We start from the raw sequence: 209180 nt of genomic DNA on the forward strand, positions 1-209180 counted from the left end.
TTAACTAACTTATATAATAATTAACTTATCACTAATACTTAACCAACTTATATATGAATATGTCATTGATTTGGTGATATTTGTGTTCTTTCCTTAAAAAACGATACGTTTCCAAAAATATTTCGTTCATTAGAATTTATAAAAAACATTATTACTAGTTAATTTATGGAACTGGTGGAGAAGAGAAGTATTTGTTTAACTCACGCATATGATGCAAAATTTGAATTAGGAAAACCATGGATTTTTTCACATTTTGAAATATTATGACCATGCAGATATATGCAAATATCTTTGATATTTGCAATTCCCGAACATCGGGAGAGAAATACATTTTCAAAAAATAATCAGTGTTATTCTAGTCCGCATAGCCACCCCTGTTTTATATCATCGTTTTCTCCTCTTGATATATGACAGTTTATACAACGCTCTTTGCCTCGTTATCTCTCATCCTCCCGTTATGAAAACAATATGAATTCCAAACCACATTTTTTCCCGATTCGTTTGATGTGTAATTACTTTTTTTTTCATTCGTTCCTACGAAAGGCTCCACCGGCTCCCACTCACTCGATTCTTTCCATAGCTTTATTTGATTTCGGCATTTATTTATTGCATCCAGAATGTTTTGGTTAACCTCGAATTATTAGCGTGATATCGAATAGGCACTTATTACTTTTGATACACGTACGTGTGGGCGATTTTATTGCTACGTTCGATATAAATATATGTGGATACAGAGATAGGAAATTTTTCAAAGAAGAGAATGCCGAAAACTCGATGTTAATCAACTCTCTGGATTTCGAGAAAAAACCATGCTTGGGAGGGATTAAATGAATATATAATAGGAAATTACTCGGGGTTAATAGTTCCCTATACCTTGTCACTCTGAGATGTTTCCCTGTAGTCTTGCCTGCAAGATGAATCGGCTTTTCGAAACTCTCAACTTACCACGTAGAAAAAGTAGAAAGGAATAAAATACTCGACTCGAGCAATACCTTTTTTAAATCGTAAGTGTGAAATGTTTCGGTAATTATACACTTTCACGGTCACCTGGTTTTTTGGCTCTAGAAAATCGAAAAATGGATGGATTTTAATGATCTTGGTCTCAAAATGTTCCATTTTACGGCGGATTTATAAAAAAAAATTATTAGAAATAGCTGGAATGAAAATTTCTCATAGTTTTACTGTTTTAAATCGTAAAAAAACGGTTTTGCAAAATAATCCTTTACAAAAAATTATGGTAATTATACACTTTCGCGGTCACCTGGTTTTTTGGTTAGTTTAGGTTAGGTTAGGTTAGGTTAGGTTAGGTTAGGTTAGGTTAGGTTGGCTCTAGAAAATCGAAAAATGGATGGATTTTAATGATCTTGGTCTTAAAATGTTCCATTTTACGGCGGATTTAAAAAAAAGTGAAAAAAAATAAATATTTTTTAGTTTCAAGACTTTAAATGCAAAAAAAAGACTTTCTACATACCTATAATCCTTCGTAACTGTTTCTGACGTCGTGGAATCAAGTTCGTATATTTTTTTTCGCAATTTACATAAAAAAATGATTATTTTGAAAAAAAAAGTTTTTCTACTATTTAAGGTTTGAAACTATTAAAAACCGCGAATTCAGCCACAACCCTAGTGTTTTTCATAAATTCGTCATAAAATGGAACATTTTGAGACCAAAATTATAAAATTTATCTATTTTTCGATTTTTAATGGTCCAAAAACTATTAACATTGAAGAATATAGTACGAAACTATTCACGAAAATTGATTGTTTTTCATCGATTTCATTTTAAGCTATAAAAACTGAAAAAATCATTCTTTTTGGATTTTTTTTTAAATTGTTTATTAATTTATGTAGAATACAAAAAAAAATATAAGAACTTTATCTGAATATGAGATAATTTTTTGTAAAGGATTATTTTGCAAAACCGTTTTTTTTTACGATTTAAAACAGTAAAACTATGAGAAATTTTCATTCCAGCTATTTCTACTAATATGTTTTATAAATCCGCCGTAAAATGAAACATTTTGAGACCAAGATCATTAAAATCCATCCATTTTTCGATTTTCTAGAGCCAAAAAACCAGGTGACCGTGAAAGTGTATAATTACCAAATTTTTTGTAAAGGATTATTTTGCAAAACCGTTTTTTTTTACGATTTAAAACAGTAAAACTATGAGAAATTTTCATTCCAGCTATTTCTACTAATATGTTTTATAAATCCGCCGTAAAATGAAACATTTTGAGACCAAGATCATTAAAATCCATCCATTTTTCGATTTTCTAGAGCCAAAAAACCAGGTGACCGTGAAAGTGTATAATTACCAATGTTTCCCTGTAGACTAGTCTACAAGACGAAACCCATCTCACAACGCAAACAAGATGAAAGTCTCGTCTCGAGTCTCATCTCGTGTCTCGTCCCGAGTCTCGTCTCCATGCTTGGGAGAAATTAATTTAATACACAACACAAAATCCGTAATGAGTCAATACCTGTCAGTTTAACATGTTTCCCTATAGTATTGCCTCCAACAGAAGAGACGAGACGAGAATTGGAAAAATGTCATCTTTTCATGCGAAAATTTTCTTCCAACGAGGAGGTAATAAAAGTTGTGGAGGTCTGGTTTGTAGAGCAAGAAGAAACTTTTTTTTAAAGATCTAGCGACGTTGCAGGTTCGCTGTAATAAATATTGAGTAATAAAATATTTTTGGTTCTATAGTAGGCTAAGAATTTTTCAATATATCCTCGTAGTTATGGACAATGTGAGTTACCATTTAAAATTGAAGAAAATTTTACCAAATGCTATATGGCAGAAGCAAGAAATATTCGATTGGTTAATACCCGAAGAAATAGAGGCAAAGGGCAATTACTCAAAAAAAGTTATGACAGTTAAGTGATGAAAATTTACCATTCGAATAGTGTAGATGAAATAGCAACAGAACATGTTAAAAAGTCTGCGAATGTTCTGCCCATTTCGCTGAAAGTACCTTAGGGAGAAGTACTAACACCTAGGGCAGTGGGACACAAAAAATTGCCTCCTTTATGAGGAGTCATACATTTCCAGAAAAATACTAAATTGTATCAAGATCTATAAAAAAAAATTCTTTACAGTTTGGCAAAATGAAAAATAAACTCGAACAATAAACAGTAAGACGGTAAGTAATTGAATTCTTTGTAAGCAATTATCTGTAAAGTATTTTAAGAGAACAAAAGAGCAACGTTACTGATGTGGATCTAATAAATAGGAAATGTCGTCGACGTTGTGCCATTCAGAGTCCGACCTTCGTCTAGTGCTTGTGAAGGAAAGGGGACGGCAACATTATTCGCTTAAATAAGAAGGACCTATAAAAGAGATGCTGTAATTCAGATGATTTAATTGAGCAGAGGCGTACGCAAATTTCCAGTTTCTCTGATTTTGTTGTAGGATAATCCTAAACATGTTTTTAGTAACGTGTATTTTATGGAATACGCAGTGGTTGAGAAAGTCAATAAATATGTTTTTGAAATTATAAGTTCGAGTTTTATTTTAAAAAGTTTACTACGAAAATAAGACACATTATAATCTGGCCGCTCATTACAGAGAATAACCACGTGCATAGTGCGTGAGAGAGAAATTGTAAGCCTGAATCACACCATACACAACACTAAAAGGTATTTAGTGGCAAATTTGAATTGAATTTTAAATGCTTTTTTCAAACTAACATTTTTATTTGAATTTTAAATACTTTATTTTAATATCATATCATATAAATAATACTTTTATTTATCAATTGCATAGCATTCATACATTAAAATCTTCGTTCACTTAGTTAACTACTAAATGTTATACCTACATATTTCACACGTTGCCTTGATTTTTTTAAAAGTATCTATAAATATATATAAATAGCTAGACGGTTTTTCAAATTTATGGTATATTAAATAAAAATGTAAGGGTACCTAATACTGTAAAGAAATGTCGTTTTATTCAAATACGTATCAAAGGTTATAAAGTAAATTCATACAAAACGATATACATAATAATAATAATGATAATAATAATCTTTATAAACAACATAACGTCCTTTCCTGAATAAATTCTTTGTTTTCAAAAAAGGTGGTTGAGAGGGATATAAAGACGGATGAATTTTTATTTTAATCTAAATCGGAATCTGATTCCGACGAGGACGAATCAGCTCTCAAATTTATTATTAGAGGTTCCACTTGTTTCCAATATGTAAACATTATAGTCTTGGAATATTTTTTTATCCACACTAACCAAAAGATTGCAACTACAATAAAAACAATAACTTGGTTGCAATGAGGAAAATCGCTCCAGTTTTTATAAATAATAAATATTTATTATGCTTTGTATCCTCAGATGCATTTTGTCAAAATTCGAAAAGTATTAAAGCAATGACCCGTTTAGAAATGATTGTTCTTCAGATTGAATAACGTAAATAGACAATTTAAATTTAGTTCCATGACTATCACAGCCACTTTTAACGATAAAATTTATTTTAAAATAGAGGATAGTCAATGTATAACATAACTATAATACCACATATTAAAGAATAATAAAAATTAAAGTACATGTTTAACATGCGCTATTATACAGTCACATAATTCTTACTGTAAAAGCGCATGTTAGAAATGTAGTTTAATTTTTAATTTTTATCAAAGTAAATAAATAACATAATAAAACAAAAGCTTAAAATAATTATTAATATAAAATTTTTAGAATATAATAATAATAATAATAATATAAATTTAACGTGCAGCTGTGTGAACTTGACTTTCTCAGACATTGCTTCAGCCAATACGAATCGTTATAAAAGGTACCACTAGCCGATCACGCGTTTTTATTGCTCTCACTACCGACCGGCCAGATTATAGTTGATTCAAACATGTTATTTCGGTGAAATTATACTTTCGTGGTCCTCTCGTTTTTTGGCTCTAGAAAATCGAAAAATCATCCGATTCCGATGAATGTTTTTTAAAATCTTCGTTTTACGGCGGATTTATGAAAAAAAATATGGGAAATATCTCACCTGGAGATTTCATATAGTATTATGACTTTAGTTGTGATCAAAAACGCAATTCTTCGCGTATAATCGTTCATAACTTTTTTACAAAGCATCAAAAGCAGTTCATATATTTTTTTTGTTAACCTACACAAAAAAACTAACATTTTGGAACAAAGAAAATGAAATTATAAGAATGTTTTTGTTCATATAACTTTCATGATTACTCAATAAAAAAGGTACAAACGATTATATATGAGAAAAGGTCAATTTTAAGAGAAATTGTTATTTTTTTAATTGTAAAAACATGATTTTTGTATATTTTTTTTTCAATTTGTTCGTTATTTGTGTAGATTATGAAAAAAAATATATACCAACTTCATTTAATTATTTGAAAAAAAGTTTTCAGCAATTATACGTGAATGAGTGCATTTTCAAAAACATTTAAAGCCCTGAAACCAATATAAGTTCTCATTTTTTTTATTCTCATAATTTTTTTCGTAAATCCGCCGTAAAAACGAAGATTTAAAAAAAATCATCGAAATCGGATGATTTTTCGATTTTCTAGAGCCGCGAAAGTATAAAATTACTGTTATTTCCTATGGTTTGCATTGAATACTGAATTTGTATTAAACTTATATTTTTGTTAAAAGTATCTTTAATGAAACTTCACTTATTTGCCTACTACAAATAAACGTGCTTCAAGTGACTTCATTAGTTTATGTGCCCACTAATATTATGGCTTATAGCATCTAACTAGAAAAATCAAAACGAAAAAGGTACCTAGTTTTAGTCTTTACCAGGGTTACTACTTGAGTTTTGTTAAATCTGTCATTGCCAACATAAAGTTTTTAATGGTGAACGTACTCAGAATATATTGTCATATGAGTGCTATTTGAGTTGTTTATAAATACTTTAAGCATTCATATTGGTCAATAAATGGTATTAAATCGCAAACATTTTCGTACGATGATTTTCTATGACTTTCGACGTGGATTAAACCAAGGTTACTAGAATAATAGAAGATTCGTGACATGCGCATGTTTTTGTAAACAAACGATCAGCTGCTAGAACACCAGCTACGTCATTATGTTTATATTTTTATGTCAAACAGAAGCTCATTAACATTATGTTCGAGTTATGAGGATGTGTGTTATCTCTTGCTGATCTGGCTATACAAACGAATACATTTCTAACTAACGAATCCATAGCTGCGAAGAACCGGTGACGTCCCTTGTCTACTGCGCACAAACCTTCTATTATTCTAGTAACCTTGGATTAAACCAACAGCAGAGTGCCGATCAACTCGCTTCGACTTTTGGCGATTAAGCACGATCTCGAGACACCATGTTTCGCTGGCTTTCCGAATTCAATCGTGGTCGCACTACAGTTGAGGCATGATTGGACATTAATTACACTCGTATAGTAAATTTGGATTTAAAATGAGAACTATTTAAGATTAAATAAAACGGATCGACGAATCAATGCACTTTTGAAGTGTATTCAGCAGGTGGGTGTGCGTAAGGATCGGACAGCCGTGACTGTATTATTTCCTGTCGTCGACAAAACCACATACCTCTATCAAATCGCCACATTTCTCTGATGTTTTGAGTGGGTACCATAAATTCTGCATTCTTTCAATTCCGTTCTTGTGCTTCAGACATGTAAAATTTTATTGCGAGTCTATACATAATATACGTGACGTGATGATAAATATTTTTTTATGTATAAAAAGTCGTAAAAAGGGAATCAGACCTTGAAAACACTCTTTTAAAAGAAAGTTATGACATAAAATCAATTCAATTTGTGCAAAACACTGAAACAGGAACATTTGCAGTTTGATGTAATTTCTCAGATGGATGCTATGGTGAATATTCAGGGACGAATTCAGAATAATTTCTATTTACAACAAAGGCTCCGTTTAAGTCTATACACTTAGTACAGTGATGTTCTAGCCTTCTTAAATCTTCCATATAATAGTTGCCCTCCAAAATAAGCGTTAACATATAAAATAACATCTGTCTCTAGCAAGGGAATGTTTACCCATGGCAGATCAAAGTATGAGAAGATACGTATCCAATTGGATAAGTACCTTTTTTTCTTAAAATGCGGTTGATTTTTGTAATTACTCCCTTTACCTTATTGAAGAATGATACGTACTACTCTCCTATTGTTGTTTTACCTTCTTGAAGATAGTCGTTGACAAAATCCCATGACTATCCCAGACAATGGTCGCCATCATATCTTCGACAATAAAACAATCTTTTTAGAGAAGGTTCGCCTTTTGTAAACCACCGTCAAACCACCTTTTGTAGCCTCATCCCTTTTTACAGCCGCAGAAAATTGTGTTGAGAATCATAGTCTCCGAAAATCCCTTTTAAGTGATGTCTCCAGAATATTGTTGATAGTGGTATAATGAAAATAAACTGATTCAGTTAATAGTTTTTTATTTGTAATTACATCAGTTTACATACTAAATTCAATTAAATTTCTTGTTAGGTTAATAACAAATAAATTATTGAACAACCCTTTGGCTTAATACATTTGCACTACAGTTGATATATGAATCTAAAGAGTCCAGATGTTTCAAATAAGTACATATATTCATTACAAACGTACATGTATATATTTAAACCATTGAGATCAATTTTTAAGCTCGCGTTCGCAGGCTATGGTCTCCTATAAACGCCGTCGGCCGCGTACGGCGTTACGCCGTAAGCCGCATCATGATGCTTACGTATTTGGCGTCAGCCCAAAATGTCGAAATTCGATAAGGTAAAAGCTGAATTATTGATTGAATCAGTCCATTATACAATAAAAGTGACAAGCAACTTTTTCTTCGTGTGTTATGGGCTTAGGATGCCTTTTTGATGGCAGTTTTATAATATATTCCCGCACAAGTTCTACGATATGTTTGAAATGTTCTTGATTGACATGAAAATATTCAATAAATTTAGTATGTATTGGTTTCTTTTAAGTGTTTCATTATCAAAATCTGGAAATATCCTTCTTTCTTTCTCTTCACAAATACTCGGTTCCTTGTTGAATTTATATCCATTTTATAACACACGACTAGACGCTAGCGCTGTTCTGGCTAGGCTGTGCCTGGCGTTCAGACGTAGATCAGAACGTTTACCTTCCAGTCGGTCGCTGCATATAGAATTTAATGGGAGACCGAGGCCTTAGGCATTGAAGCGCGAGCGCCGGCATTTGTTTTTTTAAATCACACTTGGTAATCTGTTTAATTTAGGATGAGCGCAAGCTTAAAAGTTGATAAATTGACCTTTTTATAAGCACAAACGCCCGCGCTCGCGTACAAGTTCACGCCTAGTTGGTGTTGGAAAATGGTTTACGTTCGACGCTGGCGTTCCAGCGCCAACAAATGAAAACTGGTATTCAGGTCATATAGTACATCAATTTTAATCAAATTCAACCATGACTAGAATAAACACAATATTAACAAATCTAAAAAAATGCCGAAACTTGACAAAAAACCAGACAGTAACGAGATTTTTCTTATACCATACATCTGGTTTTGCGAAATGAAATTAGTCCAAATAGTGACAGCCAATTAAAACCTTATTGACAACGGAAACTCAAAAACTCTGTAAATAGTTTCCAGCGTGACCTCGAACGAGAGCGCGAGCGTAAGACTGTAAAATCAGCTTTAATTGCTGTTTCGACTCATTTTAAATAACAGTCATATCCGAAAGTATAATTTTATACATGTACTACCAAAAGTAGCTGTTTCCAGGACCTTTTGTTTTAGTTTTGAAATGATTATGTTACCTTAGAGATGAAAAAATGGAAATCATTTGTGAAAATAAGGCTAGAATTAGTGAATTTTCAGAAGTAATTGTCTTTTAGTAATATCTTCTACAATATTATGAAGATAAAAACAAAGTAATCGAATAATTCAATTTAGTGATTTCAACAAAGCAAATGCTAGTGATAGTCCGTGGAAGTTAGGAAAACCACATCAATTTTTTTGGAGATGGGATATCGATTCCTAATCAGTTTCCTGAATTTTCTGTTAAATTCCGCTGAAGCTTATGATGTAGCTTGCAAGCGGAATTTTTCACCCTGATATCTCCGGGAGAATAAAATTGAAAAAATCAATTACCTGACCTACAGTTTTACAGAGGTTGTTTCAAATTTACTGGTTTATTCGGCCAAATAATTTCACAATTACAGGAGGCAGATAAGTATCCGAAAATGGAAAAGTGACAATGGTTTTCACTAAATCGGTATATTAAAATTTATATTTTAATACAGGGTTAATACTGATGGATTTATTACACAGAGTATTATATCGCTACTGAACTTATAAAGTGTTTGTAAGAAAACCCATACACAACTCGATTGAAAGTAACTTTCTCACATTTGCGTGTTATTTCACTAGTTCGCAATATAAATCGTATGAACGTTGTCATTTTCTTTTCTCGTTATATTTTGAAATTCTGTTATTGCTGAGTTTGAAATATCATTAAAAGATAATACAGAAGTGAGCAGTAGCATTGATAAATAGATCTTTGATTAACTTCTTGGACTCTTTGATTTGAACATTTTTACATTTTTTTAATATATACATTTTCGTGTCATATGTACAGTGTTTTGCTACATATTATTTACTTAGTTTAATATTAAATAGACCGATATCCGAAAATATTTATCGCATCAGTAAACTTACGAATATTTATGAATTTTTTACAACAAAAATCCACCATCGTAGAAAAAAAATATTTCATATTGTAAATAAATTTGTATAAACCACAATTTGCATAGTTTATCATTTAAACAAAACGCAATTATTCAAATCATAAACCACTTTACCTCTGAGACATTTTGTTGCCCGATTTTGTTACGAAATTTTAGGCAGACGATCAGACGAACAACAGTAAGTAAAATTCAGAAAAATTTGAAGAAATTTTTCACGTTAAAAATATTTAAAATTCTGGGCATCCTAAAATATAGGAAAACGTAAAATTTTAGGTTACATTTAGTGTAAGTAAGTTTCACACCAAATTGCAGCTTACACCGACATATCTCACGTTGGTATCACTTATTCTGAAAAACGAAAAGTACCAACCGTAAAAAAAATATCATCACAATCTGCGGAAATTAGATAGTTTGTTTCGGGGGTTTGCTTTTCCACGTTTTTTTCAATTATTTTTTTCTCTTTTCCAGCCTATTGCATCCGTTCTTCCACGTAAATAATATCTTCTCCCAATCACAAAAAACCCAACGAACCTCTCTCTCTCTCTCTCTCTCAATATAATCTGTGGTGACTAGTGGTCTATGTCTATGGTTACGAGGGTTACTATTCAAGTTTTGGGAAATGGCAACACTGATGTGACTATGTCAAATCTGACATTGCCGTCATGAAGATACAGGTGCTATTCAAGTTGTTTACAGTTACTTAAAACATTCAACTTGATCAAAAAATGGACATAAATCGCGAACATTTTCGTGCGATGATTATTCGATGGCTTTCGAGCGGATTAACCCAGCAGTGTGCCAATCAACTCGTTTTAATTTTTCGTGATGAAGCACCATGTCGAGCTACCGTGTTTCGCCGATTTTCCGAATTAATTCGTGATCGCACTTCGCTTTAGGATGAATTTGTGTCGACTGGAGCACAGATATGCTGAAAAAATCTATGCATATGAAGCCGAAACTAAACGAAAATTGTTCACGCACGAAGCGTGAATGGTCGCCTGTTTTTTCGGTATAACTGAACATGTCGCCGTCGTTCCATTACAGCAACGTAGAACGGGCAATTCTGAATGGTATATCAGCATTTGTTTGACAGAAGTCTTCGAAAAATCAGGGAAACCAATCGCAGAAGACGAATCATTCTTCGCCACGACAATCCGAGCTCTCACACATCAGTTCAAACAAAAACGTTTTTGAACAGTCAAAACATTTAATTGATGGGTAACCCACCGTGCAGGCACCAAATGATTCCTTCTTATTCCCACAGATTAAAAATAAATTGCGTGGTAAACGTTTTTCTACTCCTGAAGAAGCAGTTGATGCAATCAAATCACATATTTTGCAGTTATCTTAATGCTACGACAATTGGTGCAAACGCATGTCAAAGTGTATGGATCTCAATGAAGAATATTTTGGAAAACAATAAAGCCACATCCAAATTTGTTTTAGCCATATTGAATTTTATTTGTCTATCTCAAAACTTAAGGTGTTCAACTCAACTTTATTATTTTATTATACTGTGGTGTCGACCAGGGAAAATCTCATTTCAATAATAACATTTTTAAGAGAAATTTTCTAGTAATTGTGGCAATTTTAGGAATTTCCAACTTAAGCTGTAGGAATAAAGATTCTCAGTATTTGATAAAACTTAAATACAATTTATTTCAGTAGTAGGAAAACGTTAATAAAATAAAAATGATTTTGTTTATTGCATTGATTTTTAAGCTTAAAAAACTAATTATGATAGAATCTTTGATTGATATTAAAATTCAGTAACGTCACCAAATAACAATTTTACTTTCCGCGTTCGTTTATCTTGGAATCAAATGACAATAGTTATTTGTATGCCAAGGAGTCCAAAAAAGTAGTATTTCAGCCGCGGTGTACACAACATTTTTCATTTTTTAGACGACGCATGAATTAAAAACTTTTTCAATAGAGAATTATAAACATTTTATTTATAATTTTTTCTGGTGACACCACTTCATAAAGAGCTCGTACTGTTTTTCGTACCTTGCACGAGATTTATCCGGCAAAGAATTAAGAACGGCCGCATTGCTTTTTTGGGTGAGATCAGGTGACGTGGATTCGAGTAACTCTTCATCACTGAGGTTTTCTTTTCCATCATCATTCATCGTTATTCATTCATTTAGACAAAACTTCGGATAAAACAAATAATTTCAGAAAATTAAAAATTTAAGGTTATACAAAATCATCGAAGTGAAACTGTCAACTGTCAACATTGAAGTGGCTAGAGTCGCATTTAAGAAAGTTAAAGTTGTTTAATCCAGAGCGTCCTGAAAGTGTTTTGCAGTACGGAACTGTCACTTTTACTACATGTAAAACTCAAAACGCAACTTTCGGTATGTAAATGAATACAGAACGAACAACTTTCAGATGGCGTCGTCTAAAAATAATATTTCAATAATTTGATTTATTAAAAATAAATGATTCTGAATAAACAACATTTTAGTTTCGTTTCTCTTTAATTAATCATATTTGCGTAAGTTTACTTTAGCGTCACAATATATTTTTTTTATTATTAAACTCACGTATCCGTTCCGGAACTATTAGTATCTTGTACATCCGGTTGAGTGTCATCGAGTAGAAGCTGTTGCTGTTTCAAAACCGCAAGACGTTGATGTGTTAATTCTAAATGGTGTTTGCGCCACTTTATACGCCTATTCTGAAACCAGACCTTCACCTGAAAACCGAGAACAAATTATGTTACCGGAGGGAGATAAGATCATTTGCGGTTTCTTGTCGTTAGAGGGTTGTTTACTCTTATTCTTGATTGATTACGTTTGTCATCAATATTCCTTGTTAAAAATATGTGAACTATAGAATAATTGCAATTGATGGAGAGTTTTTTCCCATCTCATGCCTCAACTACTGAGATCATTGATAATACTTATCGGAACCATGAAAAAAATTTTTTTACGTTATTCTCAAACTCGCATATTTTTATTTTATAACGAATAAACACAAAAAAAAACAAGCATGTATCTACTAACTTGTGCCTCGGTGAGTTGAAGCGTATGTGCTAAATAAAGTCGTTCCGGTCCAACCATATATTGCTGTCTTTCGAATTCCGCTTCCAGCCTTTCCAATTGTTCGGGAGTGAAAATCGTTCTGACTCTTTTGCTTTTACAACTTTTTTTATTTTGTAATACACCATGTGACATGTGCTTGAGGGAATTCCTCACTGAAACATAATTAAAACGTTGAAGGACATCGAATAGAGCTTATATTCTGGATTAAGATATCTCTTTGATTTTAGCTGGAACGGTTAGAAAACATTCAGAAAACGGATTGAATTTTCTAATTGATACGTTTTTCATTGATTGTGGTATGGCTAGATTACGCAACCTAATTAAAATAAGTAGAGGAATTTTTTATGGATGATATATTCGACACGGAAACGTACCAAAGGATTAAATTGTTTAGAAAACTCATCGGATATAAAAACGATTGTAATCGTGAGGAATATGATTTTTAGAATCGTATTTAGAAGAACCAAGTCACCGATCAGTGATCGGGAGCTAGTTGTAGCGGATGAAAATGAGGGTCCGTTCGCTATTGCTGAATAGAGCAGCTACCAACTCTCTAACTACCACACCTACATGAAGTTTAAAAATTGTTTTTTAAACATTCAAAACTTCTTCAACTACTGCGCTGATTCTTAAATTTTCATCTGTCTCTTTATTTCTTGTATTGGTTCATAAATATTTAAAAATTTTAAATAATTTCATCGATTTCGATGTTAAAATTTTCTGCTTTTTATACTAATAATAGTTTTGTTTACTTTTAATATCTGCTTTCATGTTATTCTATTATTCAACATTAATTAGTCAATTTAGATTTTGAGATTTTCCTTTTCTTATTCCACTATATTAATTTTTGTCTTTTTTCTATTCGCGTTTTTCATTTTTAATTCCTGTTTTCATGTTATTTAATTATATTTTAATTCTTTTTGGTTACTAGCAGACAACGGTCTTTGATTTCAATATGCTATTTGTAGTTGTTTCAATTCTATAATATATCATAAATTATTTTCTCTTATCAAGCTCTTAACAGTATCGTCAAATGCTTCTGTTTGTGTCTGGGTTTCAATTTGTTTTTTTTTTCTGTGTGTGCTTCAACCGCTAAGGGTTATTAGCACCTAACCTTTCGTTATTATATTATTATACAGTTTTGTCTTTTGTTCACGAGAATAAGTTCAACGTTCAGTCTCACATTGCACTCGTTACATTTGGGAGGATCTTCTTCCATGAGTAATTCGAGTATGACCGGGTCAGAGTCTTGAAATTGATGTTAACGGTACGTTCACTCTTAGCGTAGACAGTTAGTGGAAAACTTTTTTTTTCTATCATCTGTTTTGGTGTTAATACATGATTTTGTATTTTTCTTCATTTCCACTTTGAGATTCCTCGCACTGGTTTTCTTGGTTGGTTGTTTAAAATTCTGAATACGTAAATTCTATGAACCGCTTTCGCCAAAATTATTTCTGTAGTTGAAAATTAGGTCAGATAATGGACTTTACATTTTTTTGGAAGCGGAATATTGCGTCCCTGATTGAAAATATCGACTTGGGTGCTTAAGGCACCGCTTACAAGCACGACTTAGGACACTCGATATGATCAGTATGTCCCACGGTTCCAAAAATTCCACTTCAAATAATTGTCCAAATACCAATTAATTATGATGCGACTAATAAACACTATTAATTGAACTCCTTCCCGTGTTTATTCTTCTGTTAATCTTTTGTCGTTCTTTTTTTCAGTCGTGTTTTTATTGAATACAATAATTGCAATGTGATACTTTTTAAAAAGAGACTTACCATTGTGCCTAGACGGGGGGCATCCGCGACCAGTATCTGAAGGGTTAGAGGGGGCAAAGTGGCCTCCAGGAGCGGCAGTGCCTGACACCGACGAGACGTGTACCGGAAGTTGTAACCTGCTGCAACCAGATATCAGAGCGCCACCGCTTCGGTCACCGCCCGTCGATAAGTTCACGACACTTAAATCGGTCGCAGAACCTACCGCGCTACCTGCAATTAAAAAAATAAACTATTCAAGTGTCTTAAATTACACAGTTAAAATATATCTTGCTTGAAATATACATAGCGTGTATAAAAAATATGTTGACCCTACGATTGTCGTTTTGTTTATTAAATACTCATGTTTCAAACAAGCGTTTCCTCTTTCCGCTCTTTTCTGCTACTTCATACATCTGCTGTATTGTTTTCCTTTGTCTTCCTTCTTCCTATACTACTTCTTGGATCTTCCTCTCCTTATTTTCTTATATCTTTTTGTTTCTGTCATTTTTCTTGTGAGGATTTGTGGTGTTCTTCTCTTCATGTATCAGTACCAGTTTAAACATCTTCAAACTATTTTGTTTTCTACTGCTTCCTATTTAAGTTTCTCTAAAATTACTTTATTTCTTATATACTATCCATCCTCGTTTTCCCTGTTATTTTCCTCTGTTGCTTCATCTCCGCTGCTACTAATCTACTCTGTATCTTTTTGTTCATTAGTCAAGTTTCACTTTCATACTTTACGTGAGTAGAGTTTTCCAGTTATATACTTTTGTCTTCTCCTATTTCTTTATTCATTATTAAATCTTCGCAATGTTCTCTTTTTTGATATACTACCATTCTCAAGTTTTGTATTGTCTTTATTCATGTCTACTTTTCTTCCATTTTCTCAAATGTGTCTGTTACGATTACTATTTTCGTCTGCATATACTAATCCGTCCATTTTCCGGTTTCCATAGCCAATTATTGTCTGCAGTTTATAGTTCTTCTCCTTCATCCTTTTTTTGCTTTTGTCATTCTATCCATAACAAGTATAAATAGAAGCCTATCTCCTTGTTTTACTGCCATCCTAAACTGAATGTAATATGTAATATTAAGGTCCTTAATATGCATATGTTGTTTATAGTTTGTTTTCTTTTTCTATATTCACTTTGTTTCTACTCCATTTCCTCATCAACGAGAATCTTCTTCCCATACTCTGGGAATTTTATTTGCGTTCCATGCTAAATTGAATTTCTCTTTCCCTTTTCTGTTTGTCCTAAATATTGTATCATTTCCGCTTCTATGTTGTCTCCTCCAAATGCTTTTCCCATTTTGATTTTTCCTATTGTTTCCTCCACTCAATCTTCCGCGATTTCTCCTCTCTTATCTTTCTATATTCGTATAATTCCCCTTCCTCGAATTCTTCTTCATTTTTCAAGTTTCTACCTCTGAGGCTGTATGTTTCTAATATGTTTCCCTTTCTCTTTCTTTCAGAAACTTCTGTTATTGTCTTCATAGGCATTTGCTAATTTTTCTTCAAATTGTTTCCATGTTTTGTTTTTCGCTTCTTTAACTTCTTTCTTAACTTTGCTTCTTATGGTTTTGTATGCCTCCTTATTTTTTTCTTTCTTTTCTATTTTGAATATAATTCTTTCATTTCTTCTTGTTCTGCTCAACCATTTTCTTTATTTCTTTCTTTTTTGAGGTCCTTTCTTTTCATCGTCCTTATCCCGCAAAAAGTTTTGTGTGAGAAATAAGATGGAATCTTTCAACCTCCATATATAGGAGCTGCAGAATAAGCGCTGGGAAGATACAATGAAAATCGACGAAATCAAAAACCATGCTGCTGTCAGAAGCTAAATACCTACGTGGAAGGGAAAAAAGGTCATAAAGAAAAAACAGAATTCAACATAGATGAGAATATCGGCCTAAATATAGGGTCAGCCAAAAACAAATCGATGTGTGGGTCCCTGAAAAACGGAAATCCCCTGTATCATGCGCTATTCCTGCAGAACTAATTAAAACAGGAACAGAGGAACAGTTTGGAATATTTTTTTGTTGGTCTTTGAGGTATGGTATTCATTCGCTTATCCTCTTACAGAAACCACAATTCTTTCTTTTGCTCTTCGTATCAGTCTTTCTGCTCTTTCTCAGGTAAAAATTCAGATGTAGGTGATATAATAATGAATTTAAAGTATGGGTGAGAGGGTTACAAACATTTTTAATAGAAATGTCTTTAGGAATCATGAAAATGTATTTTGTTTAAACACTAAATCATTTATCAACTCACCTAGGTTTTTGTTATCATTCTTCAATCCCAATATTGCAGCTATCGTAAAAGACTTATTACTAGCGGAAGAATTACTTCTACATCGAATATCATTTTCTTGAACAATATCGTCACACAAATTCGAAGTTTGATGTTCGTTTTCATTTGATCGATCTTCTAATTGATGATAACTTAGAAAATGACTCAATGATGTTGAATAATTGTAGTGATGTAACATCCCTAATAGCTAACGGCCGTGTTTAGAGGTATCGCTGCTAACTTAACGGATTACATTTTGCGGTACCTGCTAAACAGAATAAGAAAAATTTCGATTTTCAGTTTGTTGGATCAAAATTTTAACGTGGTGATCGATAAATAATCTATCTTCAACTTATTGATGTTGATTTCATACTAGTTATTTTTTGTTATGGACTATTTACTTGTCATTTTAAGCGATTTATAATTATATTATTATATAAATTCTTTGTTTCTTTGTTTCATACACAAAAATTGCTAAATAACTATTTAGCAAAAACAGAATTAAAAGATACTTCGTTATCTTTTCGTTTTTATTTTAAATATTTTGACCTTACTAAGAGCGGTGATGTTTTTCACCACATAATGAATTTTATTTTCAAATTAGGTTCGACTCTGCTTCGATACTCATTTATGAAACACATTGAGGCTGAGAACGTAGTTTCAGACGTTTAAATAGTGACAAAAAGCACTAAAAATTGTATAGCTCCTTACGCTTGGAAATTAATTTTTACAGCGCAACTAAAAATTAATTAGCGACATAGTTTTAAACACTTTTTTTAGATAGGTGTCGCTTGAAATTTCACCAAGATTAACAATTTCTTCCCTTCCAATATCGAAAGAAAAATGATTTTTAATCACATATTTGAAGGAATATGCGGAAAGTCGGAAACCATTTATTAGCTTCGGGAGATGTTCTTGAATTGAAACTGTTGGTGTTTCAAAATGTAAACCTTCTTCGTCGTCGTTTAAACGGGTTTTCCATTTGAAAGTCGTCGTTGTTTCACAAATTTTTTTCCCAATTATATCATAATGAAAAGAGAAATAGCATTTTTTGCGGTAGGGAGCTCATTCGGAACTCACTTCGGACCCATTCTTTTCAAAACACTGAAATAGGAAAATATTTAACAAAAATAATCAAAAAGTTGCTCGGGAATCAACATTCACTTGCAAAGAGCTAGAGATTAGTCACAAATCAATAGAAATTATCACAAACTATACTCAGTATTAATCAAAAATTGTAGTTTATCCCGACGGCACTATTAGGAAATGAGTATAACGAAATTTTGAATAGGGTAAATCAGGTAAACGTGATCCAGTCGATAGCGTCCCTCAATCATGAAACTAACCTGATGCATTTAATATTTGTCACGAATTTGATTCGAACCGTTCTTTAATTTATTTGTTATATTTGAGCAAATGGGAAAGGCTAAAGCTATAGACCCAAGGAAATGGATGGACGTACATATAGTGAAAGCTATAGAAGAAGTGATAAGTGAAAAATTGGTGGTAATTAGTGAGCCAGGCCATAACAACCTTAAGTAGACACATCTCCAAGAGCTGGAATACCAAACAGAACATTGGTAGACCTTTAGAATTAGGACATGAAAATGATTTTTGTAGAAAAATGTTGAAACTATCAGATTTTCTTTGGACCAATCAAAACTGCAGATAAACCAGTATTGCCACATCGATTCATTTTCTTCTTCATAGGAATGTGAAGAAGAAGTTACAGCTTAGCGAATCTAGTGGATAATGTTCTGTTGAAAATGACTGTCACGAATCTTATTACCATACGAAGAAGAAATATGACTGGATTCAGTTTTCGCAGTATTTTGGCTGTTTATATGAAGATTGTACTTTTCAAAAAAATTCAATAAGTGCGGAGGCAAAAATAAAAGAGAAGGAAAAAATGAGAGGTTTTACTGAGTCATATAAGACTGATACATCCGTGGAATCTGCCCTCCTTTATAATTAAAGAATTTGTTAATCTCAGCTGTTTTGATGATATTTTAGATTTTTTTAGTTTAGTTAGAGCTTGGGACCAATTGTACCTTCAAAAAAACTCACCTAGGCTTGAACCAGTTAATTTTTTCACAAATAATTGTGAGAATAATATAATATGTGTCAAAAAGAAGTATAAAGATACCAGGATATAAAGTATACGCGAAATAACATTAAAAGATATAAATCTGAATAAAAATACTAGAATGATAATTAGGACTAACAACAACTTATGCAGGTGAATTAATGAGCTTGACACAGAATGAATAATATAACTAAGAATAATAGAAACGAAAACAACGTCAACAACCCTAGGACCAAAAATACTGTAAGAAAATGAATTCAGAATATTTTGAAGAAGATCAAAATTAAGTCGAATCGTCAAAGCAATTTCTATCCAAAAAAGCCAATGTAGTTTAAAGAAAACTAAAATTTGTATGATTTAACAACAAAAACCTCAAAAAAAGGTCTGAGAAGTGAGAAATTGAAGAAAGTTTATTGATAAAATTATCTGTAACATTTAAACAAGGAAACTGATTATGTGGCGTAAAATTATGCATGTTTCTTTTTTCTTTTTGTGCATATATGTAGTTTCTACCCAACTACCATGATTTCAGTGTGTCTACTAATAAAACTACCTATGCCCTGTACATAAATTACGGTCTAGTAATTCAAAAAATGTACCACTCCCTTTCCCCATTTATTAATGCAAATTTTTTGTGAATGATTTTTTATTTTGAAACTTATAGAATGATATATCGGTAGAAGGAATATTTAAATAGTGAAAAGGAATTCCGAAACATCTAAAATATACTTCTCAAAATGGATCCCGCAAAAGCGCCTATGGGTTAAGTGGTTTCTATTAATTCAGCTACATTTTGAATATACTACTTATTTTGGCGTCCTAAACAAATGTCTTGATAAACACAAAGACCAAAACTAAATAAGTCCTGAGAAAGGGCTGAGATTGGTATAACAGATTATAGTTCTTCCAATATCTTCCAAGGAACAATTAATATTTCATAAATACCCACGGCACTCATACCAAATTAAGAAATGAAACATAATGCTTACTCCTCGTATAAAATTCGGTAAACATCGTCAGTCCACGTAGACTCATCATATACACAGTTTACCAATGAAAACATCGAATCGTAAACATAAATGCATTTCTATTGGCCGAAACTGTCGGTAAGCGTATGTACATAATTTGTTTGAAATATTCCAGCTAGACAGTCTGCGATAAGCGTGGCGTGGCTTGGTGAGATTTATTTATTGATTCATAAATGTCTTTAAATAAATGAAAATATGGCGTTCTTTAGACCATGGGCGAATGAAGACAATGAAAATGCACAGTGTAGTGGGAATAAAGACAGGTATGAATTTAATAACAAAGATTTAGATATACAAACACATCAAGTTACTTTCGCCTACAACGCTCACGTCCTATTTAGTGGACGTTGTTGTCTTTAAGTGAAATGTGGCCACTTCAATTAAGAAGTTTAGATTCAGAAATTTTCTAGTAATTATTCATATGTCATTTTCAAATCCCAACAAGTCATATAATTAAGGTTATGAAAATTTTTTAAATAGTATACAGAATAATTCATAAAAGAAGACGACTGGGCGTATCCAGGAAATTGTATGTCCATAACTTTGGATCAATACATCTTAAAACAGTCTTCAAAATTAGAATTATTTTTCAATATATCCTCCCTCTAACTACTCAAACTCTTCAAAACGTCTAAACGACTAAAGCTTCTATGCCACTATAAAAAAAATATGATGCATCTTTAGAGGCATAATTTCATCGTCGCAATTAAATCTTTTAAGGCTTAACTCGGCCTTTGCGAACGGAAAACATCGGTCGGGAACAGATCAGGGTTATATGGTGGATACGTGTGCAATCTCTGTGAAGCTACATGTATGCAGAGTAGCCTTGGAAAGCGAGGCAGTTGGAATGAAGCATTATGGTGGAATGTTTTTTCCAGCAAAATTATTGCAATTCAAATAATACAAAATTTCAAACGTTTATTAACAAATAGGTATTTATTAAAAAAAATCTTATGATAAGGCTTTTGACCTTTATCTCCACACACTCTTCAAAACGTCTGACTAAAGCTTCTATGCTACTATAAAAATATGACGCATCTTTAGAGGAAAATGTATAATTTCATCGTCGCTGTTAAATCAGATCAGGTTCATATGGTGGGTATGTGTGTAATCTCTGTGAAACTACATTTATGATTCCACCATAATAAAGCATTATGGTGGAATGCTTTTAACAGCAAAATTTTTTTAAAAGTTTCAAACATTCCTCCATTTTAATAACTTTGTAAATCGTAGATAGATAAATGTTTGACTGTAAATGATTCAAAATAATCGAATATTAATGTTTTTGAAACTCAAATAATACAAACTTTCTAGCCTTTATTAACAAGTAGGTATTTATTAAGAAAAATCTTATGATATGGCTTTTGGCCTGTCCAACGGTTCTTCTATTGTTCTGCCCAGCTTATGGTTATGAAAGACTAATGTAAGACCAAAACTTGTATAAACATGAAAATTTTAAGATATATTTAGATTATTCTGTAATAATATATAAAATGACTATAGTAATTGGATCAGTTTTCAGTTTGGGAATCTTTGAAGAATAGTGAGGCAAAGTTCCCGAGGAGGAACTCACTTCTGCATGTTTCTTTTATCCCACACTATAAATTATTACAAATTGTTGTAAAAAGACAATATTAGTGCAGAACACCTGCTAAGAGCCACCACTGCTTGCATCGTGTACCAAATTTTGTTCTTCGTGTAATGAAACATATTATTCTATATGTTACCTATTTCTAAACTTGAGATTTCGATTGAATAAATGCACTACAAACCTTAAAAATCATGCAAACTACGATATAATGGAGAATTTATATATTGCCAGTACTTATTTCTAATCTAGTTGTTATAAATAGATAATTTAAAGGAAAAATATCATGGACGCTTTTCAACGTAATGGAAAATGCAATACTGTCATACATTTACCTTCAAATGAAATTTTCAACAAGTATGTGGCTTATATCCTTTCAAGATTACCTTAGTTCACGTCTTTTCACTTGACACCTACACTCTAAACAACCGCAAGTTTATTAACAAATGAAGATGAAGACGGTGTTGATAACAGTTAGTTATCTCTGAACTATAATGAAACTGACAGATGGGTACAAGGTATAGTTTCCCTGCTCATCTTCAAACAACCCCCCCTTTCAGCGGGAGACCGCAGAGTAAGGGGTGGAGCCGTTTAGAGGACGACCCCTTGGTAATTTTAAAGAGCTAAATTCGACCTGATGTGGCTTCATATTGCCAACGATTTATCTCGTTCGGGTTTTTTGTGCTCGCTTTCGGATTTAGGGTTGAATAAGGCAATTGGACGATCGTAAAGTTAAGATGTACCCGGATGTTATTGGAAGGTATCTTTCTCAATTTGTGTAACATTTTTAGATTAAGAAAATATCTCATGGTCGTCGTGTAATTGAAAAACATTATAAGATGTTATTAGCATTAACATTTTGTTTAGTTTCGTCTAAAATTTTTATTATGAATAGATCTACTGATAATATGAGATAGCGAACAGTGCGCACGGAAGAAGCTGTAACCGATGTACAGAGAAACATTAAAGAAGATCCAAATCAATAGCTTCGTTGCCTTTATGAGTAACTGGGCTGTCCACTTTATGGAAGATGTAATGAAAGCATCTTGACTTGAAAACCTTTAAGATACAATTTGTGTAGGAATTAGAGCCAAACAATCACATCGAATGAACTGAAGCCCACACTGATCTCAACGTAACTCCGCTGAGATCTGAACGTTTCACTGTCCCGAGATAGAATAAATTTCTCCTCGAATCTAAACTTCTTGCCTGGAATCGTGTAAGTATGGGACAATTTGAATATAAAAGGATGCAGGTATATTGGTTTTTCCCAGAACGTGTATCAGGTATATCGGAAAGGATTAATTTAATTGTATGCTATTATTAGGAAAGTTATAGAAGAAAGGAGATTTTCCAAAAAGAATTTCTTGGGTCAGGTATAGATTAGTCGGGAGTAGAAGATTATTGTTTGATGAGAAAGTTATTCAGAGAAATGTATACCTGCATTGAGTATTTTTAAATGCGAGGGCACCTGGCGTGGTGATCTGTAATCTTGGTTCAATCCACGTCGAAAATCATCGCACGAAAATGTTCGCGATTTAATTCTATTTTATGATAAAGATAAATATTTCAAGTATTTGTAAACAACTCAAATGTATAACGACACGTTCTGGATACGTCAAATGTCAAACTTCATGATGGCAATGTCAGATTTGACATATTCACATTAGTGTTGCCATATATCCTAAGATATTCATTAAAATTAGGTATATTTAAAATGTGATAATAAAATTTATGTTTAAGTTTAGAAATTCTTATATTGAGACTATTATTAGTAGAGCGAATCTAAAAATTCAAAAAGTCCATGAAAAGTAGTCAAAAATGTAACAGTGGACTGGAATATATTTCTTCTAATTAAACAATGGGCGCTAATCTTCTTTCATGGTCTCTGTTTTATTTATACTAAGATTGGTACGTACACATTGTTTTGTTTACGTAAATTCCTGAATATACTAATTTGATTGTTGAAAACTATTACGAACATAATTTTGGTTCGTATCAACTTTTTCCTTGGCCTGATTTGATTGGTAGGTATGTTGGTTTTTCCTGAAACGTGCTACCAGGTATATAGGACAGTATCAAGTTAATTGCATGCTTTTAGGACACTAAGAAGCTTATAAAGTAACTTGGAATTCCCAAAAGAAGGCAACTTAAAAATTTCCTAGGTCGGGCATCGGTCAATAAAAAATCAGCTTCTCTTAGTTAATAATAATTTACTTGATTCAATTTATTTTCAGTAGTTTTTGGGTATAAACGATTAGACTTTGTTTTATAATTTTATAAACAAAAAATGATTTCATAAAACTCATAAATTACAAAGAGAAATCATGTACTTCTAATTCATTCCCTTTGTTGGAAATTAATTTTAAAAAGTTTTATCTAATACTTTGGTAAATCTTGTGTATGATCATTTCAATTCAACCATCCACACCAGTCGCCGAGTAGCAAGAGTGTAGCGTTATTAAATTCAAAATGAAAAAGTTAATAGTGCACTCACAAAGAAGTAGAGATGCCGGTGAATAATCTAATATTACATACAGCTTTTAAAGGGATTTGAAACGATTTAAACCATAAACGGAGGGTTAAAGTACAAGAAATTTCTACTCAAGTCTTAATAACGTGATAATAAGAACACGTATGTATTTAATAGATTATTAATTCTAGGGATTTCATACTTTTTTCATAGATATGAGTTATCTTCAAGTATTTATACAAAATTATTCCATATACTCTAATCAGAAGTCAAAAAATATAAGTTTGAATAACTTAACCTCAAATTTATAATCCATTCTATTTGGAAAGATATATACTACCTCATACTGAGTCAACTTAACCTCAAATATTTACATTTCTCAACATGAACTTTCAAGATTATCTGTTTAGAAAGATCGACACAAGTTTTTCAACTTAAATATGAGACTATGAGTGGCATATCGAACTAACACACAAAAATTTGAAATTGAATGTTTCTCAAATCACTGATAGTTACGTCAAGATTCATCAGTTGCATAATGCATCAACCGAACTTTTGCTTCTTCTCGTAAGGTGACGGAACTATTCCATTTTGCCTTCGGGGGAGTACAGACAACCAAAGTTATTTCACTGTCCTTCAGATAATTTGATGTGTATTCATAACTTATGTGAATTATTGTCACTTGTCACTTGTCAAAAGTGAAGCAAACTATTTAATTAGTAGTTTTTTTTATTAGTCCTAGACGATTGAAACATGACTCGCTATAAGCATCGCCACTATACAACAAACGAAGAAAACACCATTCACTTAAGAAGACAGCAGACGCAAAGAAAAATTATTTATAAAGCAGTTTCCCTCACAAAAATTAGTTAGAGATGAAATCTTTCTTAAGAATCAACTCTTGGTAAAATGTATCGGTTATACTTAAAAGAAACAAACGATGTCCTATCTTGTTTCATTTTAACCTCAATTAAAGCTGATGCTAAAAGGGTTTACAGCTACGGAATTGCTGAAAATGTTGTAGAAGTGTTTTGGGTAGTCCGCTTTATAGTGTTTGAGTGGCACGAAGCATTTAGTAGGGGTGGTGAAGTCGTCAAAAACTGGCATCAAGTAAGTCGTGCATCCACCTCTTTTGACGACGATAACATCAAAGAAGTTGAAATAGCAGAGGTTTCCAGCATCTTTTATAAATCGGAGCAACATATTTTGGTTAATGTTTTTAGGTATAAATTAGACTCGTACCAAAAACTATTGTTGTTTCGCAAAAATAGTGTTGAGTAGAGGTCGCAAAAAAGATGCTTGACAACGTATTTTAGCACTTTATTTCCATCAAATACGTAATTTCTGGTCACGAGACTTGAGTTAATGAATGATTCGAAACAAACAAAACCACAACGAAATCGATCAAAAATCAAGGTCATGCTCATCGTTCTTTTCAATTACCTTGGTGTGGTTTACCATGAATTCGAGTCAAACGGTCAATAAGAAGAACTTTTTATCCATTTTGAGGCATATACGTGAAGTACATGAAGCAATTCAATAAACGATGGAGTAGAGTAGAATTTGATCACATGTATTGTGAGGGATTCAGTCTTCTGTGAAGATATCTTCGGTTTTATACGTATTAGATCATTTTTTCAACCTGGACTAAACAGAGTATTCTCTAATTGTACTTTAGATTATTATTCTGTTCATAATCAAGTTAAAGAGGGTGAGGATTTTTTTAGTGGTATGAAGAATGGTTTTCTCATTTACTGAATTTAATTTTCCTCAATTCCGCCATGGTTTTGGATAATTCTAGCTATCAGTTTACCGTTACCATTACCCAATGCTAAAACTAAACTAAGTCGTGAATCTCTAGAAGCTACGCAGCTTCGTTGAAAGAAATGGAATCGTTTCACTGTCCCGAGACAATATGAGTTTCTTCTTCGATACAAAACCAAAAGTTGGTTTTTCCAAAAACGTGTACCAGGTATATATGAGATAATTAATTTAATTACATGCTATTAGAACAATAAAGAGGTTCCCGAAAGTAGAAATTCTCGCGGTCAAAGGATTATTGTTTTTTTAGGAAGTTGTTCGGAAAAATGTGTACCTGTATTAAGTATTTTCAAATGCAAGGATTGCCATAAACTTGTTCTGTTGTTTTTTCTTTGGCTGTATCCGTTTATATTCTTACGAACTCGTCCACTCATATATACCGTGAAGCTGAACCTGTTCTAATATGTTATCAAAGTTAAATTTTGGCGTGTGCAACGGGGAATTCCCGTGTTTTTTCGTAAGATCTGTTTAACTCTTTTTAACTGTTTTTATAGAGACAATTTCTAAATAACCTATTTATTAACTTACGATATTCCAGAGATCTCGAGAAACGGAAGTTCCAAAAAAATGTATCAATACATAAAGCGAAGTTCTAGCAGCCATAAGTCATAGCGGCATAGTTATACTATATAACAGAATAGAAGTACTATTTAAATAAATTAGATGTTAAGTGTGTATATAAATATTAGTGAATAGTTAAGCATGAAAGTGGTAGTGAATAGTGTATAAATAAAATACTTGCATAAAAAAACGCGTGTTTAAATTCATCCCTCCCGTTTGCCATAAACTTGCAAATTCTGTTGTTTTTTCTTTGGCTGTATCCGTTTATATTCTTACGAACTCGTTCACTCATATATACCGTGAAGCTGAACCTGTTCTAATATGTTATCAAAGTTAAATTTTGGCGTGTGCAACGGGGAATTCCCGTGTTTTTTCGTAAGATCTGTTTAACTCTTTTTAACTGTTTTTATAGAGACAATTTCTAAATAACCTATTTATTAACTTACGATATTCCAGAGATCTCGAGAAACGGAAGTTCCAAAAAAATGTATCAATACATAAAGCGAAGTTCTAGCAGCCATAAGTCATGGCGGCATAGTTATACTATATAACAGAATAGAAGTACTATTTAAATAAATTAGATATTAAGTGTGTATATAAATATTAGTGAATAGTTAAGCATGAAAGTGGTAGTGAATAGTGTATAAATAAAATACTTGCATAAAAAAACGCGTGTTTAAATTCATCCCTCCCGTTTGCCATAAACTTGCAAATTCTGTTGTTTTTTCTTTGGCTGTATCCGTTTATATTCTTACGAACTCGTCCACTCATATATACCGTGAAGCTGAACCTGTTCTAATATGTTATCAAAGTTAAATTTTGGCGTGTGCAACGGGGAATTCCCGTGTTTTTTCATAAAATCTGTTTAACTCTTTTCATAGAGACAATTTCTAAATAACTTATTTATTAACTTACGATATTCCAGAGATCTCGAGAAACGGAAGTTCCAGAAAGATGTATCAATACATAAAGCGAAGTTCTAGCAGCCATAAGTCATAGTGGCATAGTTATAAGTAAATACGAAACAGAATAGAAGTACTATTTAAATAAATTAGATGTTAAGTGTGTATATGAATATTAGTGAATAGTTAAGCATGCAAGTGGTAGTGAATAGTGTGTAAATAAAATACTTGCATAAAAAAAACGCGTGTTTAAATTCATCCCTCCCGTTTGTGATCGAATACCTACTATTTATATAAATAAGAAGACAATTATAATATTTTGTTTCAGCTATAAACTTTTATACAAGTTCATCCGAGTTATTTATGATCGTTGCCACAAGTTGAATACTATACTTCATCTACGACTTTAATAATGAAAAATTAACCGTTGAGTTTGAATAACCAGTAAACGGAATATGTGAGACTAAATTATGCAAGTTCATTGTTTCTTAATGAGTTTGTTGTTTAATTTTGATTATAGTTTTACTTTTTAATGAAAAACTTAATGGTAATTGTTGATTTGGCTACTGAAACATTCGTATAATGGAATTATTAAAGAGGTTGTGCCATCTCGACAACCGCGGTACAAAAAAAGACAGATTATGTGGTTACATAATAGTATTATCTCTTGAATACCCGCATATTTTCGTGTTGTGAGTGTCTACCTCGCACCGGAAGCCGCAAGGCCAATCTCCTCCCCAAAACGATCATCTCTACAACTAAAGCACATGCGCTAACCGGAGTTTGTAGGTAGTATCCGCCCTCTGAAATTAATTCCGAATAATGCGTCAGCCCCCTGTCCCCCTGTAACACAGAAATGGTCTTCCTTCATTACGTCTTTCCTAAATTAGTTAATTATATAGGAATTAACTTAAAGGTTGATTTAATCAGCTTGGAAAGATTTTATTCCAACAGATTAATTAGCGCGCTACCAAATAAAATATAATTTAAAAAATGATTGTTGTGATGTTAATTTTATAAATTTTATAATTTCATCAAACGAAAGATATATACGGTGGACAATGGGCTACTTTAAAAAATCGACCAATTATATCGTAACTGTCGATAAAACATACAGATTTTAATATTAAGATTTTGGATCGAATATGGCGAAAATGTAACACAATAATCAAAGTTCAAATAACTACGAAAAATTCATACATTAAATAAAAACAAAGGGACGGGGGCCGCCATCTAAACTGAGTCGCGCGTGCTGAAACTCTAAGAACAGCGTAGCTCTTCAGAAAACTGATCGCTTTGATGTTATCATTATCCCCGCGCATGCCTTACTTCTAGGAGCAGCGAAGCGCCAGATCAACCACCTACTTTAGAAAGCTGGTTCGAGCCCCCGTATAAGCGCCATCTCTTGGTTTATTAGCAGTACTAAACGTACATGAAAACCACAGTTAGGTTAGGTTAGGTTAGGTTTCAACGAATAATTTAAATATTACAATCACTGAAAAATCGTTACAATTATTTGATTGTTTAAACGCAAAATAGTACCTGAAGGGATGATTTCCGCGCCCTATATTTGTATATATTTTTATTCGGCGCAATTTTCTCTATAACATACTAAAATTTTAACGAAATCGGAGGGGTGTAGCCTAATCTAGATCATTACCGAATTATTTCATGTTGCAGAATTTATCTGTTCTATTCTTGATACGTACAAAATAATTTTGACTGTTACTTTAGATATAATCCAGTTACGTACCACTAACATGTTAAATACGAGATAACAATGTCAATATGTGTAATGATTATAATCTTTCTAATGATCACAAGTGGACACAAACAGAATTAATGGGCTATAAGCAGGGAACAAATCTGTATTAATTGGGTTACTACCTAGATAGATATTCCATGTTACGAACAGCTGCCCAAATGATCATTTTCTCCAGTTGCATATTTGGTTAAAGAGTAATTGTTAATTAAAAATTACATTATAATTTTAAATTTCATATTATTCTCGACAAACTTTCAAAAATTTACATCTTTGGAAATCATTTTATTATACATTTGAATCCCACAAATGTAGAGAGTGACTCATATTATAGAACGATTTTATAGGCCAATCAAATTAGATGTTTACTTTGAACTAAAAATCTGTTTTTAATAATTATTGAATTTTCTAAAACCGAGTAATGGAGAAAAATTCAGTATTATTTAGATAAAAAATTTATTGGGCTCTAACAAAAAATTGTTTCACAAATTTTTAAAAATTTTTTTGTTTTACTCAATCTCCACTATACGTTCAGCTAGCTTCATATAAGAATTGAGAAAATCGCTATCTCTATGTACCGGGTGTCCCAATAAGAATGGCTCTCGGCCGTATCTCGGGAACCGTTTATAGTACAGCTTCGAGAAAAAAAAAATTTATAACAAAAGTGACATCAAGAAAAACCTGGAAATTATTTACAGAGTTGTAGATCCACCGCCAGAGGGCGTAATTAAATACCAAAAATTATAAAATGCATAATTTATAAATTTTGCCCAATTAAGATGCATTTAAACTATGATTATCGTATTCTTCAAGAAATTCAGCGTATATTTGATTTCACATGTTTTAGTCTATCTCTTCAAATAAAAGGTGGGGGGAAGCGGGAACTTTATTATGAAAAAACGCATGTAAGTCCAGTTCTACTTAACCTATCTATGCAAATTTATTTTTTTTGAAGAGAGCTCCTTTCTACCAATGTAAAAGTTATGATTTCGAAACAACCTAATGAGTAACGTATACGCTAAAGGGCGCTATTTATTTATTTTTTAAATATAGCTATTTTTGAAAAATTTTGAATAGAAACATGCAGTTTTAATGAAGGAATATAAAAGTAGACCAAATTAGCAACAGAATAGTGAAAACCGCATGTCGATATCTTTTTCGTATTACGAGATATCCTAAGAAATGTGTAAATTCCATAACGGTGACAGCATAAGTAAAATTGACATAATAATTGGAACTATTATTAATAGAACAAGGAAAGACAATTTTGAGGAGTGAAAAAATCTTAAAATCCGTTCAGTCAACCCGGAGTAATTCATGTTTAAAGGAAAATGCTTAAAATTTATACATTTCTTAGGATATCTCGTAATACGAAAAAGATATCGACATGCGGTTTTCGTTATTCTGTTGCTAATTTGGTCTACTTTTATATTCCTTTATTAAAACCGTATGTTTCTATTCAAAATTTTTCAAAAATAGCTATATTTAAAAAATAAATAAATAGCGCCCTCTAACGTATACGTTACTCATTAGGTTGTTTCGAAATTATAACTCTTACATTGGTAGAAAGGAGCTCTCTTCAAAAAGACTAAGTTTGCATAGATAGATTAAGTAGAACTGAACTTACAGGCGTTTTTTCATGATAAAGTTTCCGCTTCCCCCCACCTTTTATTTGAAGAGATAGACTAAAACATGTGAAATCAAATATACGCTGAATTTCTCGAAGAATACGATAATCATAGTTTAAATGCATCTTAATAAGGCAAAATTTGTAAATAATTCATTTTATAATTTTTGGTATTTAATTACGCCCTCTGGCGGTGGATCTACAACTCTGTAAATAATTTCCAGGTTTTTCTTGATGTCACTTTTGTTATAAATTTTTTTTTCTCGAAGCTGTACTATAAACGGTTCCCGAGATACGGCCGAGAGCCATTCTTATTGGGACACCCGGTACATATTTCTGTGTAACTAATTTAATTGTTTATTATTTATTTACATTATATATTTATATTATATGATTCAACTTGAAGATACCGGCATGGCTATAGTAGTGGAGGGCTGTTGTACTTACCAGAAAACATCGATGCTGTGCGTAAACTGATACTGCAAGATCGTCTATGACATATCGTGAGATTGAAGCATACTTGGGCATTAGTTCCACTCGCATATGTTCAATTTGGTTATTAAAAAGATTGGTTCACGTTGGATGCCACATAATTTAACAATCGCTCAAAAAAAGCTTATGTGGATTGGTTCAAAGAAATATAAGATCGTAACAGGCGACGAATCATGGATCTATGCGTATGTATCCGCAACTAAACAGTAATCGATTGTATGGGTCTTTCAAAACTAGCCAACTAACAAAAGTTTTTTCGGAATTACTGGACATGTCGCTGTACACAGCATTTGTTTGGCAGAAGTATGCGAAAAAATCCGGGAAACCAATTGCAGAAGACGAATCATTCTCCACCACGACAATGCGAGCTCTAACACAAACAAAAACGTTTTTGTACAGTCAAAACATCGAATTGATGGGTCATCCACCGTGCAGTCATTGTATGGCACCTAGTGATTTCTTCTTTTCCGCAAATCAATAATAAATTGCAAGGACAACGTTTTTCTATACCTGAAAGAGCGGATGTTGCGATCAAATCTTTTGGAGGTACCCAAATCGGAATGAAAAAACGTTTCGATAATAAATTGGTTCAAACGCATGCCTAAGTGTATTGATCTTAATGGAGAATATTTTGGAAATCAATGAAGATATATCCATTTATAAATATTTGTTATTGAGGAAAAACCTATGTATTTAGCGAGAAATTCTCATTTTCTACAAAATTGAGTGAGTTTTTAGCATTCCTTTCATAGAAACAAGCTAGTTTCCTGGAAATAATTATCATTAAAGAGTCTGCCTTTGTTCCTGTGAGAAAGGAATTTTGAAAGCATTTTCCCATACTTCGATTAGGCACTTCGTATTGCTCGTTGTACACCAACGAAGAAATTAATCCAAAGACAGAACCTTTTCGTGCTTGAAAATAGTGAATAACTATTTATTTATGGGCTCAAGTCAAAAAATCTGAATATTGTTTCAGCTCTTTTAAGCATTTTACTGAGTCTCAATTAGAACTCGAAATATTAAGGAAGAAACTTATAGAAACATCACAAATGAATGGAAAAAGAGTTATGTTTGAATATAACTTAAAGAGGGAATAAATTGAGTGAATTTGAATACTGATTGATAATTCTAGACATAAATACCGTGAAGTCGAAAAAACTGAAAGAAATCAGCCGGATAAACCGATAAACTGACTACTATAATTGAGATATCGACTTCGTTTTTGCACTAAAACATTCTCCGTACAAATACCTAAAAACCAATTTCTGCGATTTTCAAAATTCGATTTGGAAAGGGTTCAAAGAGTGGAACAAAAATTTTTATTAAGGAACCATATATTTAGCAATTGAGATATCAAAGCAATTCTTTTTTAGAAATGGGTCCAATGTGAATATCTAAAAACTAATTTATCCCTGGGTTAAGGGGGTTAAATTCTTTTATTGGAGAATGCATGTAGTTTCGATCTATAGATTCTGTGTTACAAATTGATAACGCTGTACAATACCCATCAGAGTTTCTAAACACGCTCAATCCTCCAGGTTTCCCAGCACATAGACTTTTTCTATAGGTTGTTACGAAATCTCAATCCTCCTAAACTATGCAACGGTACGAGACTACGTGTGAACTTTCTTCAGAAAAACGTAATCGAGGCTATAATTATAACCGGATGTGCCAGAGGGGAATCAGTATTTATTTATACCACGCATACTCTTTATACCTTCAAACTACCCTTGTCAATTTTAAAGAATACAATTCCCTATTAGAGTCTGTTTTGCTATGACAATCGTTAAATCACAAGGTCAATCTTTGAAAGTGACAGGAATCGATTTGAACTTTTTTTATAACTCTTCCAAATTGAATTAATGCATAGAATACATAAGTCTATGACTATGAATCTGCGCGTTTCTCTTCGTTCTAATTGTCTTGTTGATTTCATCTTTTCCCTCTTTCGATTGTGTTTCACATAATTGCCCTATGTCCACACGCACATCTGCATTGTCCGCCTGATCTTCAAGCTCTTAATCTTGCATGACTCTAGATTTGACTCAAATTGATCCCTTAGCGTCTTTGTGGCATTGCTGACTCTACATAGTACAACTTTGAATAAGAATTTATAGTACTACAATTATTATATTCGATTGCCCAGCGGGCCTACTGTGCATAAAATAAAAATCGCGTTGGGAAAATAGTTGAGAAGGGGAGCAATCAAAACTAATATGATTTTTTTTCATTCTAAGAAATTAAAGTTTTTAATTAACAAATAAAAATAGGGATTGATCGTAGGAGGGTAAAAATTTAGGGTTATTATATATATTTTTGAAGGGTGTATCATAAAGAAATAAAAACGAAACATTTGGTCTAAAAAAGAAAAAAAAATTAACCGGTAGATATTTAGATGTTGACAGATTCTCAGATATGCACACAAAATTTCATGAAAATAAATTTAAAAAAACCATTTGGAAACAATGATTTTTATTCCAAATAATAATTTTTTTTAATAATTTTGGTATTTCTAGTCTAAACTGTACGACTGATAGACTTCATTATCTACCCCCCTAACGTCCAGATGGTTTGGTCCAGCTATACACCACCCAGGAAAACTTAGTAATGACTTTAAGCGATATAACCATAGTAGGATTTGAAATCATTTGAAAATGAAGCTGAACCAATCCGAATTGAAATAAGAAATTGAAAAATTATTTTCTTTTCCTTTTGAGAGTATGGGATAGCTGTCGATTGGTATATTGATGGGAGAGAAGTGGGATACTTTTATCGGAAAGACCCCTTCTTCTCCGACAGGAAATCACTACATAGTTTTTCGCATGTCGTAATGCCTATAAAAATTAAGTGAATGACGCCAACAAATTTTAATAACTACACTTCTAGCCAACGTTCTCGATATTTATTATATTAGCTACTCCTACTTTATTGGTTGTACTCGGAATCGAAAGTGTATTATGCCACCGTCCCTGAAATGCCATAAAAACTAACCACAAGTCATCAAATCATGCCTGTACTTGACAACATTTTCCCGATTAAGTATTTTCTAAGTCACACTAAGGGCATTTTAGGCCGATCATTCTTCATCTTAAATAGTAACTTAAATGAGGCAAAGTTCAAATCTACTAACAATCCTTTATTTATTTATTATCCAATACCCCATTTGAGAAATTTCGAACTTCTTGCAAAGGTACGAACCAATTGTGTGTACTAGGACTACGGGATAAATTGAGTTAACAAGTTTGGGTTAAGAAAGTAATATAGATAAAGGTATGAATTATTTATTAGGAACTAATTTCGATATTTGGCATTTTATTTTATTATCTCGTTATGAACGTAGGTAATAAAAAAATTAAAACAACAAAAGAACCTCAACACATTACGATGCAAAATTGTCGCATTATTTAATTTCAACAAGTTTTAATGGTACTTATAAGACAAAAAGACACTCATGGGTGATTCCATTATAACTGTGATATTCAATGTCCTGTATTGTTTTTTTGTACTAGTCATTAATTAATAATCAATTAATAAAAATTTTGTGTTAATTGAATAATTCTTAAGATATTTAAACATTATTTTTATACAATATAACTTGCCACTTAAAGAAAACTTATACTACATCACTTGAATGTCAGTACCGTGTCATGTCCATTCCTAGAATTTACCGATAAATTATTAATTTTTTTTGTCGTAACAAATGATTTAAACTAATTACCTTATAAATTCTAATGTTTATGATCAAACTGAGGAAAATTGATGCACTTGTTGTTTAATATCTTAAGTTACCATGTCAGTACCGTGTCATGTCCATTCCTAGAATTTACCGATAAATTATTAATTTTTTTTGTCGTAACAAATGATTTAAACTAATTACCTTATAAATTCTAATGTTTATGATCAAACTGAGGAAAATTGATGCACTTGTTGTTTAATATCTTAAGTTACCATGTCAGTACCGTGGATAAATGAGTCAGTACCGTGGAACTCAAAATCCGACATTTGTGTCTTGCTCGTGATACTTTGAAGTTGTAGTAAATTCCTCTTAGAGTTTTATTTTTACAGTAAAATAGATGAATAATATGCATAAAAAAGTTAGAAAAGTTAAATTTTAAAATCTTGAAATTTTGAATACAAAAAATCACAGTTAGAACGGAATCACCCTCATAAGGAACGGATACCATGTTTCTCCTCGGTATTTCTAGTTCTACCTAGTATAGGCAGACTTTCTGTTACCATACATCATTATTTCTCTATATCAATCAGGCAGGCATCATAATTTCGGTCATAATTGACCAAGTCGTCGTGGTCTATGATAACAGTCACCGGTGAATGACAGGCATTAACAGATACTGCATTTCGGACATTCACAGCAACATATACATACACACATTCCGTCAATGTAATAAACAGTAATAGGAACTCATATAAAATATTTTGATACATAACTGTAATTTTTCCGTAATTTGAGTTTTCCCCTTTTCATTAAAAGCATGACTTCGCCACCCCAATACGACCTTTTTGACTATTTTTTTTCTAAAGTCACGCCAGTGATAAAGACCATCAATTTTCAATTTTTTCTACTGCTAAAATGACCATTTTTGACTGATTTTTTAGCGAAATTCAGTCGTCGATGCAAACGGTGTTTTTTAAACCGCGGCGTTTGCATTACCTTGCAATATTTCAAGCTTTGTGATTCCTAACTAAGCTTGCATCACAATCTAGAATAAATCACATCACAATCTGTGCGGAAGATGCTCCTGTTTTTGAGATAGCTCTCAAAACCATCCGTTTTACTCGCTTAAAAAATATTTGTGGTCTAGAAGCGCTTAAGCTGACTATTAATTTGTTTTTAAGTCGACTCACCTTTTCTAAGTTCATAATTTTTCGCTGTTCAATTTTCGTGAGTTGATTGAGCTCCGCGCAGCACTAATCCTAATTAATAAAAATCTAGCAATTACTTTTTTTTGTAAAATCAAAGTAAATGCTTGAAAGACAATGAATAAAAACTGGAATTATTTTAGAAATTGCTATTAGCAAAAACGTTTTCTTAAGAAATATAAGGAATTGCTGAAGAGAAGTAGGAATCGCAGCGTTTGTTTAAAAAGTTTGATTCATGTTGAGATGTAGCATTTGCTTTTTCTTATATCATTTGCTACTTGACCAAGTGCTAAACAGCAATTTCATCACGTAATTACTTTTTTAATTCATTAGGACCATTATTTTAAACTAATCTACACGAACCGTCACGGTATAAAAATTAAGCACATTAATCCTTCAACAGTGGTTAGAAAACTGAAGTGGTGAGTTTAGGTACTTATCCACAGGTATAACATGGTTTACTGACAAAATCTGATGACTGTAATATCAAACAAATCAAAGACTTCTTGCCAATTCAATAACATTGAAACAGATCTTGAAATATTATTGGGCATTTTTTAATTTCATAAACAATTTTGATTCGATTTTTTCGAACGTTTCACGAAAAAGTATGTTACAGATAAAGCAATTCCACAATTTTTTGAGAAGATTCTAAAAGGTGACTGGCTTCAAGCTTTTGAGTTGTGGAAGCACCCGTTATAAAAAGAAATTGAATTGTAGAGTTTAAGTGGTTATTACTTCAAACATAAATCAAATATTTCCAAAGAATCGTAGTTTTCTTTAATCTCAAAATTTATGCTGTCATATCTAAAATATTCAACATCCGGACTATTGAATGGTTCTATTGCGCAGATCAAGGCTCGGGAATGAAAAAAAAACGGGATAACAATACTTACCCACTGATTTCTATATAAAGAGCTAATTAAAACCATCGACACTGTTTAGTTATTCGTTACGTTTCGAACAGAAGCAATTTAGAGTTGATTTGGTAAGCTGATTTTTTATCCTTGAAAGTATCTAAAGTTTGGATAAGGAGGCAAATTCGAAAATTTTATCGTTAAATATCTTTCTAATTAGCTAACAATCTGTAAAATTTTATAGCTATTCGCTAGACATTAAACAGTTTTTGTAACTTAATTTTTTTGATATGATCATTGCGTCCTTTACCACTATAAAGAGATAAAAATTTTTAGCTGAAGTTTTCAACCAAATTTCAAATTATGTAACGCAAAATATTATAACTCCTACTCCTACACTCATTGGTTCAAAATATGACATTTTCTTCATAGTTTCGGTCAATTTAGTCATTATGTCATCATCTCCAGGTGCTTTCCATTTTAAATTGTGTTAAATTTATTGTTTAATATTCCTCTTCTTGGTCCAACAATTATATATAAATATTCTGATACATCCATACACTCCCGTATCTTTTATTAACATATTTTCATTTTTATGATTCATCTGGTTTGTAGTTTCGTCTTTTTTCTTTTCTCTCCAAATTGGATCATTTTTTCCTTTAGATACCACGGTTACTATATTTTTATTGATTTTTCAACGTAAGTAATATTGTTTAAACAAAAAATCAACCAGCAAATAATATCTTAAATTAGCATTTTTATTTTCAAACATTAACATGACCAAATTATTATCCACATCTCTTTCCTCTTTCCCCAAAGATTTTTATTAACGCTGCTTGACATAATGCAATACAACGTGCAAGAAATTGTATGCAAATCACAGTAAAAGTAAACAAATTTCTAACCTCAAATTTTATCTAATATTTGGTACTTACTTTAACAATGAAAATAACAAAGCTAAGTCTTACGAAAGTCAGTTGATTTGTTGAGCCAAAAGTAACTAGATTGCAATTTGCACGCAATAAAAATGGCTTAAAACCGATAATGTCAAGACCTTGCATACTTTTTATAAAGAAATATTGCGTCCTGCATTGCATTGCACGTTGTATTGCATCATGTCAAGCGACCTTTAGGGGCTAGCTAATCTTCCGTTTACAGTGATATTTCAAATTATTTAACTTAATATCTAACCTAACATTCAATTCTGAGCATAAGATTGAACAACTGTCAGCTTATAACACATTTTTTTTAATTAGTAGCAAATAAATCTGAACTTTCTCTTCGGTTCTTTAAATCGGCGGGTTCTATAAAAGTTACAAAATAACTTCATAAGTAACTAATTATTTATTTCATAGGCGCTTGATGTTTGAAGTTATCTATCGTTGAAATATATTCACTTTTTAATTGATAATTTTTTTTTGCAGTTTAGTATCCCTTAACAATATTATTATGCATATTTTGAAAGCTACTATCATTGTTGTTTTTTCTCGGAATCATTTCTACACAGAGCTTTCTTATAGTAAAATCTACCAATAAAATCTACTCGAGTGTTTTGCTTATGAAATTTTGTTCGTCTTGTATAATTTGAACCGTTAACCGACGATCTTCGTGAATTAGGGCGCGTTTACGCTTTCCTGAATATCTTTGAACATTTGATGCTGACCAAAACACTCTTATCTTGAATGACTCATACTATAATCATCAAACTCTTAGAGGTACTATTATTTACGACCGTAAAGTTTTAGACAGCTGAACTCAAACGTGGTCGGTCATACCAGCTTTACTGAGGACGAGTGTTCGGGACGGCCAAAAACTGCGACTACAAACGATATAATCGAAAATTGTACTGAACGACCGTCGTATTAAGGTTATAAATACCACATACTAACTGAAGAATTATACTACTTGAGTGGGCATATAACGATAAAAGTTACGTTAAGTTAGGTTAGGTTAAGATAAAAAACATACAATTGAAATATTCTCATAGTTTACTTGATTGTTGATGTAACTAATAAATGTAGAATTTCGTCATTTTAACAAAACTTTATTCCGGCCTGACGGTACCTATCAAAGAATTTAATTTCTCCAAGGACAATACTTTTAGTTGAACGATTTTCAAGTATTACATATTATAGAATCCACCCCTCCTCGAATTTAAACAAGAGTAAACCCAAACACAATCAAAGCCTATAAAACGATTAGATCGTTGTAGGGGGGCGCGGGGCAATGTCACTGTAGATAGCGAACTAAGTGGCTCCCCTTCCTTCGACATAGGCAGCTTCGCATTCCAGAACCGGCGGGTATAGAGAGGGTTTCGTTGTCGTGTGTCACTGGGTGGTCATACCGTAAACAGGGACGAATTCATTTAACGCATTATTTATAAAAAGCACTAATTTGAATTTCTAAAAAATATTATTAAAAAATGACGATTAAAATTCCGGCTTTTTGTGGTCTTCCTGCAACACTTTATAAAGTTTTTAAAGTGCACTAAAGATTGAAAAATAAGGACAGGAATTGGAGTCGTGACGGAAAGGATTATGAAAGGATACAACACAACGTTTACTATTCTTTAAAGAGATAAAATTTGGTTTTACTGTAATAATGTTTCAAATCAAATTCTCCGTCATACGCAGTGGCGGATCTAGAATTTTATTTTGAGAGAGAACGGGGGAAAATTTTGTGAAAGAACCGCCGAATCAAAATACTTTGTTGGTTGATTGTAGGCAATGTGAATGTAACTAAGATATTACACAAAGTATTAAAACGTTAACAGATATCATACAATTCAAGACGTGGTAGTGAAATTAGGTCATTCTTGACCTAATTCTTGGGTCATTCTTGATCATTTACGATCCGAAGAAATGAAGTATGAATATCCATATCGCTAATTTCCATTTAGAACTCGTTTTCCTAAATTTTTATTTGGCAGAATTCTCACTTAAATTATAATAATTAGTCCCACGTGTTGAATAGCTAATTCCAGATTTTACTTACCTACTTTATTTCTTTCCCGATGTCTTTATTATACTTCGCTACTCCGCAATATTTTCAAAAATATCCTGAACAACTTAAATATATTTTTCTACGACTGTTGAAAAATTAGTATTATGCTTGCTCGACCTTAATAATACTTATTAATCACGGCAGTCATATAAAATACTACTAAATATTTTCAATTTAGTTCTGTACAGATATAAAAAAAATTGTAAAAGTGAATTTTTCAAGATCAGATTCGAACCCGTGACTTGCAGTTTGAAGGCACGGAGCATTAACACTGAACTAACGTTAAAAAATCAACGTAAAATGGATATGGGAAATGAAAGTGACATTTATTTAACACCACCAGAAAGCTGCTGAAGTTGCCACTATAAATTTATTGCCGGAAAGTCAAGAAAAGTATATGCATATGAATTTTAAAGTGGAAACTGGTATTATTTATTGAACTTTCTAATTATCTTTATTTAAATATTTGTGCGAGCATACACCCTGACCTGGAAAGAAGATTGAGTGGTTTTTCGCGGAGTGATGTACCAGCGGCTTAATCAATAAAATATAATGAAAAAAAAAATGATCTTTTCGTTTGAAGCTTCAACGCATCATTTGCATAGGAAAAGATGTTTATTATCACTTTTTTAATAATTTGAAAATTACATGAATCCAATTTTATAATTGGATATAACTTTATTCAACTATTTTGAAAAGTATACACAAAGAAATGAACTTATCCGGGTTTAGGAAAATGATGAACTAGTTTTAGCCAAAACTATGTTGAAGATGAACTAGTTAATCGATTGATTACTATATGTAATTTGTGTTTCATAACGTAAAGACATATCAAAACATTTTTCTATTTGTTATTCACGATTTTCCTCTTTCAAATTGAAAATCTACATTTTGTTTTTTTCAGAAATTATGACAATATTTTCTCCAAGATATCTTATTGTATTTTGTCATCTATTGGCTGGTATTTTATTCTCAGAAACGGAATCCATTTTTCTTCCCAGAAAGGTAAGTTTTTCTCTAATTTTGATACGAGGGTGACGCTAGATATTTGGAGATACATAGATTTTTTTAATACTATGATTTTATTTATATTCAAAGTAATTACCACCTAAATCAATTCATTTTTAAAACTGAAACCAGTCATATTTTGAGATACCGTCAAGATGATAAGTTTACTGACTCAAGAGCTGCAGGTAACTATTCGTGAATTCTGAAGCATGACTACTAGTCTACTATAGTGTTCTAATCCGGTACTAATCCTGTACTAGACCTTTATACGAAAGAAACATACGTACATAGTTTTATTTTACGTTTATAGCTATTTTGCATGGTGCTGTGGGTTTATTTTGAATCCACCAGGACTCTCCTGACAGATAGAGACACTATTCATTAACTGTGACTTTTCCTCTTCCCCAATAAAGTCTTGACGATATTCAAACTTCAAAGCTCCACTCACTTTATAAGTGAAGTTTAAACATCGGTTTAAACTACAAATACCGTTTTTTTCACGTTTGATAGATGGCGTTTACTGACGATCTTCGGTTTAAACTTTACCGTTGGTAAAATGATTGAAGATTTCCACTTTATATTTGATGATGATGACGACAATGATGAAATTATCAAAATTGTCGACGCGCCGAGAAAACGAAAAGTTATCCGTTCTAAAGCGAATCTTTAAATTGTCCCACATTTCTTAAACTCTAAAACATGACCTGATATGTTATTTTCATCATTGAATTCCCTTGCCAACTGGTCCCAATTTTTTCCTGTTGTTTCCCAGTTACCGTATCAATTTTTTTGTATTCGTTATTGTATTACTTATATCTGTTTAACTGTAACCTGTTTCTTGGTTTAAACTATAGTTCAAACTGTAGTTTAAACTCCAGTTTTACCCTATGTTGTAAAATTGGCACTAAAACGATTGATTCAACGTTGTACGGATCGTTCATTATAATTCGATTTATATAGCCAATAGAACAGCAATTTGAGAATTGGTTTCCGGTTTGTTTAACCTTTGACAATTTTTACTGGTTTCTTGTGATCGAAATTTATCTTAAAGAAATGGAAAATACTAACACTAAGAAGCGAAGTAGCAATTTTACTCTCGAAGAGAAAAATTTACTGTCGAGACTTGCTAACAAGCAGAAAAATATGATAGAAAATAAAAAAGTTGATTGAATATACTATGCAAAGCATGCTCATCCCATTTCTCAAAATTATCCATATTTCAAATGAGCTATGTGCTCTTTAAACCGAACAATAACGCATCTCTTAGTCTGCCCAATATACTTTCCGCCACAATCACCACAGCTAATTTCATATTTCTTTTCCAAATTTGGTATTTTATCCTCGCGGAAGGAAGTTTATTGGTGGGAATATTTAGTATAAAACAGGTAAGTCGAGTCATTAGATTTTATGTTTACCTTCAGTCTCTGAAGACGATAACTTGATTAATGAAACGCGCCTCAGACAGTGTACTTGTGAGTGTTGGTGTGGTGGTGGTGTCGTAGTGGTGTAAACAGTGTATTCAACATTTATCACTATTGCCAATATTCCTTAACTGTAGAAGAAAAGCGCAATTGGAACTTTATCTGCAGGTTAATATTATAACCAGCCCTAACTGTGTCATTTCAATAATGACACAACAATAATGTCTTGATATTCCATATTTATTGCACTCCATACCATTTATTACAAAAACGTAGGACACCATCGAGAAACAAAGAGAAAAAACTTCTGTTTCATTTCAAGGTCTTTACCACCAAACTATTACGTGTTGTAGTAGTGATGTACGAAGTCAAAAGAGGGTAGCATATTCTTCTAGCTCTTTAGAAGTTGTGTGCTTGTCGTAATATACGATTTTTAATTTACTTAATACAACGACGTTAACGTCCAATAAAAAACAGTATACTGATTTATAGATGTTAATAATAAACATCTAGTCGGTCGTAGCGGACTAAAATTTCTTTCCCTTCAGATATAAAGTCTCTAAACTGATGTAGCCCTTCTAAAGCATCAATAAAACTAAATGTTCGGTATATTAAATGACTGTCTCAAGTCAAAATAATTTGCAGAAAAGATAGCTGAGTGTTGAGAGCATTCAGATCTTCGGATGATGGAAATCTGAACGAGTGGAAGTTAGTACATTCCATTTACGAATACTGCTCCGACGTTAATGGAATATCAATTAATACTTAGTTTTTTGCTATGTTCTTTGCCGTGTTGAATGGTAAAGGAAGATTTATAGAAGAAAGGCTTGGAATAGAAAATGGGTACAGGATTATTTTATGCAAATTTGCTAACTACTATTCTCTAAAGATGACTTTGTTCGCATTGGGTAAATCGTTTTATTTCTTGACGCTGACACTGTCTACGAGTGTTCCATCGTCTAAATGACATTGCCGACTTTCAAACTTTGCTTTTTCCTATTTTTTTATGTCAATTATAAAAATAAAACACCACAGCAGAAATCGGTGCAATAACGCGAAAAATATTTCCATAATAAAAACCAAGGAAGTTGTAAACAAAACAATACCACCAATAGATACTGATCTAACGTATTCTGTATTCATAACCTCACAAAAATACGAAATTAAACTAAGAAGATGAAAGTAGGCCAACTCTTTAATTTTAATTTAAATTTATTTTTAATTTTCTGCTTGAATTACAAGTACGACTTCAGAGTCTTTCAACTAGTAATTTAATAATGACAATTTTTAATTTTGGCTGCATAAACCAAGCTTCAAATACGAAATAATTTACTAATACCTTCAGTTATATCGTAATAAGTGGGAACAAGACAAGAGTGATCGACGATATTAATAATTATCAATCACTAAAAATAATAATAAAATCTGTTTACACAAATCGAGAAAATCACAAAAACGAAAACAATGGTAGAAAATGACAAATCAAAGTAAATGAGTAAGAGCGCTTTTTAAAATTTGACAGTTTTCCAATAAGTGGAATAATCTCCTAATAAAAGAATTAGGTTAACATTTAAATTGTTCAACTTCCGTATATAATCTCCCAATACAAAATACTGAAATAAAAAATGTAAAATCTCGTTTCAAAAACAAATTATTTCACAAGCATGTAGGCTATTACGTTTTCAATGTAATTTATAAAAGTAGAACTCAAAGATCCGGCGTTCGTAATTATTGAATAAACAATTTTTTTATTTATTTCAGGGAGATTATCCTTACCTTACAAGAGAAAGGGTATTCATTGAACCTAACAAACGACCGTTTTGTAATGCTTTCACAGGTTAGTTTAAATCTAGAATGAAATAGTCAATATTTTCTAGTTCTAAAATTTTATTTAGTTACAATCATACAGGGACTTCATTTGTAATCAATTGCTAATAATTATTATTGATGATATTTCTAGCACAGAACACATCCTAAGTGTGATATGTTCTGTGATTTCTAGTGTCTGAATAAAAATTGATGTATTACAGGTTGCGGACGTAAACGTTCAAATTTACCAGCTCTGACCTCTCAAGGCGAAGAGATGGACGAATCGATCAACAGTCTTCTAGAATTAAGCGCGGAGCCTGCAGTCGAAGACCTCTCGCGACAAATTATGTCCGAAGCTAAACTTTGGGAAGCCATTCAAGAAGCGAACGTCGAATTAAAGAGGCGTAAACAAAAACAGGCAACAGATGGCGCTCTGAACGACGAGGCGGTTCCTGCACGAAGTGCAACGGCTAGTTGCGCGTTACCGCCATGTTATATATAAGTATAGATTTCTTTTATATGTTAAATTTAAGGTTTAAAATCTGTGGGAACATCTATATAATCCCTATTTTGTCTAAATGACTTCTATAAAATTTATAAATCGTCGGGATTTTGATTCAATGTATGCAAATAGGTTAGAACATAATAGATACGTAGTTTTGAAAACAATTAACAGCTAAACTTTCTGCTATTTCTTGAATAATTGTTTTTAGAATTAAAAAAATGATTAATCTCTATAACTAAATAACTAAATAAATATATTGAAATAGTCCTTTAATTTATTTACATTCAATTTGGGAAAGGCGAAAAAAGCAGAGGAGTCAATTATAGTTAAGTTAAATCCACGTTTGTTAAATTCTTTGTCCTCCGGCCGCCATGCTGAAAATAGGTGGCGCTGAAAAAGAGGTGGCACTTTTCTAAGCCATATCAGGATAATTATTAATCACGCATAATATTTGTAAAACATTTTTATTGTGAAATTAAATATCTAGAATATCAATGACTTTAATAAAAAAGATGCAAGGATAAGAGAAAATTTACGAGTACTTAAGGTTGCCATACACGTTACGGTTCACCTATGCAACTAGCGTGTATGACTTTAGAATAATGTAAATCTCAGATTGCTGGAAAATTCTAATAGATTGTTGAATTAAAAACATTATAATAAAAGCTCGACTATAAAAATACTCTGATGTAATGTTGTTGTAAAATGTTCTAAAGAAAATTTGTTCTTGAATTTATTTCCATTAATAACTTTGTTATTTTTAATTTTTCGACCGCTCACCATACTCCAATAGGTTACAGGGTTTTGCAAAACACTCATACATTTTGTAACTAAATTCCCCGTGTACTTCCATAGCTACTTTCAAAGTTTTTTGCCACTAAAATGGGGAAAGTTGAGGTAAATCGACAATGAAATGTGTGAGGTTAGATTTTTCCAATGCACTTTGTAGAAAACTGAACAGGTCTAGAATTGAATAGTGTTTTGTTCTCAAAAAGTCTGAATAGAATCCAGAAGAGACGCACTTTTCGATGACGATGAAGAAATCTTTGAATTGAAGAAGTGCAAGATGCCTTTGGATCTAATGTGTACCACTAGTACTTTCTACCTTAACTGTTGTTACTCCTAGGTGTTTGATAAAGATACTTTGCTTGAGCTGCACGCTTACACATTACTAAATATTCATATCATATTGTGTGCACTGCTTGAGTACTTTTACGATAGATGGGTGCAGTGTTAAAACGATTTGTAATACAGTAACTTAGATATTTTGAAATGATAAATTTACATTTGCTGGGTGTCTTTAATGAAGTAAATATTATGAGGCAGGTAGCTAAATATAACTAATTGATATATGACAGTTGATAACGAACATAAATAGCTGGAATTAGATAAAAACGTTTCTTACTTTCTGAACAGCCCTCGTACTTAAAACGTGTTGGTGTCGTAGTTTATGGACTGCTCTTATGAGAGTTGTGATAATAATTATCATTTCCAAGGCTTCTCATCATTTTTAAACAGTAAAATATGTACTGGGGTGAAATAAATTCGCCGTATTTCAATGGCAAAAAATTATAAGATTCTTGGTCGTTCTATTGGTTTTTCGAACAATTAATTTATAGAAAACATTCAAAAAATATCGAAATGTAGAATTTTTATCCATATCTTTCAAATAATAAATGATTATTGATTTTGAAAATTTGTAAAATTTAAGTATATAACCTATAGTATGTAATTAAAGTACCATTTAAATTAAAATGTGGCAAATTTTATTTATTTACTTCCCCTGAAATACCTGCACGTTAAAATTATTCATTTTAAGTACAAAAAATTCGTGAATTTAGATATGGAATCAGGTTATATTCACAATAGAATATGTGTAAGGTTGTCCTCATGTATTTTAGCTCCATCACTTGATAATTGCATTGAAAGTGATTATAATTAGTTATAATTTGGCGTAGCAGCCCTAATTATTCAAGGAAATCTAAAAAAAAATATAGTCTTCTCCAAGGATCATAACAATGAAACGTAAAATAAAGATATTGATACGTTAACTACTAATACGCACGAAGCAACTGAAAAAAAATTAAACTCAAGAGTGAGTGAAGTTCCCAACTGATTAGTGATATGGCTCTGCACACACAGGAGACTTAATTGTGACCGAAACCTGACTAACCCAAAATTTAACAATAGTCCGCATTTTCTTAATAAATAATATATATTAGAGCAACAGATTCATTTCCTCATTTTAACAAAGTGCTAGGAGCTATTCTACATTCCCCCTTTTCCAGTTTAACCATAAAAAAAATTAATTACCTTACGCCGAACCGAACAATCCAGTGTTTGCAAATGTACGATCATATTCGTCCATCTTTGGAATATTGGTCGCACATTTGGAGCTCGGTCCCCAAGCATACTCCGACGATGCTCGACTCATCACAGAAGAGAACAATTGGAGTTATAGGCGGTCCAAAGTTCACCAGAAACTTGGACAGTATAGATCAGGGATGCGGAAACTTTTTTCTTCGCGTACCAATTTTTGTTAACCAAATATATGGCGGGCCAAGTAGCATTTTTAATTGCAATTAATTGAACTCAAGTTAGCTGCGAAGTAAAAGGTTGCTTTTTGTGGGAACATGTGACATGTGGAACAGTTTTTGTTTCTGCATGACTTCATCATAAGCCGGTTCCATTTGAGATGCAGAATTGTTAACAATGGAAAAAGGAGGTCATCTGAAAGCCTATTACGAAGACAATTTTTGCTTAGTTTCATTATTGAAAACGTTTGTTAGCACAAATAGCTTGTACCAAACGTAGCCATTATTTTCTGGGCATGGGCAACTATATTTGGGTATTGTATCCTAGATAAAGACATATAAAATTCCAATTTGCTGGTGTTGCTTCAAATGGGTAGCGCGTTCGACGACAGACGCACCTACTCGAGCTTCATTTTCGGTTTTCGCTCATATCCCCTGTCCACGCTCGCACATATTGTTTGATGGTCGCGGGCCGGATTTCAACGCTTCGCGAGCCGGAGACGGCCCGCGGGCAATAGTTTCCCGATCCCTGGTATAAAGCATAGAAGGAAAATCGATAACCTGACTCTGTTTTACCACGTCAGATGCTCTTACAAGTTGTCCAACGTAATCCCACTTAGAGCATTATTTGTTGGACCTACTCGACAGGCAGACGTGCCTCATGAACACCGAGATTGCTTGCAGACGCCCAGAACGTCAATACAGGCATATCTCTAGACGGCAGGCACCACTCGACTACTTCATGTAATAGGAATCACTCCCTTGTGCTTGCTGTTTACATAAAAAAATAACAAATATAGTTCCAAGAAACAAAAATAAAAAATAACTAGAATGAAGACAGTAATTTTACTAGAACGAAATACTAATCTGTTGAAGTGACAAAAATTATGTTGTGATCAGTCTGAGAACAAAATAACCTTCGACCATTGAATAAACAGGGGGAGGTCTATAGTTCCCCATTCACATACAAAGGTTCTTACTCACTACGAACTGGTAAGTGATTTGTGAGTTAGAAATGAGCTTTTCTGAGTTAATCTTTGTGCATACGGCTTAATGGTGTAAATACTTTAAGGTTTGTTTCCAAACGACGATTCTGGCATCGTCACGACCCGATTCATAAACTGCTTTAACTATTTTTGTGCACGAATTACGCTGTTTCCAAATGATCCCGTAAAATGTCAAATTAGAACAGTTTAAAGGTTCATTCATATCATGATCGGATTAACTCGGAAATCGTAAGATTTTTCAATACCTAAACTGTCGATTTCTCTATAAACTAGAAGTAAAATGTACTCTCCTATCGTTTCAGCAGCCTACGAGTGTTGTATGAAAAGTTTCCGACCTAACAAAGAAACGAGATATAATAATTTTTATTTTCCAACATAATTTCTTCTTAAGTATATACACTTGATTCAGCTATGTAATAACCACTTTAAATAATAGATACCGTCTGTTTCCTCGTTTACTTAAGCTATAATTTCCACGTTTAATGAAAATCTCTCTCTTGCAAGTAAAACTTTAAAGTTAGGAAACAGGAGATGTGAGTGGCGCCAAATTTGGTGAATCAACAAACTCGAAGTGTAATTCGTGAATTTTCACCATGGTAACCACCGAAGTATGAGAAGGTGCGTTATCCTGAAGGAAAATAACTTTCTTTTTCCTCAAATATGGTCTGTGTTTTGTAATTTCTCCCATTTAGCAAGCAATGATGCGTAGTACTCTCCTGTTCACCTTTTTGAATACAATTTCATGATTGTCCCCAAAAAAAAACGGTTACTACCCCATTTCCTACCAATAAAACCGCCCGTACCTTTTTAGGAGCAAGTTCTACCTTCGCAACTCACTGTCTTAGCTGTTTATTCGTTACTGGAGTGAAGTGGTGGATTCAAGTTCCATCTGTAGTTATCAGTGCAAAAAATTCAATCCATTTTATTTAGACCGCGTCAATAGGGTCTGGGAAATGGTCAAGCGAATGTGTTTTCGATCCAAAATGAGTAAACAAATGCCTAATTCTTCGGTATAAAGCAAATGCGCTTTTTTGATACGCCGATAACCTTTTCTATCTCGAACCTTAATCCGAAGGTTGTCTAGTACTTGAGGAACATTTTTCAAGATATCGCTGGTTGTCGAAGTCTTTTACCGCCCCAAATACTCGTCGTCAGGCATGTTTGAATTCAATTACCCTAAATTTCACGGTTGTAAATGATGATATACAGTCTACCTATACAGCGTCCAGCTCCTCTCTTTTTTCCATTTTAAATTGTTCAACAGGAGTTAAGAGTCCAAAATTGCTGAAATTTGTGTGAGAATCTATCAACAAATGCGCAAAGTTATTTCTCAACATACATTCTTAAATGCTGAGTGGTGGTCGGGAACTTTTTAGATAACCCTCGTATAAGGAATCATACAGGGATTTTAATATTTGTTGTAGGTATGGGTGTACAAAAAAAACGACACGGAAGTTGCAAGTAACTGCACGTATTAAATTCAAATACAATATTATTGATGATTTATTGATTAAACACGATTTGTCATTCGTTCCAACTTCCTTAGTTATTTCATCAACAACGTTTTTTTACATGCTGATGTATATATATTACTTAACCAACAGTTTTTTCAACATATTATTTAACATTATTAAATAGTGATCTTTCCTAATTGGAATCTTGAAACCTTTTGATGAACATTCTTAAAAATCATATCTAGGATGTTGTACTGATTTGTTTGTCCTATATTTAAACACGATCATCTAAATACATTCGTTTTCCATTTGTTTACGTATTTGCCTGTAATATTTCGCATCGATGTTTAGGTCAATCCAAAAAATGCAATGATTGTTTTATTCTTTGCCGTTAATGAAAATTTTTAAAGAAGCCTACTTTATTTCCATAATACATATACATATAAGCATCCTTTATATTTTAAATAAATATTAATAAACTTCCTTTTATATGGAAATATTTCGACAAATTAGTGTTATTTTCTATACATAAACCGTGAGAAACGGAATTTCAAAACTCACTCACTTCCCCCAATCTAGTTATTAGTCATAGCTTGGAATCTTGGAATTTGGTATTCAGAGACCCTTCAATATCCAAACGAAAGTGACTAGTAGCCGACTAGATGTTATTTTAAGAGACAGCCATCTTCCAGCAGTGCTAATTTGGTCAAAGGTTTTCCATTATATTTTGATATACCCTGTTTTTTACACAGCACTTTTGACATATGATTAACAATTGTAAACCATTTTGTTTTTTCTTGAGTTCTTGTTATTGTTATCAAAATTTAGAAGAAGTTCTTGTCAGTATTAATTTGAAAATGGACTCAGATAATATTCCAAGTACTAGCAGACATTATTCGGTTCCCAGAAAAATGAAGCTCTGTATCTGTATCGTCTACAGAGACGCAAAACGTTCTGAATTTGTATAACCAAGTCTCAAATAATGAACCGGAGACAATCGAGGATGTTATTGAGTTTAAAATTGTAAAAAAGGTGGGTAAGTTATCGAAAATTTTCGTCTATTGTGGTTTCTTCATTTTTAATTATTTACAGAAACGACTGAGATCTTATCATCGTTTTAAAATTTGTTTCACTAATAAATTCAAAACTTTATGTACCTAAAATTCTTTTATAAACGTAGTTACCGACCTTGAAATTCTTTCTAGATTTAATTTTACACTTTTACCGTGTATCTATAGGTAAATTATAACTTAGTTTGTGGTTCATTATTTCCAGATTGTATAATTTTAGTATATCTAGAATTTTATGTCATCGCTTCCAATCTAATAATTTTTTTAGTGATTTCTAGTAGTGTGATACTGGTTTTCGAAAATGGTCTTCCTAGTTTACAAACAGGGCATAGTTCTGTCTTAGAAATGAAGTATGAATCTATTTTTTTCCATAATTACAATGTGTGTCTATATTCTAATCCTCTACAGCGACGCCTTTCAGTTATCCAGCAGTTAAGTGATTTCGATATATTCCTTGTGTCTAGTTTGTGCTTAAATTGCAAAAAATTTTTGAACATTAGTTTTAACTGTGGTGCTCAAGTGTTTAGATATTAAATCTATCAAATATAAGTTAGTACTTTTCAAGATTGCAAAGTGATAACCAGTAACAGCTGTAAGATATAAGTATAAACTTATAGTTTTAGGTGAAGCTGACCACGATTCGTTAGATGAAAAAAGCTTCAGTTAGAATCCTGCTCAATTTCCACCAGTTGCCAATATAGACATTGTTGCAAGATAGGTGCACAGTCTTGTCTATAATATGACTAAAGTTACCAAACACTATAGACATTGCAATTAAATACATCTTAGAAAATATACCATAAAATTTAGCTAACTCCATTAGTAATAGTAATGACCGAGGTAATTACCTACTTTTTTCATGAAACGAATATTTCTGTACTCATTTCTTTGTCCATACCAACAAAGCCAGAGAGAATTTCGCACTTCTCTATGTAGCAACTCTTTAAGAAGACCTTTCCCAATAGAACTGAAAATAGCAAGGTCTAAAAACGAAGAAATAATTTCATAAAGCAAATAAATTGGCACACAGAAGCTAACGGCAAAAGAATTTGTTCACCTCATGACGGCCATTTTTAAATGAGAGTAAGCTGATTTTAAAAATTCGTTAAATTCCTCAATAGTATAAACGGATAAAACATTAAATACAAACTGACTGTTAATCAATATTATTCATTAGTTTGAATCATCATATAGTTACAAATTCCATTCAACATATTTTTCATGAATAGTGAATAATACAATAACAAAATAAAAACGCAAATGTACTTTTAATTTATAAAGACCAATAAGCTTGTAACAAAACATTATCATTTATATACTTATACTGTATCCTATTGGGAAAAATTATCTAAATTTCTTCAACTCGTATAATATCGGTTGAGTAGACACATCCATTCCGATTACAGGTGAAATGCTGATATTTTAACCTGCGCACAGGATGTATCTGTTAACTCGGCAAACAAATTTTCATTCTATCTTCTTCAACTGTACGTTATCTCTGTTGTTTGGAGGTGTGTTGTTATTTGATATTTCGCATCATGTTACGCTGTTGCCGTTTCTAAATATTGGTCGTGAAATACATAAGTTCATAGTATATTTGTTTCACAAAGTAGGTAAAAATAACACATATCAAATTATACCTAAGCTAGTGCAATAAAATTGTTTATACCCTTAGGCTTTTAGATGAATCAAATGAACATTTCAGGGACTAAATTTAATATTCCAATTAAATTTAACCTGTTTAATATTTTATATTCTGTTACTATTCCTATTTAATAGTTTATACTTATATTCATCATAAATGTTTATTTATCATTATAGGTTTATATTGTTAGTAGTTATATACATAGAAACAATAATATCTCTAGAAATTGGACTTAATAAGGGGTAATTTATGAGTACTTTACTTATTATTACAGCAATAACAGTTTTGTTGATTTCACATAAATTCCAGCATTTTTACCTTTCCTTATAATTTCAGTTCGTGTGAACGAGGAAACATTGGCAACATCGCTTCAGTTGCCAAGTAAGTAGTTGTAGTTTCTCCTATCTTCGTAGAAGATGTCAGGTGCGATTTTGTTATGATTTTATTTATTTGAAATGGTCTTTTAATAAATAGTGTTAACATTTGATGAAATATGTGACTGTGATTGTCGTGAATAATCTTTTGATATTAAATTTATGTGTATAGGTATCGTTCAGAAACCTATATCCTTGAAATAAAAAAATTCAACACATTGCTACCTGTTTATTTTAAAAGGTAAGTAGTTTCCGTAAAATACCTATGGTTATTTTCCTAATGAATTCTGTAAATATTATTTCAACTCGATTTAACAACTTACAAGTGTAAATTAATTGCTATATCCAAGCATAGGAATTCTTGTGATACAGATAATTGTAAAGTAATAGAAATTTGTGTTTGGTTAATGGTTTTGAAATGCTTTCACAAGGTTTTTATTATACGGAGGTGCAAAAAGTTAATAACCATGTTGTAATTCATAACAATCTTATTACTTTTTGATTTAACAATATATCTCAAGAGAAAAACTAATTTATTATAATGCTTAACACTTTAAAACATTAATTTTTTTAAATACATTCGAAGAAATATAACAATAAATAAAAATTTCCTGTTGTAGTTAAAATTTTATTTAACAATAATACTTAAATATTTATGATAAACCTTAGTGTTATTGTTTGGATGTATTTGATGAGATTTATATTTATCTTAATTGATCATTAACATGTTTATTTCACGTCTATATTAATTTTATAGAAATCTAGCTGCTACTATAATTAACTTCTTCCCTATCACTGATATTGACATGGTTGTTGAAGTCTATTTTGAATATTTTTTAAACAACTACTTTCACATTATAAGTTCATCCTTGTTTGAAACTTCAATAGCCTGTTTTTTTTTAAATAATTGTGTCTCATGTGAGTTTCCCAAAGTTTTTAGTACATTTTTAATTAAAAATACCACTATAACATATTTTTCAAGATTTCACTATCTAATACCTAAATTATATGATGTTTTCAATTTTGGCAGAACTAAATTTATATCATGTATGTGGATAGTACTTACATATAAGTACAAAAGAGATGATAATTGTTTTAGCCTTGCTTGGCACAATACAGATCTAATTTGAAATAAAAATAAATCAGATAAGGTGATAATATATTTTTTATATTATTAGACGTTATTTTGAAGTAAATTATTTATGTAGAATTGCTAAACTGAACATTTGCATGAGCACTGCAGAGCGTACCAACATTTAGTTTAAGGTTATTAATGAGGCTAATGGAGTGAAATAGTGAAAATGAAAGCAAAAAAAGGAAACTAAGAATTATAGTGGTAATTAATATGAAAGTCAAATTAAGTATCTAATAAAAAAAGTTAGGATTCCAATAATATTTGAACTTAAAATTGCCTCTATACATTCTTTACTTATAATATGTATAGATATAGAGTGACACAATTATTTATACTAGTAATCCAGTTACATAGATATGGCACTAATTTGTCTATTTCTACTGTTTTTTTTAAATAACCTTTATTCGCAATAATTTATAATTGTAATTTATCCACATTAATGAAATCACTTTAATACGCTAGAGGAATTATGGATATTGGCAGACATTTCATCAGTGTTGGTTTCAGAACTCATAATGCCTGTCAAAACTCTAGCATTAAAATATGTCTTCTTTTGAAAAGAACAATTAGTATCAAGAAAACTTTCTTGATTTATCTACCCTCCTAGATATACAATTCTTTCTATAACTTTCTGTTTTTCAATTCTCCATATTATAATAACATATATAGTTATTTAGGTAGCCTTGTTGTACAGATAGGGCAATAATGTGTCTCAAATCTACTGTTTCCTTTCAAAAAATTACCTTTATCCTCAATTATTTGACAATTGATATTTTATTCACACTAATGAACCATATAAAGCAATAATGGAATAACAAAATCATTTTAATCCACTAGAGAAATAATAAAATCACATTTTACTTACTTATGATATTAACACAGATATCAATAGACATTTTGATTTCTGTTTTATCTTATGTCAATTCGTTAACATTAATAAAAAGCTTGTAGTGTTAGTTTCAGAGCTCATAGTGCCTATCGAATCTCTAGAATCAATGGAGGTCTCATCTTACAAGGAACTATTAGTAATAAGAGAACTTTATAGCTTCAAATAGCTTCTTAGATATACAATTCTTGATACATATAACAACAGAGCTTTTCCATCCGCCATATTAATATAAATCTTTTGAAATGTATTTTTATTCTGGTAGTCATGTTACATACATATAGCACAAATGTCTCAATCTACTGTTTTCTTCAAAAAAATAACCTTTCTCAACAATCATGTTACAATTGATATTTCATCCACATTAATGAACAATTATTTTAATCCACTAGAGAATTTATAAAATCACATTTTACTTCCTTATTGGTATTAACAATGATATCAATAGACATGTTGGTTTCAGAGCTCATAGTATTTGTTAAATTTCTAGAATCAATGGATGTTTCTTCTTGTAAGAAACTATTAGTTATAAAAGACTTTCTTGCTTAACCTAGCTGCTCCATCCACCAGATTAATATGATACATTGATTGACATTAATCATTATTCAAGTAGTTTTTTTGCATCACTATGGTACTAACATGTCTCAATCTACTGTTTTCTTTTCAGAGCAACCTTCATCAAGGGATTCCAAATTTGACATATACAATGTTGCCAAGTACTTTAATTTAATTATTGAAATCTTAACATCGATATGAATGAGTTTAGGGACCGATCGCATGCGCACTTTCAAAATTGTACGCACGCTATCGGTCCCTAAACTAATTCGGAATTTCAACCGCGAACAAAGTTATGATTAGTGTCTGATTTTATAGTTGTGTCTAAACTTTCATCCCACGATGATATACCTATCGTTAACAAAACATGAACACATACATTAATCAAAAAGTCCATAGTATAAAACATTATCATTTCGCAACAAAACATTGTTTACGCTATATTAGAAATTAATCATTAACGAATCATCACACCTACACAAAATATATTTCGTTTCAGAGAGTATGATGTCACCCACGACAAAAGATTCGACAGTATTGGTGAACGGTACTTCCACTCGGACGCCTAGTTTCGTTTTAACGCCGGAGCACGCTTCACAAAATTCCGAACAAAACAAAAGTCAGTGCTCGTCGTTATCCGATGTGGAAAATTTGGAATGGTCAACTGATATTTTAGAAGTTGATCCCGAAAGCAGTACCAACGGAAATAATGTGTACGTCTATTTAAATTTACGAATTATTTTATAGGTCATCGAGGAAACTAAACTAACCTTCACATTTAGTTAATTAAAATCCAAAGATTTAATATGATGCTTATTCAATTAAAGTTGCATTTATGTCGCGGTGAAGATATTAACATGTTGCCAAACTTATCTGGAAGTATGGGAACATGCTTGAAATGTTTGTTTTTCGATTTGAACGAATATTTTCATATAAATAAATCGAAGCAAAAGTATTTTGAATGGTATTGAAGCATAATATTGTTTAGATTTAATATATTTATCACATGAATATGAATTTTTCTTACGTAATCTTCAATTAAACAGATTTATTCAATGAGAAATATATTTACAATGCACTTTCTTATAGTAGATCTAAATTTTTTTGAGGAAGCAAAACATACACTTAACTGGGATGTAGTGATTTGAATTTTAGTTTGTGTGTTGGTTATTATTTGGAAGTGGGGTCTCATTTTAGCTCCATACACTTTTCCCAGCGATGTTCAATAAGTTCGATACCATTTTTATAATATGAATCGTCAAGCCCCTCAAAATAGCCGTTAGCTGCCGACATCACCTCTTCATTGTTAGAAAATCCTTGACCACCACTCCATTTTTCAATCTGGGAACGGAAAATTATCCGAGGGAGCTAAATCTGGCAAACTGGGTGCATGAGGTAGCAATTCAAACTTCAATTCATTAATTTACGGTCATTTTTGCTAGATTTCTTCACTCAAACGTTGCATAATACTCGCCGTATCTATTTTTTCATTTTTCAAGGTAGTCAATGAAAATTATCCCACGCGCATCCCAAAAAACCGACGCCATGACCTTGTCTGCAGACGGAACGGACTTTGCCTTCTTTGGAGCCGGTTCTCCCTTTTAGTCCATTGTTTTGTTTCGGGTATAAAGCGATGGAACCACGTTTCAACTATAGTTAAGAAGCGGCACAAAAATTCGGCTTTATTGCTGCTTTTGTTCCATTATGAGCAAACGCGGCACCCATCTTGTGCACAGTTTTCTTGAGGAGGTCTAAAAACCAACAAATAACCTCACAAAAGCATTAAATCCACGCACAGGAGCTTACGGCAAAAGCGGTTATTTTAAAATGGGCATCAGCTGTTTTTGACAATTCGTTAGAATTTCCAATTTGTGCTTTATCATTTTCAGGCCTCATAACATTGTAACGAGGGTTACTAATTAAGTTTTGAGATTTGGCAACACTGATTTGAATATGTTACAACAGATATTGTCATCGTAAAGTTTGACGTTTTCAATGATGACGAACTCGAAACGTGTTTTCATACGAATTCTATTTGAGTTTACAGATACTTGGAAACATTCAATTTGGTCAAAAAATAGACTTAAATCGCGAACATTTTCGTGCAATGATTTTCTATAACTTTCGACGTGGATTTAACCAACAGCAGTGTGTCGATCAAATTACCTCGACTTCTGGTGATGAAGTCGCCGCGCTTCGCTGCTTTTTCGAATTCAGTCGTGGTCGCACTTCGCTACATCATGAATTTCGTGAAGGTCGTCCAAAATCGGTTGTTGTGCGTAAACTGATCTTCTGTGGCAGACCTACCGTGAGATTGAGTCATACACGGACATTAGTTCCATTCGTCTAAACATTTGGTCAAAAAAACTCTTATCGTTTGGTGCAAAGAAATGTTCAAAAAATGGATTTATATATAAAAACCCGATGCTAAACAACAATCGACTGGATGGGTGTTTCAAGACGAGCCAAATCCAACAAAAGTTGTTTGCGTGTGAAGCATTTCGAAACAAATGGCCACAGTTCCATTAGAGCAACGTAGAACTGTCAATTTTGAATGGTACCCACCAGCATTTGTTTGCCAGAAGTTTGAAAAATCAGGGAAACCAATCGAAAAAGACGAATCTTTCTTCATTACGACAATGCGAGCTCTCACATACCAGTCCAAACAAAAACGTTTTTGAACAGTCAAAACTTCGAATTGATTAGTCATACGCCGTGCAGTCCAAGTTTGGCAAAAAAAATTGCGAGTTCAACGTTTTTATACACTTGAAGAAGCGCTTGATGCTTTAAAATCGCATGTTTTGAAGGCACCTCAATCAAAATGGAGACAATGCTCCGACAATTGCTTCGAAAGCATGCAAAAGTGTATTGATATATTTGTTTTAATTTGTCTATCTCAAAACTTAAGTAGCAATCCTCGCATGACATGTATTTAATGTGATTCCTCCGAATCTAAATTTTTTTATTGATTTGCAGTTTTTCTTTAAATGTTTTTCTTTCAAAACAAATAATGGTAGTTGTAAGGATGACCATTATATTAATATACTTTCTGGTTAGAAATATGTATTTATTTATGACGTGGACGTTGCATTGAATACATAGAAACCGTATAAGTCCGATTTGAACTCAGTGTCAGCGGAAACAGCGTACGAATTATACGTACATATAAATATATTTTTAATTTATTCTTATTAGTCGTCAATTAAATGTTGGATAATAGTTACCTAATAAACAACGCGAATAACCAACTTTCCGTAACCGAATTTCAGTGAAACTACTTCGTTTTTACAGTGTGGTTTGTTTTTATTCACATAAAGCAAATAACACCACAACTTATAAGTAAGTTTAAAAAAACTGTATAGTTTTCGATTTTCATTGTATATGGTAGAATGAGTTTTAAATATAGATTTAACCCTCAACAGGTACGATGAAAACTAGTCTAATAATTAGTACCGTTACCTCTATAGAGGAAAAAAATTATTTTCATGGTCATCTATTGATACAATTACGTGGTGCAGTCCATGAGTTCTTGGCCTCATATACACTCGCGAGCAAAAAAATCGACTCAAGTCGCACGCTCTCGGTCTAAAGTTTTTCTAATTTTAGCATCTCAATACCAAGGTTGTCATTAATTAAATAAGTTCTTCACTCGATCTCATTCGATGCTATACCATTGTTCAGTCAGCGCTTTTCTGAGGTACGAGTTCGTGGCCGATGCAGGATTTCTAGCGAACTTTTCTCTTCAGTTCATCATCCTGTAAATACTACCATACAAATCCTGCAGAATGTGGAAGGGTATTGTCCTCTATACGATGAGGTATTCTCCGAAAGTTCTTATATGTATCGATTACCGCTACTTTTAATAAACACCAACTGGGTTTTTACTTTCATTGTAACGCCCGCTCGAACCATCCAGGAATCTTCTTCAAAAGCTCCGTTTTCTTTTATGCAACAATGCGTGAATCTTTCTCCAGGTCTTCTGTATACTCGTATTTTTCAATTGCTACCATGCAGGTACATTCTGCTTTCGTCTGAGAAGTTAACGGAACCCTATTACTCTCAGTCCAATTTGGCTGATTTGGGGCGAGTGGCTGGCCTTTTTGACTCAAAGTTAGCAGCCTTTAGTTTTTTTCTGACTGTCCAGTCACTCCTTGCGTTACTCTGAACTCTTGTTGGATACCAATGAAGAACCGATTTCTCAGCGCTGATAAAGAATCTGTTATATCTCTCTGATGTGCGCCTTTTTATTCCGGAATCGCATCTTGGTGACGACGTGAATTCTGTAAACAGAAGACTGACTCATGTTCAGCGTGCTGACCACTTCTCGCAATAGGCTGAACGCTTCAGCTGCTTTATCACTTGTTGTGATGTTTCAGGTCAAATTTTGAAGCCAATGCCATTAGCTTTAAGAATTAACTAAGAAAAATACAATTTGGTGTTCAGTTTTTTGTCAGTGACTTGCGATTGCAGGAGTGTCGCTTGAGTATTTTGATAAAATTTTCGCTAGTGGAAAAAATATTGTATGCAATTCGTCTGTAAATGCCTTTTTTCGACTTCACACTCGTAGAAAAAAAGCTACTTCACACACTTTTTACCTAAATAACTAATTCACAGTAAACTAACTTTTTCATAGAAAACTCATTCCACCATCAAACAAGCTTTATTGGCGATTGAAATGAGTACAAATTATAAATATTGCAAACAACTAAAACGTTTTTATCTTATGTTTAGAGGAAGTTTCATGTTTATTTATTTCATATCGCTGAACTAAAATGACAAATTATATCAACAAACTTTTTATGCATATAATCACGTAAATTAATGTTTTATAATCTCTATAATATTTGGATATATTCCTTTGTTTGAATAACTAAATATAGTGTAGCAGCCTTTTACTTTATAAAATACCCATGAAATAATATTAAAATCACAAAAAAGATAATAAAGAGGGATATTAGACCAGTATTCAAAATATAGAATTATTGAGTTCATATTACGTCTATAGTTGACTATAGACGCAATCCACACTATAGACCAAATGATAGAAAAGACAGCAGAATATAAAAGGGAAATACATATAGTTTTTATTAACTTCAGAAGTGCTTTCGACTCAATAAAAAGAGAGAAAATAACATAGGAATTAGAAAGACAAGGATATCCAAAAAAATTGAGAAAACTCATAGAAATAATACTAAATAAAAGTGAGATACCAAGGTACAACATCAGATAAAACGTACACAAATAAGGGGGTTAAGCAGGGAGACCCAATGTCACCAACGCTGTTTAACATAATTCTGGAAGGCATTGTGAGAAATGCAGGACTACAAAATAAGAACATTACACCAGATGCAATACAGATAGTAGCATACGTAACGATCATAGCAAATGGACAGAGGGAATTAATAAAATCGATCAACAAATTAGAAGAAGAAGAAGCAAGAAATACGGACTGGAAATAAATGCAGACAAAACAAAATACATGAAAATAGGAGGAAAACTAGAATAAAGATCAAACCAACTGAAAATTAGCAACTACAGTTTTGAAACAGTATGAATGAATTAGCTGAATAACGTTGGGACAAACAACCAGAGAGAGGATAAAGAATACAAAAGGGCTATCAAGCCTATGGAAGAAACAAAAACAGAACCAAACAAAACAAAATAAAGATGTACAAAACCCTAATAAGACCAGTAATCACATATGCGATGGAAACAACAGTAATAAACAAATGAGAAGAAGAAGAGCTTAAAGAACCGAATAAAAGATAATGAGAACTATAACAGGCCCAAACATAACACAGGAAGTAGAAAGAAGAGCAAAGAAAAACGAAGAAATAGAGAGAGAACTGGGGAAGGCGAATATAGTGAGATACATAAAAGCGCAAAGGCTCAACTGGGCCGGGCACATAATGAGAAGAAAACCAATTGAAATGGTCAAAAGAATAACGCAATGGATCCCATTGTGGCCAAGGAGAAGAGGCAGGCCGAGAAAAACTTTGAAAAACGAAATAGAGGAGGACATAAGAGCACTCAATATAGAAAACTGGAGAACAAAATTCCGGAACCGAAAAGAATGGAAAATAATAACAAAAGTAGCCAAAATAAACGACAAACTATAAAGAAAATAAAAATTAGAAAACTAGTAGTAATCCACCTCAAAAATAAAAAAATTTAAAGCGCCAAAAGCGATAGATATAATCCACATGGGATTGAAAGGCTTGATGATGATGATGAGTTCATATTAACGAGCCATCAGTGACTGGGAATGGGATAGTGCGTGTGGGAACCTACATCAGTCGTCTTGTTGAGTGCCTAAGTTAACAGCCTTTTCAAAGACTGGGAAGAATGTGCCTGTTTCTGTTGAGCAACGAATTATAAAGATTTTCATCTGTTAAAAATGTGAATACATCCGAAATTTACTGCATACTGCTTGCCCATGGTCAAGAGGAAAGATTTGGTGTTTAAGTAATCCGTTAATTTGTTAATAATCAAGAGCATTCCCGTCGCCTTCGTGTTTGTGAGCTTATGAAATGGATTCTGCGCTTCAAATTTCGGAAAAACTTAGTGTTAACTTGGAAAGACTACTATCGATAATTAGAAAGCATTTGGTCTTGCTGGATGATGACCAAAAAAGTTCGCAATTGAAACTTATTTTGAAGTAGCTTTTCTGTATTAAATTGTGCATCATTACAGTCTCGAATCAAAACGTGAAAGTAAGAAAGTGAAGAAAGAAAATCTCGTAAAAGTCAGAACTCGATTATATGCGTAGAAAAATTAGACCATCAACGCAAGTTACTACTGCCGTCTCTTAAATGAAGTTAAGCTTCAGTGTCCATGACTTTGTCCCATCCACGAAGTGTTGTTTCTCCTCGACCACACCAGGCCACAAACAGCAGCTGCAACGCTGTAGAAACTAGTAAAAAGTACTGTACACTTTTCAAACATACAATCAAGAGTTATAACCATGTAATTTCCGCATATTTGTACCTCTGAACGAAGCACTCAGAGACCAGAGACTTAAAACCAACCAACAAGTGCAACGGGTTAAAATATGCAACTATCTAAGGAATAAATTGTAAAATAAAGGTCTTTCCAAAGCGATTCGGTCCAAAAATATGATAATATTCACGAAAATCGCTTTCCTAATTTTTGTTTTTAAATATTGCATTAAATTTTGAAATTCTAAATCTGGTGTTTGCTCAAAATTGTCTTTTTTAATTCTTCATATGTAGCTGCCTCTCAACCTTTAGAATGAAAGTTTCAAATTTACCAAAAACGTTCAATTTGCGTCATCTGAGGCACATTAGGAACATTCCTAGACTTCTCAATAAACGAAATTTTCAACTCTGCAAAAGCTCCCCCAATGTCCGTTGCATAATGAGCAGTTGCCATATCTGTAAAAATCACAAAATTTCCTTCTTGATGCTTTTTTTACAAACTGCTTAAATCTAAATCTAACACTCTTTTTCATATATTTTGGTGGACAGAATTTCCAGAAGGATAAATGTATGATGAAGAACCACCGCGAGAAGATATCGTCAATCATACACCATTACTTTCGATTTGAATTTTTTGTGTCTTTTGAAATACTTGCTAAGCTGTCTAAAAATGTACCTATTTTTTGTCCCCACACCCTTATCTAGTTAACTGAGTTTCCAAATCATGGAAAATCGATGGCCTTCGAGTGAACCACGACTTATCAAGATCGAGGTTGCTCGTACCTAACCTAACCTAAAAGCTCGTTTGTTTGACCACATAACAATTGATCATTTGCGTGAAGTAACTTATGTGTTTGCTATAGTAATGTACAAAATTTTTTCTGCGAAACAATTATTCGTAAATGCCGTTCATACGTACAAATTGAATTTTTTGTATGGAAAGCCTCACTCAAGGATGGCTTAATGATTTCATAGGTGAACAAAAATTAATCATTTCGAAAAAATTATTTAGGGGTGACCTATTTGGAAAGGAAACGGAAAATCTGGCAATGTAGATCGATTATATGATAAACTATACCGAAATTTATGAAAATTATAGTTGTTTCTGAAATAATTGCGGCGTTCCACATTTCAGACTCTAAATTTTATATGTATCAGGAAATCATGATTTTTTACATAGATAACAAAACATTTTTTTCTGTTTTAGAGGAAATGAAACAAGAACTATAAATGGAATAAATAGAAACACATGGTTGCGTACAAGTTTAAGGAGATCTTCTCCAAGGTGAGAATTTGATTTACGATTCGTGCATGCCTATATAATAAATTGTTCCTAAACCTATTGAAATAAATTCCATTGCGATATTTATAGTGAATGATTAAATGTTTTACAAGCAATCTTGAAATGATATAAGAGAGCAAGGGTGATTACCACCGTTTACTGCAACCTCTTCAGAAATTATTAATAAAAATCCTGCTCTTGTCCAAACGACGATTCCAAAATTGTTTTTTCGGCCAATAACATCACGGCCCAGTGTTCCACACTTCCAACTATAAGATTTATTAGAGCTGGGGGAACAAACTCTGTTTCACTTTCAGTTAGAGCCCGAAGAAAAAACTTGGCAGCAATATTCTTCAGGGAAAAAGTCTAAAAAGAACAATGGAAGTGACAAAAGAGAAAAAATTGGAAAAAAAAGTTTTGAAAAACCAAAATAAGTTGAAAACAGTAGTGAATCGAAAATTAAAGAAAATGTGGTGTCAAAAATCTGATGAATCAGAACGAATCGATTTTTTTGTCATCGTTGGAAAATGTCTCTTCCTCAGGGATTGTGGGCCTTTCGCCGAATAGGGTTGTTTTTGCAGCCCAAGGGGTGAAAATTGCGACCCCAGTTTTTTAATTTGAAGGAAGGGTGATTTTCACTGTTTCTGGTTTCTAGTTTCTGCTGTGATCTGTCAAAATTACCACCGTTTACTGCAACCTCTTCAGAAATGATTAATAAAAACCCTGCTCTTGTCAAAACGATGATCTTTATTTGGAGACAATGGTCCCAAAAATTTTTTTCTGGTCAATAACATCACGGCCCAGTGTTCCACACTTCCAAATATAAGATTTATTAGAGCTGGGGGAACAAACTCTGCTTCACTTTCAGTTAGAGCCCGAAGAAAAAACTTGGCAGCAATATTCTTCAGGAAGAAACTTTAAAAAGAACAATGGACGTAGCAGAAGAAAAAAAATTAATTGAACAGTCAAATATGTTGAAAATAGTGGTGACTCGAGACTGTTGTTTCGAAAATCTGATGATTCAGAACGAATCTATTTTTTTGTCATCTCTGGAAGATGTCGAGTCCTCAGGGACTGTGGGTTTGTCACCAAAAGAGTTGTTTAAGGAGGTACTATAACTTTTTTGCAATCGAAGGTGTGAAAATTGATATATTATCCATTGTGTTGCGAATTTTTTAAACATTCTCTTAATTCTATTTAGCATTGATTGGATGGTGTTTTTAATGGGTGCAAGTGTTACAAGGCATAATTTTGCGAAAAATTGTTAACCAAAAAACAGAATTTCTATCTTTGGATTAAGATTTGGGTTTGATTGTAGATGTCATCAATTTCAATAGCTTACATAATCATTTCTTTTCTATATTGGGGAAGGTTAAACTCAGAGATAAGGAAGTTATTCACGAAGAAGAAGGAAACTAATACTTTGTTCTATTAATAATTATTTTTAAATTTTATGGTAATTCAATGTATGCTTTTTTAGCCACCAGGAAAATCTTGCCAATAGGAGATGTGGTTCGTTTCGACAGTAAGTATAAAATTTTTCTATATTTTTGGAAAACCATCTATAAATCGTTTCATATTTTTTTAATTTATAACAAATGCGCAAAAGTGATCAACATTTCTCAAAAATCAATAACAAAAAAACTTCTAAAACCTATTTGATAATATTGTAACGAAATGAAATAGGTTATTCTCTATGCTACATAGAGTTGTTGGATCATTTGAATGTAAAATTCAAAGAAAAACGGCCTAATATGTCGAAAAATAAACTATTGTTTCGCCAATTCAATGTACCGATGGTTAAATTGAACGAATCGCTTCCTCATCCACCGTATAGTCCAGATCAGGCCCCTAGTGACTACTGGCTATTCCCTGATGTCGAAAAAATGCTCGCCGGTAAGAAATTCAGCTCAAATGAAGAAGCAACGGCATCGAGAAGTTAGAATAGCGTTGGAATGATTGTATTGGTCTTGAAGGAGATAACATCGATGAATAAAATCGATTTTTGGCAAAAAAATGTGTTTTTTTTAGTTAGTCACACGACTTATTGAGTGATTTAACCAAACGATAAATGCTCCTGAATTTGTCAACTATTCTAGAATATACTAAAAAAGTTCATGAGACTTAAATTAAAATTGCGTTACATAGCAGGGGATTTGTAGGTACCAGAATGGGATGAATCTTTAAAGAACGTTTGTTAATGAAACAAATTATTAGAAAATACTACTTGAGATTGAATATAATGAACTTTTACGAACCTTATTAATTTCATTGTTTCTTTTTTAGTAATGGGCGACGTCAACAATTGAGCTCAAATGCATTAGCCAGGTAAATAAATTTTATTATATGATTCAGCATTCGTTTGGCTTTTCAGGATTAACCAGTACTACAATTATCACTTGATTATAATTATTATAAACTAGAAAAGTATTAGTGGTATACTACTGAAAGAAAACGATGATTTGTCATTTTGTTGAGGTTCAAGACCATACAGTTACGTGAACTGCTACTTTACCGAAAAAGTTGCAAAAAATCTAATGAACAAACATCGAAACGATATTGCCTGACTAAACAACTAATTAATGCCGCCCCAATAAACTAACACCCAAATCCGTAGACATCAACAGATCACCACCGGCAACATCGATGTTGAAAACATTCTGGAAAGGGGTTTATAAAGGGTTTTTAATGTAGCAAAGACCCTGGCTGTTGTTTTTGCAAAGAAAACTGTCACTGCGGCTCAGAATTTGGTCATGTCTGGGAATAAAATAACACCATCACCGCAAATTCGCTTGTTGGGCGTTGAGATTGGGAGTAATATATCCTGGCATAGTCTCGTGGCCGAATTACCTAAAGCAGCTTCACAAAAGCTTGGAGTCTTTAAAGTATTGTTCGCACATTTGGAGCTCGGCTCCCAAGCATACTCTGAGGATTAACGACTCAATACAGAAGACATCAATTTGACAATTGATAAAAAGCTTGGAAAACTCACAGCATTGAATAAAGGTCGCTGACCTGATTCTGTTTTATTGATACTACCACAGCAGATGCTCTTTCAAGTTGTCCAACATAATCCTACCTAGAGCAGTATTCGCAAGACCTACTGAAGTGGCAGACGTGGCTCATGAACACCGAGTTCGCCTGCAGACGCCAAGACGGTCAATTTATCGTGATTCCTTTCTTCAGAGCTTGCGTCTTTTCCGAATACTGTATCTTACTGAAGTTGAAGATTAATATCCACAAGCATCATAAAGAAAATACTCGAATATATATTCCCTTGGTTGTTTCTGATGATTTTGATTTTTTTTATGACCCCAAAGGAATGTAAAATCGTTTTCGATGTTTTTATGATACAATAATGATTTTGTTGATGACTCCAATGGAATCAAAAAGCATTTTCGATGCTTTTATGGTACAATTTCGATTTTCTGATTGTCCCAAAGCAATCAAAAAGCTTTTTCGATGCTTTTAGAGGTTAATTTTGATTTTTTTGATGATCCCAGAGGAATCAAAAAGCATTTTCGATGCTTTTATGAAACAATTTCGATTTTCTGATTGTCCCAAAGCAATCAAAAAGCGTTTTCGATGCTTTTATGGTACAATTTCGATTTTCTGATTGTCCCAAAGCAATCAAAAAGCGTTTTCGATGCTTTTATAGGTTAATTTTGATTTTTTTTATGATCCCAAAGGAAACAAAAAGCATATTCGGTGCTTTTATGGTACAATGTCGATTTTCTGATTGTCCCAAAGCAATCAAAAAGCGTTTTCGATGCTTTTATAGGTTAATTTTGATTTTTTTATGATCCCAAAGGAATTAAAAAGCATATTCGGTGCTTTTATGGTACAATGTCGATTTTCTGATTGTCCCAAAGCAATCAAAAAGCGTTTTCGATGCTTTTATAGGTTAGTTTTGATTTTTTTGATGATCCCAGAGGAATCAAAAAGCATTTTCGATGCTTTTATGGTACAATTTCGATTTTCTGATTGTCCCAAAGCAATCAAAAAGCGTTTTCGATGCTTTTATGGTACAATTTCAATTTTCTGATTGTCCCAAAGCAATCAATAAGCGTTTTCGATGCTTTTATAGGTTAATTTTGATTTTTTTGATGATCCCAAAGGAATCAAAAAGCAATTTCGATGCTTTTATGGTACAATTTCGATTTTCTGATTGCCCCAAAGCAATCAAAAAGCGTTTTCGATGCTTTTATAGGTTAATTTTGATTTTTTTTATGATCCCAAAAGAATCAAAAAGCGTTTTCGATGCTTTTTTGGTACAATTTCTATTTTCTGATTGCCCCAAAAGAATCAAAAAGCGTTTTGATTTTTTGATGATTCCAAAGACTTTTTAGAAGAATCAGAAGAATTCATTTTCAAAGAAATGATTAATCTATTCTATTTTGATAAAATTGGTTAGACAAAAAAAATGTACTTGCCATAACATATTAGAATAACCCTATTTAAATACGAAAATGGCCAGTTAAAGGTTTGTGGCCCAAGAAATTCCCCTCCTTTAACTTGGTATCACTTAACAGTAGAAAGGCTTGTAGACTTGTATTTGGTATTTAAATCCTTCACCCTCCTTATTTATAACCTTCTCAAAATTTTCCATTAGTCCCCGTTTAATGTGGAGAGGAATCGTTTTCAAGACACGTTTGCTTTCATTGGGGATCATAGGAGGAGTAGCAACCCATGTAACTGTATTCTTGAAAATAATATGTATTTCATTGACACAAATAAATGAGATAATTTGGCATTGGTGTAGTGTGAGTGTTCAGGAGTTCGAGTGATTGAGTGTTTGGTAGTCAGTCGTTTGAGCATAAGACTCAGCCTATATCAAGTTTCAATATCAATTTATTCAATTAAATGTCTTCAGAATCTCACATCACTTCCTGCGGTACTAACTTATTGTTTATACATTTTATGTGTGAATTTGTGAATGAATCCCTGATATTTGAGTTTTAATTGTTTTTATGCCATCAAAATCTCACATTGCGACCTACGGTACTACCTATTCGTTTATATCATGTGTTAATTTGTGAATACATCCCTGAGATTTGATTTCCAATTGTTTTTAAGCCATGAAATACGGTCAAAATCTCACGTCACTTCCTACGGTACTACCTATTTGTTTATATTATGTAGAAATTTGTAAGTGCATCCCTAAGATCGGATTTTCAATTGTTTTTAGTCAATTGTATCGTAGTTCCAGTTTCAATTCGTCTGGACGAAATAGTAATTGTGATACCACAGATGATATGTACTCAGATGCTTCATTAGAGGAAGATGTATTGGATCTTCATCAAAAAGTAAGTACATATTTAATATATTTCGACGTTTACCCAATTTTCACTATTCATACACCTGTGGCTTTTGAGATTAACGATTGTGTGCATTGTTATTCTAAATTACTAATCATCGACTCACTATACTCCTTCCCATAAGAACTATGATAAGATCATGTTTTAACCCACCAGTCAAGTAATAAGCACTACAGAGTATTTTATAATCTTGTAATGTTCTTTTTATTTTTTAAACATACCTTTTCATTTTTATATTTTATTGTCACTTTTCCGATAACTTACGGCCACTAGACTCTCGCATTATATATTAAACCTGCATTCTGGAACCTTAGAATTCTTGAAATCTCGAGATTGTCGTAAGTTAACAGACCTTCCAAATAAGAACAAAATCAGCACACCCGCCAAACTTTAGCTTCGATGTCATATCAGAATATAGTTGGCTTCACGGTCCATGTAGTGGACGAGTACGTAACATGGAACATTAAAGATCAATTCTTTCACTTAAATTTACCAGCAAATTCAACTATTCGTATAATTCTTCCAAAAAACAAAATTAAAATTTTAATGCCGTTAATGACTTCCATAGACACTGACAAATTTTCTGAAAAAGAATTAGTTTTGAACAAGTAAAAAAAAATTAATAGGTGTAATAAGCCAAGGACATTGATAATTGTTAGAAAAAACAGAACTCGAAAGCTAGTTGCTTGACAAAAATTAGTCTACACCCTCTGCAGACCGCCCAACAGAATTCAAGGTTAACGGTCTAGAAGGTCTTATTATGAATAACAGACTGGGAATACCCACAAATTATCTCGCCACTCCTATTGGGAACCATTTAAGATCTGTTAACCATATATTAAGTTATACAATATGTCTCTTATTTTATGCTCCAACGTCTTACTCAAGCGATTCCATATGTCCCTTGGACACTTGTACTTCCATTAACTTATCAAATTGCTTATCCTTATTTTTCTATTGATGTGGCTCTAACGACCATAAAATATAATTAAGTTTCTTGAAAACTGCAATAAAAGTGATTATTTGTGAATAGCAAAATTAATAACATTATTTTAGTCTTGAAACTCCTGTTGTTTATGCCTATTACCTCGCACCAATTTAATACGAAATGCCTGTTACCATTAGTGCTATATGAACCTTCAAGTCTAGACCAGCTGGCCACCATTTGTGAAGAGGGCACATACTTCTCATCATTTCTGAAAAAAAAAGAAAACAGTGTGAGAAATCGAAAGAAAAACAATCACATGAAAAATAATGAAATAAATTCTTCGATATCATCTATATTAATTGACTATGTCCCATCTCTAATACTTTTGACATTAAAAACAAAACGGTCAATTTATCACATAATAATTAGAACTACATATAAAGCATTCATTTATTTATTTTTTCATCCTAATGAATAGTAAAATTTGATAGCACTTTGTAATCACATTATACTTACTTTTTGAATCCTAAACTGTAGTAAACAAACCAGTTTACAGTTGTCACAGCTTGTTTTTTTTTGAATTACTGAATAGTGACCGTTTTTAAATATCTTTATGCACTTTAACTGTATTCACACATTTTGTAAACTGTATTGAACAAAACATTCAAATTTTGTACTAAGAGCGGAGCGAGTAAGTAATCACTCACGACAAACAAACCACAGATAAATTAAAGTTATAAAATGAAGCAACAGATACTGCATATCCACAGACACATAATACAGATATTACAGGTTATAAATTAGCTACTAGTGCTGAACTCACGGACAGGGTGGTAAAATTTCGAATCTGCGTTTTGTTACTACGAACAACTTAATTACAGGTATAATCATTTCTTAAAAAAAAGAAATTGAATGTGCTTTTAATTTCTCGCGATATATGATATCCACTACAGAAGTACTGTACACTCCAAGAAGCAGCAAAAACAAACCTACAAAAACGCGTTACGTCACCTTTCGAAGTTCTATCTCAATATTCGTTGAATTATGCACAATATGTTATTTATTACGGTTATATACACATATTTTAAAAAATGCATATATCACTTGAATTAATTATTATATTGGGAGGTTTTCATAGTGTTTTTCAATAGCAATATTTTGGATCATAATAAATTTAATTTTGACGAAATTAACCTATAAATGTACGACAATCGATATAATTCCAACTGCTTTTTATCAATTTTCATATTCAACATTTCCGAAATCAAAAAAAAACATAAATTAAAACATGAACATCTGATAGTATTTTATCTAATTCCAACCTTCCCATGACGTCGCTTATATGATATACAATAGTGTAGTTTGACGCGAGGTGAATTTCAAGTAGAGTGTTTATGTTAACGTTAATTGAATGATGTTTGTGAAAGTGGTTAGATCGAAGAAAAACTATTTGAGTTATGCGACAAGTTTCGAATCGAATCCCGTGTATGTGAGATTGTTTTTATCGCATTATAAACCCGTAAATAAGAATGAAGCACTCTCCGATATAGTGTATTTATAGTCATTACAGATAAAAGTAAAAATAAATGTTGTGTAGTGGATTCAGTGAAATCGAAGTGCCTTAACAAACGGTAAATAATTTGGTGTATTAAAATATATTGGAATAAATAAAACAAGGACGTATTCGACTTTGAATAGAATCTATTTATATCTCACCTGTTGTCTCACGTATTTTTTGTAGGATTATCAATTAAATTAAATAAATTCGTTATTTCAATTTGCATATTTATAAAAGTCCATGTTTTAAAATTGAAATTTCGTTAGAACACATTTTTTTTAAATAGGTAGTAGAGATGGTACAGAAAGTATTCAAATTACACAGGTGATAGTATCATTATTGCGCCGAAAGTGCAGTTTCCTTTTTAGTTATAAACAAGGGAGACGAGAGTATTATAACGTTTTTAATTTGAATTTTAATGTAGTGTTTACAGTGAGTGTATCAGATCGGTAAAAGTTTTCAAAAAAATTCTCGTTGTCTTACAAATTTTGTTTATAAAGAACATAATATTATTACCAAATAATTGAGTACCTAAAATAAGGTACTAAACTCCAATGTTAAAATATCTAATTAAAATATGGTACTGGAATTTAATTTATATCTATCTTTGTAGGTACTAGTTAAATAATTCAGTTTACAACTTCGTAAAAAAATTTATTAAGCAAAAAAAAGTAGATAAATGTATTTTCAATAATCTGACTAGCGTACTCGACGAACATCAAACTACTAAGAACCCAGTATCAGTCTATTAACAGCCTTAAATACTAGATCTTATCGTGTACAATAATAAGTATAAATAATCATAATATATATATATATATATACTAAAGAAACAACTTCCATGCGATAAACATCCTCTATGAACTGCGTTGGCCTTTTGTGACCTCTATAATCAAAATGTGTATATATGATACCATATTGGTACCAGATGGCACATTTTACAGAATAATATCGTTTATTGCCAGTTTGGTAGTTAATTTTTAGTAGATTGTTGATGTACAGGAAAGTACAGAAACGAAAGAGAGGTAAAGTAGTAGTTCAAAATACTAAAGAAAATGATTGAACATAAAATTAAAAACTAAAGAGAGAAAGAAACACGAAAAGAAAACTAATCCATTAGAATTTGAAAGGAAAATTACTGAGAGAAACAAAAGATAAAGAAGAAGTGCAAAAAACTGATGAAAAAGAACTGGGAAAATACAAAACTGAAAAGTACTGACACACAAAGGAGATAAAGTAAGAGTGCAAAGAACTAGGATAACTAAAGAGTCAAAGATACATGGAGAGTAAATGGAAGTATGTAAATAGAGAAGAAGAATTACTAAGAGAAAGAGGTGAAGTAGAAGTGCACAAAAGTACAAGGAGAATAAGAAAACCTGAAAAGTAGTGAGACGGAAGATAAAGTGAGAAGTGCAAAAAAGCTGCAGAAGAAAAATATAAAACGATTACAGAAGATAAAATTAAAACTGAAGAGAAATAGGAAATGAAAAGATAAAATAGAAGTACAAAAAGAACAGGGAAAAGTGAAAAACAAAGAGGGAAAACCAGAGGTATTTCTTCTGTCCTAATGAGTTTCTAACAACAATCAAAACTGTTTATTAGATAGATAGATCATGTGTTAAATGGCACTGAAATGAAGATTTTAATTTTTAAATATCTTATCTGTTTGGCCTTGTTAAAATTTAATTTTAAATTATGCTAGTACTCATTTTCCTTACAGTGTGCATCGATAAGGAATATTTACAACAAACAAATATTATGAATTCAAACATTACGAGGAAAAATGAAGATATTTACCTAAAGATGAATATCGGTGATTAATTTTTAAATTATCTCCTCTTATTGAAATTGGACGAAAGTATTTTTATTAGAGCCCAGATGAACAATTTTAATTTCAATTATTTCTGGCTTCTCAACATATTTTAAGTTGAATAATCAAACATCAAATTTAATTTTCGTATACATCATTAATTAAACAATAAAAGTTTTATTACAGCGAATTTTTTATATTTCAAAAAATATTGTGAGACACTCGGTATATTTGATTTTAACATTAAGTACATCATGATCATTTAACCATACAGTTCATCAAAATATTTAACATCTTTTCAATAATTATCTGGAACATTTTCTATGAAGTGACTCACCGTCGAAATACATTCGATTCGAATCCCGCCTTGGTTTATTTATTATTTTAAATTCTACTTATGCGGTTAATTCGTTATCAAGGGAGCGTCCTGTGATGTGATGAATGGAAATAGTTTAAACGATACGACAGTGCGGTGTGGTCACGATTATTTTTATTTTCAACTGTAAACAAATGCGATTTTCGAAACTCTTTTCCAAAATGACGGATACGGATAACGAGGAAAAAGAAGAGGGAATCGACATAGAAGATTTGGATTTCGATATGTGGTACGGTCAATTCGAATTCGTCGGTCCTAACGTTAAAGAATTCAAAGTGAAAGATTTTATTAAAAGTAATGGTTTCAAGAAAATTCCCAATTATTTAGAGAACGATGACGATGACGAATCGGTATGTATTTCCATTAATTGGATTATTTGGTTGGTTGTTCTTAATCATCTAGGAATTTCCTGATACGAAAAGTTTATTACTTAGAATAAATAATTCTTATCCAATAAAAGTTTTTCAAAAGTGAATTAATACAAGCAAGTTAAAATGAAAATAATCGAAAAATTTTTACAGCAATAAAATGAAAAATGAACGAAACGTCACTTGTCATAAGGAATTTTTCAGGGTTGTTTTGGTTCTTAAGCGTAATTTGCTTCTTTTAAAAAAAACTTTTTTCTGAAGTTTGTTGTTCTGAAATAATCTGAAATCAAAACTAGCTAGAAGAATAAATTAACTTGCCGTTTATTCTTGATATTTGCGAGTATAAAGTCAACTACCACGTTTTTTAAATACAATTACGTAGCAAACCTCATAAATTAGAGGTTATTTCGTGGTAAATATTAATGCACATGCGCCAGATTAGAAATCTTTACCTATGTCCGTGGATACATTGTACGTATTCAGAACACGTTCGGAATTGGAAATCTGTACTCCACGAACACAGGATTTTAAATCTTGCACATGATTTATTAGCACCGCGAACGCACAATTTCAAACTGGTGACAGGATATCTACCGCGAACAAAGCTAATGTTATCTATGGTGGTTGTCAATGTTCTCACTTGCGCATTTCAGTTTATAAATATATAACATATAAATAAAAAATTTGTCAACAAGTTTATATGTACTGTATAAATACATATACTGTTACCAATTAGGTAAATTTCCGTTTTTCATTGTATTTGTCTGAATTTTTTAAATGATTCATACAAGTGATACATTGTCAATAAGAATATGACATCTAATTTAAATATTGGCTTATTTACTAATATAAATATTAAATAAAATATAGCGACAACTTGAAAGTTGTATTATAAACTCTTAGTTTGGGTGTATAATAAATGTATGTAATTATACTTGATTATACGGGCAGATGTTTGATAAAAATAAATATTGAAATTTATGTACAAATATACTGTAATATTTTTCTTACTCATTTAAATAATTTCTTACCGCGGGATGAATTTTTACACATTGTCTTTTACCTACTTCCTTAATTTATTTACACGCTTACACTAGACATCCAATTATATACTGACTCCCGCTGCAAAAAAAGCAAGTATTTTATGTCCAAAAGAAGTTCTCGAATAATTCCAGCAGGTGAGTTCTTTCTGTGGCTCTGCTTTTTCTAATGTTTTGATAATGATTAGGTCTATTTGTGTTACGCCTGTTATTATCTGTAGTACTACGGCCGAGGTTGTTCTGGAAGCTGACGATACCTGCAAGAGTATGTTTTTGCGGAATTTACTAACAATAAGTATTGTATTGGTGCTATTAGTGACTACAACCTTTTTGCACATTGATGCCCCATAAAAAATCATGTTGTAAAGAGCGCTGCATATGACCGCTCTCTTATAGCTGTTTTATCCATCTACGTTCGGGAGAATTCTCATTATTTTCGATATCCTCTCCCCTGCCTTGTGTGTTATATATTCAAAATGTTGATAGCTTAGCCGTTGTTTACAAGGATTTCTAGGTATTTAATGATATTAGTGGGAACTACAGTACACCTTTCAACGTGAAGCTGATGTTGGTTCTGTTTTGGCTTCCTTTTACCGGTATTACATAAGTTTTGTTGGATGCCATTCTCCTTTACTTTTCATGTTCTCGTTGACGTTCACTACAAGTTCTTGTTCACTATTACTGAATCATGAGAATCCCCTGAGCTCATTTTAAGTGTTTACTTGTTTTCCAGGACTATCTTTCTTGACTCGAAATAACTAGATACTAAGTTGACATTCAATATTGGGTATGAAACAGTATATATTTACATCTTTTAATAGATTGTTTGAAGTATTTACATGTAACTGTTGTTACAGTTTGAGGTGCTACAGCAACAGGTAGGATTTTTACAAGATACAGCAAATCAAAATGATGAAAGGTATACCAGAGCTAAAGCTGATAATGCTGCTCTACAAGCTAGAGTTATTATGTTGGAAGAGCAACTTAGAGAGACTGAGCTAAGAAGCGAAGAAAAACTTCAGGTAAAAATATTAAAAATACAATTAAACTTTTTTATTATCGTTTTAATGATTTTTTGTTTGCATGATACTAGTACGTCTACTGGAAAATGTAGTAAATTCATAATATACTATTCATTAATCTTTTATTTATATATTTCAAGGATGAAAGGAAAGGATTTAAGGAACAGAAGGTTAGGTTAGAAAGGGAGAAACAATTACTACTAGATAACATAAATTTAAGACTGCAAGCTTCTGAAACGGAATGTTCGAATTTAAAAAAAGAGATTAATCGACTGAAAGAAGAATTGGATAAATACAAAAGTGAACAACAAAATACAGTTGATCAAACTACAGATTTAACAAACGAAATTTCTGCTCTTAAAGAAGAAATGAAAATGATGAAGAGTCAAGAAGTGCGGTAGGTTTCGTTTATTTCACATTTCAAAAATATAATTTTTTTAACACTCAAAGCAAAATTAAGAGAAATAACATACTTTGAGGTCACGGTCATAGGAGAGTTATGCCCTAAAAAATTAACAAAACTTTTATGATCATTAGTATAGATATTGCTTTAGTAATCTTGCATTAAAATGACATTACTACGTATTTTTCCAATTTTTCACATTTAAGGCACATCTCTTATTAATTGCATTTTGAATCAGGTTAAAACGTGAATATGAAGCACAAATACAATTATCTGAAGATTTATCTAAAGAAATAGAAAGGTTAAGATTAGAAGCTCGAACTCCAGCTCTACCAACTACTTCTCCAGAAACTTTGAGGTTAGAAGAATTACATGAAGAAATGTCCAATTTGCGATCAGAAAATTCAGAACTGAGAGAAGTAAACGAAGAATTACAGGCGAGTTTGTTGCACGCTGGACTCGAAACTGGGAGAATTCTTTCGATTGGGGAAAATAGTTTAGCCGCTGAATTAGATGTTATGTCACAAGATGAGGTGAGCTAACTAATTGAATTTAACATGTCAGAAATAATATTTAGCATAAATCCTATATTCATGAACTTTTGTAAAGAAAATTAGGTAGACAATGTTTCTCCTTACGGTATCTGCTATTAAAATGAAAAAAATATAATTATTTTGTTTTTCAAGGTACAGCAAGCTTTAAAGGAACAACAAGAAGTTAATAGGCAACTCAGAACTTACATAGAAGGAATACTACTTAACATTGTAGAGAACCATCCTCAATTATTAGAAGTCAAGCAAAGACCTATATAGATGTATGAAATTATCTCAATAATGGAAGATAATATCGTGATATTAGCTTTATTTGTGGATAAATCATAAACCAATCAACACCGTGATATTCAGCCAATCTAGTTTCTTGGTCAATTTGCAAACCAGGCACATGTTTAAAATTATTAATTCATACTGTTGACTAGTTTGTTGTATTCTCATCCGGATGAAGCTATTGATGTTGGATAATCTCATAAACCTTCATCTCATCAATTTCTAATACCTACATAAATTTTAAAATCCCAAGATATGATTAAAAATTAGAAAAACAAAAAATTAAACTGCTGAGAATTTTCTTCAAATAAGAATCAATTAGTTCTTGAGTTATTATGTCTTCCTTTACAGTAGCAGACAGGTGTATCAAAATTAGAGTAAGATAAAATTTTGAGACTGCCATCTTTTTAGATCCAAGATACAAAGGAAAAATGTAGAAAATGCTTAAAAATACATCAAAGATATATCATGCATGAGAAAATTGTCGAGAAAGAAGTTGTAGTAGAATTGAACTTCGGTAAAAGTAGAAGAAAAAACAGTAAATGAAGATTAATCGAATGGTAATATTTTTAGTTTGGAATTAATGTGGATGTAAAACTGGAAATCTAGTGATTGAGTAATGGCAATGTTATCTATTTAATATGTGGGGGAATTGTATACAAAATGGGATACTTAACGTTTTTGATTCAAGAGCTTTCTTCATCGATGATTGCGGTCTGTCGTTCGGTTTTTCTTCATAAAATCGCGGCATCTTAAAATAAAAAGTTCAAAGTTAATCAAATGAGGGTAAAACGGGATACCTCATTTTATCTCAAATTAAATTTTCCGATTAACCCCAATTGTACATATATAAAAATAAAATTCATATAATATCTACAAGTCTTAATGTATTGCTAAATTAATACATTTTACAGAAAATTATTTAAATGTTATCAAACTTACCCTGGTTAGTCTCTACAGTTGTACAAATTGTCAATTTACAAGACAAACATCTAAAAATACAGCGGATTTACGACTAGCCAGCTATTTATTTAAATTTGAAATATGCACTGCACCCCTTTCACTTCACTAAGGTGGTGTGGTTGCTATCCCGTTTTGTACATATTTCCCCTATGCTAAAATACAAGTTTTAATAATGATGAAGAATAATGACTTGTGTGTACAATCAATAGTTTATTGTTTGTACCAACGAGAGTTATTGAAAGTGTCATAATTTGAATGTTGTCTGAACATTTTTACTTTGCGATACTATTCGTAATTAAGTTTAATATACCCAATCATGTGCATCACAATTATAATCAAGAAAGTAGTGCAATAAATATTAAAAAAAAAGAATGAAGTTATAAATATTTTTGTGACTTGTAACAGTGCAATAAATTTCTTTACTTTATATAATTAGGTATTTTAAACATTGAATCTTGATTTCAAAATATTAAAACTCTAATTTAACATAAATCTTATATATATAAAATGAATTATGGGGTGTTCTATTTAGAAAATATTAGTACCCAGTACTTTTAAAATATTTGATTATCTTTTTAATAATTTGAATATAAGTACAATACTATAAATATTATATATAAAATGAGTTCGTTAAAGTGTAGGATAGTGGGCGGCCAAGCACTGTTAAAAACCATCGTGTCCCACTTGAAGTTAGGGCAAAGACCTTTGTAAAGCCGTACAGGCACTTTGGCTTGAACCTTTTGATATCACTAGACAAACTGTGAGGTTTACCCAAGTGTTCAAATCGCGTCCGTTTGAGTTTTGGGTACACAGATTACTTGGTCTGCAGTTTCTTACTCCTCGCAGCAGCGGTATTTCCAGTCGTCCTTGATGCCTACAATGTGAAGATCAAAAGTCCTACTACGAATCGAATTTCGCGCTTTTTTAAGTGGGCATGTCATTTGGTGAAAGAACGTAGACATTTGAAAAATATTTGTGCCCAATACTTTCCTTAATAAGGAGAGTCTCAGATGACCGTGTTCAGTTTAAAAGTCTAGTCACCAATCTAATTTCTCGCCTATTTAAGTAGAGCAGTTATTTGGTAAAAGAGGCAGAAGGTCCATCTATGTGTGTCAAACATGAGTTGCAGGCTATTCCACTTAGAAAAATTTTTGGGCCCAATACTTTCAAATTATTTGAAGTATCCTTATAATTGGAGGATAAATTCTAACGGCAAGTCACTGGATGATCATTATCACATTTCATTTCTCTGGGTCTATTAGTTATTTGATGTGGTGTGCAACTTCTTTCCAAGAATGACCAAAGATATATTAAATAGTTTTAACAAACTAAGTACAATCAGTTCATCATTAAATAAAACGTTCTATAACTCAGAAATAAGTAATTTAATGATTTTGCTTAGGTTATAATATTTTGAGATAAAGATTTTATCAGTTGAAATATCACAAAACAATTTTGTAAAATTACAGCATGTGATTTTAAGTAATCAACTGTATATGCCAATTTTTAGACTTTATGGTATTCACTAAACTTTGTGTACAACAATATGTTAACTAATAATTAGTTTATTCCTATTGTATTGCCAAGAATAGATGTTTGAGAACTTTGTCATTAACTATTCTATATCTATCGAATTATGTAATCACACTCATTATAACAGGATCAGGATAGGTATTCTTATTAAATGTTGGTTTTATATTAGAAAAATTGTTGTTCTCTCCTATTGAACCCATTACACAATATCTCGAATTATTTTGACTTAATAACTCGAATTTAAAAAAAAAGGTTGAAAAATAATAACATTGTGCCTTTCTAAATAGAAATCTCAGATACATATTCTGATTTCACAGTAAATACTAATTGTTTCTTTAATATTATACAAAATATCTTGAATTTTTGGTATATACAATAATTGGGGTGCGTGAGGCCCGGTAGAAAGACGCGATGCGAGCGCCATCTATTGCGCCAACATTGTTAGTAATTATTGTTTGATGAAGTATGGCTTTTTTGAGGAGATATAGTGGAAAATTGACTCAACATGAACGTGAGAGCTATTAGAGGAAAGTTCAGAATTAGACATACTGCAGAACCTAGTTTTCTGTATGAAGAATTCAGAGTTGACAATATCCTCAACTTTGTATTTCCTCCTCGAGTCACGCGTCACGGAGGGCAAAAAATGCAACCCACATGACTCGTGAACCCCAAAAATAAACCAAGTCGAATTGTCAGCTTTAAAAAACAAGAATCAAAATTTTTTAATGTATCTGCATACAGATTACAGATAAATTTGTTATAAATATTGTATTTGTTGATAGTGTAAAAATGTTCACGTTGTTTTATTGTATATTAACATGTTTCTATAGATAGTTTTAAGCAATTTCCCTGCACCTTACGGTATTCATTTGAATGAAAATAGTTTTGTGAAAAATATTGATTACTTATAGGGCAGTAACTTTGCCCTACAACTTGTAAGTACCTCCCTCTTCCATTCTAGTTCATTGTAGAATAGTTGCATAGTCCTTGTGATAGACCCATTCTGTCCCACTTGAAATTACCAAAGGCTGATATCCTTTAAAAAGCTCTGTGGCTTGAACTTTGCTACATCACCAGAGCTACCTCTGTCGTTGGACTAACTGCAGTTCTAGAGTTCTCAGAATGCTTCAAAGAGATCATGTTTTCTGGGTGTTTGTTCACAGTCCGATCCGACCTCGGATGATAGACAGTTCACTACATTTATGTTTTCGCATCAGTAATAACCATTTTGCAGCTTATCCAAGATTGTCGTGTCTCCCCAAGTAGAAAGAAAACGTAAAGAACACTTTTTTCTTAGAATTACTTTTTCCATCGGTTCTTGTAGTCGGAAATTAAAAAAAACTTTCTACCTCCGAGAAGGGATGGCAACCATCCACACGATTTTACCGTATGTTGGCATGATATAGAAAATGATTCTCTACCTTTTGAGAAAATTTCAAGTTAATCCAGGCAGGACGAAAAAATTGCGAGCCAAAATGCTTAATTTCCTGGGCTATAATACCTTTATATTTTGGAACAAATGCAAGTAGGATAAATTTGTTGGTTTCTAATAACATTTTTTGTTCTTATATGCATTTTTTTGTCACAAAAAGGAAAAATTGCTTAAAACTTGGTGCTTGTTTTAAGCGACATTTTATAATAATAATGTTGTATGTTTTAACTTTAGTAAAATGTACATATTTGAATGTTTATGTGTTATATATTGTAAGATTTTTATTTTATATTATAGTATCTTATTGTTAATAATCCCTATAGTTAGAGATTGCAAATGATGTTTTAATTTTATAATCAAATTCTAATCTGCCAAAATAATAACGCTATACTATTCTCTATAGAATTCTCAAATTATATTGAAATAATAAAAATCCTCGTAAACTCATAAAAGAGAATTTATTGAATAAATAACGTTCGTAATTTTTTATTTAAACTGAAATTTATAAACGCCTTGTATGCCGTAGTCTGTATTTAATAAAATTCTTCACCACTTGAAACTAAAACATCTTCCCACAAAAGTGTCCAATGGGATGGACTAAGCTAGAATTTCACATACTGTAGATAATTTTATTTGGCCACGTAAGGGTGTGCATTAATATAAATTCACAACAAAGAAACACCAGGCGAGTCTCTAAATTAATTATACACCTAACCATATCAGTTCTTCTATTATAACTCATTGTTTCAACAATGTTTCACTTTCCTTACAATGGTTTACCATATTGTTCTTGCGTATTACAATGCTATTTGGGACTAAACTACAATCATAAACACCGGAGAAATAATTCGCAGCTTAAGAATAATAAACAAATCAGCCGGTACTTGCAAGTTTTAACTTGTCGCACTATTATGTCTGGTTTGTAAGACACCTTTTGGTTGACAACATGGGAAATTTGTTAAAGTGTATTATTTCAACAATTTATGAATGGATTATGGGTAACTTCATAACATAAATATGATTATTATATTATATATATATATATATATATATATATATATATATATATATATATTATTATTATTATTTGTTAATGAATAGAATAATTACAAATGAAAAAAAAATTACGAACGTTATTAGAATTAACAAAAATATTTCTTTATATTCAAGTATCTGTTGTAAATATTTATTTAAAAAAAAATGCCAATTTGCTAGTTATTACATACTTGTTTCTTTTAAAAAATATATATATTTTCATATTATATAGCCGTCCTAATCGTGTGATTTACACTCTCTGTGATCATTTGTGTTGGAATATTATAAAACTTAATTATTGTACTTAAAAATGATTCAATTGGAATCATTTGAGAAATAAATTGATTTGCCTTTATTGTTCTTTTCCTCCCAACAATGCTACAACACAAAAAAATTCCTTTTAACTAACCTAATCTACAAATCTTTATTAGCAATAACAAAAATATAAATACTAAAATCATTTAAGGACAATATTGTTACCACAAGATATAAATAAATAATAAATGTACATTCGAAGTGATCGAGAATAGTTTACCTGCATTTTTTAAAAAGTATTTTTTGTTCCTTGATATGAAATAATATCAGAAAGTAAAATATTTAATTAAAAGTGAAAAAATAATATCTGAATATTTAATTGAAAATCACAAAAATTTCAAATTTTTATATGCAGAAGAAAATCATTGGTTTTCAGTTCTGGGGTCATAGGTTTAATAAAGACATTGTTGCCGGCAACGTAACTTGTGCAATTTTTATTTATTAGTTACGTATAAACAAAACATTTTTTCTACGCCCATGTCGGTAAACGTCAAAAATCGGACTGTCCGCATTCTTTGTAAATGACATTTAACAATAACATGCACGTACTGAAATCTCAAAACTTAAGCTTCTTGGTTTAATTAGATTACAATAAAATTTACATTTACGTAAGACTTTATTTGATCTATTTACACAAATTTAGTCAATTAAAAAACATAAAAACTTTTAGCATTCGCGAGATATATTTAGGATTGAAAGAGCCTAAATGTAGGCAGCACATTATGCATTTCTTTAAAAATACGACACGTTTTGTTAAGTAGCATGCTATGATTGGGCGTAGAAAAAGTATAGTACGTTACACGAGTTGTTAGCCCATTACGCACTCATGAAATTTATGCACTCGCGGCTTCGAGAAATTATTTCACTTCGTTCGTAATGGGTTACTTACAATTCTCGTTACGTAATATGCTATTTCCATATATAAGAATAAGAACATTCTGTAAACTCCGTTTCCCTGATGTCCATTATGGATCACAACTCCGTATAATACGTATAATAAAAAGCTTACCTCTACAACTACCAATTGAATTAGCCTTCGATAAAAATTGATGTATCGCATTAATTTCAATTGGCTATTCCACACAAATACCCCTTTGTAATGTCGAAAACTTGATATAATAATTAATATTAATTAGCCATGATAATAATCAACAACAAAAGCACCGTTTTGTAATATTTTTGTAAATTTAATTTTGTAATAAATTAGTTGTTCGAATTTAATATCTCTTTTATTTAACCTTTGTAATGATTTCTTTTTCTGGAGACATAGTTAAAACGAAGGTCATATGTTCTCATACCCTATTCCACTAAGCGTCTGAAATCATCTGAAATACTCTTAGGCGTTCCACATAGCAACTACGACCGTTGTGGTCGCGAAGAGAACGACAATCATGACGTCATGACTAACGTAGACGAACCTTGTCAAGAGGTGGGTGTACGATTATAGTTTTGTTCCAACCTGCTAGTATAGACAGTTCTTGGAAACGTTTATAGATATTTTCTGCACGATTCTTGTAACAGTACTTGCTATTAGAACCAAGTATCGAGAAGACCGACCTGGAAACGGTTCACAAACGATATCTAAGTCGGTTGGAACGCAATGCAGAATCGTTCGTATAACGGTAACCACCCAATTGGAACACGTAATCTCTATTGCTCAGAATCATCACCTTACACTAGAAAAGTAACTAGATTGCCAAACCTACCACTGGAAACTTCGACGACTTGTCCATCCAATTAGAAAAGAGTAGAGAGAAATAGAAATTAATACATCCATATATGTAATACTATTAAATGTATAGTATTACAAAATTATTTTTTTAAATAATTATTAAAAGATATATAAAAATTGATGTTTCAACTTTTCCTTAAATCTTTGTCTCTCTAGACAGCAAATCCTGTTATCGGTATAAAATAAGCTGTCACGGGATCAGTTCTTTAATATATAATTCTATGATTTAGTATAATTTTTATCAATATATAGGTAATAGTACAAGAAATATTATTTATGTAAGCAAAATGGTGTCGTTATGGGTAATAAGGTTGATAAAAAAAACGTTATTTTCACGGACGTTGAACTAACTTTAATCCATAATTATTACCGACAAATGATTAATATTTAAACAGGAAATAGAGTGATATCCATAGATTAGTTTTTAATTTATCGACCTTGTACATTAAAACGTCAACACGTTTAAAATTTCTGCGTCCAAAATGAAATATCACGTGACATCCTCTCGTTGCTTGTTGATACATATCTACCTTACATGGATATACGTAATAATTTGATAAATACGTAAATATAATTAATAGTAAGATTGTATTTCAATAATTAGTTGTGTCCCTGGTGTTAAATAGAATTAAGTTTATATTTACTACTTATTCTAATACTTGACAAAAATGACTGTCATAAAAGATAAACAAAATTATAAGTATCCCCGACCTGGCTCTACTGATGGATCAGATATCGAAACATTAGAGTAAGTCTATTTCTTACTTAGATACTTTCCTTTGTAAAATAATTGATTTTTATCATAGGTATACTTATAGGATCAAGTAACAGATTTTAAGCACCTAAAAGTAAACACATATTACATTACTTATCACTAAACCGTATGATCATTAGCAAGGGTATATTTTTTCATTATTCTGTTAACAAAATTTGTTATTTTAATCAGCTTCGTAGGTGAGAAGTATTTGAAAATTTTAATATATATATTATGTAACTAAACCATCTGCAAAAAGTAATTAAATACATCTGTTTTTGTGGCAATATTTTTTCATTATTTTCCAGATTAACTTAAATTTGACGAAACTTCAAGAATATCATTATAGTAATAGCATGTTATTCTACTGATTATTGTATATACCAAAACTAACTTATATCTCTGAGATTTTATAAATGATTATGAAGAAAACACTGTTAGAATAATTGTATAATTAATGTTTTCAGACATATTTAGATTATTAAAAATTGACTTCCAAAGCATATCATCAACTAATATATAAAAATTGTTATAATTGTACATCACTTATTTGTTGTCTGTTGCTTTTGTGGACTTGTTTTTAACTCTGACTTTAATAAATTATTTATTCTCGAATACGTTTTTTATTTATTTGGTTATATTATTTGCTTTTTTTGAATTCTATGATTATTTTTTCTACATAATTTTATTTAATCTTATGCCATCTTACAGTGTGCTGTATGACTGTTTGTTTGAGGGTCATGCCATATTCTTTTTACCCAATGAATTTCTATCTTTTGTTTACTCTTTTATTTCTTACCATTTTATCTTTAGCCGCTTCTTTCACATTTTCAATCCATATTTTTCTTGGTTTTCCTTTATAATTTTTAGCTGCTATTTTGGATTCAAACGTTTTTTTCTGTATGTATAACTCTTTTCATCTTTAGTATATCTCTATTATGTTTCATTTCTTATTCCATATTTTTTTTGTTTTATTTTCTATTTTCCTAATGGCTTTTTTTTCTATGCATATGGTCTACTTGAATTTGATTTGAGATCCATGTTTCGCAGCTATAAAGGTTGGTAGGGCTAGCTACTTTTCACAATTTATATTTTTGTGTTTAGTACTTCTTTTTCCAAAGAATGATAACTTTCATTGTATTAAGTGATTTACCTACTTTTCTCGTCTTTATTTTTGCTGGTTAGCTTGATATTGATATACCTCAATTGTTTTTACAATTTCTTTAATCGTCACTTTTATATGTAGATAGTATAATTCCTAGATTCCAATCTTCATGTATTTTTTCATGCTGCATTATTTCGTTTAGTAATTCTGTTAATTCATTTATTTTCTATATATTTAATCATTTCAGCTTCAATGTTCTAATTGCTTCTACAACTTCTTCCCTTTTCTTTTTTAATTACTTTAGTGTTCCATTGAATAATTTTTGTTTTTTCCTATAGTTTTCTGTCATTTTGTGATCGAAATTTATCAATTAGTTTTCTTTGGCTTCTTCTACATATGATTCCTAAACAATATTTTACTTTTCATTGAAAGCAGCATTGATAGAAAATATTTGTTTAGTGGATACATTGAATACTTTCACATTTTATGAATAACTTGCAATAGTTTATTTTTGAACAAATTTATTTTAGATTGGGAGATGTGTCTGATAATGATACAGAAAATAATAATGAACCAGTGCAAAATATGGAAACTAATAATAATGGTCAAGTACCTATTAGAATCAGAATACACCGACCAAAAATAATCAAACCATCTCAGGTAGAAGAAGTGGTACGTTTGAAAAGCAATTCTGGAAAAAAGAAGTTAAGACGTTACCAGAATCGTTAGTGCTCTACAACCTATCAAAACTTTTTTATTTTTGATGTTTTCGTAGGATGTATTCTACAAACTTTAAGTGAAGAAGAGGAAAATGAAAATATGGTTGTTATTATGGAATCTCATAAGGGTCCTTTTGCTCGCCTGCTGGATAATAAAGATGCTTTAGAGTATTGGCAAGAATTTGTAGAAAAGTCAGAAGAGGAACAATCTGAATTGATTAGGGCATTGACGGCAAAATACCATAATGAAACAGTAGGTTTAAATTTTTCTTTAGGTCAAACAAAATTTCAATTAAAAAATGATGATAAATTTGGAGAGTGACGATTTTTTTATTTTATATATTTTTTCATATAATTTATTTTATAGGTTGTTGAACGTTGCCAAAGTGAGAGTCCCGGGAGAATTTCTTCAAGAATAAGGACATTCAAAATAAAAAAAAACTTATCTTTAGAAATTGTTCAGGTGTGCGAAGAAGATTTAATACAGTTTTTTAAAGCTAAACCAGAAGACACATATGTTAAGAATCCACCTACAAGTTTTGAAAGACTTTTAATACATGCCGTTGCTCAATACCACAAGTTACAATCAGTCAGTAAGTAATTTTCAAATAATTATATAATTGTTAGAAATTATATTATATTTTCTAGTTTCGATCCGTTTTCACTTAGTATTAGTTTTCTCTCATCTCTATTCTTTTAACCAAGTACCTAACGTAATATTCGTACCAGCTGACGACATCGTGACGAATCCATTTTAAGAGGGGTCATATAATAATTAGTCAGTTGCTTAGAAGTCGTGAGCACCAATGTTTTAAGATTAAATGCATTTTTTTGGCATTCATCTAAATGTTAAATCGCTTTTTTAAAAACTAATTTTGATGAACATCAGTCAATATATCATGCACCTTATTAAAATTTTTGTGCAACAGTTTCTGTTAACATTGCTTATCATATTTTACATAACTAATTGAAGAACTTTTTTGTTTATTCAAACAATAATTTTTAAATTATCTTAAAGCAGCATAAGCAAAATAAAAGTCTTTGTAGTGTATTCAATGAAATAGATGAAAATTAAAACGTTTGTTTCAGGTGTTATTGTTGATGAAGGTACCAAAAAATCAGTTAAAGTTTACAACAATAATAAAAACTGGAGTCCCGCTAGTTGTTACTTGACAGATTTTATTAAGAAATTGAGGAAGTAAAATTATGGTGCAATTATTAAAACATACATTTTATAATTACCTGAAGGAATTTGGTTCATATAATTGTTGCTTATTTATTTTAAGATGTAACTTAAAAAATATGTTTGTGCTAGTACTTAAGAAATAATATATTCGTTAATTTTCAACTAATTTTATTTTCAGTTATGTTAATGATGTTTTCTTATGATTAGGTACTCCTTGACCAAACTCATAATTCCCATAAAAAAATATGAAGTACCTGCAACTCTTACATACACGGAACGCAAAATTATCCTGATAAATGAAGGAAATAGAATTTTCTATTAGATAAGCAGGAAAGCTCAGTACTACAAAAAGGTGATTAAATTTGACCTAGACTGACCAATAAAAAAAACATTTTTACTTATTTTAATATGATTCTTTATTATAGACTTTAAAATAGGCCCCTTTCGAGATAATGCAAGCATATCAGTGCCAAGGACGTAACTTGTCCTAGGGATGGCCAACTCGAGACATCAAAAATTTATTTTTGTGCCAATAGAATATTTTTGAATGCCCGCACAACGCGAAACCCGTATTATTAGTAATCATAACAAAAGTAATAATTCTAATCTAACCCGAAAGAAAATATACGAGTAGATACCTAATTACAGCAAATTGTATTGTTTTCAAATTTGAGAAATTTGCCACAAAAAGTTATAATTGCTTTTAGATTTTATTATACATGAGAATCGTTTTTTTTTTAATGACTGCAATTTTTATTTTTACCCTGGTATATATCACAGCCAACCAAGATGTAGCATTGATGCACCTCATTTTAAAATCAAACATCGGTTTTTTACGGATGCATTGCTTACTTGGATGACGGCCAAAATATGTGATCATTGATTTATCATAGTTTAGGTTTAGCTCGGGGACAAATTTTTCAAAAAATATTCGATTCAGCATATTCAACAGTGGCCGTATTTTAAAAAGTTTATCGGTTTCATCAACTGAATTCTTATTTGCACAGTGTATACACTGTAATATTGTGTATTTTGATTTCCTCTTCTGATGGTCTGTCTTCGGTACTATTTTTAAAAATTTTTGTTTGGTCCATTCCTGGTTTTCCTTTAGTATCATTAGTCATATCTTCTTCAGTAAAACCAGAACACCTATCTATGTTACAATCATCGTAATCTTCATTCCCCGTTTCTTCATCAGTAAGAGAACTGGGTTCGGGAGGTTCAATATATATTGTGTCCACTGGTAGTTTATCAGAATAAGCAATTTGAAGAGCTACCTTCAAAGAAAAGCCGGATCTGAAAAACATTTGCGTATTGTATGTTTACTTAAATACAACATCACAAAAGTATGAATATTTGTTTCTGATGAAAAGATAATTTGTACTTACTCGAACCGTATGTCCATTTTTATCGGCACGACCACGGGGAGTTCCGTTAACCTATTAACAAACAGCTGTTCGATCACTATCTGCAACTTGTCATGAATAGAGATGTTGCCATCTATCCAATACTTTCTTAAGCTTTGTTCGAAATTATGTGGCTGAGTGATAAATAACATTCAAATTTTAGGAGTCGTTAGATACTTTTTTGGCAAACATGATTTGTTGTGAAGCTACAATCTCTAAAATAGGCAACCATGGTAATTTTTAAGTTCCACTGGAGGTATATTATGAGATATTAAAATGGCTGCAGCCGTAAAATAATTTGAAAATTCTTCTAATACTCTAAACATACGCGACCGGGCTTAGCTACTACCACTGCTTGTTTAGTGGGTGTAGTAGTCGCGCTAGACAAAATTTCAATTACCATAAAACGTTTTGTCGAATTTAGCTGGCTGTACTTACAATCCAGGTATTTTTCATATCATAGTACATTACACTTGGGCTTTATAATGTAAAAACAAATAACAGTTAGCTCAAAATAGTTACATATTGTTCTGCTTAATGAAAACAGAACTCACTTTAAGGATATATGTCGTTTTCAGTGTTTTATTCAATAAATTTTGTTTCTTTCCTTATTTTTTCTCATAACACTACGAACAATTCCTCCAATAGTAAACTCATAGATTTAAGGAACTTTTGTTTGATATTTTGATAAAAACATTTTTTTTGCTAAAACTATATTATATCTATCTTAACACTAGATACAATTGAAATTAAGTAAAATAACTACAGTAAAAATTATTTTATAAAAGAATTGAATGTTGGAAGTTGGTAAAATTCACTAATTATGCGACCAAGGATTTAGTCCTTTGATATTAGTTATTTAATGTGTTCATTGAAACGTCTTCATACATGATCTATATTATATAAAATAGCCGATTATTACAAAGTTAATCATAATATCTCAAATATATTTATCGATTTTATAAAAAAAATCCAACAAAGTCAAATAATAACAACACTTAATGATAAACACTCTACCAGCGTGATCCTTCCACTTTTTATATACATTATAAAAATATCAATTTTATTCACTCTCACTTTGTTTCTGCTTCTTCTTTTTTTTCTTTTTTTCGGATGTCTGTTCCTCTGCCTCTACTTGAGGTTCTTCTATTTCCTGTTTAACTTTTTTCTTCTTTTTCTTACTAGGTGTCGCTTCATTTATTGTCTCTTCTTCAATTTCTTCCTTAACACTCTCATCTAATTTTTCATGCTTCTTCTTTTTCTTTTTGGGCAACGATTGTTCACTTTCTAAAGAATAGAAAAAAATATCAGACAATGAGTCAAGATATGTTTGATAACAATAAGTAACATAATGAACTGGATCAGTAAATGTATACCACCCAACAAAAATAACAGATAATTTTTTATTTAGCTTAAAATTTTAATGAAAAGACTTTAGGTTTCTTTTGCTCGCCTAATTTTGTATAAGCCCAATATTTCACATTTTTTTAGGGTTAATGAAAAATATTTTGCTGAACAAAGCATGTAATTGGCTGAAATGCCAGAAATGATTTATTTTTTTTTACATAAAAGTATGTGACAAAGCTCTTTAACTTAATTAACACTATAAAATGAATCCAAACGTTTACCAAACTCATAGTCTCACTAATATTGTATTGATGGAGAAGACATTAAAGTTTTGAGGAACAATTGTCAATTTTTAAGCATATAGAACAAATACCAGGTTAGAACCATTGGCATGTAACTGATATAAAGATGAAACAAAGACAAAGATTGGTTACTTTGCTTTGTCAAGGTTTTTTGTACGCTGTCAATAATAAATAAGCTAATATATTAAAAGGAGACGAATTAAGAGTTTGATATACAGAGACCTTACAACTGGACCTTCTTTAACCCCATCAAAACTATACTTTGCTACAGAATATATAGAGACAATGTACTGTTCTCAGAGTCCAGATTTTGCCAATTTGGCATTGATTGCAGTGTCCCAGTTTACGAAAAAGCTAATACAAATCATATTATTAAAACAAAAATATGATATTAAATGTTAAATTTGCTGGACAGTGTAAACTATTACCATTTATTATCATAATTCAAAATTATCTGAAATATTTAAATCAGTAGAAAAAATTTCAAATGCAGAATGTTCATACCTTGAATATTAACTGTTTCTTGTTCAACTGCAATTTTAATCTTCTTTTTCTTCGAGGATCCAGGAGTAGTAGAATTCTCTTGTGAACTTTCTTCCTTTACTCCTTCTGATTCAGACCTTTTCCTTTTACCAATTGAAGGTAACGTTGAATCTGCTGCATCTGGATACTGTTTTATTTCGCTAATTCCATGGTATTTCTCAAATTTTGCTTTAGCTTTACCAGTACCACTAATTCTTTTGATATTTCCCTCTTCAAGAACCCTCAATCTAGCTTCTAATTTTACTTTATGCTCAGCACCTTAAAAATGCAATTAAAATTTTACCTTTTGTTATCACCAAACAAAAAAGATGAATTTGTAAATGTACATTTTGAAATTTAAATTTATATAAATTTCAAGATTAAAACAAATCTTACCAAGAGTGAATGAGCCATCTTCACCAAGAGCATCTACACGTGTAGCTAAAGAAGCTTTAGCAGCGAGCATCCGAGACATCTTACCCTTATTCTTGGTACTGGACTGTCCCACCAATTGAGAATGATATATCAAACCGTACTTAGGTGTATCTTTTTTAGTCTTTAATGCACGGAATAATGCTTTCTCAGCTCCAAGTATTTGAACTGTAGAAGCGGGATGTTTTGCTAAGTTAATCAAAGATCCTGCATGGGATATAAGCCTAGCCCCAACTAATTCTCCTACAAGAACAGTAAGATTTGGAGCCATAGCCATCATTCTAGCTTTTAGATAGTCATATAGTTGAGTCCTGTAATTTGTTATATCTATAACTTGATCACACAAATGTTGAATATTTATGATGTCCTCTTCTGAAATCTCAGTACCCATAGAAATTTCAGCAGCTTCTTTTACCTTTTCCTCAACTTCTTCAGGTAAAACATCAGATAAATCTGAAGTGGCTGTATTTTCTCTGGTACCAATAACCTTTACTGTCTTAGCAAATGCAATATTATCTGTGATTATCTTTCCAAGTTCAGGAAAGTGCCATCCATACCATTCTCTACATCTCATTATATAATTATTCAATTCTTTATCTAAATCATCTAATAAAGAAACTGCTTGAACAATCATTGTATCAACCTTATCTGGTGAAAACTTCAATTTGTACCTAGACAATGAATGGGCTAAACCTAAAGACATAGCAGTCATTTCTTTTTTTGGCAATCCTGATATCAAACTGTCCAATTGTGAACGAATACATCGCATTAATTCTTGTACTGCTGTATTGGAGAGACATTGTAAACTAAATTTTTCTTTAATTGCAGATCCTAACTTAGCATCAGATACTAAAAGTTGTTCTTGTAAATCTTTGTCCAGGTGCTTCTTTAGAAGTTTCTTCAGACTTTTTGAAACTTTTCCTTCAACTGCAGCTGTTGTAGCAGCTAGAGCTTCTGTAGTATCCGCAAATTTTTCGAAATGTTTAAGTTTAATACTAAAAATGAATTTTATTAAAAAAATAAATTTACGGGCAAGGGAGAACATAAATATTGCAACATGTAATATACACTACCAGTCAAAAGTTTCTGTCCACCCAATAGTTTGAGTGATACACAACAATTAAAATCAATACAAAAAATTTTAATATAAAAATAAAATATTTTAAATAGTAATAATAAAATTAGTCTGTAATTATTGCATATTCAAATTTTTCATCCATCAGTTCAACCCCCTTCTCCTTTCATTATTTTGGTGCACAATTTTGGTTTTCTCTGTCCAATTTGTCCCACAACTCAATCCGGTTGAGGTCGGGCGAATGTGACGGCCACATCATTACAATCAGTACATTTTTTTTCCAATTCTCTCAAATCCTCAGTCGCCCTTCCTCTAAAACATCCCCAAACCATCACAGAGTCTCTCCCGCGTTGCACAGTCGAGATCTAACCCAAACTGTAGACTCATCACTCCTTAAAACTCTGCCTACTGCAATCTCTCAATTTTATTTTGACATCTTAAAAGAGGTTTCTTCACTGATACCCTTCCAAAAAGGCAGATCCTTGTATTCATTGGTCTGAGCTGCTTTCTCAGGACCCGTCAGTATTGCATCAAACATATTTACAGCAATAAGTACCTGTTCTGTACAATTACTTTTGATGTTTCAATAATAATATTGGTTTACCGTAAATGTGATTAGGTATAAATATTAAACTTACATTTTTCCTGCAGATTCGGGTGTCTCGAAGTCTCGATATAAATTATCTGTCTCTTTAAGTTTCTTTTCATTTAAAAGCTAAAAGCGTGGCAAAAGTGAGGTTAAATCGCAAATATACCAAAAAATTATTTTACATACCTTGAATAAAGCGTAGCCCGCAGCAGTTTCAAATAAAACTAACATTTTTTAATAGTTTATATATTTACTCAAATATAAAAAGAAATTTACCAACTTTAATAAACATATAACGCAAATAAAACTACAATGCCAAGATTTCAGAAGCATGGAGAAATTTGTTGTACATGTCCTGCGCACGCAGATATAGTTACCAACTATGAAGAGAAAAGTAACTCATAGAACTCGACGCGATGCATCTACAGAACATGAAACATGTAAACTGAAGGAAATGTAGGCAGTTACGTTCCCTTTGCCGATTTTTTAGTAATACGGAGAAATCCATTAATTTTATTTTTGTATTATATAGGTTTCAACTAATTTTCTTAATTTTTTATTAACTTCTGCGTCATTAATAATTGGTAAATTCGAGAATATTATGTCTGAGAATAGTGATCAATATATGTTTTAATATCTTATAGATGCAGTGCCAAAGCAACTATATAACATATAAGTATAACACATCGACGCATTTTTATTGTAGAGATAGATTAGATGAAATTTTTGGAAACGTTGGTGATATTTATACTGAGCACACTGTATACACCAACACTCACAATTACGTTTCGATAACCAAGTTATTGTCTTCAGAGACAGTGTAATTGTGAGTTTTGGTGTAGTGTTAGTGTAAACAGTGCCATCCGTATATGGAGACAAACACAAAAAAATAAGCATGTCAAGCATGAAAATTAAATTTTATCAGCAGGCAGACAAAGCCAGATTATAAAGACTGCACTCGAATCATTACAATTTGATTATTTTGGTGACAACCATGATAAAATTTTGAAATGTGATATGGAATTACTGGTTTTCTTTCCTTGGCTCAGGAAAGTTTTGGGTCGCTTTCACTTTGAGCCCCAGCATTATAAAATATTAATTCCATAATAATTCCTCTGTTGGTAGTGGATAGAGCCCGAGACTTCATTAGTCTGAGCTCAAGCCACCAACTGCTCCAGATTTATCAAAAGTAGATTTATAATGAAGGTTGCCTACATTTCTAAAAATTAAATAACATGATTTTTTTGGCATTTATTGACTTATTATTTACAGAAAAAACTTATATACTGATGTACTCAAGCAAAGAGGAAGGAGATTTATGAAATTATTCGTAATGTTCTCACATCGTCAGCTCCATAATAGCATTAACTATATCATTCTGATTATTTTTCAGTGCTTTAACAGCCTTAGCTCTACTGACATTTGCCTGGGACATCACCAATTCAACGTCTTTTTCCTCAACACCAGATTCGTCAACCTAAAATATAAAATGCAATGATATAAACAGCTTCCATAGGGTTTAGTAACAATATCAATTTAATAACTATATATTCGATACTGATAAAAAATTAAATTATCTATTAGAAATTACTAACCTCCTCATCTTCTGATTCTTCAGCTATAGGAGCAACAGAAGTTGTTGTAGTACCAGTAGCATTTTCACCAGCAGGATTAACTTCTTTAAACTTCTCTGCTGCAGCAACTTGTGCCTGTTGCGAAAGATCCTCTATTTTTGCTTCTCCAAAAACTATATAAGTATCACTGACAGGGTTCTTGTAAACATCTGGTTTATTGATAACAAATAGAATATTTTTTGATTTTCTGATGGTTACTCTGTTGACACCTTGAACCTATATATTTAATGTCAATATTTCAGAAAAGAACTAACAGATTTCTTCTATTATTACTCACAGGTTTCAAACCAAGTTTTGACATTATCTTCCTGGCTTTCTTTTCCCCTCTAGATTGTTTGGCTTTGGAAACCATATCAACTGGCAAACCTGCAGCAGCGGCCCCAGGAAATGTTGCTGATGCAGCATTTGCAGCTCCTGCATCTTCTAATTCTGGAATTTCTTCGTCGGAGTCACTATCTGTTGAAGATTCACTGTGTTCTGGTTTTGGTTCGGACACAACGGGTTTATCAACTTCAGTCATTTCTGGCATTTTTTTATGACTAAAAACATAAACGTTGTCGTAAATCTTCTATCCAATTTTTTTATTACTATCACAAAAAAGGTATATTGCTGTATTTGATTCTTATATCACTTGCATTTAAATTTTATAAGTGATTTATAAATTATTTTATCGCAAAATTTAACCTCGAATTTTTTCAACAATTATTCAATTGTCGCTTAAAATTTTATAGTATGTTTAGAAATTTACTCTGAATTTATAAATTTCGCGTATAAAAATTATCATTTTATTATAGATGATATAGATAAATTTTGAATACCTTTTCCTTACAGATATTTCTATTTAGAATGCACAAAGCTAAAAAGAAAATTCAAGTGTTACCAACATAAAATCAATAAAAAATTTCCACAAAACTAAAATTGCCATGAAGTTCGTATAATTCTATTATTTTAAGAACTCTCTTTAAATCCAAATGCAAGCTTACAATTAGAGGATATATAATTTTAGAAATTTTAGTAGTATTAATTATTAACAAAATTATAGATATTCTATCCTACTGTGCCTACGAAAATAACTCTTTCTTATCAAGTACACTTTTGTCAACTTATTATTTATAACGTGTCCAGCAAGATTTATATTATTATATATAATGATTCTAAAAATGAAACGAAAATTGAAATTGTTTTGAATAGATTAATGAGAAATAATATTTAGTTGAAAAACTTTTATTTCTGTAGTCTTATTCATTGACACTAGTTGGTAACATTTGACAATCACGGAAATTCAGGAGGTTTTGTGAACAACCGACCATCTTGAAATTTACTCTCTTATTCTTCGTGTTCGGTACTGTGTTGATACCCAGTAAGCCGAATTTCAAGTGATATATTAGATATTACTATATCTGCTGTTTATTAATAACGAAACTAACAATTACTAATTAATTTAAAAAATGTCCAAACGACGGATCGATGTAATAGACCCTTTTATCAAAAAGAAACGGTAAAAGTTATGATTGAATATTTAATTCCTATATTCAAATTTATGATTTTATTGTAGGGAAGAACGAGGCATAAGCATTGCGGTTACAACCGCACCATCCGGTTCATCAAATCCTTACACAGGTTTACCTTATACACAAAAGTATCATGAATTGTTTAGAAAAAGAATTGGATTACCAGTATTCGAGTATAGAGCTGATTTTATGAGGCTTTTAAATGAGCATCAATGTATAGTACTCGTGGGAGAAACAGGTAATTGATTATATAAAATCATTTAAACAGTAAAACAATTTTATTTTCATAGGTTCTGGTAAAACTACACAAATACCTCAATGGTGTGTAGAATATTCGAGGACAGTGGGTACAAAAGGTGTATGTTGTACTCAACCTAGGAGAGTGGCGGCAATGTCAGTTGCTCAAAGAGTATCTGAAGAAATGGATGTACCTTTAGGTCAGGAAGTTGGTTACAGTATACGTTTTGAAGATTGTTCTTCTGCAAAAACTATACTCAAGTAAATATATGTCTGTATTTGATATACCATATTTTTAAATCTTATAATTTTTTATTTAGGTACATGACTGATGGTATGTTATTAAGGGAAGGAATGAGTGATCCTATGTTGGAAGCTTACCAATGTATTTTACTTGATGAAGCTCACGAGAGAACTTTAGCTACAGACATTCTGATGGGTGTTTTAAAAGAAGTTATCAAACAAAGAAAGGTAGTAGTAGATCATTATAAATATTTGAAGAAAAATTAGAGTTTTTCATGTATTTCATTTTAGGATTTGAAACTTGTTATTATGAGTGCAACATTGGATGCTGGTAAATTTCAACATTATTTTGATAATGCTCCTTTAATGAATGTTCCTGGTCGAACTCATCCAGTAGAAATATTTTATACCCCAGAACCAGAAAGGGATTATCTGGAAGCTGCTATTAGAACTGTGATTCAAATTCATATGTGTGAGGAAATTCAAGGTAATATAAATTGATGAATTTTATTTCAACTTTCCTAAGTTTATATCTAAAGTTGTGTATCCTCATTTTCATTTTGTTCAAAAATTATTGTCTCTAAACTATTTGAATATATTGTAAGATGAGTTTAATCTGGAGTCCATAGTACACTTAGGATCTCATCCATAGTAAAATTAAGAAGTATAGAAAATAATTTGTATAAAGATTAAAAAATGTGACTTTATGGTATGGTTTTTTTTACTCACTGTAAAGCTGTTTACTATCTTTGTCTTGACATTTTATAGACAAATAATATGCAATATGTGCAAAATGTATGTTGTATATTTATTTCTGAGGTAAGAAAGTATGACCATGTTTTGGCATGATGAACGAATGAACGAATTATTGGCCATTTGCACTATAAGGTTAACAATGGTTTAAATTTGAACACTGGCTTAATTCTGTTTTATGAATTGCACCATGTGTTGAACAAAGTATAAAGTATTTAAAAGTCAGCAGAAACAATAATTATCACCATTGGTGTTACACAATATTATTGTCTCTGCTCTCATAAGTAACAAGACATTCTTTTGGTTTATTGTGTTAAAAGAATTCACAAAATGGCAACAGTAGAAGCTGCAGAAGACATGAAGGTGATCTTGATTTTCTGGAGATTGTAGATATGGGATTTCCTCTGTATAACAGAGTGAACCATTTTACAAATATAGACAATTTAACCATTTTTATAAGGTTCAGACCTTAAATGCCAACAGTTATTAACATTTTGGAGCAAATTGAGGATAGTCTGTATACTTGGTTGTGTTTTGTAGAATTTTTCACATTCCACATCTGAAGAGGCAATATTTTAAATCTCTTTACTCCTGTTGTATAACATGTCAAAATAATTAAGACATTTTATAATTATTATTTATTTTTTGTATGTAAATAGTATATGTATTGTGATGGTAGCAAGTATAACTAATCATATAAAATATTTAATTAGGTGATGTATTACTTTTTTTGACTGGACAAGAGGAAATAGAAGTGGCTTGTAAAAGGATAAAAAGGGAAATAGACAATTTAGGTCCAGAAGTTGGTGAACTGAAATGTATACCTTTATATTCTACATTACCTCCAAATCTACAGCAGAGAATTTTTGAAGATCCTCCTCCAAATAAACCTAATGGAGCTATCGGTAGAAAAGTTGTAGTATCTACAAATATCGCTGAAACGTCTTTGACCATTGATGGTGTTGTTTTTGTTATTGATCCTGGATTTGCCAAACAAAAGGTAATGAAAATATTCCTATTTACCAAAGTGTAGCAGGAATTTTTTGAGTAAAGATTTGTGTATATGGTTGCTTAAGCTACAACCAACTTAGGAACTATCTCCCTAAGAATAATATCAAATTGATGGAGTTTGGTGATACCAATTCAGAACAAAAATTTATTAAAAAGCTAATGTTTATAGATGAATCTACAGTTTGAGCAACAGGGTTGTGTTGATCATAGAAATGTGATATTTTAGTCATCAAATGGCCTCCCATATCACCAATTATATTTCCAAATTATTGTGAACTAATTTGCAGTAAAATGTTTATCGTCATGGATTTTTAAGAGCTACAAATATTTGTTTGAACATTACAGCTGAAAAGTGATGTAAAATACCTGGGTATTTATTTTTTTTTTTAGGTAAAGAGATAATCTACTCTCTGTATAATTGATTTGGTTTAGCTAAATAAGGTGGAGAGTTTTATAATTTTATCACTTTTTTAAAATAATTATTCAATTTATGAATTTATTTTTCATTATGGCAAAAAGACCTTAAAATTTTAAATGAAATCATTTGATATGTTTTGTCTTAATTAATCTTTTAAATTCAATAAATTATTGTTTGAAACTTCCTACACCTCCACATTTATAATTTTTAGCCATATTGACACAAGTAGATTGGAATTAAGTTTTTATCTTCTGCAAAATATTATCCAATACTGTATAATCTCTACCTGAATTTATTTCAGTATGATTGTGAGTTGAAAAATCATATGTTTCAGGTGTACAATCCTAGGATTAGGGTAGAGTCTCTGTTGGTTTCACCTATTAGTAAAGCTTCAGCGCAACAAAGGGCGGGTCGTGCTGGGAGAACAAAACCTGGAAAATGTTTCAGATTATACACAGAAAAAGCTTTCAAACATGAAATGCAGGACAATACATATCCAGAAATATTGAGGTATTATCATTATAAAAAAAATATAATAAACAGTATTAGTTCTTATCTCTTCTATGCCCCCATATATGTAATTGTGCTGCTTAATCTTTGCTGCAGGTCAAATTTGGGATCAGTCGTACTTCAGTTGAAGAAGCTGGGTATCGATGACCTAGTACATTTCGATTTTATGGATCCTCCAGCACCTGAAACACTTATGCGTGCATTGGAACTACTTAATTACTTAGCTGCATTAGACGACGATGGAAATTTGACAGATCTGGGAGCTGTAATGGCGGAATTTCCCCTCGATCCTCAACTTGCCAAGATGTTAATTGCTAGCTGTAATCACAATTGTTCCAATGAGTTATTGTCGATCACAGCAATGTTGTCAGGTATTTATTTTTCAGGAATAATTGAGTGTCTTGTGATATTATTTCAAGGTTGCATACAACAGATATTTTTAGATGAAAAAAATTTTTTAAATGTAATGTAATAAGTAAGATAGGAGTAGATTTTGTTTTGCATTGATTTTTTTATATAATTCATTGAATATTATTTTTTATCCTCATATCTTTAATTTGTTCTCTGTTTTGGAAATATCTATTATCCTTCTTGATAAGCAATCAATAAAGGACATGACTTTCTGCAGGTATTTGATATTTAGCAACCTTGAAATCAGTATCTGCAAAATTTTAATTTTATCAATCTTTGATTGGATCATCCTAAATTGGGACTGTAGAAATGACTATGAAATTTAATTTTTTTAGTAAATCGATAGAGATTAATAAATATTTAAAATGTGCTGAAAGACAAATTATAATCTTTAGTTAAAAATCATAATATGAATTCCACAAATCATAAACAAATCAAATTACTTCTTATACAGAATTTAAAAATATTTTATGAAACATAGGAATATTAATTTAAAACTGTTAACTAACAATTTACACTATGAAAAAAAGAGGGTAAACCCTATTACACTCGAGCAGCTCGAGTGGTGTTTGTGGTGTGGAATTGTAGAAAATTGTAATGTTTGAGAAAGAAGTATTTTGGTAGCTGATTTGGCAGGCTTGTACTTTTCGAATAAGAAGTAGTCCTGATAAATTCATGAGCCGCGATTTCCTGTCAATAGATCTTGCAAATACTGCTGTAAAATAGTAGTGTAAAATAGTCAAGTTAGCATACTTTCTTCTAAGCTCTAAGCTGTCCGTTTTTGGTCAGCTCTGGGTTGCTTATAAATCGAATTGCTCTTTTGAATCAAGTATCCTCGGGGTATACTTGGAAACTGGGCTCTAGATATGCTAGCAATACTCGTAGGATGGACGAATCTAGACCCTGCAGACGGAGTATACAGCTTTTTGGTTTTAAAGAGGGCTCTAAGTTTCTGTGGAGCAGTTTCCTTGATTATTTCGACCACAACTTCAACCCCCAAATCAGACAAAAAAATCAGCAGCCTGAATCTTTGCTGTGTCAACTTCAATCACATTGCTTTTATCCCATTTCAGAATGTTTCAGTATCAATGGTAGTAAACTGTTTTTTCTATGTTATGTGTTGTGTATCAATATATTAATTTTATATTATCCATTCATATTGCAAACACCGTTTTATATAAAATTATGGTTTTCTTAAGATTACTCTGACAATTTTGAGCCTAATGTCACATTAACACCACATCGTATTTCGTATGATTTTCTATAGCTATCATCTTTGACAAGCTTAAATAAGTCAAAATTTGATATTTGCATGAATTCTACTTAAAACAAAAATGATGATCCAATCTTTCTATACAATTTTTGATTGTATAAGATAAAGATAAAATTGAATATCCATTGGATAGTAACAATTATAAAAATACTATATTTCTATGGATATAATGGGAGGCCATTAAAATAAAGTTTAAATTTATAGTAAATTCTTCCAAATTTTCTCCTTGTCCATTATGCCATCACTACATTTTTTCAGAGAAATATTTAGAACAATGTATCCATAATTCAAAAAATAGTAAAAATTAAGTAAAAGAAATTTGTGATCAATAAATACAGTAAATTATTTCACTAAATACAAAATAAAAAAAAACAACAAAAATTAATATTTCAATCCACGAGTGGAAGAATTTCTTCTTTTAGAACAATGATTTGTCGCATGGTGTATTGTCATAATGATAATTCGCTCATTTTTCAGATCTCATTCTTTCCACTTTGTTATGCAAATGTTTCAATACCTATTTGCAAAATTCAGGATGGTTCCCATAGGACAATGTCCTTGATATTCGCTATTCCATTGATCTTTTTAGAGCGAGGTAATTTGTTTTCCATTGACAACTATGATTTTTTTCTGGATCTGAGTTAAAAATGATCTTTCAGGATTTCTTTTTGTTCATCAGTGCAAAATTTCAAAGCATATTTGGTATAATCTAGTCTCATTTTTAAATCACTTTTCACAACAATATTTCAAGTTGCTTCCTTAGCTTCCCAATAGTTGCTTCTTAGAATGAATGAATTGGTCTATTCACATTTTTATCAGATTCAAACTGGTCATTGATTGTCTCAACTCATGAGGGTATAAGATATACTAGTTGAAATAGATGTGGCAGGAGTAATTGCTGCTCTACAAATTCATTTACTATTTTTTGATCACGTTTCGTATAGTTTAATTATCTTATCTATAATTAATATGAAAATATTGATATGTCTAATAGAAAAACATAAGAGGAGTTCTCGATCCTTATTCAGCTGGCTGAGTATATCTTCATTATTGGTATGTGCAGTCCACGAGATCTTGAGGATTCCCTGATAGCACCACAACTCGAACGTTTCTATTTTTTTATGATGTCAGCTCTAAGTGTTCTTAACCATATCTGAACTGTGAGGTTTCTATTAGTGAAAGTTGGTTTCCATTTGCTAGTATTCCTCCCATTTCCATGATTAATAACATTTTGCGACTGAGGAATCAATGCCATGGTGACTTTTTTAGGGAATCTTGCAGATCTTTAATACAGTGGTTTTCCACCTTCTGTATCCTTATGTCGTTGACTGTATTTTGGTTCATCCGTCTGCAGGTTAATTTTTTAACCCCAACGCTAGAGGGTACCCTTTACTTGCCAGCTCTTTCACCCAAAGCTGTTGACCAGTAAATAGGAAATACTTATTCCAGCGTTTTAATTCTGCTTTCACCCCTCACGCCAATAGAAATACTAATAAAGATTTAATATAATATCTCCCTATCTTTCAGTGATAAAGAAATGTTCTGCACCTTTGATTATTATATAACCTTTGGCCAAGTTTTCAATATTAGACATTCCAATATTTTTTAAAATCTTAAAACAACTTATGTAATAAATTTGGGGTGCTTGAATCAAATGAAAACCACTTACAACTTGAAATTACTTTTATACATTATTTTTATAAAGTTTATTGAGTAATATTTAACAAAAGTTATATTTCCAGGGTAGATTATGAATAACTTCTTGGTATATTTTCTAGTAAAAAACGTATTTTTCTTATTTAGAATTCGTAATTTGATTGCGTAAGTGCGTTTTCATATTTAAATACAATATAAAAAAATCTCATATTTTTGACATTTACACACCAAACAAGCAGAGCATGTAATTTTGTTGATTAAAAATGTCAAATACATGAAAAAAAATATATGTAGAACGTTTTACATAACAAGAGCGCAACTCTCTGTTGAAAATAAGTCACAACAAAATTCGTTTGACCTTATGGTGCAAGCTAGTTTCGTTTTAAAGAGTAAAACTATAGATATAGTAATCTTAATAATACACTGGCTCCGTAATTACCACATACAATGTGTTGTATTCTATTTACGATTTTTTACTTAGAACTATTCAACCTAATCAATTGAATATATGTACATATTTTATCTAATAGCTATGTTGAACACGCTGTTTACACTACCTCTACACCAACACTCATAATTACTCTGTATAACAATTTAGCTTCAGTCTCTGAAGACGGTAACTTGGTTAGGGTAGGTGTGCTCAGTATGAATATCACCATCGGTTCCAAAAATTCCATCTTAACTACATAGCTATGTAAAGTGATATTTACTATATTTCTGGTTATACTATAATGGCTTAATTTTTTGTCGTTGCACTCTTGTTGACAAAACGTTCTGACTAAGGGGTAGCTCTGTAGGAAGGGCCTGAGTGGCGTACATCTACTATATCGATTGGATACGGGCATTGCCCTTTTGGTTGCCCGCTCCAATATTTAGTCTCGCAGTGTTTCGTACGTCCAAATGAAGCAAAAAAAGCAGCTGATGACGCTAAGATGCGCTTCGCACACATTGATGGAGATCATCTCACACTACTCAACGTCTATCACGCATTTAAACAAAGTAAGTATTATTTTGAGTATACATTTATTATAAAAATATAAAATATAAAATTTTTTTGGCGTTTAGTACTACGTGGTATAACGGAGACATACGGATTTTCTTGTCATTTACACCTTTGTGAAGTAATAGGCATTGGAGTTCGTTAAGTGAAGCCATAATTTTTCCTAATTTTTCACTTTTTTGTTACTTCGCTGAAGATACTGAATTTTTTTAATCGCCTTCCCCATGACTGGTTCCAGGTATTGGGGCAATCGAAGTTTTTATAGTAACCATGTATTCTGTTTAGCACAGAAACGATTTGAATAATATTTTTAATATTATAATAACCATTCGGTTAGGGTCATTGATTTGAATTTAAAAAATTCACTTTACATTGCATCTGATTAAGCAAATTGAACCACATCTTTACTACCTTGGACAATTGGTTTTTGAACAACTGTCTTTTCGGAAGATGTATAGCAGATATTAAATATATTTTTTCAACTAGGTATGGAAGAACCACAATGGTGCTACGAGAATTTTGTCAACTACCGTTCGTTAAAATCCGCTGACAACGTTAGGCATCAACTTTCTAGAATTATGGATAGATTTAACTTGAAACGTACCTCTACAGAATTTACAAGCAAAGATTACTACATCAATATTAGGAAAGCTCTTGTCAATGGATTTTTCATGCAGGTTTGTATTCATGTTTCTATTGGTAATAAATTAAACTCTCAAGTAGTTCTTTGAATAAACCAAGTTATTGATTCTGTACTGGATCCTTGATAAAGTCTGGAATAACTTTGATTTCCAATCTTTAAATACAGTATCTGTCAGTTTCTTCGACTTTTAAATTTTTTGACTCTAATAATAGAACATTTTTTGTCATTGTGTTGACAAATTGGAAATTTAAAATTTGAGCTATTCATATACATTTGGCACCTACAACTTCTCAACTTTTGACGTACTAAAATAGTTCAACTATATATTATTTTCTAATGAGATCTTATATTTTAAATATATGAAAATAAAATATAATAATTTTTTGTGTTTAGGTGGCACATCTTGAGCGAACAGGACATTATTTGACAATTAAAGATAATCAAATAGTACAACTCCATCCATCCACATGTTTAGATCACAAACCAGAATGGGTCATCTACAATGAATTTGTACTAACTACAAAAAATTATATTAGGACTGTCACAGATATAAAACGTAAGTTATATAGTTATAGTAATTATTTGGGCTAAACTAAAAATATGGAATTACTTCGATAATTTTTTATCATGGTCTGTCCTTTGATATAGAAAGACCTTGTAACCGTAGAGTAGATTCAATGAAGTATAGTATCTGAGATAGCCTTCAGGGAGTTAGTTCCTCCAAATATTTGCCTACAATGACAAGAGCGATGTCATAGTCACAGTTGTGACTGCTCATGACAAGTTCAACTGTTGTACATGTCCAATTGATGTGTCAGGATTCATACAAATGAAAGGGATCCTAATTAAATAAATTTGTAGGGTAGTTTATGTATGTATTTTGGTTTGCTACAAATATATTTATTTTCTGTTTCAGCTGAATGGTTATTAAAGATAGCACCACAATACTACGATCTCAACAATTTCCCACAATGTGAAGCTAAACGACAATTAGAAATTCTCCAGAATCGATTAGAGTCCAAACAATATCAACAAGGATTTTAAAAATTGTTATATAAATTCTTGACGACATTAAGCAAACTTTTCAATAACTATTATATACTGATAGAATAAATGTGTTGAATCCATTCCAAAATAAATAGTTGGGCTGTAACTCTGTTCCAAGGGTTATGAGAACAGTTTCGTATGATTGAAAACTAAGCTTTCAATGTATATTCTAAACCTTTTCATGATTGCATTAGTTAAAATCTAGTTATTTCTTGTTTTATATATCTCATATAAGGTGTATTACATTTCACATTAAATTATGTTTGAAATAAAGAAATGGAGTATTTTTTCAATGATTTTTTTAAATTTGCTGTTAACTGCCTACAGGAATTTAGATCACATGGAAAACTTTGTTATCAGTTATTAAAATATAGGCGTACTATGCTGAACAGACCTTGAATTCAAATAGACCATATAATGAAAATGAGATTGATGAGGAAAATAGAAAATAAAACAAAAAAAACAATAAGAAAAATTTAACCAGTTAAGATAAAAATGATAGAAAAACCAAGAAAAAAATCGATTGATAATGAGAAAGTACCCACGAGTCAAAGACGATAAAATGGAAAGGAATAAAAGATATAAAGACATTGAGAAAAAATAATGTTAAATCCTTAATCAAAGATCCCTAAAACTCATAGTGATCTAGATTTGGATTGAATAAAAAAAATATTGGAAAATTAAGTTGTTTTTCTTGAAAAGTTCTTCAAGACTTGGTTAGATTGTCATTCTTTTTCGTGTACTGGTTTTTTCCAATATGATTAAGTAATTATCGAATATTCTAGAGTATTCTGAATGGCTATAAAAGCGGCGAACGATAAGACAAAGCCCAAGATATTTCTTAAATGATTAATCTTGCAGGAAGGAAGAAAGCAATTGCAAACAAATTTACATTTAATACTAGTTTTATTTGAAAATTAAATGATATATATATAGTTTTTTTATAAATCAAATAAGAATTTTAAAAAATCAGCCTCATTCGTAACTTAAGCTTGTGGGGAAGGACTTTCCACTACTGGCGTTACAGTGTTCTTAGCAGGTCCAGTTTGCGTTATGGGAACTACTCTTTCAGCTGAAGAGGGTTTCTCTTTTCTTTTTGGAGCACTCACAGTCAAAACTCCATCGGAAGATAATGATGAGATAACTCCTTCGGCATCATGCGTTTCGGGTAGGACATATCTTCTGACAAAGTGCCTCATAATAAAACCGTGTTCATCTTGTTTCTCTTCATGTTTACCTTCTACGATGATACTGTTACCGTTGGTCTTTACGGTAATTTCACTTGGCGTAAATTGTTGGACGTCTAAAATAACCTAAATATAAACACATATTGTTAAGTTATTTTTTTACAACATAAGCTGCTTTCCATTTACAGTGAAGTGAACTGAGGCACTCAATTATGTATCTTACTCGTACCGAAAGAAACGACAACTAAAATAATATTTATAAGTTTATTTAAATCAATGTCTGTTTGCAATCATTTAGTATTCTTGATTATTTTGATGAGAAGATCCAATAACGTGGTGTCCTAAGTTCACAAAACTCACTAAAGGACACAGTCTCAAGCTTGTGCAGATTGCTGGTTAAAACTCAGAGAATAATATGAATTTTGATGCAAATGGAAAACAGCTATAATCATAATGATGAACTCTAGAGTGGTAAATTCCAATTAAATTGGAAATCGTAAACTAATAAAAAACCTTACTTGAAATTTGTCTTTATCCTGAGTGATAGTAGATCCGGAATCTTGTCTTTGAAGACTGGTAGGAGTAGTAGTCCACGGTCTGATGTAGTTACATAGTCTTGATCTTCTGGGTATGGTGCTTAGTGAATTAATTAGATCGTCCCTTCTCAATCCCAATCCAAACTGTTGATCCAGAAGACGTGAAGGACGAAACATGTCTTCTTCGTCCCACCAATCACGAAAGAGGAGAGGTACCATAGACATTCTTACAAAAAAAATTGAAACATAATTTAATCGAATAAGTAAATATGGTCAAATAATAGATCTACTCTTCGCGAAAACACAGTATTTAGTAAGTTCTTTAATTAATTAGATACTTCGATTGGTTTTTAAATTACCTGTCACTAATCCGGGACAGGTACCTATTCAATTAAAGGAAAGAATAATTTGAAGATGATTTTAAATTATTGCGCCTATTCATTTCAATTTTTATAGTTAAATCATTGATACTTTTAGTATCTCTTACAATTAGTTTCTAAATCTTTTTTATATTAAAGTCCGGTCAAATTAGACCAAAAAATGAGAGTAAGGCTACATAAATTCCCATGAAGCTGAAAATTAGTAAAATTGTTTGAAATATAATTAAACATTAAATTTGTATGCATATGCGGTTAAGACATCATTCTGAATAATTTTGTTTTCAATTTTCCAATATCTCCATCGTAAAGCACAATATCTATAATTAGCTCTATTTGTGAACTCATAGATTTCAGTTTTCGGTTCCCGTAAAAATTTAAATTCCACAAAAAAAGAAAATATAGTTTAGTTTTTATTTTAAATCGACACATTGTATATCCTTTTTTTTATTTAATAAGTTCGTTTTAAGCCCTAAAGAAAAACTCACGTACAACTTTTAAGATATAAAATTCACCACGATTTGGTTAAACTAAACAAGAAATAATCACCTGAAGTTTTGTTTTTCACCTTACTTCACCACTCACAAGTTTGATCTAAAATAACTAGTTTATTCGGTAGCCAGCAATTATATATATCGCAATGTATACATTTGGTGGATGCAACGCTATTTCTGGCTATTTCTAGAAAATTTCGAAAGATGAATCAAAAATTAATGGATTTGGCAACTATTCAATTTTGAAGTTTTAGAAAAAAAGCACTCATCTTCTAAAAATAATTTTGTGAGTAACTAATCGAAAATCGAAAACAAAACATAATATTTCTTTGGCTATTATAAATTCTTTTCAAAACGAAAATTCATTTTATTAGTAAAATATCTATATAAGTACACTAAATATTGCATGAAAATATACATTGAAAACTAAATGTAAAAATTAATGAAAACATAATTACTTGACTCAATAAATGAGGCAAATAAAAGGTAATAGAAATTATGAAACGAGTAATCAAAATTGCGAAATCAGACAATTCCAAATCGAAGAGCACATAGTGATACACAACACTCAAAGTTAAAAATCTGTTGAAATAATTGTAAAATAAAGTCCTCCAAAGTTACGCCTGAAACAATTAAATTGTTAAAAAACGATAATAAGGGAAAGAACAAGCTCATTACTAAATAGAGATTCGCTGAAAAGTGTTTACTGGTAAACTACCATAGAAATGGTAAGATGAATTTCGGCAAATTGCAGTTTTAAATTATATAACAAGACATGGCTAGGTAATAATAAAACTCCATCAAATGGTAAACGAATAACCCCAAACACTCTGAAACCTGGGCAATGCATCAAGTATTTTCCAATCAGAAATAATATCTGATACGAAAGTCATTAGAGCTCTGAGTTCCAATGTCATAAGATCCAAGCTGAATTACTGAAGTTATCCCCTGATGGCTTTCAAGACACAATGGAATTGAGTAAAATGAGATATGGCAAACCTCTATCCACATTATACTGCTGAGCATTATATCTGGGAGTATGAAATAGAAGACTAAGATCTCTGGCAGCTACGGCTATACCACATTCTTAGCTTTCTAGGGGAAGCAGTATTAACATATTAACTATGAACACCGAGCTCTTTAGTATCGCGGCAAAAAAGGGGACACAATAGATTTTATGGGTCGCAGTGTATATGATACCCCAATATTTATATACTTTCAATTATTTTCAATCCTTTCGGATGGTAATTTTAATCCACTTTTTATTGGACTATTGAACGGCGGTAAATAGACAAATAAAACTAATTGGTCACATGAAGAAAATGTATTTTATTTAGAGAAGAAAAATATTTTTAATTACATGTTTCATTCGCTTACTGGAAAATAACAGAACACTGAAATTGAAGAAATTCAAACAGAAGTATAAAAACATTTTGTACTTTACACACTTAAGACAGTACTTTTATACAACAAAATACTTTGTATAAACAAATCTATTTATATATTTACATAACTATTCCATTCCATTTACAATGAACCATTAATAATAGTATATATTAATATTAAATCACAGATAAAACGCTTGTAACAGCGAGAGAAACTTTTCCAACAGTTATCGAATTTTCTAACGCCATAAAATTAATTCAATTTTAACGTAGCGACAGTGGCATATAACAAGTTACGTTACATACAATTTTCACATATAATAGAGGATAAAACATCGATATGCAATGCGATGAGATAAACGTCTTATATAAAAATCATAATCCTTATTGTTCCTTAATTCTCAAAAATCATTACCAGAAGTGACAATAGAATTTCTCTTTTAATGGCATTATTCCACAGGATGTTTGCCCCAATTTGCATTTAACTACATTTAATCAGCTAAATCTATAATCCCATACAGTTCTTTCTCATTTGTTTTTAATTCTAAATAGTTTAGATCGAGTTATCTAGCAAAAGTACTGATAATAGGAAAGGAACAAAACCAAAAGAAAAAGTAACAATAGGAGACAAATTATACGAGGTGTGTGCGCGCCTGCCTACTCTGCAATTCACTTGTGTCAATTTTTGGATCGACGTGGCATAACTGATCACGATCATCCACCGTATTTCCTTCATTTGGTGAAGAGACACGTTTAGCAGCCGTGTCGGCCATCCAAGGATGTGTGATATCCGTTCTTCGATCGATTCCGAAAGAGGTATTCACTGACATGTTCTAGAAGTTTTATCAAAATATGAATAATGGCGACTACTTTGAAGGCTAATAAAACTTATTTCTATAATTTGTTTTGTTTCTTTTCTAATACAATTTACCGAACTTTTTAGACACACCTTGTGCATTTTAAATATATTTATTGTAGATAGTAATAGAATTACTAAAAGAGACCGAGGCAGACCAAAAGTAGCTTCATGTAACCCTATAGCTAATTTTTTAAAACAAATAATCCATCATCCCTGCACCAAAAAGTAGAAAGGAAATAATCATAATTGATATTCCAAAGTAATGTGATAAATTTTCAGCAAAACCGTTAATTTGGTCTGCAGTGGAAACTACATCCTGATTTGCCTTATGGTAACCACAGACGCGTTTCTAATTTAATTTAGTGCACACTCCGTCTCTTAATCTCTAATGCACGACTGAAGAATAGACCCTAGTGTGTTTAGCTCTAAGTAGTCCACATTGACAAAGCTTATAGTGTACAATATATTCACAATATGTACAAGAAGAAATTATTACTAAACCACAAGTTTCAGTGTTGTCTAGCATGATTTCATATTTTATATAAGCATAATTTCTTTTTATTATTAATCAATGATTTCCTTTCTGTAGAAAAATTTCTACTTACTAACCTACGACTAAAATAACAAAAAACATAATAGTTGATTATGTTGTGTTTTGACTTAAAAACAGGATAGTAAGGAATTTTTTCAATGAACATATGAAATTTACAATTTACTAGTATGGCGTATGGCGCATTATTAAAAGATTGAGTCGTGGCTAAATACTAAATAACTGGTGATGCTACAGAAGAATTACGCACACTACAATCCAAGATTTTAGCAGTAAGCCTTCTCTTCAAATTAGGGTTCCATTATCTTCTGTAAACAAACGAATTTAACGGTAGCTGTTCGCGTTAGGATTGTTTTTACCTTTATGGAAAAAGTATGAATATATCACTTGGAATTTATTACAAAAGTTGATATGGAATTTTGCACCTATTAATGAATTCCTAAAGGTTACTATTAACTGCTCTCGCGTGTGAAATCATGTATTTTCCACGTAAATTAATATTTTTATACCTATCGAGAGGAATGTAAGTCTTTCGTTAGTGTTTGCTTCTACAAAACAATAAATATAGTAATTCAAATATCCATTTTTAAAATATAGTAATAATTATACGAATTCAAGTTCTTTTACTGTGTAGAGCTACAAACAAGTAACTTCACTTAGGACCTCAATTCCATTATTCTATACAATATCAACTAATTTGATACCGAATTTTTGAGGTTAAAAGCCGCTTGTCATGGTCAAGGTCAAATTATTCCATAGATAAATATTGCACGTCGCTTGACATTATGAAAGTCTCTTGCTATTGCATCATGGCTGCCACTAACAAAAATTCCATAAGTGATTCAAAAAATAACTTACCTAAAATTTGATAAAATATTATGTGATTAATATTATGTAATTAAAATAACAAAACTATGTAAATAACAAATTGAAAAACTGATTAGTGGATTACTGTCAATAATTATATCTGCTGCCTGCATGAAAAACAATTAGCTGAAATTCATCAATATAGCGCATTGCATCATGTCAAGCAGCCTTAATTAGTGTGACATACTATTTGCTTGTAAATTTTAAGCTGCTGTGGATCGGTGACGATCGGTTTTTTTTTAAATAATAATCGGTCTTTAAGTAGAGGACTGCTTGTAGTAAATTAAGCTTAACAATAATGTTACAAAAATGAATATAAAAATACCGAAGATTTAATATCGAATTTATTATAAAGTCCAAATGTTGAATTTTCATTTTGATACACAATAACGAAAGTCCTATATTTTCTAATTTTTTAAAGAAATCGTATTTTTCATTATTGAGTACAATGTAAATAGAACTATCAAGACTACTGTCCTCTCGTTTGTGTTATGTATGTAAAAGAGTGAAATTTGAGGGTTTTGGAGTTTGATTATGAAGTTAGTTGTTTATGACTTACGTTCCCCTAGCTCTCAGGTACAGATTTAAGGGTTTCTATCGCCTAATTTTCCAAATCAATCACACTATTGAATCTACAGAAGAGAAAGCAAAGCTAAAAAACTCGAAGCAGTAATAGAAAAGACAACGTGATACCCACTGTAAGTCTAAATCTATTCATAAATGTGTGATTCTTCTGTTACATTCAGAAGTGCACTGATACATTTATACAACGCGTCTGTACCTACCCAAAAAGATATTTGTGTTTATTATTCAATTATAAAGGTTCTATCACTTTACTGTTAATGATACCAGAAAATTCAAAGATTATAAAAAACAAAATAAACTTATATGCACATACATCAATGTTGAATACTCATTTTTAGCTATAAAGCAGTTATCAAACTTCTCATACACATTGGAATTTTTGTTTACAAAGTCATAAAAGTAATTTATTGGAACTATACCAGAAAGTCATGGGGAAGTAAATGTGTTTGATGACTGCTTTTTATTTTGTTTAAGATACTGTCACAAAGTACTAACTTCTGTTTATAAGTCACTCCGTACATTGCGAAAAATACAATACAAAAAAATATGGCATTATAATGGACGAAAAATATAATTCCACCAAATTTTATTAAATATATGAATCCATATAGACAAATAAATTATTAATGTTAGCCTTGTGTAACCAAACTAATTAATTTAGAAATAAAAATAAGGAACCATTAAATTAAAATATCATTTGTTGTATCTGGTCTATAAAGGAAGGTATCTTTTACTTTAAATGAAAAAGAAACATGAGCTAAAATATTCAAAACATGCTAAATTTCTCAGTTCTTCACTAGTATCAATCGAGTCATTTGAAAAAGTAAACATGTTGACAATCTACTTTTGGTTTCGTCAGAAATAATTTCATAATTTTGATTGCAACAAGAATTCCGTATATAATAATTGAAAAGTTACTCCAAGCAATACCTAAATTGCTACATATTAAGTTTTTATAGCAATAGGTTAATATTCAGAACACACCTTTTACGCTATCACTACAACACTAACAATTAACGCATTTTGATAACCAAGACAAACAGTGTAATTGAAAATGTTGAAGTAGTGGTAGCATAAATAGTATGAATATCACGGTTCCAGCAATTCCCAATTAAGTTAGTGGTCGATACAACATCAACTCCATTCCATACCCCTATTTTATTATTCCATTTATTTCAAATAGAGTAATAAGTAAAGACCTGAAGAATTTTTTCTTCTTTATGGTTTGGAATTGGTATGTTGATCTATATAAAAGTTTACTCGTGGGACCAGTAGCAATATGTTAATAACATTTGATAACTATAAAAATAAAATTGTAACTTGATACTAGAAAGAAAAAAATGTAATGAACATTGTTTTGGAGAATTTTAATTTGGTTTACTCAAAATCGTCAATGCCAAATTTCGTCATTACATAAAAAGAATTTCAGAAGTCAAGGATATTTTTATGTATATAGTTCTAATAATCATGAAATAATCTAGTAAAAGGAGACAAATAGGACGTTAAATATAGCGAAAGGATCACAAATATAAATATAACAATAAATACTAGAGCAGCACACAACATAATCATGGAAGGAGAAAACAAAATGGAAAGGGGTGACAAAATATAAAAAATTGAAAAGAGTGATAGGTACAAATGGTTTAGAGCAAAAAAATATCCCAAGAATTAAAAATCCAGGAAATTACAAAGTTGCAAAATCTGCATTAACTTTTAAAGAGGAATCAAAGACATTAAATAAAAGTAATATTGCAAAGCAATGGAAATGGGAACTCCAAAATAAAATCGAGAGAATGGATGGACTTTTTCACCGAAAAATTTAACAATAACGTCGGCTGAAGTAGCGATAGAACAAAATCAGTTCTAATTTTTATAACACATAGAAATACTGAGATATTTATTTCAGATCAAAAGAGGTGGGTGCAACAAAGTTAGTGCGACTACAGAAATGTTAAAAGAATAATATAAGAAAAGGGGTTGAGACAAAATCTAATAGGAGGGAGAAAGTTATTGAAGAAGACATAAAATTTCAGTTAAAATGGAATCTCTCAATAGAATAACTTACTATTTGATATATTTGAAATCTGTATGTTAATATATCTTTCGCAATGCTTGGATCGAAAACTTTTAATGATTAGCAAATAAATTGAAGGCAATAAGGTGTTCATGCAAACAGTTGATTCTTACAAATAAAAGTTCCCTTTGATTTTTAAAAGGACATTAACATATATCCAGTTATATGGTTAATACAATATGTTAACTTATATTCAAATTTACATTAACACCTACGTAGTGACTACAGGGCCCCAAGCTCTGCCAATGTTATTAAAGTAGTAAATTTGTTGAAGTAGTTTTTATTATTATCTAGACTATATAGAACTATAAACATTTTTAATTCGATATTATAAATATTTATCAAAAATAACATAATAATAGTAATGACTTTTGGAAGCCCTAGTAGTCTTACACTTGGCATTAAACATGCAATTTTATCGCAAATAAAATTGCAAATTATAATTAGCATGAATCTGAGAGAAATCAATATAAAAAATAAAAATGGTGAAAAACATCAATTGGAAAATAAATAATAAAAAAAAATAAAATATACTCAAACAAAACATCGTACACTATTGCACATTAATCTTTGAGCAATAAATAATATTTAAAAGTAATCAGTCCATAATTATATATGGGGAGAAAAATGGTAGATATCCAAATTAGTACATTATTCTTAGGTTATCTAGAAACGAGGATAATATAGCGCTCATAGAAAGGAACTGCCGAAACTTAAGTTTACGATTTCAGATCTTAGACATTATCAGTTTCTATTAGGGAAAATTTTTAATAAATTTGTTAAGTCCGACTGTTTTGAAACAAAGGTTGCAAACCAGTTGATCTAGGTGAGGTGACTCAATTGAAACTAGTTTGCAATCGATTGTACATGACCATGAAACCGAGGTCGCAGTTGTTTCATTTGATTATCGACATTCGATAAAAGCTATAAACGTTCTATCCATTTGAGATAGGTTTTGTGCTGTTACGAACAATCTAGAGTTCACACTTTGACTTAGGAAGGATCTAATATTCTCTCTGTAACCCAGCGGTATTGATAATAATCGATAACTTCTTCCTCACCTGAGTCTGAATACATTGAAACATTAGGTTTCCCTGCTGTACCAACTGATTTAATACTGATTAGGAGTCGTATCCGTGTGCGCTAAAAAGTTTTATTTTGATTGCAAAACTGATACAAGATCAACTGGTTTGCAACCTTTATTTCAAAACAGTTGCATCGTGGGCGATTGGTCTTATTAATTAAAATGTATAACTTAATATCTATTACACCAACATGCACAATTGGACTGTCGGTCTCTGAGGATGATAATTTGGTTATCGAAACGCGCGTCAGACAGTGTAATTGTGAGTGTTGATGGTAACAGAAAGCAGTGTGTTCAGTACGAATATCACCAAAGGTTCTAGAAATTTCAAATTAATCTAAATAATTTTACGGATTTTAAAGACAATGTGGACGTTGTTTTGCTCTTTGTTTGGTCTTTTTAGACATTTAAAATTGAAAAAAGCCTTGGGTAAAGTTTAGCTATTATTTCAAGGCGAAAAAAATAATAGTCAATAAGTATTGAACCAAATTGTAACTTGCTACTGAGTTGGGTGTTTTTGCTCAAAAATACAGAATAATGCCAGACCTCAGTAAAAATGTATTTTAAAGACTTGCATGAGAAGTTTTTTAACAATTCCCCGTACACCTGAATTTCACTATTAGCATTGTTTCGGCATCTGAAGGTAAAACATTCTACGAGGACGGTAAACAAAAATGTATATTATGCTGTGACTGACAAATCAAGGAAGCTATATCGAAAAATGATTAGATATTTGGACAATAAATTTTTTTATACCAAATGGAATGTGCTCTTCGAACATCACTGGTACATATATAAAATTCTGAAATTAAATGTACAGTTTGGTTCTCTACTAATTATCTGACTAAATGACGGATCAAAACTTATGAAAGAAACTTATTATTTTCTTTTCAATTTTAAATAATCATTTCCCCTATTAACAAAACTTTACCGTAACTATGATAATACTTATAACAGTTCCTTGTTTTTTTCATTGTTTTCCAAACACATCATTTAAAAATGATAAATTTGTATAGTTTTATTATGCCATTTGCTATCGCTTTAACGTTTTTTCCTACTGGCTAAATTCTTTTTTCTTTCCTGTGCACTATCACGTCTTTTTTCGTGGTCTCCCTGGAATCATTTTATAAAAACTTTATTCAATTTCATCACAACTAGTAATTTTAATAGCAGCTAACTTATTTTACTGCATGAAATTAACACTGAGTATACTATACAATGAGATTGCCCGTGGAACTTTATGGCAGCGCCTTTTAGGAATAAAAAAATATTGGGATGTTTTCAAAGAAATCTGGCATCGCCATATACTTCCATATCAGCTCGGATCTTAATAGAAACACTTTATTTTAGCGTTTACGAAGTATTAGAATCCATTTATCGAGGTCCAGATTAAACGAATGGTTTTTATGAGGATCCTATTTTTAGGAGATGGGGGCTTGACTGAAGAGGGGAACAACGTATGGTACAAAAAAAGACAAAAACAATTTTTTTTCTCGTTTTCATTGATTTACATTCGAACTGAAAATTGTCTCTTAAAGACCAAGGAACAGATCCATTTTCTGGTCAGATCAGGTTGCGATGTTTTTATACGGTTTCATGTAATTCATTAAGCAGAACCGACCTAGGCAATTTTTTTTAATTACTAATTTCCGACATCTGGGACCTCCATGAATGGATTCTGCGATCTCTAATTATCATAGTTGTAAACCGGGCATAAAGTATTTCTAAATATTATTGTGGGTGATTTATCATTGAAGACAAAAAATTCTTATAAACAGTGTGTTAAGTCTTGTCTGTATTGAGAAATAAGATAACTACTTTCTCATAATAAGCTTTCCTTTAGTGAAATATACCTCGACGATAATGTTTCATTAGTTACTATACCAAGTTTTCGAAACATTAAAAATATGAAATTGAACGAGGCTAAATAGATGATTTTTATTTCCGTTGTAACTTGTATGATTATGAGTCACCGAATATCATGGCGTGTCTTTAAAGTTTTGAATGATTTCACTGGCGATTAATTTTTAATTTCTGTCTGTTGTTAGTTTTTTACATGTGTATTGGTTGCTTTTTGTTTGGTTTATTCAAACGAAATCATTTTTATTATATTATATGGTGGTACCTTGCCTACTTTCTTTTTCAATAATTATGATGTGTATCCAGTACTCACCCACTTTTATATGTATATAACAATGGATAATATAATTCAAAACGAGATTATGCAAATATTTCGTGGAGCTCCAATTCATTTTGAACATTCAATTATTTTTTTTTTCTAAGAGAGCTACAACAGTTGATTTAACAAATTTGTGTTCTTGCTCTGTCTTAGTTTTTGTTTACGTTTCAGTTCTGCTACCGCTACTTAGCTACGAATTGAAAACGTGCTGAGTTTGTAGCGTACGTGCCACCAAACGATTCCGCTAGGATTTTAAACCAGTTGCACAACAGTTTCCTCCGCCCAATGCGAGCAATTATTGAAAAGCGAATTGTAGCACCAGTTCTGTATTCTATCTTGTAAACAACTATACTTGCTTTTATTATTTCTAGACTTTTGTTTATGGAGTTGTTATTTCTTTCATTAAAATAATAACATGAAGACTTATCTCACGTTTGTTGAGAATTATATTCACTATCCTTCATCAAATTACAGTACTTTGAAAGTTACGATGGATCTTATGAACAAGAAAATTTCCTTACAGTGTTACCAAAATCTGAGTTCTAAAAGATTAATTTTATAGATGAAACTAGAGAAAAAACCATTTTTCTTTCTTAAACTTTACCACCCATGACAAAATCCCAAATTGACTTACCTCTTTTTCGCACTTGTTGTGGACTGGAAACAGATTGGCCTGAAATCACAAAAACATCGAAATGTAGAGGAAACTAAATTGGGATGAGTAATAAATGGTATCTAGATACAAAACAGGCATTTGACGATTTTGATACAAGTTGTAAAACACCCTATTATCATGTTAATATCAATATCTAAAAATATCATCATGCAAATTAATTGAATCCCTATACCAATTTAAAAATACTCTCATCTCTTAAGCTTGTCATGCCTTACTTGTTCAAATATGACAAAACAATATCTTTCAAATAACTTTGCTAGGTTAGTAGTTAGTAAACAGAATATTAAAATAAATAAAAACCCACAAAATCAGAAGTTATACTGGTTGCATTTTAGTAGAATTAAGCAAAAAGCTGTGTGAATAATTATTTATGTAAACAGGCTTTTTTGTATTAAAGATGCGATATTTTGAAATAATAGAAAATAAATATACTTGCAACTGAGTAATTTATATAAATATATATATATATATATATATATATATATATATATATATATATATATATATATATATATAAATGAATAGATATAACATACTATTAACTAAGTGTTCAGAATAAGGATTCTTCTATAATCTCACTAGATCTTCGACTTTTATCTGTGACCTACGACCATAATAAAAGGTGAGATAATAATTGACAAGTTATGCCTTCTAAACACTTTGTTTACACTACCACTGTACCAACACTCACAATTACATTATTTAACGCGCGTTTCGGTAATCAAGTTATCGTCTTCAGGGACTAAAGGTAAACCTCGTACACCTCCAATCAAACAGTGTAATTGTGAGTGTTGGTATAGTGATAGTGTAAATAGTTTGTTCAGTATGAATATCACCAACGATTCCAAAAATTCCAACTTAGAGGTTATGCTTGAAGGGCAGCAAACATGCATTAGTTCTGGAAACTTCGCCAGAATAAATGTATAATTTTTTAACATTTCAGAATTAATAATCATTAAAAATAGTCAAGTAAATTTTACAATTTGGTTTTTATTCAATTTTTGACTAGTTATGAATCTTTGTGAATAAAAACTATTTTATTGCACTTCTAAAAAGCTTAAAAGAAATTGCTTATCGCATCTTCAATAACAAGCACAGTTTAAAATACAGGTTGATTCTCAATGGTTTTCAAACAAAAAGTTACTCACTTTGCACCTTCCGTTTTCCATTTTTTCGTCCGTTATATGCCAAATTACCTTCAAAATAAAAAATACGTTACATTGAAGGATCATTTTATATGGTTAAATAAAAATTATAATCGCGCGATAAATTAAATTGAAAAAGATTTTTATGTGATGCTGTATTAATGTTTAATAAAATCGCTAATATTAGCGTGTGATTTCAATAAAACTGGTTTACGTGATGTACGGAGATTCTTCTTCTCTTCCGATGTCTTCTTTCTTCAAATGTTCATATTCGAATAAAAACGAATAAAAAAATAAAAATGTAAAATGATTATTAAAAAACAAAATATATAACAAATTCACAGCCGTTAAAATTGGTGACTTTCAAAAAAGTGACTATTAAATGAAATATTAAAATTCAGTCAAAGCTAGCGGCCTATTTGAAAATACTGAAAACTAGAAAGATTTAATTTGCTTAAACAACATTATTCTCTTCTTTTCTTCTTGCTTCTTTTTTCTTTCTTGATTTTAACTTCATTTTCAGTTGGATGAGGATTTTGGGAGGGACCACCAGGTTGTTGTGCATTTACCACATTAACATCAAACGCCGGAGTACATAAAATAGGGGAAAAATATGTGCAAGGAAAAAAAGGATAAGGTACGTTGTTCATGTGATAATTTATAGTAGGATTATTGTATGTGTGAGTGTTGTATTGTTCAGTTATTATTTTTGGCACAGGCATATAATCGGGGACAGGAGGTGGAGGCATTTCCTTCTTTTCCGCTGGAGTTTTGAATGTACGCGGTTGGGATTCGAGCCGTTCTTGTACTTCCGCTATACTTATAGCCGGTGTAGCTGGATAACTAATATCACTCTCGTTCTCTTCAGCTCGAGCTCGTTTTATTATTTCTTCTATCACTTCAGGTCCGATGGTTTCCTCATCTGAATTCGCTTCTATTGTATTAGCTAATGAATGTTTTCGTTTCTTCAATGGCAACCTTGTTTGTGGTTCTTCTTCTATTTCTGTTTTTGCACCAACAGTCTTTTGATTTTGGAATGTTTCTTCTTCTCTATTTTTTGAGAGTTTGTGTTTCAACTCTTCTTCCGCGATTCTGACCCAAATTCTTTGATTCTTTGAGGATTCTTCTATGTTTATTTCCTGTTCATGTTTTTGTGTTTGCTTACTTTCAATGTTTTCATTAATTTGAAATGTATTTACACCATCGTTAAAATTAGAACTGTCTGAAAAGTAATGGTAAGCAGGAGAGTGAGGACTAAAACAATTTATTACAGGACTAGGTGTGAATTTTCTAAGGTTGAGATTATCTAAATCTGAAGGTATGTTTGAAACTTTAGTGACTTCTTCCATCTTGAGTGTCTTCTCAAATTCTTCTACTTCAGGTATGGCAGCTGGTTGATTAAGAAAATCAAAAGAATTTGTAGATTCATCACATTTATCAAAGTTTTCAATAATTTTATTTACTAGTTTCAAATCTATAAATGATTTAGCGCCAGTCTTTGTATTTTCTGTTGAAGTTACATTACTACCAAACATTTTTGCACAAAAAGGGTTTCTTGAAATCTTAGAAATAGTTGAATTAACATTGTTAAAATCATTACATTTTAAATTTAATTTACTAAATTGCTCTGGAAGGTTAATGCAGCACTTGTTTTTACACATTGTAGGAATGTAAAAGTATTCAGACTCTTCAAGATCTGATTCTACTATACCTTCTTCTTGTGAATCTATTTTGGGATCGCGTGTATTAGATCTCCAATTTTGATCTTCTGGAGCTCTGTAACGGACTGTGACAGATGACGATAAGAAAGGAGCCTGCTTGTCATAATCCACCTAATAGAAAATAATATACATCAATTATGTGTTTTGGAAATTTAATTGATATAGGGGCACGTTTTAATAGTAAAAAGATGTTACCAATGTAACAGAATATTTTGTGGAGAATATCTTTTCCACTAAAATTAATAATACAAAAAATTTCCATATAATTACACTGGTTTACACGGTTTTTATACATTAGCTGAAAGTTATTAATTATTGTGTATTTAAGTAAAAGTTAAAAGAATAATAAAAATGGTCTGTTTTTCATATTTTCAACTCAAAATCCCAGATGATATTTTTTAAAAATCTTTTATATCATAAGGAAAACGTTCAACACGCATAGTTTCTAAGTTGTCAGGGGGAAAATTCAAATGTGAGTACAGGAAAAGAATTTTCAATGACATATCCGTTGAAGATCTCATAATTTTCACTTTATATTTCTTGGAAACCCTTTGTCCAACCTTTTTGAATTACTTCCATGAAATTTTTTCATTGACAGTTAAGAGACTTTCAAACTGAGGATCTTTTATAACTTCTGAACTGTGGGCCAAAAAATACTCCCCTTTTCAGTTTTCTTTCTGTAATATTTGATATTCATTCTGCCAGAATTTCGAATAAGCCCTTATTTTCTTACATAATGATACGTTCTTTTCCTACTACCCCACAGGCAAAGAAATCAAGAGCAATTGATTAATCCACTCAATAACAAGCTGCTGACTTTGAGGTCGCTGAACACTTTCTATTGAAGTTCTTTATACTTTATTAATTTCATTAATGTACATATTGATGTATAGCTCTCTTAACAATTTACTGTGTATCCTATTTGTATAGACTGTTTCTTATTCTCTTTTGAAAAATTCCCAGTGACTGTTTCTGGACAAGGTAACTTTCATCTATCTGGTATAAACAAATTCCACTATTGTGAGATCCAAAAAATTCTGCTTTATATCTTGATAATTATTATAAATCTTTAATGAGACCATTTAAATCAGCTTGATTAATTGAACGATTTTTCTTGAAAAGATTAAAGAGTAAGACATTACTTTTATTCATACAATTCAGTCTCATAAAGGATGGGACAAAAGATCCTCCCTGAAAAATATTTAACTATTTAAGTATTAACCCTGGTCAATTCTTAGGGGCCTTGTCGATCCCTGTAAGTGGCCATGCAAAGCAGTGTGTGTGAACTCTAGCTCAAGACAAGTACTTGACTAATATCAGTATGATTTTAGAAATCAGATAACAAGTAGATTGTATAATCACAGTGATATGAATAAAAAAATAACTTACCCTAAACATTGTCATACTTGGCACCGATGAAAACGGTTGACCAGGCTTCTGCTTAAGTAAGCGTTTTCTTCGTGTTTTTTCACTAACTCGCTGCCATTCTTTAATTTCCATTTCACTTAACTTTTCTATCACTACACAGGGATTACTTTGTAGATAATAATCTGTCGGTTTGACCCTGTAACAAAATTTTTGTTCAATATTATAATCATAAAAAAAGAGAAAAAATTCAAGTCAAGAATTGGATATAGGATACAAATTAACATCGAGTGTAATGTGTAATTTCGGTTGAAAGACTTCAGAAATTCAAAGCTTCAAAAATTATTTTTTTAGTTCAATACAAAAAAACTTTCAACCGAAAATTACATATTACTTTCAGTAAAGTTCTAAATAATTCAACTAACCGGAACTGAGCCAAAGATTGGAGATTCATCTGCTCTCTAGGAATTTTTAGTATTGGTGATTGTACAGTTGTCTTTTTCAAAATCCCTTGTATTTGGTTTGGGCTATTAATGATGGGCTTATGGGTACTAGTGGTATTTACAATATCTTCATCTGCGAACGCTATCCTCTTTCTTTTTAATTGGGGAGCTAATACGTTTTTATTCGTGTCACTCTTCAGTCTTCGAACAGGCCTCTCTATACTGTTCATTTTTGATGCTATAAATATAGAATAAAAATAAAATAGGATTAAAGTATGTTACATTAAAAGAAAGAAGATAAAAATATAGCTTTTAATAAAATGTCAAACGGTTTTGAAGTATGATTTTTTGTGGTCTATTTTTTGTAAAACATTGTACAATTATGGCTTTCCTTTTGCAAATAATCTACTTTTTTCCAAATTAAGCTGATAATATCAGAATAAAATACAATTATTCATTGATCACGATAATGATCAAATTACAATGTTAGGGAAACCTTCAATGTTTTCTTAAAAAATCAGTTTTGCCGATTAATAAAGGCAGATTGTTGAACATTTGAGCGAAATTAAGAAAGCTAAAATACAGCAACTGTAGAATTTTTCTACAATTCAAAACGTTATAAAGTAATCAACTACTTTGTGATAAGGTTTATAGATTAAATGTTAGTTAAGAAAAAACAACAATAATTTAATGACAGTCAATATTTTTTTTATTTTTATGAAATTTAAAATCAACCCACCTTTATCTACTGAAAGAGAAACGGGAGAGATTTTTAATGCCTTTTTAGCAGTTTCCTGATAATTAACCAAATAGTTCCTGAAATCGTCTATCCCACCATCGAATTCTGGTGACGCAATACTAGAAGGACTCGTGGTGGAATTTGAGTTGTTCAACGATGTTAAGTTAATATCGGGTTCCTCTATGGAAATACTGTCATCAAAAAGGTCAAAATTCGTGACAATATTTTGCTGACAGTTAATTTTTTCGATAGCACCACTGAAGCAGTCATCAAGACCATGTTCTCCTTTCAATTCATTATACCTAATGATAAAAATATTAGCTATTAACTAGAAATATCGTTAAAACCAATTTGGCCCAATGAAAAAAGTCGGGTTTATCTCTTTTGTTGTAAACCTTTAGGAAAATATGTAATAGCAATTTATAAATAATAAAAGTACTACTAAAAGATTTTGTGGAGCATAGGAATATCACTATAAAATCTTACTTTCAATATACCAGGAAATAATAAATTATTTGTTGTTAATTCATTAGCATTGCACTAAAATATTGTAATTTTGAAGAATAAACACAAAATATGAGAAAATACTGATATAAAAATGGTACCAGAGGCCGATTTACTTTGAAAATCTAATCCTGTTCTTTGGCTTAAACCTTTTAACGTTACTAGGCCATCTGTAAAGCCCAAGTGTTTGAACCGCAAACATGTGAGTGCTGGGTACTCAAAGATGATGTGGTTAAAAGGCCAGTCGCATTTTGCGCCTGTTTAAGTGGAGCAGTTGTTTGGTAAAAGAAGAAGAAACCCATTTATGGGTGTCTTAGTTTCTCATATCAGGTGTTTAATCCATCTCTATCTGCAAATTACTACAATGGACCCAGGGTAACGATGAGACTGATCCCAAAAGTTTATTTTTGTAATTTTTATATATGAATCTACTTTTTGTCAAAGCCATTATGGCAAATAGACTCAACAAATTATAAATTATTATACAAAAATTATCTTGTTTCTCTTCTCAATGTATGTTTGGTTAGCATTTATTTTGATATTTCTATATTCCCCAAAATATTTTCTACAGTAATAGTAGAATATTACCTTAAATGAACTTCATTTTCTAATTTTTTAATTCTCTGTTTAGAAGTGAATATAACATCCATTTTTTTTTCGGTTTTAATATCTAGTCGAGGTACACTAACTGTCAACTGTTTTGTTGATACATTCTCAGCTTCCACAACATTATTGTGTTCTGGGTGTTCTCCATTCATCCTTTTAAAAATATTATCGTTTACAGGTTCGTTAATTATTGTTTTCTCTTGTATACAAGGATTTGCTATTTCCAAATTTAATGTATCGCCCGCGACACTTTGTTCTTCTACAACATTTTTGGGACTTTTACTTTGAACATCAACATTTTCTTTTTCCAGAGGACTATTAATAATTTCTTTTTGAACATTGTCTGTAACCGTGTTATCTAAGAATGATGGAGAATCATTCCTAAATATATCGGATTCTTCTGAATCTTCCATTAAATTTTCCAAACTTGTAACTTCATTTGCACAATGATCTTGTGAAGAACAATTCAAATGAACACTTTCTTCTATACCGTTAGTTATGAGATAATTTCCTTCTGTAGAATCTTTAGTAAAACAATTTTCTTTCATAGTTTCATTCAAGGAATGATTGTTTTCAATTGGATTGTTTTCTGTTAAATCTTCCATTGAATAAGCGGTTTCTATTTGGATATCACTAAAGACGCTTTTTTCTTTACTACTATGTGCTATAGAACTATTTAATGTGGAATTTTCATTAACAGGTTCAATTAGTGGAGTACTAGTTGTGTGTCTGTTTTCCTCAGATGGTTCTGATTCCGTTTCTTGTTCATATTCGCCGATTAAATCGCTTGGTTTGCATGTACTTGATATATCAGGAGAGGTAGGTGATGTATAGGATTCACTAATTAATTTTTCTTGAACATCATTAGAATTGTTACAAAAATCTGTAATAAAAAACATTCATGAAAATCAAATAAGAAATCATCATATTCAGGGATCTTAGTAGAAATTAGCAGGTGGCCCCTAAAAAAGAAATACATTCTATATGCTGGGAAAAAAAACAAAATATTTTATTTATTAACTTTTTCATTTAAATTCTAGGAAAACAAGCCATACAGGAAACCAACAATACTCGAAACTGTAATCATTTGTAATGGCACCAATGATTTATAGTACAGAATCAATTAGGTTAGTTAGGTGATATTTTTGCTAATTACAAGACTCAGTTGTACGATTTTCGTGAGTTTAAGTTGTAAATGAGTATCAACAGTGATATGTGGTAGCATTCCAAATGGTTTCAAAGAGATTGGAAATTCTATTTCTTAGTTGATAGTTTATTCCTCATCTATAACCATGTATAAATCGAGTATTCAACAACTTCATCATGTAGCTTTAATTGCATTTGATAGTTTATTTTTTTCTGACGTCTTCATTCTTTGGAGCCAAAATTGGTAGTTCATAATTGATTTCAATAATTATCGAATATTGTCTTTCTAATGAAACCAATTTGAGGGTTGTCGGTAGGATAGTTTCAAAAACTATAACAGACGTAGAAATGAAAAGAGTGAAAGAAGAACAGAAAGCTATAAAGATGGCGATTCAATATTTACTAAAATTGATTGAATAATAAAATGAACTACTAGAAAAATAAAAGATCAACAGATTAGTTAACTTAAAAACAGCTCGTAATGGTTTGGTAGCTCTGTTGAAACAAATTATGAAAGTGAATGAATATTTATTTACAAATTTTCTTTTCCAATATTCAATATGCACATAAAAATTGAGAACCTTAAAAGTGAAAGCAAGTCCTGTGAGAGCAATTTATCCCCAAATGATAATGTATAACCCCACTTAAATTACCTGAATTATTGAAATTTGTGGAATGTGGCGTCAAGCGACCAGTTTCTATTTCCTTATTATCGGTGTTTTGTTTATAACAACTATTTTCGATGTGTTCGTTGTGAAAATCTCTTTCGTAACCATGCTGATCATCATGACTAGTCGGAGGTGTTACTAAACCTTCAAATATACGAGAAGGTTCTTCGGGTTCGTTATTATTTGAATTTGTTTTATCCCACTCATTAACATCTAGTGCAGTACAGCTGCTATAAAAAAAAGTTCTTAGTTTTCATGATTGTTCCTTAATTACCAATTTATCATTGATTCCTGTGATCAAAACTTGAATTAAGAATCAATTGAATTATATATCTATATATTGTTGAATGCATATAAATCCGTTGATTACTTTGAGTAGGTCCTGCTGCTGCAGAATTGTTTGGGTATTGTCCCCAAATACTTTATGGCCAAATGTATTTTATTTGTCTTATTCTTGAGTATTAAGAGAAATTTATATGAAAAAATATACACCATTCATATAAAATTAACTTTCTGGTGAAGACTAATAAAAATTAACAGCAAGACCTGGTACCCCCAACATAATCAACAAACTTAAATTTGCCATTTTCTTGTTAGGAGTGAATTTAATTGAAAATAGTTGCTGTAAAAAAGTATGTACAAAAATTATATTATTAATTTCAAACAGTCTGAAAATCAACAGATATTCAAGAAAACAATATAAATTTATCTTTATTTGTATACTTACAGAGTATTATCCGTGTCTTCAATAATTTCCACAATTGAATTAACACTTTTTTTCCTTGTAAATTTTCTTGATAGAATTTCCCTAGATTTTACAGAATCATTATCAAAATTCTGGGATTTGAGCGAAGGAGGTGAAATAGAAATAGATGGTGATCGAATATTTGAATTTGTATTTTCTTTATTTGAATTCATTTCTTGGATATCAATGGAATTCAAAAATGATATTTCTTCTGATGGTCGAGTAGACTTTTTAGTTGATGGTGGTTTACTAGGTGTTGGCTGTAAATATAAAAATTGAAAATTAGAATGTTTAGATATTTTTTATTAACGACACTATCACATATCAATACCAAAACAAAATACTGGTGCTGAAATAAAAGTCTCAACTTTCAGCTTAGAGTTAAGATTGACAAATTTTTTAAACATATTATCAGTACAAGTCATTAAATATAAGAGGAAAGAACTAAAATCCTTAATGGATTTGAAATAAAAAAGAAGATATAAGAGTACAAGATAAGCAAGAGGGGATACCAAGAAAGTATAAAGAGTATTAATTACGAAGCAGCCCTTGCAAACCTGGGACTGAAAATATGAAGAGTTGTGCCTTTTACATTTAGAGAAAGCTTCCACAAATAATGAAAAAAAGAATTAAAATTACCTCTTTAGCAGTGAAATATATAATTGCTTCAATATCCTCATCGTCATCTAAGATTTCATGAACAATTTCCGTTTCTGATGGGTCACAGTCGATTGTTCCCTCTCCAACAATAATACAATCATCTTCATCACTGTCTTCCATTTTAATTACATCTTCAACTACACAATCATTATTTTTCTGTGAATTTACTTTTACTATACTTTCAAATACATTTAGTGTTTCGGAGTCTGTTGTCCCATGATCCTCCTCTACATTATACTAAAAAATGATAATTTAAATACACAAAGAGTTTTTACAACACCAAAGAAGTACTCATGATTGTTTATAAGATTTTTTCAAATGTTGAAGAGCTCAGACCACAGAAATAGACAAAAACAAAATAAAATAGAGAGCTCACGTCAACAAAATTGGACAGAACCCACAAAAAAACTAATGTGGATAGCAACACAACCCTTTGCTCCATTAGGAGATATATGATGAAAATAACCTATTCAAGAAACATTGTTTAAAAGCTGTTTTAGAAAACCATCGCAGTGTTCTGTTTTATCTATTATCAACTAAAAAGGGATACCAATAAGTGGTCATTTAAGTTTTGGAAATAAAGCAAAGTGGATCTGAGCTATAACAAGAAAATGCAAAATTTGTAAGTATTTAGAGATATAATAATTGACTTGCTTTGTGAAATGTCCTTCCTAGAAATCTGAAGCTTGTTGATTAGCTTCTACAGCAAATATTATGATTGAAGACATAGGATTGAAATTGATTTTCATAGCATGACTTTCCAAAAGATTAGTTACATTTAGAATAGTACAAATTGATTGAAAGAAACTTGATCAATTTGCTTAAAATTCAATGTTAAATTTATTCATGCCAGGCTGAGGTAAGTCTTCTGCCACATTTCAATTTGAAATCTCTTATACTTACTACGATAACCCCCACAAAGGATTGTGCAGCATTTTTTGCTTTTTGACAAGTGAAATTATATTAAATGAAAGGTGGATCTTAAATTCCGTGATAGTATAGATTCAATTCATTTAATTAATCCAATATTTATTAATATAACCCTGTAATACACATATTGAACAGAAATGTGTTAAACTTACTGATGCAGATGAATCTAGTTCATCCAATTCTATCTTACTGACTTCACCTATGAGATCTTCCTGAACTCTTTGTTTCTTTATATATTTAAAATATGATTCACACAAAATTTTATCATTTTCCATTATGTGAGCCAATATATCTAATAAAGAATCATTTTGTGGCAGAAGGATTTCTTTTAGAATTGGATTCGTGTTTATTGCATTAGGTGTTTGATGATAATGTTTGTACAACAATTCATCAATCGTCTTGTGCATTTCTGGACGACTCTGGACCTTCTTCCATCTTTGATGTAAAATATATGCTCGACAGAAAGCAACATCTGAGGTATTAATTGGAACAGGACTCAATACAGTTCTGAAAATACAAAAAATTATTTTATATGCATTTTGACACATCTTCAATCCAATTTCACCACAAAAATATGAATTCTGTTGAAAACTCTAGTCCGCTAGATAATAAACTATATCAAGCACTTTTGGTATTGAAACTCTTTTTTATTCATTTTAACATATAGAATAAGTGAAAAAGTGCATGCCTTTTTTGCCACTTTTTGTTGTTTTGGTAGAATAGTGCTTTTGTTGGTTTGTACCACAAAGTGTTTGTTTCAATAATAACCTTTTACATATATCCTTATAATAAAACCATTATTTTCTTTAAATATCCTTTATTAAGATTAATAAATCAAAACCAGTCTTCTCGAGTTTTTTTTTAATTTTTGAAGTAATTATAAAAAAAGGTAACAGAAACTGAACTTACCAGACTTCTAATTATTGTACAAACTATGTAATTTGAATAATAATACAAGGGAATACAAGTCAAAACTATAACCCGTTTTATTTAGCCTTAATTCAAGAAAAAAATATATCAACATGAAGTAAAAGAAATGTACTTACTTAAAAAGATTATCCAGAAACCACTGTGACTTGTTCGAAGTTAAATTTAACTTAATTTTTAACAAAACATGAAATACTCTATCCTCCTTATGCATCAAATAGATTTTTAAATTCTTTATTAAATTTTTACAAACATTTTGTTCCATTTTAGGATTCTTTGTGTAAAAATCACATTCAAAATCCAAATATAATGCTAAAATATCTTCCATGTTATCCAAATAATTATCAACAGAGATCCAATGCAACTCCTTGAAATAACCATGAAAAAAATGGATGTGTTTGCACATGTTTTTAATAAATGATTGGCAAACTTCAATTTCAAAACTATCTTCAACCAAAGTCCTACAAAATTTTAATTCAATACAAGTTATCAAGACCAGAGATAAAGACTCCTTAAATACACACCATACAAATATTTTTATATAAAACACAGAATTTTTGTCATTTGTGACCATGTTAAGAACATCTTTGTTCCATCACCAAATCAATTTTCTAACTTTGCATTTGGAATATAGAAGTGAAGTCGCTAAATGTGAATTTTGGCTAAATTGCTAATATATTACTTAGTATTACTATGTTTTCAGGAACAAAAAGGGCTGATCGTCCCTCCTTGGAGGGTCTCACAATAGAAATGAATAATTTTAAAGAAAAATATAATATGTTCCTGCATTTACTAAAAATGGTTACATATTTGTAAAGTTTTGAAGAACTGGAAGGGTTCCCGGTAAAATCAAACATTTATACTGACTGTAACAAGTAAGATCTTCATAAAAAGATGGTATTTGTTTATTTTGAAAATTAAATTTAAAACATCTAACTTCAATCCTGTATTGTTCAGTATATTCTTAATATATTTATATTGATTGATTCAATAATCAATTGATTTGCAAGATTAAATTTAAAAATATACATATTAATAAATAAACAGACAATGCTGTGAAGTGAAAACGAAATGGTAAATATAAAACATTACAAATATACACTATAGTTCAAAAATTGAATCAAATGTTTAAAATTGCAATTAACTCTGTGTATTTAGGGCATCTTTGCAAGTAATAGATAACCTTTTTTTAATTCTATTGTTACATCTTATTAATTAGTTATTTGGAGTAGGGAACTTATCTACAAAAATAGAAAAAAATTTACACTTACTCAATATACCATTTCATTAAATGATTTAATGTATCCTCATTTTCATCTCCATATAAAGTTTTAAACTGGTTGCGAACTTTAATATGCCATCTCAGCACTGCTTCTTCTGGAGATGCATAATCATCTATAAGAATATTAATTAATTAATTAATATTATATTAAGTAAATATTGCTCAAATCCATTTCACCATTCTTTCTATCTAAATCATTACTAATACCTGTGACAATTTTTTCTTATATATGTTAATATATTGCAAAAATTAGTACTAATTTAATAATATTTTATAATCATAGTATTTTTATAATAACATCATTTTCAACAGTAAAATGAGGAAATTTCAAGAGTTCAAGAGCTTTAAATTATGCAGTAATTCAAAGAAACAATAGTTTAGGCACTAGCATTGTCTTTTAAAATATATTACGAGACTGCCACCTGGAAAAACAGAGAACCTTAATCTTAGGAGAGTTTTAGCAATTTTTTCAGTTCAGGGTGAAGCTAATTCTAACATTATTGACCTTTAAAACTTTTATACATTATTACCTCCTGAGAATGGTGAAATCTACTATACTACTTTATGTAATAAAGAAATTCTCTACATTTTGTACATTTTGACAAAAAAACATAATGAAGATGTGATCATTCATTAAATACAATTACAAACATTTATTTAATGAAAAGGTTTAGATATAATCTGTGAAAAAGAATTATATTACTTTGTAAAATATTAAATTAATATGTTTTAAAATTTGTAACAACGAACCTTAAAAACATAAACAATTTTTTTTTTAATTGTGTTTTGTAATTGTAGTCATTTTACCTCAGTTACAATACATTCACTGACCTAAATCTATGATTTCTGTTTTAAAAGATGTATCTTCTATTTTAATCGGATGAGGTAAATCAACAGCCATTTTTGTTAATCTTCAATAATCTGGAGAAGTACTAAACAATATCTGTAAATATAAGACAATTATTAATATAAAATTATCAAAACCCTGTTTTTTAGCTGTTTTTCAGCCAAAAGATTCTAGGAGCCACATCTATAGACCGGGGGCAAAGTTATTGTACTCTTATCAAGCTTGTGGATAATGCCTCAACGAGCAAAGAGCCACAAGTACACCTCCAGATGTACATAAATCAACCAAAGATCACCAGAACACTGGCAAATAAGACTTTTATGTATCTTTAGATGATTTGTAATTAGGGAATCAAAAACAGTTGGTTTCATAATAATAATTAATATAAAAAAATTAAAAGATTATCATGTAAAGAGTATATTGACTTTCATATGCAACAGAAGTACTTCACTATTTACTAAGGCATAAGATCTTTTGACATATAAAACAGAAATTTGATTCAACCTGCAAACAATGAAACTTTTTCATCAGTAATGTTTTTTCTAATTGAAAAAAAGATGTTACTGCCCCATAAAGATTCCATTTGAATTGTCTAGTGAATTTGGGCGATATTTATTTGTTACCATGGAAGCAAGAATTATTTAGTGCCATAGTTCCAGATTGTCAAAAAAAGTGAAAAATGATAATTTCTTGTTGCAAATATTGTAAATAGCTCATTCATCTTTTTTACTGAAGAATAATTTGACAGCAATATATGAATCAGAAAACTATGTACTATGTTATATCCTTGAAGAAAATTACATGGAAACTGCCATTTCAAAACCATATAAACTAGTGTGTTCATATCCTTTTAAATGTATTAAATTCTCACTTTCTATACTTTTATGAAAAGAAGTTGATAATTCTGATGATACAGAATTGAAATTTTGAAATTAAACAATTATGTTAATTACCAATTATTCACATGTAATGTTACAAGTTAATCTTAACAAACGTTACAGTTTAACATTATTTTCATTTAACAATTGAAATCAAATAATGAAGCTAATCCATATACTTTTAAGCATACTAAATAGGTTTTAATTCAATTGTTTTGGACGTTTACTGAAGACCTGCAAAAGCTAAATACGTGAACGTTTGCACCCCTGGAAACCACCATAAAAGTCTACACTTTTGTATAATTTGAAAATAATCTTTTTTGTTGCTTAGTTACTTTTAATGTTAGCTATATATTGTAATGCATTTATTACAATTGTGATATTATTACATAAAACTTATATTTAAAAGTATTCACACAAATTTATTAACAATAATATTAATTTCATAAACACAAATATTGTTTGACAGCAGCAATACGTACCTAGACAAATATGGCCGCTTGGTGGGATTTGATGTAAAAATTCTATTATTCTTAAGATCTAAACGATATTGCGATTACTGATTATTCTATATGCAAAGCACAACATTATATCGTATTGTTTATTTTCACTTATATTACTTATAAAGCTTAACTTTAAACAATATCACTGAGATCTAGAAAACACCTTCTTCGTTTCACGAATCATTGTTACCAATCACATGTTTCATCAGAAACAGTGCTGCCATACAAAACAGATATTTGAAATGAGCCGGATGGTATGAGGGGGAGCAAATTATTTTTATCCCTATAACCAATATACGGATCATAGATAAAGCACGGTAGTCGTTATTATATACTAAATATATATTTAGTATTCATATATGTAACATAGAGTAAAGAACAAACATATCCCCTGGTCTGATAAGTGTTCTAATTTTATATAAAAAAGCTACTCCTTACACTGTTATTGTTTGTTATTGATGAATTTTCACGTAGTACATAATTGCCCTTAAAAGTCCTTGAATTGAAGTAATAATTACTCTATTTATCTGTTTCAAAACATTAGTTTCAATGGGCATTTTCTGTGACCCAATAGATTAATGTTCGACTGTTACATTTTAAATGGATTTTTAATTACACTATTACAAATATCAAATTCGATGTCCTCAGTGACTATGTAATCACAAAATTAATAGTTAGTATTAATCATAATCATATAAGCATAAAACTATTCAAAGGAATGGTGTTAATATGTAAGAGCCAAAAAATATTATGAACAAGTCCATCCGTCTTGCAAACAGTATTCTACTGCCAGTGTATTCACTTTTTCTAATTTTTACGTTATAGTTCAAGCATCAATTTCGATGGCCACGATAACCACAATAATAACTTTTGGTGCATTCCATTAAGCACTTACAACAATTTCGACCACGGTCTTTCTTATTCCACTTAATCTAGAGCGTTATAATCGTGAACCCAATTGGAATAGATTTGGAAACGTTTTGAGCTTCATGGTAAATAATTACAAATGTTAAAAGAGAAAAAATTAAGGAAAAGCTTTAAGAGGTTTTGTTACGATTTGTAAATCATTTAAATTTTCTAGAGGAGTATTTAACTAATTTATATTAAAGTAAAATAAAAATATCTTCTGCGGAACTATTAAGATTTGTACTTATAAAGACCCTTGCTGCATGAAATAATGAGATAGATTCTTAGGGTTGTAATCTTTGTTGCTCTGAGTTTTAAAAATCTTTTAACGTTCACTTCAACCCACCTCTTGACATGGGTCGTCGGGATCGTTAGTCATGACGTCATTAGTTATATTCTAGCGGCAACCACAATGATGGTAGTCGCTATGCGGAATGCATAAAAGAGTATTTTCGACGCCATGAATACTTATGTGAATGCACCAATCACAGAACGCACTAATTTTAAATTCACTTTTCTGTCAAATGATTGTCAATGTAATGTCAAAAATTTGTTTTTAGTCAATGAATCATTAGAGTTAATTGAAGTGATCGATTTTAATATTATTCAAACAATATATTTGTTCATAAATTTTATATTAATACATATAAAAATAAAAGCATACTAACATTTAACGACAATAGTTGAAATAAAACTAATAATCGCTTAATATAATTTATAGATACACAATGGAATCAACTTATCAAAATGGGAGTCAAAATAAGGATCAAGAGTTTCAAAAACTGTGCCAAACCATTGGCACTAGTATTCAGAAAATATCACAAAATGGTAAATATACATTCATTTTTCTTAATGGTTTGGTGTAAATGTGTAGGTAGAATTGTTATTGTTTAAATATAAAATAGAAATATTTAAAACAAACATTGTTTTGGATCAGCCAGCAAAAGAGTAAAATTTATATGCAATTATTTCAGTTCCTCATTAATTTTAAAAATGTATTTTTTTATTTTGATACTGTATTTTCATCTTAAAAAAATCATTGTGAATTTTTATATTAATTATAATAATAAATATTTAATGCTTGTATTGTATAAGCCAAGTATTAAATATATATGTGATCTCAGTACATTCTGTCTTTCAGTTTCTTCTATGCAACGTATGGTTAATCAAATAGGAACTCACCAAGATTCTCCTGAACTAAGAAAACAATTGTAAGTTTAAAATAAATTATTTTATATAAAATTGAATTTAAAAAAGTTACCTATGTAATATCTTATGATAAGTTTAAACCATTTTATTATATTTACTTATTTGTATCTCATGCAAACCAGCTAATGTAAACACCTTTTTGTTATTAAGAGGCACCTAACTAAAATTTTGTTGGCCTTTATTTAAAGGTAAATTTACAAGTGACATTATTTTTTTTTTCTTATTGGGCAATGAACATCTGATATCATTGTCCAGATCCTCCATAACTCAGTATAAGTCTATTATATTTTTTTCTGTGTTTTGTACAAAATTGGGAAATATCTAGACAAGTTTCTGTTGTTGAAAGTTTATTGAATGTAATGAAAATAAACAATTTTACTTTGCTTTTGTAACAAAAGAAATGTTAATGCCTTCTGTCCGTCTTTTAGACATTCCATTCAACATTATACTCAACAATTGGTGAAAGATACAAATGGATATATCAAAGATCTTAGCAACATTCCACCATCTTTATCTCAGTCGGAGCAAAGACAGAGAAAGATGCAAAGAGAACGTTTACAAGATGAATTCACAAGTTCACTAAATATGTTTCAAAATGTCCAAAGAAGCACTGCTTCCAAAGAAAAAGAGCAAGTTAACAAGGCCAAAGCTCAAGCATATGGTAGTGAACCTCATCTTGGTAAGTTGAACTTGAAATTTGAGCATTTCTTCATATATTATGTTCCTATAAAAATTTCTAGTTTCAGTTTTATCCATAATCCTCTCATTTAATAGTTTCTTTTGGTAATTAGTTTGGTTGCATCATGATTTATTTTTGTTTTATTCATCACCTTTTCCTTACATGCTTATGTCTATGTTTAATTTGTCTATTATCTTTTAATTATTTTTGATGATTTTTCAATGCACTTCTACACACTTTCAACTCTTATAGATTAATTGTTTTATTATTAAACTTCTGAAGCATGATTTGTAATTTGTTTTAAAAGAGAGATATTTTGTTGCAAATATACATTTATTTGCAGTTGGATATAAATCCAAAGATCAACAACTTATAGAATTGCAAGATAATAATACAAAGCAAGTGCAGTTGCAGGATGAAGTCAATCTTCGAGAATTAGAAGAACAGGAACAATCTATAAGGCAGTTAGAGGTATGGTTGTAAAAGAAATATCTAGTTTTTAAAAGAAAGTTTCAACCAAACAATGGACATTTCTCATATTCTAAGTTGTGAAATAACAACTTGTCAATTTTATTTATTGTTTGTGCTGGAGGAATTGCCATGAAAATAATATTCTTAAGAAGTAGCATTTTAAACACTATACAATAACAGGCTATTACATTTTCGTAGTCAAAATATTGAAATGCCTAAATATGCAATATGTAAAAAATTTTAATAAAATAAGGATAAGGATGAAATAAGGATATTTGGTTTTCTCATTAAAAAATTTTTTTAGAGTGACATAAACGACGTAAATCAAATATTCAAGGAATTGGGGACTTTAGTTCATGAGCAAGGAGAAGTAATTGATAGTATTGAAGCAAATGTAGAAAGAACCACAGATTTTGTCAGTCAGGGTGCTCAGCAATTACGAGAGGCCGGTACATACAAAAATAAAGTAAGAAGAAAGAAGTTAATCTTAGCTGGTATCGCAACTATCATTTTAATTATCATCATATTGATCATTGTTTTGTCTGTTAGAAATTAAGAATGTGACGCTATTATGATATTAACTTGTGATGTTCTAAATATTTATAATTTCCTAAAGTAAGAAAAATTAGTCTAAAGTTATTAAAAACAAAACAATTTCATCAAATTTTCTATACCTTATCCTAAATTGAAATTGAGGACTATTTAGTATGTTAATTGATATAGAACAATTAGTTTTATACCAAAACCTGAGAACACAAATATGCTATGTCCATCTAGTAAATAAATCAAAGACAGGTTCTAGAATGAGAAGTTTTCATGTAATATTTTTACAAACTTTACAATTAATAAATATCAAAAGACATTGAGCTTCATTACTACAGATATGCACTTACCAAAACTTTACTTCGAGTTTTCCAAAGTAGTGGGAAATGGACATAGCTCATTTGTGCTTTAAGGTATCAAGATAATATCTACTGTATAAGGAAATTTAATATAAAATTGCCTTGCTTCCTACTGTGAAATACTTGTAATTTGGTTTTAAGTGTTAGGTTTATTTAGACCATAAGAATCTAAATGTAGAAAAGCTTCTCTTGATGAAAGCAGATAGAACAGAATACGTTTTCTTTAAGATATTCGCATCATTTTTAACCCTTATCTAAATAGTCTGTTACTAATGCAAATGAGCAGACTTTGTCCGTTGGACTCAATGTGTTAAAATATGGTAACTGATTAATGATTCAATTAATTGGCTGTCATGATTAATCAAATAAACCCCCAGCACTCAATTCATACACGAACTTTTATTTACAAAGTTTTTATTCAATTTTATTCACTATGGTAATGATTTTTTTCTGCTACCTTTTCTATGTTCCTAATTCCTTTTTTCCCTTTCTTCAATTCCTGAACTTGTTCAACCATGCTTATAATTAAACTGTCTCTTTTTTTGGACTTAAACTTTAATTGTACTTTTAAGTTTCGTCTTCCTTTGGCCTAAATATATTTTATAAATACTATTCTTTATATTAATTTAAATGTATTATAATCCCTATCATAGAGAGATAAATTTAGTCATATTTCCCAAAGTCCATTATTCTTAACTTGTATTTTAATAAATTTTAGTTTTTGTTAAGTTTTATATTATTATTAAACGTGTTGACTTAAACAGATATTTTTTTACATCCTGTAGTGAACACTGTAAAATGCCATTAGCCCTGTCCTCTATTTAACTGATGTTTAAAATCAAAGTAGAACTAGGACTAAGAAAAAATTGGTGCAATAAATGAGACCGTTAATTGTACTAGAAAAGTCTCGCGAGTGGTCTTAATGTAAAAAATTTGTAAGAATAAAAAAACGTGACTGTCGTAGTGGCAGGTTACAAGAGAATGCTGTGAAATACTAACAAATATTGGATTCAGGTTTGTACTTTGAATAATTGAAAAGAAAAGAGTTTTAATGTGTAATGTAGATTCAGCTAATATTTTTTCTCCAGAAATACACCCTGCTATCATTTAAAAACAATAAGGAAAATGACATGACCAATTGCATAAGTGCAGTCAATTTTTCTCTCCAAATAAGTTTAAATAAATTCTACACCAATTGTATACAAGAACAATTAACACTTGTCATCAATATTGACAGATGAGGAATGAAGTGGTGTTTCACACTTTGCTAACCTAGCCATACAAAGTACTTGTTGGATCATAATTACGATTTTATCCAAATGGGTTACGAAAATTTTGTATAGAAGATTTATATCTAATAGTTGAATTCCTGCCAAGCCAGTAAGTCCTTTTATGTCAGGTTCAGATCTATATGTATTACTAGACATTTTTTTAATTATTTCACACATTTCATTGGAGTTCCAATTGTTTTTAAGAAAAAAGTTTTCCGGTTATGTTTTCTATGGCAGCTACACCGAACATTGCTGATGTAAATATATCTGATATAAAATGTATTTAACCTCAACCTAATGTTGAATGGAAGTACTGTAAGATGAAACTCATATTTTACGTTCAATATTCACTATGTACATACTATTTGGTTTACCCTACACATTTCATTATAACATTAACAAACTGTTTTTTTGGTGAATGTGTATACTTTGTTCAATTGAAAACTATTTTTTGAACTGCATTAAATAAACGGATATCAAAAAATTATAAGAGATCATGCCTCTTTGTTTTGGACTTTGTAACATCCTCCAAGATTTAACCGAAACAATACTATACTTGTTTCTATTTTTATAATAGTATAATAATACTGTTAATTATAAAAATTATGAAATTAGTTTATATAAAATAGGAATTATTTTAAAATGTCTAATCCCATTTCTATTTATTTATAAATATTGTGTATTTACAAATTTGTTATTCATATATATGTATATTGTATTTATTTTTATGTAAATAAAGAATATTTCACCAATTATTTAAGCATTTCAATGGATCAAGTCTCTTCTTTCACTATAATATTTTTTACTCTTATTAAATAATCTGAGAGTGACCAGGAAAAGTTTTTTTTCTCGATTTTCAAAATCATACTACTAGAAGAGGTAAAATTATAAATAATTGTATATCTATTTTATCTAAATTTTTTATGTCAGATTGATAGAGAATTAGTTCTTTGAGTATTCTACTTCGATAGGATATAGTTCTATCAATAAAAGGAAATTTTTAATACAAGAGTTTAATTTTTAACAAACTATAAAACGTCGCATTCATTTCGTAATTATTGCTAAATATATCCTATTAGTATATACACCTGAGGTGAAAGCATAAGAAATAAATAAAGTTTTATTGAATATTTAAAATTAGAACTTACATTTAGCAAATTAAAAGTGTATATGAAATATAAAAAAATCTGTTTAATATACAATTTCATTAAGTTTACGTCATGGTACCAAAAACAGGATTGTGCCTACAAATACTGGGTCCATATTCTTCATAGTCTTCTTTAGTATGGCAAACAGTATAAAACTCAGGCTAAAATAAAATTTTCGTTAGTATGCAACAAAATATTACAATCCAGATTAAAAACAGTATGGATGTTGTGTAAATGGTTTTAGATATATAAAATTCCATGTGGCTAAAGGGTTGTATTTTGAAGTAATCATTATTAATTTTTCATCACATCTAATTTGGCATCTCAACAGTATCTTTAAGTTAAGTAATTAGATCAAGAAAATAAAAATGTAATTATTATAATAAAAATCAGGAATTCCCAACTTTTTCATTTCAAACCACATTCAAAATTTTATTTGAGAATATATTTTCCTATTATATTCTCAAATCTCGTGTAAAAAGTCAACTCTCAATTAAAATTATATGGAACCCTGTCGAGTTTCCCATGGACCACTTTGGGAATCACTGATAAATTAACACAAGACATATTTTTAAACAAAACAGTTTTGATGTTACAACACAAATTCAAATTTTCCAAATATAGTCTGACAAAAAATGTACTACTACTAGTAACAAATTAACTAAATGTGGCTACCAGCTCACCAGGGTGTACCAGACAATGATGAAGAAAACAGCATAGCCAAAAAGGAGCAACACTCCATATTTTTGACCAGAGCTCTAATGTGGCCTCAACGGATGTACGTTAAGAACAAATTGAATAGATGGCTAAAGAATAAGATGATATCTTACTTCAGGCCTAAGACCATCCAAAATAATTATAACCACATAAACTAAGAAGTTTGAGGCGCTTCTTGAGATGTCCAGAAAAGATTGGTCGATCTTCTAACAGGACACTGCCCCAACAAATACAACCATAATATAGTAAAATAGGGTCAAAAAGAGGGCAAAGACTGCAGATTTTGCAGACCTTGAGGGGTGGAACAAACTAGCCTCTCATTTTCTTAAAAGGACCAAAGATCTTGAAACTTTCGTTAATACTACAATATCAACAAACACATCATTAATTGTATTGAAATACCTCATTGATATCATATTTAAGGCGGGCTCGTCATCTGAGAGTACCCAGCACTCGCGTGAGCACGGTTCAAACACTTGGACAAGCCACTGCTTCCCTAATTACATCAAAAGGTTCAAGTCAAATCAGCTTCTAAAAGGACATTGGCATTTGGTAATGTCATGTGAGGTACAACACACATATCAGAAGGCCTATGAACTTAATGGCTCTTGGTCGCCCACAAAGCTACTTAAACTAAGAGATAATATGACATAATTGAACTTACTGTTGAAGCCAGCATACTTCCACCAAACCACACAGCATATCGTTGCATATGATGGGAAACGACTTGGACGTCAATTGGTTTTGGCTGAGAAAATAAATGACTAAGTAACATTATGACAATGAAAAAAATGGAATTTAATGATGTTTTCAAAATTTTATTTATATATTTCTGTTTAATAAGCTTTTACTAATATTTGTAATGATTTTGTTTTAGATAACATTAATCAGATAACAACAAATAAAATATAACTATTATTATAAATTGTTTTAAAAAAAACGTTTTGATCTTTACAAGGGGATGCATAGTTGGAAACAGATTTAATTAATTCTAACTGAGCAACTTCTGAAGATACCTACTGCACAAGTCGGTGAAACATCATGCAGCTATAGTTATTTTCAAAGAGAACTTAATAGCATAAGAAACATTCAAGTAATGTAAAACAGCTGTGGAAGCTGGAATTAATTAAAAATGTTCAGACAATAAACATGATTGATGTTTCAACACTGATGACACAATTACACATAATATACTGTTTTAATGAAAATCAAAACATGTGCAACTGATTGCAATGTAACAAAGTGAAGATAGACTGCTGGTGTTTTGTTCCATTAGGCTTAGGTGACCTTTGGGCGCCCTCATTTTCGAGCACCATAGAATAATTGAAGGTGCAAATTAGACTGAGTTTTAAAATTAGTTATATATAAAAGATACTTACCTTCAATCTACCTCCACCTAATGTTTCACTAAGTTTTAGCCTTGCATCTACAGTGCGTTTAATATCCCTCTGCAATCTTCTACTAAAATCTTTGAACATAGTGGAACCACCAGAGAGGACAATATTATCATATAAAGGTCGGCGGACATCGATAGGACAATTTTGAATAACATCATCGACAATTTGAGATAATGGTATAGTAAAATCTGGATTAGAGAATTCTGGATGAAAGAAAATTTCTGGTCCCAGAAATCGCTCATATCCTACATCTACACTAAAAGGTTGTTTTGTAACTGAGTTAATGCCATCATATTTTTTCATCCATTTTGCTGGATCTGTATCATATTTTGAAAATTCTTTAGCTATATCAGGGCATATGTAACAGTACTTTTCTTTTATTGCTTTAGCAGTTTCTAGTGATTGTTCAGGAGGTATGCCAATCTCTCGTTCTCTCAAAAGGGATTGGATGAAATATGTAATATTCCTTCCAGCAATGGGTATGTGTTTTATGCAGCTTCCGATAACATAACCTTCTGCCTATGTAACAAATATTCTTTATTAGTTTGTGAATTTTATTAGAAACTTGAATGATTTAATATTAAATTTTTGTGAGCACTTAATTTTGCAAAGGTATGGGAAAAATCACATTTTGGTTAGTTTCAGCACATCTACAGCTATACAGAAATTAAATTCAAAAAACCTGAGCTCACTATGTGCTTCCTGTGAGGAGATATTACTATTTTTTCTTTAAGTTTTGCTTGATTTTTAAACCTATGAATCCCATATTTGGAGGTATATATTTTGCAACTAGATAGCATAAGTAAATGTATTGTGATGAATGTCATTTTTTTGGTCCCACAAAAGGGCTCTAACAAATATTTCCTTGATTACACCATCGACATCTGTACTAAGAGCCTTAGATATATAATTATTTTTCCTATACTCACACACAGATGGATTCTATCTATAGTTGAATTCATGAGCCAGAAAAATCGTAATCATTCTATTTCAATTTTTGCAAAAAGCAGTTTTATATATACTTGAGAGAGAGAAATGCTTTATTATCAAAAAATTGTTTATAATTTGTTTACAAAAGATTGTAAACAACTAATAAACAAACAAACAAATAACTAAAGACACAAATAAAATAAAATCTAAATATAAATTATACACAAGAAAACTACAATAAATAACAAAATTGCATTTGAAAATGTACATATTAAAATTTTTATTTGATATATATGGTACATGTATATTACACCAGATGAAGATACTTACTACTGGAATAACGTGGGTAACACCATCTCCACTGTCAATAACTATCCCCGTAAGAGTACGTTCTTCAATACTTCTACTTGCCCAACTAGCAGCTAATGCTAATACTGCTTGAACTGCTATATATAATCCTGGCACATTGAAGGATTCAAACATAATTTCTGCTATATATTCTCTATTTTCTGGAGTATTCAGTGGAGGTTCTGTGAGAAGAAAATAGTGATCTTCAGGTTCAGCACGAAGATATTTGAATATACATTGTTCTAGGAACTTTTCCATTAGGTCCCAGTCTTCAACAAGACCATGACGGACTGGATACTGAAAAATAGATAAAATTACTTAAAATTATTATATATTAAATATTATATATATATATATATATATATATATATATATATATATATATATATATATATATATATATATATATATATATATATATATATATATAATTTTGCTTAATCACCTTAACAGCATATCCTGTAGCATCAAAGGCTTCATCACCAATAAAAAAATCAAGATCCTCAACTCCTTTATTTAAACGACGAGTTGTAGTATCTCCTACTTTTGCAGTTTCTTTAATTGCTATGGCAGAAGGTATTATAAATTGCGGTTCTTTATTTGCAGCGAATCCTAGTTTAGTATACCTAAATATTAAATTGAAGTAAACTCAAAAACAAAATTGGGTTATGTTTAGGTCTCACCCCGTTCCCACGTCTATAACACATGCTGGAAGTTTACCATCCATAATTGGTAATTTAGAAAAGCCTAAATTGTTATTATATTTCCGGTAAATTTAGAACCACGCCTAAAATAATAAAGAACTGCAATTTTTATCACTAAAATCCAGTACAATCCCTGGGTGTGAAACTGTCAACAGTCTATTGTGTGCATGACGTAAGACCATGCATCTTCAATCGTGTTTTATATGAATGAATTTATCTATGTGGTCCATATCAAAATTAAATTATTGATCAGATGAATTAGTTTGACTAATCAGAATATAGTATATTAGGTACAAAGTTTGGATAATGCGATAGTACTCAACAATTTGTACGTTTCTTAAAGAGAGTACTCAAGAAATTATAATTATCAGATTTTTATTTGCGTGATGCATCCTCATTGTAGAAGAATGTAATCGAGGGCTTAAATTCGAAAAAACTTTTCGCTATATACAGTAAAAAAGTAATAATCTATATAAAAACACCGTACAATTAAAAAATGATAACTTGATAGTCTTAAAAAGAAGATTATTATGTCAACTTTGTCTCACATCTCTAATCTAGTTACTTACGATCTCTATGATCACAATACGTTAAAACGTCAAAACAAGATGTAGAAAGGATTGATTGAAAATTGTACATTGGAAAATATTGAAATAAAGTAAGTTTGTAAAAGAAGTTATCATGTCGTCTCGAGTTTTAAGAAAGCTTCAAGGAGATAAGGAGAAGGAGCTTCAAGAAGAAGTTTCCGACACTGAAACTGACACACCAGTAAGTGGAGGAGCTCGACGAAAGCAGTTAAATATTAATCGCTATGATTTGGTGAGTTGTCCAAATTTGAAATTGTTAAAAATTGTTATTATCTTCAATCTTTTCCTAAAATTCCTCTTTAAATACTTTAAACCGCTGTTTTCCTTTTTATACATATTTATGTTTTTTGTTAGATGTTGGCTTTGAGTGCAATTTTCCGTGTGTTATATATTAAAAAAATATAAATGAAATATCTATAGCCAATTAAACATAAACAATGTAAGTGAAAATTGATAATTAGTGAATATATTATTGTCTAAGCTACAAACACAATGTAAGCTCTCTCAAATTAGGAAGCTTAAGAGATAAAGAGGTAATTGAAAAAAGTTTAATATTTTAAACAAATTGTTTGAAATAATTTACAATATTTATCATTAATTCTATATTGAATAAACAAAATAAAAAATATCGACTATCATTTACAAAAAATATCAAAAAATAAAAGAGTGAATTTCATTGGTACAAACATTTTTAATAACAAAACTATGGATAGATTCAAGACCTAATTTATTAAGTAGTATTTATTAAGTAATTCTATGAATTTATGTATCAAACTTCTGTTTAGTGACATTTTGATCGACCTATAACCCATGTCACTCTTCAATAAATAATTTCCAGATTGTTATTTCTGTTCAATAGTCCCTAATTCTTCAATAAAGAATATGTGAAGTGCGTTGATATTGGGGATCCAAAACTGATCGGATCCAGATAGAAATGATTAATTTAAAAATCTGTATAGTGAAAATGATGTAGCTACTGAGAAAAATTTGAAATTGAGATTATGAAAAAGAGCAGTAGGTATTAGGGATAGCGGAAATCTTTATTTCAGTATTTACAATAATAGTCAATTCCATAAAAAAATATGGCTGTAATTTTGTAAGGATGTGTTAAATCCTGGAATATAGTTAGTTATTTGCTGGAAAACTTCTCTTGAAGCAAATTAATGAAATTAATAATGATATTACAGAGTTAAGTAACCTCATCATGATTTGAATGTTGGATGTTATTTAGTCCTACAAATGGCTGTCTACTATTAATTGATATGTTACATTTATAACTACTCAATAACAATTATCAAACATCTAGAATCTATTATACAACTAAATAAATATCATGGGAGAATTAATGCACAAAAAGGCAATAAAAATCAAAATTTCTTGTAGATCATGTTTTAAATTTAAAATTTTCACCAAAAACTGAACGCGACGTTAGGAAACAGTGAACTAAATGTCATTCTGGGTTAGAATCTGCAATCAGCTGATCTACCTGAACCTGGGTTATAGCTTCTGACAAGTCCTTACATATTTACATAATACTTATCTAAATGATGGATGGGACTGTATGATACTTTTTACATCTCTATAAATAGTTTTGAAGCTTTAAAAGATGTTTTCAATGTCATTCTTGATATGTTTATCTTCCTCAATGTTTGAGTTATAAAATATATTTTTAGCCTTGATTCAGATGAAATAAAGGATCGAAACGTTTGATGTTTGTAATATATTGTTTTCCTTATATTAATGTATGATATTTTTATTGTGAAATCATGTAATTTTTCATTTTACAGTTAAATCAACAATCACATTCAGAAAGTGAAGTGAAAGAAGATGATAATGAGACTGAAGCTGCAAAATCATGTGAGGGAGAACATCATGAGATTAAGAAAAAAAAGAAAAAGAAGAAGAAAAAATCTGGTAAACACACTAACGCACAAAGAAGTAGTGAAGACAATGCAGATGTGAGTAATTGAAAATATTTTTAAAATAGAACTTAGAATATTTTTTGTGATGAAGAAAGATCTCTGGATAGTTTTTGGAATCGCTTACAAAGATACTGTGTGAATTCAAAACATTGACATTAGAAGTCTATAAGATACATATTTTATTGGATTTTCATTGCTGCAAATTATCAATTTAAATAAAAAATTTGAACTTTGCAATTACAACAACTTTTAATGTCACAGCTTCCCTTTTCATTCTTTTAGTATTCTAATTTTATTCAAATTTGTTGGAAGTATACAAAAATGAGAAGTTTTTAGTGATGATTTTTTTAATCAAAATAGTTATCGGTGAAAATATAATTAAACAGAGATAGTCTCACATCTTTCAGCTATTTAATTGTTCCATAAAGTTGGATTGTTTTTCTCTTAGTTCATTAGGATTTGCAGATTTTTCAGTCATGTTGATAAACATTTTATTTCTGTAACTTGTCACTTTGTAGACCTTTTCAGCATGCTTATTATTTGTTTCTGTTGATAAATTGCCTTGATTTACTGTCTCCTCTGATTGAAAATTAGTTTTTGAATAAGGTAAAAATATTGAACCTATTTCGTTCTTAATTAAAATATTATTTCGCAAATCTTTTTGTTACAGTTGTTGTTTGTACTTTAAAGCAGTAGTAACCATTTTTTTTTAATTTGAAGTATATTTTTTAGAATTATAAGTTTTTTCTTATACTTAAGCCAGTATGAACCAAAGACACAGTGACACTCACACTTTCCCATTATAAAGTGGATTGGGAATCCAGTGGAACATTTGAGTTCATTGTAATTCATTGCAAATTGTGAAGAAACTTCGAATTAGCCGATTAAAGAATTTTTATTGATATTCTAATGTTCTGTTCATTTTTTTCAAAATACTGTATGATTTTCATTTGTTAACAGGTTGATGAAGTTGAGAAATCTTTAAGGGAGGTTAATCGAATATTGGGCGAAGATTATACGTCACACACTGCTCCTATTTCACAACTGAAACATGATAGAACTAATGTGAGGAAGAACATTTTGTCTATTCAACACAAACACCTCAATCCAAATAATGAATTGAAAAGAATTTTTGGACCCAAAATTGTTCAAAGTGATCAGTGAGTATTTAGTGAGTTACTTTGTTTTATTAAATGTTGATCAATAATATTACTTTTAGTAAACGTAAAAATCGAGGAGGTGGAAGAGGACATGTAAAACAAACGACAATGATAAATTGCAAAGAAAATTTCCCCAATGTTGGAAAGTCGGGTCTTTCCATGTCTTATTTAGAAAACAAAAACAACATTCAATATTTTACCTACGAACACAGTCAGAATTATAGACAAGTACAAAATAAATTTTTGGATGCAGTGGAGAGTTTGGATCCTGATAAGATTGTTGATATAATAAATCAACATAAATGCCATATTGATGCTTTGATTCAACTATCAGACCTTTGTAAGTTAAGTGAAGATTTTGCTACGGCAGCTGAATTGATAGAAAGAGCACTATATTGTTTAGAGTATGCTTATCATCCTTTGTTCAACGTTGCTCAAGGGAATTGTAGATTAGATTATAGGAGACAAGAGAACAGGTAATAAATTTTGATCTTTATTATAATCAGAAATATTAATTAGGATCAAATTTTGTACATACAGAAGAAATTTGAAAAAGGGAGAAATAATTCCAATATTCTGTTTATGAATAGTTTACTCTATCTTGCAAATATATCTGAATCTCCAACAATGTCAACCACAAATTTGTAATAAAATGTTGAACACAGAAGATCAACGAATGAAAATATTTCCAAAATAAATAGATATTAGAATTTAGTCCATAATATTTAGATACACTGTCAATATGGCAGGATACCTAATCTTTTTGTTTGGAGTTTGTGCCATTTATTCCTTACTGATACATGTAGGCTTATGCAAACCAAATAGCAGCGATTTCACAGTTTGGATAAGTGATTTCATACCAAAAGGTCACTATCCTGATGATATCCAATTATGTTAAAACCAAGGTCGACAGCTGCTTTTCTCACACTGTGGTTATGGCAGGATACCTAAACTTTTTGTTTGCTGTTAGAGAAATAGCAGCAATTTGTCAGTTTGGCTTAGACTTCAAATTAGACAAATAACTCTATAGTATGAGATTCATGGCGTAACAGGTTTCGACACGCTTTTGTTAGTGAAACAATGAAACTATTTTTTTACCTCTTTATAACGAATTTTAGAAAAACCTAACCTCAACATAACAAACCTCAGTTCAACGAATTACTTGATATAACGAATATTTACTTGTTCCCTTCCGATTTGTTATATCGAGGTTGCACTGTATTATTATTGAACCTGACATAACCTAAATTTTTTTTTTTTCTAGAGCTTTGTATATAACAATATTTAAACATTTAATGTTTATTGGTGGAAAAGCCTGCTACCGTACTTCACTAGAATTTTGTAAATTATTACTATCTCTGGATCCGGAAGGCGATCCGTTGGCTATAATTTTAGCTATAGATTTTTATGCGATCAGAGCTAGGGAATACCAATGGTTTATTGACTTTGTCACTGAATTGGATAATTCCAAAAATTTATTATGGTTACCTAATTTCGCATATTCACTGGCAGTTGCGCACTTCTACTTAGGCGATAGCGCCAAAGCGGATCTGATATTACAAGATGCTTTTTTGAAATTTCCTGGAGTATTACTACCGCTCGTAGAAAAATGTAGCATACAGACAGATAACAGAGTTACTAGTCATCCATTCTTTATCAACGCCGACGGTTTAAAAAAGTGAGTTTTTTCTTTTTATTATAATAAATATAATTAAGAATTTATACTATAAATGATTAAATATTTTCGCCAAAATTGAATAAAATATGAAGTAGCTTTTAAAAACACGAGGATACTGATATAAAAGCAATTTTTTTGAGTTATAAATAGCTTTGAATTAAATAGAAGTATCAAGCAGAATTCAATATCATTAATACATTCTAGCTGTCAAATTTTCGTACACACGGATAAAAATTTCTTGTTGGCTAATGTCAGATTTCATAAAATTACACAATATACACAATTCAATTATTTTGCATAAATATTGGAAACAAATATCAGTAGTAAAATTTACCTCAAAGATAATAAAAAAATATTGGGATGTACTGTCGGAATCGACATGCTATTCATAATTGAATATCGATTGTATATTAAAAAAATTTCTATAACCAAAATGAATTGCTACTGTGAATGATTTTAGGCAACCACCAGCTTTAACTCAACTGATACTCTTGTATGTGAATAGAAGTTACCACATATGGAAAGACAGTGATCTCATACCTTGGTTGGAAAAAAATGTCCATGAGACATTGGATCGAGTGGAGAAAAATGATCCGATCATAAATGAATATGATTTAAAGAGGATGAAAAGCTTCCACGGATCTTTACCTTTAAGCATATCTCGGCACATTTTGTTATCTGATATAAAGGGAGTTTCTCCCATGACTGATGTAAGTGAAAAAACAGTACAGTAAATGTTTTTTAACCAAATTAAATACTCTTTTCTCTCAAAGTATTTTCAAAACACTCCAAGATTTTTTGCTCTGTTTGTCTTAATAAATTTCTTTCTGGATTAATTTTCTTGCAGCCAAAAAAATACTACAAGGACAACATTGTCTCTCAAAACACCAACCTCCAAATGATAAGAGGAAGTTGCACAAGGACTATACCTTCTTTCATAGTGTTTTTGATTTATATTTTTGATTGATCTATTATTAGTATTGCAATCCATTTTATCTTGAAGAAAAAGTGAGAACAATTATAGAAAAATACATGCACACTTTTCAGTTCAAATAAATAAAAAATTATAACATCTAGAGAATAACTACAAAACAATCTTTTTGTTTGGAAAAGATATCCATTAAATAATGGAAAATTAAAAAGACGAGATTATATAACATTTAGTTACATTACCAAATTACTTATATAGATTAGGGTATGGTTATCCTGGTGTCCTATAATTCTGTTATCAAAAGTTAATTGAAATAAAGATTCTTAATTAACCACTTATGTACAAAAATAACATTTATTTTTTTAAATAAATTCATGAAATTAAGGTACATAATTCCGGACTACTTTGTTTATGTATATTAAAAGTTACCGCGAATTATAACATAACATTCTTAATATGAAATATAAGGTTATATCTATCGTGTTGAAATTTATAAAAATTAATGTTTATATCTTTAGGAAAGTAGTGGACCCGTTATGAGTTTTGATCCACTACCACCAAAAGATTCCATTAATTTGTATACACGACCAAAACGACCTGCATTTACACAACAAGGTGGAAATACACTTGGGATTTTCTTCAGATCGTTTTTACCTAACTTCAACCCAAATTTACCAGAACCGTAAGTATTTTTTATTTCAATAATAAATAATTGTAACCAAAAAAGATTAGTTATGTTATCCTGAAAATAGTTGTTTAGAAGTTCTATGGGCATAGTGTGTATGCAGGACAACAGATGTCCTGTTCTCCGAGGGAGAAACGCGATAGAATGATACAGAGAATTAGTGAAAGCCCTTGGGAAAATAATGCCTTACTGTCCTACCATATCGTAGCTCAATAAACATTATCCCAAATTTTATATAATTTTGCAATTTCCTTGTGAGATAAGTGTGAATTAGGATACTTATAGCTCAAATACTGTTTTTGTGACTTTTTAAAATGTTCTTATATATTCTTTTTCTTTATTATTTTTTTAAATTGTAGAGCCAGAGAAGAAGATGGCGCCCGTGCTTTACCTTTAGCCGAAAACACGGAAGTAGGAGATTTCCGAACTAGCGTCGCATCTTTGGTGGACGCTATGAGAGATTTATTGAACAACATACAACCGGAAGTACCAAACGATGCAGACGGTGAAGAAAACGATGATTCATTGGACGGGGACGATTTAACATGATCAAGTTTACATAATATGTAGGATAAAATACAATTAAAGCTTTAAAAACATTTTGTATTTATGTAACACTACTTGAAATATAACTAATCTTATATATTATTCTTCCAGAAAGTGGTTTTTGAACATTGACAATTTGTTTTGGTGAATTGACAACAGCCTCACAAAAAGGTTAATAGGTATAATAAAACTAAATTTCTGAAAAAATAAAACTCTTTAATTTTCATCATAAAAAAATAACTGTCAACAAAAACAAAGATACTATCCAATTTTTACTATATCATTTATAGTATTTTCCATATATCCTTTATATTCTTCTATATCTTTTAAAAAAATGCATAGGTTAAGACATAACTTTACAAATTCTTGATATTTATCAGAATCATCAGTAATATCTAAAATTAAAAATAAATTGAGTCGATTATTTAGGAATCGTTGAGATAATTTTTAATCTATTAAGTAAAATAATTGGATGCTAAACTTAAATATCATCTTGATACTTAAACACTGCAACAGCTTCATACAAGGCTCAATAAAACTGAACAATTTGAGCTTCATAGTTCATAGTAGCATATTGTACAACCAAGGGTCGTTGGGCACATAGCCCGTCATGCCCCACTTGACATTATCAAAGACAGATGTCCTTCGAGAAGCCTTGTGAGGCTTGTTCAAGTATTTGATCCGCGCTTGTGTGAGTGCTGGGCACTCAAAGATGACGTGATCGCAGATGTGTGGAAATTGCGTCTTAGATGACAGTGTCCAGTCACTACTCGGATTTTGTGACTATTTAATTAGAGCAGAAGGCAGAAGGTCATCTATGTGTGTGTGCCAAGTGTCTTCATTCATCTCCGCCCAGCCCGCATTGCAGCGGATCGTTACCCCTCAAGAATGGGTTTTGTGCTTATTGATGAGTTTGCAGTTCCCAGTGAGTGCGCTTCGTTGTTGCCCGAGTAATCGGGCACAGATTTTCAATTTGAGTTTGTATGAGTGAAAAATTGGTGTAAAGCACTTGAAGTAGCCATAATAGAAAGGTAAACAACCAAGATGCACAATAGGTGACATCTATATTACAAAATTTTTAAAATATAGGTTAAAACAAAAATAGTGATTAATAAGCATGTTAAATCAAAAAGATATGGTAATACTTACACGTCGAATGGGCGTCAAGTAGTTGCTGTAATTTATCAATAGTTGATAAAAACTGTTTCATAAGTTTGTCTCGATAGACAGAGCTCCAGTACTTCCGAAACCTTTTTAAGCATTCTCCCAAAGACCAAGGTGGATTTGTCATCATGTCCATTTTCATCCAAACGTCACCGTATGCCTCTTTTGCGCATTCGCAAATAATTGACGAGCAAATCATACCCATTTTTTGCTTTATTTTTTGAAATTTTGTATTTTTGACTAGTTTCGACATAATCTTCATGATTATTTCGTGTGCTGAACTAACAGCGATATTGTTAATCAAGGCTTTGTTTTTTAAATTGACGTCATTTGATAGCAGCATCTATAAACAAATTAACAATTACTTAGTGTAGTTACTTCATGAGGCTTTGGATAATGCTCGTGCCCATGGATTAAATATTGTTTTTTTTTTGCATTCTTTACATATGGTATAGCTACAAAATCACAAAACTACTGTTGTTAAACTTTATTTTGATTTCATCAAATCGCATTTGTTATTGTAAAGCCAATTTGAAGATGTGGTATTAAGCTATTGGGATGGGCCAGCAAGGCTTAAAAACCCCTATATACAAGAAGTATAATCAGATACAGATCAAAGTATAAAACACTGCAATAAACTAGAACTGCACATCAATCCTCCACTCTTAGAACCCTAACCGGACAGAAGACTCAAAAGAAACTGGCCCGGCTGGCTTGAAAGTTGGTTGAAGATCTCCTATCACTGGAGATGACCTCACATGTTAATAGGAGCTCAAGCTCACAAGCCAATCAATTAGCTTATTGAACTATTGTAAAGTTTTGATTACTAATAAAACATAATTATAAAAAAATTACTGTTTCTTCTAGCTAAATTAAAATTATTATAAAAATGTTTACAATACTTGGAAATTTCCAATACTTACCACATTTTCGTATTTTTCAGCTGCTTGTAAACATGTTCCTATAATTTTATCATCTTGAGCGGGGCCTACATTTATTTGTTTTCCCATATCACAGATTGTTTGACCTATAATTTGGAACATTATCACATATATTAGAATCTGAAAATTGACATTATGTTTTTCATTTTGTTAATGGTGTAGTTCAAATGTGAAATTAATAAATTTTTCAATAATTGATTCTCAACATGAGAAAATGAAATTTTTGTCCTTTTAACTAGCAGAAATTATTTACTCAATTTATTTAAAACCTATACCTATTGATATGAACATTGTAAATGGGTCTTCCATACCTTAGTCCTTCTTATTCGGTCAGAGTACAAGGGAATCGGTTATTCAGGTTATTATTCATCTTATAGGGCACTCAAACATGAAGTGTGTTGAACACACTGTTTACACTACCACTACACCAAATCACTGTCTGACGCGCGTTTCGTTTTCAGTCTCTGAAGATGATAACTTGGTTATTGAAACGCACGTCAGACAGTGTAATTGTAAGTGTTGGTGTAGTGGTAGTATAAACATGTGTTCAGTATGAATACCACCAAAGGTTCCAACTTAGTAATGGAGTGTGCGGTCTTCTTTTTTAAGTGAAATTTAATGGTTTGTACTTCTTATGCAATAAAATAGGGGTATATCACTCACTAAGTTCAGTTTGTACAGTGTAAAGTTTGACCGTTAAGGATACTAGAGAAATTATTTAAACTAACCTTTAACATTAGGATTTTCTTCACTTAGGAATTTATTTATACATTTTATAGCATTATAAACTTTATTCTTCAAAGAACTATTGTTTGGTCTATCTTTTATTTCATCAAGCTCCGTTATTACCATCCAAGGAATGTAGACTAGAGGTTGAAGTGGACCTAAAAGAAATGTCGTTGTATAGTGTGTTCCAGGACTTATAAAATTGTTAACGTATGTAATGTCTTTCTTGGAATAAATAATTCTACACTACTATCTGAAAGTCAAGGGCAGCTCATATCAACAATCTGTAATTTTGACAGGGAAAACCTGTACAATCTTAGGGTAGGTCGTATAAGAATTTTTTTCATTGCATTGCTGATGACGAGGTTGTTCTTAATATAATTTATAAAAAAAAAATAACAAACGATGAAGACTCACTTAGAAGTTAAGAACAAAGGAAAAAAAAATAGAAAGCAAACTACATGAAATACTGTTCGAAAGAGTGTCAATTATATTTATATTTACCATCTAGAAATAGTTTTTTAAATAATTTTATGGCTATTACATCAAAATCACTGAAATTTTCACTTATATGTCAACATCTTATTTACCTGTAACTTTCAAATGAATAATATCATTAATTTTCGCCATATCAGAAATAAAAACATTTGTATCGACAACTATACACAAACGTTGCTCTTTTTGGTTAAGTTTAATTGAATCTATGGTATTACTTTGATCTTCAGTCAACTGAGAATCTTCATTAATATCTGATTCAGCCTAAAATATATATTAATTAAAAAAAAAATTTTTTTTGATATTGTAAGACAAGACTTCTTCCTCGAAGTAGTTCTGGTCCAGGAGTATTAAAATACTTTCAACACTATAACGTTTCTGAGGTAGGTAAAGCCTTAAGTCGATTCCTTGGTATCATATAATGTTAGCTCCACAAGTATTAAAAATGCCTTTATCAGACTATTTAGAATTTACATGATACAAGTTATTTTTTGATAGAAATGTCCCAAAATTGAATTTTGAGTGCCAATAAATATAATAATGCTCTATTATATTTATAACCTTTTGGTATTTTGACAAACACAAAAATAGAATTTAAAACTGTGCAAGTATCATATGGAGGACTTTACAAGTAGTATGTGGACGATTTAGTGCCTTATATTGATGGGCAATCTGAACTGCTTGGTGAAATCAATTGGTTACAATCAATAAAATCGTGAAGAAACCAATGATCAAGCTTATGAAAAAAATTTCACTTTTTAAGCAAAGTAATCTTGCAACAAGAAAATGTTTCCAGCTGGGTACCCCACTGAGTCAGACACTGTAATTGTAGTGGTAGTATTGAGCGGTTTGGTCGTTTCTTTTGTGTTTGAGGTACATTTGGGCACACCAATAAATGTGCAGTCTTGGATGGCTCTGTGGTCATAAAGCATGATAAGCCCTTACTTGGCGTTAACATTGTTTCTGTGGGAATCAGTCAAGAGCCACAATAATAGTTCTTTGGTGATAATTAGGGACAAATTTTCCATCAAAATCCGTTTGATGTTTCTGACTTCTCATTACTAGCTTTTTATACTTGAAATAAGAATATGTAAAATTTTCTAACATACTTACATTTGTCCATTCCATTTCTTCTTCTTTGGTATTATCAACATTAGTTACAGTTGATAGTTTTTCATGATCTCCATCAGTAATTTTATATATAGGGTTATATTGTTGGTGATTTTGAATCCATGAAGCTGTCATCGCCATTTTATGATCAAAAGGATCATCACCATCGAGTAAGGGTGTATTATGGGCAGAAATCATTTCCTGAGAAAGAGTTTTACTAACAATACAATTATTTGATGAATTTATATTGTTATCTGTAGGTTCTTTGTTGACTGTTGAGCTAGTTGAAGCTCTATTAATATCCGTAGAATGGGGGGGTGATTCGTTATTTAATAATTTATACCTATTTAAACGATTTTGTAGTAAACTATGAGGTTTACTTTGTATCATGAAATTATCAGTTTCATTTGATTCAACCTGGCTACATAATTTCAACATTGGTGATACATGAATATTTGAAATGTTTTTATTCACAAAATCTGAATTACTACTATTATTTTTTGTATTTTCCCATAACTGAAATGGAGTGTCTTGATTTGGTTTATTACTGTCTGGAAGTTTATGTACTGAGTGTGATGTAGAAGAATTTAATTCATGTTTTTCTAATTGATCATTTGATTTAGAAGGGGATGTTAGGGAACTATTTATTTTGTCAGTTTTTCTTTTTATTTTTAAAACTCTAGAAGATAATTTTGATTTATGCGAATTCGAAGTTGTTTTTACTTGTGAAATATTATTGGGTTCCGCAGAGAATTTTTTAATTGGAATATATTCATCGGAAAAAAGAGGAATAATATCTGAAAATTTTCTTTTTCTGTTAGGTTTTTCTTCTATTCGTGGAGATTGGTAATTTTCTTTTATTGGTTTAGTCGTTTTTAAGGTCTGAACTGACGAGTTTAGTCCAACTACATCTTGCTGAGAGCTTATGGATGATCTATTGGAACCTGTAAGGAATTTTAAAATATTATGTAAAAATACATTGATTGATAAAGTTATATACATATAGGCCATAAAAACTGTTAACACTGATTGTATTAACCTACCAATGTTACTTGTAGATTTGTTAATTCTACTAATAGTGCTGAGTCTCTGTTGATTACTTTCAATTCTCACAAAGTTATTAGAATTTATCAATTTGCTTGAATTCTTTGAAATACTGGCTTCACATTCTTGAAAGTTTTGTTTTAACAAACCTAAAATAAAATAAAAAAAATGTATATGTATACTCGATTGACAAACTCTGGCAATGACCAAAATTTTGTCTGTAGTACACTTATTCTCGAAATTTTATTGTGGGTTTGGATAATTTGCACAAAACTCATTTCACCTAGTATACTTATTCAGTAGCCGACTGAATTGCCAAGTTCTCAACAGGTTGTGAGTATCAATTTTCGTCATTGCTCGAATCCGCCAATCGAGTGCAGCATATATACAAACAGAATAAATATAATATTTATATTCAAATTTGGGATTCTTACTATCCTTAGTTGTTACAGTTGACAAGTGTTTCCGATTTTTTAAATCACTTTGTATTGTTTGCTTAAGTTTTTGTAGTCTTTTATTCGCTAGGTTTGTTGTACGACAAGGTGGGTGCATGAAATTACAAGATTTTTCTGTGGACATCTGTATTTCGTCGTTTAATCTGGGCTTTTCAAGTCCATCTGATTTTTCCACTTTGTTTAACTGATCAGTCGATTCTGATATCTCAATCTTATCAAACCTTTTTAATCTCAATTTAGATCCTTTTTCATTTTTAGACATTTCAAAAAATATTTTTCAAAAAACTTTTGTTTGGAATTGACTACTTCTTCTTTTTTAAAAATTTTCACACTTTACAGAAAATAGTAGAATACACTTTGTTATATTGATATTTAACAGTAGTGCAACAACGAATCTAGGTGATTCTATACATAAAACCTTATTTAATATTTCAATTAATATATTAAAACTTTGTTGAAACCATCGTATAAAGAATAGGAATCAATGGTGAAACTGATAGCACAGAACATACCCTAAGACTTAGTGAATTCTGTTTAGGAGGCGTTTTGAGCGTTGAGATAAATATTAACGAATGGCAAAACACAAAATAAAGCGAAAGCTTAAAGAGGTTATGTTATAATTTGTTAAGTTATTGAATTTTTTAGTGGAGTTTTGAATAGATTTACATAAAAGTAAAATTAAAATATCTTTTGCGGCGATAGTAAAATATTTGGTGGGGCGTCACAAGAATGCTTCAAAAGTATTTATAATTTCCCATACCGCAACAAATAATGAGATAAATTCTCATTGCTGCAATCTGCGTTGCTTGAGTTTTGATAATTCCGTTAATTCTTCCAAGACTCATTTTGACCCATCTCCTTAACAAGGGTTGTCAGGAACGTTAGTAATGACGTCATGAATGACGTTCTTGCCACGAACATGATGATCGTAGGAACGCTCAAAAGAATATGTCAGGTGCCGTGAACGTTTAGTGGAATGCCCCTATAGTAATTACCACAGAACATACCATTGGTATATCTGTGGTAATTACTGTCTAACAGGGTATATATTAGTAAGAAATGTCATTGGGACTTCATAAAGATAATAATAAGAAATTATAAAGATTTTCCAATTTTAAAAATGAGGGATTCGTTGGATGATTTTGTTAGATTGTCTAACAACATTAAATCCGAGGAACCGTCACGAGAAATTAAGTAAGATCTTTGTATAACAAAATTTGGGACAATGAAACTTTTTTATTATTCCATTTGAATGGATAAATAGGATACTTTATGATTTTATTATAAAAGACTATTAATCAGATTTAAAAAATTATTTTGTCAGTCTGTAGTTCAATCAATATAAGTAATGTTTTATATGTACAAGAATATTAAAATATTTTAGGAAAGAATTGTTGATTACAGCACAAAGGAAAAAAGAATGTGAAACAAGAGCTATGAAAATAGTCGAGTTCTCGATAGAAGGCAAACTTCGACCTGAAATATTCACTAAATGTGTAAGTGAGATATATACAATATTGAAAAACAGTGTGGTTTTTTTGAAAAACTCATATTTCTCAGTCTCTGATAATACATTAGCATAAGAATACTTTAGTCTAAATTACATGCCACCTAATTCATTTTGAAGTTTGAAAGTTATGTAGGCATAAAAAGTATAAAAATATATTTAAATTATGATTTAGTAATCAACATTCTACTTCATTATATGTGTTTAAAATGTTCTCCATCTTCTATTTGGTAGTATCGAAGTCTGTATTTGTTCTGCAATCATAGTTGTTGAATTTGGAATTCAAGTTATTAGGTTTTGTGTTACATTACTTTTTAGTAAACCCTAAAAAGTAATTCTAAAACTTTTCTGACCTCTCAATTGCATCCCCTTCCCAATCTGTAATAAAAATCACGTATTAAAGCAGGAGTTTGTGGAAGTGAAATTTATGTTTTACGAAGCAATTCATACAACCTTCACTTCAATAATAATCTGGATCCTCCAAAACATAAGGATGACAATTTTCAATTTGTTTTGTTTCTTCAAAGAGATCTATGGTTTCTCTCGATATCTATTGTTGTAATTTGGTTCCTATTTGGAAAAAATAATTATTTAATAGTCCATTTTGACATATTTTTTATGATTGCACAAGCCTACTGTGAGCTGTTTGTTTAGCGTATGATATTTTAACTACATTTTGGAGATGATAGGGATATACGCTATTATTTTTTAGCTTCCATTTATTAACCAATCACATTATCAAGACATTGTCGAAGAAAGAGCAATCATAAAATTATGCGGCTATTCTGTTTGTGGGAAAAGTATCCCTGAAATGCCCAAAAAACAGTTTTTTATATCCACAAAAAATAATAAGGTTTATGATATTACAGATCGAAAGGTATACTTTAAACAAATAATTTGATTAATTATCTTATGTTTAACCAAATTTTTCCAGAATTATTGTAGTAATTTTTGTTACAAGGCTAGTATTCACATTAAAAATCAAATAGATGATAGTCCTTTGTGGCTAAGAAAATTAGATGATATTCCAGAGTATCAATTCTTGGCAAGTAATGATGGGTAAGTATGATTAATTTACAAAGTTGTGAAATTATATCATTTACAATTACTTGAGAGTATACTTTGAGTAACAGAGTCATGTTTATTTTTCTCACCATATTTTTCTGTTGAATTATTTTGACTCGTACTTTGAATGTTTTGGTTTATTCTTAGCTGAAAACAGGAAGTAATAAAAAGATTGAACATATATAAACCTAAATTTGGAAAGGAATTAGCATTCACTTCAATGTATTTGAGGATTCAGTATATAAAAAAAATTATAGCTAAGATACTGGTGCATTCATATCAATGTTATAGGGATCCTTACCGTGATTATCTCATTTTTTTTATGCCTTCTATACCCAAAATGAAACTGTCAATAAATTTGATTAAAATAACATATTTATCATGTTATTTGGCTGTAATATTAATTATTTCTTTGCTTTGTATTTATTTTGATATCATTGACTTGTTTCCTTTCATATTCAATTGGATACAGGCTAGAAAAAAACGCAAATATAGTACCAACTTATTTATTCTTAGTCAGTTTTTTATAATGTTAACAATAAACTCCAGCTTGTGTGGGGAATGTAACAATATCTTGGGCACATAAATTGTTTGCTTTTTCAATTGGTTAAACTGGAATTTTGAATTGCTTCTTTCTCAAATTGAATGTATTTACTTCTAATATTTATTATACATCCTTTCTGATCATTTGGCCAAAATGACAGAAAAAAGAAGATAGATCTTACCAAATTGGACAGTATCAATGAGACACGAGCATACCACATTATGATTTTTGATTTGTTCCTCACAAGAATCCGAAAATATGCAAAGCTCTCTTACTGTTTGGATAAACATTGCACTGAAATATTATGGATGTAATCTAAAGATAATCTAAGAACTTTATCTCTTATTTTCTTGAGGTATTGCGCTTTTATTTTATGAAAGGCTAACTCTGCCTTTGCAGTCATAACAGCTGGTAAGCTCAAAAATCACGAAATTCAATAAACCTAAGTTTTGTGCTTAAAAATTCATTTTGCAAATGATGCCAGTTAGCCTAATTTTTATTTTGCGGAATTTTCAAAAGTTACCTTTGTTTTTACCACTAAATAAAAAAACGCAATAAAATATAGGGTGTTTCATTTAAAATTCAAAAGTTGATGTCGATATTGAGGAATTGGGACACCCTGTATAATAAAAAAATCTAAAATCTACAAATTTCTTTAAATATGAAGAACTTTTATAATTAAAGTTTTTTGATAACTCTTACAGTTTTGGAGAAAAGTATATGGGTCACCTTATATTTGACATCCTGTACATATTAACACTTGAAATTTTTGTTTACATTTTAGTGGTCTACCTGGTGAATACATAGATCAAGGAATTTCCAAACCTGTAGCTGAATCTACTTTTACTTCCATTGGCAAATTTACACAGTTTTCACTGTCAGATATTATTAATAAAGAACAAGGATCTGCTAAAGAACAAAACAAAGATAAACAAAGACGTAAGTCCTTGATAGATTTTTTATAATCAGCTCTTAAGCACTTAAGTAGCTAATTAAAAGCAAATTTTCTAATCTTTATAAATTCTTCAGAACCTATGTTCACTAAATGTTAGATTTGGTGATTTATGGGGAGGTTTAAAATATTGTCTTGTCTTGTCTAACATTCATTTCTGCATTAGTTAATTATCTATTTTTAACCAACTCAAGCTATAGTTTTCTTTTACTAGGAAATAAGAAAAAAACGTCAAGGTTGGTGAAAACGATGCAGACAATTACTGAAACAGAACAAACAGAAGAAGAAGAACAGCAACAAAATGAATCTATCAGAACAGATCTTAGTGCATTTAACCTCCAGAAGTCATCTAGTCTACCAGTGATCATTGAAAACGAAGAGAACTTCGAGAACAAACTTGACTTATCTGAAAAATCTCCATCTACATCAGATATTTCCATAAAAGTCAGTTCTAAAAAAACTAAGAAAAAAATCATGAAGCCTCCCAAAGTTGATATAGAAGGTACCTTAAGGAAAGTGATAAAAGAATGGGTAACTTTGGAATCATTAATATTTTTACACGGGGAATCTAAAGTGAAAGAAATTTTGAATGAAAAAAAATTAGGTGACTGTTTTGAAAAATTGAGTATTGATAAATTGCAAACGAGCCAACAGATAAAATACATGGATATATGCAGGAGACTTCAATTACGAGAAATGGCCGATGAAAAATTTGATAACAGTTTACTTGGCAATAAATTGAAACCACTTCCAGATTATGGTAAATATAAAAGTTCAGAGAACTGAGGTTTGGTTGACTGAAAAAATTCCAATTTTAGCTAAACTAAAGCAGGAAAATAAGGATCTGAACGTTAAAGTTAAGTGTTTCTACAGTGGTGTGATGTTAGAAAAAGAAGATAGTAATTTTCCAACGAAAATTAATAAATCTGAAGAGAATAAAGATTCAGAAGATATTCCTGTTGTATTACCATTAGTGGATGTGAACTCACAAAAGGCTTTGAGAAGAAAAATATTTTTAAATGCTGTCAATAAATCGTAAGTTTCCATTTTTCTAATTTCTCATTAGATTGTTTTTATATTATATCTTTTTTCATTAAAAATGGGCCAATCACAAAGATACATAAAGAATGCAATGTGTTATTACTTTTGAAAAAAAATTTATGGATTTGAAATGAAAACTGGGCTAAGTAACAAAAGTTCTTAAAATAAATGTTTACTTGTGTGTTAAGTGTCATTAACTATAATGATTAAAATAGACTATGTGACATACGTGCTGGAACTATTTTAATTACCATACCAAAGATATCCAAAGCAGGATTAGGGGACTGAATTGTATGAGTTTGAACTTTATAATCAAGTTGTTGTCTTCAAAAAGTCAAGGTAAATTGGAGCTCAATAATTGTGAGTTTTAGTGTAAACAGTGTATTCTGTATGATTATCATCAACAGTTCCAAAAATTCCACCTAAGTATCCCTAATGACACTATCTAGCGTCAGTTAGTGTACTAGTAGTGTAAACAGTGTGTTCTGATTATTAATACCAACGGTTCCAACTTAGCATCGGTAATGGCTCGCTCTTGCGAGAAGAGGTTTGCTGTCATACTAGTTTCGACATTAATGCGTTTCATCAGATCTGAGTAACAACCTTTTGTTAGAAGTCTCTTATCCAAACTAAAAGGAAAATTCAGGAAGCGCTATTATTTGGTTTGTGTAGTTGAAGATTTTCCAGCAGACACATTGCTTGTTTTTGATGAACTAGAAATAATCCCTTTATCGTAGCCCTTATGCAAGCCGAGATTTGTTTGATTTTAACGCTGCTACTAATTTAACTTTGACCACAACCTGGACAAATTCTTCATAACCACTTGAAATTTAGCCATAGTTCTCATTGGTTATTAAATCTTGAGTACAAAAGTCCATGACTGTCGTAAATAAAACACCTTAAAAATTGTCAAGAGGCATTGGCAATGATTGGTGGAGGTCAAAGCATACAGCAGAATCTGTAGAAAGCTTATATTTTATTTATTCATTACTATTCTTCACTTCCAAAGCTTTTTGGGCTTTTCTCTGAAGAGGTTTAAGTTGGAATTTACTCTCAGCTACTTTAAATTCATCATCTGAGTGATTTTGATGAGGGCCTGGGTGTCAAAATGTGAGTTATGAAATGGTAAAATAAATTCAACGTTAAAAAGATCCCAATACTAAAATAGGTCCATAAATATTTAATTTTCCTCATCAGGAGCAGCTTTAAAAAAAATTGTACATCATGTTTTCACTTTTCTGGAAAAGTGGCTTTGACATTTAATTAAAGTGGTTCTTATTAATATATTATTAATAGGTACTGTCAAAATTTAATGCTAGTTTTGTAGGTACAGTGGATGAACTAAATAAAGAAGTTCAGACGTCAATATATTTTTTTGTAGTTTTTGAAAAATCCTTTATTTCCCTTTTTATAAATATTGCTTTGTGTATTAGAAGAAAATTGATTTTTTCTGTTTTCAGAATGCAACAACTTCTTCAAGCATTAAGGATAAAGTTTTACAACACAATACTTTCAGATTTACAAAATTTAGTTAAAACCTTCAATCTAAATGCTGATAATATAGTGTTCCGACCTGTAATGTGGAATTACATAAGTATAATTTTAGTCCATATGTGAGATTTTTTAATTTTTGAAATATTCGTTTCTAAAATCACTGTTTTCAGGTTGTCCATTCGAGATAATAATTTAAAAGTTTTGTTAGAAGAGCAAGCATCTCGAGAGTATATTGGACATCAGTTATCAATTTTACCCAATAAAGAGGTCATACTTAGTGATATTCTCAACGAGGTTTCCAATATTGATTCCTTTGTGGAAATTTATATTTCTTCGAATTAATTGTGATGTATTTTATAATTATTTATAAATAAATGAATAACTGATATTTTTGTTCATTTTTTATTGTATTTTGTTACTATATTTTCATTGATTTTCATCGCAATTGTTCTGCTGTTAATAGAAATCATGAATTATATGTTTCAATTGAAACTTCTTTGTAACTTCTGTCAACTTTTATCTCTCAATGTGCAATGATTATAAAGTCAAGCCGTTTCTCTTTCAAAAATTTTCTTAATTTCCTAAAGCATATCTAGAATAATCGAAAATATTCTATAACCAAATAAGATTTGGAAGAAACTTTAGCAAGAAGTGATGACGGTGACCAAGAATAGAAGCCGCTTTCTTCCGACGAACCGTCAGACATTGAAAATTTTGAGAATCAACATGAAAATATTGCAGAATAATTATAATGGCTTAAAGCCCATAGTGGGCTTTACAATTTAAACTTAATAAATATGGTAATCAAATCACAACAAATTGTTATAAACCATTTTACACCTTCTCGTTTATTTTCCGACGAAACTTTCTGTTTCCTGTCTTTTCCTTCACTCTGGTTACTCATCTTTTTGTTTTAGGCCTGTAGCGTCTTTTATACCATCATGATTCCATTACATCATATTGTATATTAGAGAGTTTCTTCCTTTTCTCCGTACATACCCCAACTACTTAACTCGATGAACTTTGATTTTTCTTCGTTGCTGAGTTCGTCAGTTATTTCTCGGTTCGTTCATAATCTATATCTTCCATTAATTTTTACTGAGTTGATTGTTGCTCTGATTACCTTCCTTTCCGTTCTCAATTTCTCCTTAGCTTGTTACTGTCATTGTTTCAGATGAATACATAATTACTAATCATAGTTTCGTATATATTGATCTTCGTTCATTTTCCGAGTAGTTTCAAACCATTTATTTGTGAATACAGAGTGAAAACCTGCCTCCCCAAGTACTATCTATCTGAAGGCTGCAAACTAATTTAAAAAGAAGAAAATAGGAAAATGTCAATTTCAAATTAACCTGAATTTCAAAAATAAATAAGCCGTCTTATCTATTCCAATTACTTAGAACTATATATGTAATAATAATAAGTATTACATATTTGCTCAGAACATAGAATTAGAATGCCGCAAGGAAGAAGAAAAATTCCATTTAGTGGAAAAGCAAAAAAGGAACAGATTAAAGCAAAAAAACAGTCAAAAGATAGTAAGTACATTATTGAATATTTCTCTCTCATAGCTCATTAATAGGCAATATTATTATACATGTATTACTAAAGTTCAAATTTATGACTTCCTAGAATTATTATTTCCCCAATAAACTTGAGAAAAATAGAGCTTTGAATGGAATGAACTGTGGGGATTAGGTTAGATTGTTATTGCTTTTATTTATTTCAAACTATATTGAATGGTATAAAACTAATGTGAAGGTCTGCTCTCGACAATGTTGGTTTGTCAAGTTTTATATTCAATATTTTGGGTGTTATGGTGAATGTTAGCATAATATTTAATTTCTTATAATTCCCTTTATCGTCTGCTTCTGAAAGTTTTAGAATCATTAGTATGATGATATTTATACTGTACACACTATAAGTAACAATATTTCATTATTCTATTCTATCCTATTTATTATATACAAGCAATAATTCAGATTAAATATTTGATTTTTGGGTTACTCATAAATGGCCTATTTTTATGCCTGTCAAATTATTCAACAATTATCCAATTCATAAATTAAATTTGGTACAATTGAAAAGATACTGGAAAAAGTATTGTTGTGATAATGTAAAGAGTTTTTTTGTGTAACTCGCACTGGTTCACTAATAGAAGAAAAAATTTTTTATTTCAAAAACTGTGCTTCAACGACTCCTATTGGCGAACCAGTGCGAGTACACAAAAGAACTGAAAAGCGATTTCAAAGAGCATAAAATTCCCCATAAGGTCCATCAAACTAATTTGTATTATTGTAAAAAGTAAGTATCAGAAATTTAAAAAAAATTTTTGGTAAATGGTAAAACTAAAAAGTGTTTGAATACCACAGCTGTTTGTTAAAAGAAAATCAAAAACCTTTACATAGGTATTAAGTTGCAGGTTCATTGCATATAAGTTAAAAGTTAAATTCAATATTGACTCTTTATATTTAATAGGTTTTCAGAAGAAACCATTCCTTCTAAAAAAGGATGAAGATATAGATGAAGATTCAGTAAATGTTGAGAAAATAAACTTCCAACCTACTAAAGGTAGTGGGTCAAAACCCAACAGATATGCTTTACAATTTTTCAAAGAAAGTGCAGAAGACATAAAAAGACAAAAAGAAATTGCCAGGCATACTCTGGAATTGAAAGATAAAAAAGATTTGGAAGTAGATGGAAACCAATTTTTTGATAAAGTCTTAGATTTTCCCAAAAGACCACCTTGGGATTATAGTTTGGAAAAAACCCAGTTGGAAGCACAAGAACAACGATATTTTACAGTAAGTCTTCTATTCTCAACCACACTAATAATTTTGAAAAAATATGTTATGGATTGAACATTTTTTTAGGAATATGTAAAAGGAATTCAGGAAAAATTTGATTGGAAGGAACTAAGTTTATTTGAACTGAATATAGAAACATGGAGGCAGCTTTGGAGAGTTATTGAAATGTCTGATATTATTTTATTTATTGTTGATATTAGATTTGCAGTAAGTTAAATCTTTGAATGTTTTGATGAATCCAAACTTAGCATAGTATTTCTGCAAAATTATCTTTAAATGCCCTTTAAACTTCAAGTTTACTTCTAGAATTAGTCCTAAGCTCTTAGCAAGTTGTTTGAATACCAATATCTCACTGCCCAACATCAATATTAAATTAAATTTCATTTGCATTAGATTATGCTGAGTGGACTATTCAGGGATACTGTCACATATATTAAGGACATATACAAGGAATAAAAGTAGGTTAACTATTGAACACTGGAGCACACCAGATACTATTTCGCTAGGCTCAGATGAACTCTGATCCCTACAAACTCTCTTGCTTTCAAGTAAGACCCACAAAAATAACAAGATTTTTAATCAAATCTCAGATATTTTAGCTTTGCATAAAGAAAATCATGATCAAGCAGATCAAATACTGGAGTAATCCAAGGAGACTGATATGACAGTGCTCTTATTATGTTGTCAGTGATATTTAGCATAGCAGCTGCTGACCTATGCCTTTTACAGTATCCTGGTTAATGAATGGGAAGATTATTTCATCACATTTACAAATTTTGTTATATGTTCTAAAGAATCTATGTTTGTTTTCTTGGATTAATAGTCAACTTTAGTTGACTATTAAAAAATTAGATAAATTAGTTGTATTACTTGCTGCTGGTATATAGATTATTAAGTTCAATTTTTAGTGATAAAGTGAATTGGAACTGTATTTTTTTAGGCGTTGATGTTTCCTCCATCTTTATATGATTATGTTACAAATGAACTCAAAAAAGATTTTATTCTAGTGATAAACAAAATAGATTTAGCTCCAGCAAGTTTAGTGGTAGCATGGAAACATTATTTCCAAGAAAAATTCCCAAATTTACATATTGTTATGTTTACGACTCTACCATGTTATAATTTAATTGGGAAACAATCCAATATTTCAGGTACATTATAAAACGATATTTTTGGTGATTTCTAGATATAAATTTTCTTTGTAGGTCTTCAAATTCGTAGACGTAGAGGTAGAATGCGTATGGCAGCAGAAGGAGCTCAACAAATCTTGGACATTTGTAAGAAACTTACCGAAAGCAAAGTAGATCTTACTTCTTGGCAGAATAAAATCAAAACTGAAATGGATATTGAATATGATGATGAAGATGAAAAGGTCAATGTAGAAGAAGTTATTCATTTAAAAAATGTCGATACTGAATACTTTCAATATGAAAAATTTAATAAAGGTATTCTAACAATAGGTTGTGTAGGTCAACCCAATGTAGGAAAATCGTCTTTATTGAATGCTTTAATGGGAAAGAAAGTGGTCAGCGTTTCAAAAACTCCAGGTCATACGAAACATTTTCAAACAATTTTTTTAACACCGAATGTTAAATTATGTGATTGTCCTGGTTTGGTTTTTCCATCAAAAGTTCCGAAACCACTGCAGGTGTTAATGGGAAGCTTTCCTATAGCTCAATTGAGACAGCCCTATACTACTATCAAGTATATAGGTAAGAATAAACTAACTAATATAATTTTTTAGTTTATTTATACAAAAACTGTATAATTAATTCACAAAATGTTATGTTAAGTGTGTATATTAGGGTACCATGTACACCAACGACCCAAAGGATCTCCCTTTCTTGTGATCTTTTTCTTTTTTATCATACACCCCAGGCTTAGTGCTCTGGGGTTGCATAGTGACTCACACTTCAAGAGAATGCGTAACAAAATCTTCAGGTGTCTTAGGTTGTTCTTACTTGGGCTGATTTATTGGAGGCCTAGTTAACAATCTCATAGAAATATTTATTTTCCACAGCTTCTGAAACATCGATAGGTACCTTTTACTGTACTGGTAGCTATGTGATGATAATGATGTTGATTCTACTTGGACCTTTTCAACTCTATTGTTGTCTTATTAATCTAAATAACATTCTCCAGCTTTATTCTTCTTATGAAGTCTATTAACATGGAAACTGAATCTTTCATGTATATCTTTGCCAATAGTTTTTTTAAGTGAACCTTAATATCAGGTTACATTAAAATACATACAGTAGTGTGTATTTAGGGAGTCCAATTTTTGATTAATGTAATTTTCGATTAACATTTCGCAGGACAATAATTTAAACCAATTTTCTGTAGTAACTTCTGTAAATTATTGCAATGCGAGGATCTATCAATGTAACTTATTCTTTGAAAATATTGAACTATTTTTTTCGAGTTTTGTTTATTCAGTTCCATTGTCTTGAATAAAATTATCTAATAAATTTCATCGTTCAATTGGTTTCAGTATAAACATTAAATGAAAGTTTCAATTTTTAGCAGAGAGAATAGACTTAGTTAGTTTATTGAAGATTGATCATCCGACAAATGATGATACTTGGTCAGCTATGGATGTGTGTGATGGCTGGGCTAAAAAGAAAGGATTCTATACAGCTAAAGCAGCTCGCTTGGATTCTTATCGAGCGGCTAATAGTTTATTGAGAATGGCTCTCGATGGAAAAATTTGTCTTTCTCTCAGACCACAAGGTTATACAGAACGTAAAGGTAAATTCCTCTCTCTTGCTCCTGATAAAAACTTCCATAGGTTTGGATTAGAGTATTATATCTACTTTACTATACCCATGATTGGATTCACCTTATGCTTTGTGAAACTAACTTCATTAAAAAGTTGTTTTATTAGTTAGGAAATGGATGAACCAGGGTCTTTTAGATTATCTTGAATGAAATTGTAGCAAATATATTTGAAGCCTTACTTAGGGATCACCCAAGAAATTTACAAAATAATTTGCCTCAGACATAGTCCATAGTAAAAAAGGATGTTTGCTGAAAGAAACAAGCAAAAAAAATAGTAGACATTATTATTATTATTACAGAAGCAAAGAAAGTGAGGAAAATAATTATAAAAGGTAACACAAAGAAATTACGGGGAATATAGTAGACAAAGAAGTCACAGAGAAAAAAATATAATATAGAAATATCGAGGAGGTTACAGAATGAAAACAGCAGAAGGTACTCTATAGATAGTGGAAGCACATCTAGGGGTGAAAATAATAAGTAGGTAAGGTGTGGTAAGGAAAATAAGTGGTAAGTGGTCAAGATAAACGCTAAAAGCAAGAGATGAAGCAATAAACAGAGCCACATATGGGTATAAAATTTAATGAGAAACTACAAAAATTCCTAATGCAGAAAAAGGGAAAAAATCATGAAAGCAGAAACGATTTATCATAATGAAACAGACACAGGGAAAACAAAGAAGCACCATATACAGTAATGTTAAGAATAAACATTGTAAACAGACAATGTATGATAGATACAGTAGGGTCATATTCATTAATAAATGGATCTCTAGTTTTAGAATGTGAGCTAGATTCACAGATCAACTAACAGTAAAAGGAGTAACAGGACACATGAAACAGCTATAAGGATCAGCAAAATTGGCTATAGCTACAACAGAAATGAATTACAACATTTACACTGAAGTCATTGCAACAAAAGATGGAATTATTAGAAAATCAAGGTGCACTAATCTCATATAAAGGCGTACCTTCATTGGAAAATTTTATTTTCAGATTAGAAAGCTCCTTCTGTTAATGTTCTTTGGTTAATTATTTGTGTCTGAAGAATAGTTTGGGAACTCTACTACCCTTATAAGGTCGCAGCGGGTCGCTAGTTTATCAAAACAGAAATGTTATATATAAAATTGATCTTCCTATTTCTTTTATTGCACTAAATCCTTAGTTTGATACAGGAAAACTCTTCTCACAGAATAAATGAAAATGTTGGATTTTTTTTAGAATTTTGGTCATCTCATCCTGATATTGAAGTAGTAAAGTGGATTCAAGGTAAACATTCCGGAGCTGAGCTCAATATCGAGGAAAATATATACGAAAGTGATATTTCCGATGAATACTTACCAGATGAGAGACCTGAAGTAGAAACGAATTCTAATGAAGATAGTATTAGTGAAGATGAAGAAATTGAAACTACGGCTAATAAATTTGCAGCTTTAGGTTCAGATATATGAATCAAATTTGTTCTATTAATTTACTGAAATAAATGTTTTTTTTTCGATTTCTTATTTTATTTCATTTTTTAATAGTTAATTGTCATATTTAGTGATTGACCAATTAAATTCAATGCTGTCTGAGGGGTGGGTACTTAAATATTTATACCATGTATAAGTCAGTTATAAAAGCGTCTAGGGTAGTCATCAGAATTTAATGAAAAATATAAATAACTGAGTACCTGCAGTTAAAATAGGATGTGTTAATTGGATTTTGTGAAGCTGAAAAACAAATTAATAACAAAAAGAACAAAGTTATAAATCCACAAGACTCGATAAGACTCAGAGTAACTTATGACATAAAAAGACCAAGAAATGTTAAGAATATTTGGGAGAAAAATTATCAGAATAGATGAAGGAATTGAAATGAACAATACAGACTGGAGAATGCGAAATAATAAACAAATCAATGGAATACTAGGCAATGAAAAAATTGTCAGATTCATTAAAGTCCAGAGGTTGATATGGTTTGGCCACATTTTTTAAAGTCATTATCAAAATATTTCATCTTCCAAAAATTATTAAAACAACTAATTCTAAAACAGAAGAGACCTAAAATCGAGAACTTCTAGATGCAAATGGTCTAAGTAATAAGAAATTGAAGAAATTTATATATTTATTTCTAATGGTTTGAAAGTTAAAATACTTTTGACTGAATACATTGGAAAAATATGATGAAGGCTGTGGAAGGCCAAGAGATCAAAGGCAAGTTTACTATCCCTTAAAGGAGAAACTGAAGAAATCACAATTAATAAAAAAGTAAAATAAGGTGACACACTATCTGCAATGCTATTCAATATGTTGCTACAGCACTTGCTAACTAACAATAAAGGAATCTTGAGAAACAGCAGAGGTCAAATCTTATCATACGTAGAATAAACGATATGTTCTTGATTACAGGAGAAATATATTGGAAAGATGCTAAAAAACCAAGAATAGAGGAAGAAGAAATTAGGTTGAAAATAAATAGAAATTAAACGAAAATTATGAAAGATATGGTAATCAATTCAAAATGATAGGGGATTATGAGTTTGAGGAAGTACAAAACTTAAAATATCTAGAAATTATTATTAACAGTAATGGGAAAAGATCAGAAATAAAAGAAAAAATAAGCAATAAGACGCAAATAAGATTTGAAGGAGGAAAATACTAAATAAAAATACCACAATAAATATTAACAAAACAATAATAACACACAATACTATTGAAGGGCGCAGAAACAATGACAATAACGAAAAGAGAAGAAGAGGAGTTGAGTACAGCGGAACGAAAAAGAATAATAACAATATACAGATAACGTATGAATTATGAATTAAGGCAGGAGCTTGAAGGGCTGGTGAAGATACGTGAGCTTTGTCAATGATACAATGGGATCCAGGAGTTATAAGAAGAAGGAGAAGGCCTAAATTAAAGTAGTTAAAAAACTAGAGGAGAATATGAGTATAATGGGAATCAACTGATGGAAAGAAAACATTAAAGACAGTATCGGAGAATAGTTAGCAACAGAGTGGAATAGACCATGGGGATTGATTCACCCCGCAAAAAGGATCCAGAAAGCTTTACGGGGCTCAACCCCACAAGGGATGTACAGCCATATATTTAGATATTAAAGGCACAACATTGGAAATATCACAATGATGCTTGTTTTCTATGTATATAGTCAAAAAAACAATGCAATTTTAAGAAATAAATGTAAATTCAAACCTTCGTAATGTTATTATTTTGCAATATTGTGCAAATATGTAATTAGTTCCTATTGAAAAATTGATGTTAAGCGATTAAAAATATTTTGTAAATCTGATAAAAAATTTGTTGCAATGTTGTTGCCTTGAATATGAGACGAAAGTGAATCGTAATTGATTTGTAACATGTTATTTATGTCTACAATTTAAAAAACAAGTTTTTAAAAGGGTATTTCGTCTGGGTTGGGTTGATGAACTTGGAATTAAAATAATACGATTCTCAAAACTGAATGTAGAACAAGTAATTAAAACATTGGATGCAGTGGGTGCAATGCCAAAATTATGAACTTGATTTTGAAACACAAAACCCACTTTCCATTTTTTGCTATGTATGCTGTTATGCAAGCGTCCCAAATAGGTGCAAATGGTGTTTTATATTATGTTAATGAGAAATTTAAGACGAATACAACTACAAAAGATTCTACAGAAATAGTTTGAAGAGTTATTAATAAGTATATGTAATATTTTTTCTTAATCCAATTTTTGCGACAATTTTCTAAAGATAATAACTCGCTGGCTTTTTCTTTATATTCAAAAAATTTTTTGACTTGAATATTTTGAAAAAATAAAGAAGGAAACCGATTAAAATTACATTGGCCGAAACATCACTTGACTTATTATGTTAGGTTGAAAACTATTCATGAGACACTCGTATATAAGGGTTTACTATTCAAAAATAATATGTAATAGGATATTTTAGAGTCAAGGGGTGCCCAGCATTAACCAGATGGAGTGAATTATTTGGAAACACTTTTATTTGGCATTGTATCATTTTGTTATGAGTGTAGACGTTTATAATTCTAACAAACAATCAATCATAATTAAATTATTGCATTAATACGTTGTTTAATAATTAAATATTTAAATGAATTGTTTTCTTTTCAAGAAATAATTTTTCTAAAAGAAAAACAAATATACATTATTTATTAATATGAATGATTAACCTCGAGAAAATGTGAATGTTGTGGGTTGATTGAAATCGTTAGTTTTATCAACATAAATCTTAAGGACGAGGTTTTCAGTGGATGAATGTCATAATTAATAGAAATGTCGATATCCATATGGAGTATATGAATGAAGTCTGCCAGCAGTGCAAACCTTTATAAAAGTTTGCCTTGAAATTTTCAATTTATTTCAATCTGTCTGTTATAGTTACAATGTACCGGTAAAAGAATCATGTTTCATTATTATTACGAAATATCGAACGTAACCTTTATGAATCAGCCTCAAGTATTTCGATTTAAATTATTACGATAATTCACTACAATTTGTAGAAATCATACACAGTTCATGTATTGCGTGTGATTAAATAAAAGTTATTAACTAAATTATATTAATGATAAAGTCGTGTATAAAGGTTTAAATGATTGATATAAGTAATTACACTTTCTGCTATATGATTCCTATTTAAGTAAGACAATGTTATGCAAAGTTTTCGTTTAAAAAGTTTATATACGTACGAGGATTGTCCCAGAAGTACCTGGCCCAACAAAGAAAACACAAATTTTGGAAACAAATATATTTATTTTTTTACGCAATTTCCTTTTAGCTCCTTACACTTTTTGCAGCGATGTTCAATAAGTTCGATAATCTTTTTATAATAAGAATCACCAAGCTTCCAAAAAAAGGCATTAAGTGCTGACATCACCTCTTCATTGTTGAAAAATCTTTTACCAACGAGCCATTTTTTAGAGTCAACGAACAAAAAATAAGCCGAGGGGGCTAAATCTGGCGAATAGGGTGCATGTGGTAGCTATTCAAACATTAATTTATTAATTTTGGCCATTGCCATAACGGATGTGTGAGTTGGTGAACTGTCTTGATGAAACAATACTTTCTTCTTAGCCAAATACCGCCGTTTTTGCTTGATTTTTAAACTCAAAAGTTAGATAATACTAGCCATTGATAGTTTTTTCTTTTTCAAGATAGTCAATGAAAATTATTCCACGTGCGTCTAAAAAAAGCGACGCCATGACCTTGCCTGCAGATGGAACGGTTTTCGCTTTTTTTAGAACCAGTTCTCCTTTTTCAGTCCATTGTTTTGATTGGTCTTTTATTTCGGGTGTGAAGAGATGGACCCACATTTCATCCATGGTTATGAAACGGCTGTATTTCTGTGAAATATTGCCAAGCACTCGATCGAAACATCTTCACGACGCTGTTTTTGTTCCATTGTGAGCAAACGCGGCACCCATCTTGCGCAAAGCTCTGTCATGTCCAAATTTTTGTTCAATATGCAATTTATTGCACTTTTTGAAATGCATACTATGTCTGCTAGCTCCCACACTTCCAGACGACGATCATCCAGTACCGCTTTGTGGATTTTCTTCAACATTTCTGGAGTCGCCACCTCATTTGGTCGACCACTGCGATACAGGATTTTGTAGGTTGTAGAGCTTCGTTTAAATTCTGCTACTCAATATTTCACTTTTGATAACGAAGGAGTAGCCTCACCCAAAGTAGATATAGCTTAGTGGTATAGCATAAAAATCGACTCAAGTCGCACGCTAGGGGTCAAAAGTCTTTAGCAAAATTATGAGAAGGTTTATAAATAACAGTAAAGGAAATTTAAGCTAAAATTCGTGAAAATATTAATTGAATTGAAATTAGCCTATGAATATTTAATGTTCTCTTCCCTGACTCTAATAACAGCTTCCAATCGCTTTTTCTTCTATGTATAGGTATGCCGTTAACCCCTCCGCTACACCGCCATTTCAATAAAAACCAACTTTTTCTTTCATTAAACTGCCCGCCCAAATCCTCCAGGAACCGCCTCCAGAGGCAACGTTTTCTTTTCTTATTTAGACTCGTCCTTTTCTATCGCTACCATGCAGGTACACTACGTTTTCGTCTGAGAAGAAACGGAGTCCCTTTGTTCGTCAGTTTAATTAACATGTTCTCTGGCAAATCGTAGCTGACATTTTGGTTTAAGGTTAGCTGCATTAAATCTTCCTCTGACTATCCATCCACTCAAAGCCACTCCCCGCGTTTCTCTCATCTCTTGTTGGACTAAGGAATTTCTAAGCGATGTGCTGACAACGAATAGACCATCCCGTATGGGCATCTTTTTCTTCGGGAAGCACGTCTTCGATGAAAGGTATCAGTCTCTTGGTAACGAATTGTAAGGCACAGTTTTTGTGTCCATTTTCAAGTAGAATTCTGTTTTGTTGTTAACGGAGACGTTTGATGGCTAACTGATAGTGGTGGATCAGGTAGTTAACCTTTTATAAGGGTCAGTTACTTCTAATTAGCTTTATTGTAAACAATATAAAACATAAAAAGGGTAGTTACCGATCATAACAAGTTGATACCATTAGTTTTAAGATTTTACTAGGAAATATATAATTTCGTGTTCAGTTTTCTTGCCAGTGACTTGGGATTGTAGGGGTGTCGCCTGAATCGATTTTTTTGCTTACGAATGTATTTACTAATCTTGAACCTCATTGCCTCGCTATCGCACGGTCGCAAAATCATCCCTTAAAGTATGAATAATTATTTTACTTTTTATTAGTCTAATACTTTTATCTCGAGTGGTGATTCGTATTACGTATATAATACTCAGTAAACAACAGAGAACAAATTTATATTTGAAATTTTTATACTTGTCATTTTGAGCGCATCAAATACCTTAACTTTGACAGGTTAACAAAAATAAACGCTTACTAATATGTGAAAAATTCTATTTTGTATTCATTATTTTTAATTTGAAATTTTCACACCGAATCTGACACGAGTTTGAATTAATCTCCATAAATTATTGCTCGGTAGCGAATTTTTGTTTTTGTAAGAAATTTGCACATCGAAAAAATTATCGGAAATAATTCAAGCTCTAAGGAGACTGTAAGTGATTATTACGTCTTAAATCATAAAATTTACTTTATTCTCTTTTCTTAATATTTGATTGACGGTAGCTATAGAATTATATTTTCTATTGATATGTACAAAAGTCATCAAAACAAAATTTACAAATAATAAAAATGGACGTTTGTGTTAATTCTTTGTTTTGTTTGTGAAAATTTTTCTTTTAAAATTAAAAAAGCCAATGGTGCCTTTGTTCAAGAAGTGTTATGAAGCTTGTTTTGGAATTTCCTTTGAAAACAAAGACAAATCTTGTTTGTTATAAGTGAATTGTTTCAAATTTTGCAATGCAGTGGCGTCAACCTAAAAAATTCATTAGACTACTGTTACTTCTGTTCACCAAAACAGGTTTTGCAGAAAAATCTAAACATTGCGTAAAGTATTTTAGACTATTAATAGTGTCATTCTTCTACTACATTCTCCAGACCTCCAGTGCTGAAAGGATACTCTAGTTCATCAAGTTTTACTGATGAAAAAACGAAGGAGGCTTTTCTGATAGCGAACAGGTATTTAAGTAGTTAATCAGAGACTTTTTGAAAAAGTTATCTACTTTTTATTCAAAAGGAGATGGATTAGTGTTAGTGAACAGCATTAGGATATACGCAACAAATACTAGGAAATAAATTATCGAGGATCCAAGTATCATGTATGCCTAGTTTAAAGGTAGTGGATCTAATTTCAAGGTGGCAAACTAGTTGTACAAAGTCTTCTTGTTTTATCTGTCGATGGGATAGCAAAGCACGACCAGATCACTTAATGGAAACAAAACTTCTAAAATCTGGCTTTGTTCTTGATTAGAAATATGTAAAATAGCATTTTCGTTCATTGTGACTTAAGAAAATTAGCCATTCTGCTCTAATCAGCACCAGATACATTGTAAAAAAGGCATTGTTGGCTGTTTTACATCTCACTCAAAATCTCCTCAGCAATTACATCCAAAGATTAATCGCCTACTTAATGCATATCACAAACTAGGTTGCAACTTGTTGAAAAAGTATTTTTTTCACCCATTCAAGTTTCCTCCCAAGATAACATGGATTCATGATGATTATGGTGAAAGATTCCATCAAGAAATTGCAGTATGAGAAGCGTTATAAGGGCAGATGGGAGCCGTCCCTGCTTGCAGACTATTGTTGAAGGATCCAAAGGGATAATTCCACTACTAACTATAAGAGAAAAGCTAATAGTTCCAAAAAATTGTGGCATTACCTATACGAAATGAAGTTATTGATGTGTGGTTTACCGCTGAATTGTGGAAATTTCAAATAATTTACAATAAATTTTAATTTTTATTATTTTCTTGCTCGTTAATTCTTCTATGATATTTCATTAGTTATTCAATAGATTCTAGATGTTTGATAATTATTATTGAACAGTTATCAACGATTTACCTGATAGCAATAAACTATTTTTTGTTGAAATGCCGAAAAGTATAAAAACTTGAATTAATAGTAGACAACTTTTTAAGCGGAATAAATATTTTAATGTTCAAAAAACCATAGACAAATAAATAACTCATCAACTGATCGCATGTACCCACCGGTCGAACAAGGTAGAAAGGATCCTGTCATATGACTACGATCCGGATAACTGGATCAGATTCCGAACAACAATGAACGTGATCCGCAATGGTTTCCAAAAATCAATCAAAAACTCAATAATAGTCATGTCTCATATTTCCTTTTGGGGATCAATCCAAATGATCCTCGACTGTCACAACTTCGGAGCAGCTCAGTACTACTCCACTGGGTAGTTGAAAAATTAATGATTATCTCAACAAATATCTTGTAGGAAACGGGGAAATCCTGTGGTACAGAAAATATAAATATATTCTAAATATAGTTTATTATTATAAATTTTTTCAAGATATTGTTTTATTTTTTCATTTTTACAAGTCTTTTGAATATAAATTATTTTACCTGGCGCAAATAGGTATATGTTTATTTTTTATTCCATACATTTTCAAGTGGTGAACCGGTCTGTGCTATTTTTAAATGTTGGTTACGGTTAATGTGAATCTTGAAAATTTATTTGCTTATACAGAATGCGATGTCAAGTAAAACAGGGATAAGAGCTAAAAATTCGACTATATCTTTCGTCTATATAATCAAATTATATAAATAGAATGGGATTTCAAGATAATATGTAGATAGAGAAAAATTAACTTCATATAGAGTATATCTATGACAGGAAACTCCTTTTCATTTCAGACGTATTACGCAGTTATTGACTAATTAGTATGTATGGTAGTTCTTTTCTCATCTTAAGAAGCAAAAATACGACAAAAAAATACAGGGCTCGGCAATGAAACAGGAATATTTCGTAAATAATTTTATTGTTGAAAAAATATTTTTTTTTGCAATCATTAATACATTAATGGGAAATAAAAGAGTAGCTATTTGATATACAATGTTAAAAAAATGAGATTTTTTGAAAACTACAACTACTATAACCAAACGTGCTCCGTTGACACGTTCTGCATAACTCTTCGCAGTATATCAACTGGTATTGCTGCAATTCGTTAATTGAGGGCCGGGATTGTCTTGGGTGGATCAGTTCCAAACACTTTCGATTTTAGATAACTCGATAAAAAGAAGTCAGGAGACCGAGGGGGCCAAGCGATATCTCCGTTTCGAGAAACGACACGCCTTGGGAACAAAAGCATTCATTGAAATTTTTGCAGTGTGGCTTGTTGCACCGTCTTATTGAAAAAGTGTGCTTTAATTTACTGGAAAGCGGTGAAGTTCAGGTGTGAGGAAGTTCCGAATGATTGCAACGTATCTCTCAGAATTAACGGTAACGCCATTTTCAGCCTCATCCTCAAAAAAATACGACATTTACCGACATTGCACATCGTATTGTTACTTTCTGAGTATGAAGAGGTGTTTCATGAAGCAAACGAGGGTTCTCCTCCGCCCAGTTGTTAATTTGGTCATCATTTTCTTCCAACCTGGCAAGCATAACCTCACAAAATCTTGTTAATCCTGTTTGTAGAATACGTTCGATACTTTCAGGGGTTCGAATCGTTCTGGCACCACCACCTCTTTTTCTAGACGTCGGTCCAGTTTGCTCGAGGTTGTTTAACCGCATTTTAATCGCATGGTCTGTTGTCTAAAATCCCGACGCGTTTGGATGCACTAAACTCTCGCCATTTTTATAATCAGCTTTAATTGCGTAACCGCGAGGCTCACCTGTTCATCGCTCCATTGTAGACTAAACGGCAAGGTACTCGGGTCCCGGCAGGCCTGTGACTTTCTTCCCTACCACTTCACCACGCGCTGCAAACCCCACTCCAAATCTTCCCATTTCATTGCGAACCCTTAATAGAGAATTCTGTAGTCTTGGTGTGTTTGTTATAGTGTATTTTTATACATGAAAGAGTAATAAAATTATCAAGCATTCGTTATTGCCCAGGTACATAAAAAATCAATAACCTTTGTTGGAGAGGAAATATAGAATTTAAATTATTAGCATTCATACTTTATTTGACGCATTACATCCCATAAATAAAGTAAACAGAGTTGGAGACAGAACACATCCTTGTCTGACTTCTTTTACTATTTTGATTTGTTGGGATAATTGTGATTCATGCTGTATCGTGGTTATGCAATTGTTATAAATAAAGCCTGTATGTAATGTAACGTTTTTCGTATTTATTTATACTTTTTATATTCGTGGGATAAATTAATAAACACTATCTCTCACTTTCTAATTTATTTACACTATATACAATACACTTAACTTATAATAATTTATTTATAAATATCTCTTTAGCAATTTCTGCGATCAATTTTACTAATTCGTTTTTTAACTACGACTATTTATTTAAAACTAGTTCATTGCCCCACATAAACTAATTTATATACCACAAATAGAATTCTACAAAGTTCTAGAACAAAAAGAAACACAAGTAATAAATAAATAGACTTTTCTGATATATTTTAAAAGAAATACAGTAAATAACCCGTCCGCCTTTTATAAAAAATGTGAAAGACGCGGCGCGAATTCGCCGAATTTTAAAATTCCATTGTAGCTGGACAGGGTCGGCCTAAGGACCCATTTCGCGAGCTTGTTCGTAACAGTAACACTACCAGCTTGGTTTTTGCGTAGTTTTAATACTAACATTTCAGTCTTAAATTCTTTCATGAAATTTCAAACTAGATGCCATAAAAAATTTTCGTTGTTCTATACAATTTCGTGTTAATATCCCTTTAAGCCATAAAAAAGCGTTTTATATATAGACGCATACAAAATCAAGAGTGTATATTTTTTTTTACTCGAACTCTAATGTCTAAGAAGAATTTGAATTGTACAACATCTGCCTAATTAAATTATGAATTTTCTTGTAAATGTAAATAGAATAACAAACGAAAAAAAAACATCACATTTAATAAAAAGAATGTAATCACACTTGGTCGCATGGTGAATGTGGGTATATAATATACATGTGTTTATGAAAACTTATCATTATTAAAAATATTCACGTTCAATGCTGTTTGTACCTGTTTCGCAAAAGGTTATTTTGAATCAGATGCGGTTGGGATTGAAGGCGAGTTTATTCGATGTCTGATGATGGCCGTGAACGATTTTGTTATTATCTGTGTGTAGGGAGTGATTTTTGAATATTTATGTGATAGATGCATTAATTTTCACGTTTTAATATATTTACATTACAATTCAGGTAAGATTCTACTTTATTTTCAACTATTTTTTATTATTTTTAAATTATTTCCGAACGAAGAGACATTTTGACCGTTTATTAGAAGACAAATTTGTAATGTCCAAATTATATTACAAATTGGTTTTTTTTATAATAAAAACTATTTTTATGTTTATTAAATTGAGAGAGAATTTTAAGAATTTTCTCTAGAAAGGCATCATGTATGTATACGATTCAATGTATACTATTCAACGAGCGGTAATGTTGGTCATAACTCACGCAGATGAGGGCGGTAGTAAATTCGTACAAATCGCACGTGGATATTAGATTCGGCTAGAAAATTTTGAGATGCAATATTTGTACGTGCATACACGGCCAAATGTCGGAATGCTAGATTAAACCAAAACCTAATTCAAAAGTTCTAACAACGATTGCGATATTCAAAGAATTTTATTTTTATGTTCACGCTATACTTAAGTATTCCCAGTAGTTTACCTAATATACAGAAATTTAATTTAGGAATGTTTATGAGTAAATTATTGTATTGATACATAAATGAGAGAATTTATATCCCCCAGCAGATGAAATTCGTTTTAATTCATCAAGTGAGTTATACCCATTGCCGCAAAATTTTTATGGTGTCTTATAACAATGCTATAAGTTTTTTAATTGTAATTATTCATTTTTAGTCTAGTCAACAAGCTCAAAAACGTGAAAAATTGAGATAAAGGTCCTAATAATTGAGGCGAAATTGCGTTAATTTGGCAATGATTTTAAAAAGTCATTATATATAGATATTGATATTTTTCAAGCTATTCTCCAAAAACAAATCACCATTTTTTCCATCTTATTTTGTTAATAACAGCTATGATTTTTCCCCTGCTCCAAAATGCTTCTAAAACATTTTTCTATCTCTATCTTTCACGTTTTTGAACTTGTTGACTAGACTATTTGTTGATTATTCTCTCAAGTGAAACTTTAGGGCTAGAAAACAGATAAAAGTCGCTGGGGGTCAGATCTGATAAAAACGGCGGGTGGTTAACCAACTAGAATTGCAATAAATGAATTTTAGCAATAGCGATCACCCAAATTACGCTTTTCTAAGAAAAAGGTACTTTGTTTTCATGAAATTCGTAATTTCTTCTTTTACTTCATCAAGCATGATACGTAATAATCTCCTGCTAAGTTTTTGAAGGTACTAAATGACACAATGCCATGACTATCCCAAAAAAATGATCGCCCGCACTTTTCCGATAGATGAAATGGTTTTTGTCCTTTTTGGAGTAGATTCGCCCTTTGTAATCCCCTGTCTTGATAAGTTTTTCGCCCTAGAAGTTATGTGGTAGATCCAGGTTTTATCTACAATTATGAATCGAAGCAAGTAATTCTTCATTTTGCTTAAACTAATTAAATGAGGTCTGAAAATGTTAGTAAACGTGAGACCCAAAGCCTGGATTGCTTGCTCTTGCATAATTCTTCAGTCAGTATTTTGCAACTGCGTTCTTTTAACATGTTTAACATGCCGAAAGCTTTTTCTATCTCTTTAACCTCAATTAGACGGTGTTCCAGTACAATTTTGATAATTTTTTGACGAATATGTAGTTTTCGATCGAATAATTATTTGCCATCCTCTCCTATAAGAAAAAAAAATTTTCTAATTTCATAATTGAACAAAATCATTAAATTTAAGAGAACCATTTGAAAAATTTTAGTACCAATTGCATAACGTGATAAATTTTAATGTAGTACTTACATCAATTCATTAATCAACAGCTAATTTTCTCAATCTTATCAACTTTTATATTTTTTAAATTATACTAAATTTGTTTAATTACAGTTTTGAAAATAATATAAATCACGGAAAATATGCATTAGTTTGATTTTTTGAGGACATTAACAAAGATTTTATTATACATATTTCTTAGTAAGTTATATTTTGTATTGTGGAATTTCGATATGTATTGACGACTTAGTTTGGTAAAAAATTATAAAGTGTATGTAGTTTGATAGAGAACGAAGTCTAAATCCAATATTCATTGTCGACTATATCCAGATGTTTATTCATTTGGACAATATTTAAATATTTTAAATTAAATATTTAAATTTTGAAAATTGTTATAAAATCAACGACCAATAGGTTGAAAATATTTTTATATAATAATCATAAATCCGTGTTTACCAGCTGTGGGTGTCGGGTGTGTGTGTCTTTTTATTCATACACAAATGCCGCAATTATTTTCTATTTCAAAGCTTTTTCTGCCCATGTTATTCTTTTTCTTTTTAAAATTCCACCATTTGTGTTTTCACAATATTTCTTTCCGTGTCCTCTTTTCCATTTCTCTAGCTTGCCATATCTTTTTTGCTAGTGTACAAACCATCTAAACTGTTGTTTTTAATTGTTGTGATTACTGGTTAAATATTAAAGTCTTCTCCTATTAATTTGTTTCTTAATCGATTCTTTCTGGAGATATCTCTGACGATGGTTAATTTCTGCCCCTTGAATTTCGCTTTTGTGTGAGTTTATAAGTACCCAGCTGTCACTATCATCTATTTTTATTTCTATTTTATGTAGAAAATTTCTGTTTAACGCAAAAAAGATCAATTTCTACGCGAATTCGTTCATTCTCCTCTGCTTCTTATTTTTTATCGCACTGTATTTCCACGCGTAAATAATAGAAACTCAACTATTACTTCAGTCTTTCAGAGGCTGCAATTATTTCCATCTTTCTTCTTTTGATACATCATCTTATATATTAAAAAAATTGATGATTTCCATTCCGAGTCCGTTCAGGTGTTCTACCCAACCGATTTGCTTATTTTTTTTTTCAATGGAAGGTATTGATGCATGATGATCAGCCATCAACCATCGGATTTCATCTAATTTTCACCCTTCTCAAGTTATACTCAAATGCGATTTCCCCCTGTACATTACTTATGGTAATTTTTCACATACACACGTTCTATCCTCAATATCTCAGGTTCTATTCAAGATAGAGACTTCGTTTTGGTTTAAGAACACTCGCTAAAACACCTCCTTTCTTTTGAGTTTTTGAATACTTAAATCGGTTGAGTTGGAGAGGAGCTAGGCGCGGACATTCAATGTGGAGTTATGAATTTTTGTAGGTTTTTGGCAATTTTTCTACATTCAAAGATCTATATTTCAGGTTCTAATATAGCTACAGAGTTCGTTTTGGTTTAAGAACACTCGCTGAAACACCTTTTTTTTTGAGTTTTTGAACACTTAAATCGGTTGAGTTGGAGAGGAGCTAGGCGCGGACATTCAATGTGGAGTTATGAATTTTTGTAGGTTTTTGGCAATTTTTCTACATTCAAAGATCTATATTTCAGGTTCTAATATAGCTACAGAGTTCGTTTTGGTTTAAGAACACTCGCTGAAACACCTTTTTTTTTGAGTTTTTGAACACTTAAATCGGTTGAGTTGGAGAGGAGCTAGGCGCGGACATTTAATGTGGAGTTATGAATTTTTGTAGGTTTTTGGCAATTTTTCTACATTCAAAGATCTATATTTCAGGTTCTACTATAGCTACAGAGTTCGTTCTAGTTTAAGAACACTCGCTGAAACAGCTTCTTTCTTTTGAGTTTTTGAACACTTAAATCGGTTGAGTTGGAGAGTATCCAGGCGCGGACATTCAATGTGGAGTTATGAATTTTTGTAGGTTTTTGGCAATTTTTCTACATTCAAAGATCTATATTTCAGGTTCTAATATAGCTACAGAGTTCGTTCTTTTCTATTATAATGATTTCTGATACTTATTTAATTGAATCGATGCGAGCGAAGCCGCGGGTAAAAGCTAGTCGATTATTATTATGAATAGCATCGTAAAAGATAAAAATAATAAACCAAAAACTCGGTTAGTTTAATTTTCCATATAAACTTTGAGGTTATAAGAGAAAAGAGTAAGGTATTAGTTTAATAGATGGCTTGTTGTCTATAAGACTCATGTATTTTCAAAAATGGAGACAAAAGAACATTGGCTTTAATATATGGTTAACCAAATACCCGATGTTTGTTGTATAGTTTATTTTTTTTTGAATTTTGAACTGTATTTGATATCCAAAGCCAAAAAATTTGGTTTTCGCTATTCGGACGATATTTTCTAGTAAAGTAAACCGTGTCTAATAAGCCTATAGTCGACCCTTATAATTTATAAATTGAAAAAATTTAACCACCACTTATAAAAAGGACAAAATTTCAGGTTACAAATAGCATGTGAAAAATGAGACAATGTTCCCTATTATTAAAAGTAAAAGCAAGTGAAGTGGGCTTTAATAAAAACCCTATTATTCTAATAATTTCGTATTAATTACATAAAGTCAATTTACATAAATTTTATATCCAAGCTGTTAGCCATTAATGACATCTTGACATCAATGAAATTCGAAGGAAAGCAACAAATTTTCAGTCAATCTATTGAATCAACTGTGAAATAATTCCTATCAGTTATTTCATAAAATGCAGGAATGATATAAAAATAATCCATATATTTCGTATGAATATTCATTTTTTGTGGTGAAAAAAGTTACTTTACTCACGAATTTCATACAAAATATTTTCTTCGTCCCTAAACTTAAACAATTCGACAAAACTTTTATCGATTTTTATTTTGTAATACTAATATTAAAAATACAACTGTGAGCATTACTAATTTGGAGTGAAGAAGAAGTTACATTACTATTGGTACATTTAACGAGTTCAAAGAAATAACATCGTCTATAGTTGTATTAGTACTTATTGGATTGTTGGTAGGATCGTGATTATTTAAAATGTTGCTCAAAGTCGAACTAGTTATTGTCGTTAAAATTTTCACTGCCGAATCCATTTTGTTTTTTATTGATTCGTCTACGTAACCCTCCGAAACTGTGTTGGATTTCCACCCACCGTGATTCTTTACTTGAATTATATCACCACCGGAATCCACTAATAGAGACGCCGAAAAGCGTCGAAATGTATACCCGGTGTAGTTTTTTGGATTAGGTAAATCAAATATGTTGCGATAAGCGAGGGAATTTTTGAAAAGGTTTGGATACCTACAATTTGGGTTTTGCATTTACCATTTCTATACTGCAAAAAGAAAAGATCTGTTTCGAGTATGTACAGATGTCTTCGTCGTTATTTATCATTAGGGTGTCTTTCAGTTTTGAATAAGTCGACCAAAGTGTTAAAGACATTTTGAATTTAGTTTCAAAGTCATCTAGCAACACTTTTCCTGTGAGGCTATTTATGCCTTTTTTAGTACGCCACCCCATAAAAGAATTATAGTCCTTTAAATACTGTTCCCTGGATTTTTCAGGGAGAAGATGTGCAGTTTAAACTTTCTTCACTATTACTCTCCATCGCTCATAATAATACTACACTCCTTTCAATTAGACACGAAACGGATTTTCTTGAATGAATATCAAGAAATAAGAGTGTGACAATTAAGGCATTTTTCCAAGGCAAAAGCGTGAAAAATGAACCGTTACGCTACTTTTTTTCACGCTTTCTGACCGATTCAGAAATTACATTCTTTATGAATGCAAATTATAACGGACGTAGAAAATATAAATTTTGATACTAAAAACTATATTTTACTTTGTTCGTTACCTTGAGTATCAATTTATTCGAACGCGATTGCTATTTCCAAATTTTTTAATAAATATATTATACAATAAAATCTTGAAGATAATTTAACGGGAACCGAACTGGTAAAGTTGGAGCTTGACTTTATCAATTTGAAAAAAGAAATATATTCAGTTAGATATGTACGTTTTATAAAATGTAATGGAAAACAATATTATACAATACGAAGTTAAATATGAAATGAAATACTCTTTTTAGACAGTGAAACGAATATTTCTTCCCTTTGATGATCAAATTAAAATTATATGGAATTGAAAATGTGAATTGAATTCGTATATAGAAATAGAAGAATTGTAAATGAACGATAATAACAGAGATATCACCACTGCTACAATACACATACAACGGTGTGCCTATGCGAAAGCACTATATGACGTCACGTTGGAATCAAAATGTGAAGTATAACGTATGCTGAATACATGTTAGAAGGTTTTATTTTAATTCCAGAAGTAATATTTGATACCGCGTGCGGTAGTTAGACACTTTGCATTATATGGAACTACCCTTTTCGAAATGAATGGAACAAAGACATGATTAAGGGGTATCGTTTCTAAATATTTACAACCAGACTTAAATATAAAAAAATAGGAATTATATCTGTTATTTTGGGATTTACGAAATTCATTTACTTTATTTTAAATTAATTTTATCCTTTCGACCACAGGATCCTATCCGCTGCTGTTTTTTTTGGAAGCCAAAGTATACCTGTTTCTTTGGTATTTCGTTTAGTGTTGTTGTATTTTCTTTTAAAATATTTCACTTTCTATTATATCTATATCCGCTAAACACAAAAAAACGGATCACAAACACAAAAAACCCAGTAAATAAATATAACTCCAATCTAATTTTAATGGCTAAGAAAACATTCTGATTCCAGAGTGACGTAATGCGCGAATCGTGTCAAATTGGACCGTACTGCTTATTTATTATTTTATAATATATTTTACGAACATATTTTCAAAATTAGTTGATAGATTATCCGCTATTTAAATGTACCAATGAGTCAAGAACCTCCTCAATTTAGGTTCTTTAATTGAATAATTTACCTATTTATATTCAATCAGTAGCACGAGAAGTTAATTTTATTATTAAACTCGGTATTTCTTTATTAACACAACATACTTACCTCCGTGTAGCCTTGATGTTTTAAAAACTATTAGTTGTTTGATAATGCGGAATTATTTAATCTCAATTGTTACATACATTTCACTATTTCCTGAAATACTTGAAGTAATTTTCGAAAACGCTGTATTTATAAAATTTATAATATGGTTTCATGGAATAATGTCCATATACCGGTGGTCATCAAACTTTTGAGTTAGTGATCCATTCTAGCATTTATAAACCTATTTAGGAATATTGGGCCCAAAAAAGTACACAAAATGGAATTTAAACCAGTTTATTACAAACGAACATTTATTTCTAGTATTAACTGTATCTGCAGCTTCTAAAAATGTAGTTTTAATCAACTCACCATCCTCGTACGTTTTTCTATGTTGAGCGATGACCTTGGAAACCCGGAATGACGCCTCGATAGCTGTCTTGTTCTTGTCTAGTGTCTTAAGAAAGTTGATTGTTATGCATTTAGCTGAGATTTTAACTGCATCACCTTCTCTCTTCTCGGAGCTGAATTCAGCGGATAATCTTTTTCCATTCCACAGTGAACTGTCTTGAAATGACGCTTAACATTTCCTTTCTATCCAACAGAGATATTTACATTACGAGTACATTACACACTCATTTATCTGTCTAGAGAACAAGTCTTTTTAATATATTGGCTGCATCTCTATTCCCAGATTTCCGAAGCTGTTTCTGAGTAGTAAAAACAAGTTTATCCAAGGAATGATCATCAATTATATCTTTTATTTTCTTTTCCGCGAAGTTCGACTTGAAATTTTAAAAGCTTTTTTGTTTATTTGCCTATTCAAAACTTATTTTTAACTCAAACTGTGAATTTCCAGTCCAACCATTCTTTTTTTTTAAATGAAGCTAGAATACCTGTGATGGTTGCCTTTCCAAAAAAGCTTCAGCTTTTTTTAGATATTAAATCATTTCTTTCTACAAAAAACTTCAATTGAGGCTACCTTCGTAATAAATCATGTGCAATGTTTTTGAAAAGAAAAGACTCAATAAAATATGGTAACTTATGGTTCGTAAGTCCATTATAACTCATTTGTTACAAATTATAAAGTTGAGGATAATAATCCATTCACTTACCAATATTTCTAGAAGCCATGTGAATATAACAAAATGAGGTGTAGAGGAAATTGAATGTATAAGAAATTTTCAACTGCTTTTATTTTAATATGGCCCAATTTTTGTTACAGGAAAATGGACTATTATTTGGGGTATATTATATCTCTATTTTTATCGATATACTTAGCTGTGAAGAATTATATAAGGGCTGCTAAGGTAATATGGAATTTACCAGGACCTCCAGCGCTACCTGTATTAGGGAATGGATTCATGTTAAAAAATCATAAGGGTATGTATATGAATTGTTAGCCACAGAGTTATCTGTATTGGATGCACTAACATTTCTGGGTTTTTAAACCCCCATTTGGCTTCGGAGTTTTAGAAGATCTGCTCCTGCATTAACTGAAATAGTATCAGATGACTTTCGAAAACAGTGCCCTGTATATAATTCTAGATTAGGTGAATGAAAAAATTTTGCTATATCGCTTGCTATGATGCTAAATTCTTTTATCTTACCCTCTCTTAAATACCACCTCTTTATACAAGAAGCTTATGGGGACAATTTTCTTTTTCGTGTGCGTGTTTTTGAGTGGTGTAAGCGCTTTAGTGAGGACCGAGAGAGCAAATCAGGGCAATGTTGATGGTTTTATTCGACATTAACGGTATTGTGATGACTGAATGGGTTCCAGAGGGTCAGACTGTCAGTTCTCAGTTTTGGCAACACTGCGAGAACACACAAAAACACAGGACAATGCACCTGTCCATAACGCGCTATCTGTAAAGCAGTATTTGGCCAGTAAGCGCATTCCAGTGCTTGAACACCCACCGTACTCACCAGATTTGACCCCATGCGACTTTTTTTGTTTCCGAAGATAAAATCTGTTTTGAAATGGACGCGATTTGAGCAGATGGAAGCGGTAAAGCAAAAAACGGCAAAGCTCCTGAAGGCACTCGCCAAAGAAGCACTGTTTCGATCAATGGAAAAAACGTATTGAAACGTGTGGGGCGAGGGGAGGGAAGTATATTGAAAGGGAAGCATTCGAACGTAGAATAATTTTTATAATGAAACCCTGAAATTCTACAACATACATTTTGTTTTGAGATACTTAAGATATTTTATACGAGAGCTGTCAAATTTTCTTTTCGTTAACCCCTTTATTTTGTTGATATGAATAACCTTCAATTTGTTTTAATCAAAACATGTAGCTTAAATATTGGTTTTTAATAAAAAAAATTATCATAGATATATAGGTTTGGCTTATGATGACTACAGAAAAAGTTTAAGCTCGCATTGCTGGCGCTCAATGGTTAGTACGCCCAAAACGACCAGAAACACAAAAAGCTCCTGAAAATCGTGATGGTAATTTTGAGAGATAGAGGACTTTTTGCACGAGCACAATGATGTAGTTGTTCAAGTAAATGAGAAGGGAAACTTGAATTCACCACTGTACACCTGTACATGTTCATAGCCTGTGAATTTCGGAATTTGGAAAAAGAGAAAACAATCAATAGTAACATTTCTGAAAATTATTGGACCGATTGAAGAATCGCAATCAAAAGGCCCAATATTTATAATAAAGAGATATTTTTTCACCTAGACAACGCACCATATCATAAGTGGATCAGACCAATGGTCAAATTCAATGACCCTCTTGCATACACCATATTCTCCAGATTTGGCTCTCAATGACTATTGGCTGTTTTTAGAGGAAATAAGAAGAAAATTCGTTGTATAGAAATAGCATAGTCAATTTGCAAACGCGTTTTTGACGAATGAAACTAACGTTTCCAAAAAAAATTTTTCTTCTGTTTACTAATGAACTAGATCGATCGATGCATGCATTAGTTGCCAATTAATGTGGTGAATTTCATTTGTAAATACAACTTTACGTCATATTTTAATACATAATCGAGCTTCTCATTTTAAAATATAATCAACACGCTCGTAAAGTAGGTAATCTTGTTTCTGTGTATGCTGACATTTGAAGTGCCAAAGACATTTTAAGGTTATTGTCACTTGTTCACCTCTAAATGTTGAATTACTAGTCTTTTTTTGTAATTTGGGTTGAAATGGCCAACCAAATATCAGAGCGTATCTGACATTGCAAGCTCTTCGAGTTTCGCAAATGTAAAATTGTTAATGCAGGTCTCTATTGTGAAAAATTGAATCGACTGAACCTTTAAACGAATAGTCTCCGACGATTATTATCGACAGAAAAGGTGATATTCTGCAGCACGACTATTAGTCCAGTGAACAACGGTAAAAATATGGTATCACCTCAGTATTCCATCAAGACGCATAGATTTGCGTGAAATTTTGAAATTAAATTCTATATACCTTTCACTACGAAATCTACCTTATGCCATTATGTACAAATTATTGTAAGGGTTGAAAACTATCCCTTATTGTCAAAATACAATGAAATAAAAGTTAAATCATTTAGAAACTTTAGAAAAACATTTGTAGAATTAACATAGATATTGCACAATGTTTTAAGATACAAAGTCAAACATACACATCGTTTTCATCGTCTGGGAAATAATTAGTTAAGATTCGGCGGTTTTAAGTTGTGTAGTTTCTTGAAAAGACATTAAATCCATGGATTTTAAAATTCAATATACAAAGTGACGCTACTGAGAAAGGTTATTTCTCGGTTAATTCGGTTAAGAAAAAAATTGAAAAAACTTATTGTTTTCCAGCAGGTTTAACGTATCTTTTATATTTTTTAAGTTATTTTCAATGAGAGATAATTCAAAAAAATACTTATCCATTGTGTCCATAATTTTTTTCAGAATCAAGCTCTCTAAACCATTTTTAACTCCTGGATCCTATTATCTGTATTCAATTGAAGTGATTTTCAAATATATAACATTTTATTTCAATTAGGGTGGCAATATCACGGATTTTTTCTATGAGATGAAGGGATTTTATCTTATTTTCGTCATTATTTTGTGTATTAGAATGTCTGATAAAGTCTTAATAGGATGGTTTTTAAAATTTCTTTGAAAAACATTTAAAATATGTTTTTCGTAAAATTGACCATTTTTCTTGTATTCAATTTTCTATTTTTCAAAGTCTTTGGTTCACGAAAAAAGTTCCTCTTTTAATAAATCATGTATAATCGTCTATAACAAAAAAAAAATTTTTATTTCTTTAGAAGCTACAACCTCCCTACAGTTTTTGTGAAAAATCGATTAAAAATATGCATTTTTGTAACAATACTTCAAAATTTCAATCACGAATAAGTGAAAAAGTATTTTCGAAAAAACTCCATAGAGTAATTTGTGCTAAGAATGTTAGTTGGGGTGGTATTCCCCTATATCGCATAGGGTGAAAAATTTCAAGAAAATCGATGCGCCTTGATGGAAATTTGAGGTTGAAGTTGCAATCTTGGAAAAATTAATGAATTACACAATATCACACCCTCAGGTTTTCCATTTAATCCAATTGCTACAATATTTTCTTTCTATAATTTGGATAATGTTCAAAATACCATCTCAAGATATTTAATTCAAATATCGTTATATGAGAAAATGTTGCGGACGAAAGTGGTTACGTTATAGATTGAAAATAATAAAAAAGGGTAAAAATTTATTCCTTTGAATTCAATTTAAGAAAGCGGCATTACTTTCCGGTCCCTTTTTTCCTTACATTCCATATGTAGAACAGAATATTTTAATAATTGAAAAACAAATTTATCACGTAAAACAACATAAATATATACATGTTCTGTTTTTGATATTATCATTTTTTATTATTATAAGAGAAAACCATTAAACTTAACATTAACACTTACTAAACGACTAAAAATATACTACAAAAATTGGGAAGGTAACTGAAGCGGTGAAATTTTTTGTTGTCAACATTTCTTGCATATTAATCGATTGAATGACATTGATATTAAATACCCAAGTCAACTGGCTCTTGATCAATGTCACGAGAGAGATTAGTATTATTTTAAACTAAAAATGATTGAAAGTATCCATTAGATATACAGGGAAAGTCTGTAATTTAGACTTAATTCGATGGTTTTTTTTGAAAAATACTCGAGAATTAGAGGCGAAAGAACAGAGGGATATTTTAGCTCAAAACACGCACTATAGAATGGATAAAAATACAGATTACATACAAGAGAAGAATGCTATTGATAAAAAAATCTCAATCTTCACAGATGACTTACTAATAAAAAGTGGAACAAGAGCTGATGTGTTTTCAAGGGAAATGAAAATATAAAAGTCGTATAGATTGAAAACTTGGTGTAATATCTTACAACCAGAAATTTTGGAAGAAGAAAAGACTGCCAGATTCTAGAATAAAAGTGATGGATCAATAATCTTCATATATAGCTAGGCAGCCTTAAATAAGATGATGGATTCGTGACATTAAAGTCAGCTTTTGATTGGTTACTGGCTACTATGAAGTGGATAGAAACTCTAAAGCAGATAGGCTTACTAAAAGAGGAGGAAATGCCGGAAGGAACAGTGTAACTAATTTATTAACACAGGAATCACAGCTAAACATCAGGATATAAGGTCAAACAGAAGTCATTTCACAATATGTTATGATATATACTTTTCACGCTAAAATTCAACTGGCTAGTGTACAGTGTGCGACCATTCCTACTCGTGAAGTTTGATTTAACTGTAAAGTGTTTTCAAGCTTAATTGCTTTCACTAATTCTGTACTACGAAAGGAAACTGCTGGCATAATTTTCTTGATAAACCTTTGGTTTTTAGCTCGTGGATAGAAATATCATAAACTATATGTATATGAAGACTAGTTAAGAGAGATATCCCATCCATCTTGCCAAGCAGGCTATCATACAATCATCAGCCTGTACCTGTGATGATAATCCTTATGCTGATCTTAATCACATTTTCTTTGAATACAGCAATTATATTCACAAAACAAATAATTTATTACAGTCATTTGTTTCACAAAACTACTCGCTACCTTTAGAGTCATTCGTCATCGTCATACTTTAGATCTATTCCTAGTCCTATTGAGAAAAGTTAGATAGAAAAGTTGTGGGTAATAAAAAGATCTACACTTGAGTCTTACTGTTGCGGATTCAACACTAAGAGTTGTCTTAATTTCCACTTTTTTAATGTTTCCATCAATAACTGAAGAGCAGGACCTCTCAACACGTGCTTAATCTGTATGCGATTTGCTGCTTTTCAAGATTTTATTTTAACTTAACCGATCTTGAAATCATGGTAGTGTGATATCAGAAATAACGATGGAGGTGTTTAAAAATATAGTGGTTTCAGCTCTAACTTCTATAGTTGCAGTGTATCTCAAAAATTACAAAGTTACCCTTGTATGACTGCAGTTGCATCGGTAGATACTCATGTTTTAATCATAGGCTCTACAATCAAGTCTTTTCTTATTCGATATTTCCTGGTGGCACCCTTGACTTGAGGTAAGTCCTTCACCTTTCGGTTTTGATTTTGAGTGAGTTTGTTAGTACCGAGTTTAAGCTACCATGTTTAAGGACAGGTCAAAATATTGATTCATAGACGTTCATTTTGATGTTTTTTGTTATTACTTTTATGAACAAAAAATTTCTGTTCAACGTATAATAAGTTTGATTGCCACGCTGATTCTTTCATTCACCTCTGCTCCATTTCTTTGTATGCCCCTGTATAAATATTTGTCCTCCATATTGATATGTGATATAAGAAGACTTCTTAAATTTTTTTGAAAATTTACTTCAATTTACATGTTCTTCTGATTATTTTCAATACTTCACCTTAATTGATTATATTTTCAACTTTTTGAGCTGTTCTAGATGTTGACCATTTTAAATCAAAAATAAAAATCTGTTAAAATCCTGAATAACATGTTGCTTTTTCATTTTTTAGAGATGGAGCAGCTTGGGAATACTGCATATCAAAGATACGGGCCATACTTTAGAGTTTGGTTTGCATTTCTACCGACAGTCTTCATTTACGAACCAAAACATGTCAAATTAATTTTAGCAACCAACAAAAATAATCAGAAAAGTTTTGTATACAAAGCTTTACATAATTTCCTTGGAGAAGGACTTATAACCAGTAATGGTGAGTGTTTAAATTTAGTATATTCTTTATCAGTTGTTACTTTAGAATCTATGAAGGTCGCTGATGTAGAAGGTAAAACTAAATTAAATCTAATATCATAAGTAACTATCAACTAACTATTGTTGTGTGTAGCGATTGTGAGTAATACAACTTACACGATTGTGTTTCACATTCAAACTTTCGACATCACTTTTAATATTATACTGAAGATTACCGATACCGCGTGCTGCTCTATACAATCCATTTTGAAAATGGACTATGGCGAAGCTAAGCAAGTTCAAAAGGTTTAGACTGGTTTCCAGCGTGAGTGTGATAAAAAATAGATTTATATTCAACTTTTCGCGGCTGATATATCAGGATTGGCGCGTGGATTAATTAATTAAAAAATATAATCAACACTTTATTCTTTTTACTATCACATCGGCCTCTCGTAATTTCCAGATCTGCTGTACTAGCTCTGTGGTCACCATTGGGAGAATATCATTTATCCTTGCGGTAATAATCCTTGAAATATTTTTTCAGAAGCACGGACCAAAGAACTCTGAGGAGTCAGAGACCACGCGCCAGCCGCGAAAGGTTGATATTAAAAAAAGTAGAAGGTTGTGGATTGAAATAGCGGTATTGCTTTAGGTTTATTTTACTCAAAAGCTTTAACATGGTTTTGATCATTTAATTTTAGTTTTTATACTGATACGAATACCTGAATTTTTTTAGGACACAAATGGAAAAAGAACAGAAAATTAATTCAGCCATATTTCCATATACAAATTTTGGAAACTTTCGTAGAAACTTTTGCTGAATGCGCTAACCGATTTGTTAATAAATTAGAAGCGGAAAAGACCGTGAAAATAACCCCGTTTATTAACGAATGTGTTTTAGATATTTTACACAGTAAGTATTGATGAACTGACTTTTCCTTTTCCTATATCCTAAGATGTCTGCAAGTCTTTATGTTTTCTTTGTAACGATATATTCTCTCTATTCTTATTCTGGCCGTTAATCTTCAATATCCTTGTTTCATGTCATCATTGACATATTGTCATATCTCGTCTACTCCTTAATCTGCATTATTTAACTTCACTTTTCACCTTAACTTCCTTGTACAAATAATTGTGTCAACATTTACATCCCGGTGAAGCAAGCGTGTGTCTGCTCACTACAATCGCAAAAGCCCTTCTTTTTTTTATGAAGTATATTATGGGGACGTTAAACACAATAAATTATCCTCATTATAGAGAAAATTGAGTCGACGCTAGTTGAAATAAATAGTGTTCAACCTTGAAATAATAACTACAATTTAATTATTTTTAGATGGAGTCCTAGGAGTTCCCTTAGATCAACATTCTCCTTACAGAAAGTGAGTATACAATATACGAACAGTTTTTATATATTTTTTTTATATATATATATATATATATATAAATATATATATATAAACCTTCTGAATTGTTTATGTTTCTTGATTCTTGGATTTTTTAAGACAGTTGAAAATTTGACGTTTCGACTACTTGCAGTTTTTGTCAAAATATGTGAAAAGAACTAGGTTCACGAGGAGTTGAATTTTGGAAATTCTCGACGTTTCGGCTCTCACTTTGAAGCCATTATCAAAAGAGCCCCACCCCTCTTTTGGTTAGTCGTTCATTGGTACGAAGTGATCCGATTCCATGGTCCCAATATACTTACTTTTTTGGTTGATTCCATGCCTCAATCTGCCTACTTCTTGGAATATAATCAAGGAAAAGCTTAAACAAAAATATACAATAGAAATAAAAAGTAATATGCTTACCATAGAGGACACGGGATATATACTATATAAATAGTTTGAACATTCTGATACAATATAATAATGAACACTTCTTGAGATAAGAGAAATTCTTCAAATAAAAACAAAATCGTGAATCATTGTTCGTTTTTACTTTTTGATTCAAGTCATCGTTCCATTACCTAAAATGTCGTAGCTGTTCAATTAATTTATTTTGAGTTCAATTGAAACATATTTGCTTGTGTTATCAAATTTCTTTCTTATTTTTTACGATTTTTTTTCAAATATATCTAATCGTTATATTGTTTGAGTTTGATTTATTGATATTCATTTCTTAGGGGAGAATTGCAAGCAATAGAAAGATATAGCAAGCCGTGGTTACTGTTGGAATCTATATTTAATTGGACCTCTTCATCGAAACAAGAAAAAGCACAGAGGCTAAGCCTTCATTCATATACTAAACAGGTATTTTGTTCGTTGAAGCTATCTCCGTTAGTACTATTACAGCTACATTAATGATCAATTTTACTTAATATATAATATATAATATATTGGCTGACAAAAAATGTCAATATCCATATACAATCTTCCAATTCTAATAATGTTTTATAGACGTATTGTGTGCTCCTGATGATTGATAAGATTTTCAGCTTCATTGGACAACAAACTGATCAAGCTGACACAATAATATGCAATCATTGATGCTCCTAGGCTAGGAGCGAAGATCGAAACTTTGTTTTTTAATTGTGATTTATTTCTTCGGTGTTTAAAATTGTAGTTTACTCCCTGCTAGCCCTGTGGGACGTAAGAACGTACTGTGATTTATACTTTTTGGAACTTGTGTGAATTGTTTCCGTTCTCGCAAAATCTCAGTCCTTGGTCTTCTTCAGTATGCTTACTTATTCTCTCCATTCCTGCCCATCTATAACCAATTGTTTCTAGTTTCTCCCCGCCCCCCTCCAATTCTTTCCGAATTAATCTTCACTTCATTCAACCATCTCGACTTTGGTCATTTCAATTTCAGCTTTAAGTCTAGCTCTCCATATATTTCCCAACCAGTTTACCTTTGCTTTTCTTCCCTTATAGCATTTCTATTTCATCATGTGTTTTTTCTCTGAATAAGTCATATCTTTCTTTTTTTCTGCAGCATAAGTTATTATTGGCATTATCCTTGTTCTACTCATAATTGGTTTTTTCTTACCATTTCAAGCTCGCTTCTATTAAATTTTAATTCTTTCGATCCGCGTATGCTATTTCTTGCCCCCTGTGTTTCTTATGTCTTATTTCTATTGATATATTTTGTTATATAATCTACGAGTAAAGCCATAATGAATAATTTTGCTGACATACATTTTTCTGTGTCACCATATTTTATTCTTACACTATCACTTAAGTTTTCTATGGTAATTTCTGTTAGCTTTTTGCGTGTTTTCTTTTACGAATAATTATCTAACACGCCTGCAGAAAACAGGTTTTCATAAGGAATTTTTCTTGAGGTATTCCATTCTAAGCTATCTATACCTTATTATTGAATTGCTACTAAATTCTATGGAAAATACTGCAAAAATAACCAGCGACCAGTCACGTTACATTGATCACAAAGATAATTAGTGTTAATTCATAAAGTCTATAGATTATATAGTAACGTGTGGTCTAAAATAGTATTCCTGAAAAATGATTGTTGTGATGGGAATGACTACTTTGTAGTATCCGTCGTTTTGCTTCTAACGAAACCTTTTGGTGATTTGGTACCATTTCCATCATATATTAGAACACTTATAGTGCTCGTCACTTTCTTACCCTTGTCTGACTTTCCTACATCCCTCGATAATAAAGGTGAATTCCATTACTGCTTCTACTGAATTCTTTATCCTCATCTATGACGATGTTTACACTTGTATTGATGGTAAGAAAAAATAAGACAACTTGGTATTCAAAAGAATACTGTATAAATTACAATTGAAGGGCATAGAAGGATACCCTTCAACTCTCTGATACAGTCTTCAGGAGGCACAAGCCACAATCGATGTTTTGAGGTCTACAGTAAAGATGTTAAAATTTTTTGCCAGTCAGTTCAATATAAGTACATACTTCTTTTAATTATAATCCTTTTTAGTCCGATTGTATCATTGATTTTAGATAGTCATCAATAGAAAAAAAGAAACGAAAAAATCTAATAGATCATGTTTTCTGGATATGTTTCTAGAAATTGCAGAAAAAAATTCTGAATTCACCAATGACGATATAATAAGTGAAGCTATAACATTCATGTTGGCCGTAAGTAGTATTGTAGTAAATTTCGCTTTTTTTTTGATTGTAATTAAAAATTCCATTGGTACCATTATGACTAACCTATCAATAAATAAGATGAATTTGTAATTAAATTATGCTTGCCATTCGAGTCCACGTCCATTACGCCATTAGTTGAGGTTCTTCTTCTTCTTCTTACGTTAGGACTAGGTCCTGTATTTTCATCAAGGGTTTGCCAGGAGTAGTTGGGATGCTGAGGACCAGCTTTCATACCACCTTATAGGTGGTCGTCCAGGAGGTCGAGTTGTGTCTGGTTTCTTTCCCTTTGCAATTTTTGCTAACCGTTCATTTGGCATTCTATCTACATGGTCTCTCCATTCTCTTCTGCGGCTCCTTGCCCATCTTACTACATCCTGAATATCGCACATGTCCCTTATTTCTTCATTTCTTCCGATCGAGTAACGTATGTCCTCTTATTGATCTCAGAGTCCGCATTTCTGTTGTTCTTAGAAGCCGTTTAGTGGTTGTGTTCCCCGCTCTAGTTTCTATTGCATATTAGTTGAGGTTATGTACCAAAAATATCGTTTTGGTTGCTAGTAAAGCACAAAATTATTGGGGTACTATTCTCATTATTTAACGTGAGGATTTTGAATTTCAATTACTCCTGTTACATTGTTTTTAAGTTTGTGAAATACGCTCTATTAATATAGTGACAGTTTGTATTAACCACTTCTAAAAGAATAGTTGTATGCACTGTAAGCAACTGGTTAAAAATCACACTATATGAATAATACTACTTCCACTTACTTCCACTAGGATGTGTAATAATTTTAACTGAGTTTAATCTAAATGTTAAGAACATGGGGTGGTATTGTATTGTTGTTTCAAATGTTTATTTACTTACTTTGTTCTACGTCTCTTTTCAGTTTTAAACGAGGTATCCGATTGAGTGGTATTGGGAAAGTTGGTTTGTAAACATCGGCGCTGAAATATATAATATTGACGACTAAGTAATTTGGGTTTTGTAGTTCAAATAAATCACTTTTTCTAGCAAAGTATAGTTTTGAATCAATTTTATATATATTCCATTTTGCTCAATGACTTTTAGGTATCTTTCTTTCAGCTTCATGATTCCGCGCACATAAAATTTCTAATCTTTATCAGCAAAAAAGTTAACCAAGTGCGTTTGAAGGTTATTACCATTTGTGAAAGCTTAACGATTCAAACAATTTTACAAATTTCGAAATAAATGGTAATCAGATGGTGCTAGATCAGGGCTGTATGGGGGATGTGGCATCATTTCCCAAACAAGCTCCAATAGTTTCCCACGAGTTTTTAAAGATGTGTGAGGCCTTGCATTATCATGATGGAATACTAAACATTTCCGATTTGACAAATCTGGCCGTTTTTCTTTGATTGCTTCATCCAGTTTCATTAATTGTTAATAGTAAACATCAGAATTGATCGTTTGGTTAGGTTAGGTTGGGTTAGTTTTCGAACTATGTTACTGTACAGGAGCCATTTTTCATCCTCAAAGATGGTTATTTTCAAAAAAAGATCGGTTGCAATTCAATGACGTATTAGATTCGTGCTTACCGATGTAAAATTGAATTGAAAGTCAAATTAGTTCTTATTAGAACTGATTTTATAAATAAATACACGCTCAATCCAAATATTTGCTAAAAACAACACAGTAAACAAAGCTCACTTCAAATTCAACTTTTAGTATCAGTCAGTTAATCACGTTACGTAAATTATATAGTTGTCTCTTTTTCATATTTAGGTGTTGAAATATAGAAGAAATTTATTTTCACATGTAAATGTAATATTTTCTGAAAACTTTTCACTATTATTTTAGGGACAAGATTCAGTAGGAGCAACTTTGGCGTTTACCCTCTTCTATATTGCAAAATATCCGGAGATACAAGAAAAGATTTTCGATGAAATCTCCAAGATCGATAAAAACGGAAAACTTGGAATAAACGATATTAACGGAATGAAATATTTAGAACAAGTTATAAAGGAATCTTTAAGATTGTCACCGGTGGTACCAATGATAAATCGTGTTTTAACTGAGGATGTTATGTTCGGTGGGTATTTTGATCAAATATTTAAGAAAATTGATTTTTCGGATTATTTATTTCAAATATTTTTTCTTTCGGTTCTATTGTCTGAAATAATATTAAATTTTAGATGATCTATTGTTACCTCAGGGTACACTCATAGGTTTATCTCCGTATATAACACACAGGCTTCCGCACGTATTTCCCGAACCACAAAAATTTGATCCGAACAGATTTGAAGAATCTAAATTGGAAAATATGCACCCCTATGCATTTCTACCCTTTAGCCTAGGTCCTAGGAATTGTATAGGTCAGTATCTATGTTAATAATTATTTTCTTGTTGTTAAAGTGTTTTTGGGTCAGGTGTCCACGCGAAAAATTGACGTTTCGACCTATTTCGACCCAAACAAAAGAATAATTTTATGTCATTATTTCAATTCTGAATAATTTTTTTGGATTGAAGGTAATTTTTTACCTGGTCACAGGTGGGTATTGTTAAATAAATATCCAAATGTTTTTCTTCTAATTGCCATTGAAGGACACTGTCAATATGTGGACCAAGAAACTTGATCGAATTTGAGGATCGTATTAAGTCAATGTTGAGTTCTAGATGTTGTAAAACTCCTTTGTGGGATGAAACTAAAGTTTTTTGAATGTTTAATGAGAGCCCTTTCGCGTCAGATCAGGACTTAGTAGTACCGAGATCTTTGTCCATGGTAGAAAGTAAAGGTTGTATATCTGAGCCCATCCAGATTACACTGGTTTCATACGCAAATAAGGTAACTTTACCATCAATTCTGTGACATTATTAATGAATCCAAAAAAACACCACTGCCAACTGGCAAATTACTCGAAACTTTACCATTAGTTCGTATCAGTGTTTTCTAAATTCAAGATAAGATACAAACCATTTCAAAGGAACACCTCGGATGCCATAATAGTTTGTTAGCGCAATCACAAAAAACCCAAGCCGTAAAAAAATTATTATTAAGTGAGGGAAAATCCATTTTTTAAACTCAGCTGATTACCCATAGCGCAGGCAGCAATGTTTTAAATTTTGAGTAAGGTTTGCACTATCTGAAATCTATCTACAGGTCTACGAAAGATATTATCAATGATTTTTTTTGAAGAAACGACGACAGAAAGAGCATCACGACTTGGAGATATCAAGTACCTTGTAATAAGCGTGAAGCTGTTAACATAGGACAAACATCTCAGTATTTAGAAATTAGATTAAAAAAAAAGGTCATAAATGAAAACAACTCACAGACCAAACTCTTTACGTATTGTTGCACTAAGCTAGATATAAAAAAATGGAAGGACACAATAAAAAAGAATAGAGATATTCCAAAGAGGTCACCATATTCTCATGACTGAGGAAAGACAGAGAGACATATAAGCTATCATCAGGTGAATTTTTGTTTATATGAATTTATTTTCCATGTTCTAAGAACCAACTGATGCCTCTATGTTGAAGTCAGCTGATTGTTTTTGAGCAACTCACCAATTATCGTTCGAGAAAAAAATAATTAACCAAATTTTTATCTAGTTTATGGACTATTTCTATTGTAGACTTATTCTTGTTAATTATTTCCTAACCATTTCCGTTTCCTGAAATTGTTGCTATTGATCGATGAAATGAGTCGCGCATCTGGTAATTTGAAAATAAAGAGTTTGATTTGGAATGAGGTGGTTACAGCGAAAGATATTTTCTACTAATTTGTAGAATTCATTTGACATGGTTAACGATCTAGATGTCTTGAGAGGCTCCAATTGAACCCATGATCAATGCAAACTGGGCAAAACACCAATCGAATAATTCAAAATTTAGTTTTTGATGACCTAAAGAAGTAAAAAAAATGTCCTCTCATCTCCAATATAAAAGTTTCGGCTTCTTTTTGTCTTCTAAACGCTTGCAGTTTCATATAATTTTCCAGATGGATGTTATAGTGAATATTCAGGGCACTTCTTAGCATCGAGTAGAAAGTCCATAGTGAGAACGTCTTTTATGCTTAATTTAGCGAAATAATCGACATTGTGGATTCACTTATAAGCAAACAACGAATCATAGTGAAGAAAAGAAAGTTAGCTTGTAATTAATTCGCTCCAAAATAAAATCAATCCCAAAAATACTATAGTAGTATGTATTTTTGGGGTTAAATAGAGCTAAGATATTAAAAACAAAAGACACATTCATCCTATGTTAATGTTCAAAGTTCCGAAAAGATTTGAGGTGAGAAATTGCATGTAAGTTTTTGTAAACAGTAAAAGTAAACAAATTCCTAACCTCAACTTTTATCTAATATTTTATACTTAGTTTAACAATGAAAATAACGAAGTTTTACGAAAGTCAGCAGATTTGTTAAGCCAAAAGTAACAATTGCAACTTGCATGCAATAAAAATGGCACAAAACCGATAATATCAAGATTTTGCGTGAAACAATGAACTCCATCTGCGCGTGATTTTGATCAAGAAATTTTGCGCCTTGCATTGCATTGCGGTCTTGGTAGTTCAGATTTTATACAGTTTTGTAAAATTCATTAGATTTCAAATATTGTCGATAATACATTGTACGGAATGGATATTAATACATATTAATAGTAGCAGATGTGTTAAATAACGACTAATAAGAAAAAATTCTAATAAATTTCTAGAAAATAAAGTTTATTTTTGAAGTGTAAAATCTATATTTCTACCAGATTTCAAGTAATCAGTAAAAGATAAAACATCAAATCACGGAAAACAACTATAATGCTCAATTAGGAGTGCGTGAGAAAGCAAAATAAATCAACTCAATGATTCTTGTTTGCGTAAAATACAATTAGTATGTGTCACGTATGATTTCGATACAAATAAGATTATTCAATAAATTATTAGATTCAAAGTCTAATACAATTTTAATAAATCTACTTTTATCAATGTCTTGATAATCAAATTTGATTTTAAGAAAACTGCGGAATGAATATATTGTGAGTAATTATTTTAGCTATTAGTTAGCAGATGGCGAGACATACTCTTTATTGTATTTGTATAAATTAACATCTGTCGATCGTTTCTATTCATATTATAGTTTTTCATATCTTATTGTTCATGAATTTGATCTGCTACGATAAATCACAGTGTTATGGTAGTTGAAAAATCACTTATACTGGATATTAAATTATTAAGAAATCGATGCTTAATAGTTTATTACCTATCAACACTTGTAAGTCTGTGTGTCTGTTGAAAGGAAGCAAATAAAGGTGGCGCTATAGTAGCGACTGGAAGAATTTTAAAAAGAGCTTCAAAAACTATTAGAGTGGGATAGGAAATTAAATTATTTTTTGGAAATTCATCACTATTCCAATTAAACTATTAATATACAAAATTGTACATAAAATATATAACTGCTAAATTCATATCAGTTCTACTTGCTACACTAGCGCTATTTTGGCGAGGCTTCGTATTGTAATTTGCTGCTTACAGCTGGACACTTTTTCAACTAATCCCCCATACAAGACGGTTCTCCTTACCTCTATCCTCCATACGGCTGTGGTACATTTATCTTCATGAGTAATACGAGAGTTGCTACTTAATTTTTGAAATATGGCAACACTGATGTGTATATGTCAAATCTGGCATTGCTTTCATAAAGTTTTTAATGGTGAACGTAATCAGAAGGTACTCATCTAGATCAAAAAATGGAATTAAATCTCCCGGGATTAAACCAATAGCAATGTACCGATCGTCATGAGACATACCGTGAGATTGAGGCATACTTGGGCACACTTACATAAATGAACATTTTGCTATCAGTAAGATTTGTTCGCGTTGGATAGCGCATAATTTGATAATCGCCTAAAAATCTCATATCGATTGATGCAACGAAATGCCGATAAATTACGGTAAACGAAAATGTAAATGAACCCGAAAATAAACAATGATGGACCGTATGGGTCTTTCAAGATGAGCCAAATCCAACAACTGTCAATTTTGAATAGTACACCAAAATTTGTTTGTTAGAAGTGTTCGAAAAAATCAGACGCAGACAAATCAATCTCAAATACTACAATTTACACATCAGTTGGAACAAAAACATCGAATTGAGAAGTGATCCGCCGTACAGTTTGTTTTCATGTGTTTATGTGAATGACTCTAATAAGGAATCTCATGGTATTGGCGTAAACAAAAATTTATCTAAAGAGTGTTTTCAAAAACTATGATTTTCTTTCCTAAAGTCATATTACTATATCAATTTATTCTGTATAATTTTATTTTGTTTTTAGGTTATAAATTTGCTTTGATCGAGATAAAAACAATCATTTACTATTTATTACAAAAACACGAGCTTAGTCTTCCGAAAGGAAAAGAAGAAATCGAAATGGCATACAGAGCAACTTTAAGATCGAAAGGGGGAATTTGGATTACTCTGAATTCAAGAATAAGTTAAAAACTGATTGTACAAATTAGGATTCCAATATTTTGTTGTGTTTAAATCTAATGGAATAAATTATATCATTCCCAAACAAGTTGTTTTATTATCGCAACCAAAGTTTCATATTGTTATGAACTCGTACACTACATAAACCGTGAAGTCGATCCTGTTTGATTATGTTGATGAAATCTAAAATTTAGTGGACGCGCCGGGTACAAACTTTCAAAAGCGGCTAAGTCACAGTTTGTTTGCTTATTTTCTAGAGCCGAATTATCGAGAAATCCGTTTTGTATAAATAGACGGATCGAAATAGTTAAAAGTAAACGGTTAATTTAAATAAAGTATATAAGTTAGTGAATAGTTGAGTCTTAGTGGATAATTTAGTGAATATCGAGTAGTTCAGTGTATCTAGTGTCAGTGTATGAATAAATTGAGTAAGTAAGATACACCGTGGGTATAAATTCACCCTACCCTTTAAAACAGTTTAAATAAATAAGAAAAACATTACAATATTAATAGAAATAGGGAAATAAAATCGTTAAAATCGACTATAAGCATTTTTTGATATTTTGATAAGTTTACAATCGCACGTGATTTAACGGCGTTAAACAAAATGACAAAGCAGCTGGTAGGAATTTATATACAAGGTGTTTCTTACTTACGACATTTACTTACAGGCTAAACTATTCACTAACACTTGCAGAGTTAACTATTCACTTAACATCTAATTTATTTCAGCACACCGTTTGGTTTCACTATAACTATATATATAACTATAGCATATACATATACATCAACGACTGTTTCTCAAGAATTGCGCTCGATATTTTCGAGAAATTTATTGAGCTCACACACTCTATGTCTTTATTACAGCGATATGTATTTTTAGTGTGTAAAATATAAAATACCCATCGGGGAAACAAAAATAAACGAAAAAAAAAAAAAAACTCCCAGTTGTTGGGAGCATCGATCATATAAAATTCTACTAGAGACAGGCCCATATTCCTCAACGCAATTATTATTCTTTTCATGACCCCACAACAGGACGAAAGGAAAGAGAGCGTGAAGGATGATCTCCCGAAAGGCAACGAATTTATTAAACACCCTGTGCACGTCCGAGCTCTGACACTCTCGCTAAATCCCTACCATCATTTATTAAAAGTCCTAAACAAACCGTCGTTACGTCGGTGACGAGTCCCCGCCGACGGATTTCTTATTTTCCGTGTTATTTGCCACAAATAAATGATTTGTTTGGATTTTACGTGAGGTTACATTTTACTGATTACGTCAACGAACGACCAGGTATTATAATGTTGTTACGCATACTAATAATTTCCAAAAGTTGTACTTAGAAAAAGAAACTAATGAAATCGCTTACGTAATGCGCGTGATATCTATCTCCTTCGTAAAACAGGGGATGCCACATCAAAGAGATAGGCAAAGGTAAATTACAAGAGATGAGACGATAACTGGGAGCACGGTCGGTTTATGTGTTAAACTATAAGGGGAAGTCGATCTAATGTACACTGAGTTATAGTGGCCAAGAGAGCAATATATCCATTATGTTACAAAATATATTCTAGAAATGAATTATTCAAATTAACTATGCTTATACAATTGGGTTATATCGGTTATTAATTTTAAATAACTTATAGTCAGTTGAGATGAATTTTAAACTTTCACCTTGTTTTGTGTAAAAAAATAACCATACCCGATCCGTATAACAGACCAATCTGCTTTTCACGTTTTTCGTAATTTAATTTTCCATCTCGTTTACTGATTTTTATAACACTGAGTCACTTCTTCCGTAAATACGAGGGCAGTTTGATAAGTATTTACCCTTACCGCTCCATGACAAGATCAATTTACGTACTATCGTGCAGAATATTCGTGCACTGTGGATGGATGTGAGCAGGCGTACACGTACAAAGTAAATTGTTGTGCGAAATCAAAGAATGCTTGGGTATATATGCTTTTTTTTATACTAACTGTCATATATTGGTTTCGAATGTTGCTAGGCGTCGCATTTTAGTGAGCCACGTTCAGGTGATTAAAAGGAGAAAGTCGTTACTAATAACTAGTTTCGACGTTGTTGCGTCTCTTCAGAATGGCGTAACGCCCTCTCGTTAGGAGTTTCTAATCCGACTTGAAGACAAAGCCAGCCGGCGCTGCTACTTAATTCATGTAGTTAAACATTCCTCTGTAAACGTCTTCTGGCTAAATCTTCGCTTCCAACTACGAACCATTAGTCAAGTAGATCTCTGCCGTAGACGGTGATATATGAGGCACGAGAGCTTGCCGTTCCTCAATGTAAATAATGGGACTTAATAAAACCGTCTCGTGTGAAACCAGTCTCATCAATAAAAAGTACTTCTATAACAAGTATATTAACAACTGTGTTTTAGTACCTACTTTAAGTACTTTCAATAAATAACGATCTACCTACATACCTCCTAAGCCATACATTTTATCGAGTTAAATACTGCCTTTTTGTAAAAAAAACTAGTCAAACACACAACATGGACATACGTAATCATCCATTAAAAATTGATAATATTGAAATGTATAATTTAGAAAATATACTCAAATATAAGTTCTGATTTCGCAGCTTTAAATGCTTGTAACACAGAAACGACTCACAGTATTATTTTTACGTCCTGAATTTTTTGCATCAAGTTCGGGACCACCCGTAAATGTGCTATCTACATTGATTTACACAACGGAAACCAAAAGGTAATCGTTATTAATTATGTGGAATGAACCCTCCTTTTTGGCAATAAATTCGATAAACATACAAAAT

At 31.1% G+C, this 209180-nt stretch overlaps 17 protein-coding genes and 2 long non-coding RNA genes across 21 annotated transcripts; 10 read left to right on the forward strand and 9 right to left on the reverse strand.

Moving 5' to 3' along the window:
* Nucleotides 1-10096: 10096 nt before the first annotated feature.
* LOC130892273 (T-cell leukemia homeobox protein 1) lies at nt 10097-21990 on the reverse strand. The gene is made up of 5 exons (XM_057797554.1): nt 21854-21990; nt 16799-17084; nt 14551-14760; nt 12725-12915; nt 10097-12414 (listed from the first exon to the last, which is right to left on the reverse strand). The coding sequence occupies exons 2-5, from the start codon at nt 17013-17015 to the stop codon at nt 12259-12261; spliced, it is 774 nt and encodes a 257-aa protein (XP_057653537.1). The 5' UTR covers nt 17016-17084; nt 21854-21990; the 3' UTR covers nt 10097-12258.
* A 14983-nt stretch (nt 21991-36973) lies between these two features.
* On the forward strand, nt 36974-46395 carry LOC130892391 (cardioactive peptide). The gene is made up of 4 exons (XM_057797795.1): nt 36974-37025; nt 40802-40902; nt 44088-44163; nt 44357-46395. Exons 2-4 carry the CDS (start codon nt 40807-40809, stop codon nt 44635-44637), a joined length of 453 nt encoding a protein of 150 aa, XP_057653778.1. The 5' UTR covers nt 36974-37025; nt 40802-40806; the 3' UTR covers nt 44638-46395.
* A 6342-nt stretch (nt 46396-52737) lies between these two features.
* On the forward strand, nt 52738-81261 carry LOC130892324 (rab11 family-interacting protein 4B). 2 transcript variants are annotated; one of them, XM_057797698.1, is made up of 11 exons: nt 52750-52965; nt 55800-56013; nt 63446-63523; nt 65001-65045; nt 65807-65848; nt 68709-68826; nt 75776-75940; nt 76081-76337; nt 76582-76876; nt 77030-77157; nt 77579-81261. In XM_057797698.1, the coding sequence occupies exons 2-10, from the start codon at nt 55805-55807 to the stop codon at nt 77153-77155; spliced, it is 1335 nt and encodes a 444-aa protein (XP_057653681.1). In that variant the 5' UTR covers nt 52750-52965; nt 55800-55804; the 3' UTR covers nt 77156-77157; nt 77579-81261. The 2 variants fall into 2 exon arrangements, with proteins under 2 accessions (XP_057653682.1, XP_057653681.1); XM_057797699.1 differs by lacking the exon at nt 77579-81261 and having other exon boundaries at nt 52738-52965; nt 68724-68826; nt 77030-77449.
* Nucleotides 69019-71392, reverse strand: LOC130892325 (uncharacterized). The gene is made up of 3 exons (XR_009059022.1): nt 70283-71392; nt 69926-70034; nt 69019-69842 (listed from the first exon to the last, which is right to left on the reverse strand). It is a non-coding gene; the product is annotated as an uncharacterized LOC130892325 (long non-coding RNA).
* A 3159-nt stretch (nt 81262-84420) lies between the features above and the next one.
* On the forward strand, nt 84421-88103 carry LOC130892371 (R3H domain-containing protein 4-like). The gene is made up of 5 exons (XM_057797765.1): nt 84421-84925; nt 86567-86760; nt 86812-87008; nt 87123-87348; nt 87845-88103. The coding sequence occupies exons 1-5, from the start codon at nt 84846-84848 to the stop codon at nt 87955-87957; spliced, it is 810 nt and encodes a 269-aa protein (XP_057653748.1). The 5' UTR covers nt 84421-84845; the 3' UTR covers nt 87958-88103.
* On the forward strand, nt 84987-85546 carry LOC130892372 (uncharacterized). Its single transcript, XR_009059028.1, has 2 exons — nt 84987-85131; nt 85240-85546. It is a non-coding gene; the product is annotated as an uncharacterized LOC130892372 (long non-coding RNA).
* A 278-nt stretch (nt 88104-88381) lies between the features above and the next one.
* LOC130892787 (uncharacterized) lies at nt 88382-89368 on the reverse strand. The gene is made up of 2 exons (XM_057798405.1): nt 89330-89368; nt 88382-89237 (listed from the first exon to the last, which is right to left on the reverse strand). Exons 1-2 carry the CDS (start codon nt 89344-89346, stop codon nt 88937-88939), a joined length of 318 nt encoding a protein of 105 aa, XP_057654388.1. The 5' UTR covers nt 89347-89368; the 3' UTR covers nt 88382-88936.
* Nucleotides 89369-90050: 682 nt separating this feature from the next.
* Nucleotides 90051-94061, reverse strand: LOC130892411 (nucleolar protein 58). The gene is made up of 5 exons (XM_057797828.1): nt 93801-94061; nt 93664-93740; nt 91915-92945; nt 91501-91797; nt 90051-90634 (listed from the first exon to the last, which is right to left on the reverse strand). The coding sequence occupies exons 1-5, from the start codon at nt 93843-93845 to the stop codon at nt 90411-90413; spliced, it is 1674 nt and encodes a 557-aa protein (XP_057653811.1). The 5' UTR covers nt 93846-94061; the 3' UTR covers nt 90051-90410.
* A 789-nt stretch (nt 94062-94850) lies between these two features.
* On the reverse strand, nt 94851-96139 carry LOC130892412 (nascent polypeptide-associated complex subunit alpha). The gene is made up of 4 exons (XM_057797829.1): nt 96067-96139; nt 95526-95787; nt 95210-95464; nt 94851-95091 (listed from the first exon to the last, which is right to left on the reverse strand). The coding sequence occupies exons 2-4, from the start codon at nt 95775-95777 to the stop codon at nt 94954-94956; spliced, it is 645 nt and encodes a 214-aa protein (XP_057653812.1). The 5' UTR covers nt 95778-95787; nt 96067-96139; the 3' UTR covers nt 94851-94953.
* A 383-nt stretch (nt 96140-96522) lies between these two features.
* LOC130892195 (ATP-dependent RNA helicase DHX15 homolog) lies at nt 96523-106238 on the forward strand. Its single transcript, XM_057797419.1, has 12 exons — nt 96523-96746; nt 96804-96997; nt 97050-97257; nt 97317-97467; nt 97531-97726; nt 98706-98992; nt 99756-99931; nt 100028-100302; nt 104148-104270; nt 104758-104948; nt 105308-105470; nt 105831-106238. Exons 1-12 carry the CDS (start codon nt 96697-96699, stop codon nt 105956-105958), a joined length of 2142 nt encoding a protein of 713 aa, XP_057653402.1. The 5' UTR covers nt 96523-96696; the 3' UTR covers nt 105959-106238.
* A 610-nt stretch (nt 106239-106848) lies between these two features.
* LOC130892196 (protein lethal(2)essential for life-like) lies at nt 106849-108728 on the reverse strand. Its single transcript, XM_057797421.1, has 3 exons — nt 108611-108728; nt 107667-107910; nt 106849-107274 (listed from the first exon to the last, which is right to left on the reverse strand). Exons 2-3 carry the CDS (start codon nt 107907-107909, stop codon nt 106948-106950), a joined length of 570 nt encoding a protein of 189 aa, XP_057653404.1. The 5' UTR covers nt 107910; nt 108611-108728; the 3' UTR covers nt 106849-106947.
* A 1136-nt stretch (nt 108729-109864) lies between these two features.
* LOC130893197 (uncharacterized) lies at nt 109865-134149 on the reverse strand. Of its 2 annotated transcripts, XM_057799095.1 has the most exons (16): nt 133903-134149; nt 132527-132638; nt 131685-131808; nt 130533-130874; nt 129639-129993; nt 128536-128793; nt 127879-128156; nt 127137-127381; nt 125320-126220; nt 124228-124529; nt 123471-123726; nt 123070-123244; nt 121671-121791; nt 119963-120010; nt 118773-118811; nt 109865-117072 (listed from the first exon to the last, which is right to left on the reverse strand). In XM_057799095.1, exons 2-16 carry the CDS (start codon nt 132594-132596, stop codon nt 117050-117052), a joined length of 3537 nt encoding a protein of 1178 aa, XP_057655078.1. In that variant the 5' UTR covers nt 132597-132638; nt 133903-134149; the 3' UTR covers nt 109865-117049. The 2 variants fall into 2 exon arrangements, with proteins under 2 accessions (XP_057655078.1, XP_057655077.1); XM_057799094.1 differs by lacking the exons at nt 109865-117072; nt 118773-118811; nt 119963-120010 and having other exon boundaries at nt 120222-121791.
* A 1185-nt stretch (nt 134150-135334) lies between these two features.
* LOC130893201 (syntaxin-7) lies at nt 135335-138851 on the forward strand. The gene is made up of 5 exons (XM_057799099.1): nt 135335-135657; nt 135971-136040; nt 136467-136717; nt 137061-137188; nt 137493-138851. Exons 1-5 carry the CDS (start codon nt 135558-135560, stop codon nt 137742-137744), a joined length of 801 nt encoding a protein of 266 aa, XP_057655082.1. The 5' UTR covers nt 135335-135557; the 3' UTR covers nt 137745-138851.
* A 1507-nt stretch (nt 138852-140358) lies between these two features.
* Nucleotides 140359-145192, reverse strand: LOC130893200 (actin-related protein 3). Its single transcript, XM_057799098.1, has 6 exons — nt 144585-145192; nt 144347-144527; nt 143884-144198; nt 142606-143142; nt 141891-141974; nt 140359-140670 (listed from the first exon to the last, which is right to left on the reverse strand). The coding sequence occupies exons 1-6, from the start codon at nt 144626-144628 to the stop codon at nt 140575-140577; spliced, it is 1257 nt and encodes a 418-aa protein (XP_057655081.1). The 5' UTR covers nt 144629-145192; the 3' UTR covers nt 140359-140574.
* On the forward strand, nt 145120-152167 carry LOC130893199 (transcription factor 25). Its single transcript, XM_057799097.1, has 8 exons — nt 145120-145424; nt 146980-147150; nt 148075-148274; nt 148334-148750; nt 149539-149952; nt 150413-150662; nt 151402-151565; nt 151928-152167. Exons 1-8 carry the CDS (start codon nt 145287-145289, stop codon nt 152115-152117), a joined length of 1944 nt encoding a protein of 647 aa, XP_057655080.1. The 5' UTR covers nt 145120-145286; the 3' UTR covers nt 152118-152167.
* Nucleotides 152168-152309: 142 nt separating this feature from the next.
* LOC130893198 (transcriptional protein SWT1) lies at nt 152310-158571 on the reverse strand. Its single transcript, XM_057799096.1, has 8 exons — nt 158029-158571; nt 157594-157743; nt 156554-157494; nt 155536-155704; nt 154948-155103; nt 154202-154305; nt 153264-153621; nt 152310-152509 (listed from the first exon to the last, which is right to left on the reverse strand). Exons 1-8 carry the CDS (start codon nt 158309-158311, stop codon nt 152376-152378), a joined length of 2295 nt encoding a protein of 764 aa, XP_057655079.1. The 5' UTR covers nt 158312-158571; the 3' UTR covers nt 152310-152375.
* A 428-nt stretch (nt 158572-158999) lies between these two features.
* Nucleotides 159000-165040, forward strand: LOC130892634 (RNA polymerase II subunit B1 CTD phosphatase Rpap2). The gene is made up of 9 exons (XM_057798141.1): nt 159000-159243; nt 159434-159545; nt 160269-160433; nt 160491-160615; nt 161950-162104; nt 162332-162877; nt 162936-163152; nt 164619-164771; nt 164823-165040. Exons 1-9 carry the CDS (start codon nt 159170-159172, stop codon nt 164992-164994), a joined length of 1719 nt encoding a protein of 572 aa, XP_057654124.1. The 5' UTR covers nt 159000-159169; the 3' UTR covers nt 164995-165040.
* A 630-nt stretch (nt 165041-165670) lies between these two features.
* LOC130892633 (guanine nucleotide-binding protein-like 1) lies at nt 165671-171737 on the forward strand. Its single transcript, XM_057798140.1, has 7 exons — nt 165671-166193; nt 167134-167459; nt 167529-167669; nt 168403-168613; nt 168668-169174; nt 169986-170210; nt 171461-171737. Exons 1-7 carry the CDS (start codon nt 166112-166114, stop codon nt 171688-171690), a joined length of 1722 nt encoding a protein of 573 aa, XP_057654123.1. The 5' UTR covers nt 165671-166111; the 3' UTR covers nt 171691-171737.
* A 10011-nt stretch (nt 171738-181748) lies between these two features.
* Nucleotides 181749-206471, forward strand: LOC130892777 (probable cytochrome P450 4aa1). Its single transcript, XM_057798386.1, has 10 exons — nt 181749-182010; nt 189958-190115; nt 195692-195889; nt 196604-196780; nt 197201-197246; nt 197990-198116; nt 199791-199928; nt 201760-201991; nt 202095-202274; nt 206232-206471. Exons 2-10 carry the CDS (start codon nt 189962-189964, stop codon nt 206393-206395), a joined length of 1416 nt encoding a protein of 471 aa, XP_057654369.1. The 5' UTR covers nt 181749-182010; nt 189958-189961; the 3' UTR covers nt 206396-206471.
* Nucleotides 206472-209180: the final 2709 nt, after the last annotated feature.

The sequence above is a fragment of the Diorhabda carinulata genome, chromosome 4 (genome assembly GCF_026250575.1).
Source record: "Diorhabda carinulata isolate Delta chromosome 4, icDioCari1.1, whole genome shotgun sequence".
In the NCBI taxonomy this organism is placed as follows: domain Eukaryota; kingdom Metazoa; phylum Arthropoda; class Insecta; order Coleoptera; family Chrysomelidae; genus Diorhabda; species Diorhabda carinulata.

What these genes read in the sequence shown, in the direction of transcription:
- LOC130892273 (XM_057797554.1), bottom strand. Translation starts at nt 17,015, where the DNA reads ATGTTACATCACTACAATTATTCAACATCATTGAGTCATTTTCTAAGT. An exon ending in CCCCCCGTCTAGGCACAATG is followed by an intron (nt 12,916 to 14,550) that starts GTAAGTCTCTTT and finishes ATTATGTTTCAG; the next exon opens with TGAGGAATTCCCTCAAGCAC. An exon ending in TTCAACTCACCGAGGCACAA is followed by an intron (nt 12,415 to 12,724) that starts GTTAGTAGATAC and finishes CTCGGTTTTCAG; the next exon opens with GTGAAGGTCTGGTTTCAGAA.
- LOC130892391 (XM_057797795.1), top strand. Translation starts at nt 40,807, where the DNA reads ATGACAATATTTTCTCCAAGATATCTTATTGTATTTTGTCATCTATTG. An exon ending in CCATTTTTCTTCCCAGAAAG is followed by an intron (nt 40,903 to 44,087) that starts GTAAGTTTTTCT and finishes TATTTATTTCAG; the next exon opens with GGAGATTATCCTTACCTTAC. An exon ending in GTTTTGTAATGCTTTCACAG is followed by an intron (nt 44,164 to 44,356) that starts GTTAGTTTAAAT and finishes GATGTATTACAG; the next exon opens with GTTGCGGACGTAAACGTTCA.
- LOC130892324 (XM_057797698.1), top strand. Translation starts at nt 55,805, where the DNA reads ATGATGTCACCCACGACAAAAGATTCGACAGTATTGGTGAACGGTACT. An exon ending in TATTGGATCTTCATCAAAAA is followed by an intron (nt 68,827 to 75,775) that starts GTAAGTACATAT and finishes CTGTTGTTACAG; the next exon opens with TTTGAGGTGCTACAGCAACA. An exon ending in ATGTTATGTCACAAGATGAG is followed by an intron (nt 76,877 to 77,029) that starts GTGAGCTAACTA and finishes TTGTTTTTCAAG; the next exon opens with GTACAGCAAGCTTTAAAGGA.
- LOC130892371 (XM_057797765.1), top strand. Translation starts at nt 84,846, where the DNA reads ATGACTGTCATAAAAGATAAACAAAATTATAAGTATCCCCGACCTGGC. An exon ending in GTTAAGACGTTACCAGAATC is followed by an intron (nt 86,761 to 86,811) that starts GTTAGTGCTCTA and finishes ATGTTTTCGTAG; the next exon opens with GATGTATTCTACAAACTTTA. An exon ending in CAAAATACCATAATGAAACA is followed by an intron (nt 87,009 to 87,122) that starts GTAGGTTTAAAT and finishes TTTATTTTATAG; the next exon opens with GTTGTTGAACGTTGCCAAAG.
- LOC130892411 (XM_057797828.1), bottom strand. Translation starts at nt 93,845, where the DNA reads ATGTTAGTTTTATTTGAAACTGCTGCGGGCTACGCTTTATTCAAG. An exon ending in CGGGCTACGCTTTATTCAAG is followed by an intron (nt 93,741 to 93,800) that starts GTATGTAAAATA and finishes CCACGCTTTTAG; the next exon opens with CTTTTAAATGAAAAGAAACT. An exon ending in AGATGGCTCATTCACTCTTG is followed by an intron (nt 91,798 to 91,914) that starts GTAAGATTTGTT and finishes TGCATTTTTAAG; the next exon opens with GTGCTGAGCATAAAGTAAAA.
- LOC130892412 (XM_057797829.1), bottom strand. Translation starts at nt 95,777, where the DNA reads ATGCCAGAAATGACTGAAGTTGATAAACCCGTTGTGTCCGAACCAAAA. An exon ending in CAAAACTTGGTTTGAAACCT is followed by an intron (nt 95,465 to 95,525) that starts GTGAGTAATAAT and finishes TTAAATATATAG; the next exon opens with GTTCAAGGTGTCAACAGAGT. An exon ending in AAGAATCAGAAGATGAGGAG is followed by an intron (nt 95,092 to 95,209) that starts GTTAGTAATTTC and finishes TTTATATTTTAG; the next exon opens with GTTGACGAATCTGGTGTTGA.
- LOC130892195 (XM_057797419.1), top strand. Translation starts at nt 96,697, where the DNA reads ATGTCCAAACGACGGATCGATGTAATAGACCCTTTTATCAAAAAGAAA. An exon ending in AGTACTCGTGGGAGAAACAG is followed by an intron (nt 96,998 to 97,049) that starts GTAATTGATTAT and finishes TTATTTTCATAG; the next exon opens with GTTCTGGTAAAACTACACAA. An exon ending in TCTGCAAAAACTATACTCAA is followed by an intron (nt 97,258 to 97,316) that starts GTAAATATATGT and finishes TTTTTTATTTAG; the next exon opens with GTACATGACTGATGGTATGT.
- LOC130892196 (XM_057797421.1), bottom strand. Translation starts at nt 107,909, where the DNA reads ATGTCTATGGTACCTCTCCTCTTTCGTGATTGGTGGGACGAAGAAGAC. An exon ending in AGGATAAAGACAAATTTCAA is followed by an intron (nt 107,275 to 107,666) that starts GTAAGGTTTTTT and finishes GTTTATATTTAG; the next exon opens with GTTATTTTAGACGTCCAACA.
- LOC130893197 (XM_057799094.1), bottom strand. Translation starts at nt 132,596, where the DNA reads ATGGCTGTTGATTTACCTCATCCGATTAAAATAGAAGATACATCTTTT. An exon ending in AACTAGATTCATCTGCATCA is followed by an intron (nt 128,794 to 129,638) that starts GTAAGTTTAACA and finishes ATCATTTTTTAG; the next exon opens with TATAATGTAGAGGAGGATCA. An exon ending in CACAAATTTCAATAATTCAG is followed by an intron (nt 126,221 to 127,136) that starts GTAATTTAAGTG and finishes TTTTTATTACAG; the next exon opens with ATTTTTGTAACAATTCTAAT.
- LOC130893201 (XM_057799099.1), top strand. Translation starts at nt 135,558, where the DNA reads ATGGAATCAACTTATCAAAATGGGAGTCAAAATAAGGATCAAGAGTTT. An exon ending in CCTGAACTAAGAAAACAATT is followed by an intron (nt 136,041 to 136,466) that starts GTAAGTTTAAAA and finishes TCCGTCTTTTAG; the next exon opens with ACATTCCATTCAACATTATA. An exon ending in AATCTATAAGGCAGTTAGAG is followed by an intron (nt 137,189 to 137,492) that starts GTATGGTTGTAA and finishes AAATTTTTTTAG; the next exon opens with AGTGACATAAACGACGTAAA.
- LOC130893200 (XM_057799098.1), bottom strand. Translation starts at nt 144,628, where the DNA reads ATGGATGGTAAACTTCCAGCATGTGTTATAGACGTGGGAACGGG. An exon ending in GTTATAGACGTGGGAACGGG is followed by an intron (nt 144,528 to 144,584) that starts GTGAGACCTAAA and finishes TTTAATATTTAG; the next exon opens with GTATACTAAACTAGGATTCG. An exon ending in CTACAGGATATGCTGTTAAG is followed by an intron (nt 144,199 to 144,346) that starts GTGATTAAGCAA and finishes TCTATTTTTCAG; the next exon opens with TATCCAGTCCGTCATGGTCT.
- LOC130893199 (XM_057799097.1), top strand. Translation starts at nt 145,287, where the DNA reads ATGTCGTCTCGAGTTTTAAGAAAGCTTCAAGGAGATAAGGAGAAGGAG. An exon ending in AACGCCGACGGTTTAAAAAA is followed by an intron (nt 149,953 to 150,412) that starts GTGAGTTTTTTC and finishes GAATGATTTTAG; the next exon opens with GCAACCACCAGCTTTAACTC. An exon ending in GAGTTTCTCCCATGACTGAT is followed by an intron (nt 150,663 to 151,401) that starts GTAAGTGAAAAA and finishes TTATATCTTTAG; the next exon opens with GAAAGTAGTGGACCCGTTAT.
- LOC130893198 (XM_057799096.1), bottom strand. Translation starts at nt 158,311, where the DNA reads ATGTCTAAAAATGAAAAAGGATCTAAATTGAGATTAAAAAGGTTTGAT. An exon ending in AACTGTAACAACTAAGGATA is followed by an intron (nt 157,744 to 158,028) that starts GTAAGAATCCCA and finishes ATTTTATTTTAG; the next exon opens with GTTTGTTAAAACAAAACTTT. An exon ending in CTGAAAAATACGAAAATGTG is followed by an intron (nt 153,622 to 154,201) that starts GTAAGTATTGGA and finishes ATTTGTTTATAG; the next exon opens with ATGCTGCTATCAAATGACGT.
- LOC130892634 (XM_057798141.1), top strand. Translation starts at nt 159,170, where the DNA reads ATGAGGGATTCGTTGGATGATTTTGTTAGATTGTCTAACAACATTAAA. An exon ending in TTCTTGGCAAGTAATGATGG is followed by an intron (nt 160,616 to 161,949) that starts GTAAGTATGATT and finishes TTTACATTTTAG; the next exon opens with TGGTCTACCTGGTGAATACA. An exon ending in AGTATAATTTTAGTCCATAT is followed by an intron (nt 164,772 to 164,822) that starts GTGAGATTTTTT and finishes CACTGTTTTCAG; the next exon opens with GTTGTCCATTCGAGATAATA.
- LOC130892633 (XM_057798140.1), top strand. Translation starts at nt 166,112, where the DNA reads ATGCCGCAAGGAAGAAGAAAAATTCCATTTAGTGGAAAAGCAAAAAAG. An exon ending in AAGAACAACGATATTTTACA is followed by an intron (nt 167,460 to 167,528) that starts GTAAGTCTTCTA and finishes ACATTTTTTTAG; the next exon opens with GAATATGTAAAAGGAATTCA. An exon ending in GAAACAATCCAATATTTCAG is followed by an intron (nt 168,614 to 168,667) that starts GTACATTATAAA and finishes TTTTCTTTGTAG; the next exon opens with GTCTTCAAATTCGTAGACGT.
- LOC130892777 (XM_057798386.1), top strand. Translation starts at nt 189,962, where the DNA reads ATGGACTATTATTTGGGGTATATTATATCTCTATTTTTATCGATATAC. An exon ending in CATGTTAAAAAATCATAAGG is followed by an intron (nt 190,116 to 195,691) that starts GTATGTATATGA and finishes TTCATTTTTTAG; the next exon opens with AGATGGAGCAGCTTGGGAAT. An exon ending in CAACATTCTCCTTACAGAAA is followed by an intron (nt 197,247 to 197,989) that starts GTGAGTATACAA and finishes TTCATTTCTTAG; the next exon opens with GGGAGAATTGCAAGCAATAG.